Genomic DNA, 288,358 nt, shown 5'->3' with positions numbered 1-288,358 from the left:
GAAACATCCCCCAGGCTGTGGCTAAGCCATGTCTCCACAGTATCCTTTCTTTCAGGAGTGCTAGTTCTGCATGTTTCGCAGAAGAGCTTCTGTAAAGTTTGGAAGGTAGGAGACGGATACTGGCAGAAGTGAAGCTGTGAGTACCGGTCGTGAGTCGTGCTTCGGTAGGTCAGTTGGTAGAGCACTTGCCCGCGGAAGGCAAAGGTCCCGAGTTCGAGTCTCGGTCGGGCACACAGTTTTAATCTGCCAGGAAGTTTCAACAGGGAGAAAGATGGATAGTGGGCCATGAATGCTGTGTCCAGTGACCTGGTTTTGAGAGTAATTCTGGGAAATAGCGTTCTGTACCTGCAGAGAAACTTCAATACGTGGCTCTCCCCTCTTCTTACTTGGGGTCAGAGCAGGAGGGCGCCAGTTTGCTAAACATTTTACCTGGATTGGGCAACAAATCATCGCGAAGGCGCCAGTTGGTGGAAAGTGGATGGAGGAGGCTATTTAAGAGAGACTGCTGTAATCTGAGCCTTTTTGCAAATTGTGGGATGGTCATATAACTCCAAGCATTCTCATCTTAAAAGTTGGGTCGTTACGGACGCAGCAGCTGGTCCACGTGTTTAGTGGTGGCAAGACAGTAACTTGCCAGGGGCCAGCCAGTCACCAGGTTCTTTTACCGAGCAGCGGAAACATTTATTTCTTGGGCACGATTGTCTGGGAAGCTTAACAGTCTTCTTTCAGGAGCTGGAAATGGTCAGCCTGGAAAGATTAGATCGTTCCATAAATCAGGGGCTGTGGTCCCGTCTAAGTGGAATGAGAACTTGTCATTATTTTTGTAAATTTAAATACGCCACCGTCCTCAATCATTCTCCCTCAAGTATTCACCGTTTTTATATTTTTGTAGTAATACAATGGTATACCAAAAATCCAAGTTCAGTCCTATTAAATTAGTTAATTTGATTATTAATTTGAATTCTGAAAGTGACCACAGATATATGCAACAAAATCGCCATGGGTAAATATACTAATTTCATAAATAAATAAATTAAGGATGTAAATCACGATTTGAAGGTTACTGATGAAGATATGTAAAGACAATAATATTTAGCATAACTCGGATATATATTTATGATTAAAGCAGGTGAAAGCTTAGCATAACTCAGATATATATTTATCATTAAAGCAGGTGAAAGCTTGCAGTATATCTATAAGTTTCTACAATATCTAACTTTTTGCCTGTGTGGGAATTATGCAACACTTTAAAGCTATGATTAATATTGGTAGTGTTATGCAATGACTCCATCAAATGATCTTGAAACATAGTCTTGTTGTTCTTGTTGGTATGTTCTCTGTATCGAACACAGAACGGTCGGCTGGTATGCGTTATGGAACCCCCTTTACATTGATCACATTACAGTTTGGACATGCAAATATTTTTTTTATATTTATCGTTATTATCTCCGAATCTGTGTCATAATTTACATCTTAAACATATATTGCTGTGGAAAGCTATTGAAATATTTGATTTGCGAAACTGTCTTTCGATGTTATCAGGGAATTTTCCTTTGTACACAATGGTCAAGAATTTGGCTTTGGGTTTGTGAGCTTTACTACTGATGTCGGCACCCAATTTCATTTTCATTTTATAATATAGGGTCTCAACTAAATGCTTGCTGTACCCTTTTTATGGCAGTTTGTTCAACCTCTGTGAGACAGTGACTGCACCATTTGTTTCTAGATATAATTTCTTGAATAGTAGAATTGAAAAATGCATTTTTGTAGTGTGGATGGTGACATGAATCTGCTCTAATAATCGAATCTGTGTATGTTGGTTTCCGAAAGATGCTAAATTTACATCTTCCGTTTACTTTAGTAGCGATAAGGGGCAAGTAATTAAGATTTTATCTTTTTCCATCTCAATCGCGTCCCTCTATGAGCTGTTCAGTGCTGTTTGATAATCTAACACACCCAACCCGTCATCTCTGATGAGCGTGGTCACATCGTCAATGTACCTTCAGTAATAGTTTTATCACCATAGTTTTTACTGATATTGGAGATCTTATTTTCCAGACTGTTGACAAAGATCTCAGCCATAGTACCAGCTAGCCACTTACCCATAGTCAGCTCTCAATGGCAGTAAATTTTATTGTGACGAATAATAATAGCCCTATAGTGAAAATACTTAAAGTTCAGTGAATTCTACCACATCTGCCTTACTCAGTTTCTGATATTCTAGTAAATTTTCTTTACTATTTCTATGTATTCTTTCACCGGTATATTAGCGAACAAATCTTTTATGTCAAGATTACTACGTTCGAACCATTGGGGTTGTCAGTGTTTTGTGAAAGTAATGCCAGTTCTAAGTTATATTTTATGTTGTGCGAATTTTCAGAAACGTATCATGCTTTTAATTTTTGTTTAGTAACTTGTTTAGTTTGTAATTAGGTGCAAACCTTCCGTCAACTACAGGCCTAATACTTTCAACTTCTTCTTGGTGCATCTTCACCTCAAAATGTAAGCTTGGAACAGGAAAATTCGTTATTTTTAGATTACGCTTTTCACTATAGTCCAGAACGAAGTTGCAGTCTTTAATATTGTTACAGAGAGTTGACTGGAACTTGTCCGTTGGGTCTTCAGTAACGTTAATAGTATTACTTTCAGAAACAAATTTTCAATTTTTGAGATGTAATCTCAATCATCCAAAAGAAGTACTGTATTGCTTTTGTAAGGTTTCTTTGTATTTTTTTAGTCACTTGGTGCTCCTAATTTTTTCTTAATAGAGGACAAAATTTTTATTTCATTATTTCCTTCAGTCGGTCTAGTTAGTTAATTACTGATAAGGTTAGCTGCTTTTACTGCCATTGCTATAACCATACTTTACTTAATATCGGAAGGGTAGCGCTATTTCAGTCCCAGCTATAACTTCTTTGACATGGTGTTTTCTGCATCTACTTGGCATATTGTAGTGCAAGCCCTTTGCTGGTAGTTTAACTTCTGCCTCACTGAAAAAAATGTTAGTGAGACTCTCTAGCGTGTTTCACCGTTAACGCGCTAGTCCTATAGGCCCCGTCCGTGAACACTTTCAACTTAATACTGTGCCTGTCATAAACGAGTTGCAGCAGCTTTTGTAATTTACCTTTAAAGAAAGTCTCTATGTCATTAAATTGAACCTTAATTTACTTAATTTTAAAAACCTCTTCTACCATGTCTAAGTTGACCTGCAATATGTGAACAGATTTGTTAAAATTCTCATATCTGCATTTTGCTCCACGTAAATTGAGACTTGGCATCTGTCGATCCAATCCTCAATTCCGATGCTTTACTAGTAACAACTGCCAGTATAGTGGCGCCTGGCTGCAATGAATTTATAAAAAATAGGGCATTGACTGCTATTTGGAGACACATGCAATACCCTATATGTCGAGGTATGTTGTTTTTCTATTTTTTTTCAGTTATATTGTGCCTGACACGGAATGTTACAGCTGTTTTGGATATAGTGACACTGTATAAATGCTTTCCATATCGGTAGATGATAACTTTAATTAGTGAAATCGTTTATCAAGAATAAATATTACTATGAGCGATATTAGCAAAGAAGTTTATCTTCTCTAATGTATTATCACAGATCGCCCCTTGCTTCTAAAAATGAGTAAACCTTATCAGTGATTTCATGAGTGTTACGTGGCAAGCCACACTCTTTCCACCATCCCCCATCCCTCTCTCATCGGCCTCAGCCTCGGATTTTATCTGGCAGTGCAACGAGACTGCCAGTCATAGCATTGTGTTTTTGTGGGCATTAAAACCATGCCCTCAATCAGCATGGGACTGTGAAATCTGTGATCTGATGATATGAGGTAGTTCACAAAAAATTACTTAAACATCTCTTGAATTGGCGTCATGTTCAACGAAATTTGTTTAAAATGGCGTTATCTTCAAAGGTATTTGCATAAAACAAACACTGAACTGTTTCCAAATCAGTGAAAAGCACTTTCTGTTGACATTATTCACCTGATGAAATGTCCTCATCTGCTGCTTCCGATTTTGCAGATAAGTCATTGACTTTATTATTTACGACAGCCATCGTAAACTCCAAGCAATAACTAATGTTTCTTTCAGCTCTGCTTCTATAGATATTATTTTATAAACATATGGATTATTACAAGACTAGTAATCGTTTAGCCGTTCTCTTGTATTATTATGGTGGCGAAATTATTATTTACTGCCGATCTGGGGGTGTCTGTCTTCCAATCATGAATAGCACGTGCGTTCTGATTCTCTCCCAGACCAATATAGACATCATTATCACTCAATATTCATTCACTGCCACTTTCATCGAATGCACGATTAACGAAATGTGATTATATATAGCCCTTGTTGGAATTTTACGCGGTTTAATTTTAAACAATAGATTATATACTTCTCTAATTTCCAGGACCCCCACATTGTGATTTATTGAATCATCTCCATCGATCGTTACCTGTTAATCACCAGTCGTCCACACTTTTGTTACTAGGTCAAATACCACGCTGTATACATTATCATACATTTGCCTAATGGTTTACCAAAAATTATACTCCCAGTTTACGTCCTGCCTCTGCCATAGTTTTCTGTCGTGACTCTTACTCATCATTAACGTTACCCTCTTCCTCATTGTATTCTTCTACTTCTCCTTCTTTAATGTTGACTGAACTTTCTGTTTTCATAAACACAGTTGCTTCCTTGTGTTCACCTTCTTAGTTTTGCTTACTCTTCTTGCAAAATACCTGCCCAATGTCTCCAGCTTCTGCTTTCGTAAGTAAACGTTTTCTTTACATTCATTCTTGATCTGTTTTCTTTCGGAATGGCTGTCTCAATCTCGACAGAGGTCGAGAAACATGAGAAAATGGCCTTTTCTGTGCTGATCTGACTCCTGCTTGCCTTTTTTGCAGCGGACGGCAGTTTCCTGTGGAAATTTTCATCAAGATCCCAACACATGACTTTTAAGACTAATCTTCCGTACTACTGTCCAACTGAATTGTGAAGCATGTTTACAACTGCAGGGCTTAGTCACCATGTAAACCGATTATAGCAAACTCACCGCTCACGTGTGGCGGATGATGTCAAATGCTATTATAGTTAGCGAAATCAAATAGTGGCGTTCACACACACCATTCAGAAACCGGGACAGGTTGCAATTTCATTCACACAAACCTTTTAAGAAATGTAACCGGTTGATATTTCATTTACACCGTTTAGAAAAAGGAACGGGTCGGTATTTAATTGCCCAGAATTTAATATGTGAAATCTCTACTGAACAGGTTTCCACCAGATTCCAGAGCTGGGAAACTGTATTGAGGTCGCCAACGCATTTTTTCTGTCATTGTTGTCGTCATTTTTCGCGTCTACATTTCAAGGAACAGGAAATGGATAAGTGGTTTCAAGGAATTCAAAACATAGAGGTCACTTCCTCAACTCTGTGCTGCATCTATTACATTGGATGACAATATAATTGCGCAGTTCCATTAACTCGGCTTGGCAAATACAGTCCAGCTTGTGAACATATCTCCAATAAGAGCTCTCAGCTAGCAGTGATGGGAAATGCCAGCCATGATGTTCAGTCACTGAGTAAGGAGGAGGAAGAAGAGGCATGCAGGATTACATTTTATGTTACAGCAAACTAAAGCAGAGGAAGCCTTGACGAACAGGATTAAACCGCTTTCAAGACTTCGAAATTTGTTTGCTGGAGACAATGTATTACATACGAGGGCTAATCGAAAACCATAGTGAAAACCAGATGATCTCTACAGATGTATTGGACAGTGCCTCTAGTATGCCCGTCGTTCGCGTGAGGTTTTTCTTTCCAGTTGAGGACGCATAGTAGGCACGTGGGGATGTCTAGAAAATAATGTCCCCGTCAAGTATGATTGCTTGTGAGAGATTTCGCCTGATTTCATACAGCACGCACAACGTACATGTCATGCATTTCTTTCTTCATGACAGTTCCCGGCCGCAAACTTCAGGGACAATGAGGGCGCAGATAGAATAAAGCTAACAATGTCAACACAACTTAAAAAGCTGTTTACGGCAATTTATTTGGGCCCCGCTCAATTGTACAGCCCAGGGAATACACTGATACCTCTGGTGCGAAGAGCAGGTTGCCACCACTTAGTCCATTGTTACTGTAACATAGGTTAGGAATACGACCAGCATGACTTTGTAGCTTGTGAATGCATTAAATTAAAGAAAAACGGCACTCCTCAATCATGGCAAGAGGACCATCCAATGCAGACCATCCACAGTGCCCTCCTCCGTCAACAGGGGCCATTTCTGACATTTGAGTGGCTATTTCTCGTTTCATAACTCCTCCGTTGACTTCACGAGTCTGAGTACACTCGATTCAAATACTACTACCTAGTAAAATTTTCCGCCAGTAACAACAAATTGAACAGGTATTCTTCACATGCGAATGGCAGTCAGACACAGTTATGTGGGTAGACTGGTCACATCATATGGGGGATGTCGAACGTTTCGCTACTCTGCAACTTCTTTACCTCAGTGAGAGGCGATCCAGTGGGAAGAGTCCAGACTCGAATTCAGGAGGATGGTGATTCTAAACTTGGTAACGCATTAAGGTTTTTGGTGTCTTAACTGAACCGCTTAAGCGATTTCAGCCCCCAATCATCCCTAATCCAAGCATTTGCTCTGCCTATAATCACCCTGCTAATGACAAAATTTTAACCCCTAATCTTCCTTTTTTCCTTTTACTTGTTTTAAAAGCAAGGGATTTATTTTGAAAGTACTATTTGGAATTGCGTTTCCTTTTACTTGCGTACCGTCTTCAAACCAGCAAATTCCCGTTGGCAGGTAGGGTGACTGGCGTTTTCAGAACTTCCCAGACATTGTTACGTTAATCCTCCATAAGAACGATTCCACTTCCATATTTTATTGACAATAAATGTATTTAACGGAGCTACCATTAATTTTTAATCACAATAAATAAATAACATTTAGAACTACTTCCTTAATGGTTTATTACTCAAAGTGAATTGGTGCCGCCGAAGGAGTTTAGTTCAAGGTCAACTGAGATAGAGATCGTTTCTTGCCGACAGCAAAAACTTTATTGTACATTCGAAGCACTAGTCTCTGCTGGACGAGAAACAATACTGTCATAGCAATAAATACATTACATTAACGAAACAGGCCCTTGTCACCAACATGAAAAATATGTTGTTGCGGAGCTAAGAAGGCTACAGCACGTTAAATTAAATCAGTCACATACTGAGTGACGCTACGGCAGTAATAAAATACCAGTACTTCAAACAACCAAATTTCATTTCTCTAGTGCCACTGGGGTGGCATCAGAGTGAGCGCCTTCATTGCCATCTTGCGAGCAGGTGGAATATACTGCTGCGGCTGCTGCCAGAATCCAACAAGTGATACGGAGCAGGTGGCAGCGGGGGGGCCAACTTAAATCCCTGCACGCGATGGGATATTGATGCGGTGCTGGCGGGGCTTGTTTTTCCCCATCACATCGGCGATACGGGATGCCAGCCTGCTGACACGCCATCCATCACGGCCGCCCTATAACTAGGTTCGCGTCATTGCTGCAGAATACTGATGCGGTTATAACCCCACGAGAGTCAACCAATCCTCTAAATCGTTCTACTCCTCTAATTACTCCTTGTAAATTACTGACGGTAGCTAGAAAATTTACGGCTGTAGGACTAAGTATTACTGTAACGAAATTATAGGCAGCGCCTACATTAGTCGATCACATATACACATGTAAACCACATATTCGGACAACAATATTAATCTGAAACCAGAACGGATTAATTTCACTGTCAATATATGAAAATACGCTTGATCGCATTGACGGTGACAAAATATAATTATAATTATTGATCGGAGGGGACAGCACAACTCTTCTTAAATAATTGTAAATTGCAGACTCAGGTAAGGAGATATATTCTTTCACAGAGACCTATAGATACATTTGTAAGAAAGCTCGCACTTTTAATATATTAGGAAGGATTGCTATAAGTGGAAAAAGTGCTCTTGTTGTAGATAATTATTATTTTAAGGACAGAATGATAGTGCTAGCTCAATAAGGAAAACCAACAAATTATGGAACGTTTATTACTGTAGAAATAAACATGAAAAACTGAGGGTGAGAGACAAAGATTCTGTCAAGTGACGGCACACAGCATTTTAAACGTTTTGGATACGCTCGTAGTTCGAGCCACAACAGTAATTCTCTTATATCAGTTGTTGTGACTAGTGAACAAGAAGATCTTAAACTTTTTTCGACAAACCTGGCAGCATCTCTTCAACCTCTGAGGCTTTAAATATTGAGGGAAACTGTTTCAACATGGTCCTACGCTAAACGTCCTTACGGGATGGAAGCCAATTGTTCTAACCGTATAGGTTAGATCAGCAATCTGAGAGTTACCACTAGATTTTGGTGCTTTTGGAACTCCACCACTCAAAAAATCCAGTCAACTACCCAGATAACTGATACGTATTACAACCGACCCCACTAACTTTTCAGTATAACAGCTTTTTGAAGGCTGATCAGAGCCTTTAGGTTACCAGACACTGAAGTCTCATAAAGGATGAAACTGTCTTTCCAATGTATCCAGGTCTTAAGCGTTGTTATAGGTTCCACAATGCTTTTCGTTTAACGGTAAATGCTGCTATGGTGGAAAGCACTAACTTCTTAATAAAAAGGTAAACAATTCGCAAAAACTATGACAAATATATTTTGAAACTCGTCTACCCTCGCATAACACATACAATTAATAAGTACGCCAGCACTCATTAATAAAACAAATTTTTTGGCCTGAAAGAATTCCTATGCTTAATCGTCGTCATCTTTATTCACGAAAGGAGTAAAGGATTGGCATTGCAACAGTGTGACACTGATGAATGTTGTTCGTGTGATGCATGTTCATGTAGTATGTGAACATAAACACAAGGTCATATAATGGAGGACCTTCGACAGCTTTCTTAGGTATTGTTGGTTGTGTTTATGTGAGTGGAAAATAATATTCTTGGAGAACCCTGTTCGGAACAGTTATCCATTTTATTCATCTTTCAGATTGTAAAACACAACTCTGCTTGGTGAAGAGTGCACAACGAATTACACGCTTTCTGACAAAAAGAGTGATTAGTAACTGCAGGATGGAGGAGACTTATCAATATAATGGTGAACCACCTCTGGCCTGGATGCATGTACTGATTCGGTCGTGAACTGATTCATGAAGTCGTTGAATCGCCTCCTGAGCCCAACTGGCTCACAACTGTTGTAGTCTGTCCTTTGCAACCCGGATGCTGCTGCTGGGGTAGAGTTGAAGTCTGAGCTATCCCCACGCATGTTCCATAGGGGACACGTGTTTCAGGCCAGTGGGGTAGATCCGCATCAAGGAGACTGTTCATAGACGCATTTGCCAAGTGTCGAAGCAATGGTGCAGGATGACACAGAATGGTGTCGAACTGCAGGCGCAAATGTGAAGGATTACGATATGCTTGGTGCACAATATGACGATCCTCCATTGGGTGGTCATGCATGGTCGATAGACACCTTGGCGACGAGTTTGTTGACCGTCATTTTCTCATGCAATCCAGCATAAAATCTTTGTCAAATCTGAAACTCCCACAAATCTGGATATAGCACTTTCGACCAACTGACTAAAAGGAGATCGACAATAAGATCCCTTTCAAACTATATCAGGTACAGATAATGCTGTCTCATGGGAGTGTGCAGCATCTCCCTCTTACAACGACCATTCATAATTTGTTGCTGTTCATCCCCCTTACATATCAGGCCTCAAAACAACACGCTAAACAAGAACAGTAATAAACTATGATGACCATACTACCCATCATAAGGAATTTACATACCCACTGATAGTGTGTACATTTAGAGAGTTACATTGACAACAGCCCATCTCTTCTGAGTGCTCGATTTTTATTGTTATGTAGTGTAAAATATAAGTATATTAAGTATTGTAATGTCTCGTGTTACTTGGTTACTTGTCCTCCTCCATAACTGAGAAGTCAACACAACAGACTCTCACGAAAGGGGGAGGGGGGGGGGGGGGAGGGCACTGGGTTCAATATCAGGTACTGCTGGGAATTTCTGCCTGATGCGAGGACAGGACTGCGGTTCAGTTTTCGTATTCAAGGCTACACTTTAATATTGATTTTACACCCAAGACATCTTTTTTGTGCGACGACATGAAGCTAACAACATCAACAGGCATTGACGGCAGCATGTAAATTGTTATTGCATGCCGTATCTTTATGGTGGCCTCCTTTGAATAGTATTTTCTGGAGTTTGAGAACAAGCAAGCCATTTGGTCATTTAACAGTAAATCTTGCAGTGGACGTCTGTAACTTGGAAGGCACATGCAGCTATTAGGGAAAGTAACATCCCAAAGCACTTACCAGTGACAGAACGCTGGTTTCAGGAATTTCACGTACTGGTGTGCAGACAATACTTTCGGCTGAAGAGACGAAAAAAGCTGCCTACCTGGATCTAACTGTTAGCTGACTCTAGCCACAGCAGGGGCAGAGACGTAAGAGAAATGTAGGCCAGCTGGCTAAGACGTTTCTACAGTGTCGCAAACGCACTTTGTGAAAAGGGCGGCGGTGATAAAGATTCGCTGTCGAGGGAGCCATCAGCTTGCGTTCTCCCTTCACCAGCCACATTTTTTTTCGGAAGCCTCTGGCCTTCAAGAGAATATTTGAATGGAAGGCAACATTAATGGTCAATTTGAAATGGTCTACACTCGGACACAGAAGCACTGCTCGTAGCTTAGCCGCGGCCCCTGGTTGAACGTGCTACAACGTTTGGCATATTCAGATAATGATCTTTGTGATAAATGTGTTATTCACTTTACGACCACACAGAAACTGAAAAAATACTGCTTCTACATCTACATCTACATCTACATCCGTACTCCGCAAGCCACCCGACGGTGTGTGGCGGAGGGTACCCTGAGTACCTCTATCGGTTCTCCCTTCTATTCCAGTCTCGTATTGTACGTGGAAAGAAGGATTGTCGGTATGCTTCTGTGTGGGCTCTAATCTCTCTGATTTTATCCTCATGGTCTCTTCGCGAGATATACGTAGGAGGGAGCAATATACTTCTTGACTCTTCGGTGAAGGTATGTTCTCGAAACTTCAACAAAAGCCCGTACCGAGCTACTGAGCGTCTCTCCTGCAGAGTCTTCCACTGGAGTTTATCTATCATCTCCGTAACGCTTTCGCAATTACTAAATGATCCTGTAACGAAGCGCGCTGCTCTCCGTTGGATCTTCTCTATCTCTTCTATCAACCCTACCTGGTGCGGATCCCACACTGCTGAGCAGTATTCAAGCATTGGGCGAACAAGCGTACTGTAACCTACTTCCTTTGTTGTCGGATTGCATTTCCTTAGGATTCTTCCAATGAATCTCAGTCTGGCATCTGCTTTACCGACGATCAACTTTATATGATCATTCCATTTTAAATCACTCCTAATGCGTACTCCCAGATAATTTATGGAATTAACTGCTTCCAGTTGCTGACCTGCTATTTTGTAGCTAAATGATAAGGGACCTATCTTTCTATGTATTCGCATCACATTACACTTCGCTACATTGAGATTCAATTGCCATTCCGTGCACCATGCGTCAATTCGCTGCAGATCCTCCTGCATTTCAGTACAATTTTCCATTGTTGCAACCTCTCGATACACCACAGCATCATCCGCAAAAGTGGCCATCGGGGAAAATACAAGTGAAACGTGCAATTTCTTCTCCTGTCATGTAGGAATTTATGAGTCAAAGATTGGCTGGTTCTCAGAGAATAGTTTTATTAACTTTGGTTAGGGGATGGGCCGATGGATAGAGTAGATGAGTTGGGTGGGGGATGTGGAGCTCGTGAGGTCTTCTGATTGGTATGAAACCATTGCGGGGATGGTTGCATGGATGCTTTTGTGGAGTTTGCTGAGGTCTGATGGAGAGGGAGGAGTGGAGATATGTGGTCTGATTTAGACTGGTATTGGTCTTGACTGGGGAGTCTGTGGTGAGGACTTAGCTGTACTTACAATTTAGACCTCAGTCATTTCGGTCAACTCACTGTTCTGAGGGCAATCTTATTCATGTCAGGTCTTCTGAATTCACGTTTGATATCCTTGTGCATATTGCTCTATAAGTAAATCAAATTAGTCCTTGGTATGAGCGGCTAACGAGATTGTCACATGCTGGAAACTGTCGAGATTCCAGGGCTCCGTTAGAATGTAGCTGCGATCCGTCTAACAGCTTGTCAGCCAACGACTTTGTATACTTTGTTGCCACGTTAACGAATTACAGGAGTGACACGTCACTACTTTGCAGACGGTTGCACCGCGACCGTCACCCCAGACAGCACTATACATAGAGAAAGGGATACAGTATTGCTGCTCCAGCTTCTTAAGACAAACAGAAACACAGTCTCGCGACTTGTTCTCAGCTGCACCAACATAGTGTAACTCGTGTGTACGATAAATCTATCAGTCTATTCACCATTGCCGGCTGGAGTGGCCGATCGGTTTTAGGCGCTACAGTCTGGGACCTCGCGTCCGCTACAGTCACAGGTTCGAATCTTGCTTCGGTCATATATGTGTGTGATGTCCTTAGGTTAGTTAGGTTTAAGTAGCTCTAAGTTCTAGGGGACTTATGACCACATCAGTTAAGTCCCATAGTGCTCAGAGCCATTTGAACCAATCTATTCAGCATTAGGTAATTTCAGAGTGTGTTATCCACGTTTTCAGCCAGAGTAAATAGATAAAACAGTCTTTGCCAACCAGTAGCCACCCGATTGAGCGTTAACTACTTATACCGCTTATTTGTGTCGCCAACATTTCAAAATTCATTTGTCGTCGTATTTTATGATCAATGAACTTTTTGCCATTATTTTTCTAAAAGGTCAGTCTAATATTGATATATTAATTTCCTATCAATAATTGATTACAATCATGACAGGGATACCATTTTGTTAAATTATTTGAGCCATTAATTTATTTAGTTTGTGATAAAAGGCAACAACAACCACTGTTAAAGGGCCAAATCAATTTAGCAGACACACAGGCCAGACAGACAAGAGAACGACTTACCAGTTAAAGTTACTGCTGTCTGGGCGTAATCTCATGGTTGCCTGTAGAGTTTTAGATGATACTTCAAGACCAGTGTAGTTTTCCACTATTAAATACAGAAATGAGAGGACACTCCTATCCATTATTTCGCTTCTTGAATGTGTTTCACCTTCAAAAAGTTACCGGGTTCTCTTCCATGGGTATCACATACTTTTGTAAGGTTGTATTGCAGTATAAATGACAAACTTATAACGTGTGACTTATGAGTTATAGTAAAAAATATGTAGAAGAGTATAATTTCTCAGTGGTGTTGCTGTAACTTTCTCTCAAATTGAGAAAATCCTGTTGGCATCTGCCCTCAGAGATATGGGCTTCCAGAAACTGATTGTGGTTGTTATCAGATTACCTGATGAAATGTCTGATACAATGTAATCTTCGTAGACCATCAGGGAATATTGTCACTAGTATTAGTCTGAAGCTATTTGGCAATGTGTGCTTTGTGGCGGTTTGTCAACGTAGTGGGTCAGAACCTAATGGGTTCAAAAATGGTTCCAATGACTCTGAGCACTATGGGACTTAACTTCTAAGGTTATCAGTCCCCTAGAACTTAGAACTGCTTAAACCTAACTAACCTAAGGACATCACACACATCCATGACCGAGGCAGAATTCGAACATGCAGGCGTAGCGGTCGCGCAGTTCCAGACTGTAGCGCCTAGAACCGCTCGGCCACCCGGCCGGCTCCTAATGGGGCGCCGGGGCTTTTGTCAACCAAACTGCAGTAAAAAGAAATTTACTAATCCTTGTCAAGTGTATGTAATTTAAAAAATTCCTTAATTCCTGTTTAATGTTTAAAAGAAAATTTTTGCCTTTTACACTAAGTTGTGTAAATAATGATTTAGGTTTTAAGGTTTTTCTGCTCAAGCAGTTTCAAATAAACTTTAATTGTTAAATGGTCATTAAGCTTCTATAGCTATTTGGATAAGTAATTTCAGTTCTATTTAATTAGCAGTTTCCATGAATTAATTAACTGAAATTTATTTGCTTAAGATCTACTGGGACGTAAAATCCGCAGAAGACGTACTCAGACGCGTCAGTCCGCTTTATGTCCTTCAACTTTCACTATATTATTATTAGTATTATTATTATTATTACTATTATTACTAGAGCTAGGAAAACAGGGTAACTGAATTTGTATGCCTCTCACGAGTAGCAACGTTGTGTTGAACAATGAATAACAAAAATTTTACCCATCTCATCTTGAGCATTCTTCTGAACATTGCGATTCAAAAGCTTCTATTCTCTTCCAGTCTGAACAGTTTATCGTCCACGTCCCCTCCCGTGTAAGGTTATACTAGAGACAAGTATTTTTGAAGACTTTCTGACATTTAAATCTGTTTTCGATGTTAACAAATTTCTCTTTTTCAGAAAAGATTTTCTTGCCATTGGCAATCTACATTTTATATCCTCTCTAAATCAGCCATCGTTAGTTATTTTACTGCACAGATAGCAAAACTCGTCTGCTACTTAAGTATCTCGTTCCCTAATCTAATTCTCCCAGCACCTGCTGAACTATTTCTTCTCCTCCATTGCCTTCCTTTCACGCCTCTGGACTACATATGTTTTGTGAAAGGCATGCTGACACATTTTTAGCGTATTTAAAATATTAAAGCCGGCCCCTGTTACAGAATGCAGTACGTTTAATGTCTCCAGACTGATAAGGTTTGTAGTTATTTCTATTCTGTGAGAAGGAATCTATTTTTAATTGGTAACTGACCAGAACTCAAACCTTGATGCTACACTTCTCTAAAGCGATTGCCTCAACCGCCTACTCCATCCGGACACGCTTCCCATCCTAAACAAATTCTCAACCTGTCACGAGCAGGTAGCTCCCCCATTCATTGGTCCCACTACTCGTAGCATTTGTAAGTCCAGCACGAGTTCGGTGGATATGGTCATCTGGACAAAAAGAGCCTATAGCCATCTTATATATATATATATATATATATATATATATATATATATATATATATATATATATATGTGTGTGTGTGTGTGTGTGTGTGTGTGTGTGTATGTTGGGACATTGATTCTGTCGCCATTGATGTAATTCGATACCTTAGGCAGCTGAAGTACTTACTTCTGTTAATAATGTGTGCCATATGGCCCCTGTTAAGCCAATGGTGTCCATTCTATCGGACATCTCCAGTCCTGTGCGAATCGATTGCTTTTGTAAAATATTTCAATTGGGCTAAAATTCATACTCAGCTACTGTCATCATTTGTAAGAACACCGTTTGGATTTTACGTCCAACAACAGTCACCCTGCTGCGGATTTTCCATGCAAAAATTGTCATCCTTAAATAACTCTGGTGTGATAGTTCAAATCTCTCCAGCAGCTGTATCGGGGGTTGGTCAAAGATGAGTTTTAAACGTTTGAAAAAAATTTTCTTCGTTAGGATTTTAAGTGCAAAATAATACGTTTTTCTGGAAGGTTCTGAATTGGATACTTCAGTCAGTATTTTAAACATGTACCAGTCACTTAAAATTTATCATGATGGCTGGTAAATGAAGTCAAAACGATTTTTTTATCCAATAATCTTTATCTGATCTCGAGATACGACGGTCTAACATTGAGCTCTTTTAGGTCCATCCAATGTTACATGTATGGTGAGGGGTGTAAGATCAAATAGACACAAACTTATGTACTTCTAGAGAGTGGGACGAACCTACAATAGGAACTACCCGAGAGTGGGGATACATCTATAATATGAAGTATTCCATACTGCAGACCACTACAAATGCCATTTTCGATGAGATGATGACACGTGTCATGTGACAAGACATGTCATCACGTACAGTGTTGCTTCACGTAACACGATTCTTTGTGTTACATGACGCGGGTACTAACACTGACAAGTAAAAAAACCGCGAATATGTCACAATGTTTTGATCTAAATGTCTGTGAAGCTGCCAGACAAGTCAAAAGCTGGTCCCCAACTTTTACATCCCTAAATTTGCTGAGGACATATTAGCCTTTTTTTGTGCTACATTCGGAGCATTTTTCACTCTCGGTTAATAGTCTGACAGAATTCTGTTTTTGACGAGATGTAAGAACGAAGATGGGAGCTTATGATACTTGCAAGAATGGCTCGCCTGAAGATGTACAGCAGATAACTAACCTCGTTACTGCTCTTTCAGTGCTGCTGCCTCTACGTGGAAACTACAGCAAAATTTGCGGTGGTTAGCTGATGGATTAATAACTAAAATTGAAGTAATAAATTCCGCGGTTGTTGTGGCATATAATCTGTAATCGATTGCATAATGTAAACTCTTTCAGATCTTTCCAAACAGGAAGTGGTCAGGCTTGTAAATTTTGCAGATACCGATTTAAGTATAACAGTGGAAGACTACACAATAGTGCATAGCCTCAGCCCTCACACTGTTTAATCTAATCTTTTAAGATAATTCACAGTTCTGTGTACAGGACAACACTAGTCGGTCTTCACACGTAACCAGTTAATAGAACAGTAAAGTTCGCAGTCTCTTTTCAATTTTTCGTAACACAGTAAACAGCTTGGTTTGTTAATCAAATAAATCAAAGTGCAAATGCGTTTTCGTAATGTGACAGCTTCTGGTTCTAGGTCGTTCTATGTGTTTTCGGTTACCTCTTCTCTTGGATATAAATTTTCTTGGTTCTAATTCTTCTGTTCTCTTTTGGTCTATCCCACTTGTGCTTTGCTCTTCGTATCGATCTTGAGAATCAAATCTTTCTCTCTATATGTTTGTTAATTATTGTAACAACATTGAAGCAATCGTGTTGCTTAGGTTCTGAGTTCCATTCGTCTCTCCTTTTAATTACACCGGTCTCTATCTCAAATACACGGCTGCCTAAAATTAAAGCAACAAACAGCTATTTCCTCGTCCTGTGCCCAAGTCGCGATATAATCATGTGACTGTCAAGAGATGTCAATTCGATCGTGTTCTGCACGCAAGATGGCATTCCGGTCAATGTCCAGCCATGCCAACGATGACGTCAGGGCACCTACCAAAGAGGGTAGTGTTTTCCGGGTCGTCCCACATCGGCAGTCACTGTGTACACAGTCAAAGACTGTGCAGTATGGAGCAGAGAAGACGTTTACCAGACTTTCTGCAGTGAGAGGCCACAGGAAAAATGGAAACAGGACAGTCGCAAATCAGTGGCTTAATGTGAATCATTCTGTTGCTTCTCGGATGTGGTGACATTGTATGGAGACCGACTTGCAAGCAGTTCCGCAGGATGAATGGGCGTTATTGCCTCAACGTGAGATTGACATCTTTCACCGACTGCCCCGTCGTTGTCAAACCTGTATTGCTGCCAGAGGTGGTCACAATGCATACTGAGGACGTTAACCAGTTGTGTGCGAATTAGTATATTTATTTGCATAAACATTTTTCCTTGTTAACTTATTATAAGGAACTAGGCAAAATTGATTTCCTCCTGTTTATCAAAAACATGTTCTCTTGAAAATATTTTGATATCTAGACTGCTCACTGAGAGGATTTTTAAAGAGCAGCGGTATTTTGACTTCAAGAAAAACGAAGAAAGTTTTTGTCTACCGGTATTCATGTTGCAGTTGCTTATATTCTGTATGCTTAATATGGTTCTATTTTACTATCACCTATTTGTACTGTTTTGTGGAAAAGTAAGCGCAACCTTGCAAAAATTTGCGATTGTTGCTTTAATTTTGCACACAAGTGTACTGTCCCTGAGCTCTTCCAACTTTCTCCACCTTGTCAGGATCCCTGGCCCAACAATAGAAGTATTTTCACTGCAAGCTAGTCGATCATAGGGAAAATCGATTGTGAAGCGCCGCTAGCACTACGTGAGTGACGTGTCAAGAGTTCGATTTCAGAGCCCGTCGAGTTGTGTGGGAGCCGTGAGCTACACGTCGTGTCGTGCCGGCTGAGTGAGTCCCCATTGCCGTGGACTGACCCTCTGCAAAACGTTACCGATTCGTGGGACGTTCGGCATCATTAAAAATCATTCATTTAATTCTGTACAGGAACTGGCAAGTGTTCCAACTCTTTAACGTGGAAACGAATCCACTACTGGTTCCCCTACAAGTGAATGTCGGATGTCCAAGTATGTATGCTTATGTATAAGACAACCAGAACATTCGCGACTACATAATAAATTTCCAGATGTAGAGGAAAGCTTATAGTTCATTTTGTTTTGTTTATTTAATTAGAGAGTTTGGTGCTACTTAATTTGATGACGTCTTTGAGCCTAGAGAAGTGGTTGGTGCTTGCTAGATTTTCTCGCGAGCCGCGCCCTAGAAGTGAGTTCTCATTGGTCGTAAGTACTGACAGCCAATGAGAAGCGAGACGGTTGGCCGCCTAACGAGGAGATATAGTTTTGAGTAGTGGGAGAGGGAGAAAGGAGTCGTGAGCTAGCTTTGATTGGAGGCAGGTATGCTGGATGTGACTTTTCCCATTATGGGTAAGATGAAGTCTTGGGATGACTTCCGCGTAATAGTCCAGTGTTAATGGTATCTGGTAGTGACCAGAAACTGTTTATGAAAACTTTAAGAGTGTTGTGATAATTCGTTCCGACGAAAACCGCGAGTGATCTTTGAATTATATAGCTTGGCGGTACAGAGTATATTGTTACTGAGTACTTTATGGCGAACATAAACTTTTACTAAAGTCAACCACTGAATATCGTGTGCAGAAGTCATTGGCCGATCATTGACTGTGTTACAAGTAATTGGTTTCGGAATTGGGGAACATAAAAGTTCTGGCTGTTTTAAATGGTTCAAATGGCTGTGGGCAGTATGGGACTTAACATCTATGGTCATCAGTCCCCTAGAACTTAGTACTACTTAAACCTAACTAACCTAAGGACATCACACAACACCCAGTCATCACGAGGCAGAGAAAATCCATGACCCCGCCGGGAATCGAACCCGGGAACCCGGGCGTGGGAAGCGAGAACGCTACCGCACGACCACGAGCTGCGAACGGCTGTTTTAGGTATGATGATAACTGTGAGCAGAAACTTTAGTAATTTTCGTAAATATGGGCTGATGATCTTGCTTAACGGTAATAAAGATCTATTGAAGGTTTAGATTTGAACTTCATGTTTAAAGTACGAGTGACATCACCTTTCTGAATTATTTCTTTAATGTACATAGAAAATTTTCAGCAAATTTTACTTATAGCGGCCTCCGGCGAGTAGCTATGAGGTTACAGTTTCCTCAACATTGCTTTTCTGTGATCTCGTAAGTAGCTGCAGCCAGGAGTTTGCGTGCGAAGATCTACCGCTCCAAAGAGGTAGGTGAACAAAAATTACAAAAGAAATTGCATTGCAGCAGCAACGTACAATCCGTCGCAATTGGTGCATCGCACGCACTTAACAAAAATTCCGTCGCAATTGGCTTAAGCAGGTAGCGAATAGCAAATTTTTCCTTACAGGAACTGTAGAAAGTATCTTCAGCCCTCGGTAAGCTACTCGTACTGAAGACAAGCCTCTTTTTGTCAAATAAATTTGATGATAAAAATAATTTTCAATATTGTCATCTTGGGTTGTCGGGTGTTCTGCCGGGTATCAGTGTCTTACTTGCACGGTAATTCGGTAAAGTAGCTCTCTCAGCTGTCCGCACCCGCTCGCTGCGATATTTGGGAACATTGCCATTACCTTTTCCGTCCGCTGTGGTCCTGAAGGGGGAAGGCCACGGGCATAAATACTGGACCAGGTCCACTCGAGGAGTAGTCTCAGGTCGCACCTGATGAAGGTAACGAGCTACGTAACCGAAATATCGTGCAAGTACGACGCTGATATCCGGCAGAACACCTGACAACAAAAGATGTCATTAGATATCCGTGAAAGCCTGAAGAACTACAATTTTCAGTATTGGTGAACAAAACCTGGGCTATACAACTGCGGGATATTTCATGAAGATACACTCTTGGAAATGGAAAAAAGAACACATTGACACCGGTGTGTCAGACCCACCATACTTACTCCGGACACTGCGAGAGGGCTGTACAAGCAATGATCACACGCACGGCACAGCGGACACACCAGGAACCGCGGTGTTGGCCGTCGAATGGCGCAGCATATGTGCACCGCCGCCGTCAGTGTCAGCCAGTTTGCCGTGGCATACGGAGCTCCATCGCAGTCTTTAACACTGGTAGCATGCCGCGACAGCGTGGACGTGAACCGTATGTGCAGTTGACGGACTTTGAGCGAGGGCGTTTAGTGGGCATGCGAGAGGCCGGGTGGACGTACCGCCGAATTGCTCAACACGTGGGGCGTGAGGTCTCCACAGTACATCGATGTTGTCGCCAGTGGTCGGCGGAAGGTGCACGTGTCCGTCGACCTGGGACCGGATCGCAACGACGCACGGATGCACGCCAACCCCATAGGATCGTACGCAGTGCCGTAGGGGACCGCACCGGCACTTCCCAGCAAATTAGGGACACTGTTGCTCCTGGGGTATCGGCGAGGACCATTCGCAACCGTCTCCATGAAGCTGGACTACGGTCCCGCACACCGTTAGACCGTCTTCCGCCCACGCTCCAACATCGTGCTGCCCGCCTCCAGTGGTGTCGCGACAGGCGTGAATGGAGGGACGAATGGAAACGTGTCGTCTTCAGCGATGAGAGTCGCTTCTGCCTTGGTGCCAATGATGGTCGTATGCGTGTTTGGCGCCGTGCATGTGAGCGCCACAATCAGGACTCCATACAACCGAGGCACACAGGGCCAACACCCGGCATCATGGTGTGGGGAGCGATCTCCTACACTGGCCGTACACCTCTGGTGATCGTCGAGGGGACACTGAATAGTGCACGGTACATCCAAACCGTCATCGAACCCATCGTTGTACCATTCCTAGACCGGCAAGGGAACTTGCTGTTCCAACAGGACAATGCACGTCCGCATGTATCCCGTGCTACCCAACGTGCTCTAGATGGTGTAAGTCAACTACCCTGGCCAGCAAGATCTCCGGATGTGTCCCCCATTGAGCATGTTTGGGACTGGATGAAGCGTCGTCTCACGCGGTCTGCACGTCCAGCACGAACGCTGGTCCAACTGAGGCGCCAGGTGGAAATGGCATGGCAAGCCGTTCCACAGGACTACATCCAGTATCTCTACGATCGTCTCCATGGGAGAATAGCAGCCTGCATTGCTGCGAAAGGTGGATATACACTGTACTAGGGCCGACATTGTGCATGCTCTGTTGCCTGTGTCTATGTGCCTGTGGTTCTGTCAGTGTGACCATGTGATGTATCTGACCCCAGGAATGTGTCAATAAAGTTTCCCCTTCCTGGGACAATGAATTCACGGTGTTCTTATTTCAATTTCCAGGTGTGTATTTCTCGTAAACGTGATTACAGTGTCGCCAAATTGCCTTTCTCTGTCATCAATTATCTGCTGAAAATGCGATGCTTTAGGCGAAATTTTGTAAGACACATTTTTGTACCGATGGTATTCTACATCTACATAAAACCACCGTATGGTGCGTGGCAGATGCGACCTTGTACAACCACCAGTCATTTCATTTCCTGTCCCACTCACAAACAGATGGAACCAAAAACGATTATCTATAAGCCTCTGGACAAGCCTTAATCTCTCTGATGTTATGTTCGTGGTCCTTATGAAAATGTAGCCGCAGCAGAATCTTGTGCAGTCAACTTCTAGTCCAGGTGCTATAAATTTCTCATCAGTGTTCCTCGGAAAAAATAGTCCCCTTCTCCCCAGGGAATTCCGAAAGCAACCGCCGTAATAGTTGCTTAATTATTGAACCTACCGGTAATAAATGTAGTAACTCGCCTCCGAATTTAACTACACAGATAGTAACTGGCACAAAAAAGTCCAGTGTTCTAGCTTATTCCAGCTATCCGCCCTGGGCCGCATTCCACCAGCTAACCTAAGTAGTAAGAATAATCTTCACAGGGAATATAAGAACTTATGCACAAACCCACCATCTGCCAATTCATGAGGGAATACCTGCTACAGAAATGAACAGACTCCAAACTATCGACTCAGAACAGTTATGAGTCTACCACGAAACTTGGAGGCAAGAGTGGAGTAATAAAAGTCCACCAGTGCTCCAGAGCAATCTCCATGCTAACAAAATACCATGGGAGCCTGATAACCCAGGCGAACATGGAGTACACTAACAAGATCCGGACCAACTATGGGAGATTTGGTGACCTACTATACAGCTGGAGAAAGACTACCAGAGCAGAGTGTATCTGTGGCTTTCCAAGACAGACTCTCAGGCACATTGTGGAAATGTGTTTTCAAAATTTGTTAAGCCCCTTGGGCACTACAGCAGGTATGAACAATTATATAAATAGTATGCCTGTAATTTTCAAATTATGTACGTGAATAAAATCCTCAAGGGGTTCAAGCCGCGTCGATTCGAATAAGAATTTCGAGCTTTCGATGGCTATCTCCATCATCATCGTCAGTTGTGACTCCAATGACTGCCGGTTCTGGCACGGTTTCCCAAGTGCATAGGTACGACTGCAGCATTTACCACCAATAAAAAGAGCCGAAACGACACCACTATGCAGCAGTAGAATGAACATCCATGATACCGCGAAGACAATGATAGTATCTGTATCGTCAAGTTGCGCGCAGAGGGCTTGGGAAGTTGTTCGACGTGAGCACCGAACTCAAACTGATGTGGTGAGGAGATGAAATCTGTTCCAGTTAGCTAGTTGAGGACTTAATGCCGCAAAAGGTCGACCACGTTCGGGACGAAAACAGGATGATCGATATCTACGACTTTCGAATCTGAGTGGCTGTGGACTGAGCGCTCCAGAGTTAAATTATTGCATCTAAGAGGATACAGGACATAGTATATCGGATCAAACAGACGAGGAGACGACAGCGGATCTCCATTACCCACGACTATGGCGAGAACCATTACCTATGCCACATCATGGCTCCGTTGCAGACGGGCAAGAAATTATGCAGAGTAGACGCCTCACGATTGGCGTCAGGTGTTGTCCAAAAGCGGGTAACGCGTCTCGAGGTCACCTCCATCACTGTGCCGCATGTGAAAATAAGATGGTGGTGGAGTGATGCTCTGGGATATAATTACATGGGACCACTGTACACCGCTTGTGGTTGTTGAGGGCAGTCTAACTGCTCTATAGTAGAGAGATGAGATTCTGCAACCAATAATGGGACCATATCGCCATTTCGTACTGATGTATGATAACTCACTTGCTCATCATGCAGTTCCTAGGAGTGGTCTGCCTGTTTCCTAAACATGTGTAGGATCGTTTGAAATTAATTGTCTCTGGACGTTGAGAACGACGACGTACTCTGCGTGACTTACGTCATTCAACAGTGGGACAATATGGGCCAGGACTGGGATGATGATCTCATCGATGGTACGCCAAGACGCATCCAAACCTCCAACCGACCAAGGGGACGTTCCATCGGGTATTGATGTTGCTTTTTCCACATGGTTTCACTATGCAGTACGCCAGTTCAGCGGCTTTCTCCTGTAGATAAGCATCCCTGACGTAAATTGACAAGACGCATACGCTCGAAACTCGAAATTAACCTTCGAGACATTTCGACTGAACAGAGTATTCAAACTACATTGACCCATTTGTGTCTGGAGACACCGCATGTTCCATTGAACGTTGCTGAGAGCGTAGTTTACTTTTAGCTCCACGGAAGTGCTGGCAGCACGTAGTGAATTCTTGTGATCAAAACAGAACCGAGAAAGAAGTTCTCAATCAATATAGCAGGAACTAAGCAAGCAATTCAGATAGGTGCAAACTTCCCTTCTTACCACATTAATCTGTATTCACTTTGATGAAAACTTTAGAAATCATTTAATTACGACGATTTTCATTTATCCACTGAAGAGAACAATAATGAACATCATCATTTCCTCTTCATGAGGCACGGGCCTATTATACACATAGCACTAACATGACAATGGAAAATTAATATCACGGCATTCGTAAGTTAACGTACCATTAAACTGTCTACGTGAAAATTTTAGACAGGAAAACAACTCCCATACAGACGCCTTTTCGTAATTGTAGTAAATACATAAGCCCAGGATTCCATCTGCCCAACGCGGAACATTTACTGAATGTGTTTAAATGCGCCGACTTGAAATAAAAACAGAACCAGTTTACTTTCATAATTAACACGCATGGTTTCAACAATAAAGCACACTTTGCGCCACAGCGGCTTTGTGCAGCTTAAACGCATTTGCCTGGAAATAATTAACGGAATGCGACTGCTCTTTTTCTCACTCTGAGATACAATTAAAGGCGTGTTAATATCGCCTTGTGGAAGTGCCCATGCACTTTTTTATCGCTGATGACCTGGGTAATTAAATGCAAAATAATTTGCCGTATTGCCAATTTTTTGTCAGTCTTCTATTATAACTCAGTAGGCTATTATGTAAAGTAAAACTGACTTTTTGAAAACCTTTGCTGTATTTAATCTAGACTTTCACCTTTCATTCCGTTGTTACTAACATCCACCCATGAAATATACTCTCATCATAAGATATATATAACTCAACGAACATCCACCCATGAAATATACTCTCATCATATGATATTTATAACTCACAGAATATGCTACGTGATGTGCGCAAGCGAAGTTCATACTTGAGATTGCCTGTAAGCATTATACTGACTGCTATCGTGGACAAAGATGATGAACTGCCTAAATTTCTTTAAGGCGACATGACGTTGGGACTGAGTTTTTCTTTTTGTGTTTATTTACTGATGTGTTTCCTCAAATTCATTCTTTTGCATTACCTGAAATATGTAAATTTAATGTGTGTAGAAGTATTGTACATGTATAGGTTTCGTAATTGTACTAAGCCCAGAGAAATTAATATCAGTCAATGGTCAGAGGAAGGCAGAGTCAGTGCTATGAATGAAGGGTTGCATTAGAGAGGAGTACTGACGTTTCCCTCAATGGATGCTGACGTGTTGAACACGAGATACTTAGAGTTATAACAGAAGAAACTTAAAATTAATCATATGTGTGGAAGGAGGTTAAAGAACGCCTAGACCGTTCGAGTTCGCAGAGCAACATTTGAAAGGACATGCTAACGAGCGTGTGTAGCCGACGTGCTACTCTTAAGCAAGAAAGAACGTTGTGGGAAGAACATAGGCAAGTGATTAGAGCCTGAGAACATAAAAAGTTAAATTTGTGTGGTCCATAATCTATAAACGACTGAAATTTTTATTCCAACATAAACTGAATGTGTAATCTTCACTAATGAAACCAATGTTTCTGTGAATTTACAAGTAAAATCCAGACCGACGGATTATCGTACCATTGAACTGCTCTACACGAAATTGATTTTGATAAACTGATAAATGCGACGGCCCCTGTGACCGAGCGGCTCTAGGCGCTTCAGTCCGGAACCGAGCTGCTGCTACTGACGCAGGTTCGAGTCCTGCCTCGGGCATGGATGTGTTTGATGTGCTTAGGTTTCTTAGGTTTAAGCAGTTCTAAGTGTAGGGGACTGATGACCTCAGATGTTAGGTCCGATAGTGTTTAGAGCTATTTGAACCATTTAAAACTGATAAACTACAACTATTTTTCAGACTTTCGTCAAACATCTATAATATTAATGGCGAAATTCAAGAAGGGGGATTTGCCATATTGCATACAGCAGAAACCGCGAGACCAGAGACAACGCATCATAGATTAAGAGGGTCTGTAAGCTACCTGCCAGCATCATGAAGCGTATACCACGAGTACACAGAACAACAGAAAACGATTAGTGTCGTGTATCATTGGGATGAGTTGGGGAATACGTGAGTATTGATCAGTGTGACGTTTTTAGAATGTTTTTAATGGTTTTCATGTGATGCGCAGTTCAAATTTGTGTCAGTAACAGACAAAATGCGGTACAGTTGTTGTATGACAGCGTGTAACGGAAATTATCCAACCGGCGCGAAAACGCTAACTATTTTTTTTTTTTCATTTCCGAAGGAAGCATAGTTATTAGATAATTGGAAACTAGTGTTTCAGTTGAAAGTTCAATAACTATCAAAACAACAAAGTTAAGTCATTTAAGTTCTTTTCTTATTATTTTGCAGTAAGAAGTTTATAAAGAGAAGCACAACACTAAATTTACTGATAGCGCAGCATTTATTGTGTTACTGTTTTGGAAATACTGTATTATTGTAATTATTATTGAGGTGTCATCGCAAGGCACCACACTTGCTAGGTTGTAGGCTCCAAATCGGCCGCAGTCCTTCAGTACACATAAGACCCTCGAGTCGCCACTGTCGACGCTAGCAGACCGAGCACCGCTACTCGGCTGGTCTTGCGAGACAAGCTAGCGCGCTGGCCAGTTCCACAGCCGACTGTAATAGCAATGGTTCACCTATTATAGCTTAAAAGAGCTCATCTGAAGATACGTTAGTAAGCATAGCCTTATGGTAAATCAGTAGCTACTACCTAGCAAGGCGCCACATACAGTTTAGCCGGCCGCGGTGGTCTCGCGGTTCTAGGCGCGCAATCCGGAACCGTGCGACTGCTACGGTCGCAGGTTCGAATCCTGCCTCGGGCATGGATGTGTGTGATGTCCTTAGGTTAGTTAGGTTTAAGTAGTTCTAAGTTCTAGGGGACTGATAACCACAGCAGTTGAGTCCCATAGTTCTCAGAGCCATACAGTTTATGCATTGACAATTGATCTATATGTGTGAAGCAATCAGAATTGTAAAGAAGTATTCGCAGTTCATTCTATAACTGCACTTGTAAATATTATTGTAAAAAGTCGAGATAGACGATCACCCCTGATGCTGAATTAAAGCTAAGTACTTAATAGTATTCCTGTGTAGTAACTTTCTAATCACCTAAGATGTTCCAGATACATCCCGTCAAGTATAGTTCATTGATCCTCGCGTCAGCCTACGTGACCAACGCGTGCAATTAATGGCCACAACTCGTGATCAGACTAAGAGTCAAATTGCGTGACTCAGCCGGGTCACCCTTTTTCCATAAGGCCCATAGTTCCGTCTCATACACAACAATTATTATTATTATTATTATTATTATTATTATTATTATTATTATTATTATTATCGTCATTTATATATTTCAAATTTTGTAAGGGGGAAGTGAATCTGAAAACCGTGTGTGAAGTGTGTCCACTGCTCTAAATAAAGTTTATATAAGAATTTAGTGTCTACGTATTCGCAATTCTGATTTTTAGGAAACTTTTAATACGTTGTGGTTGAATTCACAGAACGTACAGGACAATAAACGTGAATTTCTTTTTGGTTTTTCATGCAACACGTGTTATCATTTCGTACTCTATTTTAGTTCTTTTCTTTCCCGTGAAAATGAGACCTGATACGGAACAAGAGCTTAGTACCGTGTGCTTTGGCTTGCTCCACGTAACGTGTGTGGAGAGGTTGAATTGTTATTGATTTAGCCGGCCCCTTTGGCCGAGCGGTTCTAGGCGCGTAAGTCTGGAACCTCGCGACCGCTACGGTAGCAGGTTCGAATCCTGCCTCGGGCACGGATATGTGTGATGTCCTTGGGTTAGTTAGGTTTAAGTAGTTCTAAGTTCTGGGGGACTGATGACCACAGCTGTTAAGTCCCATAGTGCTCAGAGCCATTTGAACCATTTTTTGTTATTGATTTGGACAGTCAGATTGGTATCCCACTGCTATCCGTGCCATAACCAGACACGTCTTCGACCTGGAATCCCATCGGAGTAGAAATGTCTTCGAACTGAGTCCCCAAGACCAGCGAAGAGGCGACTGGGGACACGCCGTACTGTGGTGACACACTAACCTGACTGTCGCCCACCATACGGCTCAACGACAGGCGTGATGGTCTTGGATGCCACTTCTTTTCATAGCGGGACGACCCCTTTGTCATCCGCGGCACCCTTGCAGCCCAGCGGTACGCCGAAGGTAATCTGCTCCCCATTTTGTTGCCCTTCATGCCAAACCATCCTGTGCTTAGAGCTCAACAAGATATTTCCTTCCCGTGCTCGTTGAGAGTTTTTATTGCTCGTCTCGTGCTTGCCAGGGACTTGGCCAGGAAAGTCGTCAGACCTCTTCCCAACTGAGAACCTTTTGTTGATCAAGAGCAGGGCTCTCCAACCACTCAGGATTTGACGATCTAAAGCTCCGATTGGACAGAATTTGTCACGATATCCTCCACGAGGACACCCAACGCTCTACCAGTCAACGCCTAGCCAAATGAGCGTTTGCATACTAGCCAAAGGTGGATCAAATCGGCATAGACTTCCTCAATTTGTGAATCTCTTTTTCTTGAATAAAACATTCAATATTTCTGCAACTGTAATCATTTCTTTATCTGTACATGTATATCGCTCTTACTGATTTCAGACTCAGTCAGATAATTGATGCGTCGTTTTCTTTTATTTTTTATTTTTATTTATTCATTTATTTATTTATTTTGTATCTTAGAGTGTACTTCGAACCAAAAGACAGTTCAAGACTTTCTTCTTTTAGTTAATGAAAAGATCCATTTATTTATAAACACTCTTACAGCGAAATTACACATTTGAAATATTTGATATTTTGCTTTGTTTCGTTTTTGGAAAATCAGACGTGCATTGACGCATATTTTTTTGTTTTTGAATGCGTGTTGTGAATGCAGAGGTGGAAGTCAAGACTAGCACCGTGAGGATAACTTTATCAACAGAAGGAAGAAAAGTAAAGTTATAAACTTCAAAAGAAGGTTGAAGGGAGCAAGAATGATTCTGAAACGACGAATTATCCAAATAATTCATTTGTCTCTGTAAGTGGACGTGTATCAGAGTCGAGTAATTCCATCGAGCGTTCTTTATAAACGTCGTTCTGGTGTGACTCTGTTGTTCTATATCACAGTAGTTCACAGAAGTCCACCACCTGTATCGCTGCAAATCAAGTGGGCAGTTGAGGTGGACATGCACGTACTAACGATGACGATTAAATTTCATGGAGAGAATGGGAACGTGAATATAATTAAGCCTGCCAAACGGTTTCGAAGAACTCTTCTGTCCCTCAAATTTTCTGATCAGGGTGTAGCAAGTAACAGAAATTACGCCGGCAGCCATTCAAAATTCAAAAGCCTGAAGGCGGCATGCAACAAGTGTCAAGTGATGATGAACTATACTACATCGCTTGTCAATGAATAGTATATCAACGCAACTGCGCAATTTAGGCTGGGTAACAAGTTGTATGTATTGTACGATGATATTCAAAGAGTAATGTCACACTTTTTTTGTCGAGTTTAGGGCGAAAAAATCAGGGGTTAGCGGAGCGACATCGTGAAATATTCTCGTTTCAGCTCCTGTAGTTCCGATAAGTTGCATGCTATAAGTATCTTGCAAAATGCCCTCCCTAATGGAGGTGCGTTCCAGGCAAAGAGTTGTCATTGAGTTCCTTTTGGTGGAAAACTAGAGCATCTCAGATATTCACAGGCGCTTATAGAATGACTACAGAGGCATAGCAGTGAACAAAAGCACGATAAGTCACTAGGCGAGGCTTCTCTCATAAACGCAACAAGGTCACGCAAATCTATCTGATCTCCCGCGTGTCGGCCAGCCACACATAGCTTGACTCCTGCAATGCTGTAACATGCAGACACTCTTATTCGAGGTGACGGACGGACCGCAATCAAACACCTCGCTGCAGAACTGGACGTCTCCGTTAGTAGTACTGACACACTCATCCACCCGTTTCAGTACTCAAACGTGTGAGCCCGGTGGATTTCTCGCCGCCTAAGAGAAGACCGTAAAGAACAACGAAGCACGTTCTTCGCGGAAATGATTGCGTATTACGAGGCTGATAGAGACAATATTTTGTCGAACATCGTCACATGGAATTATATGATATCTAAGACTGCCTTGCCTCCTCCAGTTTTTTTTTTTTAAGTAAACAGAGCATTGCAATTCTTCTAATTCATTGCTACAGCATTCTGAAAAACACTTTCATACTAGAGATGGCACCATTTTGCAATATAACCCTTGTCATAGGGCGGCAGCGAGAAACTAACGTACGCACCAGGCTGACAAGAAGTTTTGCAGACTGCACATACACACAAAGCATCTAACAAGTCACGCCAGAACGAAATAGATTCTGCAATTCTTTTGTAAATATAAACCTCCGTTAAACAGCATATTACTGTATTTATTTTCTGTACTACGTAGTTTTCCCCTTTTATGCCGATATCGAGAGCAATGTTAAATGTTCTAAGACTATTAACACGTTATAGAATACCTGTTGAGGCAGTCCAAACCAGTTTATTATTTCAAAAAAAATATTGCATGACTATAATGAGAATGGTAGAGCACTTGCCCGCGAAAGGCAAAGGTCCCGAGTTCGAGTGTAGGTCCGGCACACAGTTTTAATCTACAAGGAAGTTTCATTGCGTGACTGTGGCTGAACACCATCGAAGAAAGTTTCTTAAACGCTGTACCGATTTTTATGTCATGCATATGTTGCCAGTGTCTCACTACAGACGTTGGCATTAAAATACTGCCGCTGCCTTTTCCTACATCCTAGAAAAACCCAATGTTTCAAAGCAATAGAGATCTTATGAGTAAACAGCTCTCGTTTCTAAAAATTTCACTTAAAAACAATAAATCAAGCACTGCTGCTCTGACAAATTGACATGCCGGTTTTTTACCTGGCTGTGAGGACAAAATGAAAAAAAAAAGAGCTGTTACAGCCAAGACCAAACAAATCCTGTAAAATACGGGTAAATGAAAGCTAGAATATACACTAGTGATCAAATGTACCCGGACAACCCCAAAAACGTACGTTTTTCATACTAGACGCATTGTGCTGCCACCTACTGCCAGGTACTCACTCCATATCAGCGACCTGAGTAGGCATTAGACATCGTGAGAGAGCAGAATGGGGCGCTCCGCAAAACTCATGGACTTGGAACGTGGTCAGGTGATTGGGTGTCACTTGTGTCATACGTCTGTACGCGAGATTTCCACTCGCCTAAACACCCCTACGTCTACTGTTTACGATGTGATAGTGAAATGGAAACGTGAAGGGACACGTACAGCACACAAGCGTACAGGCCGACCTCGTCTGTTGAATGACAGAGACCACCGACAGTTGAAGACTGTCGTAATGTGTAATAGGCACACATATATCCAGACCATCAAACAGGAATTCTAAACTGCATCAGGATCCACTGCAAGTACTATGACAGTTAGGCGGGAGGTGAGAAAACTTGGGTTTCATGGTCGACCGGCTGCTCGCTTGGTGTAAGGAGTGTTCAAATGGGTCAAATGGCTCTGAGCACTATGGGACTCAACTGCTGTGGTCATTAGTCCCCTAGAACTTAGAACTACTTAAACCTAACTAACCTAAGGACATCACGCACATCCATGCCCGTGGCAGGATTCGAACGTGCGACCGCAGCATTCGCACGGTTCCGGACTGCGCGCCTAGAACCGCGAGACCACCGCGGCCGGCCAGCGAGTGTAAACATTGGACGATTGAACAATGGAAAAACGTTGTGTGGGGAGACGAATCACGATATACAATGTGGCGATCCGATGGCAGGGTGTGAGCATGGGGAATGCCCGGTGAACGTCATCTGTCAGCGTGTGTAGTGGCAACAGTTAAATTCGGAGGATGTGGTGTTATGGTGTGGTCGTGTTTTTCTTGGAGGTCGCTTGCGCCCCATGTTATTTTGCGTGGCACTATCACGGCACAGGCCTACATTGATGTTTTAAGGATCTTTTTGCTTCCCACTGCTGAAGACCAATGCGCAGACGGCGATTGCATTTTTCAGCAGGATCGTGCTGCTGTTCATAATGCAAGGGCTGTGGCGGAGTCGTTCCACAACAATAACATCTCTGTAATGGACTGGCCTGCTCAGAGTCCTGACCTGAATCCTATAGAACACCTTTGGGATGTTTTGGTACGCCGACATGGTGTCAGGCCTCACCGACCGACATCGATACCTCTCCTCAGTTCAGCACTCCGTGAAGTATAGGCTGGTATTATCCAAGAAACCTTCCAGCACCTGTCTGAAAGTATGTCTGCGATAGTGGAAGCTGTCATCGAGGCCAAAGGTGGGCCAACACCTTACTGAATTAGAGCATTACCAATGGAGGGCGCCACGAACGTGTAAGCTATTTTCAGCCAGGTGTCCTGATACTTTTAATCACATAGTGTTGTTATCGATTCTAACTGTTTTCCCAACCCTACCCTTCATACGAGCTCCATCAATTTCCTCACGTCTGATTAGCTCTAACATATCGCACTAACCATTATTCGGAACACTTTTATGCCCAGGGCTGGCACTTGGAACGTATTGAGGACATTGGAAAGGTGCCGTTTGTCGTCAAATAGAACAGCACAACGTGCGGGGTTCGCTAGCATCTGCATATGTTCTAGAATCCATTTCTCGCGGAGTTTCCAAATTTTTGTCCAACCATTTACGTGGTATCATGACGTCATGAATACCCTTTGCCGACTGAACAAGAAACTGGTGAACGTTACGAGAGCTTAACGTCTCTTGCGGCGCGGCGGGTAAGTGCAGAGGGCAGCGGTCTGAAAGGCACGCGGCTGCGGCCGTATTGATCGGCGCGCGGCCGCGGGTGCTTTCACGGCTCGTGCGGAACGCGGGCCTTGCTTCCGGCCACTCGCGTGCGCGCCTACTTGTTGCATGCGGCCAGGGTCGGCTATTACACGCCGCCTAGCCCTTATCGGGCGCTCGAAAGGCGTTATTATTTCTGAACCTGGTTAACGTACCCGCTAAAGCCCTGGTATTAACACGTGATACGTAATTCTATTTAGGAGATTAATACTAGAGGCAGGCAAAACGGAGCAGTTCCACGCCATCAACGTAAGTGCCTCTCACACCAGTCTTCCGTCGTTATCAAAGGCCACAACACCAAAGAAACGTTCAAGAGTAGCTCTATGAAAATAAACTGCTGGTACTACCATGCTTATTACCAAGAAACTGATCACCATGTGACTGGACTGTTCATTCCGTTCAACAGGTCCTGTAGCTGTTCTACACTGTCACTGAGGATAGCAAAACTGTTAGCGGATCTTATCATTCACATCATTTAACCCTGAATGTTAAGACCACTTCTCAAGCCTACATTTACGTCATTTCTTCTTCGAAATAGAGGCAAAAATCTGTAACTTTGTTTCGTATACTCCCTAAGCCGAGCACATCTTTCTTAGTATTTCCTTGTTAATATTCCCTTTTGGTTTTCGTACACATTGGAAATTATCCGCCTTTCCGTGAAGCTTACATGTATTTTTCTGAAAATCTTGAACTTAAGTCATATCTCAGGTGCCTCTACCTTTCGTAGATGCAAACTGACCGTCATCTACCATGTCCTCAATTGTCTTTCCCATTCGTCTGTTTCCTATTCCTGCTATTCCTGATAGAAACTTAGAACCATCACTTGTTAAGGTGATTGTGCGATAGTTCTCGCTCTTATCTGCCCTCACTGGCTTCGGGATTGGGTGATTTATGTTTTTCCGAGAGTCTGAAAGCGAGTCTCCAGTGTCACAGTCTCTACACACCAATTTGAATAGTCGTTTGGCTGCCACTTCCCGGAACTTTAGAAATTCCAAAGGAATGGTGTCTATTCTGTCTGCTTAATTTACTCATAAATCTTCTAAGTCATCACTTAACTCTGACACTACTACCGGGTCACCCATGTCTAAATAATTACTTCCATTTCTTCTTCTATTACATCATGATTCAGTCCCTCCCCACTGTAGAGGTCTTCAGGGCGCTCTTTTCACCTGTGACTGGTGTTAACTGTGAGTTCGTTTTGGACTCGTGATGTTGATGCCATTGCACTAAAGGTTTTTGTGGCTTTTGGGATTTCCTAACATTTATCGTTTCACCTTCCCCGCAATTCCTGCTTATTTTATTACCAAATGACATCTGCATGGCATTCCAATAGTTTCATGAGCTTTTCTGTAGATCCTTTTTTCTTCGATTAAAATACTTCTCCTGTTACCTAAACTTTCTTCGCTGTTACATTCCATGTACCTATATTTGTTTATCCAATCACTGTGATTGCCCCTTTTAGAATTGTCCATTCATCTTCAACTGAATTACCCACTGTGGTATGCATTATGACAGTCTCTATAGTCTGAGAGAACTTCAAATGCACATCATTATTCCTCTTTAGTTCAGCGTCCCACTTCTTTTCACGTAGATTCTACCTGGCGTTTTCTCTTGAAGTGCAGTTTGCTCTTCACTAGTCCTAGATTGTGATATGATTCTATGTGCTGCTGGGTACGTCCTTATACATTATTTCAGACTCTCTGTCTGGCCATGATGTGACCCGTCTCGCATCTTCCATCACACAGTACCTAGAGGCTGCTTCCATGTATACCTCCTCCATTTGTGATTTTTGAACAGTGTATGCGCTATTACTAGCTGCAATTAATTGCGGAATTCGGTTTGCCTTTCTCCTCTGTGATTCTTACTACCGAATACATATCCTACCTTAACTCTGTCTTCTATTCCTTCCCGTGCGACAGTGTTCCAGTTATCCATGATTATTACGTTTTGCTTTCCATTTACAGAATGAGTTATCCATTTCATGTCTCCATATGCTTTCTCTATATCTTCAGCTGCCTTATACTTGTAACGTTGGAATGTACACTCAGACTACTGCTGCTGGCGATGCTTTGCTGTCACTGCTGACGGTAGTCTTACGCGAACAGTTCACAGCATCTCAATCAGTGCACTACCTTCCTAATCATGACGAATCGTATCCCTTATCTACTTTCCCCTTCACTTCACTGACCTCAAATTTAGAACGAGCTTTGGCATTTCCCTTTTCCAATTTTCTAGCTACCTTGTCAAATTCAGTCTTCTTCCTTTCCACGTCATCAGTCCTTTCTAATTACAGACCAAATGTCATGTGGACACATAGTATGTGTCTTTAATGAAGTGCTTTTCATTGCCGTCGGCATCTTCATGATGTTCATCATTGCCTTTTAGGCCTTTTATGGGCTGAATACCGTCCAAGAGCATGAGGCTGAGACGAAGTTCTGTTTTCACCCTCGCCGTCTTAGCCATTAGTCACTATTACATCAGATTAAAAATTTCTGTTGGGTAACAGACGTGTCACTACATGTTAATTGGAAGTCCACCACAGTTGGTAATCCATCCATCCTTTTGTTAAATCAAAATCAACACTTCTGCTGCGACAAACATTAACCGGTTTCCAAATGTTAATAAGATGCAAAGAGAAATATTTAATTCGTGAATGTTGGTATCTTATGTATAGATACGGGAATGTAATGAATGTAATTGAACCGTGCTTACCGTGATCAGAGATGTACACGCACTGTTCCCGTACACTGCGAGGCTAATGTTTCTCGTGCTCTCGTTGGTGCAGCTATTACCATAACACGCTCTTGTTTGCATTTTCATGAATACGTGTTTCCATATTGATAACTATTCGGGCTCATGACTTATGTTTTGCGCTCTTAGAATTCAGTGGCCGTTATGGGGTCGAGAAATCCGGCCTCACCAACGAAGTCCCTGGTGAACTTTATATACCTCTACGTGTACCATTCATAACTCTGCATAATCGATACAACACATCATACGTGCTTGATTTTATAACATCCCTATTCTTTTATTCGATTCAAGAAACGTATACGAATTGTAAATTACAAACAGTCCAGTACACTGGTGTGCGTTTAATATTGAGTCTAAAAAGTCAAACAAAGCACGGCACTTACAAGTTTAAAAAGTCATGTCCGTCGACACATGATTCACATTTTGTGTCCTTCATTTCCCCAAGGCTTCCTGAACACATCATGGCAACCTTTCTCCAGCTTAGAGTAGATCTTACATGCCTATTGCATGTGTTATGTATGCATGTATTTATTGTATGTATACATGAGGTATTACATATGCCAGCGATTTGGCGACACAACCTTAAGTTACGGAAAGAAGCGACTTACATGACATGTGGCACCGCATGAATCTGATACTGACTGCCTATCTCCCACAGTGTGCATCAACTATTAAGACTGCCACCCAGTCTCGAGCAGAGAAGGACCGGCATTGGCTTAAGAACTAAAAATTCAAACAATAAAACTTACAAAGCGAATTTCTTATGCAGAAGCCTAAAAAAAGGGTATAGGTCACCGGAAGTCCCAGTCTCGGTCACCTCCGTTGCTTTCTTACTGAAGAAACCTGTCTCTGGGCTGGACGTTTCAACACAAAGAATCTCCAAAGCAACATAACCCAGACCTAGGCCAGCACTCGTACCTGAAAAGGCAATGAGAGTAAAGGTACACCGATCCAGAGAGCCATGTCACAGAGAGAAGCATATCTAACACTGAGTGCCTCTCAACTTCCTTTCCCCAACAACCTCGAACAGAGAAGGAGCACGACGTTTGGGTCAAAAGCAGTTCCAGGCTCAATCAGATGTCGCGCTAGTACGCCTGAATGACGATGACGATACTGTGGAATTGGATGCCTCGTCATTATAGCCAGTCAGCCCCTCCACTCTCCCACGCTCTTCCAGTATCTCACTGTCCTAGCACAAAGATAGAGGGATAAAATGAAACTGTGACTGGGGACGGCTTCCATACTTCAGTGGGATATGAATTGGTAAAGAACCCATTTGGAGCAGTTGACACTCCTCGTAAAGAACAGACATTTCCATCTCTATTTCCAATAGTTTCATTTTAAACATCGTAATTCACTTACAGTTATATGCTACAACCTTCACATTTAAGATGGTGACAGGACGAAATGTAGGGTACTGGTGTTTGTCAACGACTTATGCCATTCCTCGTCTGTGAAGTCAACCTCAACACTTCAAGCAGTGGTACTTATGATAAAAGCCTATATTTCTGTTCCTTTCTATTCTTAGGTGGTTTTAATTCACATAAAACACTATGGGGGTTCAATACCACTTGCCTTAGGGGTCGAGTGATTGAGGATCTCACGAAAACTGAAAGGAATTATACTGCTGAACATTATACTGATGAACGTGGGTCAAGTTACTCATGTCAGCTGTGTTACAGGTTCGTCTATGTCCTCTACCTCTGGTTACCTGCCCTTACACATGACGCTCACTCACTGGGAGGTGACGACCTTCATGAAATGGTAATCTATCCCGTCTAAATACATTTACCACATGGAGCAGAACTAGAGAAAAATCCGCCGAAATGGCTGTTCAGAAATGCTGATTGGAAGCCTTACAGCCAATTAGCTGTTTTCGGGAATTGTGAATTGGTCCATGACTGGGTGGATCACATTACAGCCGTGATTCAACAAGTTGAGATGCATCCCTTGCCATGTTATAAGGAGCACTTATAATCCTTATATAATCCTTCCTCTCAGGAAGATATTTTATACTGAAGCAAGAGGACGACACCCTTCAAAGGAGTGCATTAAATGTAACGGCATTCCCCATCCTGATAATCATCCTTACGTCCAAGGTGGGGAGTCCTGTACAGTATTCTTTGTTCGTGGACGACCTCTCCATCTTCTGTGAAAACCTCCAACATTACAACCGCTACTTGGCAGTTTCATTTCACGATCAGGAGGCTGTAGGAAACACTAAAGGCGTCAGATTCTCTCCGGAGAAAACCATGTGCCTTTATTTTAATCTCTTTGCCCGGTTTTTAATTGACGTTTTAAAACGGAGGCTTAGCGTTGTCAATTTTATGGAAAAGGTGATGTTCTAGGCCTTACTTACGATGAGAGGCTAACATGGTTGACACGCATTACGGAATTGAAATTCAGAACCCTCAAGACTTTAAATATTCTAACTGTGTCAGCCAGCGATCTCAGGGAGCAGAGGGGCATGTCTTTACAAATTTTATAATGCCTATTGTGGACTGCACCTTGAATGCAGATGTCAAAATTGAGGACCATCAAGGATTTCATAACTCAAAATGCGGGACGCAGTGCACCAGGAGGGTATTAGGCTGGCAACAGGGGCTTAGCGAACGTTTCCAGTTTCTAGCTTCGGGTAGTGACTGATGAAGATCCACAAGGCCCATCTATTCGAAGTCTCCTCCTCATGGTACACCAACAGTACAGGGCTACTTTACAAAATTGGCACCTCCTACATCTCAGTTGCCCTGCCACCACTGGAATGTGTGTTTTGTATCCGTCCGTGGGCAAAGAGTTCTTTTGGACTCCGTGCGAGGGGGAGCTTTCAGTTATTGCAGGTGGTAGTGACCAAGGTTCAAATCCAAGGGTGAGTACAGAATCCATCTGGCTGCTAAAGAGGCCCAAGTTATTTCTGGATTTGACTGTGTACAGCAAGCACTGACCCTAAATTATATGTTTATAACTAAATTTTACGAAATTTCAAACCTCTACCCTGATATTATTACTGTTTGCACGCTTGGGTATAAGCGTTATTCCTAACATAAGTTTTCGAGAGCTATTTTCATTTTATTACAGGGAAGTGTTCGCTATCCTTAGCATACTAGAGAAGATGAGGCGGAGTCGTGGCTTGAAATTCTTCATCTGCTCTGATTCCCAAATTACACAGCGGATAGGTGGTGCATGAACGCCAAGGATGCCCCCATTCTCTACAAAGGCAGGAAAGGGAAGTAATTTTCAGCTGGGATTTTAAGATACGGGGAAATGAAATCACTGTTGTAGCTACCAAGGAGACGTCTCCTATCAACCTCCCGCTCTCTTCGGTCCCCCTACAGGCTATTACCACATATATGGACCCAGAAGACGATGTGCTGGCAGGAGGCTCAGTGGCTGGAAGTAAGGAGCTAGACGTTGCTGTTATTGGAACCTTCAGTGCGAGCGAATAGTTACCTCCTTCTGACCACGACAGGCTGATGAGAAGGACATTCCCCACTGGCACAAGGTTCTCTTTTAGGTCGCGAGGAGCCACCAGTTTGTTCCAGATGTGGAAGAGGGGAGTCAGTACAGCGTATTTTAAAAGGGTTTCATATGACGACACGAGGCCTGGACAGATTCTTGCACGGGGCATGCCCTCTCCAGACATCAAAAAGGCTTTGCATCACCTCAGTTCCAAGAGATCCGGAACCTGTACAGAAAATTGGAATAGAGATCAATATAAACATCATCTCCGCCCTTGTTATTGCTCATGAAAACCACACAATGCATGTTCTATCACCATACAACAAGAATTTCAGAGGTGGTGGTCCCACTTGCTGCACACACCGGTACCTCTAATGCCCAGTAGCAAGTCCCGTTGCATTGATGCATGCTTGTATTGGTCGTGGCTAAGTATCCACAAGTACATCAATGGACTGCTGATCCAGGTTGTCCCATTTCTCAACGGCGATTCGGCGTAGATCCCTCACAGTGGTTGGTGTGTCACGTCGTCCATAAGCAGCCCTTTCCAATCTATCCCAGGCACTTTCGATAGGGTTCATATCTGGAGAATATGCTGGCCGTTCTAGTCGAGCGATGTTGTTATGCTGAAGGAAGTAACTCACAAGATGTGCACGATCGAGTGCGAATTGTCATCCATGAAGACGAATGCCTCGACAATATGAAGCTGATATGGTTGCACTATCCGTCGGAGGATGGCATTCACATATCGCACAGCATTACGGCACCTTCCATGACCACCAACGGCGTATGCCGGCCCCACATAATGCAGCCCTAAAACAGGAGTGAGTCTTCACATTGCTGCACTCGGTGAACAGAGTGTATAAGGCGTTCAGCCTGACTGGGTTGCCTCCAAAGACGTCTACGACGATTGTCTGGTTGAAGGCGTATGCGACACTCATCAGTCAAGAGAAAGTGATGCCAATCCTGCGGTCCATTCGGCATGTTGGTGGGCCCATCTGTAGCGCCCTGCATGGTGTCGTGCTTGCAAAGATGACTGGTTGCAAAGATGACCTCACCATGCACATCGGGAGCGAAATTGCTCATCGTGCAGCCTATTGCGCACCGTCTGTGGCTGCACGAAAAGCAATATTCAGCATGGTGACGTTGTTGCCAAGCTTCCTCCGAGCCATAATCCGTAGGTAGTGGTTATCCAGTGCAGTAGTAGCCCTTGAGCTGCGTGAGCGTGGCATGTCATCGACAATTCCTGTCTCTCTTTATCTTCTCCATGTCCGAAGAATATCACTTTGGTTCACTCCGAGACGCCTGTACACTTCCTTGTCGAGAGCCCTTCCTGGCACTAAGTAACAATGCGGACGCGATCGAACCACAGTATTGACCGTCTAGACATGGTTGAACTACACATAACACGAGCCGTATACCTTCTTCCTGGTGAAATTACTGGAACTGATAGGCTGTCGGACCCCCTCCGTCTAATAAGCGCTGCTCAAGCATGGGTGTTTACATCTTATTGACATCTCTGAAAAGTCAAAGGCACTGTGTCTGTGATATAATATCCACAGTCAGTCTATCTTCTGGAGTTATGGGAAACGGGATACATGGTGCAAAACATTTTTTTTCATGAATGTTCTTTAACTGATAATGAGGCAATTGTGGTCGGTGTTTTGTGTGAAGTCACGACCACTTCGGAAAATAATTTGTTTGGCTTTGTCACCCGTTTTCTACCTGAATACACCTTATTATCCTATTTCGTTTTATCTGGTTTTACGGATCGTCTTATATGAATCGCCTGATGCCGAGGTTGTGATTTTAAAATTATTGTTATTTTTAATACATTTTGCCACGCAGAGTAGACGCATGGTCTATGGCGCCTCGTCACGGTCCGAACAGGTCCTCCGTCTGAAGTTCGAGTACTCCCTCGGGCATGGTTGTGTGTGTTGTCCTTACAGTAAGTTAGTTCCAGTTGGATTAAGTCGTGCTTAAGCTTAGGGACCAATGACCTCACCAGTTTGTTGCACTTTGTTGGTAACATTGCTCTCTACACAGGACTGGAGTATGTAATGATTATTAAATTCATGACATTGCTCTCGACATAGGACTGGGGTTTGTAATGACCACTAAATCCATGACATCCAGTTTATAGATCATTTATTGTCCAGACCCCAGAATTTTTACAAACTTAATATGACATATGTTATCTATATTCCCAAAAACTTTACAAATTTAATAATTGCAGGAAACAAAGTCAAGTCAATTATCTTCTAGTTTTGTCTCGCACTAAAGGTTCAAAATGGTTCAAATGGCTCTGAGCACTATGGGACTTAACTTCTGAGGTCATCAGTCCCCTAGAACGTAGAACTACTTAAACCTAACTAACCTAACGACATCTCACACATCCATGCCCGAGGGAGGATTCGAACCTGCGACCGTAGCGGTCGCGCGGGGCCAGGCTGTAGCTCTTAGAACCGCGTGGCCACCCCGGCCGGCAAACTAACAGGCATCTCGTTTCCACTTAAGCACTGGGAAAGAGGATAGGACTACGTTGCTGCCCTTGTGGTCCGTCTGCTGGGACAGTAATCCCAATTAGCAGCCAAGATTACTACTAGGACCGAATAACAAAAATTATCTTTGACGGGGAACAAAGCAGACACAAACATCTCCCATATTCACAAAAGAAAGCAAATTCTTAAAACACTGAAACATTCTGTGAAATACGGCACACACAAATAATCAATTAACAACACACGTAAGCATCCTCGCTTTAACTAATTTCCAAGAACGAACTGGTAGCTCGCTGGTAGTGCAATTCGGCACCATGTGGGTGACCGATACCAACAGCTAATTTCTTTGTACTCACCCCTCTGTTCGTTCTTGCTTTCCATACTATAACATCATTCACACACTCAACCTATTCTTCAACAACGTAGTTAGGACGTGCTGCTTGCAAATGGGTGTTAAAAAGGAACCTTGAACAAAATTTATTAGATGGCCTAGAAAAATTTTCCCCCCCATGAACCATGGACCTTGCCGTTGGTGGGGAGGCTTGCGTGCCTCAGCGATACAGATGGCCGTACCGTAGGTGCAACCACAACGGAGGGGTATCTGTTGAGAGGCCAGACAAACATGTGGTTCCTGAAGAGGGGCAGCAGCCTTTTCAGTAGTTGCAGGGGCAACAGTCTGGATGATTGACTGATCTGGCCTTGCAACATTAACCAAAACGGCCTAGCTGTGCTGGTACTGCGAACGGCTGAAAGCAAGGGGAAACTACAGCCGTAATTTATCCCGAGGACATGCAGCTTTACTGTATGATTAAATGATGATGACGTCCTCTTGGGTAAAATATTCCGGAGGTAAAATAGTCCCCCATTCGGATCTCCGGGCGGGGACTACTCAGGAGGACGTCGTTATCAGGAGAAAGAAAACTGGCATTCTACGGATCGGAGCGTGGAATGTCAGATCCCTTAATCGGGCAGGTAGGTTAGAAAATTTAAAAAGGGAAATGGATAGGTTAAAGTTAGATATAGTGGGAATTAGTGAAGTTCGGTGGCAGGAGGAACAAGACTTTTGGTCGGGTGAATACAGGGTTATAAATACAAAATCAAATAGGGGTAATGCAGGAGTAGGTTTAATAATGAATAGGAAAATAGGAATGCGGGTAAGCTACTACAAACAGCATAGTGAACGCATTATTGTGGCCAAGATAGACACAAAGCCCATGCCTACGACAGTAGTACAAGTTTATATGCCAACTAGCTCTGAAGATGATGTAGAAATTGATGAAATGTATGATGAGATAAGAGAAATTATTCAGGTAGTGAAGGGAGACGAAAATTTAATAGTCATGGGTGACTGGAATTCGTCAGTAGGACAAGGGAGAGAAGGAAACATAGTAGGTGATTATGGATTGGGGCTAAGAAATGAAAGAGGAAGCCGTCTGGTAGAATTTTGCACAGAGCATAACTTAATCATAGCTAACACTTGGTTCAAGAATCATAAAAGAAGGTTGTATACATGGAAGAATCCTGGAGTTACTAAAAGGTATCAGATAGATTATATAATGGTAAGACAGAGATTTAGGAATCAGGTTTTAAATTGTAGGACATTTCCAGGGGCAGATGTGGACTCTGACCACAATCTATTGGTTATGACCTGTAGGTTAAAACTGAAGAAACTGCAAAAAGGTGGGAATTTAAGGACATGGGATCTGGATAAGCTGAAAGAACCAGAGTTTGTACAGAGTTTCAAGGAGAGCATAAGGGAACAATTGGCAGCAATGGGGGAAAGAAACACAGTTGAAGAAGAGTGGGTAGCTCTGAGGGATGAAGTAGTGAAGGCAGCAGAGGATAAAGTAGGTAAAAAGACGAGGGTTGCTAGAAATCCTTGGGTAACAGAAGAAATATTGAATTTAATTGATGAAAGGATAAAATATAAAAATGCAGTAAATGAAGCAGGCAAAAAGGAATACAAACATCTCAAAAATGAGATCGACAGGAAGTGCAAAATGGCTAAGATGGGATGGCTAGAGGACAAATGTAAGGATGTAGATGCTTATCTCACTAGGGGTAAGATAGATACTGCCTACAGGAAAATTAAAGAGACCTTTGGAGAGAAGAGAACCACGTGTATGAATATCAAGAGCTCAGATGGCAATCCAGTTCTAAGCAAAGAAGGGAAGGCAGAAAGGTGGAAGGAGTATATAGAAGGTTTATACAAGGGCGATGTACTTGAGGACAATATTATGGAAATGGAAGAGGATGTAGATGAAGACGAAATGGGAGGTAAGATACTGCGTGAAGAGTTTGACAGAGCACTGAAAGACCTGAGTCGAAACAAGGCCCCCGGAGTAGACAACATTCCATTAGAACTACTGACAGCCTTGGGAGAGCCAGTCCTGACAAAACTCTACCAGCTGGTGAGCAAGATGTATGAGACAGGCGAAATACCCTCAGACTTCAAGAAGAATATAATAATTCCATCCCAAAGAAAGTAGGTGCTGACAGATGTGAAAATTACCGAACTATCAGTTTAATAAGTCACAGCTGCAAAATACTAACGCGAACTCTTTACAGACGAATGGAAAAACTGGTAGATGCTGACCTCGGGGAGGATCAGTTTGGATTCCGTGGAAATGTTGGAACACGAGAGGCAATACTGACCTTACGACTTATCTTAGAAGAAAGATTAAGAAAAGGCAAACCTACGTTTCTAGCATTTGTAGACTTAGAGAAAGCTTTTGACAAAATTTCAAATTCTGAAGGTGGCAGGGGTAAAATACAGGGAGCGAAAGGCTATTTACAATTTGTACAGAAACCAGATGGCAGTCATAAGAGTCGAGGGGCATGAAAGGGAAGCAGTGGTTGGGAAAGGAGTGAGACAGGGTTGTAGCCTCTCCCCGATGTTGTTCAATCTGTATATTGAGCAAGCAGTAAAGGAAACAAAAGAAAAATTTGGAGTAGGTATTAAAATTCATGGAGAAGAAATAAAAACTTTGAGGTTCACCGATGACATTGTAATTCTGTCAGAGACGGCAAAGGACTTGGAAGAGCAGTTGAACGGAATGGACAGTGTCTTGAAAGGAGGATATAAGATGAACATCAACAAAAGCAAAACGAGGATAATGGAATGTAGTCAAATTAAATCGGGTGATGCTGAGGGAATTAGATTAGGAAATGAGACACTTAAAGTAGTAAAGGAGTTTTGCTATTTAGGAAGTAAAATAACTGATGATGGTCGAAGTAGAGAGGATATAAAATGTAGACTGGCAATGGCAAGGAAAGCGTTTCTCAAGAAGAGAAATTTGTTAACATCGAATATAGATTTATGTATCAGGAAGTCGTTTATGAAAGTATTTGTTTGGAGTGTAGCCATGTATGGAAGTGAAATATGGACGATAACTAGTTTGGACAAGAAGAGAATAGAAGCTTTCGAAATGTGGTGCTACAGAAGAATGCTGAAGATTAGATGGGTAGATCACGTAACTAATGAGGAGGTATTGAATAGGATTGGGGAGAAGAGAAGTTTGTGGCACAACTTGACTAGAAGAAGGGATCGGTTGGTAGGACATGTTTTGAGGCATCAAGGGATCACAAATTTAGCATTGGAGGGCAGCGTAGAGGGTAAAAATCGTAGAGGGAGACCAAGAGATGAATACACTAAGCAGATTCAGAAGGATGTAGGTTGCAGTAGGTTGCAGTAGGTACTGGGAGATGAAGCAGATTGCACAGGATAGAGTAGCATTGAGAGCTGCATCAAACCAGTCTCAGGACTGAAGACAACAACAACAACAACAACAAAAACAGAAAAATTTTACGTCACACGCTTAGAACCTTAAGTATGTCACTCACGCATCTCCTACCAGCTTCCACACGGAATCGACATCTAAATTACTCATCAGGCGTTACGACCACGTGTTCACTAGGAACTAGGCGGAGTAAGGTCCAATGTTACGTTAAGATAGCAAAAAAAAAAAAAGAACTTTTTTAGAACTATTGCTCCTGTCGTGTGCTGAAGGCACCAAGTGATTGCAGCACTACAAATGAATAACGCAAGCCCCAATGCTCGCCTCTGAAAAGGAATCCCTAACTGAAAACTTTATTGTAAGGGCACGGCACGCTATTTCAATCCTGAAAAAAGAGCGGATTACCTCATCCCACTGTGAAGTTGACGGCAAAGGCGGAGATCGCCTTCGATTTCGTCCGCTCAGTTCAGCCGCTACCCCAAGAGTGACCATCATGGCGGCCTTCAGCGGCCGTTCCCTTACATGGAGAAGAGGGGGACCTGTTATTAACACCGGACTAACCCCTAGCATCATCTCTGTGTTTACTCCAGGCTTAGGTTGGCACTAACCGACCTACAGGGTGATCACATCTCTGCCTTGACAGTACCAGCAGACGAACCCTTAATAAAAACCCCAAGCTTAATCAACCGAAGGCAACGTAGTGGGATTAGGGAAAGGAAGTGCTTTTATGTAATTATGAATTGAATTAAATAAACAGGTAGTCCACTTCTTCACTCGAGGTATCACACTATTTAAATTTAAAAAAATGTTGAAAGTATATTCAATATAATGCACCAAAAAATTAAATGTAATAAGATGGAACAAACTGTTCCCTCTCAATATGAAACTTTTATCTCAACCGGAATTTTAAAACGTACCACATGTTTGTGTGTGAAAGAAATACGCTCGTAAAATCGGATGTATTTTGTGAAAACAGAAACATTGCAGTTATATGCGTAAGTTAAAATCCGTTCCAAGTTTCGATTTCCTTTCACGTCAACGACGATGGCTACTGAAACCTGATCAGTCTTTTGAAACACCCAATATTACGTTAGCAGCAGTAATACTGCCTGCGTTATGCACGATGGAAAAGAAAATAAACAGTCTGATGTTGCCTAAATTCGTCCTGGATACAGAGAATACCGGAACGGTAGAGAGAACAGTACGCGAAATGACGTGTTCTTGCCGTGAGCTGCTGCTGTGAGAGGACGACACTGCTGTGCAGAGTGAAACTAATATATCTGTTGAACATCTGTATCATGACGACCATACTGCAAGATCAAGCTATGTATTGTGAAAAATGCTCAGTGCTTTTAAACAAGAATTTTTCAAACTCATTGTCACCGGCAACCACTGTTGGGACAATACACTACTGGCCATTAAAATTGCTACACCAAGAAGAAATGCAAATGATAAACGGGTATTCATTGGACAAATATAGTATACTAGAACTCATATGTGATTAAATTTTTACGGAATTTGGGTGCGTAGATCCTGAGAAATCCATACCCAGAACAACCATCTCTGGCCGAAATAACGGCCTTGATACTGCTGGGCATTGAGTCAAACAGACCTTAGATGGCGTGTAAAGGTACAACGGTTCATGCAGCTTCAACACGATGCCACAGTTCATCAAGAGTAGTGACTGGCATATTGTGACGAGCAAGTTGCTCGGCCACCATTGACCAGACGTTTTCAGTTAGTGAGAGATCTGGGGAATCTGCAGGCCAGGGCAGCAGTCGAAAATTTTCTGTATCCAGAAAGGCCCGTACAGGACCTGCAACATGCGGTCGTCCATTATCCTGCTGTAATGTAGGGTTTCTCGGGGATCGAATGAAGGGTAGAGCCACGGGTCGTAACACATCTGAAATGTAACGTCCACTGTTCAGAGAGCCGTCAATGCGAACAAGAGGTGACCGAGACGTGTAACCATTGGCACCCCATACCATCACGCCAGGTGATAGGCCAGTATGGCGATGACGAATACACCCTTCCAATGTGCGTTCACCGCGATATCGCCAAACACGGATAAGACCAGCATGATGCTGTAAACAGAACCTGGATTCATCCGAAAAACGGACGTTTTACCATTCGTGCACCCACGTTCGTCGTTGAGTACACCATCGCAGGCAGCGATGCAACGTCAAGGGTAACCGCAGCCATCGTCTCCGAGCTGATAGGCCATACTGCTGCAAGCGTCGTCGAACTGTTCGTGCAAATGGTTGTTGCCTTTGCAAACGTCCCCATCTGTTGACTCAGGGATCGAGACGTGGCTGTACGATCCGTTACAGCCATGCGGATAAGATGCCTGTCATCTCGACTGCTACTGATACGAGGCCGTTGGGATCCAGCATGGCGTTCCGTATTACCTTCCTGAACCCACCGACTCCATATTCTGCTAACAGTCATTGGATCTCGACCAACGCGAGGAGCAATGTCGGGTTACGATAAACCGCAATCGCGATAGGCTACAATCCGACCTTTATCAAAGTCGGAAACGTGATGGTACGCATTTTTCCTCCTTACACGAGGCATCACAACAACTTTTCACCAGGAAAGCCTGTTTGTGTTTGAGAAATCGGTTGGAAACTTTCCTCGTGTCAGCAGGTTGTAGGTGTCGCCACCGGCGCCAACCTTGTGTCAATGCTCTGAAAAGCTAATCATTTGCATATCACAGAATCTTCTTCCTGTCGGTTAAATTTCGCGTCTGTAGCACGTTATCTTTGTGGTGTAGCAAATTTAATGGCGAGTAGTGTATGTAACAGACCAAACAGCTTCGAAACGACTCTCTTTCTCGAAAGCTGAACGGCAGTGGTGAAGTAAGCAATATCCTATCCCAAGAGGAGCATTCATACGCTTTCAGTGTCAAAGGGCCACGAGTGTATTTATCGTATTCGTACTTGCCCGTAGCATCACCATAACAATAGCCTGTAGAATGAAAGATAAAGATTCCGTGCGAAAGAGAGGAGCATTTGTAAGCAATTACCGTCAATGTGGGATCAGTACGAGAGACGACAGATTTAAGAAATAGAGAAGATAACAGAAAGCGCAGCAGGTTTCGACACAGAATCGTTAAGTAAGCGATAAATGATCACGGAAATGCTTATTTAACTTCTGTGGCAGGCGCTACATGAGAGGTGTTGTGCAGCACAATGGAGTTTTCTGCTGAAATTCGATGAGCGTAAACTGTTAGCTATCACCCACGTACGTCTCACGAAGAGACCATGTAGTCAACATTAAAGACGTTCGAACTTACACGGAGACTAGCAGATAATACTTTTTCCCGCCAGTGGAACAGGACATGTGGGAATGGATAGTGACACTAGAACAAAAAGTACCGTCCTGCACATACCATCAGGCGTCTGATTGAGATGTAGACGTAATGAAAATGAAGTAGAGGTGGATAGTCGAACTGACACAATATGAACCAAGAAAGTTATCTGTTGGAACCAAAAGAGAGATCGAAACGACGGTCCCTTAGAAGTCGTATATAGATGACGTAAGAAAACAACCGAGTGCAACATGGATGCTTCCAAAACCATAGAGCGTGGAGATGTCTCGCAAAGAACTCTATCCAGCTCCGTGTGACAAATCGCTAAAGATGATGGTCACTTTGATTATGACCGACTCTGCGAGCAAAGTACACCCATAAATGTAATTCTACTGAAAAGTACTAGGACATCCTTAGATAGCAATAGAAACTTTATGAATGAATCAATGGAGTTACTTTGGAATTGTCTCTTTGTGCTATCACCTTTCACTTTAATATTTGAAGCGGTGCCGCAATTCCTATGTAAATACTGATTATAGCCTACAGCTGGCATCGTGATACAGAGTAGTAACTGTTGTAATTATTATTGTCAATATAATGTATAATGAAGGCTGCAGGATCTTTACAAATGGCGTTAGGTAATGACTTCAAATTGAAACTGCTTTACAAGCAACTTTAGAGTATTTGTATGGTATCTGTTGCAGGGCACCCTTGTTGTTTGTGATGATGTTAAAACATCACTGACATCTAATGCTCATCAAATCAACCTTGTTACTCTGGTTCCGACTAATGATTACTGCTGACTTCATGCATTCCAGATTCTTTTAATTATTGTAAACGCAAGCCAGAAACACTAACTGCATACTTTGACCAAGTGTTACACATAAAAATTTGTTAGCATTTAACAGCCTTAAAACCTCTTTTTACGTAAACGATCTTATGAATTTATGGTATTCACAGAGAATTAAGGCTCTTAAAATCAGTTTAGCTGTTTTGTAGTCATTCACTGGACATTCACACCGTCACAGGTGCACCCTCAGATGATGGAATGATTAGCCCTCAAACACTCAGGAAGCTATAATAAGGCCATAAAGCATAAGTGAAAGCGGTGCCTGATTCTTCTTATGCCAATGCTGTAGACTGGTAATTCATGACGTTTTGGTTACCAGTACCTGTAGCACTGGGATAACAAACAGTCACCATTTACATATCTGCTTAATGGCCTTATCACTCCATGTGCCCAATTCGACATTCACCTGCTGAGGCTTTTGCCAATATTACTATTGAAAACAGGCAATAATTGATCAGTTATCGGTTTGTGAGTGAACTATTGGACATTGTCGCTCCCAAGTCTTTGACAGCTAATCATTTCATCACCTGAGGGTGCACCTGTGACGGTGCAAAACCGGTAGTGTTCCTTTTAAAGGACTACAAAACAGCTATAGTGGCTTGAAGAGTCTTCATCCATTGTAGATCTCATCAATTCATAAGACCTTTTTTAGTAAAAGATGGTCTAAATATTCCTAAATGTCAACAACGTAAATTTTAGCTGTGACTGCCCTATGTACAAAGTAGCGCATATGAATTTACTTGTTTCCTCCTTAATTTTTAAGTGAACACAAGTGTAGCGCTTTCCGGTCTGCAATAACTCAACTTTAAGAATTTCACTCATGTATGTTTCTTTTACAGTAGATTTGAAATCCAGCTGTTTTAAGTGCGCACCAGAATCATTGAGGAAGATACATGAATAACGAAATTGTACGGCTTGCATTTATGAGACTTAGCGCTATGGCGATGAGATATTAATTTGATTAGTTTAGATAAAGGAACACTGAAGCCAAAAATTTAATAAGATCCAGAATTCAATTTACACAGTTCTTTGCCATTTGGAAAAAATGTATCAAGTCAAGACACGGTAGTTAAATTTTATAAGGTAATACAGTCCTTGCACTACACTGCTGAAGTGACAAAATATCAATCAAGGAACCAGTTATCCCGAGAAATCTTCCACTAACGTTTACATTAATTCACGCCATTAACGAATACATTTTACATGTACTAAAAATCTTTTTCCAGAAATAGAAGATCTCATATTACAGAAGGTTCTGGAAGTTTCACAATCATTCGCTGTATGCGCACTCCTGTCCGAAGTAATGTGTTTATGTAGGCTAACCACATTATACTTTTACTGTACGTTATTTGCATGCTGTGTCCTGTTGATGCGGATTAGTGTGGCATTAGAAAAAGTTTAAAGTCGTGTGTAGAATACTTATGAGCCATAACCAGAAACGAAATGCCAAAATATGAAACTGCTACCTACATTCTGTAGCTGGCTGATGAGTTTAGTGGAATTAATTGACCTTATGGCCACGTAGATTCCGGAATATGGTATAAGTTACGAAGCAGACCCGTCTATACGAAACAAAATTTCATACTTGGAGTGCATTTATTGAGAACACACAAAAGTACAAAAGCAGCTGAATTGCCCAACACAGCAGATTACTCCTATTTATATACTCACTGAATGATTTAGGAAATTATAATCTCCATAAGTAATTCGTAAAGGCTTACAACAGTTAGTACTGCGGAATTATAAAAAAACTGCAGCGGTGGTAATCGAACCAGTGTCTCGCCTGTCTGCAGCCAGTGCCTTCATCCGCTACACACGAAGGACGGCCCACTGCACATGGCACTAGTACCGCATACAATAAAAATACAGTACAATGTGGTTTCAAATAGGTGTAGTGAACCAATCAATTCTGACATGTGTATCTACTTTATATCTAAACTTCAATCTAGAATCCAAATTGCTCTTTTAACAATAGATGACATGGACCGAAAACTGATGATAAAAGTTTAGAAGTATGAATTCAGTAGCAGATACAGGAGTTGTTCATACTAATATACTTACCCTGAGAAATAGTGTCTGTTTACATAAGTAATACCTGAAATGGTTATCACGAGAGAACTGCTTCAGAGTGTTGTTAAATGGACGAGACCTTTATAGGAATTGGAAATGTATAGTAGATTGGACAAGGGCAGACAGAAAGATATAGTCAGTATATTAAATGAAAGATACCGGACAAAGTGGATGAAAAGCCTGTTCAGGGACCTTAGAGTTCCTACACATATGTGCTACTACAAGAAGATGTGCTATTTGTAGTAAAACTATTGTCACATAGACTTTACACACTCATCTAAAATTTCGAAAAAATTACCACAAAAGTTATTGAAAAGGCAGCTAAACAAATATTTAAAAAGTCGACACATAGTTGAAGGTAAGTGGATTATCTTTACATTTTAAAAATAGTCAGTAGTAGAGATCTGTAATTCTCATACAACTCCATGAGCCTTAGCTGTTCAGTTTAAAGAACAGAAGACGTAGAAATGCAAGATTTTTGAGACTACATGTAGATTGCTTTTGTAAATGGAAAACTCACAACCTAGGAATGGTGCAGAACAGTGGTTTAGGTATATTTTCAGTTAGCATTGTGACTGCTAAGGTAGCTCAAAATAAACTGGATGCTTTTTCCACCTTATTCCATGGCTGGTACAGAAATAAGTATATATGATTGAAGAAACAAACATTGCGCCTCCGGCATGTTATTGATGTAAAGATGTTGGCCTGATCCAGTTTGGTTTGCATTGGATTGCGCCACATTCCATAATGACACACCGTGGGGAGTTTCTAATGCTCCGACAATGGACAGTTAGCTGCTGGGATATTCTTATGTGTGGTATCTCATATACACAATGATACCAAATATCAGCCAATCCGAAGATGCCTAATTAAAGGTAAAACACGTCACTGGGAAGAAATAAAAAAGATAACACTTCAACCCAGATTGCTTGTTTCTTCATAAAGTAAACGTGTTTCTTTCAGCATATTCCCTTTCACTAACAAGTTAAAGATTAATTTTTTAGGAATACTCGACGTATAGGATTTGAACTATCAAAGTACTGAAACATATCATAACGTTTGTATTTGGTATTTGTTAATCAACATTTTTTTAGAAACCCCTTAAAAAATTACATTACTCTGACGATGATACCTGATTGTTCATCAGTATGTTTAAAAAAGTCTGTGCGTGCTGCCAAAGTTTCGCAAGCGAGCTTCCGTGCCACATGGGGGGCATATGGCGTGGTAACCATCACTCCGCATCCGTGGAGCAGTTTCGATTTGGAACTGTATCGGATCGTTATGAAAATGTGGCTGTCTAAAGATGGAATTTTTCCCTGATGCCCTGATCACATGATACATGTATGTGTTGTTCGTCCGTACTTACCGCCAGATACTCCCGCATTGCCATGGATGTTATATGGTACGGTAGTCATCCATCCCTATCCATAGAGAAGGTTTTATTTGGAACTGCAGGGGTCCTTTTGAAAGCTATGGCAGTCAAACGAGGGCAACGCAACAATGGACTTCTTGCGGGAAGACGGTGAAGCTGCTTGGAATCAAGTGCAGAACTGACCGAGATTGGTCTGAATGTCGAAGCTATGGTTGACAAACGAGAGCCTCCCGCACCAATGGACTTCTTGTGGGAAGACGGTGATGCTGTTTGGAATCGAGTGCAGAACTGACCGAGACTGGTCTGAATGGGAGTTATGGAATCTAAGAGAATGTTGGAGAATGTTCCGTAATGTTACACAATCTTCCAGAAAATTCGAGAATGTTCTAGATGTTCAATGTAATCCGGAATTAATGAGAAGTAAAATACTTACAAACTCTGGACATTTTTTTTCAAACGCTTCCGTTATTCCAAAATCCATCCAAGCAGATGAAATCAATGCAGTCTGAATAAATTTGTTCTCCTAGGATGATGAAGGTAAAATTAAGAACAAATTTCAGAATCAGCTTTCCAATGATGAAGAAGTGAAACATTTTTTTCTAAAAACTCTTACAAATTACCGAAGATACTCATCCAACTGATTGTGTCACTAAACAAATTGAACTTACAAATGATTTCTGTAACATTACCATCAGCCCAAATGAATGAATCCATGAAGTTTTCCCGGATATTGTTTCTAATTACCTAAGATGTTTATTTGAAAGAGTCATTTTAGCATTAAGAAATGAAGTACTTGGCGATATTGATGTAAGAATTCGAAACAAGAAGTAGTTGTGAACAGTAATCAAACAAAAAAAATGAATCAAAAATAATGTCGTGAAAAGAAAGAAAAAAACAACATTTATTCCGAGTATTCTGCTCATATCTACGGAACTGCCGTTTCAGTTCAAATGACTACTATTTCCAGTATGATTAGTATTTCATATCAACTGCTATTTCCAGTAAGATTGATATTTAAAGGGACTTGAAAGAAACATGCTTTTCTGACGGTTAGTTATATGGAACTTGTTCTAAGGGTAAGAAACCCAAGGAACAAATTTACGTACTCAGAGAAAAGAAGATGAGAAATGTAGTTCAAAAGCAAGTATTCTGATACAATAAGTTAATGAAGTATGAAATACAATGCAACACAGTTTCCTTGCACTAAAGTAAGTACAGTTGTATTGAGTATGATGATTTAGTATATCTTCTGTATTTAAAGGTTGGTTCTTTTAAGATCCCTCCCGTCAATAACTGGTTTTTGTGTAAGGTGCTACCCTTACTTCATTCCACAGCAGTTAAAGCTCCACAGTAGTTGTAGAGTAGCTGTCGTGTTTCGGTGATCTGGAGTGTTCCAAGTGGTCGCTGTCACCCTGTGGTGGTCTGTTTCGCGTGAGTGAGTTTTTTAAGACAAAAAATTTTAGGTTTATCTATGTTGTCGATATTTTATGAATAATTTAGAATGTTAACGAGTATTTTCGACTGTTCTAAAATGTTCTCCAATGTTTTACATTTTGAAACGTTCTAGAAAGGTCCTCATTTTACTTAAGTTATTTAATTATTTGAATACGTAAATGGATGTAAGAGTGCTGGGAGCATTATTGAGCAGTCTAGAGTACTTTTTAGCATGACATACTAACATTTTTACGATTTTTTAAAGTTCATTTTTACTATGTTCTCGGGTGATCTAGAGTGTTCGCAGAAAACAAATTAAAATAAAAAACATTGCGAATCGGGTTATTTCAGCATTTTATAATACGTTCTATGAGAAATTGGAGGATAAACATTTGTCAGCCAGAATCTTAACATCGTTCACGGTGATTGTTAGATTCTTCCCTTTCCATAAACATACATTCTTCCTGGTCGAAGTGTAAAGAGACCACTATACTAAGTTCTCTGTGCAGTCACATCATCTGCAGGAAAAGTGGAACCATCTGGAGAGTAATTTCAACAGAAGTTTTATTTTCCCTCTTCACACTTCGCCGCATCTGGCCTCAGCGCAGCGTTTTTTAAACTCTTATTTCGACAATATCTTTGGCACACATTATATCTTGTGTACCTTACGCAGTCCCGCGTACAGCGCAACAGCGCTACCAACCGTGAAACAGTAAAGTTAGGGAGGCCTTTACTGTACATGTACAAACTTCACTTTCCGTTCGGGTCCGGTATTTGCTCTTGAAAATCAACAGAAACGTGATAACAAAATGCCTGAAGCATAAGGAAGACCATCTGCAAACTCACCACGTCTACATCATACACAGATACAGTGTTTAATAATACACCCCCATTGTTCTGAACCCATCAAGAAGCAGATAATTCCTCTCGTTGTTTTTCAGCTATTTGGTTGTCTATTTGAACGTCTGATAATATTCGGCTCCTTCAATAATTACGAAATCAGGTATTTATTTTCGAACGACAATATTACAGTGATAGAAGTGAGCTATCCTGGACGTGACATCTTCGCAAGGAACCAGCCACACTCATGCACCAGTAATATATTGATTTTCCCGAAGTACAGATACAGCTTTGCTATGGTAAATCGGAAATATTTTCCCATAGTGCGGGCGTCATTCAGTAAATAACGTACCCACATTTCTTTCGGAAAATATCTATTCTTAAGAGTAAGAATTTGGTGAAGTATCAATAATCTCTTTCATATACTCTCCGTCAGTATTTGGTGACAGTATCAATTATTGCTTTCATTTACTCTCCGTCACGTTCTATCCCATTTCGCCAGCGCTGTGTAAGAGCATGTATTCTCTCAGTGTAAGACCTCTAGTGTCCACTGCAAGACTTAATGGTCATCTTGAAAGTGGAAAATTCCCAAGTGCCAAGAGAGATGGAAATCGAGTTATGACGCACCGGATGTCTGTGACAAGACGTCCTGGGCAAGGCCGATCATGTAGCTCACTTCCTGCGCTGCCTGACGTTTTAATTCTCCTTACCAATCATCCAACAATACTGCTATTAACTGCACCGTTACCATGCACTGTACAACGACAACCTAACATGTCCGTTTTAATAAAGCATTAATCTTTTCATACTCAGTTTAAACGTAATTTAACCAGTGGGTTTGTTTTTAGTGCAGGGTTGAATAATATGCAGCTTTTGAGTTTCACCATCTGTTCTGTTACACGTCTTAGCCAACCAGATCTTCCCCTACGTAAACAGGTTCTTCTAGGTCAAGACTATTTTTTATATTCAGTGGTACCTGCTATTACTATATCTTAAGAGTCCGCAGCAGGGCAATTAACTAGGCAACAGGCTGATAGCTGTGGGGCCTTTGTTCTTAAACAGTGAAGGACTGAATGACATTCTGTCTCACTCAACTTCAGAGATCGAATCTTTGTGCTGCCTCGGCCCTAGTGTTTTCCAAAATATTTGCTTCTTTCAGAGAATTAAGAATCCCTATATTGCCTACTGATGGCATTGTCCTTGCGCGCCAGCAGCCTTCCCACATTAAAAATGCCGATACATTGACTGTCCATCGTTTAGGACACCACTTTGGCGACGTTTAGCCTACACTGATTCTAAATTTCTACCAGTACTCTCATCCACCGGTCGTAATCGTCACAAAAATTCAATTAAATACTTGGGGATTACAATTACAAAAACCTAAATGGGAACGATCACATAGATAATATTGTGGGTAGAGAAAACCAAAGACTAAGATTCATTGGCAGAACACTTAGAAGGTGCAACAGGTCTACTAAAGAGACTGCTTCACCACGCTTGCCCGCCCTATTCTGGAGTATTGCTGTGCGGTGTGGGATCCGCATCAGGTGGCACTGACGGATGACATTGAAAAGGTAAATAGCAGAGCAGCTCGTTTCGTAGTATCGCGAAATAGGGGAGATAGTGTCACAGACATGATACGTGGATTGGAGTGGCAATCATTAAAACAAAGGCGTTTTTCGTTGCGACGGGATCTTCTTATGAAATTTCAATCACCAGTTTTCTCCTCCGATTTCGAAAACATTCTGTTGGCAGCCACCTACATAGGGAGAAATGATCTTCACGATAAAGTAAGAGAAATCAGGGCTGGCACAGAAAAATTTAAGTGCTAGTTTTTCCCGCGTGTCTCTCAAGAGTGGAACGGTAGAGAGACAGCTTGAAGGTGGTTCATTGAACCCTCTGCCAGGCACTTTATTGTGAATAGCAGAGTAATCACGTAGATGTAGATGTAGACGAATAGCGGTGTTTGTTCTTAGAAAAGGCCTGTGTCCCCCCTTAACGGCCCCAAGCTGGCTGCTTGCCCTGGTTGGATGGCCTCTGCTCAACTTGCACACAGTTGTCTACATTTAAACTGACGTGCAGAATAAGATATCAGTATGGAAACGTAGTAATTAGCTATGACAATTACGGAAATTAATTTTGATCACACAGGGACCCTCATTTTTTCTTGGGGTTAATTTAAATTTAGACGGATTTATTAATTTATTGAGGCTTGATTATGGTACGAGACAGTTTTGACAAAAAAAGTCTCATAATACTGTCAGAAGCAACCACATAGCGCATCGCGCACTCCACCAGGCAGCGTCCTGCTACTCAGCTATGGGCCTCAAGATTTCAGTCTCACGCTTCTGCGGAGACCACTTGACCACTAGAATAACTGGCTCTCATCAAATATTCCGCCCAATCCGTTTTTTTAACCAACAGGTAGCCCAAGAGAAATTTCTCCGTACCAAATGGTGACCAGTAGTTCAAATCCTATAACTCTAATGCATTTCATGTAGAAAGTACAATATAAATGCGTTCATTTGTTTTCCAGAAGAGCAGTCTTCATAGAACACCAAACACAATTTATTTATTCTTAATCTTTTCTTCGACATTAATCTCGTATAGCAGCTGTTGTTTCTGTCACCGGACATAAATTTGAATAGACATGCTCCTCCATTCTTACGATTTGCCATTCGTCTCCTTCCGTTCAATGTAACTTCTGCACCCTACATCACCAACCTTCCTTCCTTATAATTCTTTCCTTCCACATCCCTCCAACTACAGCTTTAGCTCGTCACATTGACTTGAACGATGAGTTAAGTCATGAAGGCGTTGATCTGTCGCGAAAATTTCTGCATTTTCTCCTATTGCGCTAGGTTACACTCATAGTATCAAGTCTTGCACTCTTGACAATTTTGTTGCACAAAAGAGGTGTCCGCATTTTGCTTTTGAATCAAGCCGCAGCAGGTGTCCAAGCGTCGTTGTTTTTGTGCAGGAGTAAATGTTTGCAGAACAAACTTCTCACACATTTTTCTCTTCTTCAAAGAATGCCCTGGACGCTTGATTTGCAGGTGTTCCTCCATTGCAGTTGGAAACACAACAATATCGACACACTACTGCCACACGTTCACTCCATACCTCTGCCCCCACAACTTACTGGTCGAATGCACATCTGCTGTTTACCGGTTGTTACTTCGATCTGCCAACCTAGATACTACACGGACATCGCATGTACGCCAGGAATAAAATCAGCCTCTGAGCTTTCTGGACCGACTGTGTGTTTTCAGTTTTCCGTGTCGTGTTATCTCTGCTCCCAAAACTGACGAAAATTTGCGAGACGGCGTCTTTATTTTCCAGTTCTGCTTTGTGTCTCACTGTATTGGTGGTCCAACTGTTTCCTATAGAAAAGGTTCGGTAATTAAATTTAGTTAGAACTGCTTCTCAGTTCTGTTCCTGCCCATCCTGATAAACAGTCTACTACATATCCTGCTTTTATGTTCTTTGAAAAGTACGCGTCCCCCCAGTTGACTTTGTTTTCTGGTCTTTATGAGCTTTTAGGACAACGGCCATTCTCTTGCCATCCGTCTTTTTACCGGAAATTGCTCAGAGGCTAAGTGTTTCATACGTAGTTTGTGGATATCCGGTGGCACACAAACGCAGTTGGCTAACAAGTTTGTTTTTGTGGCCCTCATGCGCAGAAAGCACAAAAATATCCTTTTTGTTAATAGAAATCGCCTTCTCTTACTCCAATGTTGTCTATTTCTTCCAGACACCTTTCGCCCTTTACTTTAAGGGGCCGTCAGTGGAAGTTCTTCGCGGTTTTGGTTGACATCTCCCATGTGGTATTTGATCTCGCATTGTAAGTTCACTAAATAAATACACTGAAGCGCCAACCCGGTGTAGGCATGCGTATTCAAATACACAGATATACAGCGCTGCGGTCATCAACGACTATAAGACGACAAGTGCCTGGCGCAGTTGTTAGATCGGTTACTGCTGTTACAATGCCAAGTCATCAAGATTTAAGAGAGTTTGAACGTGGCGTTCCGTCGGCTCACGAGCAATGGCACACAGCGTCTCCAATGCAGCATTGAAGTGGGGATTTTCCCTTTACGACCATTTCACGATGCACCGTGAACTTCAGGAATGCGGTAAAACATCAAATCCCCGACATTGCTGCGGCCGGAAAAGGATCTCGCAATAACGGCACCAACGACGACTGAAGAGAATCGTTCAACGTGATGATGATGTCTGGTTTCTGGGGCGCTCAACTGCGCAGTCATTAGCGCCCTACAAAGTCCCGATTTTTACAAAGTACAATGTTTAACTCAGTCCGATCTAGCAACAGTCACGAATGATGATGGTGATGATGAAATGATGAGAACGACACAAACACCCAGTCCCCGGGCAGGGAAAATCCCCAACCCGGCCGGGAATCAAAGCCGAAACTCCGTGATGCAGAGGCAGCAACATTAGCCACTAGACCACGAGCTGTGGACAAAATCGTTCAACGTGACAGCAGTGCGACCCATCCAAAAATTGCCCCAGATTTCAGTGCTGGGCCATTAACAAGTGTCAGCGTGAGAACCATTCAACGGAACATCAACGATATGGGCTTTCGGAGTCGGAGGCCCATTCATGTACTCTTGATGACTGCACGACACGAAGCTTTACACCTCGCCTGGGCCCGTCAACACCGACATTGGACTGTAGATGACTGGAAATATGTGGCCTGGTCGGACGAGTCTCGTTTCAAATTGTATCGAGCAGATAGTCGTGTGCAGGTATGGAGACAACCTCATGTATCTGTTGATCATGCATGTCAGCATGGGACTTTTCAAGCTGGTGGGGGCTCAGTAATGGTGTGCGGTGTGCGCTGTTGGAGTGATATGACACCCCTGATACGTATAGATCGCCTTCGGGCTGAGGATGACACGGCAGGCAGTCATTACCGGTGCGCCTTCATGGCCTGTTCTGGCGGAGTTGAGTTTTAAATACGTCTAGATACGACTCTGACAGGTGACACGTAAGTAAGCATCCTGTCTGATCATCTGATTCCATTCATGTCCATTGTGCATTCCGACGGACTTCGGCGTTCCAGCAGTATAGTGCGATAACCCATATGTCCAGAATTGCTACATAGTGGAATTCCTCTGAATTTAAACACTTCCGCTGGCCAAGAAACTTGGCAGACATGAACATTGTTGATAATATCTGGGTAGCCATGCAACGTGCTGTTCAGAAGAGATCTCCACCCCCTCGTTCTCTTACGGATTTGTGGATAGCTCTGCAGGATTCATAGTGTCAGTTCCCTCCAGAACTACTCCAGACGTTAGTCGAGTCCATGCCACGTCGTGTTGCGGCACTTCTGCGTGCTCGCGGGGGCCCTACACGATATTAGGCAGGTGTACCAGTTTCGTTGGCTCTTCAGTGTATAAGCACGTTTTTCTTCTCAATGTTAAAATTTTTTCTGCTAATTGCTATGGAGCATTATTAGTCTAGTTGTAGATATTTTACCGAAAACGACATTAAAGCACAGTCTTCGGTAAAATATCTACAACAAGGCAGAATTTAATGTCCACATCCGACGAGCTAAAAAGTAAAATACTCATTCTCACGACCCTAGTAGATAGTAAATTACATTCCGTTTGCGGGTTCGGGTGATCCGCTGTTGCACTTAACACTGCACTATACTGTCTACAACGACACAAGATAATGCTTCAGAAAAAAATTACCTTTTTTTTATAGCTTCTTGCCTCGCACTCTTCTGTCCATTTCCCTTCTGTTTCAGACTGACTGCGCTAGCCACGCATTAACGGATTAGCGGAAAGAGCTACCCTTTCTACAGTAGCCGCCGGCGCAGGTGCCACGTGTACTACACACGGCCGTACTTAACTAGCAGCGCCATTACGCTGCAGTACTGTTCGCTCCCCTTTGGAGAGGAAAATGGACCCTAACGCACGTCGCACGTGCGAGCCGGCGGCGAAACGCGCGCTGTTTGTTCCAGCATCCGCGCTACCCACTCGAGCGTAGCGCGCAAATGCGAGTTAACCTTGCGTTACTGTAGACAGGGGTCTTAATTAACTCGTGCACCGCAGTTTACGGCGTCATAAGAGGTGCCGCCAGTAACGTGCCACCGTATACCCGAGTTTACAAGATGAGAACAGACGCTGCCAGCAGTCCACACAAACCAACCTGGAGCACGCTCTTACGCGCCTGATTCCTTCGTCGTACAGCTGCCGAAAGCTCTTTCTCGTCGTTAGAAATAGCTTAGAGACGGTAATGAAATCCTAACAACCATTTAAAATGACAGTCAATAAAGTGACAAAGGAGGCTCATCATGGATTGGGCCACGTACAGGGTGTTACAAAAAGGTACGGCCAAACTTTCAGGAGACATTCCTCACACACAAATAAAGAAAAGATGTTATGTGGACATGTGTCCGGAAACGCTTAATTGCCATGTTAGAGCTCATTTTAGTTTCGTCAGTAAGTACTGTACTTTCTCGATACACCGCCAGTTTGCCCAATTGAAGGAAGGTCATGTTGACTTCGGTGCTTGTGTTGACATGCGACTCATTGCTCTACAGTACTAGAATCAAGCACGTAAGTACGTAGCATCAACAGGTTAGTGTTCGTCACGAAAGTGGTTTTGCAGTCAGTGCAATGTTTACAAATGCGGAGTTGGCAGATGCCCATTTGATGTATAGATTAGCACGGGGCAATAGCCGTGGCGCGGTACGTTTGTATCGAGACAGATTTCCAGAACGAAGGTGTCCCGACAGGAAGACGTTCGAAGCAATTGATCGGCGTCTTAGGGAGCACGGAACATTGCAGCCTATGACTCGCGACTGGGGAAGACCTAGAACGACGAGGACACCTGCAATGGACGAGGCAATTCTTCGTGCAGTTGACAATAACCCTAATGTTAGCGTCACAGAAGTTGCTGCTGTACAAGGTAACGTTGACCACTTCACTGTATGGAGAGTGCTACGGGAGAACCAGTGGTTTCCGTACCATGTACAGCGTGTGCAGGCACTATCATCAGCTGGTTGGCCTCCACAGGTACGCTTCTGCGAAAGGTTCATCCAACAATGTGTAAATCCTCATTTCAGAGCAAATGTTCTCTTTACGGATGATGCTTGATTCCAACGTGATCAAATTGTAAATTTTCACAGTCAACATGTGTGGACTGACGAGAATCCACACGCAATTGTGCAATCGCGTCATCAACACAGATTTTCTATGAACGTTGGGCAGGCATTGTTGGTGATGTCTTGATTGGGCCCCATGTCTTCCAACTACGCTCAATGGAGCACGTTATCATGATTTCATACGTGATACTCTATCTGTGCTGTTAGAATATGTGCCTTTACAAGTACGACACAACATGTGGTTCATGCACGATGGAGCTCCTGTAAATTTCAGTCGAAGTGTTCGTACGCTTCTCAACAACAGATTCGGTGACCGATGGATTGGTAGAGGCGGACCAATTTCATGGCCTCCACGCTCTCCTGACCTCAACCCTCTTGACTTTCATTCATGGGGGCATTTGAACGCTCTTGTCTACGCAACCTTGGTACCAAATGTAGAGACTCTTCGTGCTCGTATTGTGGACGGCTGTGATACAATACGCCATTCTCCAGGGTTGCATCAGCGCATCAGGGATTCCATGCGACGGAGGGTGTATGCATGTATCCTCGCTAACGGAGGACATTTTGAACATTTCATGTAACAAAGTGTTTGAAGTCACGATGGTACGTTGCTGTGTGTTACCATTCCATGATTAATGTGATTTGAAGAGAAATAATAAAATGAGCTCTAACATAGAAAGTAAGTGTTTCCGGACACATGTTCACATAAAATATTTTCTTTCTTTGTGTGTGAGGAATGTTTCCTGAAAGTTTGGCCATACCTTCGTGTAACAGCCTGTTTATTTTAAAAAGTCCAAAATCAGCGCGCAAAAGTAATTCTCAGGAATGAATCTTCATAGGTGTAGTAAGATATTTGTTTTGTAATCTCTGGCCTCTGCTAACTTTTCTTTGTGAAGAAAGAGGGACAGGGGTAGATAAGTGTTTAACGTCCCATGGTCAACGAGGTAATTGTGGGTGAACACAGGTTCGGATTAGGAAAGGATGGGGAAGGAAATCGCCCATGCCCTTTCAAAGGAACCATTTCAGCATTTACCTGAAGCGATTTAAATAAATCACAGAAAACCTAAATCAGGATTGACGGACGCGGGTTTAAACCGTCGTCCTCCCGAATGCGAGTCCAGTGCGCTAACTGCTCGGTTTTGTTGAAAGGGCAGGTGGGGGTGGAGGGAGAAGGGGAGGGTGAAACTGCATTTCCACTGACTGAATTTCTACGACATTTCGGATAAACGTGTGGTATAAAGCTCATATGTCAATGAATGATTACAAATCAATATATATGATTCGGTTATTTTTAAAAAGGTCATTCTTTTTGAAAAATCCGTTTTATATGACAAAATGAAAGGTGAAGGGCACATACATCATTAAGTGTAGAAATGGCGGAAGTGTGCTGTATAAAATAGCCATGAGAGCATCGCAAGTATTTGCTTTGGTTTTGAAACTCCATAAGTCACAGACTTGCGGGGTTTCTCAACGTAAAAGTCTTTTACCGCTTTAGTGTGATGTCGGTATCAGCTGCTGGTAACAGAAGCTCACTAATAGCCTAAGGACCTGATGAGGCACTTTACTTTTTGAATGTCCATACCAAATAAATTCCTAAAAATGTAAAACATTTGCACATATTAGCAAATGGGTTTTCTTCCTAAAACGGAATTACGGAATTAATAGTGTAGTGAGAATGCTCCTTGCGCTCTACAAAGATAAATTTCATTCTATAAATGAGTAAGTCGGAATGAATGGTCATTTCTTCCTTCATTGTGACACAGAATTTTCTGTCATCAAGAGAAATATGATACGGTATACACAGTGATGGAGTGTATGCCGATTATTACTAATGCATCGTGGAACAATAAATTTCCAGTCAACGTTTTACAAAAATGGTTCAAAAACCTGCGACAGTATCGGTCGCGCGGTTCCAGACTGTAGCGCCTAGAACCGCTCGGCCATCCCGGCCGGCAACGTTTTACACCTTAATGATATTGCTGCTTATAAAACCTGGCGGCCTCCCTTACTCAATAAAAATGCCGTATCTGTTGAATTCCAAGGTAGAGCCCCCATGTGAGAAAGGATTATTTCAAGTACCACAATGTGCAATTTCGCTTCCCCGAGAGATCATTATAATGTAGCCAAGGCTAGGCAATGGATGAATGGTCTTTCGGGTAACTTCTAAACTGTGATTCGGCACCGATTGATTTGTGAACAAAATTAAGCGTACTGCAATGGAATAAATGGATCGACAGGGATATTGTCAGTGATGATGCTATGACATGACGCGAAATGATATCAGCTCAAACTGTTCAAGTAAGCGGAAGTTACGATATACTTAATATGTAACAACAACTCGAAACTCTATTTTGAACTGTCACTACAGGTTCATCATATTGGAGATTCAATATATCTGCTGAACAGTTTCCTCTGCTATAATTTCATGCCACAGCATTTTCATTTATTTGAAATATGCTATCTGACAAAGAAAGTAAAGCACCCAGAATAGGACTTAACGGATGAGCAGGTAAGTGATAGCGCTTCGAGTGCAAAATTGAAAAGACTTTACAAAGACCTTAGAAGTATGAGGAGATGCACGCACCAGTTCAGTTGGAAGGGATGTCATATTGCTGTAGTACACGTATATTCTCCAGTGTCAAACTGGCCCACGTATGTTGTAAATTGTCCTTGATTTGTAGCTTTACAAGCGGTGTGTGCAGAGTTCCTGCAGCAGGCCGTGAGAGTAGGTGGCGACTGGTGCCCGACAGGTCACCGTGCGATCTCAGCTTTGATTTCCCGCAACCGTTAGTAAAGTGTAACCCTGTATGCCCTTGAGCAATACGGTCAGGGGCTGAGTGTACTGAAGCTAAAAGCTTTAAATATTCATTAAAAACACAAAAACCGCTAGCAGACGGGCTACAGAAAATCTAATGACAGCGGAGAAATCGCAATAATGATACTAATTCACTAAAATGGTTACCATACTTGTAAAGTAAACATTAATAAAGTTATCAACATTTATATGAAAATTGTTTATAAAAATAATAATAATAGCTACAGACACGCTGCATATTGTATGTGTACGACATACAGTTAGACAAGCCTTCATGACTGCTAAAAATGATAATATTTGGCTTATGATTCAGAATGTAGTATTAAAACAAGGAGCTCTCCTCAGTTACACTATAAATTTGCATCAGTATGAATGATTTGTCCTGTTGTTCGTATCTATTTTTTTAAATGAATATTCGGTGAGTTAATGTTTGGAAGATGACTAGTCGAGTAGCATAGTACAGTAGCAGCAAGCTGAATAAATACTTCACTTCGACTATATTTTTCGTCTCGTTCACGATGAACAACGTATAAATAAGACTTGATTACTCTTCAAGGTTTAGTGTGCAATAATGTAATAAGTTTCATTAACTTAGAATGTATCTACGAAATATGTAAAAACTGCAAAAATATGTAATCGTTAGAATGGCGGTCCAGTTCTAAAGCAATCACTTGCCTGTAATCATTAGCCACGTGACAGAAGTTTTAAATAGGCGATAAGAGCATGTGTCGTTTTCTTTTGATGTTCACGTCTTGTAGGATAAGGTTGTTTTGTAGGGTGCTTCCGTTAAATGTTGTTTCGGACATAAAGTTATTCTGATGTCCAGCTATTCGAGGTTAAGAATATATTTGAACTTTGAGTGCTAGTATAATTATAAGTGACTGGTCTTTTGCCTTGGTGGATTGGTTGTTGTGTATAGTCTTAAATAAACTTAGCAAAATATAGACATTTCATTGAGTTTTAGTAGTTTGGGTACATTGCACAATGATTTTGGCTTACATTCTTTATTACGTGTGAACGCCCTGATTGCTCTACTAAGTCAACCAGGTGACCCCTTACTCCTAAATTGTGCTTAAATCTCAGCGAGTGTATCCTCATCATTCGAAGTAACATTGTAGTTCATGTGAATAAATTGATAGTGACCTTTAATCCTGTTGTTAGGCTGCATCATTGTTCTGAGGGATCAGTCCTTTATTGTCTCTATTATTTATTTATCTATTCTTTTACTTGCGTTGTTTTATAAAAATGTCACTGATTGTTTGCTGAGTGTGACTTATAAATAATCCATGCTTCTAGAAAGACATAAAAAACAGTGCATGACCGAACCTCTAATCTGCAGATGAGCTAATTATATTTTAAAGCTATATACCCACCATTTGTTGGCGAGGTAGCAGAAGATTGATCCACCTGGCAGTTAATTTCACTTCATTTTATCAGTTGCCAGATCATGATGTCCGATTGGCAAGTCTATCTAAAACAGTGTTACCTCATTCAGTTTACCAATAGTGCACAACAATAGTTCTTAAATACAGTTATAATATGAAAGTGGCACATTGTTCAATCATGCTCGCTCCCAGTCACTGCACACAGTTCTCACATTATACACATGTTATTTCATAACACACACACTTTAAAGTTACATAAGGACTGTCGTAACTATGTCTGGTTTTCGTTTCGTGTACCGCGATTTCCCATTTGCTATCCTAAAAACTGAGACAACCTACGTCCATAGTGAGCGAGATGGTCAGCGTAGAGAGAGTATGAGGTGTTAGTATTATGCAATGCATAGTTTCACGTGTGAGATTATGCAGAAAATAAAAGAAGGAAACAACATATACTGAATGTGTTAAGCAAAATGATAGACGTTTTATGATCGTTATTATTATTCATATATATAAGATTCTTTTACCAAACACCTATTCTGGGTTAAGTAAATATTACTTCATTGTACAGAATGTATTGCTTAACAGGAACTTTTGAGAAGCCTTTTTAAATACACTCCTGGAAATTGAAATAAGAACACCGTGAATTCATTGTCCCAGGAAGGGGAAACTTTATTGACACATTCCTGCGGTCAGATACATCACATGATCACACTGACAGAACCACAGGCACATAGACACAGGCACAGAACATGCACAATGTCGGCACTAGTACAGTGTATATCCACCTTTCGTAGCAATGCAGGCTGCTATTCTCCCATGGAGACGATCGTAGAGATGCTGGATGTAGTCCTGTGGAACGGCTTGCCATGCCATTTCCACCTGACGCCTCAGTTGGACCAGCGTTCGTGCTGGACGTGCAGACCGCGTGAGACGACGCTTCATCCAGTCCCAGACATGCTCAATGGGGGACAGATCCGGATATCTTTCTGGCCAGGGTAGTTGACTTACACCTTGTAGAGCACGTTGGGTGGCACGGGACACATGCGGACGTGCATTGTCCTGTTGGAACAGCAAGTTCCCTTGCCGGTCTAGGAATGGTAGAGCGATAGGTTCGATGACGGTTTGGATGTACCCTGCACTATTCAGTGTCCCCTCGCCGATCACCAGAGGTGTACGGCCAGTGTAGGAGATCGCTCCCCACACCATGATGCCGGGTGTTGGCCCTGTGTGCCTCGGTCGTATGCAGTCCTGATTGTGGCGCTCACCTGCACGGCGCCAAACACGCATACGACCATCATTGGCACCAAGGCAAAAGCGACTCTCATCGCTGAAGACGACACGTCTCCATTCGCCCCTTCATTCACGCCTGTCGCGACACCACTGGAGGCCGGCTGCACGATGTTGGGGCGTGAGCGGAAGACGGCCTAACGGTGTGCGGGACCGTAGCCCAGCTTCATGGAGACGGTTGCGAATGGTCCTCGCCGATACCCCAGGAGCAACAGTGTCCCTAATTTGCTGGGAAGTGGCGGTGCGGTCCCCTACGGCACTGCGTAGGATCCTATGGGGTTGGCGTGCATCCGTGCGTCGCTGCGATCCGGTCCCAGGTCGACGGACACGTGCACCTTCCGCCGACTACTGGCGACAACATCGATGCACTGTGGAGACCTCACGCCCCACGTGTTGAGCAATTCGGTGGTACGTCCACCCGGCCTCCCGCATGCCCACTATACGCCCTCGCTCAAAGTCCGTCAACTGCACATACGGTTCACGTCCACGCTGTCGCGGCATGCTACCAGTGTTAAAGACTGCGATGGAGCTCCGTATGCCACGTCAAACTGGCTGACACTGACGGCGGCGGTGCTTATATGCTGCGCCATTCGACGGCCAACACCGCGGTTCCTGGTGTGTCCGCTGTGCCGTGCGTGTGATCATTCCTTGTACAGCCCTCTCGCAGTGTCCGGAGCAAGTATGGTGGGTCTGACACACCGGTGTCAATGTGTTCTTTTTTCCATTTCCTGGAGTGTAAGTTCGTTTTAGTGATCTATTTAATCTCCATGCACAATTTATTCTACAATTTTATTCCTTGATGCCTTTCTCAGCAATGTAACTTCAGTGTAGATGTTCTTTCATGGTAATGGAATTAAGGTGTTTCTGCGGTAATTATCAGTGCTATTTTTGATGTAATCGACTGACTGGTAAATGAACTTGAAAACGGTGATGACCTGTGCCCTTCGCTCTTCTAGAGACCTACGGTACACCGCTGCGTACTCTGTGTAAAATTGAACTGGTATCCCATCAGGCCTTTCCTCTTTTGAGCGGTTTTAATTGTTTCTTTATCCCTCTGTCGTCTATTTCGATATCTACCATTTTGTCATCTGTGCGACAATCTAGAGAACGATGCACAATGCAGTCTTCCTCTGTGAAACAGCATTGGAAGAAGACATTTAGTATTTCGACCTTTAGTCTGTCATCCTCTGTTTCAGTACCATTTTGGTCACAGAGCGTCTGGACATTTTGTTTTGATCTACCTACCGCTTTGACAGAAGGCCAAAATTTCTTAGGATTTTCTGCCAAGTCAGTACATAGAACTTTACCTTCGAATCCATTGAACGTCTCTCGCATAGCCCTCCTCACACTACATTTCTCTTCGCGTAATTTTTGTTTGTCTGCAAGGTTTTGGCTATGTTTATGTTTGCTGTGAAGTTCCCTTTGCTTCCGCAGCAGTTTTCTAACTCGGTTGTTGCACCACGGTGGCTCTTTTCCATCTCTTACGATCTTGCTTGGCACATACTCATCTAACGCATATTGTACGATGGTTTTGAACTTTGTCCATTGATCCTCAACACTCTCTGTACTTGAGACAAAACTATTGTGTTGAGCCATCAAGTACTCTGAAATCTACTTTTTGTCACATTTGCCAAACAGAAAAATCTTCCTACCTTGTTTAGTATTTGTATTGAAGGCTGAAATCATCGATGCAGTAACCGCTTTATGATCGCTGATTCCCTGTTCTGCATTAACTGATTCAAATAGTTCGGGTCTGTTTGTCACCAGAAGGTCTAATATGTTATCACCACGAGTCGGTTCTCTGTTTAACTGCTCAAGGTAGTTTTCCGATAAAGCACTTTTAAAAAATTCACTGGATTCTTTTTTCCTGCCGCCCGTTATGAACGTTTGAGTCTCCCAGTCTATATCTGGCAAATTAAAATCTCCACCCAGAACTATAACATGGTGGGGAAATCTACTCGAAATATTTTGCAAATTATCCTTCAGGTGTTCAGCCACAACAGCTGCTGAGCCCGGGGGCCTATAAGAGACATCCAATTACCATGTCTGAGCCTGCTTTAACCGTGAGCTTCACCCAAATCATTTCACAATTCGGATCTCCGTGAATTTCCTTCGATACTATTGCACTTCTTATCGCTATAAACACGCCACTCCTTTCACTGTCCAGCCTGTCTCTGCGGTATACATTCGAATCTGAGTTTAGGATTTCATTACTGTTTACGTCTGGTTTCAGCCAACTTCTGTCCCTAGGACTATATGGGCGTTGTGACCGTTTATTAATGAGAGCAGTACTGGAACCTTTCTATAGACGCTCCTGAAGTTTACTATTAGCACATTAATATTGTTATTCCCTGTTGCATTTTGCCTACTCCTACCTTGCCGCGTCTCAGGAGGCGTCTTGTCGGGCCTAGGGAAGGAATTCTCTAACCTAAAAAACCCCCATGTGCACTCATCGGGAAGGGGGGGCGGGATGGGTTCGTTTCCCCGCCAGCTCGGAGATTTTATCGGCGCAGTGCTTGGGTGTTTGTTCATCATTTCATCATCATCGACATGCAAGTCATCGAAGTGCCGTCAAGGTGGCCGAACAACCGCAGATAGGTTTCTCAGCCAGTAACGACGGCGGTCATGTCATTTCACTGCCATGATTTACGTCAGCGGCGGACGGTCGCATTACCACGTGGTACCAGCTATAAAGCGTTCCAAAGTGGGTAGTGTGGTCTTTGTAAAAGGATGATTGGTACACAGTACAGTCACATTAATGTGACCACCGCCAATGTTCCAATAACCGTTCACAGACGGAGGTGGCAGCACTAGCAGGGGGGGGGGGGGGTATGTAAAGCGTCGGGAGTACACGGTAAACAGTGCAGTCGTTACCGTAATTCGGAAACGGAGCAATGTATCTTGACGTGCAATAGGGTGTAATCGCTGGCTTTCGGAGCAGGGTGGAAGCACTTCGGAAGGGGATAAGTTTTCAAACGGCTTGCGTGCCATTGTGATCAAAATATACCTATCGTGCATAGCAAAATGGTATTCTCCAAAACTACCAGCGCAGAGACAACTGTGGTGCAACATTGGCCACAGATGGCAGTGGTGATGACGGCTACGAAGATGTGTACGAGGTAACAGACGTGCAGCTGTTGAGTAACTGACTGCCCAGATGTACCAAGGGAATACCAGCAGTGTCTCCTAAACGACGGTTCAGGAAACGTTGCTGCCTTCTGCACTCAGCAGAGGTTGCTTTCATCATGCAGCCATGCTAGCTGCAGTTCATCGGTGACTAAGGCTGAAATTTGCACGCCAATACCGCAACTGGGCGTCCAATCAGAGGCGACATCTGTTTTTTTTTTTTTTAAGATTAATCGCGTTTTGTGCCCCATTGGACAAATGACCATTGGGGTGTACGGCGACAAACGTCTGAAACGAGACACCTTGCAATCACTAGCGGGCGTGATGGCCTGTGGAATATTTTCGTGGCATCCCCTGGAAGATCTCCTCATTCTGGAAGGCGCAGTGGATCAATACAAGTATGCATCTACACTTATGGACCACGTCTGCCATTACATGCATTTTTTTCACCACCATTACATCTACAAGCATAACAATGAAACGTGCAAACACAGCTCGCAGTATACGCGCGTGATTCGAAGAGCGCAGGGATCAATTTACCGTACACCCCTGGCCACCAAACTCACGGAATTTCAACCAAATCTAGAAACTGCGGCATCTCGTAGAACGGACTGTTCGCATCATGGATCCTGAAACGAGAAACGTAGCAAGACTGGCCGCAGCAGTGGAGGCATCATGGCCCAGACCTCTGCCGGTATCTTTCAGAACCTCACTGACTCTCCTCCTGTATGTCTAGCACTGTAAATTACATTAATGTGACTTGGCAGTTAATTTCGTCCTCTCACATTATGGACAATTGGAGGAAAAGAGCATGATCATCTAAAATACTAGCAAAATGTGTTAATTTTGTTGGTGAACAGAAATGGAAATCTAGACGCTTCAAAGAAACTTTCGCAGTAGCTCGATTCCGGGAGTTCCGGAACTCGTTCAGATAATTGGAATAGAGATAAACATAAACATCATCTGCGCATTTGTTATTGCTCATGAAAACTACACATTCCATGTTGTATCACCATACAGTGAGACCTTGAGAGGTGGTGGTCCAGATTGCTGTACACACCGGTTACTTCTAATACCCGGTAGCATTCCCTCTTGAATTCATGCATGCTTGTATTCGTCGTGACATGGTATCCACTAGTTCATCAAGGCACCGATGGTCCAGATTGTCCCGTTCGTCAACGGCGATTCGGCGTAGATTACTCAGAGTGGTTGGTGGGTCACGTCGTCCATAAGCAGCCCTTTTCAATCTATCCCAGGCATGTTCGATAGGGTTATTTCTGGAGAACATGCTCTAGTCGAGCCTTGTCGTTATCCTGAAGGAAGTCATTCACAAAATGTGCACGATGGGGGTGCGAATTGTCGTCCATGAAGACGAATGCCTCGCCAGTGTGCTACCGATATGGTTGAACTATCGGTCGGAGGATGGCATTCACGTATCGTACAGCCGCTACGACGCCTTCCATGACCACCAGCGGCGTACTTCAGCACCACGTAATACCACCCCAAAACAGCAGGGAACCTCCACCTTGCTGGACCCGTTGGACAGTGTCTAAGGCGTTCAGCCAGACTGAGTTGCCTCCAAAGACGTCTCCGATGATTGCCTGGTTGAAGGCATATGCGGCATTCATCGATAAAGAGAACGTGATGCCAATTCTGAGCGGTCCATTTAGCATGTTGTCGGGCCCATGTGTACTGCGCAGCCTGGTGTCGTGGTTGTAAAAGTGGACCCCGCCATGGACGTCGGGAGTGAACTTGCGCACCATGCAGCCTATTGCGCAGAGTTTGAGTCGTAAGACGACGTCCTGTGGCTGAACGAGAAGCACTGTTCAACATGTTGGAGTTGGTGTCAGGGTTTTTCCGAGATATAATCCGTAGGTAGCGGATATCCACTGCAGTAGTAGCTCTCGGGCGGCCTGAGCGAGGCATGTCATCGACAATTCTTGTCTCTCTGTATCTCCTCCAGCCTGGCACAAAGTAACAACGTGGACGTGATCGAACTGTGGTATTGACCGTCTAGGCATGGCTGAACTACAGACAAAACGAGCCGTGTACCTCCTTTCTGGTGGAATGACTGGAACTGATCGGATATCGGATCCCCTCCGTCTCATAGGCGCTGCTCATGCGTGGTTGTTTACATCTTTGTGCACGTTCAGTGACATCTCCAAACACACAGAGGATCTATGTCTCTGATACAATATCCACAGACAAAGTCTATCGTCAGGAGTTCTGGAAACCGAGGTGATAGGAAACTCTTTTAGATGTGTGTATGATGGAGAATAGGAGCTACCACCAGACTGTAGAATGAAGGCTTTCACGACCGGGTGACATGGCTGTTGACATACTTTTCGGGATGAGACTCAGCGGAGCAGCTCCTCTGAGGAAGTCCAGCGCAGTCCTGGACGAAACGTAAGGAGCAGAAAAGTTCTTGGACCACGACCTCACATCCCGAAAGTATATCAACAGCCTACCACCAGACGTTATGATCAAGTTATTGACTTTAGTATTGGATTCGACTCTGACGTAACAGGGATATTGACACTTGCTGCTGCAGCCCAAGGCAACTAATTACCATTCGCCCCGCCTCGCGTAGAGGGCCCACGTTTTAGGGCGTCCTGTCACGGATTGCGCGGCCTCTCCTGCCAGAGTTTTGAGTCCTTCCTCGGGCGTGTGTGTGTATGTTGTTCTTAGCATAAGTTAGTTTAAGTAGTGTGTCAGTCTAGGGACCGATGACCACAGCAGTTTGGTCCTTTAGGAATTCACACACTTTTCAACATTCGTTGGCCCTATCTACTTGCAGCAAAACATCGCATTTCGGAAACTACGGAAAATTAATACCTTTTTCTCCGACCAAATCATTATCGTGATTACGTCTGTTAAGCAGCAATTTAAAAGGTGCTCCGTCGTCTGCAGCTCAGGGAGATTAAGATAGGTCCTTTAAAAGCTCACATTTTTAAAAATTTAATTTCATTTACTTTTCCAGTACTAAAAGCGTTTACAGATGACAGATCGCCTCAGGTGCCCATACACAAATGTTAGTTTTTCTTAAGTTTGACTGTATCGTACTGTAGAAAAGTACTGCTGCCACTAGTACTGTTATAGCTGCGAGAAGACATTTGCACACAAAAGTAGTTCATTCCAATCTTTATAGAAAGAGACCGAGCAGTAGTTTCTAACGAACGATATCTTCAAAGTGTAGTCTGTTTAAAGTTATCATAAATAAGGATAGTCATATCAGGAAAAAAGAGTGTTTACGAGAAATAACTTAGCATTTCCAACAGAAAATTGTTCCCTGTGTTAGTCTGCTTCCTCCGCCAGACATTTTAAGAGATATGGTGTATTGACGTATCGTATAAACACTTCTTAAATAATGTACAAGCTACAAATTGAGTGGATATCACCACAAATATAACTACGAATACTATGATTATCTCTTGTTCGATACACCTCAGTTTTTTCTGATGTCATGAAGTTGTCGAAAATTTGTAGAATTATGTTTTAACTGTCGTTACGAATCCACAGAGGAATGATACGAGTATTGCGCTATCAGTAAGACACTGGTCATTAATGACGACTTTCCAAGCCAAAGGGGATCAATAAATCAGTTCCATTTAACTAAGTTATCTCGAGGAGGGAAGATTTCGGGACAGTTCCGAAGTACACTAACAAAAAACGTGAAGCGTCGAGACGGATAGGACGGAACGAAATGAAATTAAAAGGTCTGATGTTATTTTGGTGATCACAAACTTCCGGTCAAATTTTCAAAGAACTTGGCAGTATGAGGTCACTTATCTGTATGAAATATGTACCTCTATATACACAGATCACCGATCAACAACAGATAAAAACAAAACATGAAGGACAGGACAAATCATTCAGCTTTTGCCGAACATTTATGCCAACACCAGTATGAAAGTATCATCGCCGGCCGGTGTGGCCGTGCGGTTCTAGGCGCTTCAGTCTGGAGCGGCGTGACCGCTACGGTCGCAGGTTCGAATCCTGCCGCGGGCATGGATGTGTGTGATGTCCTTAGTTTAGTTAGGTTTAAGTAGTTCTAAGTTCTAGGGGACTTATGACCACAGATGTTAAGTCCCACAGTGCTCAGAGCCATTTGAACCATTTGAAACTATCATCAAAGAGACAGGCGCGGAAATCACAAGCAACAAGAAAAAGCTTCTCATCCAACAAGAAACCTACCCCATTTAGGAAAACATAACGTATATACGACCAACTGGGGAAACCACACACTTTTTGATTAATAGCCAGTGTATATATGACCACACTTCTAGATACGTCACCCACGCACTGCAACCCCATCCCACGCTGACTCCAGTAACCCCCTATAATCACTGGTCCTTCCCCCTGCCCCGAAACACAAACCACTACTCCCGTCCCCGACACCATCCCCCCTCCTTGACCCAAACTCCACTTTCCACTTGCATCTCGGCTCAACGTCTAAGACACATATCTGCTGAACAATTGAGACATCTTCACTAATTCACACACACACACACACACACACACACACACACACAACATTTTCACTAAGTTACACTCACACACGCTTACTCATATACACCTACGAGCGCACTCGAGTAAGTAGATTCTCTCATCCACCCACCCACGCACACTTTTCACCCGTCCATTCACTTCAGTGTAACATCACTCCCTCTCTCACTCTCCGTCCCTCTCTACCTGCCCCCCACCCTCTCTCTCTCTCTCTCTCTCTCTCTCTCTCTCTATCCTCCTTCCCAGTAGACAAAACACACACACACACACACACACACACACACACACACACACAAGCGCACGCACACACACAACAACGATAGAAAATGCACTTACAGGTTAGCAATATTCACTAACTACACAGAACACAAATGACTGAACATATACACTGTGCTGAGTGCGGGACGCGAGAAGCTGTACTTCCTTCTCTGTTGGGAAGTCGTAAAAAGTGAGGTCAAATGAAAATAACGCTCATTCAACGCAAGAAAAAGTTGTTTCAAAAAAAGACGAAAAATTGTCAAGAGTTGGTGTGGAACCAAGTTTCTTTCAACCTTAACCTCCACTAACAATGAAGGAAAAATCAGCGTTTTGCAGAATATTACAAGGGGCAGAAACACTGTAAGCAAACTGTATGACGCCGTTATAACGAAATTCTGTTTTTAATCTACAAAAACCGAAATGTACACGCACATTGTGTAACCATATTGTCAGGATGACTTCAGAAGGTGCTCTGTAAATAAAAGGGGAACGCGTCTGGTGTGAAATACTCTTTAATTATAGTAATCTTAGGACGGAAAAACAAATAATAACTGAGTTGACCGCTAATGTACTCTGCTGGCCGTTCTAGCTGTCACAGAGAATTGCAGCTCAAGACATCTACATATTCACCGTCGGTGTGTAAGTGTACGAAGTTATATTATTATCCGACCAAGTCTTCCGTGTCCTTCACATGTTTTGTTAAGCAGTGTACATACGAGTAGAGTACTAATCCTGCAAAAGGCAATTATGTTTCATAATGAAAGTCGGCGTAAGGACTTCGTTAAAATATTTGCCAAAGAACGTAATAACAAAGCAGTATAGATATCTGTAGGTGAATATACGGAGCGAGGTGGCGCAATCGTTAGCACACTGGATTCGCATTAGGGAGGACGACGGTTGAAATCAGCGTCTGGCCACCCAGATCTAGGTTTGTCAGATTTCCGTAAATCGCTCCAGGTAAAACTCCGAGACGTTTCCTTTGAAAGGGCACGCTGGTTTCCTTCTCCATCCATCAAACATTCCGAGTTTGTGCTCCGTCTCTGATGACCTCGATGTTGATTGTATGTTAAATCCTAATCTCTTTTCGATCCATTGTGTGTGAATTTACATAATTAAGATTAAGGTCTACAGAAGAATATGTATTACAAAATAATTTTGGTGGCCACAATTGTAACAGATTGTAGAGCTGTAAAGTTAGTGTGTGTATGGGGGTGTTGATCTGTGTAACAAGAACTGAACAGCGAAATTGATGTTAGAGGATGTTTTATGTCACTACAGCTTTAACGTACAGCTTTCTTTAAGATGGAAGAACTCGGTCTTGGGACGTTGAACATACAAGTTATTAATAGTCGTAAAAGGAGGAAGAAAGTAAAATTATGGTTTAATGTCCCTTCGACGAGGACCCTGGACATGGAGCAAAAACTAGGTTTGGGGTAGGATGTGGAAGGATATCAGTGTTATGCTTTCTAAGTGGATTAGCCCATTGTTTGATTTTAAGCCATTTCAATTCTTTTTTCCTATATTTCAGACATTCTTTATCTAACTGCTTCGATATATCACTTCACGCCACGGATTCCTCCCTTGTAACTATGTCTTCGCCTCAGGGTAGCGCTTGGACCTTACGTCCTCAATTATTTCTTGGATGTATCCCAATCTCTGACTTCACCTACACATTTATTCCTCTAGTCACCTCCGGTCCCAAGGAAGTTGTCTTAACAATGTCCTGTCGTTCTGTCCTTCTTATCACTGTTTCCCTTATGTTCCTTTTTTCGCCGATTCTGCGTTGAACCTCTTCATCACTTATCGTATTTGTTCACCTTATTTTCAGCATCCTTCAAAACACTTTTATTCTCTTCCATTCTGTATGCATGATTCTCTGCCATAGAGCACTGTGTTCTAAACGCACGTTCTCATAAATTTCTTCCTCGGATTAAGGCCGACGTTTGATACTAGCAGACTTCCCTTGGTCAGGAATGCTCTCTTTACGTGTGCTAATCTACTTTTTATGTCCTCCTTGCATCGTCCATCATGTGATTTTTTCCTTCCAAATTAGCGCAACTTCTTAACTTCATCTGATCATCTATTTTGATATTGTGTTTCTCGCTATTCTTACTTTTACTACTCTTCATTACTTTCGTCTTTCCTCAGTTTACTCTCAACTGATATTCTATTCTGATTAGATTGTTCATTCCATTCAACAGGTTACACAATTATTCCTTTTCACTGAGGATAGCAATGTGTCATCAGCGAACCTTTCACTGATATCTTAAAGCGTTCTTTTATTTCCGTTATTGATTCTTCAGCACACAGACCGAAAGACAATGGCGAAAGCTTGTACGTTTGCTTTACATGCTTTTTAATCTGAGCACTTAGTTAATGGTCCTATATACATATTATTCCATTTTCGATCATGTATAAACTGTACGAGTATAAAATCTGTTTTTCCCCATATCTTACACATATTTCTCTCATAATTTCGAACTTTCTGCACCATTTTAGACCGTCGAATGCTTTTTCTAAGACCAGAAATCCTACGAACATGTCAGTATTTTTGTTAAGTCTCCCCATCATTAATCGCTATGTGAGAACTGCGTGCCTTCGCCTAGATTCTAGTTTACCAGCTTTTGAGACCTCACTGAGTCGTTTCAGGGCTGAACACAAGTGTTATTAACATACGTCCATTAGAGTTGCATGACTTAGTCGGTAAAAACGGAACGCTTATAGGACCATTTTGTTGTGCATCTGTCTGTCTATCCATCTGTATGTATGTCTGCCTATCCGACTGTTAAGACTCGTCTTTCTCAGAAAAGAAAGTTGAATTTATGTCACATAAGGTCTACTGTCAATGGAGGATGTGAAATATTAAACCTTCTACGTCAATGAAGTTAAAGGGTACAGCCGCTTATGTCACATATTTCATACTCGCAAATTCCCTGATGCAATGCAGAATCGTGCAGTAATATGATCACTGGTGGACCAACACTTCAGTTAATTATTGCTGTCAATGGCATTTACGCTCGCTGGAGTAAGGGTTGCAGCGGAAGGTAGGGGGGGCTGGAGAAAAAGAAGCCGATGAACGTATCAAAGCGGTCGGGTGGAGGGGTAGCCTAAGGGAAGGACAAAACGATAAGAATGGTCAGTAGAGAGGTTGGCCAGAGCGCCAGGCAGGCCATAAACGAGTACAAGGCTTCCGGCGCCCCTCAGTAGTGAGGGGGGGGAGGGGCGACAGCCACCGCTATCGGCCTAACGGGGTATTAGGCGGACAAGACAGGGGGCTGCTGGCTAAGCCCTACTGATTCACGCCGCGCCGCCACCGGCGCCGCCCCCGCCAACACCCTCCCACCCCACTCCACCGCCTCTCTTCATCCCCTCTTAAGCCGGCTAGCCGTCAGAACTCGGACATCAAAAGGGATATGAGCTTTTCAGACGCCAGACAAATAGGTCGCTTTTTTTATCGCAGCTGCTGGTTCCGCCCACTGCCCCGTCTCCTCATCCGTCGGCTTACTTCCTTTCCCCCGACTCGTCACGGTCTCATTCTTTCGTGTCTGCTGCGCTCTACCTTTCGCCTACGACGATATAGCATAACACATTCAAAAAGTCTTAAACTTTGGTGCTGTAAAGTACAGCCCTCGAAATCTTCGGCCTATCCTGCATTCTAAGTGAAAGCTTCTTTTTGTATAAAGTACATCTAACTAGCAGGCTATTTAAAGACAGCACTGCTGCTCGAAGCCTGGGCATTAACAAACATATTGTCTCGAAAAACATGAGGTAGATAAAGTAACATATCATATTAACACCTCTTAGAAAATAAGTTGAAGTGTGGGAGCACGCATCCAAAGGTCTCCCAATCATGCACGAAAAGCTGGATTTCTTCGTCGTACTTTTGTACGTCCATCCTTTGAGCAGGAGGTCTCTGGGACGACGGCCGTTTACAATCGTGACAAATAAAAACACTTACAGCCCTCCTTATGATTTTATTTTATTTTGTCGCTGCCAGTTTCAACGCATCAGTGCGTCACCTTGAGGCTGTTTTTGATGGGGTACATGTTGAAATGATCCCCCTGCATAACACATCAGCTGCCAGCATCACTGGATACGCAGATAATGTGTCAGCAATCCAACCATCAAGTGCCAACTTGTGGCGTGAGTTCATCGTTGCTGTAATGCCAAATGGGTCTAGCCCCTAAACACGAGGCAGTTGAAAAAACTGAAAGAGACAGCGTGTGTCAATCAGTGAGCAGACACGGTGCGCCCTGGCGGTGTCCTTCATTACAACATGGCCCAGAGACGACATTTGTATGACTTCACAAGGGAAAGAATCATTGGGTAACTGTAAGAAGGACGCGAAATGACCAGCCTAGCCGAGAGGTTTGGTACTGTTCACAGCACTGATTCTAGTGCGTGGGGAGTATTCCGAACCGCATGCACTGCTGCCCAAATTTAGTGGTTGATCGAACTCGGGCAAGTATAGCGTGACCGCTATACTGTGCAGCAGGCAAGGTTGGTCCCACGTCATACATAGAAAGGTTCACGTTCCACAGTGGAAAGCATGGGGAGACTCTCCTTGACCAACGACCAGTACGTTGTGTTCCGTTGATACTCGCTAACCGGCAGCACTGTCTGCGATTGTGTCAAGACCTTAGGGGCTGAACCTACGGAGAGTGGGGCCCCGTATTCAACTCGGATTGCAGTATTTTGAGTCTCAGTATTGACTCTGAACACACCCTCATATTGCGAGAGGTTGGAAAACGTAACGAAGCTAGGAAAATTGTCGAACATAATCTTTTTGAAGGTCCAAGCATTACAGTGTGCGTGGCATTATTTTGCAAAAGCGTTCTGACCTCTAAATCGTTGAACACGATGTAGTCACTTATCAACGCTATTGTGACAATGCACTCCTTTCTTGTTGTGGCTGTGCCCTCCTGTAATGTTTTGTGGTTCCTGGCTGCATGAGGAGAGGGTGGTATGATAGATGAGTGGCCGGTTTCCTCTCACTACAACACAGAATGTAGACGTGGTTGAATTGCATTTTATTACAGCAACCACTAGAGTATGTAACTTCAGTGATGCTCTATTTGAAGTTCTGTGGTTAACAGCAATCAAATAACATGTAATAAATGGCTCTAAGCACTATGGGACTTAACATCTGAGCTCATCAGTCGCGTAGACACAGAAATACGTAGACCTAACTAAGGTCATCCCACACATCCATGTCCGAGGCAAAATTCGAACCTGCGGCCGTAGCATGAAGAACCTAGAACCACTCGGCCACCGCGGCTGGATATAACATGTAATAATTCTTGAATTTTGTCCGTGCTCATATCACAACTATGTACAATGACTAACGTTCCGTCACAGCTAGCTAAGGTGCGAGTTGATGACCATCATTGTGAAAGACTAGAGGAATGCGAACTGAGTCCCGCTGCGGAGTACTGAGGTACTGATTCAGAGACTGAGGTAGCTCGGTCGGCGGCGGCCTGATGCACGCTGTCCAGGGAACTCGTAGCCTGGGGGCGTCTTTTGGTCTTGTCTTGTCATAGGCGCACCTAGTTCAGTGCAGTTCCCTAGTGCCGACCGGTGTGCTGGCATAGAGGTACGCTAGCAAATTTCCATAGGCGCATTCAGCCCGAACTTTGTTTTTAAGGTTCCGTGCTTCAGTCGGTAAAAACAGAACCCTTATAATTTCGCTTTGTTGTCCGCGTGTATGTCCGAATTTTAAAAACCCTTCTTCTCAAGTGAAGTCTATGGAGAGGTTAAAAATTGAAGTTTCTAAGTCAATGCCATGCAATCTTCTTTTCCTTTATATTTCCTTAATTATGCTTCATCATGTCTCTATTTTTCTCCTCCCTTCACCATCAGCATCTCTCATACTCCATGCTGCTAGCACTCCTATCTAAAACTCTTTCATAATCTCTAATTATAACAGTACTTATCATCTACGAATATAAACTCTATATGTATGTGATTTTCCAAGTATGCCTTTGTAATTGTTCACTTTTTGCACTAGATGTAGTTTAACATGCCTACTAAAACATATGAATGTAAAATAAGTAGAATGCCTGGTTAGATGTAAGAGAGGGCCTGATGGCCCTAATCTTGCCAGGTTAAATAAATCAGTAAATAAATAAAAATAAAAGGTACCGCCATTTGTCACGTATTTTAATACTCTCAAACCCACTCATCAAAAACTGTAGGTTAGTTACCGTTGGCCTAGAAGCATGAAACTGGTCAAAAAAGAAGATTTAACACTACAGTCAAAAAAATATTCGAAAACTGTAAATTATTAATTACATGACATCAAAAAGTATATCTTTTTTCAGTTGTTATCCGCCGTTAAATATGAAATTTTAATAAATCAGTAGTTCTGCATTCAGACTTACTGGGTCGCGTGGGGGAGGTCAAACGTCAGGCAAAAATAAATAAATAAATTAAATAAAAAATAAAATAGAAATTTGTGGTAAGTTCCTATGAGAACAAGCTTCTGAGGTAATCGGTCCCTGCCGGCCGGAGTGGCCGAGCGGTTCTAGGCGCTTCAGTCTGGAACCGCGCGACCGCTACGGTCGCAGGTTGGAATCCTGCCTCGGGCATAGGTTTGTATGATAGGTTAGTTAGGTTTAAGTACTTCTAAGCTCTAGGCGACTGATGACCTCAGAAGTTAAGTCGCATAGTGCTCAGAGCCATTTGAACCATTTTTTTTTTTTAACCTTTGAGTCCCTTGGACTGATGTCTGTCCAGTATCAATGTCGATAACAGGCAAAAATTGTCGAGATTCTCGATTCCTAATACGGAAGAATTATCTACGTACATAATTAAGTTTTTAAGCAACCCTTAGATGGACTGGCCTGCATGTTCTCCTGATTTAATCCCATCGAGCACGTGGGGGATACGTTGAGAACATGTACTGAAACACGTCCACGTGCACCATCGATTTTCAAGCAGTTATCAACCGCGCCGGTGGAGGCATGGTACGCAATAGCATAAGAGCTCCTTGCCAACATTGTGGCCTGCATGGGAACACGTTGCGGTCCGTGGTGATCACATAATCCATGAAGAACCACGTCCCGCTTTTTTTATGTCCGAACGACCAACCTGAATAGCATTATTATCAGTGTAATTATTTTCTTTGAATAAAAGTGCCATTTCTTTTCGTCTTGTTGCGTATTTCTTTCAGTACTATACTATAGCAGTTCCTTCTACGTAATACAAATATTTCTTTGAGCTATGTTGCTTGACAGAGACATATCATGAGAAGGTTATTTTGATCCGTTAAGTTTTACGAACCAGTGCAGTTGCAAGAAGGTTCAAATGATTCAGATGGCTCTGAGCACTATGGGACTTAACATATGAGGTCACCAGTCCCATAGACCTTAGAACTACTTACAGCTAACTAACCTAAGGACATCACACACATCCATGCCCGAGGCAGGATTCGAACCTGCTATCGTAGCTGTTGCGCGGTCCCGGCGTGAAGCGCCTAGAACCGCTCGACCACAATGGCCAGCACAAGAAGGAAAAGGAGCGATTTTGCAAGGATCGAAATCGCGACATTTGGATCAGTTAGCCATTTACCGATGTAGCGTACCTTTTCTATAAATACTTTAAAACTAAATGGTCGTTATTATTATGAAGGACAAGTAATTGAATTTGAACGAATAAAACGCACTGGTTTTGTTTGTAGTTCAATGACATTTTCTGATACCAGTCAAGGTTTCTCTTTATCTATTTTCCGCACGTCAGCTTTCCCGAAATAATACCTGTTATCAAGTGCGTTTCTCGTGTACTACTGGATTTTTATGTGTAAATAATTGATATATTATTTTGGTGGCTTTAGGCTACTGTGAAGCAAACAAGCCTTTTTTTTTTTAAATTCGTGTTGTATCAATCCCTTAATAATGGAAAAACAGGTAATAACTTTTGCTTATGATTGTCGTATAGTCCTTTTATTGTCATGCTTCTCCTTCTTCTTCTTGGTTGGCTCTACAGTCCTTGAAGAACCTTCGCCTCCTATATCACCTGCTTCCATTCTTCTCTGTACGTCTCATTCCTTATCCAATTTCTTATTCCCATCGCCTTTAGATCTTCTTCCATATCGTCCCGTCACATTTCCCTTGGTCTACCTCTTCTCCTTCTCCCGCCAGGATTTCCCATGAAAACTTTCTTGACACTCCGAGTTTCTGGCATTCTCTGTACATGTCCTGCCCATCTTATTCTTCTCTGCTTAATTTTACCAACTATATCCATCTGTACATAACGTGTTTGTAGTTGTACATTTGTCCTTATTGTCCAGCCATCTTTCTCTTTCACTGCTCCAAAAAACCTTCTCAGTACCTTTCTTTCCCATCTTGATAACCACTTCTCCTCCTTTAATGTCAATACCGAGGCTTCTGATCAATATATTACTAAGGTCTTAATATGGTCGTTTATATCTTGATTTCTGTATTCCTATTAACATTCCTGGAATAAAATACATTCTGCAAGGCAAAATAGCAACGATTTCCACTCGCTATCCTTTTTTTGAATTTCTACTGCTACCTTGTTGTCATGCGCGCTTCATAAACTTTCAGCAAAACGATACCAAGAGTAACAATAGCTATGAAAGAAACATTCAGTGAATTCTGCCCAGAAATTTATCTAAAAGTTTCTGAATTTACGTGCAATCAGACTGTGGAGCAAACTCGTCTGTCCTTTTGTTATGTTGATAATGACGTCACATAAACGAATGTTCGCAGAATGATGAATTGTAAAGTATGTTATATCGCCTTTCGAAATTATTTCAATGAAAAATGTTACTATTGAATAAAACTTCTGGGCTGTCGTGTCGAGCGAAAGGAATTGGTAATACCTAATGATGGAAGTGAAAAGCAGTTTAAACCAGTTGATACGGAAATCGTTCAGGACCTGATAAAGCAGTCGCTAAATTCTGTACTGAACACAAGCTGTGAGATGTCTTCCAGTAAATTTGTTCGTAAGTTAGTAGAACAATGGTGCGTCCCACATAGTACAGAAATTGAGGTCATCTTATTCTATTAGAGGAGTCGCAGGACATATACTTCACACTACAGCTACATTTCGTTAATGTCAGTTTGTTGTATAATTAAGTTATCATGGGTAATAAAGATTTTTCTGTTTGTGCAGGAGATGGCATTTTATGTCGGATCTCATGCCGATCCTGTGTATAAAAGTCCATGCTTCCGAACAGGTACAATACTGAATCCCGTACAAAGAAAAAAACTACGAAGTTGTTGAAGGAGGAAGCATCGTATGAAACGAGAGTCGTGTTCCGCAGACCACAGCGTACTGTATCATTACCTACTCTCTGACCAAACTAATCAATACCCACTTGTATCTGGAGCGTAAAGAGATTCCTCATTCAAGAATATCGATACTTACTCTGTATTCTTGCTTCAGCAAGTACTTCTACTGAATTCTACAAAGTTACAGAACAATAATGGAATTTTAATGTTTGTTGTTGTACATAAAGCCAATACAGCCAATATTCAAAATGAATAACATTTTGCTCCAGTATAGTAAGAACACAAAAATGTCAAAATATCAGGATTATAATAAATGCTTCTGTAAATTATAATTTAAGGGTTCCCTGCAAGCTCAGACTGTATTTACTTGTGAGCCCTTTAATGTTACTGATGCTAGCAGATTAATAGAATGTGCTACACAGAATTGCCACTTATGGTAAGCCCAGTGTACTGCTTGAGACGTGTAAGGCGCTACAGTGACTTTGCTGTGGCGAAAACAGTGCGAAGGAGTAAGGCAAAAAACGCCCTGCTTGTAGCTGAGACTCCTTTAGTACACTTTGGTTCAGTCTAAAATTAATATTTTAAAGCGACCCAGAGCTTGCTGTCTCGGAAACAACAATTAATGTTTAATTTCAAAGCGTAAGCTCCCAGCAGGAAGCTTAATTAATCCTTTGTTTTCCACCGCTTCGTGTTTCGGTGGAAAGAAGAACGCTGCGCTATAAACTTGTACGCTGTATAGCATTTTCTTTAATATGTTTTCCTCGTAACGCCAACAGTAAGTGAAGTAAACCTGCAGTGTAATATACAAACGCTTCGTAGCTCATGTGATAGAGACTTACCGGCTTGTGTCTCTATAAACTTAGAAAAATTTCTTCACATTGAGTAGGCAAAATTGGGGTGTTGAAAATGTTTTAGGTCTCCAAGATTTTTCACATTTTAAATATTCTTAAATATACAAGAAAATTAAAATTTTCAATATTTACTAATGAGAAGATGTTTGTGGAAATATTAATAGCACTTTACTGATTTTATAGGGGAATAGAAGCATTTTTCATCTAGAAATTTACAGTCTAATTCTTTTCTAATCCCTCTCATTTACCACGTGAAAATGACGTATGTTCGAGAACAAGCGATTTTTAACATTCTCGTGCTTGTTCCCAGGTTAATGAGCAAATCAGAATGAAATCAAAATTACTTTTTAGGGCAGAAAAACGAAAAGTATGCGTGTTTTACTGTAGATATCGCACTTATCCACAGTTCATTTCGTCTGTCATTTCTTGCCTAAAGCACAACACGAATATGTCAGTGCATATAACTGACGAAACCCATTCACACACACAAGGATTCCGGAAATAAATTATACGAATAGCAATAATAACTGTGCGATACTAGGAGAGAGTGTTGCAGCTTGGAACACTGCAGACATTCGTCCCTAGCCAGCAGTGTAATAAAAGATTGATATATTTTCGTTGTCCGTTATGTAGTAATAGCATTCGCTCCAGCCTTTTTTGAATTTACAATAATTACTTATTAACTTAAATGTGAAAAACCTGCTCCAGGGTACAATGTGGTCATGTACCTAAGAGCGAATATTCTTATCAAATTAAAAAGTGTTGCAATCGTGAAAATCTTGTCAGTATTGTATTTAACAGTCTATGTGTTACATTGTGAATTTACTATTCTTAAAAAGGCAATAAGTTCAATCAAATTATGGAGAAGTATTATCAACAACCAGTTTCAGGTAAGAAACATTCTGAAATAGAGAGTATTCGCTAATAACATAGATGTTTATTTTCGAGAAAGGGAAACCTCTTAACACATTAACGAAATTTAGTTTATTTATTTCAAAATATCACGTGTTCAGTGATAGAAGACCTTCTTCCGTTTCAAGGTACAAGATGATGCAGGACCTAGAGAGTATTACTTAAACACCCTTATGTTGCGTAACTATTTAAAAAAATAGGAACATACTGAATTTTGCCGCCTGGAGTAGCCGTGCGGTTCTAGGTGCTACCGTCGGGAACCGCGCAACTGCTGCGGTCGCAGGTTCGAATCCTGCCTCGTGCATGGATGTGTGTGATGTCCTTAGGTTAGTTTGGTTTAAGTAGTTCTAAGTTCTAGGGGACTGATGACATCAGAAGTTAAGTCCTATAGTGCTCAGAGCCATTTTTGAACTGAATTTTATTCACCATAAAGCTCTGTAACTGAAGTATTAACAGTGTCCTCCAAATAACTTTAATATATTACACAGCACTTCAATATGTATGACCATTAATATTTACAAACACTGCAAAAAACTCAGCTTCGTGTCTAACAACAATAAAAAACATTGGAAAGTACCGAAAACAGTTAATGGCGAGTGCTATTGGACATTCCTTTATGTGATACTAAAAGCAGTCAGTAGATCGAGACACTGATCAGGAGACATCGTGTGTTGGGAGGTACGCCATCCTGCAGGTCAACACCCTGCCTACCTGTTTGAGAAATCAGCTGATTTTTAACGGTATGCAACCGCACAACCGTATTATGTCTATGTTCCACATTAAAGATTACCATTGGTGAATGTACTGAGACCGAAAAAGAACAACATACCATACACCAGTAAACCACCTTGACGTAATGTCCCTAGGTACATTTAGTCACAGTGCAATTCTTTCAAACAATAAATTACCTCTAACGCGCATCGAGAAATTAAGTTGGTGGAGCATTTGAGAGCCCATCGATTACTGTACGTGTTCGTACAGTACCCATCACCAATTGAAGGAGAGGTTTCAACATACCATTTACACTGCACATACGTCCATGTGTACTATGTGCACCCAGTATCACGCAATAATTGTGGTGACATGGAACCAGTGACCGTTCCACATAGAAGTCTCAGCGACTGTACATCGCTATGAGACTGATACTATAGTGCAAGCCGGAAGGACACGTAGATGCATCTTATACCCACGTTTTGGACTTTGAGAAAGGTTGTCTCATTGGAACAAGGGCCGCACAGACAGATCATATGGACTGTTTTTGTAATTCAATGAGCCGTAGAGTGAATGGTGACAAGGTGGACTCAGAATAACAGTGTGGCACGAATAGTGGGCGTAGGTCCCCCCAGAAGGCTTGCACTAACAAGGGGAGGCCGCCAATTGTGAAATTCAGATTCGATTCATACTGCGCATAATAAAAGCTCGTGGCCAGAGGTGTAACGTGGCAAAGCACTAAGATGCACTTCTCAGCCGTTGTCGAGAAAATCGACAGTTAAAACAAACCGTTGCGGTGAAATACTCTCTACGGTTAATAAATTTGTATAGCGTCGTGGCGCAGCGGTAAGCACTGGCGTTCGTAATCCGAAGGTCGCCGGATCGAATCTCCCGCCATGAAACCTTTTTTTCTTAGTATTTGTTTTTTGTAATTAAAATATATAATACATGCATAATTGTTGCAACTGATTGCCGGGAATTTTATATATATATATCCCGGCAATCAGTTGCAACAATTATGCAAATAATAAGTTGTTGAAAGTCGTTTGTCGTGGAAAAACTGGCGACTTCCAACATCATTATGTTTTGCGCAAACAAAGTTGTATTTCACAAATGTTACTAATTGTCTTCATAATGTTAACCACGTATAGGTAACGGAAGACGTAGAAACGATCTTTCGAAACGAATACGTACAGCGTAAGTCAAACGTTCGAATTAGAATAGAGACCCCACGAATACAAATTTGCTGTGGCAGGTATGAAATATAAACTCCGTTACTCGCTCGTTACACTTGAAGGACAGATGTTGAATGGGCCGAAACGAGCCGCCGCATAACAACGTAGTTGCCTGCTAACTTCGGAAGAAGGTACATGCGGTCCCTAGCGCAACTTATAACATCGTCGAAAATCGGTGCGGACGGGAGAGCTGTGGTACACCCTGTTAAAAAAAATAACGGAAAAATGGAGGCGGTACAGTTGGGGAGCGATCCGTCTTCACCAACATGGATAAGCAATTCATTAATTTTTGAATTAAAAAAACTAATAATAAAAAAAGTTCCATAGCGCGAGATTCCATCCGGTGACCTTTGCATTACGAACCCAAGCGCTTACCGCTGCACCACGAGGCTGTAGAAAGTTACGTATAGCGTAAGTCAAATGTTCGAATTAGAAGACAGATCCCACGAACACAATTTTACTGTAGAAAGTATTTCACCGCAACCGTTTGTTTTAACTGTCGATTTTCTCGAGAACGGCTGAGAAGTGCATCTTGGTGATTTGCCACATTACACCTCTGTCCATGAGCTTTTATTATGCACAGTATGAATCGAATCTGAATTTCACAATTGGCGGCCTCCCCTTGTAACAGAAGATCGTACAAATGTTCTACTGGCTTTTACGAACAACAGCTGAAATCCTGGAATGCTGTCACCTCTAGCATTCAGGGTGAGATTTGTGAAAAATATTTAAATCTCGAGTTTCCATGTGTCGTTTAACGCTGAGTTGTATGTTTGTCCTGCCAGTACTCATAGAGAAACTTGACAATGATATATGTGTATCTACAATTTTAACATGGTTTGTATCCTACTACTGAATGTGCTTGATAGATGATAGCAGGGCACAGGTCTGTTGGAGTGGAATGTACGACGCATGCCTTGCCGCAGTGGTAACCCCGGTTCCGCTAATTCACCGAAGTTAAGCGCTGTCGGGCATGGCCGGCACTTGCGTGGGTGACCGTCCAGGCCACCATGTGCTTTTGCCTTTTTTTTCGAGCTGCATTCAGCCTCGTGATGCCAATTGAGGAGCTACTCTACCGAATAGTTGCGGCTCCGGTCAAAGAAAACAATCGTAAAGACTGGGAGAGCGGTGTGCTGACCACACGCCCCTCCTATCCGCATTCCCACACTTAGAAGATGCAACAAGTTCACTAAAGAGACAGCTTACACTACACTCGTTCGTCCTCTGTTAGAATATTGCTGCGCGGTGTGGGATCCTTACCAGGTGGGATTGACGGAGGACATCGAAAGGGTGCAAAAAAGGGCAGCTCGTTTTGTATTATCACGTTATAGGGGAGAGAGTGTGGCAGATATGATACACGAGTTGGGATGGAAGTCATTACAGCATAGACGTTTTTCGTCGCGGCGAGACCTTTTTACGAAATTTCAGTCACCAACTTTCTCTTCCGAATGCGAAAATATTTTGTTGAGCCCAACCTACATAGGTAGGAATGATCATCAAAATAAAATAAGAGAAATCAGAGCTCGAACAGAAAGGTTTAGGTGTTCGTTTTTCCCGCTCGCTGTTCGGGAGTGGAATAGTAGAGAGATAGTATGATTGTGGTTCGATGAACCCTCTGCCAAGCAGTTAAATGTGAATTGCAGAGTAGTCATGTAGATGTAGATGTAGATGAGGATGACAAGGCGGTCGGATGGTCCCGGTGGGCCACTTGTGGCCTGAAGACGGAGTTTATTTATTTGCCAAAAATAACAGCACTACACATTGGTAAAAGTATCGACATCCAGGTTACAAAAATCTATATAATGCCAACTGGGAGTTGTCGCAACTAGAATGGTATTACAAAACTAAATTTAAAATAATTTAAACCAGTAGTAATAATTGCATTATTATAAGCAGAAAAGCTTGAAAGATTCGGCCAACCCCTCCGAAAAGAGAAACTTTAAGCAAGACACAATTTAAATATTTATTCAATAGAAATCACTGAGGAGAAAATCTTTTACCAACATGTAAATTTATCAAACTTCTAACCAGATGGGTTCAGTAGAATCAGAACCCTTTATTTTAAAGAGAAAACACTTTCTTAACAACGTACATATACTTCAATTGTGTTGCCATTCCGCTGTGGCACACTTCACAGGGCATATGGCCCCCTAACTGCAGTGGACAGTGACATTGCCTGAGGCAGCGTCTGACACTATACAAACAAATTAAGTCGCACCCTACAACATATAAAAAACGCAATAAATTCACAAACGAGTTATACGGTATTTGTCGAGCCATCAACCTTTATGAACCGTCAGCATAAGCCAAGAAGCACACAAACTGAGCAACCATTGAAAGCAAGAATTTTTTTAATAAATTTCAACACTGGCAGTTGTTGCGTTTCATATCGCCGACATAATTCTGTCTTTAAATCCCTACACAGGAGAGTGAAAATTGATGAAACTACAATTCTGCCTTTCTTACGTAACCACAGCCAAAGCAGGCAGTGGATCAGTACGTAATCACAAAAGACAATTCACTGATATGTAAATTGAAGGGGTATTACTGCTATCAAGTCCAGTGAGATATTAAGCGGAATCAGCAGCGACGAGCGAAAATGTGACTGGACCGGTGAGCGAGCCAGCGATGTCCTGCTTACAAGGCTGGCGCGGTAACTCAGCGCCATCCGGGGCACAGCAACTGCACGGACTAGGTTTAAAGCGCTAACCAGTCAGAAGGTTGATGATGAAAAAAAAAGCCTCTACTAAGAATTACATCACATTAAGGAATGGGATAAAAAACACGTTCTTTTTTTTAATCTCTTATTTTCAAAGCAGCACTTCCAGACTACGTCCTCAACTATTTGCAGGATGTAATCCAACCTCTGTCTTCCTCTACAGTTTATTCCCTCTACAGCTCGCCTTAGTAATATGAAAGTCATTCCCTCATGTACGAGTATTAAATACATGTCCTATCATCCTGCCACTTCTCCTTGCCAGTGTTTTCCCCTTCTGCGCAGAACCTCCTCATTCCTTACCTTATCAGTCCATCTATTTCTCAACATTCTTCCGTAGCACCATATCTCAAATGCCTCGATTATCTTCTCTTCCGGTTTTCCCACAGTCCATGTTTCACTGCCATATAATGCTGTACTCCAGACGTACATCCTCAGAAATTTCTTCTTCAAAATAAGGCCGATATTTGACATTAGTAGAATGCCTTCTTCTCCTTTGCTAGTCTGCTTTCGATGTCCTCCATGCTCTGTCCATCATTGGATATTTTACTGCCTAGGTAGCAGAATTCCGTAACTTTATCTATTTCGTGACTATCAATCCTGTTCCCATTTGTACTACATCTCATTACCTTCGTCCTTCTTCGGTTTACTCTCAGTCCATACTGTGTAGTCATTAGACTGTTCATTCCGTTCAGCAGATCATGTAATTCTACTTCACTTTCACTCAGGATAGCAATGTCATCAGCGAATCATATCACTGATGTCCTTTCGCCTTGAATTTTAATTCCACTCCTGAACATTTCTTTTATTTCGATCATTGCTTCCTCGATGTACAGATTAAACACTATTGGCGAAAGGCTACATCCTCGTGGTTCAAATGGCTCTGAGCACTATGGGATTTAACATCTGTGGTCATCAATCCCCTAGTACTTAGAACTAATTAAACCTAACTAACCTAAGGACATCACACACATGCATGCCCGAGGCAGGATTCGAACCTGCGACCGTAGCAGTCCCGCGGTGCTACATCCTCGTCTTACACACTTTTTAATACTTGCACTTTGTTCTCGGTCCTCTTATTATTTCCTCTTGCCATTGTACAAATTGTATATGACCCGACTCTCCCTATAGCTTTCACCTACTTTTCTCAGAATTTCGAACATCTTCCCACATTTTACATTGTCGAATGCTTTTTCCAGATCGACAAACCCAATGAACGGGTCTTCATTTTTCTTTAGTCTTGCTTCCATAATGAACCGCAACGTCAGAATTGCCTCTCTCGTGCTTTTACCTTTCCTAAATCCAAACTGACCGTCAGATAGCGATTCCTCAATTTTCTTTCCCGTTCTTTTGTATATTATTCTAGTCAGCAACTTGGATGCATGAGCTGTCAAGCTGATTGTGAGATAATTCTCGCACTCGTCAGCTCTTACTGTCTTTCCAAAATTGTGTGGATGACATCTTTCCGAAAGTGAGATGGTATGTCGCCAGACTCATATATTCTACCCACCACAGTGAAATACCGGCCGGAGTGGGCGAGCGCTTCTAGGCACTTCAGTCCGGAACCGCGCTGCTGCTACGGTCGCAGGTTGGAATCCTGCCTCAGGCTTGGACGTGTGTGATGTCCTTAGGTAAATTAGATATAAGTAGTTCTAAGTCTAGGGGACTGATGACCTCAGATGTTAAGTCCAACAGTGTTTAGAGCCATTTGAACCAGTTTTTTGGACCAAAATGAATAATCGTTTTGTTGCCACTTCCCCTAACGACTTTAGAAAATCCGATGAAATGTTATCCATCCCTTCTGCCTTACGTGTTCTCAAGTCTCACGAAGCTCTTTTAAATTCTGATTCTAATACCGGGTCCCCTATCTCTTCTAAACCAGCACCTGTTTCTTCTTCTACCACATGAGACAAATCTTCGAAGTATTCTTTCCACCTATCCGCTCTCTCCTCTGCATTTAACAGTGGAATTCCCGTTGCACTATTAATGCTGCCACCCTTGCTTTTAATGTCACCGAAGGCCAGTTTGACACTCCTTATCATGAGTCAGTCCTACCGACAGTCATTTCTCTTTCCATTTCTTCACATTTTTCCATCAGGCATTTCGTTTTAGCTTCCCTGAACATCCTATTTATTTCATTCCTCAGTGACTTGTATTTCTATATTCCTGAGTTTCCCGGAACTTTTTTGTACTTCCTCCGTTCATCGATCAATTGAAGTATTTCTTATGTTACACACGGTTTCTTGTCAGTTACCATCCTTGTACCCATGATCGGCCAACCGTCATCCCAACCGTTCGTCTCGGAGCACCAGCTTCCTTCCAGCGTTGTCTAAACGTGACTCGCAAGCCGCGAAAAATTTGCCGTACCGGCAGCGGCGTGGCAGCGCTGCCAGCGGACAACCAGAGAAGAGACGAAATAGAGGAAGTCGCCCAGAAGAGAAATCGCTACGAGCCGACATTAACCAAATGTATGTCTATTTGTATGAGTTTCAGACCACTAATTCCCTAAAAAACCGATGCGGAATGTGTAGGCAAAAAAAAGATATTGCATTCATTTGGTTCGAAACAGCAAGTCTCTACCTAAAAATGAGCAATATTATACGAGATAATATATGACTAATATAATATATTTCAAATCCTTGGAAAAAGACACGAGCTGTAAGGAAATGTGGATAATACATAGTACTTACAAGGAGCAAGAGAGAGCAATAAGACTGTCAGACCAAGAGTGAAGTGCTCGAATTGAAAAGGACTTAGAAGGTGCTGTTATTCTCCTCTATTGTTTACTCCTAACATCAGAGATGTAACGAAGGAAATAAAAGAAAAGTTTAGAAGTGGGATAAAAATGCGGGATTTAGGGATAACAGTGATAATATTCGCAGATGGTAATTCTGTCATCTGTAGACCTGGGGAAGAATTTGAGCACGTGGGTGAATGAAGTGCACAGTCTATTGAGCACATACTATGAAAGTATTGAGAAGTAGTAGAATTACACATGAAAATTAGGGATCTCTTGTTAGACGAAGTGCAAAAAATGGCTCTGAGCACTACTTAAACCTAACTAACCTAAGGACATCACACACATCCATGCCCGAGACAGGATTCGAACCTGCGACCGTAGCAGTCGCACGGTTCCGGACTGCGCGCCTAGAACCGCGAGAACACCGCGGCCGGCAGACGAAGTGCAGAAAGTCTTCTGCCCTGGATGCCAAATGACGCATGATGGGAGAACTAACGACATGAAAAGCAGACTTGAACGGAAAATCGTACTCTGGATCCCAGATCACACCGATTACATAGAGTGTTTGAAGATGAGGCGGAAGAAAGTCTAAATCGAAATCATGTATTGAAGCGTCAGTGTAACTGATACAGCCATGTGTATTCAAATACAGAGATGAGTAACAGGCAGAATATGGCGCAACACCTACATGAGACAACAACTGTCTGACACAGTTGTTAGATCGGTTATTGCTGCTACAATGGAAGGTTACCCAGATATCAGTCTGAATGTGGTGCTATAGTCTGCGTACGAGCGATGGGACACCGCATCTCCGAGGTACCGACGGAGTGGGGATTGTCCGTACGACCATTTCGTGAGTATACCGTGAATATCAGGAGTCCGGTAAAACATCAAATCTCCGACATCGCTGCGGCCGGAAAAAGATCCTGAAAGAATGGGACTAACGATGACTGAAGGCAACCATTCAACGGGGCAGAAGTGCAACCCTTCCTCAAATTGCTGCAGATTTCTGCGCTGGTCCACCAACAAGTGTCAGCGTGACAACCATTCAAGGAAACATCATCGATGTGTACTCTCGGATCCGAAGGCCCACTCGCGTACCCTTGGTGACTGCACGACACGAAGAATTACACATCAGCCGGGCCTGTCAACACCGTCATTGGATTGTTTGTTATTGACTGGAAACATGTTGCCAGATCGGAGGTGTCTCGTTTCAAGTCGTATCGAGCGGAAGTAACCAAAGGCTTGGTTCCGCGAGAAGTTTATGGCTGTTGGTTTTCCTTCGAAACACTGTTGCTGCCGCAGCCCATTGTGTTGCCGTCAGTTGAAGTGGCCTCCTCATAGAAAACTGTCATTTGGAGACTCACTTGCAGCCTTTATCCTTCCTTGACTGTGGTTTCATCGGGAACGATCATTGGCTGGCGTCGGTCATCACAGCGGACGACGTGTATTGGGTCTTTAGACCACTTCTGGGCGCCGGCCGCGGTGGTCTCGCGGTTCTAGGCGCGCAGTCCGGAACCGTGCAACTGCTACGGTCGCAGGTTCGAATCCTGCCTCGGGCATGGATGTGTGTGATGTCCTTAGGTTAGTTAGGTTTAAGTATTTCTAAGTTCTAGGGGACTGATGACCACAGCAGTTGAGTCCCATAGTGCTCAGAGCCACTTCTGGGTTCTCTGTTCCCATGATTACTGCAATTCGTCCCTGTGGCTGCACCGTGACTGGTTTTAGTATTGTTTGAATTGCTTGTGGTGCAACTAATAGGAGCTATACTGGGATGGACCGGACAGTTATTGCAGTGAGTTGTTAAATTCTTTTTTTAAAATTGTTTTTTAGAATTACATTAACCGTCCAATGGGTTGAACAGTCAATCTTAACGCTGTACTGGACCTGTGGAGGCAACTTGTAATTACCGTGAATTAACCTTCTAATTAAATATTACCCTGTTGTTTAAATGTTTTCTAGGGAAAAATAATAGTGTTTTTGCAGCTTTCTTTGATTATTTCTTGGGCGGAGTGTTATAATCTTATTTACGTGTTCGTCATTTTTTTAAAAAGAAAGGGGGAACAAATGTGCAGGAGGTTCAAATGGTGACTTATTCTTGTGATTTACGTGGTTACTGTCTAAGTTGATCTGACGCTAATATAAGGTTGTCAGTTTTGCAAGCTGGGCTCATTGGCCATATAGTACGCTGACCAAGCTCCTGGTTGTCCGACCGGTCAACGAATTCTTCCGGTGTGTCCCATCAGTCGGCCGACTTCACGACGGGAGAGGAAGCTAGCTCAGTTCCGTGTGGAGACCGGTATGAGGACCTCATTGGGACCTCTGTTCTGTGCCGAGCTGCGGTTACAGATCGGCGTTCATTTAACTTCTTGTACTTACTGCGACGCTCTGTCCCAGCGATCTTCTTTATTTTCCGTTCCTTGTTAAATTTGCTCCTGCCTGCCTTGCTGTCCCGGAATCAAGCCTAAGGATTGTGTAGGTGGGAATGTTTCAATACATCAGACAGTTACTAAATTTCACCAACTTCACCTGTGTTGCAGGTTTAGTTCACTCCCTCCCCGCCACACACACACACACACACACACACACACACACACACACACACACATACACACACACGCATGCACGCCCGCGCCTCTCCATGCGTGTCACACATACATAGGCAGTGCAAATTACATTTCACAGCGTGCAACATTTCATATCATAAATAAGTAAACATGTGGCTGAAAATGATGTTTAGTGATACAGGCAGAACATCAGCTTCATCAGCAGTTCAGCAAAAACACATGTGGAACAATAACATACTCAGTATTTAATTAAAAGTATATACTGAACCAGTGGTGCCTAGATCAGAATTTTTGTATTTTAGTAGTAGACGTACAGGCAACACTTTCAACTTAAATATTTTACTACTGTACATGTAATAAACAAATATTTCTGACCTAGGCACCTGTTGTTTAATACTGTTTTAGTTACTGTGTATTTCGATTTTGTTTTTCATGTGTTCTTGCTGAACAACTGCATCACGAACATGTAAATTGAATGTACTACATACAAATGAAAATGTATTGGTATTTCAAGCCATTTATGATACCATATAAAACTGAGGTGAAACACTTCTGCATGTAAAAATACTGTCTTAACTCAACTGCAGCTAAAGATCATTATTAGAATATTAACAGCATCTGGGTATTGACACATCAACATAACCAAAGATCTTACAATACTTTGCATTGTTAAACACTTCCACGGGTCGCCGAATCCAATGACAACTTTTTGATTTTTCTTAAGCCACGTAACTGAATTTATGGCGACTTTATCTATGCTTTAGTCGAACTGATGGTTCAAATGGCTCTGAGCACTATGGGACTTAACGTCTGGGGTCATCAGTCCACTACAACTTAGAACTATTGAAACTTAACTAACTTAAGGACATCACACTCATCCATGCATGAGGCAGGATTCGAACCTGCCACCGTAGCGGTCGGGCGGTTCTAGACTGAAGCGCCTAGAACCGTTCGGCCACACCGGCCGGCAGCCGAACCTACATCCGGTAACATGGTCTCATTTATATTTTCCATTCTTACCTAAACTGTTCTGGGTAACAATTACCGCGAGCTATTAGGCAGATTGTGCGGCATTTGTAGTACTTCTGATAATGTTTATCATGAAAGCAATCTGTAGAACAAGTAACTAACAAGACTACAAATCTTATATCGTATTTTAAAAGTGGATTATTTGGAACGTTGTGGAATATTTCGTTGTGAAGATGATTACTTCTAAATGAAAGTTATTTGAAACTGCAATACAAAGACTGTAGAATTCGTGAGGTAATAATAAACTACTTCCGTCCATACGGTAGCCACTGCGCGACCGAGAGCACTGCGAAAAAGAAATTGTGGTATTTTATAATGCAGTTATCGTGTCCTTTGTCATCTGATGATTAAATCATTCGAATATGGACGCAAAATCAGTTCCGTTGCTGTTCTGATTTCGTCTAGATAGTATGACTGGAATTTGTTCTACATGCCCCTAAAACATATTCTGTAGTTTGGAGGTGGATTCAAATTTTGTCATTAACCACAAATCCAAACAAAAAAGTCCTGAGACGTGTACCTAAGCATTGCGAGATAAATTGCTGAAAATTTATTTTGCGTATGTTTTCGTCGAAAAGCTGCAATCGTGGTTCCCAGTAAGAAGAAGACTTTTTCATTTCCAGGTGTACATGCTGGATGTTATGAAATTATGAAAGTCTTTATCAGTCCCGTGCATTTGTATTCTTATAATATTAGTCGCCACATCATGGACCTTTTCAATGAGTTCATGTACACTGATCTCAGTTTGTCAGAGAGAACTCTCTAGGGTTTCTACTAATCCTTTGCTGCACGATATAAACTCTTTTACTAATAGAGTCTTCTGAACAGCTATCGAATTCAGTTTTAATCTGTGTGGAACACTTCAAAGAAAACTTTTAATAATACCATGAAGTTCTTTGCGATGCTACCAACCACTAATTGCTAACTACATAGGTTGGGAACTACTACGAAAATCTTACAGGTATTGTACTTATACACAGTCTGATTCATCTGCCCCTACCAATAGGTTTTACGCAAGCTGCAACACCTTCAGAAACCACATGCGAAATTTTCATTTTCTCTCACTCCCTTTGTCCAAATTATTAGTCTTATAGAAAAAAATGAACGGAATTTTTCGTAGAAAATTTAATGCAATTAGAGTTTTTTTGTAAAATAAAAAAGCCACACAAGTGTTGCTTAATACACAGTTTTTATAGTGCTCATCAGCAGTTTCAGAGCACATAAATTTTCATCGTCTGGTGTAAAAATAAAATCACTGAACCATCTGAGGTCATACTTAGTTCAATGTTGACATAGTACCAAAGGTTCTATTTCAACACGATAAAAGGAATATAAATTTATGTTCGTGTTCCCAGTCATGCAGCATGGGGGAATGGTTTTTACGGAATATAAGCAGGAATTGCTTTTATCCTTCTGACACGGAACCTTCGATTCAGTGACAGCATCGGTGTGAGGATGACCTAAAATGTTTAAGTGATTTCATTTTTTCATCAGTTGATGGAATTTTTAATGTCCCGAAACTAGCGGTGTGGACAATAAAAGAATGTGGATTAAGCAGCTGTTTTGTGGTTTCTTCATTATACAAAGTGGACTTATATAGCTGTGACTGCCCCATAGGAACTCATTGTTAAATTTCTTGATGAAAATAACCGTTCAGTATTTCACTTAAAACAAGTTCTCCTATGAGTGGGTACAGAATGTCACTGCATTATCGTTGTGCGTTTATTGTTTCGTTGAAAAATATGGGACCCATAATCCGACGTTTAGAAATTACAATCCAAACTCCTATTTCACTGAATGAAGTGGTTCCTCATGAATACACAATGGATTTGCAGTACTCCACATACGAGAATTTTGCGAGTCCATGTACCCGGATAAAGGAAACCACGTCTCATCAGTGAAAAACGTCGTTTCATTAAGAATATCCCTTCCATTTAGTAGAACGAAATTTTTGAACCATTGGCAATAATGCTGTCTCTAGCCATGATCAGTACTTTTCAGTTCTTACACGACTGTCACTTTGTATGGGGAAATTTCTAATTTTTTCTTACAGCTGTGTGGGCCGTTCCGGCTAACATCGATTTCCTGGGCGAGTTTTTTACTGACGTGTTCGGAGTCAGGGACATTTTATCAGAAATATCGCGTATTTTATCCTCAGACAAAACGCTAGACGACCACTACTCGGTCTATCTGTCACTGAACCCTTGATCCGAAATTTTTTAGTCAAATCTCGCATAGCATCGCGATGTGGGAGTGTTGTCTCCGGAAAACTGAATTAAATGTCTGACGAACTGAAACTGTGTATTTACCGCCAGCTTTAAACACTTGTTCTACTCAATATACATGTTATTCAATGGATAGCATTTTAGAGGTGACAAAAATGAAACAAACAAACAAAGGAACTAAACTTATACGTTCACGTCATCACGTAACGACACGCACCAACGATCCTACTGACGCTTGCTGAGATAAACGAAACAATGGAATGTTGGGAGAGCCCACTTGAAGAGAAGTCACCCAGGCAGGCTAAGAATCATACGGCACCCGCGGCTGACAGTCGTACTGCACTGCGGACAGACTTTTCCCTATAATAGCTAAATCGATGATACGAGCCTTCGTCGCCGAAGAACAGCAGTCAGCCCATACGCAGCCAATTCGAAGAACGGTCGTTAAGGAGACACTGTCGGTAGCCTCTTGGTTCATCTGGGCACTCAGCTGATCAATAGAACTACGCTGCTGTTGCGGTCGCCGGTTCGAATCCTGCCTAGGGCATGGATGTGTGTGATGTCCTTAGGTTAGTTAGGTTTAAGTAGATCTACGTCTAGGGGACTGATGACCCCAGACGTTAAGTCTCATATAGTGCCTAGAGCCATTTCAACCATTTGTACACATCTCCGCAGCCGTCTTTCACCGCTGTCATCTCTGGGCCATGGTTTTCCACTGTCGCATCGGCCCCGGTTCTGGATAGCGCAGTTTCGACATGCACGACACGGCGGCACGTGAACAGTTTACAAACGTTGTCGTTTCCTGAATATTACCATCCTCAGTCTCAAAGCCAATAATGATGCCATCTTGGACGTCAGATAAATCGCTCCGTTTCCGCATTACGACAACGAGTGCTCTGTTTTCCATGCCCCCACAACACGTTTCATATACTGTCCACTACAAGTGCTAACACCCACCATCTCTGAGCGACTGTTGCGGTTATTACCTGAGTATTATATCCATAAGGGACATTTCATATTTCTGCTTTTCTAAAGATGCCCAAGTCGAATTGCGGTTATATGATTGTGAAGTGGAAACGCAAAGGGGGAACCACAACCGACCCAGGATCTGGCAGCGCTCATGTAGTCATGGACAGTGAGCATCGAGCATTGCACAGGGCGGCTGTAAAAAATCGGATCAGATCAACTTAAGCAATCATTCGTGAGAGCCGACGTCCTTCCAGCACTGCAGATCGTGCAGTGATTGTGAAGTGGTCGAGCAGCTCCTCGCAAGTCACAAATTTCTGGAGTCAGTGCTAAGCGATGCCTGATATGACATACAGGTCTACGCTACTGGAATGTGGATGAATGGAAACGAGTGATTAGAGGTCGAGGTGCTGCATCACGATACTCCCTGTGGCAGTCAGACGGAAAGGTCTGGGCCGGCCGTAGTGACCGAGCGATTCTAGGCGCTACAGTCTGGAGTTGCGCGTACGCTACGGTCGCAGGTTCGACTCCTGCCTCGGGCATGGATGTGTGTGATGTCCTTAGGTTAGTTAGTTTTAAGTAGTTCTAAGTTCTAGGGACTGATGACCTCAGAAATTGTCCCATAGTGGTCAGAGGCATTTGAACCATTTGGAAAGGTCTGGTGAATTTCTGGAAAATATCACAAGCCGTCATGTGCACTACGGACTGTAACACACTAGCTGGAGTGGTGGTAGAGGGGTGTTCCTCGTGGTCGCGTTGTGGCCCTCTTATTGCGCTTATGTTAACGGTAAATGCTGAAGAAACTGAAGACAAAAATGGTTCAAATGGTTCAGAGCACTATGGGACTTAACATCTCAGCTCATCAGTCCCCCTAGACTTAGAACTACTTAAACCTAACTAACCAAATGACATCACACACTCTTATGCCCGAGGCAGGATTCGAACCTGCCACCGTAGCAGCAGCACGGTTCCGGACTGATGCTCCTAGAACCGCTCGGCCACAGCGGCCGGCAAACTGAACACATCTCACAGCATTGTTTATTGCGTACAGTAGTGGTGCTGTCCGGACACTGTGACTCTATCACCATTACCATGCGCCTTATCATAATGCGGCATCTGTGAGGCAATTGTTTATGGAAAATAACATTTCTGAAATGAACAGTTCTGTCCACAGACGCGACCTGATCCGAATGAAAAGCCTCTCCTAATGAGTTAGAACGTCGACTTCGCTTCAGACACCAGTATCCTACATCACTATCATATCTGGTTTTCGCTCTTGAGGAACACACCACATTGAAAGCGCCGCTCACGGAGGAGGTTCGAGGCCTCCCTCGTGCATGTGTGTGTGTGTGTGTGTGTTTGTCCTTAGGATAATTTAGGTTAAGTAGTGTGTAAGCTTAGGGACTGATGACCTTAGTAGTTAAGTCCCATAAGATTTCACACACATTTCAACATTGAAAGCGCGTCCAGCAGTTGAAGCCTTCATAACAGCCGAGGTCGGACACTCCACATGCGACGGTTGGAACTTTAATAATGGAAACTATTTATTCACAGCCGATACAAAAGAGTTACAAGTTTGCACCTGCTACTGTCGTTCAGAGTAGTCACCAGCGTTGTGTAGAACCCGTTGCCTGCGATGTGGAAGGCGTAGTGTACCGTTAGCAGAGAGTGATCTGTTGATGAAGCGAATGGAGCGGCCTACTGCCTGTCGAATCTTCGGAACAGTTCTGAAGCGAATGATACGAAGCCAAAATTGAAACGCCAATCCAACGAATGCCGTCATTATGGGTCGCCGCGAAATTCAATGTGCGTCAGAGCCGCAGTAAGGTGGAAGTTATGGTGATTCTCGTGTACGACTGCGATGGCGTTATCCTAACGCTATTACGGTGCTCCACGGAAGACCGTAAACGCACAGTATTACTGTTCGTTTTTGGAGCATCACCTGCGACCAGCTTTGCGAAAGAAGCGGCGACACTTCGTGCCCAACGCACCCGTCATTTTGCACGACAATGCGCGGGCGCATACAGCGCAAGCTGTGGCTGCTCTGTTCTGTCGATGGGACTGGGAAATACTGTACCATCCACCATACTCATCGGACTTAGGTCCTTGTGACTTTGTTTTGATTCCGAACTGTTCCCGAGATTCGACAGGCAGTAGACAGCTCCATACGCGCCATCAACAGAACACGCTCTGCTAACGGTATATTCCGCTTTCCACATCGCTGGAAACGAGTTCTACACAACGCTGGTGACTTCTTTGAAGGTCGGTAACATGTGCAAACATGTAACTCTTTTGTAATGGTTGTGAATAACTAGTTCAGACTATTTAAGTTCCAACCCCCTGTATTAATGCCCATTAATAGCGTCCGGATGCATTTGATCACGTAGAGGGAGAGAGGGAGGGAGAGTGAGAGAGAGAGAGAGAGAGAGAGAGAGAGAGAGACTATGTGTGTGTGTATCTGTCTGCCTGTGAGCGTGGGCTAGAGTTGTCGTGCGGTTCTAGGCGCTTCAGTCTGGAACCGCGCGACCGCTACGGTCGCAGGTTCGAATCCTGCCTCGGGCATGGATGTATGTGATATCCTTAGGTTAGTTAGGTCTAAGTATTTCTAAGTTCTAAGGGACTGATGACCTAAGATGTTAAGCCCATAGTGCTCAGAGCCATTTGAACCATTTTGTGGGCATGTTTGTTGTACCTGACGAGCTGCAACTAGGCTGCTACCAGGAAATCTCCTGTATGAAGCATGAGAATAATTATTAAATAATAAAATAGATAAAATGAAGGATATGATAAATGACCATTAGTTTCGCTTTAGGAAAGGAAGAGCCACGAGGGAGGCAGTGCTGTAGTAATGCAGTTGAGCTGAATAAAGGAAGCAAGAAATAGAAAAATAGCATCTGACACTACCATTTGGAGGCCTATAAAAAACTTTTCAAATTTGTGAAAAGTTGAATGATGTTCAAAATCCTCAGAAAAGTGGAAGCCGGCTATAGGGATAGAAGGGTAATATACAATGTGAACAGAAAGTAAGAGGAAATAATAAGAAGACCAATTACTAAGTGATCTGATGAATATGGAGTAAGACTGGTGTGTATTCTCTCACCGTACTGCTCAATGTATGCACCAAAGAAGCTATTACAGAAATAGAGGAACGGTTGAAGAGTGGAATTAAAATTCAAGGTGAAAGGATATCAATTACTGGATTCGCTGATGACATTGTTATATATAGTGAAAGAAAAGGAGATGAGTGACAGAACTTGCTGGATGCAATGAACTTCCTAATGAGAACGGAATGTGGACTCATGATAAACCCAAGAAATACGAAAGTAAGGGGAAGCTGAAGAAACGAGATTATCGATAAAATTATTATCGAATATGGTGATCGCAAGATGGATTAATTACAAGAATTCTCATACCGTGGGAGAGAAATAACACATGACATATTACGCAGCGTTAGCGTAAAAAGGAGACTAGCAGAGGGGAAAAGCATATCCTGGTCAAAAGAAGTACTAGTATCAGACATTGGCCTGAGACTGGGGAGAAATTTTTGAGAATATACGTTTCGGACGTAATACAAAATGAAAGTCACTATGGACTGTGGATAAACCCAAAAAGATGAGAGTCGTAGCTTTTCAGATGTGGTGCTACAGAAGAATGTTGACAATCTGTTAGACTGACAAGACCTGAGGAAGTTCAGGGAGGTGAGGGGTATTTGGAAACTATTTAGAAGAAGAAGAAGAAGAAGGTGGACAACTGGACATCTGGGAATAACTTCTGTTGTACTAGAAGGACTTGTAGATGCTAAAAATTATACGCGTAGCCAGAAATGAGAAAAGATACAATAAATAATCAAGGGCGTTAGGTGAAAGAGCTAGTCTGAGACCAAGCGGCTGGTGTAGGAGGTGGGCTTCATCAAACCAGTCACAAGAGTGATGAGTCAAAATAAGTGTGTAAGAAAGTGACATCGTTCGTGCTCTTCAACTTCTCCCGCCGCCGACAGGTCGCTTGTATAGCAGCACTTAATCAGTTACGCGTGTCTTATCTGTCCCTTTCTTCGGTGCAGCACATCTGAAGCGGCGGAATCAGAGGAGCGACTGTCAGTAATCCGCGCAGCTGGGAGCGTCCGCTACGCGATAAGGACGCGGCCGTCGGTCCGTGGCACTCGCCGCTAATTTATCACCGCGACGCAGCGCAGCGACACTTTGCGGGCCAAGAGTACCCCTTCCCCTCCTCCCTCTCTCATCCGTGACCCCATCCCCCCCCCCCCCCCCCCCCCCCGACTTCCAAGCAACTTTAACTCGGTGCGGCGCTCCCGCAGCACTTGACACAGCGCTTGCTGCACCGTCCCCCTCTCCTGCCAATGCCACCCCTTCGCCTTGCTGCCTCCCCGCCGAAGGCGCAGGAACAGGCAGATGACCTTTAATGAAATAATCGGATTCCCGCTGACGTGTCACTTTATCTTCATTTAGCCCCCGCAGCCGCGCCTGCTGAACCTCCGCCCAACCCCTTTTCACAGCAGACGACGCCGCCGTCTCCCGGTCTGTGGCCCCTCCTTGATCCTGGCGCCTATTTTAATGACACAATTAAAAAGAATATTTATGACCGTCCTATAAATTCCGTATAATAACGCCTCAGTAGTTCTGAATAGGAATAAATAATCTCACTTCTTTAGCCTGGTACTCGTCTGCCAACCCCACACTTCCTCTTTCCTTTCCAGTTTCTCTTTCATTCTTGGTTTGCTTTCGGCTCCTTCTCACTTACTCTATATCTTCTTGTCCCATCCCGCGTATCACTCTAGCACCAAATCGTATACGAAAGTAAATAATTGCACTACTGTACACAATTTCGAAGAATCTATGCATTTAGTACTTAATCAAACGCATGGACCAAAAAATAAACGTGGCTGAACATAACACTCTAGCTTATTATATTTCTGAGAGCGTAAACGCGGCATAAGCGGAACTCTTCCCATCGTTCTCAATGACTGGCCGCCTTCAGACGTCACGCAACTGGAAATTAGTTGTAAAATGTAGGAATGTCTGCAGAGGATAGTCTCTTAGTGTAATTACTGGCAGTAACCCGCAACGTACCCAGATATAACATAACGTGTACCAATAGAAGAATACATTCCGCCTTTTTGACCGATGGAAAATCGATCAGTGAGGCATTTTCTCAAAGTACGAGTAACGGACGATGAAAAATAATTTCAGATAATATTTATGCGATTAATCAAAGACTTGTCAGTCATGGAGAGACGGTGTCGGTAATTTTCAAAAATGTCCAATGGCAGACGCTACATATAAAACATAGTGGACTAGTCCTTTACTCTGCAAGTGATAAGGATCGATACAAGAAAAATCACAACAAATTATTTCCTCCTACAGAAAACTTTGAGATATTTTAGCCTCCTTATGAAGTGTGCTCATTGTAATATTTCTGGCTTATTCAGCAATCATATTAGGCTCCAGGAAGCTATTCCCAGGGCAGTGGAGATGCAAGAAGCATAGAGATGACGTAATGTGGGATGAGGTACCGGTGGCCGGAGTGGCCGTGCGGTTCTAGGAGCTGGAGTCTGGAACCGGGCTACCGCTACGGTCGCAGGTTCGAATCCTGCCTCGGGCATGGATGTGTGTGATGTCCTTAGGTTAGTTAGGTTTAATTAGTTCTATGTTCTAGGTGACTGATGATCTCAGAAGTTAAGTCGCAGAGCCATTTGAGCCATTTGATAAGGTACCGGTGACAGATGTTAGATTCGGTACCATTCCCGCGAGAAAGACCGCCTGCATGATGCTGCTGCTCTTTGATTGGCTTCTGTGTTCAGCGGTATGGCGCCAAAACGTTAAACTTTAGTTGCTATTATTAATTAAACCTGTCATCGAAATTACTTTATTTTTTTAAATAAACATGTTTCAACAGCCAGCTACCAGTCAGTCATTTCAAAATTTTTAAAATCAGGGTATTACTAAAACAAAAGACTAACGATATTACTGCCGATGCACTTCGGTGGCGTTCGGGTCACGCCTTGCTGGCTTGGCGCGCGAAGTGTCTCGGGCAGTCCGGCTCTCCAGTTCTGACCGTTCCAGTAGACAGACATGTTGTCTGTGGCAGGATGTATTTCAAGTTATTTTAGCCAGATGTAATGACTGTGGAAAGATATGTTCAATACGTTGTCATCAAGAATAGTTTCCCGTGTCTATATCAATAAAAACGCGAGTGGCATCCCAAATGAGTTATAGTTTATTCGTAGCAGCAGATCCTTGCGAAGTTAATTTCAGCCTCAAGAAAAAGAATCCCCGACCTGCGTACTGTTTTCTGCGCTGGGGACATCATCATCTCGAAGACAGCAGGTTAGTGAAGTGTACAAGAAATTATGTATTCCACACAGGGCAGTGGAAACAGCTAGGCACCTCACGTGTACTGCATGCACAGTACAAATATGCTCAGTGACACGTCATCTGCAGTAATGCAGAGGAGGTAAAGAAGGATGAAAGTATTAACTCTATCTCACTTTTACTCTTTTTTCTTGCCGTATCATCCACCGTTGCTCAACCACCATCCAAGAATGGAAGAGAGTGGTGAAACTGACATGTTTATGCGATGAACTCTTCTGCAGGCACCATCTCATACCTGGTGGGTTGCAGACACGGATGTAGGACAAGCTCGGTCTGATTACGACTAACTCGAACGGAATAACAGTACGTTAGTTTCTGTGTTGACGAAATACGTGTCTGTCCCCAGCTGCAGGCGTACAGGGTTACCAAAAATGTCTACCGCTACTTGACATGCAATTGTTAACAATGGGGAGTGAAAGGCTGCGTTCTACTGCGACCAACTGCATTTGCTGAAACAATAGACAGCTTTGTTTACAAGACAAATCTCGCAAGTAGAACTTCAACAATTTAGAAACGCAAACAATTTAAAACTGACTCAATAAAATTGATGAATCGAAGTTGTATTGCCTTTTGGAATAGGCAAAAATGTCCGACAAATTCTGGGATTTCTAACACTTTGGGAGGCGGTTAAATTAATTGACGCCAGAAAGGTAAACCACAAACAAAGAAATAAAAAATATGGTCGAAATCAATAAACAGCAGCAACTTTTTTAACCACAATAGGAGTTCATAAACAACGAGGCTAACACAATGACCGGGCCAGGAACGTCTCGCACCAATTGCGAACTCCCATACACAGTGCGCCACAACTTGTCCGCTGCGTTGTTGACGCTCACTCGTCCCAGATCAAAAGAGATACACACTTCCGTGTTAATGTTGCTCAGGCTATAAACAGTATGCGATCGTTACACGCACGGCTTACTCGGAAGTCTTCAGTAAGCTGAGCTTGTAGTCGACAGCTCTGGAGACGCCATATCGACCTCGCCGTATTTTGTTGACTTTGTGTTATAACTAGCGTGTTGTGGCAATATTGTCGTGTCTCAAGAGAGAGATAGAAGGACACCTTACTGTTGAAAGAGGGTCTTACCCCAGGCTACTCAATCGACGAGCGAAATTGGCGTGGGCTGTTTAGATACTCCCAATAGTGGCTGCATTCAGACTACGGAACTCGGTGTAGATCTCAAGGAAGCAGAACAAGTATTTAAGTCAGAATGAAGTCATGATAATGGAACTGCGTGACGATGTAAGTCGGCTAACTATTCCTCCGAACCTATCTCATTAGCATTGGCGGCACGCCGGTGTTAGTAGCTGTTCTGAGACCGGGCGTTGAGTGGCACAGTCTTAATGTCTCCTTCCTGCTGAAGACTTGTTCTTTCTGGGTAGCTTTCTTGGACCATACGATGTAAGGAGTTATTCTAGAACACTGTCATTGACGTGTATTTGGTTCCGGAGTGGCTGGGATCAAGCGCAGAATACCAGCAGCTTTCCATTTGTGTGTAAGAGCCCCGTTTGTTGCGCGCTGTCGGGAGTCTGGATGATTGTTCCTGCTTGTTCAAGCTGTTTCGCAACGCTCTGGCAGCGTCTGACCGACAGCCTCTCATTGGACTTCGGAATATTTTGAGAATTTTATACATCCATCAAGATGGGGGTTTGCGACGGTATTCTATTTAAAAGCAACGACATTTTGAATATTTTTCAGAAAAGCGTCGCGTTTGATACGGTTTTTTAAAATATTAGATAATTACACATCAACTGTAAAAGCCTCCAGTAGACGTTAACGATAAATGATGATATTGTTAATAGTTTAATGTATTCACCATAGCTTTTGAGTATCTGCGTGATATTAGAGAGTGTCAGGAAGCATGTTCCCTGTGTTGTATATGCTTTTTTTTTCATCTTAACATCTGACGTCATCCGTCCCCTACAACTTAGAACTACTTAAACCTAACTAACTTAAGGACATTACGCACATCGATGCCCGAGGCAGGATTTGAACCTGCGACCGTAGCGGTCTCGCGGTTCCAGACTGCAATATTCAGTGTCACATATAAGAACACTCTCTCTCAAGAATGAGTTTCTATCTGTTTATGAAATGAACTTCCTTTTTACAAATATTAGGCTGATTATTTTCGAATATGTTGCGTATTCCGAGGGCTCACTGACACACGGAATACGTTGTGTCACGTTCGGAATACTCGAAATATGCTGCTGAAGACTAGCACGTCACTTTGACGTAACTTCCGAGTAGCCGTGCGGTATTAGCCGAGCGGTCTAGGGCGCTGCAAACATGGACTGTGCGGCTGGTCCCGGCAGAGGTTCGAGCCCTCCCTCGGGCATGGGTGTGTTTGTTTGTCCTTAGAATAACTTAGGTTAAGTAGTGTGTAAGGTTAGGGACTGTTGACCTTAGCAGTTAAGTCCCATAAGATTTCACACACAATTGAACATTTTGAACTTCCGAGTAAACCATAGAGACGACCTGGCCGGAAACACATTTCTTCTCCCGCCAGCGCGTTGAAGTCCGCATATGCTGGTATGTGGTAACCATCTCTTACGTCCACTGGAGAAGCTTTTTCTTCGAGGGATATGATATTCAGCTAATCCTCCTACAAAGGATTTAGGTTTGACGCATATAACTTCTACGCAGAAATATGTACCCTATTGTACTGAAGCAATGACTGTTGTTTACAGTGTTTTTTTCCGGTTTCGTCTAAGCTTCTCCGAATACAGTGCTAAAGTATGGCTTAATAGTTCACATGTCAGAAAAATGGATGTTCAGTCAAATGCGGCATTGAGAACGCTATCGGAATACATCAGGTAAACTGCTCTTCACTGACTATCATCTCTAAGCAGCATTGGACCACCAGATCCGCGAAGACTGAATTCCCTTCTCAAAGAATAATGTACGTAAGTCCATCCAAAGGCTCTGGTGGGTCCCCTCTGCACCGAGCATACGCCGTGTCAACCTTCGTCAAATGGTTCAAATGGTTCTGAGCCCTATGCGACTTAACTTCTGAGGTCATCAGTGGCCTAGAACTTAGAACTAATTAAACCTAACTAACCTTAAGACATCACACACATCCATGCCCGAGGCAGGATTCCAACATGCGACCGTAGCGGTCGCTCGCTTCCAGACTGTAGCGCGTAGATCCGCACGGCCACTCTGGCCGGCCACCCTTCGTTCCTGACGTCATTGGATGCGATGCGAGAGCCCACGATAAAAACAGACCTTGGAACGTACGTCACAGCACATGACACTGTAAGAATTGCGAATGCCCCAGCCATCTGCGGTAGGGAGCGGGTAACTATTCCAGACGATTTTAGTGACACTTGACTGCACAATTTAATGCGTGAAAGCTCTCGATAGCACACGATAACGTTAAGATGTTTAGTGAGTGCCTTCTCAATTACATAATGAGTTCCTGTGGGCCCTGCACGGAGCCGAACTTTCGCAAAGCCGACTACAGTGATGCCACAGTTTCGTTGCGGGGATTGAGATCTTGTAGACACCGAAGTGATACGGAGGGGCTTGGAGTCAGCACACCCCTCTCCCAGACGTTGTCAGCTTTTGTGACCTGGAGCCGCTGCTGCTAGGTCAGATAGTTCCTCAACAGTCATCACGAGGCTGCGTACACCCTATAGCGGCCCTCCCACCGAAGCAGACTTCCTGGCATTACCGAGAATCGAAGTCGGACCTCCGCGAGGCAGTCAGTCGCACAGCCTGCTCAGCTACGAGGCGGACCCAAAGAATCTGAAAAGTTAATTAAGATTCCACAATTCTCAAACCACTCTGGAATGTCTGCATTTAGACTATTAAATTCCAGGCCATCACCCATCACGCTGCCAGTATCGCTGCAAGCAGTGGACCCCAGCATGTAGAGGGAGTGGTAACGAGCATTCAATAGCATTGGGGACGGCGGATATTTGTGTCTCACAACACCGGGAAACAGGAACAGTCTGCTTCGAATTACCGTGACGTACTTGGAAAACAAGTGACATGGCCAGTCAAAATTTGATAACAGTTTTACAGTCAAGGGCAAGAAAACGTACAAAGGCTAGGCAAGGTTCAGGGAAAACATATTTCACACTTTAATTAAACAAGACCCAAAATTTTTCAGTAAGAAAACATTTCTTCTGTTTTAAGCAATATAATAACAAAATGTAAAGAGTTTAAATAAAGAAACATGTAGCGTAAACTACAAGCCTACTTAAGCGCTTGAGGAAGAAGTATCGACCACTTAAAAGGCAGAGAACAATTTAAGAGACTTTCCAAAAATGTGCTTGTAACTCAACTTAGCAAATATATACATTAAATTCTTTCATATATTTAAACTCCCAATGAGTCCAGAATTTTAGCAAATCTTGCCTTTTTCTCTCAGTTAAAGAAGCAACAGAATTTTTCAAAAAAATTAACCATTGAAGAAAAACAACGGTTCATGAGATTTCCCCCCCCCCCCCCCCCAAATGTGCTTTCAACGCCAGCTTCTAATTATGTATAATTGATTTAAAATATGAAAGTCTCCGTGATTCCACCATACTTAATAAAAGCTTACAATTTCTTTCAGTTAAATGAAAGGAAAACTCTTAGAAATGTTAACCACAATGTCACAAAGTCATAAATTTCCTGCGAACCGGTTGCAAATAGAATTTAAAATTCTTTAAGTAGTTTTCAATGTCAACTAGGGGCGCCTTCTTCAGAAGAAACTGTTACCTTATCTAAGAGTTTCACAGGAAAGTACATTAATAGCAGGTAGGCATTAGAACAAACACTTCATTTTTACAAATTCAATTTAATAAAAATATTCACATGTGGTTAAAAAGAAATTTGAGCGACATCGCTCTAGCCAAAACATTAAAACCACAATAAAAATATTTTCCAGCTGAATACATAACAGGTATAGTCAAAATTTTTAAACAACGTATAAATATGCCGCTAAGGGCACTACAGCAGTATAGAACACGAGTGAGTAACAGCGACTGCGCCAGTGGGCCGTAGCAAATGACGACATGAACATGATACAGCTCGCGCCATCGAGTAGCAGAATTTACAAAGGTTTAACAACATCTATACGAAATTAATATAACACTGAGTATCAAATTAACAGGATATAAATCATAAAAGCAAGGGGGAGTCAAACAGTATTTAAGAGGCATAACGGGAAAGCGCATAACCAACATTAGATTGCAGACATGTTTAAGTAACAGCTTTAAGCCACTGAAAAAAATTTAATTACGTAACTGCAGTTGTTCATTTCATAAGAGGCCATCATTCAGAGAAAGACGTTTGAAGATACGGGAGGAGAATATAATTCCGTCTGGTTCGAAATTACATACTACCTTCGTGAAATCATAGTCAATATGGACGTACCGAGCCACCAGCGGCTCAAAAGTCAATGCGCTGAAACCAAGGCCCGCAACCCACACGTGGGCGTATCGAACGTAAACACAAGAGAATAACTAAAGAGGTGAAGACAGGTGCAAAGGTTAAACCAAACTGCCGCCCAACTTAGGTCAACTCCAGAGAAGTCAGCAACCTGCACAGATCAAGGGCGAGGTTTAAGGATACGCGCCCATTATCTCGAAGATGTCAGGAAATAACTAGAATAGAACACCGGGTGGGGCTTCATATTAACTGAATAGGTATGAAACAATTGCCACCAACGCAATACAATACGGGCTGATTCTTTCTTGAATTAACATAAGCAAACAACTAAAGTAACAGTCAGAGTTTTACAACTAGGATCAAATTCGTGTCTGGCAGCACAGAACTACAGCCACTCCACCAAATAACAGAAGTTACAGAAGGCCACTAAGTAGTGGAAACACGACCAAGGCAGTCTATGATCCCCCTCAACCGAACGAAAACGCCTGTGGGCATCTCGTTCTGAAAACCGATGGGGCCCCCTCCTGTCCGCTCTGGCAGTCGCCTCCAATCTCACGCTGCTGCTTCCGTCCAGCCAGAGCCCCTCAGCAACACTGCCCTGTATCGATCACTCTTTCCGCCGTACTGCCGATCGCGCCCTCCTTCTGCCATTGCCGCTGAAATCGAACTGCCGCCGCGAGACCAGTGCATGCACCAGAAAAGAATATCGGAGAAGCGAACAAAGGAAGGGCAGACAATTAATAGTATTCGTACAGGCCATAACATCTGTGTAGAGGCTTCATGTTCCGAATGTGACTGTGGCACTCATCAGGCCATCAAACACATCTTAATAAGCTGTAGCAGGCGAAAATACCCTGGCAATCTGAGAGATTACTTTGCAGTGCAAGGGGCAGCCCTTGAATAATTTAAAATTTATAATAATTAGTAATTATAGAGTTTTAAATCTATTTATTTCGCAAAATTAAGCAATTGATGGATGTTAATTGAGCTACCTTTACGTTAAATAAATGTATGATTCTGGCTTCTTGTATAGACAATGATATCATTATTGCACACCATGATTTACCTAATTATTTTCTTCAGATGCTGACAGTGATTGTGTTTCATAAAGTTGCTCTCCGGTTGCAATTAGAATATGAGATACTGTTAGTGACACATTACTACACACAGACAATCTTCAGAGGACCTTCAGGCAGCGTACACATACAAGACCACTGCTCGAAGCATCTGTAGAAGATGACGTCAGTTCCGAATATTGAACACAACAAAGCAGTCGTTAGATGGTCTAGAAACCCAAGAACACGTTATTGCATTTGATGTTTGTATTAAAAAGTAGTTATTAACAATGAGATTCCATTATTTATCATCACAACATTGTAAACTTGCTCCGTTCGGCCTCATGCCATGTAACTTTTTGAATCTTATTCGTACAACGACAAAGCTATCATACTGTCCATTGATGATAACCTTGTGATTTGTTACGCCATGGCACCCAGTGGTAATTTACTAATGTGCTATAGACACTGTGATTATTGTAATAAAGTTGTACCATTTCTCTTTGAATGCAAACCGGAAATTGCACTAAAATTGGGCAGTTTCTCCTCGAGTGCGTGCTGATATGCAAATAAAACAAACGGAAATATAATTTGTAGCTAATTTGTAGTGTTTTCTCCGTGATAACTAGAAGCCAGTGTCGAGTGCTGAAATGATGGTCATTCGTGCTACAGTCAACTCAAGAAAGAACACAGCTGTCTATTTTCGACTGTAGATGCTCTGATGTGATGTCATCCCAGCTGGTACTGCACGTGTTTCATTGCTCACAGCACTAGGTCAGTATTCTTCTTTTAAAGTGCGTCTAAATATTGTGCAAGCAACCAAGTAACACCGTGAATTCAGTAGATGATCTGCTAAAGATGTCCTTTTGTAGTACATCTCCAGAAGAGAAAGTGACAATTTAAGACTTAGGTAGACAAACTCAAAATTAATTTTAACCAATGTAATAGAAGCGGGTAGAAGGCCATTTCAAGAATAGAATATTTCCCATGAGTGGGCATGCGAAAAGGTGAAAATATTCTCTAAAGACTTACCAGTACAGTGTGTGGAATTTTTGAGCAATACATGACGTATTAGCGCCGTGGTGCAATGGTCAAATGCACCGACTGTCAGCTGGTTGACTCAGGTTCCATTCTTGCCGCAACCCGCTTTTCCGCCTCTCAGTATTGAACTATTAACTACAAAATTTAAATATATTTAAGCAGCTCATTTTATGCATGCAAAATTAATGTATTCAGTTTAGTTATGATTACTACTCTTGTAAGTCAAAAGTCTGTAGATGGTGATGTAAAGAGAGAGTGAGAGGAAATTTCGGTATGAAAGAGTTTGAAAAAAGATGGGTCTCAGGGTGTGACGTTTCCAGTGCCTTTTTTTGCTTGCCATATTTTTTTTCGGTTAAAGTGATGGGTAGGGTATAGGAGCAGTGAGAGACTTTGGACATCTTTCCCCGTTAATTGAAACAAAAAAACATGCCGAAAATCGTGAACATATAATAAACGCTATTGATTTTACTGCAATAGTTAAAGTTAATATCGCAACAATATTAAATAGCGCCTATCATGACGACTCAGTCAGATACAAATTTATTTTTGTAACACAGTAGCACGTTGGTAGAATTTTGTATGAGCCCTACTGTGCCTTTCAATGAAACGTACTCTCATCTTCCTGTTTTATTATATGGTTGTGGACGTCCACAGCCCGAGGCTGCCTAAAACACTACAACTAAAAACGCTTAAGGGCATTCATTATGTCTCATGGCAAGTGGTTCTACCATGATCGCGAGCAGTGGACAGTTGAGTCAATTGAAAACTACACCCTCACCCGACACTCCCGATTTACAAGCGAAACATGAGTTTCACTACATGTCTGTCATGTAGTAACACAGACAGAGATCTCCGTTCAACTAAACTAATCCATACTTTTACTCAATGCTACATTCTTTTTACTCGAGGACACTACGTCAAAATATGACGGTGATTACCAGTGACTACGACCGTAACATAGTAATCGATGATCTTGGGCCCAAACGACGGACAAAAATTTAATTGCCGCTAACAGTCTGTGTATCCACTTCCAACGAGTTCACACTATGCAGATGGTCTAAACAATAAATGTCTTTCTAGTGTAGAGGGCACTACCTTCAAGGGCTATATTATGTTACACAGGTTAACTATCGTTTTGTAACATCAACCAAAATGCCATTGTTAAAGAAGTCGTAGAACAGCATCGTTTATTTCATTCTATAGTGCAGACTGATAACTTTTAAGAAGATCAGTTGGAAACACTCACGAGTCGTTGGTCTTGGAAGAAAGAGTCACGTTGTGAGATTGTCAGCTCGGCACACAATGTGTACACAAACTGAAGGTAGATTAAAGTTGCGCTTATTTTCAACAGCAGTTCACACAGAGGCAACAGAAGTCATGGAATGCAGATACACAGACGGCGATAGTATCAAGTACACAAGGTATTGACAGAGATGTCATTTGTATTCAGGTGATTCATATGAAAATGTCTCCAACGTGGTTTTGGCCGCACGAAAGGCATTAACAGACTTTGAAAGTGGAATGGAAGTTGGAGCTCGACGCATGGGACATTTTATTTAGAAAATCGTTAGAGAATTCAATGTCCCGAGTTCCATCGTGTCAAGAGTGTGAACACATAATTTCTGCCATTACCTCTCACCGCGGACAACGCAGTGGCTGGCGGCAGTCACTCGACGAAAGAGATCAGCGGTGTTTGCTTGGAGTTAAAACTGCAAAAACCTTGGTCGGATTAGCCCCGACTTCAGCTGTCGAGAGCTAATGGTGAGTTCGAGTGTGGCGCAGACCCTACGAATCCTAGGACCCAATTTCTTAACAATGGACTGTGCAAGGTGGGTAGCGGCTCCAAAATTATGTGGGCTGTGTTTACATGGAATGGACAGAGTCGTCTGGTCCAAGTGAAGTACTTATCAACAGGAAATGGCTATGTTCGGCTATGTGGAGATCATTTGCTGCCATTTATGGACTTAATGCTTCCCAACAACGATGGAATTTTTATGGACAACTATGCGCAACGCCAACGGGTCACAACTTGAAGAACATTCTCGACAGTTCGAGCGAGATATCTCGACATGAATCCTATCTAACATTTATGGGACAATCGAGAGGTCTGTTCGCACACAAAATCCTGCACCGCCAACACATTCGCAATAATGGTTGGCTATTGTGGCAGCACGGGTCAGTATTGTTGCAGGGGAATTCCAACGACTTGTTGAGTCCATGCCACATCGAGGTACTGGACTACGCCGGGAACAAGGATGTCCGACACGCGGCGGACAGTGAATTATATTAAAAAAACATTTATATCCTAAGACTCCATCAGAAGTTAGACCAGTTTCACAAGGAGAAGGTTTAACAACATCATTATCATGGAAAGATATTTATATCTCAGTGATGGCAATGATTCAGTTGAGGATTTTCCTTATAGCAAATTTGATCTCACTTATGAACCGGGTAACTCTAAGGAATCACATTCTATCCAGCAACATGAAGTTAATGATATAATTTTTGACTTAAGCCTCTCTAAGCAGCAAGTTAAATTTCACGTATCATGATTACAAGAATGCAACCTGTCATATGCAGATATTACAATAACTTCCTTCAGGAAGAGAAATGTTGCCGTTCCAGCGTTCTATATATAAGAAATCTATCTCTGTGTCTGTTTTGACATTAACGGGTTAACGAACGAATGTGGAAGATATCATAGCCCTACAGAATGGCACCTTTTCATTGATTCATATAAACAGTTTTGCTTCACAATGAATGCCGAAACCACTGAGCTGCTCACTCAGTTTTAATGAAAGAGACATGTGATAAAATGGTAACAGTATTAAGTGGAATAAGGTGTGATGAATTTAAGTCGCAAATGTCAAGGTTTCTAGCTACATTAATTTTACTGCAAAGTATTCAGAGAGGAAAATTGGTTTTATATGTGTATGGGACAACTGTCTTACGCGCCCTTACTTAATCCCAAGAAGGACTTCTTCCTCTGCCTCATAAAAAAAAAATGGCTTGACGAAGGGCTTAGTCAAATGTAAGGGTACGGAAGCCGTAGGTTGTAAGTATTTGACATAAAATTTTCCTTAATCTAAATCGGAAAGATTAATTTTCACTAGAATTTACATCAGAAAAATGATAAGTGACTCGAAAGTTTACAATAAGTTAAATAAAATTAATCAGACTGCATGGAAGGCATTTATGAATGTAATGGAATGCTTTCCTGGTAAAACCGAGGAGAAAAAGTGGCAATGTCTTCCTAAAACCTTGTTGGTGCATATAACGCGATGAGATGTCGAATGTATCTGCAACTATATTTCGCCATTCAGATGTGTACTATTTCCCGGAAAATTTAGGACCTGTTGGTGACGAACCAGGTGAAAGGTTTCGTTGAAACATTGGAACAATGCAATGGCGTAGACAATTTTTTTCTTCTGGGAGTGGGTGGCTCAATTCTGCTCAAGCTCAAGATGGTCATTCAGATCAGTATCCCAAAATATTTGCAGCTAAACCGTCAAACTGTTTCACCGTTTGGAACAGGAACGCAAGTTACATCTATTGAACATTTTGATAAAAGTGAATCGAATGAAAGCACTGTAGAAGAAAAACTACGATGGTTAGTAGAGATGGTTCATTTACGAATTAACAGGTCCAAAGGCACGGTTCACTAAAATGAATCGAAGGATCGAAGAACGACTTCTAAGGAATGGTTGTTCAGCGTTCACTTCTGTTGGGAACGCTCTTGTTCCCTGTATGATCGATCCATGTTCCAGGAATGGTCGACCCTCGTTCCAGGAACGATCGTGGCCACTCTGGTTGCCGCCTCCGTCTCGTTCTTTTTCAGGTAGTCAGTCCTTCCACTTTCCTATTCATCTTTTTTATAGTTATAAAAAATAAAGTTGCGTCTAATATATATGATTTTTCAGGCAACAAACAAGAAACCTACTTCTTTCTTCTTCATAACATCAACTTTAGAACACACAATATCATCACGCAAGTTTTGTTTCTTATTCGTAGATTTTTCTAGTTTTATTAGCTTGATTTGATGCCTAGTTTGTTAGATAGCTTTTAATAATTTTTTGTTGTAGTGTAAGAAAGCTAACATAAAACATAACATGTAGGGAGTCTCTTATTTTTCACATTTGGTTGTTTCCTTGTGCTACCCTCTAGTTTGGTATGTGTGCACAAAAAGTAAGTTTGCTGATGATTTCGGCTCATTACAAAAAGCAGAAGCTATGCCTCTCCATTTGAAAACTTGTAGGATGACAAAAAACATGTATTTTTTATCTTAAAAAATGTTGTTCACAAGTACATTCCAAGTGAAAAACTTTATTTCTTTCAACTCATTTATTAATACTGCATTGCCGTAATAACATTAATAACATATCCTGTAAACCTATTATTTACTAAGCTTGTGAGACAAATACGCCGAGAAGATCACATTTTCTTTTAAAAATACACCTCCATATTCTTCGATGAAGACTTGTTTTTTGCTTTTTCCCTGGGAAATTTATCGGGATACCCGGGCATAATTTGAAATATATACAAATCTATTATTGGTATTATTCTTTTTAAATTATTTATTGCAATGCCACATGAACTTGACACCTGCCTCAAACGGGTAGTTTACAACGTTTGGTTCAGCCACTAGGTGCAGAGCGATGACATGTTAATTTGACCTACTGAATGCCACTGTGAAGAATCTGTCTTAAGAAACTTGTCTCTCACAGTAAGTTGTTTGAACGTACTCTTATTCTATTGAAAACGGGCGATTCAATTCCATTAGTCATACTTTTGGGATTTGATCGACTACTACTTGAATTCCTGCGTATCTCTTTGAATCCCTATGTATCTTCGTCTCTTGGTTTTGCTTCGTGATTCAGTACAGTGACACTTTATATTTTTATTCAGAAGATTAAGACGACATAACACTGGACACGAGTCGTAAATGGTATTTCGCTTTTTGTTAAACCACAGGCAGCATATCACTATCGGCAAGGTGATATGAAGTTTTGAAATAATTCTGAAATACAGTTACGAAGCTGTGCTTCTGAAGCAGCACCGGGCCATCCTTGAACATACAAAGCAGTAGGGAGAATACAATCAGAACAAACTGCAATTTGTTCTTGTGGCCGCATTTCAACTTCGTGAATGATAAACTTTTCAAAACATCAGTGGTTTTCGTCATCCAACTTGCATTATGGATCCCCTTGGAACACGGGAAGGTACTCCATGAGAGTGTCCTCCAAGAAGAGAATTCACAGTTAATTAAAAAACCATTAACCAATGAGATATTTGTCTTAAATCCGTACGGCACACACTTAGATAAAGGGAACAATGCTTTCATTCAAAACACACACATGTCTAGAAGGGGTCGTATTTTATTCCGTTGTGACAGAAACTAATGACTTAACGGAGAAGCCATTCAGTGCGAGTTTCATGGACAACTTTTTCCTACTCTTTTCCATAGCAAGTTATAAGACCGAAACTTGCACTAAGTTATCAGCATTGAACTAGCAGTTGATTTTTCTGTTATTCTATTTTCAAATACATTTGCGTGTAAATTTCACCTTTCACGTACAGCAATACATAATAACCGATTTTTTCACTTTCATATTCGTTTCATTCTCGTCTTCCAATATTTGTCTGTGCTGGTTGAGTTCTCTTTCTCAAGGGAAGTGATGATTGCTTCCATGCATGTAGGCCTAACTTGGGGAGCTTTTCAACATATTGACTCATCAAAAACTGGTTACCTTTCTCGATCGTACAGATCTTTAAAGGAAAGGCGTGTGGTGTATCCTCGAAACTATGAAAAAAAGGCCTTGTTTCTTGTCACTTGTAAAGGTTTGACGTTCTCCCAGGGTATCTACGCAGTTGCCGCCGTTACTAATACAACCCATTTAATTTTAGCATGCAATTTCTCAGTTCCTGCGTAGGGAGTCCTTAATTTTACAAACAAATGTTCATTTCTCACATAGTATGACACTTTGACTGAAGAATGTGACTGCGGTGTGGTGAGTTGTGTTTCTAGACATACACTTCCAATAAGAAATTTTTTGAATTTGAATGAAAGTGTGTGATTGCCGTATCACCATTAATACGTAACTCGCTGTTTGCTTACTTAAAACCAAAAAGCTTCACAACTGAGATGAAAGTAGTCTACATGTAACATATCATTCTTTTTTCTTTCACGCTCAAGTAGCGGCGATCCAGACAATTGACTCGCATCATACGCAAATCACTTCTTCTTAACCTTGCCGTTTCTTACTAAATACGCTAAGGATCACTGCATTCACATGTTACTATGCTGCATAACTTGTCATACTGTTTCCGAGACTATGTCCCCTATAATGGCACAGAATTCTTCGCTTGAATTCGTAAGTTTTCGTGACGCTGCCATCGTGCATGCCAATCTACAAGAGCTGACAGTCAATGGCCCGGCACTAGCCTTTGCACTGTGAACTGCTTGAACTTGAGCTGTGGCATTAATTTCATTTCATTTCATATTCTTACTTACAAATGAGCACCAGATGTGAACATGAACATAGCCGTAACCCGCTTTGACGAAATCTTTTTACTCTCTTCCGTCATTTTCATTGTAGCAAGTGGTCAGATCGTAGCGTGAGGTATGAATGTTGTCAGAACTGCGGGAGAACTCCCCCCATTCAACTCCAATAGACAGCCGGAGTGGCTGAGCGGTTCTAGGCGCTGCAATCTGGAACCGCGAGACCGCTACGGTCGCAGGTTCGAATCCTGCTTCGGGCATGGATGTGTGTGATGTCCTTAGGTTAGTTAGGTTTAAGTAGTTCTAAGCTCTAGGGGACTGATGACCTCAGATGATAAGACCCATAGTGCTCAGAGCCATTTGAACCATTTTAACCAACTCCTACTGCTACTGACTCGTGGCACATAAACAGGCCCGCCATAAGGGATTTGTGTGTTTTCTGCGTACTCCACAGTTCTGCATTTCCTTCTCCATGTTAGTAATTGTTGGTGTTTTCCCGATAAGCGTAATGTGATAATACTGTCAAAACAGCATGTTTCGAGATAGAAGGAAAGGAAAGGATTGGCAGCCCTTTGGAAACAATTATTGAACGTTATCGGCTACCGAATGTTTTCGTGGCATTCCATGAGTGATCTCATTATTCTGGAGGGCACACTGGATCATCGTAGTATGCATTAGTCCTCGGGGGTCACGTCCATCTCTATATGCAGTTCGTTTTTTTCTCGGCACTATGGCTTAAACCAGCAGGAAAATGCAACGTGTCACACAGCTCGCAGTGTATGTGTGTGGCTCGAAGAGCACAAGAATCAATTTACCGTTTTACCCTACACATGAAACTTCCCGGATTTCCATCCAGTCGAGATTCTGTAGGAGGCTTGCATCATGTATCCTCGGCCGAGAAACCTAGCACAGTCTGGAACGACACTGGATTCAGCATGACTTCACATCCCTGACGGTACATCCGCGATCCGTCCGTGGCAATAGGTGGTTATTCAGGCTTTTGACAGGTGGTCAGGTGGTCACCTTAATGTAATTTGACCGTGTAATTGGATGATGATGATGATGATGTTTGGTTTGTGGGGCACTCAACTATGCGGTTATCTGCGCCCATACAAATTGGGCTTTGCTCAGCCCAATCTCATCACTTTCATGAATGGTGATGTAAGATGAGGACAACACAAACACCCAGTGATCTCGAGGCAGGTGAAAATCCCTGACCCGGCCGGGAATCGAACCCGGGGCACCGTGCTCTGGAAGCGAGAACGCGACCGCGAGACCACGAGTTGCGGACATGTAACAGGAGTGGAAAGTATTGCGTATATGGTTTCAGATACAGAAGCTGTTATCATCCACGTCTCTTTCATCTGCAGACATTCCTTTGCGTGTAGGCCGCGTTGTGAAATAACGTGTTGTCGTAAGGTGATAAAAGTTTCAGAAAGTCTCCGTTTCCTTATGTGATATTTGCGCATTGTCCAAATTTAACATTTATCTCCCTTGGCTAAAAAGCATCTTTTAAATATGTCATTATGACGGTCGGATCATGTCATAAGATGAATGCTATGAGCCGGTCGTTGTGGCCGAGCGGTTCTAGGTGCTTCAGTCCGGAACCGAGCGGCTGCTATGGTCGGAGGTTCGAATCCTGCCTCGGTCGTGGATGTGTGTGATGTCGTTAGGCTAGTCAGGTTTCGTACTTCTAAGTCTAGGTGACTGTTGACCTCACATGTTAAGTCCCATAGTGCTTAGAGCCATTTGAACCATTTTTGAAGACTATGCCCGAGCCAGTTCAAGACTGGGAGCCGTAGGTTTCTTGCTGAATACAGCAACTTAAAGAAATTTCTGCACTCCTGTATGCTGGACTTCCATCTGCACAGTCTGTGATGGGTTTATGCTATCGAGGTACTGACTGTACTGAGTAACAATATTTAAGACTGGAATGACAGTCTTAGAGACAATCGCTAGAACGACTGAAGCCGAGCTTATAGTAGAGGAACTTACATCTTACGGCTTTCCGATATTTCACTGAATGTTCCAAGAGCTTCTGAACATATTCCTAGTTTATATGTCTGTTTCAAAATTAGCTACTTGAAGCAGGGTAAAATAAATATATCATAATTTGTTGTTGTGAAGTTGTAAGAGCTGTCACATTGCTCAACGCAGTGTTAGGGAGAAGCAAAATGTTCTGCAGCTCTGGGCGAGGAGGAACACCCACGATTATTTTAGCCTTTTTTGAAGCCAGAGTTATTCAATAAATCCCCATGCACGAGCATTACCATCGAAACCGGACTCGAGCACCGTAATTACTTTACGGTCAGTGTACAAACACTGTTAAACAGTTACAGTTTGTTAGGCGCTCTACAGCACCGTAGTCCACAGGCGTTGGAATTTCCTCCTGGGCCAATAGAGGGGGCGAGCGAGAGAGAGGCAGCACGGGAGGAATATACCGAACTCGGTTGGATGGTAAAGATTTGCATATTTTAGCGCTGATGCAATTATCTGCACCCGCGCGCTCGCGGAGCGTCGCATTAATAGCGACCCCGCGGAAACTCGATTCCGGCCAAAACACGAGCGCGGGCGCCCTTTGTGACACTTGGGCCCCCTGCATTAAGGGACGGCGCGCGCGGAATGGCGGAAGCGCAGCGGCCAGAGGCGGCCGACACGCCGTCGCCAGCGCTACCTGTTGTTACCGGACACCGCGGCACTTGCGCGGTGACGTCACCGCTCCTACGCAGTTCCGGTGCCCGGTGTTGTCTTCGCCTTGGTCTGCGGCCGCGGTCAGGCGAGCGATTGTAGAGTGCTGCGCCGGGGGAGGAATAATGGATACTGCAACGCTGTAACCTGCCAGGGCCCGGGGGCCGGCTGACCGTCGCCTAAGTGGACGAGCGCTGCAGACGGCGTTGAGAAGCGGTGGTGCTTGAGTTTCAGTAATGAGGACGGTGGGATGGGAGGACAGCAGTGCACTCAAATGCGATACCTTTACCACAACGATTGGGGAATGGATTTTATACACTACTGGCCATTAAAATTGCTACACCAATAAGAAATGCAGATGATAAGCGGGTATTCATTGGACAAATATATTATACTAGAACTGACATGTGATTACATTTTCACCCAATTTGGGTGTATAGATCCTGAGAAATCAGTACCCATAACAACCACCTCTAGCCGTAATACAGCCGGCCGTTCTGACCGAGCGGTTCTAAGCGCTTCAGTCTGGAACCGCGTGACCGCTACGGTCGCAGGTTCGAATCCTGCCTCGGGCATTGATGTGTGTGCTGTCCTTAGATTAGTTAGTTTTAAGTAGTTCTAAGTTCTAGGGGACTGATGACCTCAGATGTTAAGTCCCATAGTGCTCAGAGCCATTTGAACCTTTTTTTTTTTAACTAGCCGTAATAACGGCCTTGATACGCCTGGGCATTGAGTCAAACAGAGCTTGGATGGCGTTTACAGGTTCAGCTAGCTGCCCTTGTAGCTTCAACACGATACCACAGTTCATCAAGAGTAGTGACTGGCGGATTGTGATGAGCCAGTTGCTCGGCCATCATTGACCAGACGTTTTCAATTGGTCAGAGATCTGGAGAATGCGCTGGCCAGGGCACCAGTCGAACATCTTCTCTATCCAGAGAGTCCCGTATAGGACATGCAACATGCGGTCGTGCATTATCCTGCTGAAATGAAGGGTTTCGCCGGGATCGAATGAAGGGTAGAGCCACGGGTCGGATCACATCTGAAATGTAACGTTCACTGTTCGAAGTGCCGTCAGTGCGAACAAGAGGTGACCGAGCCATGTATGGCACCACATACCATGATGCCAGGTGATACGCCAGTATGGCGATGACGAATACACCCTTCCAATGTGCGTTCACCGCGATGTCGCCACACGCGGATACTACCATCATGAAGCTGTAAACAGGACCTGGATTCGTCCGAAAAAAATGACGTTTTGCCATTCGTGCTCCCATGTCGCAGGCGCTCCTGTCTGTGATGCAGTGTCAAGGGTAATCACCGCCATGGTCTCCGAGTTGAGAGTCCGTGCTGCTGCAAACGTCGTCGAACTGTTCGTGCAGATGGTTGTTGTCTTGCAGACGTCCCCATCTGTTGGCTCAGGGATCGAGACGTGGCTGCACAATCCGTTACAGCCATGTGGGTAAGATGCCTGTCATCTTGACTCCTAGTGATACGAGGCCGTTGGGATCCAGCACGGCGTTCCGTATTACCCTCCTGAACCCACCTATTCCATATTCTGCTAAGAGTCATTGGATCTCGACCAACGCGAGTAGCAATGTCGCGATACGATAAACCGCAATCGCGATGGACTACAATCCGACCTTTATCAAAGTCGGAAACGTGATGGTTCACATTTCTCATCCTTACACGTGGCATCACAACAACGTTTCACCAAGCAAAGCCAGTCAACTGCTGTTTGTGTATTACAAATCTATTGGAAACTTCACGTTGTCGCCTTCGGCGCCAAAGTTTTGTGAATGCTCTGAAAAGCTAATCATTTGCATATCACAGCATCTTCTTCCTGTCGTTTAAATTTCGCATCTGTAGCATGTCATATTCATGGTGTAGCAGTTTTAATAGCCAGTGGCGTATTATTCAAGGGATGCCACAAACGAAGACATTAATGCACAATTCCAGCTTTTGGCGCCATATATCTTATTAGCATCAGTGTATGCCTCCCACTCTAGTCAAATCATTGACCTATATAAACTGAATGGGGAGGGGCGAGAAGGGAAAGGAAAGGAAGGATCTTATGATATGAGCTGGATCGGGACTTAGTGGGGAATGTGGCGAAGAGTGAAAATGTGTGCTGGACCGGGACTCGAACCCGGCACCTCTTCCTTACCAGACTTGCGTTAACCACTGTGGAATGTGTGGTCTTATAGAATAACTATCCCAGGATGTCCACCCAATAATATCCTAACAGCAGACTGTGTACACAGTTTATTAAATTGCCAATACTAAACTCTTTCAACAAACAACAAATTCATTTATTTACAGAACTTAATAAATGGTTAAATGAATGAGCTTGAAAAACCATAGCGGCGGCTTGCCACCATAAATTCAAAGAACCTTTTTACAATAGTGCTTTTAGAGTTTACTCAAGAGACAAAACCCAATAATAAGATAACTTTGCAATACAACTTAAGATCATTTACCAAAACCTTTAACAGTCATAATGACACTTGGCCCCATAAAACCGGAGAACATTAAGAGCAGTAATAAACTAAAAAAGTAATAATAATAGCGACTTGGCACCATGAAGTAAGATAAATTTCTTTTGCAAGAACAAATTACAATGGTGCTTTAAAAGATTTTACTCCACAAACCAAGATACAATAATAAGTTAACTTGGCATTAAAATTTAAAATAATTTTATAAAAAAACTTTGAGAAAGATAATGGCACTTGGCACCATAAAATCAAAGACGCGCAACACACAACCAACAAATATATAACAAAATAGTAATTCGATACAACCAAAGGGCAAGGGCAACTCCCAACTCGATCACAAACGAGCGAGCTCTCAACACTTCGGAGCCGCCGGGCGCGGTGGTCATGCGGTTCTGGCGTTGCAGTCCGGAACCGCGGGACTGCTACGGTCGCAGGTTCGAATCCTGCCTCGGGCATGGATGCGTGTGATGTCCTTAGGTTAGTTAGGTTTAAGTAGTTCTAAGTTCTAGGGGACTGATAACCTAAGATGTTGAGTCCCAAAGTGCTCAGCGCCATTTGAACCATTTTTTGAACTTCGGAGCCTTCCCACTAGAAACGGTCCCCGAAATAAACTGCTGAGAGCCCCCCGACAGGCCTCCCACAACTGCCCATCACTTACGCGCCTTGGTTATGTTCTGTAACACACGACAGATAATATCAACACAAGATAAAATTCAAAAATCAAATAACAATATAACACGCCGTCAGCACATGATAACCACAGCGCCGTTAACTCGGGCGCTCTTAACAAGTGCCGGAAGCCAACACACACAAATCTTAATAAATAATTACCGCTTCTTAAAACAAAACAATAAAATCCAAACACACATGAATAGTCAAACCACAGTCTTAGAAGTGCCTTAACGACACCAAACCCGACTACTTCACCAAGTTACAAAATACAGAACATATCACTAAATGCTGTTAGACAAACCAAATTGGCGAGATCGTGTTTTTCAGGTCCCTGAAGACCACTTATACCAAGCAGCAGTAATTCACTATGCATACACTGTCCAAAACCGCATTTCTTAGGCAGACTTTACCTAACACATCAAATGCCAAATATACCATACATGAACGCAACTCTGGGCAGGTAACAGGAACCACCTACGTGAATTCCTTCAAAAAGGAACAAACAGGCACCACCAAAGGTAACGCTGAGTAGACAGGGTGGGCAACGACCCAGTCAGCGGGATAACCAAAAGATACTCCAGTTGAGCAAATAAATTAGTAACGTGCCAAACAGGCACAGCAAAAACTTCCAACAACGCCGTCCCACATCAGAATGAAGTTCAGAAACCGCTGCTGGAGCTTCCAGCGGAAAATCAGACGAGCCAACCGAGCCCACACCCTAACCTGGCAGACGACTCTAAAATTCAGCAACTAGTTGTCTCCGGGCCAGAGTATCACAGGACCCCACCGGACCTCCACATCAGACAGGCAGGCAGAACAAGTACGCCGACTCCAGTTAATCACCACCGTACGGCCAGCACAGCGGCGAGTCGCCTCTGCCCCAGACCACTCTGCTAATATCGCGAGGCACAACAACCTTAGCGCAAGTCACCGGCAGGTCAGGCAGAGCGTACTTCACGTTCCGACCACCCTCTCGCTTTCCGCCGGCCACAGAAAACACACGCCAGCAACGTAATAGCAAATCACCACTGGAGCGCCACCCGCACCAGAACAGCGAACTATAATCGATTATAGCGCTCGCTCTATACAAGATCACAGGATAGCAGCGCGCGGCGCATCACACTGCACCATCCAGATACAGTGTTCATCCCAAATGTGTGAACTGTCTCAGGACACTCCCAAGCCGGTGTGAGATTCCAAAAAGCGCCACTTATCTGCAGTCCCTATCCATGTCATCCGTGCTTGCTAATTTTAGATTCCTGCTGGAGGTCGAACATAAATTGTATCCGCATTGAAGGTTGTTAATTCATTCCCATCATTGCGAGTGGATCACATGAATGCTTGGACATGTCTGAAAGAACAGACAACACGCTTTTATATCGTAGATGTGTCTCGATTGGCTATGATCACAGAACTGTCAGTACAGATGCATATTTACGCTCAACCATAAGTGGGAATCTAAAATTAGCGAGCACAGAGGACATGGATTGTGTCTGTTGAAGGCTGGCGCTATCTGGGAATGTACATCGGCTGAGACGATATAGTCAACACAGTTGCAATAAAGATTGTGTCCAAGGGGTACAGTGGTTAATTCAACTGCCCTGTGAGCAGGAAATCCCAGGTTTGATTCTTTCTCTGGCACAAATTTTCATTCATCGCAACTGATTCCACACAGAGTCCTGATTCATTTCATTTCATTAGTTCTTTCCCTTTTCTTTCCTTCGGCGTAATATTTATAACAACGGTGGTTCCACTATGGTATACACGGGGGTCCATTGATAGTGACCGGGCCAAATATCTCAAGAAATAAGCACCAACGAAAAAACTACAAACAACGAAACTCGTCTAGCTTGAAGGGGAAACCAGATGGAGCTATGGTTGGCCTGCTAGATGGCGCTGCCATAGGTCAAACGGACATCAACTGCGTTTTTTAAATAGGAACCCCTATTTTTTATTACATATTCGTGTAGTACGTAAAAAAATACGAATGTTTTAGTTGGACCACTTTTTCCGGATTGTGATAAATGGCGCTGTAATGGTCACAAACGTATAAGTACTTGGAATCACTTAACATTCCGCCAGTGCGGACGCTATTTGCTTGGAGATACATTACCCGTGTTAAAATGGACCGTTTACCAATTGCGGAAAAGGTCGATATCGTGATCAAAATGCCCTACGGGCGCGTGCTATGTATGCTGCTCGGTATCCTGGACGACATCATCTAAGTGTCCGGACCGTTCGCCGGATAGTTACGTTATTTAAGGAAACAGGAAGTGTTCAGCCACATGTGAAACGTCAACCACGACCTGCAACAAATGATGATGCCCAAGTAGGTGTTTTAGCTGCTGTCGTGGCTAATCCGCACATCAGTAGCACACAAATTGCGCGAGAATCGGGAATCTCAAAAACCTCGGTGTTGAGAATGCTACATCAACATCGATTGCACCCGTACCATATTTGTATGCGCCAGGAATTGCATGGTGACGACTTTGAACGTCGTGTACAGTTCTGCCACTGGGCACAAGAGAAATTACGGGATGATGACAGATTTTTTTCACGCGTTCTGTTTAGCGACGAAGCGTCATTCACAAACAGCGGTAACGTAAACGTGCATGATATGCAGTATTAGCCAACGGAAAATCCATGACGGCTGCGACAAGTGGAACATCAGCCACCTTGTAGGGTTAATGTATGGTGCGGCATTATGGGAGAAATGGGCCCCCACTTTATCGATGTCAGTCTGAATTGATCAATGTATGCGGATTTCCTACGTAATTTTCTACCGATGTTACTACAAGATGTGTCACTGCATGACAGAAAGGCGATGCACTTCCAACATGATAGAAGTCCGGCACATAGCTCGCGTGCGGTTGAAGTGGTACGGAATAGCATATTTCATGACAGGTAGATTGGTCGTCGAAGCACCATACCATGGCCCGCACGTTAACCGGATCTGACGTCCCCGGATTTCTTTCTGTGGGGAAAGTTGAAGGATATTTGCTATTGTGATCTACCGACAACACCTGACATCATGCGTCAGCGCATTGTCAATGCATGTGCGAATATTACGGAAGGCGAACTACTCGCTGTTGAGAGGAATGTCGTTACACGTGTTGCCAAATGCATTGAGGTTGACAGATATCATTTTGAGCAATTATTGCTTTAATGTGGTATTTACAGGTAATCACGCTCTAACAGCATGCGTTCTCAGAAATGATAAGTTCACAAAGGTACATGTATCACATTGGAGCAACCGAAATAAAATGTTCAAAGGTACCAACGTTCTGTATTTTAATTTAAAAACCCTAACTGTTACCAACTGTTCGCCTAAAATTGTGCGCTATATGTTTGTGACAGTTACAGAGCTGTCTACCACAAAGCGAAAAAAGTGGTCCAACCAAAACATTTATATTTCTTTACGTAGTACACTAATATGTAATAAAAATGAGGGTTCCTATTTTAAAAAATGCAGTTGATATCTGTTTTAGCCATGGCAGCGCCATCTAGCGGCCATCCGTAGCGCCATCTGGTTTGCCCCTTCAAGCTAGACACGTTTAGTTCTTTGTAGTTTTATCGTTTGATGCTTATTTCGTGAGATATTTGGCCCGGTCACGATCAATGGACCACCCTGTATATCGAATGAGAAACTGACAAGGTGAGTTATGCACGAGCGGTGCTTTCTGATAACGTGTTGTTTCGTGGTTAGAAGCTTTTCCGTCTCAAAGAAATTTGTAGTGTTCGAATTAAGAATATGTTCAAGATTTACACACGTAACCGATGCCGAGGGTATTCTATAATTCTGCGGGTCAGGTCTTTTGCCCTCCATATATACAGGAGTCATCTGCGGTTTCCACTAGTCACTTGGATCTATCCTCTGGTGTGAGATACGCGATAAATGCAAGTTAAGTTATGGACCTGGCGACTCATTTCGTTTCAAGTCTTGTAACTGTTTCTCTACGTCAGGGATGAGTGTTACTATGGCGTCCATAGAGGATTCAAACGATTGTGTGTTTGTACGATTCTTCTGGATGAACCGTTTCTTAAACAGGAATTTTAAAAATTCAGCTTTCCAGGAATGAAATTGCAGTGAAGTACATTCAACAGTAGGCACTTCCTTTTTACGTTCATACTGATATGGTGCACATATTACTTAAACTGTTCTATCTGGGCCCTCAGAAACGAAAGCCAGTCCACCAGTCGTGTCATATCAACCATCATCGTAGTCCTCCTTAACAACCCCCTTACCCCTCGATGTTTCAGTTTTTTTGTCTAAACAGGCTCTCCTAGAGCAGAGATACACGAAGATACAATGAAACTAAATGTTCCAATATATGTGATAGTAATATTTTAATATAACGACATTTATTATTAAATATAACGAATAAAACAAAATTTTAAAAGGAGAGCCAAAATATACAGGCTTCTTGGAGCTATACCTTTAGAATTCGTAGATATTTATAATTACGTTGGGCTTTTGACGGATTTACAGTTTCATGTACAGGGTGCAACATAAAATATAGGAAATACTGAGGAGGGGAAAATATGCGATAACAAAAGTAAATAGGTGCTCGAGCTATTGAGTTCAGAGTGAAGTATTACGCTAATTATTTCGAATGCATTTGAAACGCCAACTCGGTCAAGTTGCCACGTAATATGGCTCAGATTTCGGCCTGGCCTACCTTAACGTGAATTACAATATACACTCCTGGAAATGGAAAAAAGAACACATTGACACCGGTGTGTCAGACACACCATACTTGCTCCGGACACTGCGAGAGGGCTGTACAAGCAATGATCACACGCACGGCACAGCGGACACACCAGGAACCGCGGTGTTGGCCGTCGAATGGCGCTAGCTGCGCAGCATTTGTGCGCCGCCGCCGTCAGTGTCAGCCAGTTTGCCGTGGCATATGGAGCTCCATCGCAGTCTTTAACACTGGTAGCATGCCGCGACAGCGTGGACGTGAACCGTATGTGCAGTTGACGGACTTTGAGCGAGGGCGTATAGTGGGCATGCGGGAGGCCGGGTGGACGTACCGCCGAATTGCTCAACACGTGGGGCGTGAGGTCTCCACAGTACATCGATGTTGTCGCCAGTGGTCGGCGGAAGGTGCACGTGCCCGTCGACCTGGGACCGGACCGCAGCGACGCACTGATGCACGCCAAGACCGTAGGATCCTACGCTGTGCCGTAGGGGACCGCATCGCCACTTCCCAGCAAATTAGGGACACTGTTGCTCCTGGGGTATCGGCGAGGACCATTCGCAACCGTCTCCATGAAGCTGGGCTACGGTCCCGCACACCGTTAGGCCGTCTTCCGCTCACGCCCCAATATCGTGCAGCCCTCCTCCAGTGGTGTCGCGACAGGCGTGAATGGAGGGACGAATGGAGACGTCTCGTCTTCAGCGATGCGAGTCGCTTCTGCCTTGGTGCCAATGATGGTCGTATACGTGTTTGGCGCAGTGCAGGTGAGCGCCATAATCAGGGCTGCATACGACCGAGGCACACAGGGCCAACACCCGGCATCATGGTGTGGGGAGCGATCTCCTACACTGGCCGTACACCTCTGGTGATCGTCGAGGGGACACTGAATAGTGCACGGTACATCCAAACCGTCATCGAACCCATCGTTCTACCATTCCTAGACCGGCAAGGGAACTTGCTGTTCCAACAAGACAATGCACGTCCGCATGTATCCCGTGCCACCCAACGTGCTCTAGAAGGTGTAAGTCAACTACCCTGGCCAGCAAGATCTCCGGATCTGTCCCCCATTGAGCATGTTTGGGACTGGATGAAGCGTCGTCTCACGCGGTCTGCACGTCCAGCAAGAATGCTGGTCCAACTGAGGCGCCAGGTGGAAATGGCATGGCAAGCTGTTCCACAGGACTACATCCAGCATCTCTACGATCGTCTCCATGGGAGAATAGCAGCCTGCATTTCTGCGAAAGGTGGATATACACTGTACTAGTCCCGACATTGTGCATGCTCTGTTGCCTGTGTCTATGTGCCTGTGGTTCTGTCAGTGTGATCATGTGATGTATCTGACCCCAGGAATGTGTCAATAAAGTTTCCCCTTCCTGGGACAATGAATTCACGGTGTTCTTATTTCAATTTCCAGGAGTGTATTTCAGCACGTTATATGTTAAAACGTGCCGTATACTATTGAATGTTAAAGGTTCCACATGCCACCCTTGCATGGGGGTGCCGTACTACACTCGCCTCTGTGTTACAAAGGAGGACACTTTCAGGCGGTGTGACGTGTAGAAACGAAGTGCAAGCCTGTCACTTGGTGTGACGTCACACGAGAGCTGTGTACTGCAATGTTGCTTAACGGCGCTGTGAAGAAGGAACTAGAGGGTTCAGTCAGCTTCAGTGCTCTCCATGATTATAACATGGCGAGCAGAAAGCAGAAGTAAAACGGAGTAGCCAGTTTTTCTGTCTATATGTGAAAATATTTTTCTGTTTGTGTGATGTTATGTTTTGCCGGCGAGTCGACTGTTTGCTCAGATTCTTCGTAACATGATATTTCGACAGCGTACCTTGCATTCAATTTCAGTGTCACCTGTAGAATTAGCTTCTTCGTAACATTCTGTACTTCGATCTCTTTCCATCGCTTCCTCCACTACCCGGTCGCACGAGGCGAGGGTGGGTCTCGTGGAGAAGGGGTGAGGCCTTGGGAGATTGGGGGGGGGGGGGGGCGGTGTACGCAGAAGGCATCGCCGATTGCTGCAAACGAACCCCGGTCTTTCAGTACTTCTGTAGCCCCGTTACTTGGATGAGTATTAGGTCAAGCTTTGCTTAGCGTGTAGCTACTGTCTCTGTTGATCAGTCCGTCTGCCATTCGAATTTCAAGAGCATGACGAGGTGTATCTTAATATTTCCATTTCTTCATACTTTAAAATTACGCGAAGCGAAATGTAGTGTGAGGAGGGCTATGCGAGAGGCTTTCAATGAATTCGAAAGTAACGTTCTATGTACTGACTTGGCAGAAAATCCTAAGAAATTTTGGTCCTATGTCAAAGCGGTAGGTGGATCAAAACAAAATGTCCAGACACTCTGTGACCAAAATGGTACTGAAACAGAGGATGACAGACTAAAGGCCGAATTACTAAATGTCTTCTTCCAAAGCTGTTTCACAGAGGAAGACTGCACTGTGCTTCCTTCTCTAGATTGTCGCACAGTTGACAAAATGGTAGATATCGAAGTAGACGACAGAGGGATAGAGAAACAATTAAAATCGCTCAAAAGAGGAAAGGCCGCTGGTCCTGATGGGATACCAGTTCGATTTTACACAGAGTACGCGAAGGAACTTGCCCCCCTTCTTGCAGCGGTGTACCGTAGGTCTCTAGAAGAGCGAAGCGTTCCAAAGGATTGGAAAAGGGCACAGGTCATCCCCGTTCTCAAGAAGGGACGTCGAACAGATGTGCAGAACTATAGACCTATATCTCTAACGTCGATCAGTGGTAGAATTTTGGAACACGTATTATGTTCGAGTATAATGTCTTTTCTGGAGACTAGAAATCTACTCTGTAGGAATCAGCATGGGTTTCGAAAAAGACGATCGTGTGAAACCCAGCTCGCGCTATTCGTCCACGAGACTCAGAGGGCCTTAGACACGGGTTCACAGGTAGATGCCGTGTTTCTTGACTTCCGCAAGGCGTTTGACACAGTTCCCCATAGTCGTTTAATGAACAAAGTAAGAGCATACGGACTATCAGATCAATTGCGTGATTGGATTGAGGAGTTCCTAGATAACAGAACGCAGCACGTCATTCTCAATGGAGAGAAGTCTTCCGAAGTAAGAGTGATTTCAGGTGTGCCGCAGGGGAGTGTCATAGGACCGTTGCTATTCACAGTATACATAAATGACCTGGTGGATGACATCGGAAGTTCACTGAGGCTTTTTGCAGATGATGCTGTGGTGTATCGAGAGGTTGCAACAATGGAAAATTGTACTGAAATGCAGGAGGATCTGCAGCGAATTGACGCATGGTGCACGGAATGGCAATTGAATCTCAATGTAGCGAAGTGTAATGTGATGCGAATACATAGAAAGATAGGTCCCTTATCATTTAGCTACAAAATAGCAGGTCAGCAACTGGAAGCAGTTAATTCCATAAATTATCTGGGAGTACGCATTAGGAGTGATTTAAAATGGAATGATCATATAAAGTTGATCGTCGGTAAAGCAGATGCCAGACTGAGATTCATTGGAAGAATCCTAAGGAAATGCAATCCGACAACAAAGGAAGTAGGTTACAGTACGCTTGTTCGCCCAATGCTTGAATACTGCTCAGCAGTGTGGGATCCGCACCAGGTAGGGTTGATAGAAGAGATAGAGAAGATCCAACGGAGAGCAGCGCGCTTCGTTACAGGATCATTCAGTAATTGCGAAAGCGTTACGGAGATGATAGATAAACTCCAGTGGAAGACTCTGCAGGAGAGACGCTCAGTAGCTCGGTACGGGCTTTTGTTGAAGTTTCGAGAACATACCTTCACCGAAGAGTCAAGCAGTATATTGCTCCCTCCTACGTATATCTCGCGAAGAGACCATGAGGATAAAATCAGAGAGATTAGAGCCCACACAGAAGCATACCGACAATCCTTCTTTCCACGTACAATACGAGACTGGAATAGAAGGGAGAACCGATAGAGGTACTCAGGGTACCCTCCGCCACACACCGTCAGGTGGCTTGCGGAGTACGGATGTAGATGTAGATGTAGATGTACTTTATTGTTCCCCCGTAGCCGTGCAATGTTCTGCAACCGCAGATTGTGTTGGTCGCTTAAAACTCACTGTGTCTTCTGTATTCCTTGTATATTTCTTCTATCGTCATCCTGATATACGCCTTACCGAATTTGCATGGAATTCGGTAAACACGCGGTCATCTTTCACCGTACCTAACAGTGCACGCGTTTTCGGAAGTGGACGGAAAACGCACTTAATGTTACGTTGAGCCAGGATTCTGCCGATATTATTCGACACGTTGTCGGCGTACAGCAGACACGGCATCATCATATCCTCCTCGTCGTTTCCTGTGTGCTCGGCCTGTACGTTCCGCTTGAAGGAACGTCGGATATGTCTCTCGCCGAGTTCATTCTTCTTGAATACGTCTCCAAGTCTGTAGAGCTACCTTGGTAGGCATTCTTCGTCCGATGTTGCTCTGGTCCTGTATACCAGTGTACGTATCACACTCACACTGTGAGGGATAACGGCAGCTGGCAGAGTGGGGATACAAATCAGTGTAGGTGACCTTCCTGTACACGATGCGTCCCATAGTGCCGTGTTTTGCACTTTACTAAGACGTCCAAAAACTTGTTTTTCTATTTTTGCAATGGGGTGAAGTTGCAAAGTGGGATGACTCTGAGCACTACGGGACATCTTCTGAGGTCATCAGCCCCATTGAACTTAAACAACTTAAACCTAACTAACCTAAGGACATCACACACATCCATGCCCAAGGCAGGATTCGAACCTGCGACCGCACCAGCAGCGTGGTTCCAGACTGTAGCGCCTAGAACCGCTCAGCCACCCCGGCCGGCGAAGTTTCAAAGTGTTGTACTCGTATTTAACAAATAAGTACGGAGTATTAAGATTTGTAGTTTTAAACGTCCTGTGCGCATCGCAAATGAATGTGAGAAATATCAAGGAGAGGAACGTGACACAGTAATATCAGAATTAAAGGAACATGCAGATCTGGAGGACCTACAGAATAAATCTTCATATAGCCTAGAAAGTGAGCTCGTTTACTGAAAGAGTCTTTGCGTCAGAAGTGTGAAGTGCGTTCAATAAGTAATGCAGCAGTCTTAATTTTTACCAGTTTTGGTTAGAAAATATCATAGCGTCGAGGAATATCCCCACTTCTGCCCCTGTAGTCTTATGAAACTTCCATTGTTGTTGTTGTGGTCTTCAGTCCTGAGACTGGTTTGATGCAGCTCCGCATGCTACTCTATCCTGTGAAAGTTTCTTCATCTCCCAGTACCTACTGCAACCTACATCCTTCTGAATCTGCTTGGTGTATTCATCTCTTGGTCTCCCTCTACGATTTTTACCCTCCACGCTGCCCTCCAATTCTAAATTGGTGATCCCTTGATAACTCAAAACATGTCCTACCAACCGATCCCTTCTTCTAGTCAAGTTGTGCCACAAACGACTCTTCTCCCCAATCGTATTCAACACCTCCTCATTAGTTATGTGATCTACCCATCTAATCTTCAGCATTCTTCTGTAGCACCACATTTCTAAAGCTTCTATTCTCTTCTTGTCTAAACTATTTATCACCCATGTTTCACTTCCATACATTGCTACACTCCATACACGTACTTTCAGAAACGACTTCCTAACACTTAAATCAATACTCGATGATATTCATACAAGTGGTTCTGTTTTCACCAAAGGTTTCTTTAATTTTCCTGTAGGCAGATTCTGTCTTACCCCTAATGTGATAAACCTCTACATCCTTTATCCTGTAGCCATCCCCGCTTAGCCATTTTGCTCTTCCTGTCGATCTCATTTTTGAGACGTTTGTATTCTTTTTTGCCTGCTTCATTTACTGCATTTTTATATTTTCTCCTTTCGTCAATTAAATTCAGTATTTCGTCTGTTACCCAAGGATTTCTACTAGCCCTCGTCTTTTTACCTACTTGATCTTCTGCTGCCTTCACTACTTCATCTCTTAAAGCTACCCATTCTTCTTCTACTGTACTTATTTCCCCCATTTTTGCCATTTGTTCCCTTACGCTCTCCCTGAAACTCTGTAAAACCTCTGGTTTAGTCAGTTTATCCAGGTTCCATCTCCTAAAATTCCCACCTTTTTGCTGTTTCTTCAGTTTCAATCTACAGTTCATAACCAATAGATTGTGATCAGAGTCCACACCTGCCCCTGGAAATGTCTTACAATTGAAAACCTGGTTCCTAAATCTCTGTCTTACCATTATATAATCTATCTGATACCTTTTAGTATCTCCAGGGTTCTTCCATGTATACAAACTTGTTTTACGATTCTTGAACCAAGTGTTAGCTATGATTAAGTTATGCTTTGTGCAAAATTATACGAGGCGGCTTTCTCTTTCATTTCTTATCCCCAATAAATATTCACCTCCTACGTTTCCTTCTCTCCCTTTTCCTACTACCGAATTCCAGTCACCCATGACTATTAAATTTTCGTCTACCTTCACTACCTGAATAATTTCTTTTATTTCATCATACATTTCTTCAATTTCTTCGTCATCTGCTGAGCTAGTAAGCATATAAACTTGTACTACTGTAGTAGGCGTGGGCTTCGTGTCTATCTTGGCCACAATAATGCGTTCACTCTGCTGTTTGTAGTAGCTTACTCGCATTCCTATTTTTTTTATTAGTTATTAAACCTATTCCTGCATTACCCCTATTTGACTTTGTATTTATAACCCTGTATTCGCCTGACCAAAAGTCTTGTTCCTCCTGCCACCGAACTTCACTAATTCTCACTATATCTAACTTTAACCTATCTATTTCCCTTTTTAAATTTTCTAACCTACCTGCCCGATTAAGAGATCTGACATTTCATGCTCCGATCCATAGAACGCCAGTTTTCTTTCTCCTGATAACGACGTCCTCTTGAGTGGACCCCGCCCGGAGATCTCAATAGGGGACTGTTTTACCTCCGGAATATTTTACCCAAGAGGACGCCATCATCATTAACCATACAATAAAGCTGCATGCCCTCGGGAAAAATTACGGCTGTAGTTTCCCCTTGCTTTCAACCGTTTGCAGTACCAGCACAGCAAGGCCGGTTTGGTTAGTGTCACAAGGCCAGATCAGTCAATCATACAGACTGTTGCCCCAGCAACTACTGAAAAGGCTGCTGCCCCTCTTCAGGAGCCACACGTTTGTCTGGCCTCTCAACAGATACCCCTCCGTTGTGGTTGCACCTACGGTACGGCTAACTGTATCACTGAGGCACGCCAGCCTCCCCACCAACGGCAAGGTCCATGGTTCATTGGGGGGAGGGAAGCTTCCATAGGTGGTGAAAATATACATAGCCTTTAAATTAGCCTCTGTAACACGGGCCATTCCAAGCAGAGCGCTGTCACTGAATTTCTTTTGCCAGAAAACCAGAGAGTCTCAGATACTCATAGGCATTGTAGAGTGTCTGCAGATACCTGGTAGTGAATACAAGTACAATGGGAGAGTCGATGGGAGGGGCGTCTGTCATTATCGCAACAAAGCCGCGCAAACCTGTCTGATCTCCCGCATGCTGTTTGGCCGCACGCAACACTGGCTCCTGCAGTGTTGAACGCTCAGACACTCTCATTCGAGGTGATCGACGGATCACAATTAAACACCTCCTTCTCCATGGCAATATAATGCGTCACACAAGTTTTCACACCTGTGAGGAGCTGACAAAACTTCATCGGACTGTTCTTCTTCGTCCATCCTACAATCTGGATCTCGCACCTTCCGACTCCATCTGTTTGGTCTAATGAAGGAGGCACACTGCAGGAAGCAGTACGTGGATAGTTGGGAGGCTCTGATGTCAACCAGTAGGGTGGTACCAAGCAGTTGTACAAATCCTCCCAGTAAAGTGGCGCAAGACTGTCTCTCTGAACGGCGGTAATGTTGGGAAACAGGGATTTATATCTGAAAGAATGGGCAGTAACGTTGTGTATTGTAGCATTACTTACAGAACGCCCCTCGTAGCTGTGGTGGCCATTGAATGAATGTGTCCACATCTTGCACAAGTCTTTGATAGAGTAAGATTGTCTCCCAAGATTATTATGCCACGTAGTCAGAAAATGGATGCAGATGTCCAACATGGACTAGGTTTTATGCCACTTAACTTTTCCTCTGTTCCTTAGCTGTTGATGAGAATGGTGACATATCAGATATTGCGCAATTAGCTTTCTTCATTAGCGGCGTCAATGACAAGTAAGCTTTACAGAGATATTGCTGGTTCTAATTAACATATACACCTGTGCAGAAACTCCACAAGCTCTGTCGCGTGCGTGGCGACGAGCACAGTCTACCGCTACTACTCCTTTTCTTCCTGTTCCACTCGCAAATAGAGCGTGGGAAAAAAGATTGTGTACATGCCTCCATAAGACTCCTAATTTCTCCTACATTATCTTCTTAGTTCTTCCGCGCAATGTGTGTTGGGGGCAGTAGAACCATTCGGCTGCCAGCTTCAAATGCCGTTTTCTAAATTATCTCGATAGCTTTCCTCGAAAATAGCGTTGCCTTGCGTCCACGGATTCCCATGTAAAGCATCTGCATAACACTTCCGTGTTATTCGAACCAACCCGTAACAAATCTCGCAGCCCGCCTCTGAATTTCTTCGGTGTCCTCCTTCAATCCACCTTGACGCGTATACTAAACACTCCAGCAGTATTCAAGAGCCGGCGGGTGTGGCCGTGCAGTTCTTGGCGCTACAGTCTGGAACCACATGACCTCTACGGTCGCAGGTTCGAATCCTGCCTCGGGCATGGATATGTGTGCTGTCCTTAGGTTAGGTAGGTTTAAGTAGTTCTAAGTTATAGGGGACTGATGACCACAGATATTAAGTCCCATAGTGCTCAGAGCCATTTGAACCATTTTGAGTATTCAAGAGTAGGTCTCACCAGCGTCCTATATGCGATTTCCTTTACGGATGAACCACACTTTCCTAAGATTCTCCCGATAGACCATTCGCCTTCCCTACTATAGTCCGCACGTGCTCGTTCCACTTTATATCGTTTTGAAACGTTACTTCCAGATGTTTAACATACGTAACTGTGTCAAGCAGTACCCTACAATTGCTATATCGGCACACTTCAGATTTGCTTTTCCTACTCATCCGCGTTTACTTCCCCTTCCCCTTAAAGGCTCCACTACGATGTTGGACATTTACAGGAGTGTTGAAAGAGGTGTTGAAAATGCTGGCCTGAGTTGGAATAAGGTTGTTTCTTTTGTAATAGATGGGTCTTCATGTATGGTAGGAGTCAACGGTCAGGATGTATACGACCCGGGACAACCGGAAGATCCGGGAAAGAGCAGGGAATTTTTTAGAATTCGTTGTTTTAGCTTTCAGTTAATTTTTTTTTTTTAATTTTGACTGGTAAGAACTGATACTCTAAAAAACAAAAGATATTACTATATCCCGCTACTGCAGAATAATACTGCACCAATAAAACATGAATGAGAGGAAAAACAAAAGTAAAACTTAAGTTGCAAAGTAAATGCGGGTATAGAAGAAAACACAGGACTCATACAAGCGTCTGACAACAGCAAAATGTGTCGAAGGCGTTTGCAACAACAAACTGCCTCTGATGAGCGTGATGTCACAACTGTTCACCTTATAGATTCGTTTGAGCAGTTGCGAACGCGCTCTTGCGCACGCGCTATTGAGTGGCGTATGAGTAGTACCTTCTCCCGCTTCTGGATAAAAAAAGTGTGGCTATCAGCTGTGCAAGCAGTAACAGCAAAAAGCCAGATGCTACCCGGAAAAATTTTACTAGTGCTCCCAAGCTGCCAGATGCACCCATGCACAGCAGGCCTGGATCTAGGGGGCGGGCATTTCGTATTGGTACTACCTGAATTATATTCTGTCGTGCTATAAAAATAACCATTTGTGCCAAAACAGTCTCGTTAATTAGATGTATGTTACAATGGTTGCAATAATAGAAAGTCCTATTTCGTTTTATCAAAGCAGACAGTGACAAAATAGACGCAATCAGATCGAAAAACCTAAACAGTCTTGGGTACTGTTTGTATTAACAGCTTTTTCAGTATTAGTTAACGACATTTCGATTTTTCTTGTAGCAAAACATTTGACGAACGTTGATGAGGTAATAGATTCTTTCGCAGGAAGGAAAGCACACCATGTAAAGTGCAAGATAGAGAGAAAAAATAGCTAGGACCTAAGTATTAAAGAAATGTATACTGTCTTGGGTGTTTCTTGCCTTTACTGGTTTTCTGTATCCTATATTTAATTTTATGTCACACAAAACAGCAAGTTATTAGCTAATAGGCAATAAAGAGTGCAAATTTTCTGAATATTTATTGTTCTCCCCGTTACAAATCACCCTATCCAGTATTAATTGCTGGGTTTTCTTTTTAAGAGGGGTAGGATGTCAAACCTGCCCTGAATATAGTTTGATGGCATCCATTACAAAATATACACGTTTGAATTCCACAGAACGAAATTCAGGGACGTGCAATATAAGGGGCATGGCGCTGCACTTTGGCACACCTGAGACAAAATAACATGTTTTACATGTCCTGGAACAGATATTTTGTATGTATCTGACTCTTCAGAAAAACGTAAGCTACAAAATGAACATATTTTCGAAAAGTCTTATCTCAAAAGCACTCGGGAGGGGTGGTGGCACTATAAAGTATTGCCCCGGTGCGGAAATATCGTAAATCCGGGGCTGATGCGCAGAGCAATCTGAGTTGTAGTGGGGAAGTCGGTAGTCTCCACATGACCCGTGTTTACGTTTAGTAGTTTCGCGGTTTCCTCTTCGTTTACTGCCCTCACGTCAAATAAAAACAGAACGGATTTCTGTGGCCGGTAGCTATCAAGTGAATTAAAATACGTTCACATAATTGCGGAAGGCTAAAATGTGTTATTAGCATTAATCACCTTGCAGGTCAGTGAAGTTTTTTTGTCGGTTTGCTACAGAAATTTTGCTTTTATTTATCGTTTCCGCTGAGGCAGTCAATTTATTTGAAACGAAGTGTTTAATTAGACACTATTGGCTAGTTTCAACTGTTCGCAGCATTTCAAGTGCACGTTTTTAAATTCTAGTACGTATGGTGTCATGCCATAATAAAGAACCAAACATGAGATAATACAATACCGGTACTCAAGAAAATTTACGTCCCGAAAAGCACACTGAAAAGCCTACTTAATTGTCGAGGCCTAATTCATTGGGAATCTCGGCATACAAATGTACACTTTAAACCGGATCATGCATTTTAGTTTGGTTCACAAATATCCTATGCTTTTGGCGTAGCTTCTGATGTCTTATTTCTTTTATGAGATAAAATAAGATCTTTTAATGTTTTACACGTAATAACATACAGGCTTCGTACGTCATTGTAGCTGCGCAAGCCCAGTAACGCCTATCTGGCGCTCTGACAACTGCTGGAACAAACCTGTTTTAAGAGATAGCGGGAAAATATTACGAATGGTGGTTTTAAAACGTTACTTTCAAAGTAAATTTCCTTTTACGCAAGATGAACTATCTGCGAGAATGTACGATGAATTTCTTAAATCACAGAGCGTTTGACTCTCATTTAAAAATCAACTCTTTGATGACGAGCCAGTTAGAAAAATTTCGAGCCCAGAAGATCAGACATTTATGTCGTTATTAAAAGCTTTACCGGCATATCTTAAAGTTTAACACGCGCAAAGAAGATCAACATTATATGTGAAAGCTTAGCTTCTCTTGCAGCTTGTTAATCTTCGAGACCAATATTATATGTGAAAGCTTTGCTGTCCTTGTAGCAACACTACGTATATTAATTTAAACCGTAACTTTTCCTATTTATGTGTTCGCGCTGCTTGACAGTGAGGTTGCTATTGGCTGGTCGCATCACGTGTCCTATACTCTGAATATCCGGCTGTTATCGGCTGGTGAGATCACGTGAGATGAGCTATGACTGGCTTACAAAGGCGCATCGCAGTCAGGATTTCGATGCTGTGTTTAGTGGAATTCGAATTTAAATAATACGAAAATATCGAGCGTACATATTACTGTACATTAAAGACCTTTCCAAAACGTATTTTTTCCCGTGAGTTCCGTTTTCCAAAGTGCTGCGCCATTCTACACCTCTGTATAAAACCATAACTATTCAAAGGATTGATAGGTTTTACAGTTGTGACAGAAAGTAAACTGCCACATAACACAGAAAAAGAGTATTTTTAACCGGGAGAATGTGTATCTTTAACTGGGAAAAATCAGGGATTATTTTTTCCTTGTCCGCGAATACACCCTGATGGTGGATTAATCACACGCATGAAAGAACATATGAAATCTGTTCCTGGTGCAACACATGATATTACTGCAGCCCACTGCCTTATTCAACAAGAAAATCTCTGAGCCAAGTGCATTAAAGTTAAAAATTTTACCAATACCATGACACAAGTTTCAGATTCCATGCTTTCAAGACGCCTCAAAAACAGTTTAAAACATTTCTAGAAGAATATGGCAGTCAGTATGTTGGTCTCCATTATCATTTTAATATGCGTGGGTTGCGCAGGACTAAGCTGTTAGACCGATTCTTTGAACTAACCAGAATCATTATTCCTCAGTTGCAAGAAGAAACCTGAATCTGTGTCTTACAGGTCGCAAGTTCACTCTTTAGTAAGGCTCATTCGGAAGTTTTGTGTTAACAAAGATGACAGGAAAAAATATTATTTGCTAATGACCCACCACGCACATCAGAAGGGTGACAGAAAATGAGTACACAGGAAGTGCAGAGATCATGGAATGCATATATTACACTTCACAAAATTGACATCGTCGACATTCAAGAAGTGTTCAAAACAAGCCATTAGCTTACATCATGAATACTGAGTGAAAAATGTCGCGTCACAGTGATCACAATAGTTCGCACCATTGAGATCGAAGGCAAACTCCTTGGGAGTTACAGAACGTGTAGGTATCCACTTTCAAAGAAAGCATATAGTATCATATTGGTGTAACGGTGTGCTGAGAACTGATAGAATGTGATGGCATGCAACATACTTAGAAACAGTCTGTCGTGGAGGTTCTGATGAAATCGGCTATCCTTTACGGTGGTGCTGCAGATTATGTGATACCACGTATTTTTGGTGCGGGAAAACATCAACAGGCTGAATTTGTCCAGTGATTTCAGGTGGTGTGAATTGCAACGTCACACACTTTTCAGGAGGAGTATTTTGCTCTATGAGTTTTATGCGCACACCAGGATTAAAACAAAAGCAAGTTATACATACTAGCTATTGGACAAAAGCAGTGCTAATACCTTAGTTGCAGTTCTCTTACATCCATTTTTCCAGCCATGCTTACTGTGAAGTGAATATTCCCTACTGCCCTCGCAGGATAAGTCACACGGGAAAGAGTAGTAGGGGGCAAAGCACCTCCTGCTTCTCGCAGCGCAATAAATAACTTTTTAGCCAATTTAACACACAGATTAACAATAAATATAATTGCATACGAGTGTGTTAAGGCTTGATGGTAGCTGATCTTGACACATGTCTCTGTACCTCTAATTTCCAGGGTCACTTTCACATGCAGTTCCTCTTCGAATGCCGACTGGTCTGTGTTCAAAAGCAACTCCTTACTTAACGGTGGTATTTGTTTATCTCAACTACAAATTTTTAGCCGATTCTGCAGTAAAATAAGAATCGTCAAGTTGATGCTTTGTTTGAAATTTCGTTGTCTGTAGTACTGTGAAGTTACACAGCCATGCACTTCTTCCTTTGAAATCACTGTAATCAACACTCATGCTCATAAATTAAGGATAATTGCAGAATGTGGTGCCGCACAACGTTGAGAAAACCGTCCCGAAACACATGTGCTACAAAACTCCACTGTTTCCTGCGCATGTACCCCGACATCAATATGGGACGCACACGTACACAGGCCGCGCCACGGATTGGCCTACTCTCGATCAGGTGGTCGAGCAGCTGCTGGGGTATAGCCTCCCATTCTTGCACCAGTGCCTGTCGGAACTCCTGACGTGTCCTAGGGGTTTGAAGACGTGCAGTGATACGTCAACCGAGAGCATCCCAGACGTGCTTGATGGGTTTTAGGTCTTGAGAACGGGCAGGCCACTCCGATCGCCTGATATCGTCTGTTTCAAGGTACTCCTCTACGATTACAGCTCGGTGGGGCCGTGCGTTATCATCCATCATGGGGAAGGTGGGACCCACTGCACCCCTGAAATGGTGGACATACTGGGGAAAATTGACGTCCCTACACACCTGACCTGTTACATTTCCTCTGTCAAAGACATGCAGGGGTGTACGTGCATCAATTATAATCCCGCCCCACACCATGAAACCGCGACCTTCATACAGGTCAATTACAAATGACATCTGGTTCCTGGTTCGCACCAGATGAAAACCCGGCGAGAATCACTGTTCAGACTATATCTGGACTCGTCCCTGAACATAACCTTGGTCCACTGTTCCAATGAGCATGTACTGTGTTCTTGACACGAGGCTTTACGGGCTCTCCTGAGATCAGGGGCCATATCTGGTCAGTCGTCTGGAGACTCTGTGTCTGGAGACAACTGTTCCAGTGGCTGCTATAAGGTCCCGAGCAAGGCCACCTGCAGTACTCCGTGGCCGTCTGCGGACACTGATGGTGAGATATTTGTCTTGTTGTGGTTTTGTATTTTGTAGACTTGCTGTACTGTAGCGCCTGCACAAGTTTCCTGTCTACTGGAATCATTGCCATAATCTTGCGGTCACACTTTGTGGCACACGGAGGGCCAGTGGTACGATCTGCTGTGTTTGACCACTCTCCAGTAGCCCTAGTATTCTATCCCTCATAACGTCATCAGTATGTGTTCTTTGAGCCATTTTCAACACAGAGTCACTATTAGCACATCCCACAACGTCTACACACTTACTCTCTGCACCGCACTCTGACATGCACCAACACACCTCTGCGTATGTGGACTGCTCCCAGAGCCACCGTGTGACGAACGCAGGTCAAATGCACCTCATGATCATACCCCGAGGTGATTTAAACTGGCGAACTGCTCACCAGAGCGTTATTTCACTATGTGTCAGCATTATCCTTAATTTGTGAGCATGAGTGTATGTCACAATCAGTTTGATGTGCATAACAAAGTAAGTCACCATCAAGCACACTTTGCAAATTGTATCGAGCATCCTTGAAACGTGCGAACACTAGATTTTATAACTAGGGAGCCTTGTTCCACCGTGAATATCCATGTTTTTTTTTCCTTATTCACTACTCGGTCATACTGCTGCGGACATTTTAGAAATTGTTCATAACTGTTTTCTTACTATGCTGCAGACGATCTCCCACGTACGTATTTATGTGTAGTATCCTTTCCTTGGACAGCGGTTGTTCTTCACTATGTTTCACTGGAAACGGGATTTGCGGCTCTCTGTCCGACAAGGACGATGAACTACATGGTTCGACACTTGTTTCAACATGATTTTCACTTGTTAAGCAGGTATCGTGATCGTTGTACTCCACAAGTACATTGTCCGTACAGTCGAGCATATCCGACGCCCCACATTCCACTCTCTCCTCTTGTAGACACCCTAACACTGCATCTGCCACATCTTTCTCAGTCTGCTAAATCCCTAGGATTACCTTCTGTCGAAGTGTCAACTTCGGAATTTGTTGTTGTAGATACAACGCAATGTTTGTTTTGTTTATCATTGCCACTGCCCTTCTCGCGGTTCTAGGTGCGCAGTCCGGAACCGTGCGACTGCTACGGTCGCAGGTTCGAATCCTGCCTCGGTCATGGATGTGTGGGATGTTCTTAGGTTAGTTAGCTTTAAGTAGTTCTAAGTTCTAGGGGACTAATGACCACAGCAGTTGAGTCCCATAGTGCTCAGAGCCGTTTGAACCATTTTTGAGCCACTGCCCTTACCACTAGCACTGTTGTACTTGTGTGAATTACTAGTCCATTAGCTGTTCTATTATCGACCCCTGTTGCCATTAACAGCCAGTATTGTAGAGCCCAACATCAATGACCTTTCGCGACCTCACACTTAGGAGGTCCTTATCAGTTGTCCTTGTTGATTTAACAGGTAACTTGAAAATTTTAAATACCTCACTCCAAGGCAATGGCCTCATAGTAAGATATGCACTATGGAATAAAAGTCTTCACCACGACATTAGATCTGTGGGGGAATCCTAGCTTGGCATATGTTCCTCTCCTTAGATGAATCTGTCACTGCACCTTTTTATCCGAACTAGATAGGCTGATTAAAGGATCTTCAGGATTTGGAGAATGTGATCAGGAATACAAAAAATGGCTCGAATGTGAGGTTTGCTGATTCTGGATATCAAATGTTGACGGATGACAGGTCATTGAAGACCCAAGACACATGTGACCACGAGGAAGTGCTTAGGGACAATGGTCGTGCTGAAAAATTACAACCTGGAGATGAAGTTATTCACTGTCTTGAGACGGACGTAAAATGATTTGAGCAAGAAGAAGGACTTGTTTCTGTACAATTACTATCTTTAAATTGTTTGGGAGATTTAGTGAAAAACAGAAGTAACTCAAGTCTGAAGCAAAAACAAACTGTCGATTATTTTGTCAAACAGTAGCCCTAATTTATTTATTTATTTACTTGTGCGTTTATGTCAACTGGCAAGACCACAGTCTTCAAGCCCTTTCTTAAATCTAACCAGACATGCTTCGCTAGTCAGCGTTATAATTTCTTTGGTACATGAACAATATGTTATCTGATTTTCAAACAGCTGAGCAAAACTGAACGTATTCAGATATTTCTCTGTTTATATATTCTGATCATCACTAAACTGACACACAATATTTTTAGCGCAACGCAATCTGACTTTAAATAATCCCTACAAAAGAATGGCCGAGACTAACAATAACCAATACCTTTCATGAATCACTTACCTCGCAAAAATCTTCGTTACTCGAACTACTCCAATACAGCGAGGGCCAATACTGTGCCAGCTAAATAAAAGATTCTAACTACTGAAGGCACTAACTACTGATAGGCATAGTTAGCAAATGAAAGATTTTGATAGAGAACAAACAATGTATTTTCCTTAACAGTGTTCAACAGTCATAATATATGACATCCAGTCTTACAAATTACCTTTTTCTGACGGACACACGTCCAGATAGTCCGCTCATATTAATATCTCAAAACTCTGGCATCTCTCTCCCGGCATCCACTAATGGTGGTGAATCACCGCCAACTGCGCAACGCTACGCGCTGTTCACATCCTATTGCCCAACACTACAATAGAGAATATTCCAACAATGCCAACGAGCCACAGACTGCACACAGCACAGCCAGTGATTTTCATACAGAGCGCTACGTGACGTTACCAACATAAAAACCTAAACAGCCTACTTACAGTAATAACGATGTAGAAGGTGTCGCAGTTTCAAAATGCTGTAGGCAGACAACTACTGATCAGAATGACGTCAAATTAACAGAAAAGCCACGAAATAATATATTTGAAAGTTTCAATTATAAATGGCAATTTAAGTTTAAAAATATAAACAGCAAAAAGGGAGTCGGGCACAGCTGTTCCTCAGTTTGCATCCAAGACGCCCGACATCAGTGTCTCCATGAGGGATCACTCGTTTCAGATAGAGCTCTTTTACAAAACGCTGATTATGTGGCAGTTATGGGTATGAAAGAAGGGGTTGGTCTTTTGATGGTCTGGAGCAAAGTGATACAAGACTGGGGAGAACAGGTCGTCTTGAAGTGCAGTGTGGCAGAGATAGGGAAGCAGTTGATCCGACGTCTTTCGAAGATGTGGCAACAGTATCTCCATGAGGGATCACTCGTTTCAGATAGAGCTCTTTTACAAAACGCTGATTATGTGGCAGTTATGGGTATGAAAGAAGGGGTTGGTCTGTTGATGGTCTGGAGCAAAGTAATACAAAACTGGGGAGAACAGGTCCTTTTGAAGTGCAGTGTGGCAGAGATAGGAAAGCAGTTGATCCGACGTCTTTCGAAGATGCGGCAACAGTGCTGCAGAGTGGTCGAGCAGTGGTGTGTAAACAAGCAGCGCATACCGAACGTTGAACATGCCTTCGAGCAACATAGCTATCCATACAAAATCACCCAAGTTTAGGAGATACCTCCTGCTGAGTTGCCAGAACGTTCACTCTGGAATTTCCTGCTCATATGGAAGTCGAAAATGAATGGGCTTAAGACATTCTGTGGACAGACAAAGCCCATTTTCATCTCCAAGCAGGTGTCAAGAGGCAGAACTGCAGATTATGGGCAATGGAAAATCTCTGTGCGTATCAACCGGTACCACTCCATTCTGGAAAGGTGACTGTGTGGTGCTGGTTGACGGCATCGTTTATCGAGGGCCGTATTTTTTTCTAGATGAGTCCTGTAGATCCTGCTACATGTACCGTCACTGCTAAACGCAATGAGAGTTCCTTATGCATCAACGTCATTCCAACCCTTCCACAACGTGATGTGTGGATAGAATCTTTTGTATGCAAGATGGCGTTCCAGCGCGTACTGCACAGTCAGGGCGCGGCTCCTGATGAGGCATTTCGCTAGTGCTATAATTAGCAGAGGTCATTTTCGTACAACTTGGACGTCCAGATAACCTGATCTTAAGCCGTGTAACTTCTGTGTGGTTGTCTCAAAGATGTTGAGTTCAGTGAACCAATCACGAACGTAGCTGACCACCGAGACACTGTGATCTGTTGTGGAACATGGTGTTTCTCGAATTCAGTTTGTGGCAGGAAACAGTGGTCAGGAAATTGAACATGCCTTGCACTAGCCTCACGACAGGAACCGATGTCATTTGGCTTTTTATGCGGTTTTTGGCCCCTGGACGACAAAACCGACGTCATTCTGCTTTTTTGCAATTTTTGGCCCCAGGACAATTAAAAACCGATTTTTGCCATACGTTATGGTACGACCATGCCGTGGTGATTGGGCATGCCTAACCAACACTGTACCAACTGCTGACTGCCGAACTTGTGTAGTCAAGCATATGGAACAGCACGGATGGTGTTATGTATAACTCAGACCATGATTCGTCTGTCATTTGTAACAGCTTGCACTGTACGTGCCTGAGCATTGTCCTGCAAAATGATGGTCAGGTTGAAGCATACCCTTAGAAATTTATAAAATGACAGTGCTCGTAAATATCTTACGTTATTTGCTTTTCAAACAGCTGAGCAAAACTGAACGCACCCAGACATTTCTCTCTTTACTTATTCTGATCAACACAAAACTGACACACAATTATTAACATTATTTTTTTAGCGCTACGCAATCTGACTTTCAATAATCCCTACAAAAGAAGGGCCCTTACTAACAATAACCTATACCTTTCATGAATCACTTACCTCACAAAAATCTTCGTTACTCGAACTACTGCAATACAGCGTGTGCCAATACTGCCAACTAAATAGAAGATTCTAACAACTGAAGGCACTAACTACTGATATGCATAGTTAGCAAATGAAAGATTTTGATGGAGAGCGAACAATGTATTTACCTTAATAATGTTCAAAAGTCATATATCAATTCGTGACATCCATCTTTACAAGTTTCCTTTTTCTGGCGGACACACGTCCAGATCGTCCGCTGTCAAAATTCTGCCATCTCTCTCCCCACATCCATCAATGCTGGCGGTCCACCTCCAACTGCTCAACGTTATGCGCTGTTCTCATCCAACTGCCCAACACTACAATAGCAAATATGCCAACAATGCAAATCAGCCACAGACTTCACAGAGCACAGTCAGTGATTTTCATACAGACATGGCGTCACCAACATAAAAACCTAAACAGCCTGCTTACAAGGTACTGCAGAAAGTTTCATTTCTGGAACACAACCTACGACCAGCTTAGTGACAGAAGTGATGACACTCTCTGCAGGACCTGTCCATCATTTTGCAGGACAATGCTCAAGCACGTACAGTGCAAGCTGTTACTGATTTGTTTGACTATTGGGGCTGCTAAGTGCTATACCACCTACTGCTCTCCCCTCACATAAGCCCTCGTAAGTTGAATTCCATTTCTAAACTGAAGACAACACTTCACGGCATTCGCTTCAGAGCTTCTACAAATTCGTAGGGCAAAAGGCCGAGCCGCTCCAACTGTCAACACAACTGGCAATACAAAATTGTTAAGGCTTTCGTGGCCACTTGTGGACAAACTGCCTATTGGCTACTGTCTAGGGTTCTTCGGTCGATGTTCATCAGAAGGACCCGAGGCAGAAGCCAATAGGCAATTTGACAACTAGCACTGCTAAGGGTATCCTACGACTTCCACATCGCTGGCAACGGGCTGTACAAAATGCTCGTGACTACTTTGAAGGTCAGTAAAACTTTGACACACGTATCTATTTTGTACGAGCTGTAAATAAATAGTTGCCACTAAAAGCCCCAAACCTCGTACAATAATAAAGGACCAAATTCTGCTGAAGTGGTTATTAATTCCCAATATTCGAAACTGTGGTTGCCCACCTACAAGGTTAAACATGAATCTTTACAAATAAAAGCTGCAAAGTAGCCCGAGCCAGATGTGGGCGAGCAGCCGCTTCACACACCTCCGAGGCTGGTTGCCTCTGTGTAGAGAGAGCACAAGCTCGTATTAGGGAAGGATGGGGATCGAAGTCCGTCGTGCCATTTCAATAGAGCCATCACGACATTTGCCTGAAGCAGTTTAGGGAAATCACGAAAAACCTCCCATTCGCGAGTCCATTGTGTTAACCACTGCGCCTCCTCGCTCGGTACCTAGGACTAGGTTACTACTGCATTGCATTAGATTAAGATTAAACACTGCCATTGCAGGTTCATTCCAATGATGTGTAATCTTGTTAAGTGGGGATACAGCAGCACAGTGTCCGTGAAGAAAGACGAAAACGTCCGAGGGTGCCAGCAGCGTCAAAAATTGTCAGGAAAAACTTCCCGCCGGATGAAGTGGCAGAGCGGTTCTAGGCGCTTCAGTCTGGAACCGCGCGATCGCTACGGTCGCAGGTTCGAATCCTGCCTCGGGCATGGATGTGTGTGATGTCCTTAAGTTAGTTAGGTTTAGGGGACTGATGACCTCATATGTTAAGTCCCATAGTGCTCAGAGCCATTTGAACCATTTGAACCAAAATATTCCCGTTACTCCTCGCAATGCGAACTGTTGTTTTCGTCTGAGAAATGTGTAAGAATCAACGTCAAAAGGATAGGGGCCGTTTCACTGACGCCCTTTATGCCACCCCCTGAGGACTTTTCGTTTAGATTGCGACCGATGATGTGTCTCAACAGCTTTCCTCGTTCACCCCTAAGAAAAATCGCTTGATCCCAAGGCTGCGGGTCTACGTTCTGACCGACTTTGCATTGGCGTCAAAAGAAGGGGTGGAATTTGGATAAGATAGTCTGTAACGACCTTTCAACCGTGTGACATGTCCTCAATGGCATTGCGCAGAATTGTGGTGAAATTTGGTGGTGTTGTACATCATTATCCCATGAACTTCCAAACCTTGCCCTTTTTCTCGCATGTGTCAACACCTTGCTGTTTGAAGTGTCGTGGTCCCCGAGAGCGACGTCGCACGGCACCTTGCTATCGCGCTATTCTAGGCACATTTGAGCCCAATTTCCAACTTATGCGTTGGAATGGAGGATAATCACGGCGTTTCGAAAAAGTGATAATTTAATTCAACTCTGTAGTGTGTCTACGTAATTAAGTTTGCTCGTGATGCCTATTTTCTTTTCCTATCTTATACCAGTGCCAATGGGGTGTATACAGGGTGTTACAAAAAAGTACGGCCAAACTTTAAGGAAACATTTCTCACACACAAATAAAAAAAAGATGTTATGTGTACATGTGTCCGGAAAGGCTTAATTTCCATGTTAGAACTCATTTTAATTTCGTGAGTATGCTGTACTTCCTTGATTCACCGTCAGTTGGCCCAATTGAAGGAAGGTACTGTTGACTTCGGTGCTTGTGTTGAAATGCGACTCATTGCTCTACAGTACTAGCATCAATCACATCGGTACGTAGCATCAACAGGTTAGTGTTAATCACGAACGTGGTTTTGCAGTCAGTGCAATGTTTACAAACGCGGAGTTGGCAGATGCCCATTTGATGTATGGGTTAGCACGGGGAAATAGCCGTGACGCGGTACGTTTGTATCGAGACAGATTTCCAGAACGAAGGTGTCGCGACTGGAAGGCGTTTGAAGCAATTGATCGGCGTCTTAGGGAGCACGGAACACTCCAGTCTATGACTCGCGACCGGGTGAAGACCTAGAACGACGAGGACACCTGCAATGGACGAGGCAGTTCTTCGTGCAGTTGACGATAACCCTAATGTCAGCGTCAGAGAAGTTGCTGCTGCAAAAGGTAACGTTGACCACATCACTGTATGCAGAGTGCTACGGGAGAACCAGTTGTTTCCGTACCCTGTACAGCGTGTGCTGGCACTATCAGCAGCTGATTGGCCTCCACGGGTACACTTTTGCGAATGGTTCATCCAACAATGTGTCAATCCTCATTTCAGTGCAAATGTTCTCTTTACGGATCAGGCTTCATTCCAACGTGATGAAATTGTAAGTTTTCACAATCAACATGTGTGGGCTAACGAGAATCCGCACGCAATTGTGCAATCACATCATCAACACAGATTTTCTGTGATTGTTTGGGCAGGCATTGTTGGTGATGTCTTGATTGGGCCCCATGTTCTTCCACCAAAGCTCAATGGAGCACGTTATCATGATTTCATACGGGATACTCTATCTGTGCTGCTAGAACACGTGCCTTTACAAGTACGACACAACATGTGGTTCACGCACGATGGACCTCCTGCACATTTCAGTCGAAGTGTTCGTACGCTTCCCAACAACAAATTCGGTGACCGATGGATTGGTAGAGGCGGACCAATTCCATAGCTCTGCTGACCTCAACCCTCTTGACTTTCATTTATGGGGGCATTTGAAAGCTCTTGTCTACGCAACCCCGGTACCAAATGTAGAGACTCTTCGCGCTCGTATTGTGGATGGCTGTGATACAATACGCCATTCTCCAGGGCTGCATCAGCACATCAAAGATTCCATGCGACGGAGGGTGGATGCATGTATCCTCGCTAACGGAGGACATTTTGAACATTTCCTGTAACAAAGTGCTTGAAGTCACGCTGGTGTTTCCATTCCATGATTAATGTGATTTAAAGAGAAGCAATAAAATGAACTCTGACATGCAAAGTAAGCGTTTTTGGACACATGTCCACATAACATATTTTCTTTCTTTGTGTAGAGGAACGTTTCCTGAAAGTTTGCTCGTACCTTTTTGTAACACCCTGTATAGCCCATCGTCACAGGTAGGCTGTATTGCACGCTGTCGTTAATGATCTCGGTTACTCGAAAATCAGAAATCTATACACACCCATTCCCAAATGTTTCGAATAATTGATGTTCTGCTGTAGATTCGGAAGTTGTGTTCACCGAAGTTTTGAAGTTTTCCCTTATTTATAGCGTCTCTGACTCAAAACGTGTTCCCTTCTCTGTGTAACGAGCGCTGTCGTCCGCTCTGGAGAGGACAGAAAGGCACAGTGCAGCGAAGTGGTTGGAATCACGCAACGGGGGGGGGGGGGGGGGGGGGGCCTGTGTGCTCGACACAGTGCAGCACGGCAGCTACCGCCGCTATCTGGTTACGCGCCCTCAGTTTGTCTGAAGAAAGCAAATTGCCGCAGGACGGCGAAGCTGACAGCGGGGCAAACAGGTCGCAGGTGCAGCGGCGTAATTGGCTGGGAGGGGGCAGGCTTCCTCTGTGGGAGGGGCCATCCCAGCCCCCGCCCTTGCACGGTTTGCAGGGATGAAGGGCCGTCTGTCTGGCAGGCCAAGGCTTGGGCGTGGCGACCAGTGGCGGGCACGTGCGCAAGAAACGGCCGGGCCGACACTTCTGTGGAAGCGCACGTCTTGTACTCGCAGCAAATACGTTGCCAAAGTTTCTTGGATCGTCAAAGCGAACAATGTTGCTTAGTGGCAAGACACAGGATTAGTAAGAGAGGCGATGGTGGTTGAAACCCACTACATGCCTCTGTACTACATGCAGAAGATCTACATAACATGCACCTTTAACTATCCCCAAAAATCGCTTCGTGAATGCTATTATTCAGTGGGAGAGATAGTACACTTGAAAGCAAAAAAAGTGTGTCATTGCTGAATATAAACAACATAACATAGTTGTATTGCAGGTCCTCTAAACAACAAAACCCCTTGGGGGACAGTCGTTTGACTAAACACAATGAGTACCACAAGAGACTACTAGAGACAAAAGGTATTTATGGCAGTCAGTCTAACCGTCAACTAATATCGTCATACAAAACATATTACAAAACACGTTCTTAGCGATGAGACACCCCGTAACACTCATAAACTAACCTTAATTACAACAAGTGACATTCCAAAAGCTCTGAGAAAACTGATTATTTTACATATATAGTACAGTAATCCTTAATCAAAGTCAAATACTTGATACAATATATAGAGTCAACAAAGCTGTACGGCAATCGGAAAAAAGTTTTCCTCTTTCGAAAACGTTTTCCATCCAAATGCTGAACATCGCTCAACGGCGAGTGGCTCTGAAAACTGGACATTGGGCGCACCAGTAAAAAAACGCGATTAACGGCAACAAGCACTCTACGGCAATCTCAACATTAACAGCGAATCACCAGTAATATCATTGTTCTCGTAACACATCAACAGCTACGTGTACACAAATCTCAACTTTAAATGACATGACCAACGTCGTCGTTCTGGACCTGGATTACAACCCAGCACGTATAGCCATTGCTAACCAAGCTAAGCTTTCTTTGTGCCTTATTGAGGCCCGATCACTAGGCATAAAGAGACGTGAAGTATAGACGTTTGCACCAGTATCAGTTATCAGTTCAGATCCTGAAAATAAATGACGAAAATGTTTGTACTGTAGTGGGAATCCTGTCATAACGGTTACCTTCCTGGGAGCTACCCCCAACATCGACATCTACATCTACACCCATACTCCGCAACCTTCCTGACGGTGTGTGGCGGAGGGTACCTTGAATACCTCTATCGGTTCTCCCTTCTATTCCAGTCTCGTATTGTTCGTGGAAAGAAGGATTGTCGGTATGCCTCTGTGTGGGCTCTAATCTCTCTGATTTTATCCGCATGGTCTCTTCGCGAGATTTACGTAGGAGGGAGCAATATACTGCTTGAAGGAATGTTCTCGAAGCTTCAACAAAATCCTGTACCGAGCTATTGAGCGTCTCTCCTGCAGAGTCTTCCACTGGGGTTTATCGTCTCCGTAACGCTTTCATGATTACTAAATGATCCTGTAACGAAGCGCGCTGCTCTCCGTTGGATCTTCTCTGTCTCATCTATCAACCCTATCAGGTACGGATCCCAACTTCTGAGCAGTATTCAAGCAGTGGGCTAACAAGCGTACTGTAACCTAATTCCTTTGTTTTCGGATTGCATTTCCTTAGGATTCTTTCAATGACTCTGAGTCTGGCATCTGCTTTAGCGACGATCAATTTTATATGATCATTACATTTTAAATCACTCCTAATGCGTACTCCCCGATAATTTATGGAATTAACTGCTTTCAGTTGCTGACCTACTATACTGTAGTTAAATGACAAGGGAATTTACTTTCTTTGTATTTACAGCTCATTACACTTGTCTACATTGAGATTCAATTTCCATTCCCTGCACCATGCGTCAATTCGCTGCAGATCTTCATTACAATTTTCCATTGTTACAACCTCTCTACACACCACAGCATCATCCGCAAAAAGCCTCAGTGAACTTCCGATGTCATCCACAAGGTCGTTTATGTATACTGTGAATAGAAACGGTCCTACGACACTCCACTGCGGCACACCTGAAATCACTCTTACTTCGGAAGACTTCTCTCCATTGAGAATGACAGGCTGCTTTCTGTTATCTAGGAACTCTTCAATCAAATCACACAATTGGTCTGATAGTCCATATACGACGTTTAATATGGTGTCATTCACAAGGAACAAGGTATGCTCATGTTTAAAATTGAAATACCATCATGTAGAGCTTTTGACAGGTATGCGAACCCAGCACCTAATCGGATTGTTGACGAAGTACGTAAAATCAGAAGTTAAATATCAAATGTTTGCACCAATAGCACGATGTTGGAATCTTAAATGACGATAAAATTGTTTTTGCCTGACTGGGATTTGAACTCAGCATCTAGCGCCGTCGTTTTCTAGCCAGGAACAGACGATAAATAGCTATTGTTGGTTCATCAGTAGCGAGATGTGCTCATGTTTACAACTAAAAGGAAAACTAACCCATATTGTATCTTTTCTGTTGCCACGCGATTTTCCACTAGCTCCCAATGAGGAAAAATGACGAAAAGGAAGGCATTTTAAGGACTCTAATGAAGAAGCTTGCACAGGATAGAGTAGCATGGAGAGCTGCATCAAACCAGTCTCAGGACTGAAGACCACAACAACAACAACAATATTTTATCCAGAATCCTTCATTATTTTTTACTTCATTCATGCGTCTTGGCATAGGATGTATAAGCCAACGCACTTAAGCAACTTCCTCCCAGGCTTCCAGGACGCAGTCCCAAAGAGCGTCCGCAGTAGTTCGTTGGGGTTGGTTCCTGAGCCACGAGCCCTGTTGGTGGTGTCTCTTTCAAGGCAGATCCTCCACCATCTCGTCGCAGTGGTATGTGGTACGCCATACCATCTGCCAGCTTCTCTGATGGAACAGCCTCCTTCTTTAATGAGCGCGACGACTCTGTCTCGAATAGACCTCTCCCAGTGAGCCATTACGGCAGACAGCCTGATGTGTATTTCTGCTTGCCGCTCTTATACTGATGCCAGGAGAGGAGGTAAACATAACATACCTACATCAAACGGAGCGGCAGAAGAAGAGGCATGTGGAGCAGCCGTGCTGGCTCGACTCGGGCTCTTGGCCCACCAACGCCACCGCCAGCTCGCTCACTTGCGTCTCTCCTCGCCCAGCCTGGCTGGCCCGTATCTCGCGAGCCGCGGCTAGTACAGACCCGGGCCGCAAGGCCACGATCACCCCTTGAAAGATCAAAAGTTACACCTAACCTACCCACGTCTGTAGCATAAACTAACGCAGCTACAGCTATTATGCTATAGCATGTGCAGGCCCACCTAGAGTTGACGATTCATTCAAATATTTTACGAACAATACGTTCAAAAATACATTCATTTTAAACATAGATTCCACAAAATATTTCACCTAGGTAGCAATAGCATGACGCAGGAAACTATTCTTTCTTGTAAGCGCTCTGCATTAGATGTAGCCTTAAGAAAACCTGTATTCAACCACGACAACTAAGTGGAATGTAAAAGTAAACAGGTTTGGCGACAGCTTCTCCAAATAATTGCATATACGTAGTATATAATACACGTTTGATGCACTTATAACATGTACTCAGTGTCTCTGAAACAATACGTGCTGCACGACGGAAATTACTTCCTGCTGAGGCACTTCATTTACATCTCAATGATACACGACTACTAGAGAGCGTTTCTCTTTATGACAGTCAATCTCTTGTAAATTAACACCACGATATCGTAGATATTAGGAACACTTTACTAGGGATGAGAAAGGCCTTAAAGTTTGCAACTAAACATGCTACTCGTAGCTACTACTGAACAAGAACGTGATTATTAATGTGTCTTCATAACCATGTGGTGGCGTTCGACTCTCAGTCAGTATAGACGTTTTCGTCGACTTATATATAGTTAAACGTGCGCATATATCGCTAATGGTGGACCAACATTGGACATTTCTTGTCTGTTCCTGGTTAGATAACGACGGCGGTAGACGCCGTGTTCGAATCCCGGTCAGGCAATACAACTTCAGTCGTCATTTAAGGTTCCATCCTCACTACTGGTGACAAACTGTGATATCTACATTCTGATTTTACGTACTTATTCAACAATCCGGTTAGGTGCTGGGTTCGCATCCTTGTCACCAGCATTACATGATAACATTTCAATTTTAGACATGTGCATCCTTTGTTCCTTGACAATGCAACAATATACGTTTTTCGAGGTTAATTACCAAGAAGGTAATTGTCATGTTAGAGTTCCTGGTTTCGTACAAACATTATCGTCTTTTACGTTCAAGTTGAGAATTGATAACTGATACTGGTGCAAACGTCAATATTTGACGTCTCTTTCTGCCTAGTAATCGAGTCTAGATAAGGCACCAAAGTTTGCTTGGTTAACAATGGCTTTATGTTCTGGGTTTGCAACCGGATCCAGAACGAAGACGTTGGTCATGCCATTTAAAGTAAAACTTTGTGTACAAGTAACTGTTTATGAGTAATGTGAACAATGATATTACTTGTGATTCGCTGTTAATGTTGGGATTTCCGTAGAGTGCTTGCCGCCATTAGTCACGGTTTCTTTTTAACTGCTTAGTATTACACAAAGTTGATGCGAAACCACTCCCTGTTGAACGTTGAACGACGTTCAGCATGTGTTGGGTAAAACTTTTAGACAGCAAAGAACTTGTTTCCCATTGCCATACAAGTTTTTAAATCCATATACTGTCTCAAATATTTAACTGTGCCTTAGGATTACTGAACGATTTATGTGACAAAATTAGTTGTCCCATAACGTTTGAAATGTCACTTATTGTAATTAAATTAGTTTACAAACGTTAAGGACTGTCTGATCTCTTCTGTACTATCGTGGTACTTTACATCTGGACTGACTGTCACAAAGACCGGTGTTCTCTAGCAGCCTCTAGCGGTACCCATTGTGTATCTTACAATGACTGTACTGTGGAGGCTTGGGACGATGTGTAACACAGATACGCTATGTTGGTTGCATACATTCAGGGGCAGCCTACACGTTGGAATACAGGCGTGACCCAATTTTTTTGCTGTCGAGTGTATATACATTTCGCAGTCTGAATAACATTATAAAAACCAGATCCTACACACGGCCAAAAAAAAAAAATAGTAAACCTGGATAATCCGATGGCGGCATATGCAGCCTGTGGGATAGTAAGTGTACTAGCAATGATTTCAACGTTGTCCCCTAACAGATACTGTAGTGGCATAGCTACCAGAACACCACCTACGTCTACCCTTTAACAGGGAATGCTCACAACCGGAAGGTTCAGCGTAATGCAGACATGTGAAGCAAGCAGGCAGCTATGCCACAGAGATGCGATTTTGCTTCTTAAAGCCAACTGAATGGGTTTGAAAAGAATGAAATTCTGGCCTTGCGATTGACGGCATGGTCCATTCGGAATTGCCACACAAATTGGACGTGCTGCGTCAGTTGTGCAATGATTTTTGTATCAATGGTCACGTGAACATTCTCACATCCATAGATGAGGTTCTGGGCGTCAATGCAGCACGGAAGCCCACCAGTATCTTTGTACTGTAAGGGTAGCAGTGATAGATAGTACAGCTGCCACACCACAGGTAAGAGGGCTTGACAGCACAGTCGTGTCAGCACGAACTGTTGCGAACCAGCTATTGCCATTGTGACTACAGTTACGCACAACTCTAGCCCCTCTTGCACTCACGCCACAGCATCGACGCCCACGGTTCGACTGATGGTTCGACTGACGATGACTTGGAAGATGGAATGGAGCGCCGTGGTCTTCAGTGATGAAAGCAGATTCTCCTGCACACTGACCTCCGTTTGTGGGTACGACGTAGACCTGGTCAGCGCTGTCTCATAGAATGCATTTGTCCAACACACACTCGCCCCAGCCCAGGCCTTATGGTCATGGGTGCAATAGCCTACAACTCTCGATTGACTTCAGTGTTTCTGGAGGCGATGCTAAGGAGCGCTCGAAAAGTGCGGAATGCTGGTAGCCGTTTCTTTTGCCGTTCTTGCAGTAGGAAGGTGATGTCTTGATCCAACAGGATAACGATAGCCCACGCACCGCCTGTGATACTCAACGTGCTTATCAACGCGCACAGCAACTTCCTTGGCCAACAAAATCTCTAGAGTTGTCGCCAGTCGATATGATGGGATGAGAAGTGTCTCGTCCGACTTGTCAAACAACAACGCTTACAGAACAACGTGAATAGGTCAGTCATACGTAGCATGAAGTATCCCAGATCAGTATTCGCAATTGTACGATCGACTGGATTCCAGAGTCAGTTCCTACATTGCCGTCCGTACTAATATGGGTGCTTCAGCCTAAATCGATGCCTGGTATCCCAGAACCGTTTGTGCTGTCGACCTGTAAATGTACTAATTTCGTGTACTCCATATGCACTGCTGGAAGATTAAATCTGTAGTAAGCTGCAAACCTCTAAAAAGGTGTGCTAATTTTTTTCTTGCAGTTTACTTACCTAGTGTACAATAGCAACATCACGACTTTTATAAACGAAAGGCTGGTAGTTTATCATTCGTAAGCTGAAAACTCTTAAATCTTTCAATAAAATACTGAGCAATGATTATAGCCCAAACACTAGATTTTACATTCGCAGTTGGCTTCAGATGACATCACTGTCAAACGGTTTAATTAGGAAATGACAGGTGGGAATTTTCCAACCAACTGAAATCCTAAGAATACAGCGAAGACCCTTGAACACTATCTGGTCAAAACTACGTGGACACATGTTAGCGGACTTTAATCTGGGATTTTTATAACCTTCTCATTTCTGATGGCCCGAAACTTGCCAGGGACACTTGAATGAGCAGTCTGGATGCCTGTGGAGGAATGACAATCCCTTCTTCCTCAGGTGCCGAAACCAGAGAAAGTATTTATATTGCATGCCGGGTTCCAGAGAAAAGTTAAAACTGTAACTTACATCAGACGGGTAGACCTGGGTTCAGGTTCGAGGCACTAGATAGGGAGATCCATTTTAGGAATGCTGTTGTCCACATACCATTATTTCAAAGATGCTGTTGAACAACCTCACCTATATGTTTAGTAATTAGCTATTGAATTAAAAATTTCGATCAAATTTGAGCCCAGGCTATTACAGTTGTACCTTGAGACCACAAATATAAACAAGACAGCAATAATTACACATAACGTCATTAATAAAATGCAAAGTGAGAGGAACCGTCATTATAAACATTGAAGCAAATTTAAACCAGTGCTGGATGATTTGGCAAAGCCTGAAAGGAACAAGTAATGGAATGTGACCGTTATCTCGACAGGTCATCATCGAAAAAGTGTAACTGTGTATGTGTGCCCCGATCGTACTAGGAAGACTTACGACATCCACATACGAATGACAAAGCCCACTCGGTAGTGGATGAGCCCTTAAATACCTGATCCAGTGCTACTCCATGGGACCCAATTAAGTTTAAAAGCTTTGCCCTGAGAACATGCCCTCCTTCCCGGATAGTTGTGCTGCCAGATATAATCACCGAACGACTATTTCAAAATGCAAGTCTGCCTTCTGCCGCATCTCCGAAGTCACGGTGTCTCCAGGCTGGTCGAGAGTGTTCATTAGTCCATGTCTCCTCGTCCTTGTCTCTACCCAATGTGTCAAAAAAAATCTCTTTGTCCTCTCTCCTCTGCACTAAACTGTGCAAAAGATACGTCACGAATGAGAAGGTCACCAAGCACTGGTCACCGATATTTTTTAAAAGATCAGTCCAACGCTCCACCTGGAAACTACTTTTTAAAATTTGTGCTATCCATAGATAATAACCTCCACTTCTCTTTCCTCTGAACTTTCTTGTGAACTACTCGATACTTCAGGAAAGCAAATCGTCTATTGAATTACTCACGAGTAATAGCAATTCTCTTTTTCTCCAATGAAGATCTCCATAAATCACAGCAACACCACCCATCCTTTTCCGTAATCTGATCTGTGTACTCCTCTCGTGCCTTCTTTCTACAGGAATGTTCTCCTACGCTCATTTCAGTGCTGCGTATATCATAATCTCCTGCTTTATCTCTGGCTATGGAAAATAATTTTATTCAGTATTTCCTTAGTCATTATGTGATTGTAAGGCTATAAACGTAGGTTATTGCTGTTGTATTTTTCGTGCTACGAATTCTATTTTGACTGCGCTTATGCATGTGCATGTTCATGGGTTGCCCTCTATTGGCGGTTTATGTGACTTTAGATTTTGTAAGTTATCATAGTCACCTTTTGTTCGGTAAATGTACATTTGCAAGCAGCTTTCGCGAAATTATAGTAAGCCACCAAAACTCTTATCCTGGCAAATCTTTTCGAACAATACTTATTTTAGCGAGTGGCTAATAGAGCCTTGTAACATTTATGAACTAACTGTTTGTTGTGAGTCAAGCTTGCTTCACTAGGGGGGCAGCTATGAGTATGAATGATTGTATGATGGAGTGCTGAGCATATCTAATGGCCTTTTAACAAATTTACGATTGTGGTTCTGCATGTGAGAAAATGGTCATGTGTAAATGAGCAATATATCAACAGTACTGAGTGTGGAAGATGCCCAACTATTTCTCCAAGAGATTGAGTGCGATTAAAGAAACTTGTATTTATTCTTCTACAAAGCTGTGTACATTGGCAACATCTTTTTACGTATCAGCAGCTACAATAATTTTCATATATTTTGAATGAGTGACTCAACGCCTACAAAATATATCTGCGGACTCCCACATTATTTCTAACTCATGTAATCAAAATTATATAAAAAATTATCTAAAGTTTCAAATTTTTTGTTTTATCGTTTCTTATGTTCTATTTTCATTAAAAATCACTTTTAGAAAATAAGGTGAAATAATTCTTTTATTATAAAATTGTTTGTATTTAAATTTTTAACATTTTATTTGAAAATTAAGTTTAGGTATGAACAGACATTTTATAAGAATCTACTAAGAGCGGACTTATTTGTGAAAAAGTATCTGCAGCAGTGCATTGGCAAGTTGGAGTAATAACATTAATTAAACTACAAATTCCAAGTCATATACTTCTTAATACACTCCTGGAAATGGAAAAAAGAACGCATTGACACCGGTGTGTCAGACCCACCATACTTGCTCCAGACACTGCGAGAGGGCTGTACAAGCAATGATCACACGCACGGCACAGCGGACACACCAGGAACTGCGGTGTTGGCCGTCGAATGGCGCTAGCTGCGCAGCATTTGTGCACCGCCGCCGTCAGTGTCAGCCAGTTTGCCGTGGCATACGGAGCTCCATCGCACTCTTTAACACTGGTAGCATGCCGCGACAGCGTGGACGTGAACATTATGTGCAGTTGACGGACTTTGAGCGAGGGCGTATAGTGGGCATGCGGGAGGCCGGGTGGACCGGACGTACCGCCGAATTGCTCGACACGTGGGGCGTGAGGTCTCCACAGTACATCGACGTTGTCGCCAGTGGTCGGCGGAAGGTGCACGTGCCCGTCGACCTGGAACGGGACCGCAGCGACGCACGGATGCACGCCAAGACCGTAGGATCCTACGCAGTGTCGTAGGGGACCTCACCGCCACTTCCCAGCAAATTAGGAACACTGTTGCTCCTGGGGTATCGGCGAGGAACATTCGCAACCGTCTCCATGAAGCTGGGCTACGGTCCCGCACACCGTTAGGCCGTTTTCCGCTCACGTCCCAACATCGTGCAGCCCGCCTCCAGTGGTGTAGCGACAGGCGTGAATGGAGGGACGAATGGAGACGTGTCGTCTTCAGCGATGAGAGTCGCTTCTGCCTTGGTGCCAATGATGGTCGTATGCGTGTTTGGCGCCGTGCAGGTGAGCGCCACAATCAGAACTGCATACGACCGAGACACACACGGCCAACACCCGGCATCATGGTATGGGTAGCGATCTCCTACACTGGCCGTACACCTCTGGTGATCGTCGAGGGGACACTGAATAGTGCACGGTACATCCAAACCGTCATCGAACCCATCGTTCTACCATTCCTATACCGGCAAGGGAACTTGCTGTTCCAACAGGAGAATGCACGTCCGCATGTATCCCGTGCCACCCAACGTGCTCTAGAAGGTGTAAGTCAACTACCCTGGCCAGCAAGACCTCCGGATCTGTCCCCCATTGAGCATGTTTGGGACTGGATGAAGCGTCGTCTCACGCGGTCTGCACGTCCAGCACGAACTCTGGTCCAACTGAGGCACCAGGTGGAAATGGCATGGCAAGCCGTTCCACAGGACTACATCCAGCATCTCTACGATCGTCTCCAAGAGAGAATAGCAGCCTGCATTGCTGCGAAAGGCGGATATACACTGTACTAGTGCCGACGTTGTGCATGCTCTGTTGCCTGTGTCTATGTGCCTGTGGTTCTGTCAGTGTGATCATGTGATGTATCTGACCCCAGGAATGTGTCAATAAAGTTTCCCCTTCCTGGGACAATGAATTTACGGTGTTCTTATTTCAATTTCCAGGAGTGTATTTTTTCATGTTCATTAATCCATTGTATCTCAATTTAATCTGTACTTCGCCAAAAAATATAAAATTTCAATTACTCATTAATTTAAGACATCGATCTGGGAAATAGTCTTAAACATTTTATTAAGCTCCGTAGAACTTTATGCAGTACCAAGATGAATCCAAATCATTAGATGTTTTATAAAAGTTTTTCTGAAATTGTCAAACATTTCAGCTTACAACAAAACAGCAGTTTTAAAAGGCATAGCTGCTAGAAATTATGTAAAGAAACTGTTACAAAATTAGAATTTTTCAGTTGTAAATTACATCTGGGTTTATTAATTTTCCTGCTTAATGATAGTGTGGAAAACTTTTTTATTATATTTTGTATAACAACGACTGTATAATGAGTGTACACTAAATCTCGTATACATTGATTGTCCTTCAGACATTAACGGTTTTTTCTCAGCAGTTTCAGAATGACTGATTCCAATACCATCATCCTCTTCTTTTATATTTTCAGTGAATTTGTTACGACAATTTGGAACTTAATATGTGACGAGATCCTTGTAGCATCAACTGACGTATTTGATATCTTAAGAAAAACCACCTGGTTCATAGAATGAGATTTTCACTCTGAAGCCGGCCGTGGTGGTCTCGCGGTTCTAGGCGCGCAGTCCGGAACCGTGCGACTGCTGCGGTCGCAGGTTCGAATCCTGCCTCGGGCATGGATGTGTGTGATGTCCTTAGGTTAGTTAGGTTTAAGTAGTTCTAAGTTCTAGGGGACTAATGACCACAGCAGTTGAGTCCCATAGTGCTCAGAGCCATTTGAACCATTCACTCTGAAGCGGAGTGTGCGCTGATAAGAAAGTCCCTGACAGATTAAAATTGTGTGCCGGACCGAAACTCGAACACGGGAGCTTTGCGTTTCGCGGGCGAGTGCTCTACCACCTGAACCACCCAAGCACGACTCACGACCCATCTTCACAGCTTCAATTCTGCCAGTACCTCGTCTCCTACCTTCCAAACTTCACAGAAGCTGTTCTGCGAACTATCGTAGAAGATCTTAAGAGTGTAGACCAGATGTAGCTTAAATTCAAAGAAATAGTATCAGCAGCAATTGAGAGATTTATACCAAATAAATTAACAAACGACGGAGCTGATCCTGATACTGTTGCAGAAACAACGAAACAAACATGCCAAATTTAAACATACGCAAAATCTCCAAGATTCGCAATCCTTTAAAGAAGCTCAAAATTTAGCACGGACTTCAATGCGAGATGCCTATAACAGTTTACACAACGAAACTTTGTCTCTAAACCTGGCAGAAAATCGAAAGAGATTCTGGTCGTATGTGAAGTATGTTAGCGGCTTGAAACAATCAGTGCCTTCTCTGCGCGATAGCAATGGACATAGTATCGAAGACAGTGCTGCCAAAGCCGAGTTACTAAACACAGCCTTCCTAAATTCCTTCACAAAAGAAGACGAAGTAAATTCTCCAGAACTCGAATCGAGAACAGCTGCCAACACGGGTAATGTAGAAGTAAATATCCTCGGAGTAGTGAAGCAACTTAAATCAGTTAATAAAAGCAAGTCTTCTGGTCCAGACTCTATACCAGTTAGGTTCCTTTCGGAGTAAGCTGATACATTAGATCCATACTTAACAATCATATGCAACCGTTCGCCAGACGAAAGATCCGTACCCAAAGACTGGAAAGTTGTACAGGTCACACCAATATTCAAGAAAGGTAGTACGAATAATCCATTAGATTACAGGCCCATATCGTTAACGTCAATATGCAAAAGGATTTTGGAACATATATTGTGTTCGAACATTATGAATTACCTCGAAGAAAACGGTCTATTGACACACAGTCAACATGGGTTTAGAAAACATAGTTCCTGTGAAACACAACTAGCTCTTTATTCACATGAAGTGTTGAGTGCTATTGACAAGTGATTTCACATAGGTTCCGTATTTCTGGATTTCTGGAAGCCTTTTGACATTGTACCACACAAGCGGCTCGTAGTGAAATTACGTGCTAATGGAATATCTGTCTCAGTTATGTGACTAGATTTGTGATTTCCTGTCAGACAGGTCATAGTTCGTAGGAACTGAAAGTTATCGACTAAAACAGCAGTGATTTCTGGCGTCCGCCAAGGTAGTGTTATAGGCCCTTTGCTGTTCCTTATCTATACAGCCGATTTGGGAGACAATCTGAGCAGCTGTCTTCGGTTGTTTGCAGATGAAGCTGTCGTTTATCGACTAATAAAGTCATCAGAAGATCAAAACAAACTGCAAAACTATTTAGAAAAGGTATCTGAAAGGTGCGAAAATTGGCAGTTGACCATAAATAATAAAAAGTGTGAGGTCATCCACATGAGTGCTAAAAGGAACTCGTTAAACTTCGGTTACACGATAAATCACTCTAATCTAAAAGCTGTAAATTCAACTAATTACCTCGGTATTACATTTGCGAACAACTTAAATTGGAAGGAACACACAGAAAATGTTGTGGGGAATGCCAACCAAAGACTGAGTTTTATTGGCGCGACACTTAGAAAACGTAACAGACCTACTAAGGAGACTTCATACACTACGCTTGTCCGTCCCCTTTTAGAATACTGCTGCGCGGTGTGGGATTCTTACCAGATAGCACTGAGGGAGTACATCGAAATAGTTCGAAGAAAGGCAGCACGTTTTGTATTATCGTGAAATGTAGGAGAGATTGTTACGGAAATGATCCAGGATTTGGGCTGGAAATCATTAAAAGAAAGTCGTTTTTCGCTGCGACGGAATCTTCTCACAAAACTCCAATCACCAACTTTCTCCTCTGAATGCGAAAATATTTTGATGACACCGACCTACACAGGGAGGAACGATCACCACGATAAAATAAGAGAAATCAAAGCTCATATGGAAAGATATAGGTGTTCATTCTCTCCACGCGCTATACGAGACTGGAATAATAGAAAATTGTGAAGGTGATTCGATGAACCCTCTGCCAGGCACGTGAATGTGATTTGCAGTGTATCCATGTGTGCTCCCTCCCGCCGTTGGATAAGCAGCTGCTGCAGCAAGTCGTATACTCTTAGCTCACTTATTTGTTACAAAGTTTAATTCTTAATTTCTTTGCGTGTTTTTGGGTACTTGCATTGTTTAATTCATAAATTTAGGGCGTATTATAGTATTTGAGAGTTGTATCATAGCGCTTTAGTACCTGAATAGTGTAAAATCTCGTAGTCTCCTTCTGTCGCTGAGCAGTGTGTCAGCAGTGCGCAAGTAGCAGCATTACTGCATTTACTAGGCAGCCTTGTATTTCAATAACCGTCTAAATTTTGTGTCGAATTGTTTGTGCTCTCTGTAGATTAGTTCAGACATTCTTTGCACAACAGTTTTTGGCATGGGTAGGGACTACGACTGCTGTTTTCCGATGCGGGCTGTGTTGGCATCCCTACACTTCCAGCTTCAGGCAGTGTTGGCTTCGGGCAAACAGCTTGAGGCTGTTGCCAATCTGCATCACTATTGGGGTCCGGATAGGGGTTTGTCGGGGACGACCAGCTCGTCCCACGCATCCCCCGATCGGACTACAGTTGTGGCTGCCCGGGATACTGCCCACATTGAGGCTGCCCCTCACCCGTGGTAGAGTGGTGGTAGAGGTGTGGCAGGGGGTGACAGACATTCCGGAGGGCTGAGCGGAAGGCCTCTAGAGTTTGCCTGACAAACCAGTTTCAGGCTCTGTCTCCAGCTGATACTGATCTTCGGCCAGACATGGCTGCTTGTCCTGTTTCAGAGGTTGCTCCTCAGTCTGCAAGATGCGGCCAGTTGCAAAGGGTGGGCTTATGGTAGTTGGGAGCTCCAACGTCAGGCGCGTAATGGGGCCCCTTAGGGATTTTTCAGCAAGAGAGGGGAAGAAAATCAGTGTGCACTCCGAGTGTATACCTGGGGGAGTCATTCCGGATGTGGAAAGGGTCCTTCCAGATGCCATGTAGGGTACAGGGTGCACCCATCTACAGGTGGTCGATCATTTCGGCACCAATGATGTGTGTCGCTATGGATTGGAGGAAATCCTCTCTGGCTTCCGGCGGCTATCTGATTTGGTGAAGACTGCCAGTCTCGCTAGAGGGATGAAAGCAGAGTTCACCATCTGCAGCATCGTCGACAGGACTGACTGCAGACCTGTGGTACAGAGCCGAGTGGAGGGTCTGAATCAGAGACTGAGACGGTTCTGCGACCGTGTGGGCTGAAGATTCCTGGACATGCGTGGTAGGGTGGTGGGGTTTCGGGTTCCACTGGATAGGTCAGAAGACCACTACACACAGCAGGAGGCCACATGGGTACCAGAGGTTATGTGGTGTGGAATGGGCGCTCTTTTAGGTTAGATGCCTCGGGAAAGTACAGAAAGAGCCACAGCCTCAATGGGTGTGGGCCAAAGTCAGGACATGCGGGGACCAAGCAGCAATCGGTATTGTAATTTTAAATTGTCGAAGCTGCATTGGTAAAGTACTGGAACTTCAAGTGCTGATAGGAAGCACTGAAGCTGAAATCGTTATAGGTACGGAAAGCTGGCTGAAGCCAGAGATAAATTCTGCCGAAATTTTTACAGAGGCACAGACGGTGTTCAGAAATGGTAGATTGCATGCAACCGGTGGAGGCGTGTTTGTCGCTGTTAGTAGTAGTACATCCTGTAGTGAAGCAGAAGTGGATAGTTCCTGTGAATTATTATGGGTGGAGGTTACACTCAACAACGGAGCTAGGTTAATAATTGGCTCCTTTTACCGACCTCCTGACTCAGCAGCATTAGTGGCAGAACAACTGAGAGAAAATCTGGAATATATTTCACATAAATTTCCTCAGCATGTTATAGTCTCGTGGAGATTTCAATTTACCAGGTATAGACTGGGACACTCAGACGTTTAGAATGGGTGGTAGGGACAGAGCATCGAGTGACATTATAGTGAGTGCACTATCCGAAAATTACCTCGAGCAATTAAACAGGGAACCGACTTGTGGAGATAATATCTTGGACCTACTGATAACAAACAGACCCGAACTCTTAGACTCTGTAACCGCAGAACAAGGAATCAATGATCATAAGGCCGTTGCAGCATCGCTGAATATGGAAGTAAATAGGAATACCAAATAAAGCGAGGAAAGTTTATCTGTTTAGCAAGAGTAATAGAAGGCAGATTTGAGACTACCTAACAGATCAAAACGAAAATTACTGTTCCGACACAGACAACGTGGAGCGTTTATGGAAAAAGTTAAAGGCAATCGTAAAATGCGTTTACGTGCCGAGTAAAACAGTGAGGGACGGGAAAAACCCACCGTGGTTCCACAACAAAGTTAGGAAACTACTGCGAAAGCAAAGAGAGCTTCACTGCAAGTTTAAACGCAGCCAAAACCTCTCAGACCAACAGAAGCTAAACAATGTCAAAGTTGGCGTAAGGAGGGCTATGCGTGAAGTGTTCAGTGAATTCGAAAGTAAAAGTCTATGTACCGACTTGGCAGAAAATCCTAGGAAGTTATGCTCTTACCATCAGTAAGTGGCACGAAACAGCATATCCAGACACTCCGGGATGATGATGGCATTGAAACAGAGGATGACACGCGTAAGGCTGAAATACTAAACACGTTTTTCCAAAGCTGTTTCACAGAGGAAGACCGCACTGCAGTTCCTTCTGTAAATCCTTGCACAAACGAAAAAAATGGCTGACATCGAAATTAGTGTCCAAGGAATAGAAAAGCAACTGGAATCACTCAACAGAGGAAAGTCCACTGGACGTAACGGAATACCAGTTCGATTGTACACAGAGTACACGCAAGAACTTGTTCCCTTTCTAACAGCCGTGTACAAAAAGTCTCTAGAGGAACGGAAGGTTCCAAATGATTGGAAAAGAGCACATGCGCAAACTATAGACGTATATGTCTGTCGTCGATCTGTTGTAGAATTTTAGAACATGTTTTTTTCTCACGTATCATGTCGTTTCTGGAAACCTAGAATCTACTCTGTAGGGATCAACATGGATTCCGGAAACAGCGATTGAGTGAGACCCAACTCGCTTTATTTGTTCATGAGACCCTGAAAATATTAGATGCCATTTTCCTTTACTTCCGGAAGGCGTTCGATACAGTTCCGCACTGTCGCTTGATAAACAACTAAGAGCCTACGGAATATCAAACCAGCTGTGTGGCTGGAATGAAGAGTTTTTAGCAAACAGAACACAGCACGTTGTTCTCAATGGAGAGACGTCTACAAACGTTAAAGGAACCTCTGTCGTGCCATATGTGAGTGTTATGGGACCATTGCTTTTCACAATATATATAAATGACCTAGTAGATAGTGTCGGAAGTTCCATGCGGCTTTTCGCGGATGATGCTGTAGTATACAGAGAAGATACAGCATTAGAAAATTGCAGCGAAATGCAGCGGATAGGCACTTGGTGCAGGGAGTGGCAACTGAACCTTAACATAGACAAATGTAATGCATTGCGAATACATAGAAAGAAGGATCCTTTATTGTACGATTATACGATAGTGGAACAAACACTGTTAGCAGTTACTTCTGTAAAATATTTGGGGTATCCGTGCTGAACGATTTGAAGTGGAATGATCATATAAAATTAATTGTTTTTAAGGCGGGTACCAGGTTGAGCTTCATTGGGAGAGTCCTTAGAAAATGTAGTCCATCATCAAAGGAGGTGGCTTACAAAACACTCGCTCGACCTATACTTGAGTATTTCTCATCAGTGTGGGATCTGTGCCTGATCGGGTTGTCAGAGGAGACAGAGAAGATCCAAAGAAGAGCGGCGCGTTTCGTCACAGGGTTATTTGGTAAGCGTGATAGCGTTACGGAGATGTTTAGCAAACTCAAATGAACCAATTCTGCCTAAAAGTACTAGTAAAATTCGAGGAAGTCCACCATAAGTTTTGTTAGTAATGATATTTCTTAGTTTTTTTTTATCAAATGTTCAATACCCTTTTTCACAAAAAGTGTGCTGTGTCTTATGAGCAAACTCCCACCAATTTATTATCTCTCTTTCTTGCTTGTGCCTCAGCTAAAAAATTAAAAATACTACATAACTGTTGTTTATTGAGTTTAGTTTTAAGTACTTTAACTTTAGTCTTGCAATTAAGTAGCAATTCGTAATCGATCATCAATTTATTCATATATAGAGATAAAAATTTAAATAATACTGTACCATTTTCGTCATTCATTCACATTCCTAATTCTGTTCCTCCTTTTTTTTTATTTGATAACTTTTTTCACAACAAGTAAATTTAATGGTATAAGCAAATTTCCACTTGTCTTCTTGTGTCTTTTCTTTTTTGTGCCTCAGTTAAATAATTATCAATACTACATAACTCTTCTTCAGTGATAATAATGTTAATTATTTAGGTTTAGTTTCGCTTCTAAGTAGCAACAAGTAATCAGCAAAAATAATTCATTTACGTAAGTAAAAAAATTATGAGCCACACCCATTTTCATCAAGAACAGTGCCATTGCTCATACCTAAATTTCGTTTTCCATACATTAGTCCTCTAACTGCCGTTGCAGCTAATTTTTCACCAAGAGATGGATCTGAAGTTTTTTGTCTCCATCAAATCCTTTTTCTAAATCCTTATTGTCTCTATAGGCAATGTTTCGTTGTTTACTTCAGCTAGTGGATTAATTCCTTGATCTCCTCTAGCTAATACCTGATACAGTTTAATCCCTGGGCCACAAAATCTATAGCCTGGTAGATGCATGTAATTTATTTGATCGTTTCTTAAATAAACTGTTTCCATATTTTTCGTTTTTCTAAATGTCTGTGTTGTGTTATTAACAATTCTGATGAGATATAGTATTGCTTTCAGATTACTGATAAAGATAGTAGTAAATTTATATTCTAAGATTTATGTCAGTCCTACTTTCTGTTACAATATTTTTTTCCAGCTACTTTTAATCTGTTGATTAATTCATGCACATCGTTCATCCAAACATGGTTCAATTGGTTTTTATGCATATTTCCTTATCAAACCTTCATCTAAACTAGATTCTAAATTAAATTTTAATGTTGGGAAATGGGCATCAACAAGTTCTTTTATCAAATTTCTATGTTTTTCACCTTCATTTATTTTATTTCGATTATTATCATCATATAATGCTACTAAATGTTACGATTTATCCACACAATTCGATAAATCAACTTCATCAACCTTTGTATTTAGATCATGTATAGTAACATGCTTTGTAATTAAAAGATTTATCAGTCAATGTGTACCTTCATATTCTTTTCAACAACTTTTAATTTGTCTCCATCGACTTGAGTTGGGAAACAGTCAACAAATAATGTACAAAAAACTTTTAATCCTAAAACTTTCTCTGCTATTGTTAATAGACTTTTTATATTCTTTCACTTATATTTATTTTTTGATATCACTCTCTTCTCTGTTTAATTTATTTGCTCTTCTTCATAATTAATAATTGCTGCCTGTATTTCTGATCCACTTAATGTGTGCTCAAACTGTGGACATTCATATTCGTTTAATTTTTCATATTTATCCAGTGCAGCCTGTATTTTTGATTCACTTAATCTATAATCCTACATACCAGATTTATCATCAGACCATTTCAAATGGCAACTTAACTATCATTTAATATATTATGGAACCATTTGTTCTTCAGCTTCTCTGTTTTCTTCAATAGCTTCCAGAACATTATCACCTAATTCTCCAATTCCTTGGTTTTCCATATACACTTTGCCCTATTACTGCACATTGAACAGAATTTGGCAAGAGTGTAGCATCCTTATTTGATTTCTTCTATGTATTTCTGATCTTGGTTTCCCAATCAGATTTTCTTTCATTAATAGCCTTTTTCTAGCAGAAATCAGTTGGCTATTTCAAGTGAGTGGTACATTATCCATTCTCAGATATTGAGTGTACCTACACAACAGAAATATAGCAATGATGCACTCGTGGGTTTCCATGCTACATTTCAACTCCAAATATTATGTTAGAACTAATAAATTTTATTGTGGTAATTATTTTAAGGCTTGCAGTTCTTTTCTGGATTTTAAATGAGTTATAAAATTTAAAGGTGATGATGATATAATAACATCAAATTTCATAGCGAATCATCCAACTTATATCACAAATATGTTTCATAAAATCATTGTAGTGGCCACTAAAAAGCAAAGATGAAACTTTGTGCAACTTTTAATGATAAAATTCCTGCTGATATCCTTGTTTATGTAATTATTTACAGTAAAAAGATTTCCACATATAGTGCCCTTCATATGATATTAACCAAAAGTAGTTAGCAAGATAGTGTGTACATTATACCACATTTTTAAATTTTTAAATTTGCTTAAAGCTTAGCTGAGGAGTAAACAAAACTTTGTTTGGATGCTGACAGGTGGCCGCTGCAGTATATAGATCCCTCTTACACTAGAACTGACTCAACTAATTGTTTCAGCAAGTGGGCACAGGTGATACAGCATTCAAATCATGTCTTCCACTTTGCTACACCTACTCATCTCTGTCTCACCTACCCAGCATGTCAGCACTGTTAGCACACCAGTTGATAACTCTGTTCATAGATGATGCTGACGCAATCTCCAATATATACATTATGGGAATGTACATCGTTTTTCAAGTAAAATATCTTTAATCTTAATTTGAGTGTTCACATTCATATTTGAATTTTGTTACTATTTGTACCTTCCAAAAACATATAACAATGCAAAGGAAGTAATGTATTTGCATCAGAAATAAATCTATCTATGAAGTTGATGACTCAAATACTAAGTCCATATGGGCAAAGCTAATGCTTTAACTAATGATTGAGCCAGCAATTACTGAAACATTTGCTGTCCTGCATTCTTTGAGAACATTTGGCAGCTAATCTGTCAACAGCCCAACATTCCACAAGCGGAAGAAAATAGGACAGCAGTAGGGAGAAAATAGTAAGCAAGAAAAAACATCAAGGAAAAAACCATCCATGTTTCTCCAATATGGCCTGAATTTTAATAAATTTTGTTAGTAAACTTTTTTCCTACATAAATAGAGTCCCTACTCCAGAAACTCAATAATGTAAGCAATTTAAATTTGTTTATAAAAAGTGTATGTTACAAGTAAATATTTTGTATGGTATTACTGGATGCAAATATTTTAATACTAAATATGGAGGAAAAATTTTTATGGAGCTGGATAATAAGTTTAATATTATATTGCCAGGTAGGTACTAGAAATTAATAAGTAGATCGGCGTTTATATTTTTTGAAGAAGTACAGATGGAACTGAGATACAGTGGACTAAAGAAAATGAAAAATAGTGATAGTGAATATCATATTTGTAATTATTTGTTTAGTTAATATTATTCTCATTTGGCGTTGTACTGGTGCATATATTTTTTCTCAAATAAGTCGCATCTTAGTAGTTTCTTAAGAAAATTTTGATATATGTCCAATTTACTGTTTAATAAAAATATTACAATTTGTATACAACAACTGTTTTTATAATAAAAGAATCTGTTCCCCTTGAACTGATTTTCTGTTTTATTTTTTCTATATACTGAAAAAATTTGGTATTGTTATATACAATTTTCATAAACTTTCAATGGGTAAGTCAGAACCTACAAATTACATTTACTTTAATGTGATCACCCTTTTGATATGTGGAAAAAATTCTTTATGTTTCTCTGTACCATTGACTTTCCAGCATGTGCTTGTACAAGTATCTACATCTACACAACTACCTCCTATGAAGGTGGGTACAAACAAAAATGTTCTTATTCTTAGGAGAAAATTGGTGATTGAAGTTTCATGAGGAGATCCTGCCATAACGAGAAACCACTTGATTGTCCTATAGGATGCCTAGTGAGATCGCCGGCCAGAGTGACCATACGGTTCTAGGCGCTACAGTCTGGAACCGAGCAGGTTCGAATCCTGCCTCGGGCATGGATGTGTGTGATGTCCTTAGGTTAGTTAGGTTTAATTAGTTCTAACTTCTAGGCGACTGGTGACCTCAGAATTTAAGTCGCATAGTGTTCAGAGCCGTTTGAACCTAGTGAGATCGGATGATCGCGGTAGACTTGCACCCTCAGGTAACCCGACAAGCATTAATCACACATATTGATATCTTGGGACCTTGGCGCCAAGCATGCCGAAAGTGGTGGCCCAGCACGCGATCCTCACCAGACTAGATGTGCAATAGATTTATCACTCGTGTGGCTGTACAGGGGGGAGCGCCATCCTGCATAAAAGTCGCACCTTTCAGCACGTGTTTATCAGTTGGGCTATGGATGATGCTATTCTGTAACATATCGGCGTACATCGCTCCAGTCACGCTGACGCTTTGAAATGCAGCCCCCGTGTTTTTACGAAGAAAAAGCATCCGATCACGAATAATGTGGTAAATGCACACCAGATCGGACTTTCTTGTCGTGACATGGGCTTTCCAAGAGTCCTTTTATTTTTGATAGCGCAAATTCTTCAGTCGTGGGTGTTGACAGGTTCTCGGAGTGAGGAATGGGCATTGTCGGTCTACAGCACGTTAGAGAACCAATCGTCAGCTTTCTCTATTTTTTGAAGTGCTCACCCTACATATACTCCCCAGGTAACAAAATCGGTGGCTACCAGTTCATAATGTTGCTCCATTTTGAACGAGTAGCTCGGACGATACGCCTAAATCAACTAGGGACGCTAAATCCCCCAATGGCCTCGTCTGTCACAGCTGTGTTCAGGAATAGTCGCATGGTTGATAAAGGTAAGTACATTTCGGTTGTATCGCTGTCATGGTGCAGGACAGTTGAACATCACTATCTATAGAAGTCGTGCTTCACAACTAAGTCAGCTGTCAGTACATTACATGTGATTATTTCATTGCTAATCACACCTCCTGATGTTTTATTAAAAAGGCACAAAAATATTCCAATATGTCGACTGAAGCGAAAAAACCAACCAAGAATCGAGCTTGGACCAGTGATCCGACAATCTGTAACACCAATATGGGTTGTAAGTAGTTTATACAATGTAATTATGTGTATGTAACTATGAAGTATTTGTTCTTTACTGATTAAGGTCATTGAGTTGTGAAAGGAAAGTTGATATGTGTTGTGTACATAGTTCCGCGTAATCAGCGTGCACACAACTTTCGCACTAGAGCGTGCCCCGACTAAGCACAACAGCGCAGGCGCAGCGCTCGTCCGTCTCCGCACTACGAGATGTTGCTGCCTTACAGACAGACCAAATTCTGCTTCCGCCAATCCGCGTATTAATATGTAACGCAACCAATTACATTGCTGCTAACATAGAACCTTTTCTCCTTGCGGATCACACTCGCGCAATGATACCTGAACGCGCGAGGCATTATAATGAGTGTACAGACCTCCGATTAGTCAGTCTGCATTTGTCTGCATCAATATGTACCATCTTCATTAGTCTGTACCACTCTATAGTCAAGTTTCAGTATGTGCCTAATAAGATTATCATATTCCTGTACATATCCATGAAGATAAATGTATAGACACTTTGTCAAGTATCAGAGATATGTGAGATTAACGCACCAAGATCAAAGGAACTTCAGATTGTCAATTGTAAATAGCACCCAGAATCAAGTTACGTAATATTTATGCTTCTTATTATTTTAATAAATGTGTGTGAAAATTAATCAAGTTCTGTTTAAAGTGGGTCACCATCAATCTGCTACTCTAAGCATGCAAGTGGAATTTCTATCCTCTGACCTAACGGCTGAAGATAAACACGCCACAATAAGACCGCGAGACATAATGCTGACGCTCGCCTACTTCGTTAGAGCGACAAGTCAAATAATCTGTTGGTGTGTGTACCGTAGGTCTTACAGTACATACACCACAATATGTGTAAAATATGTAATATAAAAACTTAAAAGATATTTAAAAATTATGAAATTTTGTAAATTATATCTGTTTGTAAACGAGAGTTTGTAATTTGAGTACTGGTTCATTCTTAGGGAAAACTTAAAAGGTGTAGGGAACCCCTCCGCTACAGAAGGGGCTTGACGCCTGGGAAAAGCTGGATCTGGCGGTCAGTCTGGGCGGCAAGAGAGAGAGAGCACATTATACAGACAATGGCTAGACGTTGTACTATAACAAGGTAGGTGCCAAGTGAGGCGTTTGAAAGCCAATTTATGTTGAAATTTGCCTCCGATGTGGTTTTGACTGTCGTATGGTGCTCTTATTATCATGGAATGGCTCTGGAAGAAAGGAAATACATCGCCAAGAAGAATTTATAAAGAGCATTCAATTCCAGGATCATGGGACCACTTAGCCACCACGTGCTTGACACCACTCTTGCGCCACTGCTCCACCAACTGCAGGAATTCAGATGTGTATCACAGTATGGACCAGTATGCTTATCTGTGAGTGATTTTCAACAATAATCTCAATGATAAAAATTCGTGTTTTAACTTTGAAACTGCCCTTTTCATGAAACCAAGCAGAGTACTATCCCAAAAGTGCTAAAGACCGAGTATCCTGTTTATGAAGAACCACAAACTTGTTTCTATTTGAATGTGTCTAGGTTACAGTGTTAAAGCATATAAATGTTTCTAGTTAAAGAGAGAGGCACATAATTTGGAACTTATGAAAAACTTTATTTAGCTTTGCATTGTTTCTACTTTGAATGTGCTAAAGGGCATAAATGTTGTTAGTTCAAAATCACTTGCTTCACAAGTAATGAAAGAGCCACACGATTTTGAACCTGCTTGTAACTTAACTTTACCTTGAACTTATTTCTAAAGTTAATTAAGAATATTGTAAGTGTAAAATGTGATAAAGCATTGAAAGAAATAATCTCAAGTGGTGTTGGAAATCAGTATTAGTGTGATGGAAATTGTTTATGAAATGTGTGCATAATTTGCTTATAAAGGAGTGTCCCCACTCTAATCTATTCTAATATGAGAAAGTTAACCTAAATAGTAGTTTTGCCAATGAAATATGAAGAATTCCCACAGTAGAGTGTATGTACAGTGTCATTTAATTTCATTTTTAATGTTTGGTTGTTACTTAAATCAAGAATCTGTTGATGCTCAATGTTGGTCTTGTGATTCCTTTGGTAACATTTGGTATTGCATCGGTTTATTGGTTGAGATAATAATAATTATTAATAGATGTATAGGGCCATTTGTCTTTCTGTGATTGCTGTTTGGACGAATGATAACTCCTAGCTACTCTTCGGTTCGTCTGGTAGTTGTGTGTTTACAAAGAAAGAAGTATCGAATGTTTCCTTTCGTAAAACTACAGTAAAATTCTTTGAATTTACTATTCTAAATTATTATGTCTAATTAGGCTTGCGACCGTATATTCATTCTTTTACGTGAATTTAATTACTTTCTTAACTTCCAAAAATATAGTCTTTCAGTTTTTCTACTAACTGAATTTGTACGAAATCATATGTTCGATACCCTCTGTCCATTAGGTCAACACGGTCAAACTATGCAAAATTCCTCACAGAGGGTAACGCTAGTTCCAATTAAGTGTTACACTGAACGCAGAATGGTAGCGCATGGGTTGTACTTGGTTTCTCCGTGACAGGACTAGAAGTTCGGTTAACAGGGAGCTTAAAGGTTATATACGACTTGCATTTGCGTTATAAGTCTAACGCTTCGAACCCTCGACTGCCGTCCTCAGTCTGCTAGGCGTGTAGAGTGACAGGTACCCAAGATACAGCATGGAAAAACAAACGCGTTCATAACTCAAACTTATTAACTAGGACCCCAAATCATATTCATCAATACCCGAGCGGTTCTAGGCGCTGAGGTCTGGAATCTCGCGATCGCTACGCTCGCAGGTTCGAATCCTGCCTCGGGCATGGATGTGTGTGATGTCCTTAGGTTAGTTAGGTTTAAGTAGTTCTAAGTTCTGGGGGACTGGTGACTTCAGATGTTAAGCCCCATAGCGCTCAGAGCCATTTGAACCATAGTCATAAAAATGTTTGTTTTAAGACGATCCTCGGATGTAAAGGTTTGGAAATACTTTTTCCGTCATCAACTTTGACCTCATATTCGTTTCCAAAAACCAGGGAGTGCCTAGCAAAAAGATGGAACACGGGCCTCTTTATTTTCAGTATAGAACGTCACCGCAAAACTTGATGAAAATCGGTGACCCACATGACAGACCCTCACCTTCTCAGTTGTATTCACTACAAGTTAGCTCGGGGCACAGCCAATACAGCCTCCTCTACATGTACTAACTAAAAATACACCACAGCAACTCTTCTATTCCGGCAGCACTGAGATCCATTCATCCACGAAGCTCTGCACTGTCTACTGGTCCATCTGTAATGACTACTCGTGTTGACAGACAGCCTTCACCAGCCATGGTCATCCGTCCACCACGCTGCCTCACTGCTCTGTCCCACGCTTCCGGCTTCACCTCTTCAAGAATCTGGTCTCGTGATCCAAGTCACTAGTAGTGTTCTCCTTCGCTGGCTGTTACAAACATCTCCATTCCTCCAAGGCTGTAGCCGATGGCGACAGCAGTTACCCTCAACTCTGATTCCCTGTCAATGGAAACTGCCTGCACCAGCCACAGCGTTAACACAAACAAGCACTGCCGGCACATCATCTTTGGCCCCAGCAAAACACCGTCAGCTTGTCAGCCACTGCCCCCCCCCCCCCCCTCTACGGCTGGGTCCAAAATCTTGTTGCCTCCAACATCAGCGTGGTGCTGAGCCCACAAAATTAGTCAATATACATGAACTTCAGCGTTGGCGGGGACGCCAGAGTTGTGCTCATGTCACTGTGGTGACTAGCTAATACATGATGCACATGCAAAGGTACAGTGCCATTATCTTAAATAATGTATCACTTTCCTCAATTTATAACGAAACGTTTCAGACAGTACAGTACATTATTTTTGTTCTGGGACTGCATCTGAGACATTCTGAATAAAAATTTTCCTGGTCTGTAGAATCGCATGATTGTGTACAAAGTACCAACTGGCTGTGCAGTATTGCAAGTGGTATTCGTCAGTGTGTGTGATGCAACTACATAAGCATAAACGTTAGTTCTCGCAGGACCATCTGTACTGACCAACCGCCTTTTCATCCTCTGCTACTGGCATCATTAGACGTTGAATGGAGGGGCCTGTCAGCGTACTGCTCTCCTTGCTGTTGTCAGTTTTCGTGACCTGGAGCCTTAAGAAGCCCCTCAATTGACATCACGAGACTGAGTGCACCTTTTCCAATCCTTAGTACAAGGAAAAATTGCTGACAGTACTAGTAATCAAACACAGGTCCTCGCATGGCAAGCAGCTGCACTGACCACTCAGCTGTGGAGACGAAGTGTGTGTGACATACTGCCTCATCAAAAAATTATGGCAGCCAGAAGGCCAGAAGGAGAAGAGGAAAAGGACTGGAACACAACATGGGTTGGGAGCGTATGTTATGTTGTTTCAGTGATTACGTTTAGCGTAAAATGTACAAAGAAGTTAACACCATGAACCCACTTATCAGTAGGACTTGTCACTCCAGTCTTCAAGCATGCACTGATTCAGCTGGTAGAGGTACAATAAACCTGTTCTTCCTTCTCCTCAAGCACGTTGGCCAACAACTGTTGTAAACAGTCCTTGATATCCTGGGTACTGGCAGTGATACGGAGTTGCCGATGGAGCTGATCTCACACGTTTGGGGACAAATCAGGAGATCTTGCTGGGCACAGGAGCAGCTCAACATCGCATAGGCAATTTACAGAAACACGTAACATGTGTGGACCAGCATTTTTCTGTTCAGAACTAACACCACAGTACTGTCGCGTGAGAGGTAACACATGAGGACGATGGATGTCCATTATGTCCTGGTTTGCCGTAGTCGCTACCAGCGCAAACTGAAAAGTGGTTCAAATGGCACTATGGGACTTAACATCTGAGGTCATCAGCTCCTAGACTTAGAACCACTTAAAACTAACTAACCTAAGAAAACCATACACATCCATGAACGAGGCAGGATTCTAACCTGCGACGTGAGCAGCAGCGCGATTCCGGACTAAAGCGCCTAGAACCGCTCGGCCACAACGGCCGGCCCGCAAACTAATTTCGTACCCCATGGCTCCCCATACCATGAAGCCAGAAGTAACACCAATGTGTCTCAAAAACATTGGAAGAATGTACTTTTCCCCAAGTCATCGTCATACTCATCAACAATGCTCATCCAGGCTTGTGGCTACGGTCGCAGTTTCGAATCCTGCCTCGGGGATGTGCAGTGGAACGCGAAATTGAAGCGTCACCCATCCACCAGTTTCAGCCCAATTTGCAGGTGAATATAAGTTTAATGTAGTGTTTTGTTTATGTAATTTGTAATATTTGTAATGTTTGTGAATTATCTAAAGTTTTGTATTTATTTTTATGTTTCATGTACGGAGAGGGCGGCGCAACGAACGGAGACAGCATCTTCACTGCCGGGACCAGAGAGAAAATTGCTGGCCGCTATACGTTGCGGGTCGACAGCCAAAGAGCAACAGAAGATCCTGAAACCGAGTTGTTGCGTCGTGCTTCCAAAAACTGAAAAAATAAGAATTTGTAATGTTTCTACAACAATGAAATCATACAAAGTTTAATCATGTTGCAAATGTTCAGTCCTATCTTGTCAAGGCTCATGTTCACGTCTACATGTAGTATATATGAAGATAATGAACTAGTGTATACTACAAAAGTTTAAATACGTGTTTCGAAAATTTATTTATGAAGAATTATATTAAGGAAGAAGTGTTATTGATTTATTTGACAGGATTATTAATTTTTAACTACGTTCATCGCGAGTTTGAGTCTTAAAGGTTTATTCAATGTGGTATTAATATTTATTAAACCAGATAACTTGCATTAAAGTAATTTCTGAGAAGAAACAAACGAAATCTAATTTGGAAAAAATTTGCGCAAACCAATTGGACTGAGTGACGTAATTCTGCGCATTCGACTCAATTGATGATGTTTTAATTACATTGTCGTTCAAGAGCCATTCAGAGATAACTTTAAAAAGAATTTAAATAATTTTGAAGTGTTTTGTAACTGATGTAGGTGACGAAGTCAGCACATGGTCAACTGTCAAAAGAAAATCATTTACACAAAATTTACGTCGTTACACTACACACGGATGTGTGTGATGTCCTTAGGTTAGTTAGGTTTAAGTAGTTCTAAGTTGTAGGTGAGTGATGACCTCAGACGTTAAGTCGCCTAGTGCTCAGAGCCATTTGAACAATTTTTGAACCAGGCTAGTGCAGAACAGTGGTTCATTCCTTGATACAACACGGCCTACACATGGGACGGTAATTCCCTAGTTCGGCTGCTCCTAGTCTCCGAGAAATGGCGAGAGATGACACAGAACGTTGGAGAGTGCCCATTACTTGTTCCCGTATAGCAGATGCGGACATGAACGATTAACAATGTTCTCGGTGCACAATACAGTGTACTTCCCTTGTTGTAAACGGGAACGTTGACAACAAATATGACTGTGTGGTGTGCGTGCTGTAAGACCTTCAGTACACACACCATCAGATTATTTGACTTGTCGCTCTAACGAAGTAGGCTAGTGACAGCAATATTTCTGGTGGTCTTATCGTGTTTATATTCTGCCGTTAGGTCAGACGATAAAAATGCCACTTGCATGCTTAGAGTAGCAGATTGACAGTGACCAACTTTAAACAGAACTTGATTAATTTTCACACACATTTATTAAAATAATAACAAGCATAAGAATTACTTAACTTGGTTCTGGATGCTATTTACAATTGACAATCTGAAATTCCTTTGGTATTGGTACGTCAATCTTATTCTCACATATATCTCTGATAATTGACAAAAGTGTCTATACATTTACCTTCATGGCTATGTACAGGAATATGGTAATCGTATTAGGCGCAGACTGAAACTTGACTATAGACTGCTACAGACAAATGTAGAACTCGTACAGACTTGTACAGACTAATGGAGACTGGTCCAGACTGGTGCAGACAAATGCAGACTCACTAATCGTAGGTCTGTACACTCGTTATAATACCTCGCCTGTTTATGTATCACTGCATGAGTGTGATCCGTGAAGAGAAGAGGTTCTATGTTAGCAGCAATCTCATTGGCTGCATTACATATTAATACGCGGATCAGCGGAAGCAGAATTTAGTCCGTCTCTATGGCAGCGTTATCTCGTAGTGCAGAGACAGACGATCGCTGCGCCTGCGCTGTTGTGCTTGGCGGGGAGCACTCTAGTGGGAAAGTTGTGTATGCGCTGACTACGCGGAACTATGTACACAACAGTTTGACATCATGTTCCCATTCAGTCCAACATCGGACCACAGTCGTCCAAAACCAGATGCCTCAAAAATCTAAATTTTGCACAATTCCATCAGCTGGCCAAATGGATACTGACAACGAGGCTACTGTAAAAGCCTGTCAGGTACTGATAATGTTGTCTCACACAATAGTGGTCTCTGACTTAGTCGTTCACAGTGATCACTCAACGTCTAACACTGTTCACACCTTTTATTTTCTCTACAAGGCCCACTAACAACAGCAAATTTGAACCACACTAATACACCCTGGTGCCTGTTTTAACCATCACGATCTCAACAACTCCTATCATTTCAGTAATTACTGATGCTATGTATTTGTATGAAGTTCTGTTGACCACCCTTCTTGATGTCTCCCTGGTCGAATCGTACAAAATTCCTTCCGCATTGTACGTAAGTTATTGAAGAGCTAACTACTAGTCCATGGAGGAAATACTAAACAGATAGTAAATTAGGATTCTCTAGCATTACTTCAGTGAGCTAGATAAATACACTACTGGCCATTAAAATAGCAGCACCGCGAAGATGACGTGCTACAGACGCGAAACGTAACCGACAGGAGGCACATGCTGTGATATGCAAATGAATAGCTTTTCAGAGCATTCACACAAGGTTAGCGCCGGTGGCGACACCTACAACGTGCTGACATGAGGAAAGTTTCCAACAGATTTCTCATACACCAACAGCAGGAGAAATGCGTACCATCACGTTTCCGACTTTGATAAAGGACAGATTGTAGTCTATTGCGATTGCGGTTTATCGTATCGCGACACTGCTGCTCGCCTGGGTCAAGATACAATGACTGTTAGCATAATATGGAATCGGTGGTTCAGGAGGCTAATACTGAACGCCGTCCTGGATCCCAACGGCCTCGTATCACTAGCAGTCGAGATGGAAGTCATCTTATCCGCATGGCTGTAACGGATCGTGCAGCCACGTCTCGATCACTGAGTCAACAGATGGGGACGTTTGCTAGACAACAACCATCTGCACGAACAGTTCGACGACGTTTGCAGCAGCATGGAGTATCAGCTCTGTTACCCTTGACACTGCATCACAGACAGGAGCGCCTGCGATGGTGTACTGAACGACGAACATGGGTGCACGGATGACAAATCCTCATTTTTTTGGATGAATCCGGAATCTGTTTACAGCATCATGATGGTCGCATGCGTGTTTGGCAACATCGCGATGAAGGGAAATTGGAAGCGTGTATTTGTCATCGCGATACTGGCGTATCACCCGGAGTGATGGTATGGGGCGCCATTGGTTACACGTCTGGGTCACCGCTTGTTCACACTGACGGCACGTTGAACAGTGGACGTTACATTTCAGAAGTGTTACGACCCGTGGCTGTACTCTTCAATCGATCCCTGCGAAACCCTACATTTCAGAAGGATAATGCACGACCGCATCTTGCAGGTCCTGTACGGGCCTTTCTGGATACAGAAAATATTCGACTGTTGCCCTGGCCAGCACATTCTCCAGATCTCTCACCAATTGGAAACGTATGCTGGATGGTGGCCGAGCAACTTGCTCGTCACAATACGCCAGTCACTACTCTTGATGAACTGTGGTATCGTGTTGAAGCTGCATGGGCAGATGGAACTGTACACGCCATCCAAGTTCTGTTTGACACAATGCCCAGGCGCATCAAGGCCGTTATTACGGCCATAGATGGTTGTTCTAGGTCCTGATTTCTCAGGATCTATTCACCCCATTTGCGTGAAAATGTAATCACATGTCAGTTCTAGTATAATATATTAGTCCAATGAACAACTGTTTATCATCTGCGTTTCATCTTGGTGCAGCGATTTTAATGGCCAGTAGTGTAATGAATGGTGGTAACCCTGTTTACAAGATTTGCTGAACGTCAGAAGAAAGACAATAATATTTTCTTCTCAACGTCTGTCTTTGAGTAAATGCCGGCCGCGGTTGTCTAGCGGTTCTAGGCGCGCAGTCCGGAACCGCGCGACTACTACGGTCGCAGGTTGGAATCCTGCCTCGGGCATGGCTGTGTGTGATGTCCTTTGGTTAGTTAGGCTTAAGTAGTTCTAAGTTCTAGGGGACTGATGACCACAGCAGTAGAGTTCCATAGTGCTCAGAGCCATTTGAACCTTTTTTTTTTTTTGGTAAATGTAAGTTTAGGGCTGAGGATGAGCCGTTGTCTATGGGCACTGCCGGCAGTCACCTGTTCCGGCTTGAGAAGGCACAAGCGCCTCGGGGAGAGCGGTGGACTACTTAGCGCAGAGTGCTGCGGCATTAGCACAGTGGCAGCGCCACGAGCGCGTGGCGCCCGGGCTTCAGTCAGCTGTGAAACTGTTCCTCTGCCCCCACCAAGTTAATTCGCTCGACGCGCAAAAGAAAGAAAAGAGCCGCGACAACTCCATTACGGAGAGCTCGTTAAAACTCTTAAGAAGTAGATACCGAGCTCGTCTAGGAGTGGGCCTGTATAAACGCGGGCAGCATGCGTAAAACGGTAAAGAGAGAGAGAAATAAAAGCCCAGCGGCTGCTTTTAGGAAAAGCGGGAAATATTCAGGAACTGTAGCCTGGCATCTCTTGCATTATTTACAGTCTTACAAAATTAATGTTGCCGCTATCTTGCCAAAGCAGGCCGGAGCTCCTGACTCGAGACAAAAGAAAGTGAACGTTAGTACCGTCAACAGGGGCCGCTTATCTCTGCCGCCACTCACGGACGGATCTCGGGAGGGTGCTCCATTTCACTAATTACCTGCAGCCACTTAGCCACTTGCTTCGGCGCAAATGAAGTAGGGTAACGAGCCAACGATTTTGCTTTCACAATGACCAGTTGCATTACAAATTATCAAAAGTTCCGAGGTAACTGTTGATGGACCTTTGACTACGTCTTCTGCTGCGGTGGACGTCATCCGCCCCTATAGATGTCATTGTAAATTCTCTGACATTGAATGCTAAAGACGTTTTATGATCACTCTGAGCTCGCGAAATCTGCTGTGAGCGGGTCATGGATATTGACGACTTATCGATCTGTCTTACTTAGTTTCTGAGTCTCCTTCGAAATATTACAGCTATTCGCGTTGTTCTTCAGCATGTCTTATATTTTGGCACATTAAAACTGTGTGCCGGACCGAGACTTGAACTCGGGACCAGAGAACTAAAGCTGTGAGGACAGGCCATGAGTCGTGCTTGGGTAGCTAAGTTGCTAGAGAGCTTGCCCACGAAAGGCAAAGGTCCCGAGTTCGAATCTCGGTCCGGCACACAGTTTTAATCTACCAGGAAGTTTCATATCACCGCACACTCCGCTGTAGAGTGAAAATTTCATTCTAGATCACTTATATTATTTGTGTAATATTCCGTCGGTTCTTGGAGGAACACAGATACATTAAAAACCTTAAATGCACAGTATTAATGTTCCACAACAACATTTATTTAATCGTTATGAACCGGCTTTCGGCTTCTTCGCCCACGATGAGATATCTTAATACGAAATACATAGTCAAAATGTTCAAATGTGTGTGAGATGTTATGGGACTTAACTGCTAAGGTCATCAGTCCCTAAGCTTACACACTACTTAAACTAAATTATCCTAAGGACAAAGACACACACCCATGACAGAGGGAGGACTCGAACCTCCGGCGGAACCAGCCGCACAGTCCATGACTGCGGCGCCTGTGACCGCATGGCTAAACCCCCGCGGCAATAAATAGTCCAAACGGCTTCAGAGAGAGTTCTTGGCTGTACAAAAATTGTTGTACAAAGATACGATGTGATATCTTGTGACTGTACAGATACAAAACACAAACATAACGTAACACCCAAAGCGAAAATGGACAAATAACTCTTAAATTACAGTATTTTCAAATACTGGCCTATACATTCATATGGTTTCAATATTTAATTGTACTGTAATTTAAGACTTATTTTTTCATTGTCTCTTTGGGTGTTCGTTATGCTTGTGTTTTGTATCAATATAGTCACAAAATGTCCCATATCTTTGTACAGAAATCTTTGTAGAGTTAAAAGCTCTCACTGAAGTTATGTTGACTAACTGTTTAGTGTTAAGTTATCTGACAACGGGCTAAGAAGCCGAAAGCCGGTTCACAAAGAATTATGGAATAAATTTTATCGTGGGACATTAATACTGTGCATTTAGAGTTTTCAACGTGCCGTATTTTTATTTCGGTTCACAGGGTTCGTCAAATAAATTCTCGTAAAATAAGTTTCCGATTATTAGGGTGCGTTTGTCCATCTATTGTTAGTGATCTTTTAAAAAAGGGAAACAAAGCCAACTATATTCTGTTATTAGCAGGACAAATGTGTTTACCGATAAAATGTTATATACTGTCCTTGGTGCAGGCGACTATGGTTAAAAAGACGAGTCAGTTAAAGTGTTGAAACGTAATTCCATGTACATAGGTCTAGGGGTAGCGTCTTTGATTCATAATCAAAAACGTCTTCGGTCCCAGGTTCGATCCCCGCCACTGCCTAAATTTTGATAAATAATCAGCATTGTCGGCCGAAGACTTCCGTCATAAGAAGTCGGCCTCATTCAGCCACCGGCCGGAGGAGCGGATAGAGGTTCAGGGCACTCTCTTGTCCTAGGGGTGGAAAATTGCCCCTAAAGGCGGAAGAATCAGCAATGATCAACGACATGAGGATGCAGAAGGCAATGGAAACCACTGCATTAAAGACACGTAACGTGTATCCACAGGACATGTGGTCTGTAGTTGAAGAAGTGTCATGATGATCTCTCCATTGGCAAAAGATTCCGGATTAGTCACCCATTCGGATCTCTGGGAGGGGACTGCCAAGGGGGAGGTTACCATGAGAAAAAGATTGAATAATCAACGAAAGGATAACGTTCTATGAGTCGGGACGTGGAATGTCCGAAGCTTGAACTTGGTAGGGAAACTAGAAATTCTGAAAAGGGAAATGCAAAGGCTCAATCTAGATATAGTAGGGGTCAGTGAAGTGAAGTGGAAGGAAGACAAGGATTTTCTGGTCAGATGAGTATCGGGTAATATTAACAGCAGCAGAAAATGGTATAACAGGTGTAGGATTCGTTATGAGTAGGACAGAGATTCCGAAATCAGATATTGGATTATAAGGCGTACCCAGTAGCAGATATAGACACAGATCACAATATAGTACTGATGAAGAGTAGGCTCAAGTTCAAGACATTAGTCAGGAAGAATCAATACGCAAAGAAGTGGGATACGGAAGTTCTAAGGAATGACGAGATACGTTTGAAGTTCTCTAACTCTATAGATACAGCAATAAGAAATAGCGCAGTAGGCAGTACAGTTGAAGAGGAATGGACATCTCTAAAAAGGGCCATCACTGAAGTTCGGAAGGAAAATATAGATACAAAGAAGGTAGCCGCGAAGAAACCATCGGTAACAGAAGAAATACTTCAGTTGATTGATGAAAGGAGGAAGTACAAACATGTTCCGGGAAAATCAGGAATACAGAAATACAAGTCGCTGAGGAATGAAATAAATAGGAAGTGCAGGGAAGCTAAGACGAAATGGCTGCAGGAAAAATGTGAAGACATCGAAAAAGATATGATTGTCGGAAGGACAGACTCAGCATACAGGAAAGTCAAGGCAACCTTTGGTGGCATTAAAAGCAACGGTTGTAACATTAAGAGTGCAACGGGGATTCCACTGTTAAATGCAGAGGAGAGAGCAGAGAGGTGAAAAGAGTACATTGAAAGCCTCTATGAGGGTGAAGATTTGTCTGATGTGATAGAAGAAGAAACAGGAGTCGATTTGGAAGAGATATGGGATCCAGTATTAGAATCGGAATTTAAAAGAGCTTTGGAGGACTTCTGGTCATATAAGGCAGAAGGGATAGATAACATTCCATCAGAATTTCTAAAATCATTAGGGGAAGTGGCAACAATACGACTTTTCACGTTGGTGTGTAGAATATATGAGTCTGGCGACATACCATCTGTCTTTCGGAAAAGCATCATTCACACAATTCCTAAGACGGCAAGAGCTGACAAGTGCGAGAAATATCGCACAATCAGCTTAACAGCTCATGCATCGAAGCTTTTTACAAGAATAATATACAGAAGAATGGAAAAGAAAATTGAGAATACGCTAGGTGACGATCAGTTTGGCTTTAGGAAAAGTAAAGGCACGAGAGAGGCAATTCTGACGTTACGGCTAATAATGGAAGCAAGGCTAAATAATAATCAAGACACGTTCACAGGATTTGTCGACCTGGAAAAATCGTTCGACAATATAAAATGGTGCAAGCTGTTCAAGATACTGAAAAAAGTATGGGTAAGCTATAGGGAGAGACGGGTCATATAGAATACGTACAACAACCAAGAGGGAATAAGAAGAGTGGACGATCAAGAACGAAGTGCTCGTATTTAGAAGGGTGTAAGACAACGCTGTGCCCTTTCGCCCCTACTCTTCAATCTGTACATCGAGGAAGCAATGATTGAAATAAAAGAAAGGTTCAGGAGTGGAATTAAAATACAAGGTGAAAGGATATCAATAATACGATTCGCTGATGACATTGGTATCCTGAGTGAAAGTGAAGAAGTATTAAATGATCTGCTGAACGGAATGAACAGTCTAATGAGTACACAGTATGGTTTGAGAGTAAATCGGAGAAAGACGAAGGTAATGAGTAGTAGTAGAAATGAGAACAGCGAGAAACTTAAAATCAGGATTGATGGTCACGAAGTCAATGAAGTTAAGGAATTCTGCTACCTAGGCAGTAAAATAACCAATTACTGACGGAGCAAGGAAGACATCAAAAGCAGACTCGCTATGGCCAAAATGGCATTTCTGGCCAAGAGAAGTGTACTAATATCAAATACCGGCCTTAATTTGAGGAAGAAATTTCTGAGGATGTACGTCTGGAGTACAGCATTGTATGGTAGTGAAACATGGACTGTGGGAATACCGGAACAGAAGAGCATCGAAGCATTTGAGATGTGGTGCTATAGACGAATGTTGAAAATTAGGTGGACTGGTAAGGTAAGGAATGAGGAGGTTCTACGCAGAATCGGAGAGGAAAGGAATATGTGGAAAACACTGATAAGGAGAAGGGACAGGATGATAGAACATCTGCTAAGACATGAGGGAATGACTTCCATGGTACTAGAGGGAGGTGTAGAGGGCAAAAACTGTAGAGGAAGACAGAGATTGGAATACGTCAAGCAAATAATTGAGGACGTAAGTTTCAAGTGGTACTCTGAGATGAAGAGGTTGGACTCGTGGCGGGCCGCATCAAACAAGTCAATAGACTGATGACCAAAAAGGAGCGTCATTGTTAAAACTCATTGTCAAAATGTACCTTCTCCCACGCTTCAGTGTAACAGCACTAGCACTGACGTGTTTGGATGGAGCAATCCTTTTTTATCAGTTGCAAAAACTCACAGGAATGAATCCGAGTGTAGTATTCACCAACTGCCTATATTTCGACAGATGCACCCCGCTTAACTTCCAAGTCACAAATGCAGCAAGAAAGTGTCGTGTAAGGAAATTTAAAACAACGGTAGACAGAGCATTTCCCGGTAGGTAAGACACATATAACATAAACACTAGCGCCAATACAACCAAAGATGACCGATATCAGAATTTATCGAAATAGTAAGAATTAATAAGTAAAGGATGACGTAGCTTTAAGGCTGTCATTCCGTTGTTTGACAAGGGACAGAGTAAGAATCCAAGCAAAATTTCACCAGAAACCTCCATCTCTATTTATAAGGTCACTTGCTAATTCAATTTTAACTCCTTGCGTAATAAATCAGTTTTAACTGGTTCCTTAATATCACCATCCCCTTAACTGGAAGTGCGTGTCACCAACCCCGTATTATTATATTCCATAGTATTACCTGTGCTGAGGCAATGTTCTGCAATGGCGGATTTTTAGTAGTCGACTTTTGGAGTCGGAGAAAACGAAGTACCCCTTCAACTTGAGCCAGATAGCGACAAGTATTAGCCTGTAGATACAAGTGAGCGAGGGCTGGCTTCGTTTAAATGGCGTGTCCCAACGTTATCATCAACCTTCCTCCTGGCCAACATATCAAGAAACGGAAGGCAGCCATCCTTCTACATCAGCAACGTGAAATCAGTATTCGATTTCATTGTATTCAGATGTTCCAAGAAGCCATTTAAATGCGCCATATCACGAGGCCAAACAATGGAACTATCGTTCAGACATCTGAAAACACTCACCAGTTTCAATGCCGCCCTGTGTGTTCCATACACGAATTCGCAGTAATAGGTGACAACGGGCATCCCATCGCAGCTACATCTGTCTGTTCATAATGCTGCTCATTGAATGAAATGTAAGCGGAATTCAACAAACGTCGAACTGGATTAGTTAATTTAACACGAAAACCAACCTTGGTCATCCGTGCCGAATCACACAGAAGACGGTGTGCATTCTTTTTAAGTGTTCTAGTTTTGTCTTTAGCTATCTTGTGTTGCGGATGGGAAGACATTGTTATTACTTTTAAAGTCATGGCCGACCGGGGTGGCCGAGCGGTTCTAGGCGCTTGAGTCTGGAACCACGTAACCGCTGCGGTCGCAGGTTCAAATTCTGCCTCGGACAAGGATGTGTGTGATGTCCTTAGGTTAGTTAGGTTTAAGTAGTTTTAAGTTCTAGGGGACTGATGACCTCAAATGTTCATAGTCCTCAGAACCATTTGAACCATTTAAAGTCATGGCGAAGTTTCCGGGATACAAATGTTATTCTGAACTAATGCAAGTCATTATTTAATAATCGTGTACCAAGATCATCTAACTAACGTTAAAGATCTAGTTATGGATCAGAATTTATTACAAAAGGACAGATAAATAAAGAGCATAATAAACAAGTTGATTTCTGCTCTCTTCTCTCGGAGATTATATGCCCTACACATAAGAAAAATTACATTATGTCAGCAGTTACGAGATCAATCAAATAAACATCTCTGGTACTGGGAAAAGAGTGTGGACTAATGACCACTACACGAGAAACATAAAACCACCCACACTGAGTCCGTGAACCGTTAATAAGACTGGTGGTTGCCCCGAATGAATGAAACAAGCACTCCGAGAGTAGGGGTCGGAACCATTCAGAAACGAAGTTCACAAGACAGACATCGAAGGCAGGAAGCGAAAGGCTCGCATCCTTATCCTCGTCCAGGAATACTACTCGACAGACCCAGAATCCGGCCCAGAAACCGAGTCCGTGTCAGGAAATCCCAGAATGCCGACTCCCTACTGTCCAGCTCACATGGAAGGCTCTACCATATCCCTAACTAAAAGTTATGTTGCTCTTCCGCGAATCAGGGGATTTGTTCGTGTCAAACAAAATGAACAAATTCTGGTTAAAATCGCTCTCCTCTCTTAACACTCTAAGGCCACCCATCAAATGGAGAACCGCTGCAATGGCCTCCGGGCCGACAGCATTTTACACAGGCGACCAACCGCTACTGAGTTCTCGGTTTCCCACTGCCTGAAGTAAACTTTCCACTTTTTACTACACCCAGGTGCGTCGTAAAACTTCAAACACCTAACTGGCATCTGCATAATACATTCCCACAGGTTGAATAATTTTTTTACCAGCAGTTCTTGCATCTTGATTGTGTCTTACATGTGCTACGTCTTGTTGCTCTCCACACTGCGCCCTAGGTGTTCGGAGAAAGTTCATACTGCGATATTTACTAGTGTTCTCAAGGAGCATGAAAAAAGTGAAATAGGAAGACCGAGTAAGGAATGAGAAAGTATTAAGAAGAGTTGGAGAAGAAACAACATGCTGAAAGTCATCGGAAAGAGAAAACGGAACTGGATTGGACATTGTTTGAGGAGGCAGTGTTTATTGAAGGAAGGAATAGACGCAATGGTGGAGAGAAAAAAGGGAAGAGGAAAAAGAAGATATGAAATGCTGGACAATATCAAAGGAAGCAAATATTAAGAAATGAAAAGACTGGCTATGAACAGACAAAAGTGGAAGAGGCTTAACACATGACAAGACCTGCCGTAAGGCGGAATACATCAAGGAGCAAGCATAGTATATCATGCTGCCGGCTCTGTTATCCCACCCCACGTTCTAAGAGTCGGACACCGTGAACAGACAGCCCTGCGCTACTTAAACAAAGACGACCAAGTTTGTCAGACAATCCAGCATTGTCCACTGGTGAGCTAAGCCTGTGCCCATGATGCCTTTGGCCGCGCCCACGGAAGGGGCCACAGTCTCACTCGCACTGTGGCAATTCCAGTGGGTTTAATTATTTATTTACTGCTAATATAACTGGACCTAGCTATTGTCTTATTTTACGTAGCAGTAACAATAATAATAATTAGCTACATCAATAAAACAGTAATTAGCTGTAATAATGATTTAATAACAGTAACACAAACAATGATGATAAAATAATGGAAGCATTAAGAATAACATTGATAAGTTATTAAATAACAGACAATAATGATAATTTGCATTACTAACAAAAAGTAACAAATGGCAAGAGTAATAATTATAAGTTACACCAATAACAACAATAAAATATTGAGGGCATTAAGAATGTTATTTAATAGTTTAGAACTTTTCTAAACATTCGTGGTGGTGTCTTTTTGTTCTATATCGTGTCTCCCTACCACTTTCGCGCAACGACTCTCTGAGCGTGTTTTTAGTTTGAATCTGGGACCTGTTGCTGGTAAGGAGACGCCAGACCACACATGACATGTAGAATTCAGAAGAGTTCAGTGAGACTAGCGATGATATAACCAAATACTAAATGATCTCAGCGTCAGCTCCACTGCACTCCCTGTAAAAGAATCTTAATACTAACTAAATTTAGTGGAAGGGGGTTCAAGGCTTTCCTATTTTTAGTTAGCAGGTAAAATGACGTCGAAAAAGCAGTTAAGTTTACCATTGGAAATTTTATTCTACTCACGAAACATTGTTTATAAAATGCACTATTGATATAAGTAAATGTTTCAATACAGGAAGGTAAAAACCAGCTGCGTTCAACAAAAATGTGAACAAATATTCCCTGAGTGGGTTTCCAAGTTCTACAGTGGATCGAAGGATGACCTATGCCATATCACATCTATAATCTAGGTTTAAATTAAGTTTCACAAAAGAGAAAACTATCAAAATGGTCTACAGTGACCCTCATTTATCTTTAATTACTTATTTAACTTGTCGTAAATTACAGTGGTTGATGTGGCTTCTCAATAACTATATAACAGAAAAATCATCGCGTTTCAGATCTTTACTTCAAGTGGCAAATGTGAACACCATGAGTTTTAATTAACCATCGACAATAGTATTACGCAAAAAAGGGGGTGTAACAGATGAGACTTCTGCAGTTCTGAGTGAAGCCTTATGCGCTCAAAAATGCGGCATCGCGTGCGTTCATTACCTTGTCGTTGGGTAGGCAGCTTCAGGGCGGCGGGCAGCACAGCTCCGCTCACGTCGCCATCTCGGAACTAACTCTCTTCTAACTTCTCCTTACTACAATTTACCGAAGTTGGTTTCAAAAAAACTATCTGGCTGTATTTTCATCTGACCAATCAGGGTCTCGATGTTAACCTTAAGCTCTGCCTACAAAAATTCTGTCTATCCAATGAGAAACGTTATACTTTTCGTGGTGGGGCAATGTTTTTAAAGTTTGCAACGTAACACAGACACGAAAAAGTATCACGCGAAGACCTGCAGCTGATGTGGTCCTTTTAGCGTTATCGTAAGATCTATGCTGTTCTTGTGGAGGGCTCTATCTTTTAACATGGGCTGAGGGGTGGTCCTAATGTAAGAGAGACGCAAAAAAGTCTCACGCTAAAACTTGCGAGTGGTCGTGACCCTTTTTGTGTTATCGTAAGATCTATACTGTTTTTCTGGAGGGCTCTAGCTTTTAACATGGGCTGGGGGGAGGTTCTTGACGTACCTGAGACGCGAAAAAGTCTCACGCTAAAACTTGCGGGTTGTGTGGCCCTAGTGGTTAGCTGGCGACGTGGGTGTCTAGTCTGTCCCTTATCGTAGGACCTTCTAGCTTAACACGGTTCTGCTCTCGGCTTCTGTTCTCGTTTCTCCCCTCGGAACTGCGTCGGTGTCACGGTGGGAAGGTACGACATGCATTTAGGCATTCTTGTGTTAGTCTGTGGTATTCCATTTGATCACTCGTTATTCGTATTATTTTGGTTAATTTAATGTCACGATTTATTCGGAGCTATGTGACACACTACTGGATTTGATTATCATGTCAGGGTTTTCATGGAAGGTGTTGGATTTGCCTGACACCATACACTTTCCAAACTTTCTTTGGTATTAAAAGAAGTGAAAAGGATAATGAGAGAGGGTAGGATCGAAATGAACGTTACAATGGCTGCTAGGAAAGAAAAGACTATCAGTAGAGACCTCTGCAGACAAGAATAGGGAAAAGTGGTGAGGGAAGCAGGGTTGATGATAGCAAACTTCAAGAGGAGGTAGATATTGTGGTAGGAAGTGCACCGTTAGCTCTCTTTCCAAATATAGCCCGATCGAGACCAGTATGTCAGGATAAAATGTTCACTAACAATAAAATAGTAATTGAAAATTAATCGTATGCCAATCGATATGGAGGTAGTCCCATTTGTACTAATAAAATTTAACATATAAAATATAACGAACATTGCTCATGGAGGAGTTGATTACTTCCCGAATTAAGTCTCGTCATTCGATAACAGATGAAACGACGGTCAGCTACTATACTGCCGCGTTTTACGAGGCTTTCGTGCGATCACTGCTGATTTACGGATGCGTTATGTATGGAACTGCACAATGCAGGAAATGCGCCATGAAAGACTTCGACTTGGTCCCTGGCACATTTTCATCCAGTCCCATAAAGCACCTTTCTGCTAAGGCTAGTGAGGTGCCGATTCACATCAAGCGATGGCTCCTAATGTGCTGATAGGCCCTTAAAGCACTCACCACGCAATACACAGATTAGAATAATATAGTGGTTCTCCACGACCGATGGAAAGGCGCTGTCATAATTGACACTGAGCGATGAAACCCTATAATATTGGCCAGAAAGAGTGTGGGTTTGGTTGATGTTAACGTTTTAGTCCAACATTGGACGACGGTTTCTACAGTGGATCAGGATTGTTTTAGACTTGACGAATTTCAAGAAGGACAGCACCCCAAATTTTATATTTCAGTCTCTGTTATTTAATATTTTGTATACACACTTATGTCTTAATGTTATCTAAACTGATAGCTCCAAACAAAATATTCCCTTGACTGGTCAACAGTGAAATGAAATGATCGTGTGCTATTGATGGCCAGGACACTCCATTGGAGTAAGTTCGGCCGCCTGATGCCAGTCTTAGGAAAATTGGAAATTTGTGGTAAGGTCTTATGGAACCAAACTGCTGAGGTTATCGGTCCCTAAGCGTACGCACTATTTAATCTAATTTAACTCATGACCGGGGGAGGACTCGAACCACCGACGGGGGCAACCGCCCGGACCGTTACAAGACGCCCCAGGCCGCGCGGCTACCCCTCGCGGCTACAAGTCTTATTTCAGGTGACGCCACATTCGGCAGCCTGCGCGGGGTGATGACGAAATGATAATGAGGACAGTACAATATCCAGTCCACGAAAGGATAAAGTCTCCAACCCGGCCGGGGATCGAAACGAGGCCTGTTGCACGGCAGGCTAATACGTTACCACTCAGCTAAGCACGCGGACTTTGCCAACAATATTCTCAGCTTTTACTTCAGGGTTTGCCCTCCTTGCGAACAGGGTGTAACTAATTCCCATTACAGACGTTGAGGACTTATAGTGGGGACCAAGACGGCTAAGTTTAGCTCAAGAACACATGTCCGGAAACGTACAGTTTTTATACTAGACGCAAAATGCCACAACACAAGTTGCTCTTGTGGTCTGGAACCAATTACAAATAATGACCACCAACGTCAACACAAACATGTTATCTCTGTATCATGTTTCGGAACACATGATGACCAACCCCTGGTTCTCCAGCAGCCGTTGCAATCACGTACCACTCCCACTAAGTCTTTCTCGGATGCCACAGAAGTCTCGTAAAGTAAGGATTTCATGTACCCCACAGGTAATAGTCTAGTGGGTTCAAGTTTTGAGTACATTCACCCAAGCAGTCGCCACCGCGACTGATTCACAGTTGCCCAAATCGTTGGTCCAGGTGATCTCAGATCACAGGTGAAAAATGAGGCGCTACGCCATCGTGCAGATCACCTGTAGTGGGCATTGGACATCGAGTGGCCGGTCAATGTGGTACGTAATATCCAAGTCAGTAGCGTCGAAAACTTATGTTGTCTTTTGCGTGTAGCTGGACTTAACCATCTTGATCCACAAGTCCTCAACTTCTGTTAAACAAATTTAGTTACACCCAGTATACTGTTTTCACTAAACAGCTTCATGCGGTTCTGAAAGCGGGAGGCATGAAAGGGAAGCAGTAGTTGGGAAGGGAGCGAGACGGGGTTGTAGCCCTTCCCCGATGTTATTCAATCTCTATATTGAGCAAGCAGTGAAGGAAACAAAAGAAAAATTCGGAGTAGGTATTAAAATCCACGGAGAAGAAATGAAAACTTTGAGGTTCGCCGATGACATCGTAATTCTGTCAGAGACAGCAAAGGACTTGGAAGAGCCGTTGAACGGAATGGATAGTGTCTTGAAAGGAGCATATAAGATGAACATCAACAAAAGCAAACCGAGGATAATGGAATGTAGTCGAATTAAGTCGGGTGATGTTGAGGGAATTACATTAGGAAATGAGACACTTAAAGTAGTAAATGAGTTTTGCTATTTGGGGAGCAAAATAACTAATGATGGTTGAAGTAGAGTGGATATAAAACGTAGACTGGCCATGGCAAGGAAAGCGTTTCTGAAGAAGAGAAATTTGCTAACATCGAGTACAGATTTAAATGTCAGGAAGTACTTTCTGAAAGTATTTCTATGGAGTGTAGCCATGTATGGGAGTGAAACATGGACGATAAATAGTTTGGACAAGAAGAGAATAGAAGCTTTCGAAATGTGGTGCTACAGAAGAATGGTGAAGATTAGACGGGTAGATCACATAACTAATGAGGAGGTATTGAATAGGATTGGGGAGAAGAGAAGTTTGTGGCACAACTTGATTAGAAGAAGGGATCGGTTGGTAGGACATGTTCTGAGGCATCAAGGGATCACCAATTTAGTACTGAAGGACAGCGTGGAGGGTAAAAATGGTAAAGGGAGACCAAGAGATGAATACACTAAGCGGATTGAAAAGGATGTAGGCTGCAGTAGGTACTGGGAGATGAAGAAGCTTGCACAGGATAGAGTAGCAGGGAGAGCTGCATCAAACCAGTCTCAGGACTGAAGACCACAACAACAACAACAATATATTAGCAACTTCCCCTAAACAGCAGAGGAAGCTGGTATCATTGTGTAGGATAGCAGGTCATGTGGAAACTTGGAGAAGTGAACGAAGAGACCAGGCCGCCAAGGACACCTGCCGGCAACAAAACAAGACACTTCGTGCTATAACCGTACAAACTGTCGTATCACTACAGAGTCAAACCAAGAAATTGTGGAAGTAGGAGCGGCTAGCAGTGGTGGACAGTAAGCTATGGTTGATATAGCCAGCTATCCGGCTGTGAGGAGCTTCATCCTGCTCACTCCGTTGGGATCAAGCGGCCCTGGCATGCTTCCGAATTGGGCAGACTCATCTCGCGTGGCTTTTTACTCCGGCGAGAGGATCACCCACGACCTGTAATGCCTGTGGCGTACAAATCCCTGTACGCTATATTTTAACGGAGTGAATTTTGTATTGTTTTAACTGGGCAGATAGCAGTTTAAGTCGGGATCTGCCGGCTGTTTTAGCTGACGACGAGACGAGTGTAGCGAAGGTCTTAGTGTTTTGTGAAGCGACTGGATTCTGCCCCAGGTTGTTATTAGGCAGGAGATTTTAGTGCGTCGCAGAGTGGGTGGATCATCCCTTTTTTCCAGCCATAAACGAGCTGTAGCTGTATGCTGTATTATTTTAATTCTTTGCACTTATTTTAATTCTTTGCACTGGCTTCTCGCTTTTTCATACCGTTTAGATGTGACATCGTGATTTTCGTTGGGTTGTGCTTGTGTGTGTGCTTATGTTTTTGAGACACTCTTTAAGGTTTTATTTTCAGGTCATATTTTAATAATTTTTGCGACCGTCATCCTTACTTGCATCATTAAATTTTAACAGGACCACTGAAGAGCTTGCAGTCGTGTGCTCACGCCGCCATATCAGCATTATCATTATGAACTGAAGCACACGAGCACGTTTGCCAACAGGAAAGTTTCTTATTGCCAGAGATAATACTGGAATGAGAAGTTTATTATGGGCCTCGAAATCTTAAGTTTTTATAAAAGACCATTATTTGAAAAGTTGGTATTTGTATCGTTAAAACAATGACACACCATAAATCTGACAGATAGTGTGTCTACAGTTAGCATTTAAAGAAATAAGTGTTGAGGAAAATGGAAATTTCACTTGGTGGTTTTCGTTGTATAATTTTTTTTACGAGTTTCGTAATAGAATCATTCAGCAAACTACTTCTAAATTAATTGTTCAAGTTTTGGTAATTAATCTGACTTAGAAGGGACTTCTTAATTGTGTCTGCAGAATTTCGTTGAGGTCAGGTAGACCAAATAGGTTGTTCTCCACAAAACGTTTATGCTGTACGCTGAACGATTAAAGAGCATCGCCTTGTGAATTAACGTGAGATAAAGACACCCTTAAAGGTATTGCACCACATTCGATTTTGCACGAGCATTTAGTTGAGATTAACATCTCTCTGAAATGGATTATATACGATTTGATCAAAGCTCAAAAATAAGCTCGTGTCAATAGGTTAAAGAAATACTCCTAAAAATCTAGAAATAAAATTCTAAAATCGTATACAAACAGGAATAGAAGACGACAATGGGTATAATCGTACAAACCTGAACCTACGCAATAGTCAACTTCTGGCCACATCTCTGCCTACATTACATTATATTTTGTTATTACGCTTTAACCTACAGTATATCATGATTCACATCTCTGCATGCTAGCAAGACCAAATGATAGGTCGACTCAGAGCTTCAGAGCAATGTGGTGTGCAGAATTCATCCGATCCTGGAACTTGTAGAGACAGTGGTGATTCACCTAACATCTCAATAGCTTCTACTCTCTTCCGCTCCGGTTTTTACTACCATACAATGCTGTGCATCAAACGCACATTCTCATAAATTTATTCCTCACATTAAGGCCTATGTTTAATACTGGTAAACATCTCTTTTCCAGAGAAGTCCTATTTGCCTGTGCTAGCCTGCTTTTTATATCCTACTTGCTCCGTCCACCTTGAGTTATTTTGCTGCCTAGTCAGCAGAATTCCTTGACGACGTTACATTTCTCGCTGTCCTCATTTCTGTTACTTCTAATTACCGCCGGCCGCGGTGGTCTCGCGGTTCTAGGCGCGCAGTCCGAAACCGTGCGACTGCTACGGTCGCAGGTTCGAATCCTGCCTCGGGCATGGATGTTGTGATGTCCTTAGGTTAGTTAGATTTAAACAGTTCTAAGTTCTAGGGGACTGATGACCACAGATGTCAAGTCCCATAGTGCTCGAAGCCATTTGAGCCATTTTTTTCTAATTACCTTCAACTTTCTTCGATTCACTCTCAATCCATATTCTGTGTTCATTACACTATCCATTCCGAACAACAGACCCTGTAATTCTTCTTCACATTCTCTGAGGCTAGCAATGTCATCAGCGAATCTTATCACTGATATCCTCTCACCTTGAATTTTAATCCCACTCTTGAAACTTTGTCATTGCTTCTTCGACGTACGGATTGAACAGCGGGGCCGAAGGGCTACATCCCTGTCTGATGCCCTTTTCGAGCCATGCACTTCGTTCTTGGTCCTCCACTCTTATTGTTCGCTCTTGGAATTTGTACGTGATATATATCACCCTTCTTTCCCTATATCTTATCTATTTTTCTCAAAACTTCTAACCCCTTGCTCCGTTATACGTTGTCGAAATATTTTTCAAGTTCGGTAAGTCCTATGAATGTGTCTTCATTTTTCTTCAGTCTTGCTTCCATTATTAAACGCGTCAGATCAGCCTCTCTGGTGCCTTTACCTTTCCTACAGTCAAACTGATCGTTATCTAACAGTTCCTTAATTTTCTTTTCCATTCTGCTGTACATTATTTTTGTCAGTAAATTGGATGCATGAACTGTTAAGGTGACTGTGATATAATTTTCCCACTAATCGGCCGTTGCAATCTTCAGAACTGTTGAAACGCCCCCTTAGAAAAATTGTACAAGACTGTGCTTAAACTGACACACAATATTGTTTCAGTGTAACGCAATCTGACTTTCAGTAATCCCTACAAGAGAATGGCCCTGACTAAATTAACCTATACGTTTCACAAATCACTTAGCTCACAAAAATCTTCGTTACTCGAACTACTGCAATACAGCGAGCGCCACTACTGCCAGCTAAATAAAAGATTCAAACTATGGAAGGCACTAACTACTGATGGGCATAGTTAGCAAATGAAAGATTTTAATAGAGAACAAACAATGTATTTACCTTAATAGTCATAATATATATAACAGTTCATGACATCCATTCTTACAAATGTACTGTTTCTGATGGACAACCCTCCAGATTATCCATTCTCAAAAATCCGCAATGTCACTTCCCCACATCCACCACTGCTGGCGGCTCACCTCCAACTGGGCAACGCTACGAGTTGTTAACATCCAGCTGCCCAACTCTACAATGGCAGACAACAATGAAAACTAGCCACAGACTGCACACAGCAGAGCCAGTGATTTTCATACAGAGCGCTACGTGGCGTTACCAATAAGAAAACAGAAACAGCCTACTTACACAGTGTGGAACATGATTTATCGAATGTCTGATGCTATATACATTCTGAGCACCAGCATGAATAGTCGTTTTGTTGCCACTTCTCCCAGGAATTTTGGAAATTCCGATGTAATGTTATGTATACCTTCTGCATTATTTGGTCTTAGGTCTTCCAAAGTCCTTTTAAATTCTAATACTCGGTCTCCTACCTCTTCGCTGTCGACTCCTGTTTCTTCTTTTATCATATCATCAGACAAGTACTCCCATCATAGAGACCTCCTTACACATATTAGCACTCTCCTTTGCATCCAGCAGTGGAATACCCACTGCAGTCTTAATGTACATTCCGTTATTTAGACTTTCAGTTTAAACTTTGATATACATCTCCAGCAGTGCTGCTGACAATATCTGCTGTGACAATCTTTCAAAAATAATTTCAGTAACTCTAAATTCGTACTCAGAAAATAACTGCAGGCTTTAGATAATGGTGATGACTGTTTTTGGGCAGAATCAACCTAGTAAAAGCTTGCCCTGAGTGTGCAGGCGTCAAACAGTTGAGACAGCTCACGGGGAGTCTGCGACCAGTTTCCGAAGAAACAACACGTGAGTCCCTGAGTGAAGTGTGATGTCATGCAGAAAGCGAACACTTTATTAAAAGTTGCCTCGGAAAACCTATTTGTGCCATCTGGTGTTAATCTTAAGATCGTGTGAAATACTGCCTGTAGCTTTCTGTCGTGCTCGACAAATGATGATTAGTATCCACGAATGATGTTGCAAGTACTAATGTTACACTGGCTGTCGAAATTGCTTCATGTTTTTTTCGTTATTTGAATCGAATAAAATCAGATGGCCACCTATCATTTTAAAATTCTCATTTCAGTAACTTCTATAAAATATTTTAGCATGTTATCGCTAATATTAGAAACAGAGGCAACAGCAACAAGTTTCTGGAGTCAAGCTCTCATCACCCGGTTGTCTAAATTAATCCTATACAAAGTGTTCTTCAAATGCACTCCAAAAATAAAAACAAAAAAAATGATTCAGATACGAAGTCCTCATCTTACTTTAAAAACGGCGACACCAAATTCCTGTTCGGCTTGTCCATATTACCGTCCATGTACCAAATCGTTCCTTCCATAAAGCAGTAAACATCGGACACATCAGTTACCTCTCCGTGCACTGTTGGTTCGTAAAACTGTGTATCACTCTGAGAATCGTCACTGAGCCATCAGTCATTCCGTAATATTCCAAATATGTAACAAAGGACATTAAGAGTCACCATACCAAGGTTATCTGTTCAAAATCATACACATTTATCATACTAAGGTTAGCCCTAAAACTTCTTTTCTATACCCTGCAGCAGTGACTAGTCTCATACATTTATCTGGCACCTACCGATCTGCTGTAGCTGCTCAATCTAAAAGCATCTCCATGCTCCCTGTATCTCGTCGAAAATTTTATCGTAACTGCTACAGAACTGCAGACTTTACATTCTTCAGGTAGGGACGAACTTTACTTTAAGGTAGTCAAATACAGAAAATTTTAATCAGGACCATCATTTTAATTAAACATTACGCATTCGCTAAGGATTTATTTTAGAGCCATATTGAGGGTTATTCCACCTGATCCGGAATTTCATATTCTTTCAGCGTCTGCGGCCAAGAGTATGAAAGTAGACAGAGAGTGTAACAACATTCAGTACAAGATACAATATTCGCAACCAGAAAACAATCCTCACAGACTCACAGGGAAATGATAGCTTGCACTAAGGTGACAAGAGTCTTCTTTTGCCTGCCTTACTGCAGTCCTTCCATGTGGCAGTGACTTAATAAATTGTTGGAAGTCGCCGGCAGAAATGTTGAGCCGTGCTGCCTCTATAGCTGTTCGCAATTGCGGAAATGTGGATGATAAAGTATTTTCTGCACGAACTGACCTCTCGATTATTTCCCATAAATGTTTGATGTGATTCATGTTGGGCTATTTGGGAGATCACATTTTTCGCTCCAACTGTCCAGAATTTTCCTCAAATCAGTCGGAACAACTGTGGCATTTTGGCATGACGCATTGTCATTTACAAAAATTCCTTCGCTAAATGGCAGCAAATGGTCTTCAAGCAGCCAAACATAACCATTTCCCGGCAAGGATCAGATCAGTTGGACCAGAGGATCATGTCCATTCCATGCAGACGCAGTCCACACCGACATCGAGTCGCCACCGGCTTGCCAAGTGCCTTGTTGACAACATGAGTTCATTGCTTCATGAGTTCTGCGCCACAGTCGACTCTTATAAGCTCTTTTTTTTCCTTTTTGCGTCATCACTCTTCTGACTGGTTTGACGCGGCCCGCCATTAATTCCTCTCCCTTGTTAACCGCTTCATCTCAGAGTAGCACTTCCATAATACGTCCTCAATTATTTACTGCATGTATTCCAATCCCTCTTGCCCTACAGTTTTTGCCATCTACAGCTCCCTCTAGTAACATGGAAGTCATTCTCTGATTTTTAAGGGACGTCCTGTCATTCTGCCCCTTCTTCTTGCCAGTGTTTCCCCCATATTCCTTTCCTCTCCAATTCTATGCGGAACCTCCTAATTCCTTAGCTTATCAGTCCCCATCTCAAATGCTTCGATTCTCTTCTGTTCCCGTTTTCCCACAGTCCATGTTTCACTCCCACACAATGCTATATTCCAGATGTACATTCTCAGAAACTTATTCCTCAAATTAAGGCCTATGTTTGACACTAGTAGACTTCTCTTGGGCAGGAAGGGCCTTTTGCCATTGCCAGTGATACATTTGCTTCGTCCGTCACTGGTTATTTTGTTGTCTGGGTAGAAGAATTCCTTAATTTCATCAACTTCGTGACCATCAAGCCTGATATGTTTCTCACTGTTTTCATTTCTGCAACTTTTCATTACTTTAGCCCAGTCCATATTCTGTTCTCATTTGACCATTTCATTCAGCAGATCATGTAATTCTTCTTCACTTTCACTCAGGATAGCAATGCAATCAGCGAATCGAATGATTGATATCATTTCACTTTGAAATTTAATTCCACTCCTGAATCTTTATTTTATCTCATAGTTCCTTCAATGTACAGTTTGAACAGTAGGGGCGAAAGAATACACACCCCCTTTTTATTCCTACCACTTCATCCTTGGTCGTCCACTCTTGCATATTACCCGTCTCTCCCTACAGCTTACCCGCATTTTTCTCAGAATTTCCAACATCTTGCACCATTTTACATTTTCGAATACTTTTTTCTAGGTCGACATATCCTGTGAACGTGTGTTGATTTTTCTTTAGTATTGCTTCCATTATCTATCGCAACGTCAGAATTGACTATATGGTTCATTTACCTTTTCTGAAGCTCAACATATTGTCATCTGCTACATCCTCAATTTTCTTTTCCGTTCTTCTGCATATTAATCTTGTCAGCAACGTGGATGCGTGAGTCGTTAAACTGATTGTGCGATAGTTATCGCACTTGTCATCTCTTTCAGTCTTCGGAATTGTGTATAATGTTTTTCACTAAGTCTGGTATCTCCCCAGATTCATACATTCTACACACCAACATAAATAGTCGTTTTAGAAATTCTGATGGAACGTTATCTATCCCTTCTGTCTTATTTGATCTTAAGTCTTCCAAAGTTCTTTAATTCTGCTCGCAATGTTGGATCCCCTACCTCTTCTAAATCGACTCCTGTTTCTTCTTTTATCGCAGCAGAAATAACTTCCCCTTCACGGAGACTTTCAAGGTATTCTTTCCATCTATCCGCTTTCTGCTCTGCATTTAACAGTCGAATTCCCGTTGTAGTCTTAATATTACCACCCTTGCTTTTAATGTCACCGAAGGTTGTTTTGACTTCCCTGAATGCTCAGACTGTCCTTCCGACAATTATTTCTTTTCCGATTCCCTTACGTTTTTTATGCAGCCATTTTATTTTAGCTTCCACGCACTTCCTATTCATTTCTCTCTTCAGCGACTTGTAATTCCTTTTCCTAAGTTTCCCGGAACATTTTTGCAGTTCCTCCTTTCATCGATCAACTGAATTATTTCTTCTGTTGCTCTTGGTTTCTTCGCAGATACCTTCTTGGCACCTATTATTTACTTTCCCACTTTCGTGATTCCTCTTTTTAGAGATGTCCATTCCTCTTGCACCGTACTGTCGAGCTATTCCTTATTGCTGTATCTATAGCCTTAGAGAACTTCAGCCGTATCTCGTCGTTCCGTATCCCACTTCTTTGTATATGATTCTTCCTGAATAATGTCTTTGACTTCAGCCTTCTCTGCATCACTACCACATAGTGATCTGAGTCTGTATCTGCTTCTGGGTACACCCTTCAATCCAGCATCTGATTTCGGAATCTGTCTGACCATGATGCAATATAACTGAAATCTTCCCGAACCACCCAGCCTTTCCCAAGTATACCTCCTCCTCTTGTGATTATTGAACAGAGTATTCGCTATTGATAGCGAAAACTTATTACAGAAGTCAACTAGTCTTTCCCCTCTTTCATTCCTTGTCCCCATCCCATATTCTCCTGTAACCTTTTCTTCTACTCCTTCCCCTACAATTCTATTCCTATTAATAACGAATCCTACTCCTGTTATACCATTTTCTGCTTATGTTGATATTACCCTTACTCATCTGACCAGAGATCCCTGTCTTCTCTTCTTTCCATTTCACTTCACTGACCCCCACTATATCAACATTGAACTCTTGCATTTCCCTTTTCCGATGTTTTACTTTTCCTAACACGTTCAAGCTTCTAATATTCCACGCCCCGAGTCATAGAACGTTATCCTTTCGTTGATTGCTCAGTACTTTTGTCATGGTCACCTCCCTCTTGGCACTCCTTTCCCGGCATTCCGGATGGTGGACTATTCCGGAATATTTTGGCAATGGACAGACCATCATGACACTTTAGTTTCTCAATTACAGGCCACTTGTGTTATGGATACATGTGTCTTTAATGCAGTGGTTTCCATTGCATTGTATATCCTCGTGCCGTTGATCATTGCTGATTCTTCCGCCTTTAGGGGCAATTTCCCATTCTGTCCGCTCCTTCGTCCTCTTTTGCAGCGCCGTTGGGAGATTGAGGGTGACTTCTTATGCCTGAAGGCTTCGGCCACCAATGCTGATTATTAACCAAAATGTAAGCAATGGCGGGATTGGAACCCGGTACCGTGGACGTTTTGATCGTTAATCAAAGACGCTACCCCTAAACCTCGTGCGCAGGTCTTGCCAGCTTTTATCGGGATTCATCTGTCCAGGTCACAGTTTTTCAGGTGCCTAGGACCCAACCAATGTGGTCACGAGCCCAAGAGAGGCGCTGCAGGCGATGTAGTGCAGTTAGTAAAGGAACTAACGTCGATGGTCTGCTACCATAGTTCACTGACGCCAAATTTCGACACACTCTCCTAACAGATACGTTCGTAGTACGTCCCAAATTAATTTCAACTGTTATTTCAAGCAGTGTTCCTTGTTTCTTAGCAGTGACAGCTCTACTTGAACTCCGCTGCTTTCGGTCGTTAAGTGAAGCCCGTCGGCCACTGCGTTGCCCAAGTTGAGAGGTAATCCCTGACATTTTGTTTTCTTTCTCGGCACACTCTTGACACTTTGTATCTCTGATAACAGAATTTCTTTACGATTTACGAAATGTAATGTCCCACACGTCTGGCTACAACTACCATGCCGCTTTCAAAATCTATTAATTCCCGTCGTGCAGCCATAATCAGTTTGAAAAATTTTCACATGTATCATGTGCTGAGTAGAAAAGACAGCTCCGCCAATGCGTTTCCCTTTTATACCTTGCGCTCGCTATACTGCCACGGACTGTAGCTGTGCATATCGTTATCCCATTACTTTTGTTACCACAGTGTGTTTCGTTGGTTACGCTGAAGATACCTCAAGCATTGCTTCAGGCATAGAACGGTTGATGCTGAATTGTGTGTAACAATTGTTTGCCGCAACTCATCGGTCAAATAGAAACAGTGAATCCTGTCACTCAATGGCTTGTGAAAAAATTGATGATTTGATTGCCGAAAAACGTCGAATTAATGGCTTATTACCTGCATTTATCTGATTTATACGACTCCACACTCTCCAAACTACTATTGCCACATTAAAAGTAGCGTCATTAGAGGTATACAGGTCTTTAAGGATAGCTGAATTTTCCTATATGAATTAATTTGGATTATAATTTTACTACTCTTGATTATAATCGGATTATGATACAAAATAGAAGTATGCCCCAGATATTGTCCATGGTATTAGCTCGTCATCATTGAATTAATTCAGAAGTTAGGAATTTTTGATGTGATGGCGTTTCCGTTTTGTAAGGTAGCCCAGTGTCTGTCAACCTAACGTAACACAGGAGTCTGCACACTACTGTGCAAATGATAACAGTTTTGATGACTATGAAAAGTATAGTGCTTTAGGCAGTCGCTGCCTCATCAGGACCCGACCGCTGCTGCCGTCGAGACGCCTGCGTGGTGCGTATAATGATCCTGCCGTTTGGATACGATGATGAAACAGTATGAGCATAAGAACACGCAGATTCTGGAATGCACCTCCAACTTGTTGGATACCGTTACTAAGAAATCAGCTGAGATTATATAGCAAGTGGCATTATAAATAGAGACTGTTCTTTTTACGTAGAGTCTTCTCTCTTTGTAGTCACACAACAGAGGTAGAGGTTCAGTGGCGCCTGCTCATCCGTTGATAATTAATATTCACTCCGATTACCATCGAGTGGTTGGCCATCTTTGTATATGTGGTGTCGCAAGTATTTATGGAATGCGCCGACTTTCTGCATATGCTCTGCATACCAGTGTTTTAAATGTTCTTGCACAGAGCAATTTCTTTGCGATTATGCCTTGAAAACGGGTTGTACACCTGTTGAACGTCAGTGGTTGTTGAAAACGGCACGTAACTGCAATCCGGTAATTGTAAAATGAAAATTTTCAGGTCCTTACTTGTCTCAGTTAGCAAAATATTCCGGGCTACTATGCTGTGGTCGAATGGATTTCAAATTAAAACCAAACGTTTTGTCCCCGTCTGTGGCGGACATTTTCAAGGGGCTGTCGTAGCTTCTTTGAGCGTCCGATTCACGCCCTTGATTTCTACAAACTGCAGCAAACGTTGTTTAAGCGTGCTCAGGTGCATAACGTGACGTCACTTGCTTTGAGTACGCGAGTGAACTTGGCCGTTGAATATTGCCGTCGTCTGCTGTTTTTTCACCTCATGGTAGGAGACAAGTACACAAATTATTCATCACAGGGATCCAGATGCCATTCAGTTTCATGCCCTCCTCCTTCCTATCGAAATTCCTGGACTTTTTAACAATGTGTACTGCCGTTGTGTATAGCCTTTCATGGTATCTGCTTGTGGCTGCCAATACTTTAGTCCTATTAAGATGAGTACGGTGTTCTCCTGGTTACACAGCACTTTCACAACAGCTGATATATCAGTCTCTCTCCGTCTAGATTTGCCTTTGTGGTCCTCCAGAGGCTGCTCTAGGTGTCTTTTCGTGTTCTTCTGTATAAGGATACTACAAAAACATGCTCAAGAAACGAGTAGAAGACAAGGGAAATTGCAGAAGGAGAGAGACTGCCATACCAGTTGCTGTGGAACCAGCTTTGCAACGAGGAGACTACCGGATTCATTTTGATAGGACTCAAGTACTGGCAGTCACGGTGGATAACATGAGAGAATCCATAGACATTGTTTAACACCCCAGGAATCTGAACAAAAAGGAGGAAGGAGCGAAACTGAATGACATCTGGATCCCAATGCTGAAGAAAATGTTAGCTAGTCTCCCACGGTGGGGTAACAGCGACAGCGGACGACAGCAACCGACAACGACTACTTTTTCTCGGCTATTCAAAGCCTGTGACGTGACGCCCCTCTAGTTAGCACGCAGAAACAGAATTTTTCTGGAGTCAGGAACCAGCAAAGGCGTAAATCGAACGCTCAAAGAAGCTACGATCACCAATGAACACGATCCCCATTTAAAACGTTCTCCGCAAATGGGGAAGGAACGTTGATTTCCAATGCAATATCCATTGACCACGGCCTAATAGCCCGGAATATTTTATTAATTATGCAGTCCGGAAAGTTATTCGCACGTTATATCCGCCTATAGAAATTCAAACTTCACAGATGTGAAATTATCTTCAAGTGTCGGGAAGCAATATGGAATATGCTCTCAAAGGATTTGCATCGAGAGGGCCCCTAAGGTGGAATGACTTTGTGCAACTGATTATGAGAATTACTATAAAGCTCGTACCTGGATTCTTCACTTATTTTTATTCCTAGGATCACTTCTGAATCCTCTAGTGGGAATTATAAGAAAGTTATTACATTGGCTTGTGTTGAGAAGCGAACATTGAAGCCTTAATGAAATGCACTGCGGACGGAGAAAGGGAAAAAGACTCCAATATGATCTTCATATGGCTCAGAACCAAAAGAAAGCATGGGAGCTAACTATCAATTAAAGCAACTATGCCAAGGACCGCTCTGTGGCGAGCACTCATTTAATTTCGAAGCAGAAAGCCCATCGACTGACGCTTAAAGTGAAAATTCCGGAACCTTCTCAAAACTTCAACAGCTGATCAAGTTAACTGTTGAATCGTGCCTCGTCGTCAACTATGGGGAGTCTAGTAAACCTGATTTTTCAGATCGATAGACAGACAATTCAAGCTAATCCTGTTAATGAGTTGTATTGCGACATGTAAATGGCAGTACTCAACTTTGAGAATTACATGGATGTGTCGCAAGTAAAGGGCGACAGATAGGACAAGAAATCTCTTCAGTATATAGAATTCGTAATACATGTGAAGTAATACATTTGACGCTTCTATTCAGGTCGCTAGTTTTGTATCTTTTATTGAACTGGGCCGCGGCCAGTCGGGCTCGGCGCTTATGTTCTCTTCGCATAGAGGCCGTTGTTGGCGCGTTGTCTTCCTGGAAAGGAGTCGGTCAGCGTGCAATTGGCTGACGCCTTCTTCACAGCCCTCTCTGCTCTCTCGTTCCCGACTGGCGTGCCGGCGCTTGACTTTACGCCGTAACATTCACAGTGAACAGAAAAGCTTCAGGTCCACGTGACAGCAGAAATAAGTGACACATTTCGGAACAAAGACTTCGATGCTTCTAGAGAACTAAAGAGAAGGCGATGACGCTGCTTAAACTTGGAAAAGAAATAAAGAACTTTCTGCCAGTTCCTTAACTGTGCCACCTGAATGAAGTTATTGACAAGATGATTTCTGAAATTGAAGTAAAACTGATTCCAGCGCAATCTGGATAAAGGACAGGGAAATCCTACTGCAGTCAATTATTGAATCTCACAATAAAGTGAATATACCTACCAAAAAGGAAAAGAAAACTGATAGGTGGTGCAGTGACTGGAATATCTGATACTCCGATACACTTACAAGAAGGCTATAGCCACGATTTGTAATATCTCTAAGGATACACTAATGATAAACGATACTAAGGGAGTGTCAAATAACAGGGCATTTCTGACACTACAAGTAGAAAGGAATCGATGAAAGGGCCAGAAAAAATAATTGCTTCACGGTAATGGCCATTCTCTGCTGCTGTATAATATTTATGCAAATGACCAAGTTGATGCTAAGACAATAAGCACCTTTAGCCTAACCAAGAAAAGACGAGAGTTCCAGCGCCTTACCTTCGCAATAAAGAGGTGAGAAGGCAATTGACTGTCAAGTGGAAAGCAGTGAAACCAGATCAGTGTGACAGTCTAAAGAACTTAAGCACTAGCGTCAATCGCTCCCTTTCATGTAAGCAACTCTGTGAAAAAAAAAGGGAAAGAGAGCTTCAGGATTAACATGACCAACACAAGCAGCAAACTGTCACCAGGACCAGTCGAAGGCTTTGGAGTTATTTCTTCTTTAGCGGGAGAGTCCAGAACACCGATTTTTGATTATCAGCCTGCAACCTACTCCTCACTTATCGACCTTAATGACAGTGAAAATTAAACCGCGTGCACCTAATGGAAATTTGGGAAAAGCAATCGTCCCCGAAGTTAATCTGTCGGTAAAGAGGGAGGAAAGGGTTACATGTAAATGAAAGGAAAAATGCAAATGAAATTGGTGGAAATTAATTTTGAGAAAAGGGTAAAATTAATAAAGAAAGTAAATGCGCGGTCGTTAGGTTAACAATTATTTGGCGTTAATTAGATATTTGAGATTTGGGGAAAATTACGGTCGCCATTCCTATGGGCAACTACTACAATAACTGAAAATTAGCACTAAAAGCGTGGCGACTGAAGGTTGACACGTGTTGTGTGAAAACTGAATGTTTGTCAGGAGTAATAAATTTCGCTACACTCCGACTTAATTTAGCAAAAGAATTAATAAAACCGGAAAACTGAAAGTTAATTTAGTGACTGAAATTAATAGGGAACTTTGTTTCCGAAGCACTACGAAATTCAATAAAATAAGGTTATTCTTGGGCTACCTCAACAATCATTTCAAAAGCTACTTAAATCTACACAATTTATAAATAAGTGATTTAAATTTGAACTTGAATTAAACGATTCTGAACAATTAACAATAGTAAACTTTAGTACGTACCAAGGTGAGCTGCAGTCACAGGTAATCTAAAATATGGTAACAAAACTCGCACTCTTAATTTCTGCTTGTGTAATATAAATATTGTAGCCAGCTATGAATACTTCAACTGAACTTTGAAATTAAAGCAGTGAAATGGAATGATGTTACTTTAATGGTGGCGTATGAATTTCAACGACACTCGGGTTCATTCCAGAAAAGGAAGGGACCCTGCTTGGTAATGCAATTAGGACAATGGGCAACAAAGGTTCATGCTAAGTTGCTGTATTTTTGTGATGCAACAGTCCTCGTTGATTGATTGAAGGTTAAGAGTCGTCGATCGGGGAGGTGGCGACAGTAACTCATTGTCGGCCGTCGCTGTTGCAGAAGCTGGATGTTGGCGCGCCTTCTCCTCGACACAGTCACCAGGCGAAACGAGCTCTTGATGTGCGCCAGACAACGCTTCTCGTCCGCGACACCGTATCAGAAACTATCATAGCAAGTCGAGCTCAATTACATGCTGCCAAACCCCGAAAGCGCGACAACTTGCGGGAGCGTAACACAACACACCTGCTCCACCGCCCTACCCCAGCCAGACCCCTTTGCCCGCGCTCCATGCGGCAGAATTAACACTACCAAAGATCCTAAACACTTTGGTTATCCACACGACCTATCGATGTAATAGTTCGATAGCATAGTTTTTCCTATGCCAGACTAAGCGTAAAAATAGAAATAATATTTACAAAACAAATCAATTATACATCGATATATATATATATATATATATATATATATATATATATAGTAGAACAATTACAATATATAAAGACACAGAAATGTCATATCTTCAGGTAACAAAATAAGGAAAAATATTTATGGTACAATAGATGGAAATAGGAGGATATGCATTTCCGGCGTTACAAGCACCTTCTAAAGAAGATTGATTCGGCTCCGAACAAGTTAATCAACATTCTCATTGGCTGTGTGAAAGAGACACCAGTGCTGTAAATCTGTCCATTAGTAGTGGCGCTGTGGATACAAGAGTGCGGCTTTGGATCAGTCAGTGTGAATGTCATGAGGATCGATGATCCTCTCCATGCCCCACACCCGACATATCTGTGCTGCCCCTTACAGAACAGCACAAAAATAGGCTATTTGCTCCATCGTTCTGTCGTATCGCATAGTCACATGATGTTTTGTAACTGTTCCGTTAAGACTGGTCCGGTCAAAGCGTGCCAAACTTCACGTGGGCCGAGCGTGCGGACCATGGACGGACGAAGGATCCGCCTGTATCGTCTTTGCTCGTTCCTTCTCGTAAGTAGTCGGTAAGCGCGACATTTCATGTAGTAATGCGGGGCGGCATTATTTGATCGGCACAACTCTTCATTTCGGCAGAACCGTGGTGTCAGCGCTGAATACCCTGGTTTTTACATGGAATGAAGGACATTCACAGATCCAGTGGTAGTTTGCACAAAACCGGGAAATCTATGGATGTATCGTCACTGAAACCTGGTAGTCAAGGCAAGCAGGAGTCGCTTACGATTGTGCACGGGGCCGTAATCAGTTATTGTTGGTTGCCTTTTACAGGTAGACACAGGTTATTTTAAACCAGTAATTACAGACTCAACAATAAATAATCTTATTAATGAAGGAATAAACAAATGTGTAAACGATAGTGTTTCATATATATGGCTCTGAGGACTATGGGACTTATCATCTGAGGTCATCAGTCCCCAAGAACTTAGAACTACTTAAACCTAACCAACCGACGAACGTTACACACATCCACGCCCGTGGCAGGATTCGAACTTGCGACGGTAACAGGCTCGCGGTTCCGGACTGAAACGCCTCGAACCGCTCGGCCACAGCGGCCTGTACCAGTACGTACGTTCTTTAAAGGGTGCTGAGGCAATCTATACCCGCAGAAGACGTGGGCTGAAGGAGCGTTACACTGAACTACTGGCCATCAGACCTCCTTTTAGAACACACATGTCTTACAAGAACCAAGGGGCCACAACGGTGCTTCAGGAATCGACCTCTGAGGAGGTCCGGCAACAAATACTTTCGTGAGCGATGAGATAGGCAGCCAAGATTGGCATTCACTCCACAGGGTGGTAACTCACATTAGTGGCAGTCTAACGAATGACTAATGATAATATTGCTGGAGCTATCTGACATCCGATCAACCAAATGCAACGATGGAACAATACGCCAAAGCCGGAACCGGCGATCTGCACTACGTCCCCAGAATATTGTGTTTAGAGCGCCCGGAACGAGAAAGGAATAAGTACCACCAGAGCGGAAGAATCACCAACCGGCCTACAATCAAGAAAACTGTCAAAATTACACGACTTACCGCACAGCAGCGCCAAAGCGAGGAAACGTACACTGCCGTTGCATACACTAACCCCCAGGGCAGGTATCTGGGGAGTTAGCTGCCACCAGGCTAGAAGAACTACCACTGGTTGAACTTAACAAATTGTAACAACTTGAACGCAGTAAATAGTAATAAGCTGTAGAGGAAAGCTAAACAGATCCCCCTTCCTCACGCACTCCACTTGGTGCTCTTCGCCTCGGCAACATTACGAGCAGCAACGCGAACCTAAGTCACTGGAGAGTCGCGAGATATCACAGTGGTGGAAGTTTCTCTACTTCGATTGAAATGCACTCCTCTTAAAGCTTGCTGGATGCGGTTTACGACGAAGTCGTGCATCCTCATGACCACAGCCGGCAGTCGAAGCGTGCTGCCAGTGGTCCCGGCGTGTTCTGGCACTGTGCGGACCTGGCTCCTCCTGAATCTTCAACCGAACTGGCCCACTCACACTATCCGGAAAAACGACGATGTCGCCCCAAAGATAGGGCAACATTTACGACATATCGATAATCGCCGCTGCTCCCTCTAGCGGACAAGCAACGCTTGGGGCCAGTCAAAACACTAGAAGAAGGCAAACAACCGCAACCGTGCCAACTAAACGATACCGTCTGGCCTCCAACAGAGGACGGAAACCTACAAACAGCACCATTGAGAGCCGCAGCACCACTCAGTCATGGGAATGAGAATGACAGAAGAGAGGGATGAGAACTTTCAGCATGTGCTGTGCAGTCGCATAGGCGAAGGGTGCTGGTCATTTATTCGATGTTACATTACTGTGCAGAAAGAATTTAAAGGCCCTGTTGGCAACGAAAGAGCGAAGAATTACACAGGTAGACAGATGAGGTTTATTCTTCTGAACACCAAGGAGCACTTTGTGGTAACTTTGTAGGCATCTTATGCGTGACAAGATTGGTGATACGAATAGGAACATTTTTGGTGTCGCACGGATTGTTCCACTGTCAGTTGCAAATGTTTCCGATTAAACTTAACAAATAGTATGAAGATCTTATATATTATTGCAGAGTACGTTGCTTAATTCAAGGGGCAAGCCTGGAGCGAACTTTTGGTTTAAAACAGGCTATTGTTGAATTTATGAGGAGAATGTAGTGCAGTAAAGAAAACAACAACATCCGAAATGGATTGCAGACCCCGCATTTTAAGTGGACTCGACAGCACACTGTCCACAGTAAGACACAGCAAGGTAAAGAACAACTTCTTTCTGATTTGTCGGGGACGCATTACAAAATACAAAAGAAAATAAAGTTATAGAAGGGACACATTTAGATCAAGACATTCCAGTTCCCTAAACTCACAGCCGTTAATGAAAACGTAAGATCTGAAGAATTCACTGTGGCCTTGAATGAATTTCGAAGATAGATTCCTACAGTTTGAGGACATCTGTTTTTAGCTGTTTTCGTGACGGTTTGCCGTTCCAGTTGAAAGTACCCGTGTGAACGTGCAGGTGTAACTGACTGATCTGCAAGGTAATCCCCATTTTATAACAAATCCTTTTTACGTTTAAACTGTCTAGAATGTTTACATTGGTGCCCTCAGTTAGAGTTTCCACGTCTCCATAACAAGATTGCAAAAGATCTACAATATTTCGAACGACATATTTAGGTGAAACACCTTTTTTTCGGTTTTGAAACTAAGTAAGTTACTATTACGAGACGACCAGAGTGCAACTGACTACGTCTGTCCATATACCGACAACTTGTACCAGAGCAAAATTCTGTCTTCAGCACGCCAAAAAGTCTACATCTACATCTACATTTATACTCCGCAAGCTACCCAACGGTGTGTGGCCCAGGGCACTTTACGTGCTACTCTCATTACCTCCCTTTTCTATTCCAGTCGCTTATGGTACGCGGGAAGAACGACTGTCTGAAAGCCTCCGTTCGCGCTAGAATCTCTCTAATTTTACATTCGTGATCTCCTCGGGAGTTATAAGTAGGGGGAAGCAATATATTCGATACCTCATCCAGAAACGCACCCTCTCGAAACCTGGACAGCAAGCTACAACGCGATGCAGAGCGCCTCTCTTGCAGAGTCTGCCACTTGAGTTTGCTAAACATCTCCGTAACGCTATCACGGTTACTAAATAACCCTGTGACTAAAAGCGCCACTGTTCTTTGGATCTTCTCTATCTTCTCTGTCAACCCGATCTGGTACGGATCCCAAACTGACGAGCAATACTGAAGTATAGGTCGAACGAGTGTTTTGTAAGCCACCTTCTCTGTTGATGGGCTACATTTTCTAAGGACTCTCCCAATGAATCTCAATCTGGTACCCGCCTTACCAACAATTAATATTATGATCATTCCACTTCCAATCGTTCCGCACGCATACTTCCAGACATTTTACAGAAGTAACTGCTACCAGTGTTGGTTCCGCTATCATATAATAATACAATAAAGGATCCTTCTTTCTATGTATTCGCAATACATTAAATTTGTCTATGTTAAGGGTCAGTTGCCACTCCCTGCACCAAGTGCGTATCCGCTGCAGAGCTTCCTGCATTTCGCTACAATTTCCTAATGCTGCAACTTCTCTGTATACTACAGCATCATCCGCGAAAAGACGCATGGAACTTCCGACACTATCTACTAGGTCATTTATATATATTGTGAAAAGCCACGGTCCCATAACACTCCCCTGTGGCACGCCAGAGGTTACTTTAACGTCTGAAGACGTCTCTCCATTTATAACAACATGCTGTGTTCTGTTTGCTAAAAACTCTTCAATCCAGACACACAGCTGGTCTGATATTCCGTAGGCTCTTACTTTGTTTATCAGGCGACAGTGCGGATCTGTATCGAGCGCCTTCCGGAAGTAAAGGAAAATGGCATCTACCTGGGAGCCTGTATCTAATATTTTCTGGGTCTCATGAACAAAGAAAGCGAGTTGGGTCTCACTCAATCGCTGTTTCCGGAATCCATGTTGATCCCTACAGAGTAGATTCTGGATTTCCAGAAACGACATGATACGTGAGTAAAAAACATGTTCTAAAATTCTACAACAGATCGATGTCAGACTTATACGTCTATAGTTTTGCGCATCTGCTCGACGACCCTTCTTGAAGACTGGGACTACCTGTGCTTTTTTCCAATCATTTGGAACCTTCCGTTCCTCTAGAGACTTGCGGTACACGGCTGTTAGAAGGGGGGCAAGTTCTTGCGTGTACTCTGTGTAGAATCGAATTGGTATCCCGTAAGGTCCAGTGGACTTTCCTCTATTGAGTGATTCCAGTTGGTTTTCTATTCCTTGGACACTTATTTCGATGTCAGCCCTTTTTTTCGTTTGTGCGAGGATTTAGAGAAGGAACTGCAGTGCGGTCTTCGTCTGTGAAACAGCTTTGGAAAAAGATGTTTAGTTTATCAGCTTTACGCGTGTCATCCTCTGTTTCAATCCCATCATTATCCCGGAGTGTCTGGATTTGCTATTTCGAGCCACATACTGATTTAACGTAAGACCAGAACTTCCTAGGATTTTCTGTCAAGTCGGTACACAGACTTTTACTTTCGAATTCACTGAACGCTTCACGCATTGCCCTCCGTACGCGCAACTTTGACATAGTTTAGGTTCTGTTTGTCTGAGAGGTTTTGGCTGCGTTTAAACTTGGAGTGAAGCTCTCTTTGCTTTCGCAGTAGTTTCCTAACTTTGTTGTTGAACCACGGTGGGTTTCTCCCAACCCTCACAATTTTACTCGGCACTTACCTGTCTAAAACGCATTTTACAATTGCCTTAAACTTTTTCCATAAACACTCAACATTGTCAGTGTCAATTATGTAACACTGAAAATTTGTTTTGATTGTGATCTGTGTTGATGTGGTGCGTTCGCAGTTCCAACCTCTCTCCCTTTCACCCTCTCCGCCCACTCGCAAGCGGGGCGTATCAGTGAGGGAAAATGTGCAGCGAAACTGACTACTGTGACACTCGTTCCAGGTCACAACCCACGACCCTATATTTTGACTGCCCCTCGATTAAGACGATGATCAAGAGTTCGACGCTAGTATGTTAGGTAATGGCATCATTTACGTACTTACACTACTGGCCATTAAAATTGCTACACTAAGAAGAAATGCAGCGATAAACGGGTATTCAATGGACAACTACATTATACTACAACTGACATGTGATTACATTTTCACACAATTTGGGTGCATAGATCTTGAGAAATTAGTACCCAGAACAACCACCTCTGGCCATAATAACGGCCATGATACGCCTGGGAATTGTGTCAAACAGAGTTTGGATGGCGTATGCATGTACAGCTGCCCATGCAACTTCAACACGATACCACAGTTCATCAAGAGTAGTGACTAGCGTATTGTGAGGAGCCAGTTGCTCGGTCACCATTGACCAGACGTTTTCAGTTGGTGAGAGATATGGAGAATGTGCTGGACAGATTAACGCTCGAACATTTTCTGTATCTAGAAAGGCCCGTACAGGACCTGCAACATGCGGTCTTGCATTATCCTGCTGAAATGTAGGGTTTCCCAGGGATCGAATGAAGGGTGGAGTCACGGGTCGTAACACATCTGAAATGTAACGTCCACTGTTCAAAGTGCCGTCAATGCGAACAAGAGGTGACCGAGTCGTGTAACCAATGGCACCCCATGCCATCACGCCGGATGATACGCCAGTATGGTGATATCGAATACACGCTTCCAACGCGCGTACACCGCGATGTCGCCAAACACGGATGCCACCATCATGATACAGTAAACAGAACATGGATATATCCGAAATATGACATTTTACATTCGTGAACCAAGGTTCGTCGTTGAGTAAACCATCGCAGGCGCTCTTGTCTGTGATGCAGCGTCAAGAGTAACCGCAGCCATGGTCTCCGAGCTGATAGTCCATGCTGCTGTAAACGTCGTCGAACTGTTCGTGCAGATGGTTGTTGCCTTGTAAACATCCCCATCTGTTGACTCAGGGATCTAGACGTGGCTGCACGATCCGTTACAGCCATGCGGATAAGATGCCTGTCACCTCGACTGTTACAGATACGAGGCCGTTGGGATCCAGCACGGCTTTCCGTATTACCCTCCTGAACCCACCGATTCCATATTCTGCTAACAGTCATTGGATCTCGAACAACGCGAGCAGCAATGTCGCGATACGATAAACCGCAATAGCGATAGGCTACAATCCGGTCTTTATCAAAGTCGTAAACGTGATGGCTCGCATTTCTCCTCCTTACACGAGGCATCACAACAACGTTTCACCAGGCAACGCCGGTCAGCAGCTGTTTGTGTATGAGAAATTGGTTGGAAACTTTCCTCACGTCTGCACGTTGTAGGTGTCACCACCAGCGCCAACCTTGTGTGAATGCTCTAAAATGTTAATCATTTGCATATCACAGCATCTTCTTCCTGTAGGTTTAATTTCACGTCTGTAGCACGTCATCTTCGTGGTGTAGCAATTTTAATGGTCAGTACTGTATTTCTTCATATATTACTGAAACAATATATTTTAATTACGTGTAACGCAGTGGCCTAGGGCGCTGCAGTCATGGACTGTGCGGCTGGTCCCAGCGGAGGTTAGAGTCCTCCCTCGGGCATGGGTGTGTGTGTTTGTCCATAGGATAATTTAGGTTAAGTAGTGTGTAAGCTTAGGGACTGACGACCTTACCAGTTAAGTCCCATAAGATTTCACACACATTGGAACATTCAATGGCCTGGTGCAAGTCTTTCAATTGGATTCCCCTTCAACGACCTTAATTTCCTTAACCTAATGCATTAATACTACTGAGACGTGCTGCGGCTTGAGTTGTTGCGGTCTGTAGGTTTCCACTCTCTATTGGAGACCAGATGGTAACGTTTAGTTGGCATGGTTGTGGTTGTTTGTCTTCTTCTAGTGTTGACTGGCGCCACTTGGTTTCGCAAGAGTTGCCTGTCCGTTAGTAGCAGCAGCGGCGGTTATGTTTGGGGCGACATCGTCGTTTTTCCGGATCATGTGAGTGGGCCAGTTCGGTTAGGGATTCGGGAGGAGCAAGGTCCGCACAGTGCCAGAACACACCGCGATCGCTGGCGGCACGCATGGACTGCCGGATGGAAGGGCTGTGGTCATGAGAGTGCACGACCTCGTCGTAAGTTTGATACAGTATGCTTTAAGTTGAGTGCATTTTAATCCAAGTAGAGAAACCTCCACCACTGAGATATCTCGCGATTCTCCAGTGATTTGGGTTCGCGTTGCTGCTCGTAGTGTCGCCGAGGCGAAGATCAGCGAGTGGAGTGCTTGGGGAAGGCGGATCTTATTAGCTTTCCTCGACTTCTTATTACTATTTACTGCGTTCAAGTTGTTACAATTTGTTAAGTTCAACCAGCGGTAATTTTTCCTACATAGAGGCCGCTAACGCCCCAGTTACCTGCTCTGGGGCTAGTGTATGTAACGGTAGTGTATATTTCCTCGCCTTGACGCTGCTGTCCGGTAAGGCGTGTAGTTTTGACAGCTTTCTTGATAGTAGGACAGTTCGTGATTCTGCTACACTGGTGGTAATGATTCCTTTCTCGTTCTGGTCACTCTAAAAACAGAATTCTGGACGTAGTAAAGACCGCCGGTTCCGGCTTTGGCATATTGTCCCATCGTTACATTTAGTTTATCGGACGTCAAGTAACGTCAGCATGATTATCATTAGTCATTCGTTAGACTGCCACTAGTCTGAGTTACTATCTTGTGAAGTGAATGAAACTCTTGGCTGCCTATCTCATCGATCGCGAAAGTGTTTGTGGCCGGACGTTCTCAGAGGTCGATTCCTGGAGCACCGTCTGGATCAGTTGCTTATTTTTTTAATTAACTTTTGCAATTACATTTGCTGTAATGCAGGCGGTTTCAAATTTCTTTATATTATTGCCATTCCTGTTGAGTAAAGCCTTCAGCCGCGATTGTGGTCATTTGCTTTAAAATTCTAATTTTGTATTTGCATTTACGCAGTAAGCCTTTCAAACCTTATTCTAAAAATTCATGGTGGTGCCTGTTTGTACTATATCGTGTCTCCCTACCTCTTTCGCGCAACTACGCTCTGAGCGTGTTTTTTAGGGAATTAACTAGTTTGAACCTGGGACCTGCTGCTGGTAAGGAGACGCCAGACCACACATGACATGTAGAATTCAGAAGAGTTCAGTGGGACTAGCGATGATATAACCAAACACTAAATGATCTCAGCGTCAGCTCCACTGCACTCCCTGTAAAAGATTCTTAATACTAACTAAATTTAGTGGAAAGGGTTCAAGGCTTTCCTATTTTTAGTTAGCTGGTAAAATAACGTCGAAAAAGCAGTTAAGTTTACCATTGGAAAGTTTATTCTACTCACAAAATATCGTTTATAAATTACACTATTGATAAAAGGAAATGTTTTAATACAGGATGGTAAAAACCAACTGCGTTCAACAAAAATGTGAACGAATATTCCCTGGGTGGTTTTCCAAGTTCTACAATCGATCGTAGGATGACCTATGCCATATCACATCTATAATATCGGTTTAATTTATGTTTCAAAAAAGAGAAAACTATCAAAATGGTGAACAACTATCAAAATGGTCTACAGCGACCCTTAATTATCTTTAATTACTTATTTAACTTGTCGTAAATTACAGTGGCTGATGTGGCTTCTCAATAACTATATAAAAGAAAAATCCTCGCGTTTCAGATCTGTTCTTCAAGTGGCAAATGTGAACACCATGAGTTTTAATTAACGATCGACACTAGTATTATGCAAAAAAGGGGTGTAACAGATGAGACTTCTGCAGTTCTGAGTGAAGCCTTATGCGCTCAAAAATGCGGCATCGCGTGCGTTCATTACCTTGTCGGTGTTTAAGCAGCGTCAGGGTGGCAGCGGCCGGCGCAGCAGCCATCCAGCCCGCCGTCTCGGAACTAACTCCTTTCTAACTTCTCCTTACTACCATTTACCGAAGTTAGTTTAAAAAAAATATCTGGCTATGTTTTCATCTGACCAATCAGGGTCTCAATGTTAACCTTAAGCTCCGCCTACAAAAATTCTGTCTATCCAATGAGAAACGTTATACTTTTCGTGGTGGGGCAATGTTTTTAAAGTTTGCAACGTAACAGAGACGCTAAAAAGTCTCACGCTAAAACCTGCAGCTAGTGTGGTCCTTTTAGCGGTATCGTAAGATCTGTACTGCTCTTCTGGAGGGCTCTATCTTTTAACATGGGCTGGGGAGTGATCCTAATGTAACAGACACGCGAAAACGCTCACGCTAAAACTTGCAAGTGGTACTGGCCCTTTTTGTGCTATCGTAAGATCTATACTGCTTTTCTGGAGGGCTCTAGCTTTTAACATGGGCTGGGGGTGATCCTTGACGTACCTGAGACGCGAAAAAGCCTCACGCTAAAACGTGCGGGTTGTATAGTCGTACAGGTAGGCTCGCGGCGTGGGTGCCCAGCCCCTCCCTTATCTAGCTTAACACGGTTCTGCTCTCGGCTTCTGTCCTCGTTTCTCCTCTCGGAACTGTGTCTACCTCACGGTGGGAAGGTACGACATGCATTTAGGCATTCTTGTGTTAGTCTGTGGTATTCCATTTGCTCACTCGTTACTCGTATTACTTTGGTTAATTTAATGTCACGATTTATTCCGAGCTATGTGACATACTACTGGATTTGCTTATCACGTCAGGGTTTTCATCTAAGGTGTTGGATTTGCCTGACACCCTACATTAATTTTGTATTTGCATTTACGCAGTAAGCCTTTCAAACCTTATTTACTGCCATTCCTGGCGTCTGATGCCATCTGCTGTGTTTGTGGCGACTTCTCTTTAATATTTAAATACATGTAATTTGTAAGTTGCAGCGAGTTTTAAACAATTCTTAATTTTTTCCTATTCCTCTCGTGTAAAGCCTTCTGCCCAGATCACAATGGCTTGCTTTTAAAACATTACCTATTGTTTTGAAACGTCCCCTTAGAAAACTTAATGAATTACTGTGCTGATAAACCTCTTACATTATTTGATTTTCAAACAGCTGAGCAGAACTGAACGTACTCAGACATTTTCGCTCTTTACCTATTCCGATCAACACTAAGCTGACACACGATATTTTTAGCGCAACGCAACCTGACTTTCAATAATCCCTACAAAAGAATGGCCCTGACTAACATTAACTTATACCTTTCACAAATCACTTACCTCACAAAAATCTTCGTTACTCGAACTACTGCAATACAGCGAGCGCCTCTACTGCCAGCTAACTAAAAGATTCAAATTTCTGAAGACACTAACTACTGATAGGCATAGTTAGCAAATGAAAGATTTTGATAGAGAACAAACAATGTATTTACCTTAATAGTGTTCAAAAGTTATATATATATATATATATATATATATATATATATATATAGCAGTTCATGACATTCAGTCTTACAAATTTACTGTCTCTGATGGACACACCTCCAGATCGTCCGCTCTCAAATTTCTGCCATCTCTCCACACGTCCACCACTGCTGGCGGCTCATCTCCAACTGCACAACGCTACGCGCTGTTAACAGCCAACTGCCCAACACTACAATGGCGAATATTACTCAAACAATGCAAGCCAACCACAGCCTTCACACAGCACAGTCAGTGATTTTCACATAGAGCGCTACACGGCGTTACCAACATATAAACCTAAAAAGCCTGCTTACAGTATCTGTATTTGATGGTGATTTGCTAAATTGGAACTCGCTGAAAACACTATTTTTCACACCGTATTTTATACCTTCATTAATAACGTGTGGTATTTTTTATTTATGGTTGAGTCTGGAATTACTGGTTTAAAATAAATTGTGTGTAACTGTAAAAGGCAACCGGTAGTAACTGAGTACGGCCCCACCCGCACTCGTAACCGAATCCTGCCTTCCCTTGACTAATAGGTTTCAACTACTGGGAAAAGCGGACGTACAGTTCATCGTGGGATCTAAACATTGTGTCATTCCTGGTTAGCGAAGGAAGAGTATAGTTTCACTTACCGTCGACAAGACGATCATGAGATGCGGAGCACAAGCTGAGATTACGAAAGTATGGTGAAGAAAATCGGCCGTGCTGTTACTAAGACACCATACTTGTATTTGTCCGGAGTGATTTTCGGAAATCACGGAAAACCTGAGCGGTTCTAGGCGCTACAGTTTGGATCTGCGTGACCTCTGCGGTCGCAGGTTCGAATCCTCCCTCGGGCATGGATGTGTGTGATGTCCTTAGGTTAGTTAGGTTTAAGTAGTTCTAAGCTCAAGGGGACTGACGACCTCAGAAATTAAGTCCCATAGTGCTCAGAGTCAATTTTTTAATTTGCTCTTTGACTTTTGAACTTAATCATATTTGTGAAAATGCCTTTATTGGTTGACGTTAACTACGTAATAGGAGCCAACGTAATGAATACAATGCTCATGCAATCCACACTAGTGTTATTAAATGTGAAAGTAGCTCTGTTTGTTACGTTTTGATGACTAAACCGGTGAATCGATTTCGATGAAATTGGGTATGGAGAGATGTTGAACGCTGAGTGAGAAAGTTGGATATTTTTTCTTCTACCATCACGCTCCAGGCCGTGGGCCTGTTCCTTCTTGTAAGTATCCAGCCATATTTTTCTTGGTCTTCCTACGGATATTCTACGTAAAGGTCTGAAACTGAAGGCATGTTATGGTTCAAATGGCTCTGAGCACTATGGGACTTAACTTCTGAGGTCATACGTCCCCTAGAACTTAGAACTACTTAAACCTAACTAACCTAAGAACATCACACAGATGCATGCCCGAGGCAGGATTCGAACCTGCGACCGTAGCGGTCGCGCGGTTGCAGACTGTATCGCCTAGAACCGCTCGGCCCATGTTTTGGTCGTCTAGAATCTGTCACTTTTTTTATAGATGCTCCAGCTAGCTTTGTCGGTTGGACTTGATCTTCTTATTTACATCACGTATCCCAAGTTCGTATGTCTTCGTAGCTTGGTGTGTTTAATCCCGTGCAGCCCTTGACTCGTTTCAGAAATTTTATTTCTGCTGGTTGGATACTACATTGTTGTTTTTTAGTAGTTGTCCAAGTTTCATTTCCAAGTAGCGATATGGGGACGGCCATTACGTCACAAAACTTTATTTTTGTGTCTTTTGTCACTTCATTTCTCATCGTTCTGTTGATTGTTCAGCATATCCCTGGGTATTACTCCAGTTTGTTGGCAGTGATAACTTAAGATATTTCCCTGGTACCTGAAATGACTTGTTATGTGGTTTTGTTTCCTATTATGAATTTGATCCTCATCGATTTTGCAATTTGAAAGACATCACTTTTGTTTTGGGAATAGATTTTTTCATGTTATATTCTTTAGAAATTTGGTTAAATTTTTAGATGTAGTTTTATAAAATAGAAATGAAACTGAAATAAAATGAAATGAAATCCGACCCCTTTCACGATGAAGTAATGAGTGGAACATCTATCTTTCGTTACACCATTGAGCACAATACAAGTGGAAAATTATAAATTTGTTGCGCAATTTACACGATGCATCATGCGTACTGCCTCATAGCACGATGCTAGAACAGGTTCCGGCCCACGTAGTCCTGTACGGATCGCCCCGCAACAACGATGTGATTGCCAAGATGACGTGCGTTGGGCAGTTGGGGAGGGGTTGGAGGATATACCATCGCTTCTTGAAAAAAGGAATATAAAATGTAATAATCTATATTAAACGAAAATGAAAGTGATATATACGCTCTGAGAATTGTAATAAGTGTGATCTTTGTCTCGTAGTAAATAGAAAAGAAATTTTGTTTCTTTGTACAGCTACTGTTCTTTCATCTTCTTTGTTCTGACGTCCTAGCTAAAGGTTGCACGTAGATCACGGTCTGTAATTAATTAATGTACTCATATGAAGTGTATAATTTCTGCTATATTTATATGTCAGTATCTAATGCAGTATGTGTTTTCTTTAGTAGCAAGAAAGTATTTTCACTGTCCCCTTTATTTAATTATTTAGGTAACAATTAAATGTTGCCCTGGCCATTTGTAATTGTATTGTTGAAGCGACGCCATTTCTGTTAAAATTGACAAAAACTTCTTAGTTGTCGTTTAATTGTGCAATTATTGAAAGGATTTAATCTTAATAAATGTAAAACGGCGTCTCACAATAATTTATATTTCGTTTTACGCCAGATGTAGAGTTTCATTTGAAAAGAATTATTTTAATTTTGTACGCTGCCATTGCTCGTAGGCAGCTCTACAGGAACATCAAGCACCACAGAGAAAAATAATTATTTGAGTATTATATTTACATTGCTTATTGAATAACACTTAAGAAAGATTTTTTTTATCCATCGCGAGTAAAATGTGTTTACGTTGGAATACGTATGATGTTTCTGGCGATAGCGCCCTGAGAAATTAAATTTAGCCGTGGGTTTAATGATCGTAAAAGAGATTTTCTTTAACAAAACATTTTCATTCCAAATTAACGGAACATTTCTCTCTTTTCAAAAGGAACGTCTATCTTTCTTTATACCATTGAGCAGAATACAAGTTAAAAAATTATAAATTTGTTGCGCAATTTACAAGATGTATCATGTATACTGCCTCATAGCACGATGCATAGAACACGTTCGTGCCCACGTCCTTCTGCATGGATCGCCTGGCAACAACGATGGGATTTCCAACATTACGTGCGTTGGGCAGTTAGGGAGGGGTTGAAGGGGGGTACGGGATACATCATGAGCTATACTTACCTAAACAGGCACACATGTGAGTGTAGCTTGCTTACGCTCTGACGATCATCGTATTAAAAAGTAATGTTACGCTAGCACTGTTGTGGCTGTCATAGTACTACTATACTGTTACAAACTTAGAGGCTAGAAAATGACGAATATTTTTTCTTTATTGTGGCTATAACTGTGAGAATGGCTTATTCAGCTGAAACTCGTCATAAGAGTTAATAAATCGTGGCCTAAACTCATTTGATCTTATGAATAATGTGTGGCTGTTCATAAGGTATGGTCCTACAGCTCCATTCTTATCAGGACAAATTAACAAATAAGTAATTCGTAGTTTAATCACGTCCCCAGCTTGTGGTCTTGCGGTAGCGTTCTCGCTTCCCGTGCACGAGGTCCCGGGTTCTATTCCCGGCGGGTCACGGATTTTTTCCTGCCTCGTGATGACTGGGTGTTGTGTCAACTTCATCATCGTCATTATTCATCCCCATTACGGTCGGAGGAAGACAATGGCAAACCACCTCCACTAGGACCTTGCATAGTACAGCAATGCGGGTCTCCCGCATCGTCCCCTACTCTCCGCGGAGTATGGGACCTCATCATCAGTTTAATCACGTATGACTGAGTCACACACTCACACACACACACACACACACACTGAGAAACTTTTATGGAAATGAACTCTGACGAAGGAAGCCTATACTCTTATAAAAAAAATAAGTATTGAGAGGTTTGCTTTTACATATACAGCTGGTGGACAACAACATTAGCATATATTAGGACAGGGTACCACGAACACTGCAGTGCACATAAAATCCTGGGACACCGTTCTCAAGTTCTTCAGAGCAGCCCGATACGATCGGATAGGGAACACTTCGCAGAAGTCACCGGTCGCGCCCCGTAAAAGTCAAAAGCGAGAGAAAGCGGGAGAGCTCGTGGCACGGTGAGGTCGCAGCTTTATTTTGCGCTCGGCATTCGCGGGACGGTGTGATCGCCGCAGAGATTGCCGGCGCTCTTATCGCGCGGTTGCCGGCGGTCGTTCCGGCGTGTCTGAAACTTCAACGGCTCTCCGCTGCTCCACCTGACCCGAATGCGCCGCTCGAGAGAGAGGCTGCGTGCCAAACAATACGGTTTCCCGCGGCTGCGACACACCGCGGAGCTGCGGCTAAGAACACACGGGCGGCGTGCCACCTGCTAAGAAACAACTCCCACCTATTGTTGCAGGGCAGAGTGGACTGAGGAAGGCTGTTCTCCAACCTGTGCGGCGCGCTCTTCACCTGCCTGGGAAAAAAGGGTGCATGCAGGCGGCATTCTGCAAATTGGCCCTACCGAAGGTAGTACAATGGCTGCTTGTGGAAGGCAATACACGGGTCTCACATACCATAACGGGAGCTCACTGTCGAAAGAATCTTAGTGAAAAATAAGCGGAGAATTAGGGAATTTTCAGGGAGAGAGGATGGACCTATACATAACTATAATTACAGGCCTATGAGTGCTATCATGAAATTTATTACAGAATAAAATAAATTTACGTAATTAGGTTTTTTTAGGCACATGTCTCCAACCCCGGTAAAATTGAAATGCAAGCGCTAGAGTATCGTATTACGCTGTTAGGGCTCAGCTTATTTATAAAGTGGGTTATCGTGTGCTAAACTGCCTTTTTTTAGGTACGTGGGTAAGACGCATGACTGTAACAAGTAAGAATGACAATGAACTAAGTTTGTTTATTTACAACACTATACCCTGTTATCTCTACATCAAACAGATGTAGTATTCATTCATACACAAATTATTACCATCAGAACTAAATTACTATTTTTCCTATACATTGCTGGCTAATTTTACAATACACGTTATTTCATTCAATGTAGTACTATGAGAGACGCTCAGTAAATAACGCAACACATTTTTTTTTATTTCTGAAAGCGGATTGGGTTTGTTGGGGATTGTGATACACCATACTATTCCCCTCCCTTTTAGCTAGAAAACCCTATTCTTCAACAGTGTCTCCGTTCACTCCGTTCAATGCGACGGTTGAACACCACCTTACTGGAAGGTCCCGTTCAAAATCAAATGCCTCTGAGCACTATAGGACTTAACATCTGACGTCATCAGTCCCCTAGGCTTAGAATTACTTAAACCTAACTAACCTAAGGGCATCATACACATCCATGCCCGAGGCAGGATTCGAATCTGTGACAATAGCAGCAGGGGTATTGCGGACTGAAGCACCTAGAACCGCTCGGCCACAGCGGCCGGCCTGAGGGCCCGTATGTCCACATGGTACGACTCTACTGATCGACATCGGAGTCAACGCCTTGCTTCATCAGTGATCTACGTACTGCTTTCCGTGGAGTGCATCCTTCATCGGCCCGAAGATGCGAGATCGGGTTGCAAGGTGAATGGGAGGGAAGACTAGCCCAATGAAGTTTTGTGAGCTCCTCTCGGGTGCACAGGCTTGTACGAGACCTTGCTTTGCCATGGAGCCGGCCGGAATGGCCGTGCGGTTCTAGTCGCTACTGTCTGGAGCCGAGCGATCGCTCCGGTCGCTGGTTCGAATCCTGCCTCGGGCATCGATGTGTGTGATGGTCCTAGGTTAGTTAAGTTTAATTACTTCTAAGTTCTAAGCGACTGATGAACTCAGGAGTTAAGTCCCATAGTGCTAAGAAGCCATTTTTTTTGTTTTTTTGTTTTTGTCATGAAGCAGACGTTTGTCTGCATTTTTGTGGGGTCGAATAAGCGGAAGTTTTATCAGTTTCCTGAGAGAAGTACAGTTCACTTCAGAGTTTATACACTCCTGGAAACGGAAAAAAGAACACATTGACACCGGTGTGTCAGACCCACCATACTTGCTCCGGACACTGCGAGAGGGCTGTACAAGCAATGATCACACGCACGGCACAGCGGACACACCAGGAACCGCGGTGTTGGCCGTCGAATGGCGCGAGCTGCGCAGCATTTGTGCACCGCCGCCGTCAGTGTCAGCCAGTTTGCCGTGGCATACGGAGCTCCATCGCAGTCTTTAACACTGGTAGCATGCCGCGACAGCGTGGACGGGAACCGTATGTGCAGTTGACGGACTTTGAGCGAGGGCATATAGTGGGCATGCGGGAGGCCAGGTGGACGTACCGCCGAATTGCTCAACACGTGGGGCGTGAGGTCTCCACAGTACATCGATGTTGTCGCCAGTGGTCGGCGGAAGGTACACGTACCCGTCGACTTGGGACCGGACCGCAGCGACGCACGGATGCACGCCAAGACCGTAGGATCCTACGCAGTGCCGTAGGGGACCGCACCGCCACTTCCCAGCAAATTAGGGACACTGTTGCTCCTGGGGTATCGGCGAGGACCAGTCGCAACCGTCTCCATGAAGCTGGGCTACGGTCCCTCACACCGTTAGCCCGTCTTCCGCTCACGCCCCAACATCGTACAGCCCGCCTCCAGTGGTGTCGCGACAGGCGTGAATGGAAGGACGAATGGAGACGTGTCGTCTTCAGCGATGAGAGTCGCTTCTGCCTTGGTGCCAATGATGGTCGTATGCGTGTTTGGCGCCGTGCAGGTGAGCGCCACAATCAGGACTGCATACGACCGAGACACACAGGGCCAACACCCGGCATCATGGTGTGGGGTGCGATCTCCTACACTGGCCGTACACCTCTGGTGATCGTCGAGGGGACACTGTATAGTGCACAGTACATCCAAACCGTCATCGAACCCATCGTTCTACCATTCCTAGACCGGCAAGGGAACTTGCTGTTCCAACAGGACAATGCACGTCCGCATGTATCCCGTGCCACCCAACGTGCTCTAGAAGGTGTAAGTCAACTACCCTGGCCAGCAAGATCTCCGGATCTGTCCCCCATTGAGCATGTTTGGGACTGGATGAAGCGTCGTCTCACGCGGTCTGCACGTCCAGCACGAACGCTGGTCCAACTGAGGCGCCAGGTGGAAATGGCATGGCAAGCCGTTCCACAGGACTACATCCAGCATCTCTACGATCGTCTCCATGGGAGAATAGCAGCCTGCATTGCTGCGAAAGGTGGATATACACTGTACTAGTGTCGATATTGTGCATGCTCTGTTGCCTGTGTCTATGTGCCTGTGGTTCTGTCAGTGTGATCATGTGATGTATCTGACCCCAGGAATGTGTCAATAAAGTTTCCCCTTCCTGGGACAATGAATTCACGGTGTTCTTATTTCAATTTCCAGGAGTGTAGTTGCACCATAAAGGAGGACACAAGCAAACTAAGCCCTTCAGAGTCGCAGAAGACCGTAGCCATGATTTCACCGACTGACGGCACGGCTTTGAACTTTTTCTTCGAAGAAAAGTTGATGTGACGCCACTCTATGGATTGTCACATGGTTTCCGGTTCAGAGTGATGAACCCATGTTTCCTTGCCTTCAACGATATTTGACAAAAAACTGTCACGATCAGCCTCACAATACGTAAAAAATTCCGCACAGATGGTTTAAAGTAGCTCGTTACGGTCTTGTGTTACATGGCAAGAAACCTATGGGGTACACACGTTCGAGTACTCCAACGGTTGGACTAATGTGTCAGCACCACCAATGAGGACGTCCACTTGAGCAGCGAGTTGGCTGTTTGTCATCTGTCAATCACCTCGAATAAGAGTATCCGCACGTTCCAACACTGCAGGAGCCACAAATATGTACCGCCGCCCGGAACGCGGAAGACCAGACATGTTTACGCGACCCTGTTGCGATGACGACAGATGGCGCTTCCAACGACTCTTCATGCTTTTGTTCAGTTCCAGATCCCCGTACATGTTCTGCAAGCGCCTATGAATATTTACGACACTCTGGTTTTTCTCCAGAAGAAACTCAGTGACAGCTGTCTGCCTGGAACGTACCTCCATTGCAGAGACCATTTTGAAGGATAGATATTGCGCTGCCACCTGTCGTAACTGCGGGGAAGTGCAGAGGTTGATGCGGGAACATTCCCCAATATCGCGCAACAAGTTCATTTTGGCGTCCGATACTGTCCGACACATACAATGTGCTGCATTAGTTATTGAACGCCCTTCGCACTCCCCATTACCATAACCAGTTCTACCATTAATAAAACCTACCCTACTACAAAACGTATTAGTAACATTGGTACAGAGCGGAAATCTCCATACAGCACGTTTCGGCGCGTCTTTCTCAGAACAGGCACATTCAGGAGTTTGTCTTTGACCATTTTAATGCCAGTAGCTGGCGTAAGGGCCGTGATCTCTTGGCGGATTCAGGTGCCTTATTTCTCGCATATTTTGAAGAAAACGAATGGCTACGCCTCGTTGCTTCGCATCACCCATCATTTCTGTCACAGGTGGAGGATCTGGCAGTGAATTGGCTGTTTTCATGTGCCCTATGCTCCTTTTAAATTCTGGGCTTTATGATATTTTTTCATCAGTCAGTACATATCGACTTTTTTCTTGTCTGAAAATAGTGGACATATTCCAAGTATTACCTGCAATGCCTCAACTAACACAGTACCAAATGGTCCTGCCAATGGACTAGTATTTCGAGATGCACCCTGTCAGTTAACCGTACTCGTATTATTGGCAAAAGCCTATGGGCCCAACCACTCATACGGTATTCCATTATCGCAGACAGGTTGCGTAATGATACAAGAGTCAGATGTGAGCGTGATGAAGTTCGCCGCTCTTAGGGTTCCACGCCCGAGGCGGCACTGACTAGGACCAGCAGTCATCCTCCTTTAATCATCTTTGACTGAAGAATCTCCAACAACTTGATGTCATCTGGAAGGAAAATTTTGCGAATTTAAAAATTTAGTTCCTAGAACTCTAAAATATAAAACCATAAAAGAAACTAAAGTTAATCTTTGTCAAACAATGACTGTTCCGTTCGTATTATGTGGAAGTGAGACAAGGGTACTCTCAAAGAAAAACAGAACGAAAATTAGGTCAGCTGAGATGGTACTCTTCAGTGTATCAAAGGCAGTACACGGATGGACAACATAAGAATCACAGATATAAGACTAGAGCTCAAAATTTTCGATTTGAAATACAAAATTAAAAAAATAAAAAGCAAACTGGTGTAACCATTTAGAAAGTACTTAGCAAGATCGTTTGCCTAGAATCACTATGAAATACAAACCTATTGGACAGCGAATTGTCGGACGTCTGTAATAGTCTGTGAAGCCTCCTCCATGAAATGAAGGTGATGGTTACTAGGAATCAAGAAGAGCAGACTGATGTTCAAGACAATCCTCGGGAAAAATAAACGTGCAAAAAGCTGGGATACTGAAATACTGCGTTATGATAAGATTGTAAGGTGTCAGGCAAATCCAACGCCTTCCATGAAAACCCTGACATGATAAGCTAATCCAGTAGTATGTCACATAGCTCCGAATAAATCGTGACATTAAATTAACCAAAATAATACGAGTAACGAGTGAGCAAATGGAATACCACACAAGAATGCCTAAATGCATGTCGTACCTTCCCACCGTGAGGCAGACGCAGTTCCCAGGAGAAAAACGAGGACAGAAGCCGAGAGCAGAACCGTGTTAAGCTAGAAGGCCCCACGATAAGGGACGGACTGGACACCCACGTCGCCAGCCTTCCTCTAAGACTACCACCCGCAAGTTTTAGCATGAGGCTTTTTCACATCCCTGTTACGTCAAGGCCACCCCCCCGCCCATGTTAAAAGCCTAAAAGCTAGAGCCCTCCAGAAAAACAGTATAGAACTTACAATAACACAAAAAGGACCACTACCACCTGCAAGTTTTAGCGTGAGACTTTTTCGCGTCACAGGTACGTCAAGGACCACCCCCCAGCTCATGTTAAAAGATAGAGCCCTCCAGAAAAACAGTATAGATCTTACGATAACACTAAAAGGACCACACCAGCTGCAGGTCTTCGCGTGAGACTTTTTAGCGTCTCTGTTACGTTGCAAACTTTAAAAACATTGCCCCACCACGAAAAGTATAACGTTTCTCATTGGATAGATAGAATCTTTGTAGGCGGAGCTTAAGGTTAACATTGAGACCCTGACTGGTCAGATGAAAACACAGCCAGATAGTTTTTTTTTAAACCAACTTCGGTAAATTGTAGTAAGGAGAAGTTAGGAGAAGAGAGTTGCTTCCGAGATGGCGAGGTGAGCGGAGCTGTGCTGCCCGCCGCTGCCCTGACGCTGCCTAAACACCGACAAGGTAATGAACGCACGCGATGCCGCATTTTTGAGCGCATAAGGCTTCACTCAGAACTGCAGAAGTCTCATCTGTTACACCCCCTTTTTTGAGTAATACTAGTGTCGATCGTTAATGAAAACTCATGGTGTTCACATTTGCCACTTGAAGAACAGATCTGAAACGCGATGATTTTTCTTTTATATAGTTATTGAAAAGCCACACCAGCCACTGTAATTTACGACAAGCTAGATAAGTAATTAAAGATAATTGAGGGTCACTGTAGACCATTTTGATAGTTTTCTCTGTTGTGAAACTTAATTTAAACCTAGATTATAGATGTGATATAGCATAGGTCATCCTTCGATCCATTGTAGAACTTGTAAACCCATTCAGGGAATATTCGTTTACATTTTTGTTCAACGCAGTTGGTGTTTACCATCCTGTATTAAAACACAACCTTTTATCAATAGTGCAATTTATAAACAATGTTTTGTGAGTGGAATAAAATTTCCAATGGCAAACTTAACTGCTTTTTCGACGTTAATTTACCACCTAACTAAAACTAGGAAAGCCTTGAACCCCTTCCACTAAATTTAGTTAGTATTAAGATTCTTTTACAGGGAGTGCAGTGGAGCTGACGCTGAGATCATTTAGTATTTGATTATATCATCGCTAGTCTCACTGAACTCTTCTGAATTCTACATGTCATGTGTGGTCTGGCGTCTCCTTACCAGCAACAGGTCCCAGGTTCAAACTAGTCAATTCCCTAAAAAATACGCTCAGAGCGTCGTTGCGGGAAAGTGGTAGGGAGACACGATATAGAACAAACAGACACCACCATGAATGTTTAGAAGATGCTTTTGAATTCTAAGGCTGTAGATACTGTGGTGATGAATACCACAATAGACAGTTCAGCTGAAGAGGAAGGGACTTCCCTAAAACAGCAATTACAGAACTTGGACAGACAATCATAGGTCTAAGACAACCGTGAAACAACCATGACTACCAAAAGAAACAGAAGAAATGCTTCCACTGAGCGACGAAAGGAGGAAACACAAAAAATGTTCGGGTAAAGAAGTTAGTAAAGCAATATAATTGAATAAGAAATGAAATAAATAGTAAGTGTATGAAAGCCGAGGCTAAATGGCTTCAGGAACATTTTGCAAAGACATCGAAAAAGAAATGGTTGCCGGTAGGACTGATTCTGCATATTGGAAAGTCAAAGCACCCTTCGATGAAATTAAAATCAAGAGTGACTAACTAATTCCAAATTTAAGTGAATAAGTGAGACCAGAGAGGGGGAAAGAGTACACTGAACCTCTACCAGAACAGGACTCATCTGATGACGCGATAGAAGAAGAAATGGAAATCCATATGGAAAGTACAGGGGATTTTTTGGAGACTTGCGATCAAAAGCGGAAGGGACAAACGTCATTCCTCCGGAATTTCTAAAATTATTTGTGGAAGCGGCAACAGAACGACTATTCAAGTTGTTGTGTAGAATGATACCATCAGATTTAGGAAAAGTATTATCCACAGAGTAGCGATGACAGCAAGGGCAGAAAAGTGTGAGAAACATTGCGAACCCAGTTGAACATATTGTGCACCAAAGATATGTAAAGAAAATTGAGCACCTGTTGGATGACGTTTAGCTTATCTTCATTAAAAGTGTAAGTAGGCTGTTTAGGTTTTTTTATTGGTAACGCCGCCGCCACGTAGCGCTCTGTATGAAAATCATTGGCTGTACCGTGTGCAGTCTGTGGCTGGTTGGCATTGTTGTAATACTCGCCATTGTAGTGTTGGGCGGCTGGATGTTAACAGCGCGTAGCGTTGCGCAGTTGGAGGTGAGCCGCCAGCAGTGGTGGACGTGGGGAGAGAGATGGCTGAGTTTTGAAATTTGTAAGAATGGATGTCATGAACTGATATATATATATATATATATATATATATATATATATATATATATATATATATATATATATATATTATGACTATTAAGGTAAATACTTTGATTGTTCTCTATTAAAATCTTTCATTAGCTAACTATGCCAATCAGTAGTTAGTGCCTTCCGTAGTTTGAATCTTTTATTTAGCTGGCAGTAGTGGCGCTCGCTGTATTGCAGTAGTTTGAGCAACGAAGATTTTTTTGAGGTAAGTGATTTTTTAAACGTATAGGTTAATTTAGTCAGGGCCATTCTCTTGTAGGGATTATTGAAAGTCAGATTGCGTTGCGCCAAAATTATTGTGTGTCAGTTTAAGCAGAGTCATGTTCAATTTTTCAAAGGGGACGTTTCAAAAGTAGAGGTACTATAAAGGCAGCCGACGTTATGCTTGATAATGGAAACAAGACAAGGAAAGTCAAGGCACAGTTACAGGATCTGTAGACCTGGAAAAAGCATTCGACTTTGTATATTGCAGCAATATGTACAAAATATTGAGAACAATGGCAGTAAGCTATAAGGATACACAGGTACTAAACAATACGAACAAGGTCCGAGAAGACACTATAAGACTGGGAGACGAGGCGCTCGGAGTGGAAAGGGTATAAGACAAAGATGTAGTTTTTGCCCCTGATGTTCAATCTGTACATCAGAGAAGCACTGACGGAAATAAAAGGAAGGTTAGAGAGTAGGGTTAAAATTCAGGTTCTAAGGATACCAATGATAAATGCCATTGCTATTCTGAGTGAAAGGGTAGAAGAGTTACAGAAACTTTTTAATGGAATGAACAGCGTAATGAGAACGAAACATTGATTGAGAGTAAACAGAAGACAGGTGAAAGTAACAAGAAGACAAGAAGTAATATAAATTAGAACGGCAATAAATTTAACGTCAAAATTGGTGGCCAAAAGGTTGAAGAAGTTAACAATTTCTCCTACCTTCGAAGCAAAATTACATGTGACGGGTCAGGCAAAGAGGACACAAAAAGCAGACAGACATAGGCAAAGGCAGTATTTCTGGCTGTGACAAGTCTACTACTGTTAAACATAGGCCTCACTTTCAGAAAGAAATTTCTGAGGATGTATGTTTATAGCACAGCCTTGTGTGGTGGCAAAGCCTTGTAGAAAACGATGGGCTGTTGGAAAACTGCAAGGAAGAGAATCTTCCCGTTTGAGACCCGGTTCTGTAGAGGGACGATGAAAATTAGCTGGACTCATAAGAAATGAAAAGGTCCTCTGGAGGAATGGCGAAGAAAACAACGTATGGAATACATTGACAAGAAGAAGGGCAGGATGATACGACAGGTGTTAAAACACCAGGGAATCACTTCCATGGTGCTAGAATTAGCTCTAGGTGGTGACAATTATTAGGGATAACAGAGCTCGGATGCAAGCTCTAATCTGAGATGAAGAGGTTGGCGCCGCGCTGAGTGGCCGTGCGGTTTAGGGCGGCATGTCACGGACTGCGCGGTTCCTCCCTCGGGCATGGGTATGTGTATTGTTCTTAGCATAAGTTAGTTTAAGTTGTGTATAATACTAGCGAGCGAGGGCCTCAGGAGTTTGATCCCTTAGGAATTCACACACACATTTGAAGCGTTTGGCACAAGAGAGGAATGCGCGGCGGGCCACAACAAACTAATAAAAAGATTGTAGTAGCATTCCGTTCCAACTACCCAAAAGACATCGTTTATGTGAGACATTGTTCACATTTTATGACGTAGCAAAGTTTTCTTATCAATGACGTCATCACGTGACAAACCCTCAGCATTTACGCTCGCCTCCCACCACTCCCCACCATCTTCAATGTCCTCATTCCTGCCCTCCTCGCCAACACTCCGGCCAATCACAGCATACCCTTAAACTGATACAGCCAATCACAGTTTAGTATTTTGAGCCATTAAAATGAAAAAGCTAGTCACTATGCTTCAATCTTCATCGTATCTGAACGCTGTGGATTATTTGTGCCATATCGAAAAGTATTTATCCAAAACTTAGGTAAATGGTGTCAACTGCGATATCCAAGTTGCTTTACGAGATGCTCAACAGTACCCGAACACTGAATTTTTTTACGCCATTTTCTGAACCGTTTATTCAGAGAAATACAGAAAGCATGTAACTTGCAGTATTTCACAGTTCTTTACCGGATACCAGAAAATATCCCAACGCTATTTTTTTTTGGGGGGGGGGGGGTTACAAACAAAAATATTTACTTAAAATAACTTGCAGTATTTCACAGTTCTTTACCGGATACCAGAAAATATCCCAACGCTATTTTTTTTTTGGGGGGGGGGTTACAAACAAAAATATTTACTTAAAATATTATGTGAAGTAGCTCTTGCATAGGGGCAAATTCGAACGGAGCGTCAAATTAATTAATTTCCACAAATAAACTGTTCTATGATAAATGTCAAGTGTCACGATGTCGTGAGGCAGGAATTCGTAGAGTGAACTTGCTTACTGGGAGCTTTGCTTGTTCTTACAAGTCTTGTCTTGCTCACATCCAGTCAGCGCAGTACAACACGCATGTCATTCACTAATCATATATAGGCACCACTTCTCATCCAACCTGTAGCTAAAGGAACACTTGTTGATGAGAGATTCCAAAGTAAAAAAGTTATTCCCAAATACGAATTACACTCTAATATGACACTCAGTCAAACATTATAATGACCCCATACGGGGTATAAAGTTTTTCTTGCTGTACAAACCGTTTATCATCTTCTATTGTCACACAGTCGAAACTGCATATCACTTTGACGGAATACCGTACTGAATAGCAGTAATATGCACACCCTTGTATGCGTAAGAAACGAGGTTTGTTATGCTTTCAAAGTTAGCCAGACATTATAGGGAATCCATGTTACAGTATTAATTTTATCTTTTAGTACAATACGTTTTCCGTCTTCTGCTGATAATACCAAACATTGCGGTAAAACAGTAATACGCTTTCGTGTATATAAGGAGGAGAAGGATATTACTGTTTAACGACCCGTCGACAACGAGGTCATTAGAGACGGAGTACAAGTTCGTATTGGGGAAGGAAACTGGCGGCGCCCTTAGAAAGGAACCATCCCGGTATTCACGTGACGCGATTTAGCAAAAACACGGGAAACATAAATCAGGACGGCCGGACTCGTGTCTGAACCTTCGTCCTTCCGAATGCGGGCCTGCGTGGTAACCACAGCTCCATCTCACTCGCTGTATACACATATGTAAGAAACAAAAGATGCCATATTCATCATAACTGATGTGTAAAACGTGAATGACGACTTTCAAATTAAGCGCCGCATGCTATTCCTATGTCTATCTGCATTATTTTTATATAACTTTGGAAAAAACGTGTTTTATACTGAACAGAATGTTTAAGGTAGTACAAAGCGATGTATTATTTATCAAAACAACATAAGCAAACACAATGGTTATGTCAATGAGGTTGTTGCGTCTAAGATGTTAGAGGATGTGGTGGTCTGTTGGATTGCTGGTAGATTGATATACTACTAATATGTTCTATAAAACTTATTCTTAGTTAAAATATGTGTCGATCAGTGGAGAAAGTGAAATTAAAGTGCGGTGTCTAAAAACAGCACTGTAGAATCTCATATTTACTACAACAAAGATATTTCGATGTTTAAAGTTTGTTTTACAACAGTAGCTACAAAACTCACATAGCAGGCAATACAGTAATATTTAACGACTGTTATTGATTTGATGTATTACATTTGACCTCGGTAATACATGTGGTAGTAAGTTCATCCATCCATGTCACATTTCCAACATTTTAGCACAACGAACCGTACTAAACACGGTAAGACGAGTAACACGTTCCGCTACTTAAACCAGATACGTGTTTTCGTAATACGCAAATACACAGTGAAAAGCCATAGAAACTGGTACACGTGTCTAATATCGTGTAGGGCCCCCGCGAGCACGCAGAAGCGCCGCAACACGATATGGCATGGACTCGACTAGTAGCACTAGAGAGAACTAACACAATGAATCCTGCAGGGCTTACTTAAGGATCAGAGTGTAGAGAGTAAAAATTGGTTGTACGAGGCATACGGTAATTCCACAGGGCTGGTCCACTGTCACACTACTGTCCTTACTTTATGTTACATGATTTTATTTCACTCATGAGGCAGCATTAGTTGGCTACCGTTTGCAGTTGATACTAGCATTGTTGCCTAGCCTAGCACAGAAGCATCAAGTGAGAAACCAGTAAACTGTTCTTTCGAGACACTTACCCGTTGATTTTTTACTATATCCTAGCTCTAAACTTTAAGAAAGAACAGAGACAGAGAAACAATTAATCCAGATTGACACACGTTCAATCAATCTGTACACCGACTAGATATAATATACAGGTTTCTTAGGTGTGCATTTTGAGGAAATCTTTAACTGGTATAACAGTACAGTAGACACGCTAAAACTTTTATGTTGGGTCACTTTTCGTAAGAATCATTGGCAACTTCGTTGGTGTAGGAGTCAGTAATCTACCTTAAATGCCTATTTCCTTTCACTGATGTCTTACTGGCTTAAGGCGTAATATTCTGCGATAGCTCTTCGCTTAGGCAATATGCAATCATAGCAACAAAAAAAAAGTAATTATAATTATGTGTGGGGTTAACACATATACGGCTTGCAGGCATCTATTTAATTACAGGAGAACTTTAACTATCGCTCACAGCACATTAAGTTACTTACGAAACGTGTCATCAACAATCCATCTCCGTCTGAAAATAAAAGCATATAAGTGCGGCACTAAAAGAAAAAACTGTTCTTCATTACCCTTTAATAAATCTAACTTTGGCACATAAAAGAATAAAATATGCATTTATAAAATTTTTGAACGATCTACCCACAGAAATAAAATGCCTGGCAACAAAAGAGATTGTAGGTGTAGATTAAGGTCAATAAAATCTTCTAGAGCTACGATTCGATTAAGGTGATTAAAATTCCACGAGCTTTCAACTGAGCTCTCCTCAGCGATTGTCAAGTGGTAAAAGACTAGCGTGTGAAGTGGCCTCGCCGTTATACAGCCGCGCTGCTGGCTGTGACGCAACTGGTGCCCACTCCCTCCCAGAATATGGTAATGTTTTCATCCCGCGCCCGTCGCGCCCGCATCATGAAGGCCAGGTCCCAAGCTGTGCCGAGCTGCAAATCACCGTCCTTACTAATAATTTTTGCACACATTTTTATTTACATAATTCCTTTTACACTGAAGCGCCGAAGAAACTGGTATAGGTACGCTTATTTAAATAAAGGCAGAATGCGGCGCAGCGGTCGGCAACGCCTATATTTGACAACAAGTGTCTCGAGCATTTGTCAAATCGGCTGCTGCTGCTGCTACAATGGCAGGTTATGAAGATTTAAATGAATTTGAACGTGGTCTTATACTCGGCGCACGAGTGATGGGTGGCTGCATTTCCGAGGTAGAGATGAAATGGGAACTTTCCCGTACGACCATTTCACTAGTGTACCGTGGGTAGCGCGATTCGAGTAAAACATCAGAACTCTGTCAGCGCTGCGGCCGAAAAAAGATACTGCAAGATCGGGACCAAAGACGACTGAAAAGAATGCACTACACAAAGCTTTACGCGTCGCCTGGGCACAGCAACACCGAAGTTGGACTGTTGATGACTGGAAACACGTTGTCTGGTCAGAGAGTCTCGTTCCGAATTGTATCGAGAGAATGGACGTGTACGGGAGTGGAGACGACTTCATGAATCCATGGACCCTGCATGTCACCAGGGGACCGGTAGAGACTCTGTAATGGTGTGGGGTGTGTGCAGTTGGAGTGATGAGTAACCCCTGACGCGTCTAGGTACGACTCTGACAGGTGACACGGAAGTAGGCATCCTGTCTGATCATTGCATCCATTCACGTAGATTTTGCAGTCCGACGGAGTTGAACAATTCCAGCAGGACAATGCTACACCTCACACGTTCAGAATTGATACAGTCTAGATCCAGGAACACCGTTCTGAGTTGCAACACTTCCTCTGCCCACGTAACTCCCCAAACACGATATTTACTGAGGAAATCTCGTACGCCTTACAACGTGCTGTTAAGAATAGATCTCCACCCCCTCGTGCTATTATGGATTTATGGACAGCCCTGCAGGATTCATGGAGTCAATTCGCTCCAGCATTACTTCAGACATTAGTTGAGTCTATGCCACGTGTTGTTGGGCATTTCTGCGTTCCCGCGGGGGAGCTACACGATATCAGACAGACGTACTGGTTTATTTGGCTCTTCAGTGTATATTGCTGTCCCATAATACCTTCTTTCTCATAATGGAAGATGTTTCGTCGAACAGAACTCGTTGACGATTTTCTAAAGCGTGGTCTACCACTGCTGAATTTTCAGGATAGCGTAAGCGCGAGCACCTCTCTTTCCCCATGCAGTGTTGACCAACACCGCGTACTGTTTGGCCGACATATCAGCAGCTATATTGTCATGGTATCTTGTACACTCCAGGGGTCCTAGCCTCGAATCGTCATTCACAGGCCTATTGAGCTGTTGTATTTTGGGGAAATAGCGGTCAGTTTCACAACTGTACTGGTGTAGAACGCACAAGTCACATATGCTGGTGACCGGTTTCAGTCCAAAGGCGAACCAGATCGTAGTCCAAATTTCGTGTGCGGAGGCAGAGCCACGGAGCAGGAACTGCTAAACCCTCCAGATTCTGTCAACTACTGCTGTCGAATTTTTTCTGGGGACCTGAACACATGAGCTGTTGTCTCTCTTCAGGAGCCAGCTAATCCTTCCTGATACTGTGCCACAGAAAGGCTCTCTTCTTCGGTACGGTTTTTATAGTGCGTCTGACCAGAAATAGCTTGTGATGCCTGGTGGTGATTGTAGCGATTTTGCCGAGAGAATTTTCGGAGATCCCTTCTTATAGAGGCAGGTTTCAGCTTCGGAGATGACTGTAGCACAAGAGTATTCACAACACTATGTTTTGGTGTCAGATGGTGGTGACCGCGAGCTGACCGAGATCCGTGTGTACAAACAGTGGCTGAGGTGCCCATTGGATTTCCGGCCAATGAGAGCGTCGAGGAAGGGCAGCGCACTACCTATCTCCACTTCCATAGTAAACCTAATGTGGTCGTCAGTGCCGTTCAGTTGCTGTAAGAATTCTCCCAGTTAAATTAAAGATGTTAGTCCTCAACAACTTCTTTCTGTACCATAGAACAATTCTTGTCAATCGATACGAACCTAGGTGAATAAGTTAGAAGCCGTAAACCGGGCCGCATAGGACAATACGCTGACCCAGCATTTCACCGTAAGCAGAGACACTTTCGCACACGGTATTTCTGAACATCTGCTGCCTCTCCTGCTGTCACTCACAGCAAGTCGCTGGTCGACGCTTCGCTCCGTGGGCGTCTGTGTCTCTCGCTTACCACGGCTGGGTGGGACTCAGAGTCACACACTCAGCTGGCAGTGTCAGCGTGTTGCATAGCTCTGACGCTGGCCGAGATTGACTACAACGCAAGGACGTCCTATTGCTGGTTCGTGCTGAGGATATAAGCGGCCGGTGTCCTATTGCCACATTTCGCTGCCAAGGAGCCCGTGGTCGAGTGCCAGCTTCCAGCCGCCACCAGATGAGGACTTGATTTTGCAATAAATTAATAATACAGAGACAAAAAACTGTAAATCTTTTACCGCCTCCTCCAAATAAAATTGTATATCATTACATTAGGCCGTTTATACACTCCTCGAAATTGAAATAAGAACACCTTTAATTCATTGTCCCAGGAAGGGGAAACTTTATTCACACATTCCTGGGGTCAGATACATCACATGACCACATTGACAGAACCACAGGCACATAGACACAGGCAACACAGCATGCACAATGTCGGCACTAGTACAGTGTATATCCACCATTCGCAGCAATGCATGCTGCTATTCTCCCATAGAGACGATCGTAGAGATGCTGGATGTAGTCCTGTGGAACGGCTTGCCATGCCATTTCCACCTGGCGCCTCAGTTGGACCAGCGTTCGTGCTGGACGTGCAGACCGCGTGAGACGACGCTTCATCCAGTCCCAAACATGCTCAATGGGGGACAGATCCGGAGATCTTGCTGGCCAGGGTAGTTGACTTACACCTTCTAGAGCACGTTGGGTGGCACGGGATACATGCGGACGTGCATTGTCCTGTTGGAACAGCAAGTTCCCTTGCCGGTCTAGGAATGGTAGAACGATGGGTTCGATGACGGTTTGGATGTACTGTGCACTATACAGTGTCCCCTCGACGATCACCAGAGGTGTACGGCCAGTGTAGGAGATCGCACCCCACACCATGATGCCGGGTGTTGGCCCTGTGTGCCTGGGTCGTATGCAGTCCTGATTGTGGCGCTCATCTGCACGGCGCCAAACACGCATACGACCATCATTGGCACCAAGGCAGAAGCGACTCTCATCGCTGAAGACGACACGTCTCCATTCGTCCCTCCATTCACGCCTGTCGTGACACCACTGGAGGCGGGCTGCACGATGTTGGGGCGTGAGCGGAAGACGGCCTAACGGTGTGCGGGACCGTAGCCCAGCTTCATGGAGACGGTTGCGAATGGTCCTCGCCGATACCCCAGGAGCAACAGTGTCCCTAATTTGCTGGGAAGTGGCTGTGCAGTCCCCTACGGCACTGCGTAGGATCCTACGGTCTTGCCGTGCATCCGTGCGTCGCTGCGGTCCGGTCCCAGGTCGACGGGCACGTGCACCTTCCGCCGACCACTGGCGACAACATCGATGTACTGTGGAGACCTCACGCCCCACGGTTTGAGCAATTCGGCGGTACGTCCACCCGGCCTCCCGCATGCCCACTATTCGCCCTCGCTCAAAGTCCGTCAACTGCACATACGGTTCACGTCCACGCTGTCGCGGCATGCTACCAGTGTTAAAGACTGCGATGGAGCTCCGTATGCCACGGCAAACTGGCTGACACTGACGGCGGCGGTGCGCAAATGCTGCGCAGCTAGCGCCATTCGACGGCCAACACCGCGGTTCCTGGTGTGTCCGCTGTGCCGTGCGTGTGATCATTGCTTGTTCAGCCCTCTCGCAGTGTCCGGAGCAAGTATGGTGGGTCTGACACACCGGTGTCAATGTGTTCTTTTTTCCATTTCCAGGAGTGTATGTATACGTCGCGGTAAATTTCCAACCCCATCCCCGAGCAATTTGAGATCCATTCCTAATAACGTTATTACGGCTGGAAGCTTATATATAATTCCTTATTTCGAAAAAAATTTTCAGGATAATTGTCGACGGTCGCAGAACACAAAATAAGTCTTGAAGAAGGAATGAAAAATCTCGAAATCAGAAAGAGCAGAAAGTAAAATAAAATAAAAACATGTCACCATGTTTTTTCTTGATGTGACAGTAGAAGACTGTGAACGACCGTAGATAGAAGTGCGTTTATATTTGGCTGTACTTCCATTTAAATCAGTAGGCCCTAAACTTTGTCCAACATTTTTCCGATGTGTAGATTCCAGTTATGGAATGTGATTCTGGAAGGTCTCAAGGTAACTACAGCTGTCATAACACCACCATTGGTCTCACAACGATTTTCAGCCACAAGTATTTTTATGCGTGGCTGTGAAAGTCTGCCGGTAAAAACACGGTGTATTTGTAGGGAGAGTAAATTTTTTGCAATTGACACTTAAAATACCTGAATTTCTTCTCTAACCAAGCACCGTAGTTGCTTGTTGTAATATTTTGGCAAAGGATAGATTTTTTTGGGTATTCTGCGCTACATGGCTATACTAACGTACGGTATTTCTTCATGTAGTTAGTCCAAAAAACTTATGCAGTATCTGCAGATACTTAGTCTACTCTGCAGGAAGTAAACAAGAAGCATTGTCACTTATGCATGCCAGATTGTCTCTCTCTCTCTCTCTCTCTCTCTCTGTCTCTCTCTCTGTCTCTCTCTCTACCACACACCACACACACACACACACACACACACACACACACACACACACAGGGGGAGAGGGGGAGGGAGGGAGAGAGAGAGAGAGAGAGAGAGAGAGAGAGAGAGAGAAAGGGGGTGGTGGGGGTGCGAGTAGGGGGTGGGCAGCAGGCATGACCAATTATTGAATATTGACGTTATTGCCCAATTGTGTATGATAAGGCAAAGGTTGGATTTTAATTAATTTGTTGTACTCATCGTATGCAACCTGTCAGAAATATTTTGTTTTACTGCAAGTACGTTTTTATCCTGTCATCAGAAGTACTTTTATGTGAAATAAAAATTGTTAAATTGAGCGACTCGTTTGCTGAACCCGACTCTACCTAATTCCTACGCAACATCATCTGCAAGCAAACTGCGGTTAATTTGAATTCAAAAGCTGTTTCCATAACTGCTCAATAAAACTTCGAACATTAATTCACATTAGACGTTTTTTCATGGGTGAAAATGCTGTCCTAACTTATTTTTGTGGTAGCACAGTATTCCTTTTAAATCATATGCTCTACAAACAAACCTCAAAACTTGTTTTTATAATGTAAATAAATCTATTCCAGTGATAGAATTGACGGTTGACTAATGTGGCTGAACCACATACGCTACCGTAGCAACAAAATTATTTAACCATCTGTGCACTATGTCCTGAACTTTTCATCTAGCCCTGGTATAAAAATTATTTGAATTAATATACGAAATACAACACGCTGGTTAAACGCTGAACCGCTCAAGTTTTTAATATCGGCACGTTCATTGAAACTTCTACTCAAATTTATTACTTTTTGAAAGGACTGTGTACAATGCGGTGGCTTTCCGTACACAACAGTCCGTCAAACGCATGTACAGTACTTAAAACCAAATAAACATCATAGAAAAGTGATTCATCGCAGTGAAACAACTGAATATTGTAAACTATCTAGAAAATCGGGCATATCTCTTTCCAAGGAACCTAGATCTGGGTGGCTACAAAAGGATTTAAATCGACATCCGTCAGAATGCGAGTCTTGCGGGCAAAGAACTGCGTTACCTCTTTTGGTGACGGCTTCGACCTTCGTGTTTAATAGTGGAACGTGTTGTATGAATCTGCAAGCATTTTGGATGTACCTCACTTCATTGTATTATTACGTAATTACATAATAGTGCTGGGTGTAAATGACTCTGTTAGGAATGAAATGGTATAAGAACTAAATAAGATCCCATCTCCGAGCTGTATGAGACGTTGTATTGTCGTCTCGTAGAAAAATACTTGAGCCCGCACTGACTGACAACTTATACGACGGCATAACCTCAAATGTGGCAAACGTTTTTTGTGCCATAGTCGATACTCGAACTCGTCTCAACGCTCATGAGACACGAAAAAAAAAAAAAAAAAAAAAAAAACGATTGAAGCACCTACTCGCCTAGATCACTGGAATTAAAATCCTTTCTAATTAATTGATTTCAGGATAAGAGGACTGATTAGGACAGCGTTTCAGAAGGAATATCTTGAAAGCTATTACTGGCAGTTATCTCTACGCGCAACGTCCCTGCAACAGTGCCCTGTTAAGTTTGGCGCCGAAGTTTTCAGCACTGCAGTCACTGAACGTCACCCCATAAGATGATCGCTTCCCTGTTTTGAAAGATTTAGTGACTTAAATATACAAAACAGGTTTACTTAAAAAGAGGACGTAGCCAAAGCGTCCAGGCTTCCTCTATCACCTCAGTCAAACTGCACACGACGTACTTGCCACATAGTGAAGTTGAAAGGTATTTTGATTTTCAGTCGCTACGGAAATGGAACACTCACTCTCGAAAGTCAACGCCAACAATAGGCGTAAACTGTTAATATATCCACAGCGCTGTAGGCTATTGCCCATCCATAACTTTAGCCAAGACCTACTACTGTACACTTTTGGCCTTACTTCAGCACAGTTGTTTCTTTAACCAGTTCACTTCTTACTTCCAGTTAAACTTAATATAAGTGCTGCCGTTTACTGTTCTGTGCTATGTGCTGTTGTGGTAGGTTCTAACCATGGATTAGTTCGCAACAGGGGAAAAGAGGAAAACATATTCTTATTCGTCTGTTAGCGTTACGGGAAGTTTAAAATTTGTACGCATTACTATAGCAACCTAATTATCTGGCAGTAGCAAACTTAATGTTAACACTGGGGTCGTTATTTGGAGACAGAACTTCGGTGTTGCAGTGTTTCGCAGTTTCAAAAAGCAGCAGAGCGGTAAATATCATTACAAATAACGTTACATTAAAATTAGTGTATAAAAATTGTAAGCTTTCTATAAAACAAACGTCTGTAAGTGAGAATACTGCATATTTGGCTCTCCAGAACATTATCGGTTTTCCAAAACATCCTCCTCGTGTGACATATACTTTAGATATCGAGTTCAACTGCTGAGTAATATTGATTGTTGGTTGTCCCTTTGTTGTCCATGTGAACAGTGGCCTGAAACAAAATTTTAAATGATATAAAATGCAGAACTTTAAAAAATGAAAACGAATCCACTTAACTGCCAAAAGAAAGTAACTGTGTACCCAATGAAAACAATATAACTGAAACTCAATACCGAGGTATATTACGAAAGCTGCGTGATATGAAGTGCAATGTTTGACCTGGAATAACAACAAAAATAAATTACTGCTCTACTGAGAAAACTAACTGTATGAAGATATCAACAAGTTTTACCGAAAACTAATCTGCTTCATTAGCACAACACCTGATATTCTGACTATGTACTTTTTTCTCATAAGAATGTAAGGTGAGATTTGCCATGAAATATAATTGACTTAACTCTTTCTCAGCATGCTATTTTGTGTTTGATGCACTGACGTTCTCGAAAGTAAATACAAATCAGCAGATTCAGCAGCTAATGAAAAGTAATCTGTTCTGATATTTTTTAACGATGACACATTCTCTGTAATATTTTAGGAAGTTTGAATAAAAAACAAGGAGCGTAAGTTTATTTGCACAGAAATCAGACTGCATTTTTAATGATCGAAGGACATGAAAGGGAAGTATTAGTTGAGACAGGAATGAGTTTCAGTCGTAGACTCACCTCAGATGATGTTGCCCGCAGCTGGCAACAAAACGTCAGGGAGAAGTTCAAAGTGGTTCAAATGGCTCTGAGCACTATTGGACTCAACATCTTAGGTCATGAGTCCCCTAGAACTTAGAAGTACTTAAACCTAACTAACCTAAGGACATCACACACACCCATGCCCGAGGCAGGATTCGAACCTGCGACCGTAGCAGCCCCGCGGTTCCAGACTGCAGCGCCAGAACCGCACGGCCACCGCGGCCGTCCCCAGGGAGAAGTATTTCTGCTATTCGACCACGGCCTCTTAGCCCGGAAGTTTTAATTACTGAAGACGCCGGCCGTGAAAGCCTACACGCTATGATGAGTTTCAATATAGTTCATACATTGAACAAGTACTAAAGGAAGTCAAGGATAAATATTTCAGGAAAAAGAAGTAAAAATGTTAATGTTTACCAATGATAACGTAATACATAGATTTCAAGGGCCCCGTAAGACTTTTTGAATTGAATGGACAGCTCCTTTGAAACAGACTGTATTAGGAAGGTCAACTAAAATAAAACGAGGATAATGAAATGTAGTCTAATTAAATAAGACGATGCTGAAGAAATGGAACATTAAAAGTTCTCGATGAGTTTTGTTATTAGCAGAAAAGTAACTGACGTTGGTCAAGGCAGAGAGTATATAAAATGCCGACTGGCAATATCAAGAAATGCGTTTCTAAAAAAGAGAACTTTATGAACCTGAAACATAATTTTGAGACATACTTGAAGTATTTCTCAGGAGTGTAGCCAGGTACGGATGTGAAACGTGAACGATGAGCAGTTGGGATAAGAGGAAAATAGAAGTTTTTGAAATGTGATGCTCCAGGAGAATGTTGAAGATTGAAAGCGCTAGATCGTATAACTAATAAGGAGGTAGTTAATCGAAATGGAAATTAAGGATGGCATAATATGACTGAAAGGAAGTACCAGTTGATAGGATCGCCGTGGTACATCTATGAATTGATAATGGAGGGGAATATAGGAGGGGGCAGTTTGGAACAAGGATTGTGGCGGTGACCACATTAAGCAGGTCAAATATATGTAGGTAGCACTATCCATGTAGAGCCGAAGAAACTAGCTCAGTAAAGACGAGCGTGGAGAATTGCCTTAGACTTCTGACTGAAGACCACAGCAACAAAAACAATATTACACTATTTTAATATTTTGTAGAGTTTTGGTGCATATCTGTACCTGTGCCTTCAATATTTTTGCGGAAATTATTTTTTACGTGCTGGACAAGTATATTGGTCGTTTGTAGTGACTCGATTTAATTACGCTAGTTCCCAGGAATGACAACAGTTAATTACTCTATCGCATAACATTATCTGCCTGCGATGTATCACAACAGGTTTCTGAATCGTAAGACCATTTGGCACAGAGGCGGTATCGCCGCCTAATACACGTCCCTAGCCGCCCGGCGCGCTCCAAACTTTGTTAAGTGCTCTCCCGTCGCTATCCTCAGAGCTTCAATCCCTCGAGAGCGCTAATTAAAAGACTCAGTTATACCGTGAAATCCTCTTACAGATCATCAGGTCGCAGTTCCACAGCTAATTGTGGATTCAAACAAATCTTGAGAAACTCCTGCAGCAGGGCTCGGCGAAACGCGATTTCTCCTTCGGCCTAAATCAGCCTCCATGAAATATTTACTTAAGAAACGGGAAGCGTAGAACATCAGAGGAGAACTGAGCGCTGTGAGAATTTCATCTTCTCTGGAGCTATTAGTGACTCTTTGACTTTTTTTTCCAGAGCAATCTTACAACTTAATCAACGCTGAATGTATATGAGATATTTAAAGGACTATCTCAGGTGAGTCCCAGCGAGGGGAAGTTTAAGCGAATCAATAAAGGAGAAGGTAAGAAGGCGTATGGCTACGGTGCCTGACGTCACACTTAAAGAGGCTGTTGACAAGTAGGGAGTGTTTTGATTTCCACTGTACAGTTTGATGGCTTGTAATGGAGAACAAATAGCTATCGTTTGCAATAGAGAATAACGTCCGCGAAAGTATAGCAACAATCTTGAAGTGCCTTCTACTCGGTACCTGGTGGGAGGAAGAGCAATATTGATTTATTATGGCCCCCTTTAAAGTTCTATGTATCTGAACTAAGTTGAATGCACGACAGAAAGAGTGAAAGTTGGTCTCAAGTAAGGAAAAGAGCTTGGATTAATTCTGAAATAATAACATAGAGAGAACAACTAACTATATTTAACTTATCGATATATTTAGAACTCAAATCAAGAGAAAATGTGTAGCGTCTTCAACAAACCACTGCAAGTATTTTCTTGTACGTCTCGAGGGTTGCTCTGATCACAGAGAGCAATGTGCACTACCTGTTGATTCAGATCTTTATGAATATCACAAGCTTTCTTTTTCAGGAATTAAGGGAGAGGATGTTGTTATGCATGATCAGTACCTTCCTTCTACAACAAGAATGTACTCATGGATTTATATGGTTCTTTATTAACATTAACTGGAAGCTTTATTTAACTTGAATAGAGTCCCTGTTTTGTAGTACAGACTCATCAGCAATAGTTCTCTTGCAGACTGATGTAAAGTACTAGTTCCAATACAGTCTCAAATGCGGTGGCGATGTACTGTCGTAGCCCGTGATGCTGTCGAGACGGCATTGGCAGCATGTTGCTTGTCGGTGTGTCTCTGGCCTCTCTCGTTATAGGCGTGCTTCATCCAGCGCCTACCAATCGATTTTCGCCACGTCTTTGCCGATAGGTGTGCTTGGCAGGCTTACGCCATCTCACTTTTCATGAATTTCTTAACCATTTAAATATGCTTTTATACTCGTCAACTGTTTTCACGTGGACAAGGTGGTCTAGCGTCGGGTTCGATTCCAGATGTGGACAAAGACTTTTCTTCGTTCCTTTGCCTCCAGGACAGACCCAAACCCATATCGCCCCCCTCCTCCTAGTATAGCTATACTCTACAATTCGTCAGCCACAGACCTTACGAGACATTTACTGTTTTCATAACTAAGAATAAACAATAGTGACTGCGCTGAGCATTTATGGTTTCTATGATCACAGGCTTGGGCTTGAAACTTGTTACAAAACACTGACGGGTTCAACTGCCAAAAGTAATACTCCTATATAGTTAAGTTGATCACATGTGACGGTGAATACGATGAGGAAATTACAAGCAGTACTGTGTACATTTTGGAGAATGAAAACCAAATCTGAGTCGACATGGAATTTCGAACAGCGATCTTGTGATGCTTACCTCGCCGTGCAGGTCCATGACGTACATAGGACAGCATATGACAGCAGTGATGTTCACACCACGTTTCTTGTGTTGCAGGAAGTATCGCTACGCTCTGCATTACTGCCTAATGAAACGAAAATAAGCTTATGAAATTCGAAGCACCTTGTGATAGGATTGAGGGCTTCCTAGCAGATGGAGGTCGATACGAGATTTTATCGGGGCAAAATCGCCAAATTTAAAGCTAACTACAGGAGTACCCCACGTGAGTTTTATAGTGGCTTCAGTGATCACAATACACACATAAATAATGCGCCAGATATTGTCGAAGTTTCAATACACTGAGAGAGCTGTTATATAAAGGAATGTTGGAACGTCGTAAAACTGTTCAAAATGGTTCAAATGGCTCTGAGCACTATGGGACTTAAGAACTGAGGTCATCAGTCCCCTAGAACTTAGAACTAATTAAACCTAACTAACCTAAGGACATCACACACATCCATGCCCGATGCAGGATTCGAACCTGCGACCGTAGCGGTCGCGCGGTTCCAGACTGAAGCGCCTAGAACCGCATGGCCACTGCGGCCGGCCGGAAAACTGTAACGAAATCCAGGAAGACCGGCAGAGAAACCACGATTAGTAGAGGGACAGCCAATTAATCCTCAAAAAAAGTTTCGTATTGTGCACAAAAGCGCGGAATGATCCATTATTGTTGGACTTCGCTTTTTGCGATAAATAACTGGAAATAGTAAAAGATTGTAAAATATCGAAGAACACCACAACTGCAATTAAGACGTACTACTAGTTGTAGGAAATCCTTTGACAGAGTCCTAAGGTAGTGTAATAAATTCACGAAAATGTATTTTACACCATCCTTTGTCGACCTTTTCTTGAAAGGAACCCTTTGAGCGCGTGGTCGCAAAAGTTCAATGATGTTCACAGTATTCGATGCCCCATATATTGTCTACCAAGGAACCACAATATTGGCTGCTAATGCCAAAAGGGCATGGGACTCGAGTACATCATGAAGCTACGAGCGTAGGTGATCTGTTTAGTCGAGGATAACTCAAAACACTGCTACGGTGCTGATGGTATTGATACAAAGCGGGGCAATGGCAACGATAAACAAAGCAAACATTGCACTCTGTCTACAACAGTTGACGAAGTAGACATATCGTCGCAAAGGAACCCCAGGAATTTACTAGAGTGGGAAAGAATATGCAGAAGAAATATTAGAATTTCCGCTAGATGAGTCAGTGGAATGTGTTGTATACACTCAACTGTGCGCTCAATGCACGTGAGGATTACAATGATGATGCGACGAGCTTAATAAGTAAAAGTAATATCGAAACAGGTGAGAGCTATGTATTTCATCATCAATGTCGGTCAGGGAGCCACAAATCCCGTCTCCAGTGAAACGTAGTAAAGAACAATCGTTGTCCAAGAAGCGGTTACTAAACATAATTACGTGCAAGGGCGATTATCCGCAGCATAGTAAAGAAACAATTATGAAGATTTCGAATAAATCATCAGCAATATGATCGTATAGTGCATAAGAAAATCTACGTATATCAGAGATGGGAGAAGGAGAACCTGTTACGAACACTGGTGTTCGTGCGTTTCAATTATGCTCTATAAAATTTATATGATGTGCATAATAGTGACCTACAACGTTACGCATATCAAACTGCGCACGACATAAATGAGAGTGATTTGAAGGGAAGCAGTAGATTGTTGCAAAACTCCAAGCAGTGCTACAGATTCGGTCTATGTAAGGTAACGAACATTCAAACAAAGTGTCAACTTGAGGTAGGACGGCAAACTTATCCCATCGTTCATTAAGGAATTTGTTTTCAACTCGGACCAATCTTGATTTGAAGAGGAACTGCATATGAGAGGAACTGTGGAAATTGGAGATACCAAGACAATTGTACCACGATCAACTAATATCAATGCCTTAACGCATTCGTATATCGTTATACCAGCTTTCAATCTTGTAAATTAGATGGAAAGTTATGTATTGTGTTGCAAGAAGTAGGAGATGCTCTGTCCCTACGAATCTTGCTGGTGTGCGTGATCTTTAAAGGGCAGAAGGGTATATTTAATTCAAACCAAGCAAAAATGGGCGTAAGAAAATTAAAACTATAGCAAGAGCACTGCTTTTGGCAAACAGCTGGTCGAAATAAATATCTTTTGCTTGGTTCCTGGTCTGTGTATAAAAATCATACAGCTTCAGAGCAGACTATCCCTCCCGAGAAGTTTGTGACATTGCAGTTTTTACCACCTGGAACCAGTGGACAAATTCAGCCTCTTAATGTTTGTTTTTCCCGTGTGTATGTAACACATCATCGCACTGTCTTGATACTACACCTTAAAGGATACCCAGTTTCACGATGCAAGTTAATGATTTGTTCTAAACATTTCTAGAATGTCGACGATGTTCATTTCGTGAAGTGTGATACCTACATACTGTAGAAGGTTGCTTTCTGAAGCTCCCGGACACCAGCTTTCTGTCGCACTCCTGATGCACATGGTGAGTAGTCAGCAATTAATATTTTTGCTGTCATAATTGTTAACACAACGCTTACAAAAGAACCTTACTAAAGGCTGAACTTGCAGACTCGCACTCAAGGGGTTCCTTGTTAATTATTTCTCGTCAGTGTGGGTAGGTGGTTTGCCAGGTAAGATATGGAGAAGATACAAAGAAAACAATGTACCTCCTTATGAATTCGAATGGGAAGACAGAAAGCACCACGGCGATGACCATCAGTTTGCAGTGGCTGCAGCTACGACAGGTGCGTTTCCCCTCAGGAGGAGGTTTTTACTTACGTTGAATTAGTCGCATCCCATGGATCCCACGGAGAGTGCTCTGTTGGAAAAGATGATGAAGATGTACATTTAATTCAACGTAAGTACAACCCATTGAAACGAACTAACATCACGAAAGGCTATTGCATTACATTACTAATTGCAATTGTAGAAACACAAATTACTAAATATAGTAGTTTCTGTGAAAATACTCTTCAGTAGGGCAGAAGAAGGTTCCAAAGGTAATATGAAGTACAGAATGGTGCGAAAGGAACGAATGGGTTTCAAACTGCTATTATTAGATTTATTTGATCCAAATAAAATGTTTCTACTCCAACACATCCTGTAAATGGCCCGTTTTAATAATTGCTATTTTTTTTTATGGACGATATCGGAAAGAATGCGTCATTCTTTGTGCACAGACATTAAATGTTTGTCTTCCAAGTTCTGCATAACGTTTGTCAAAGAGTTGTGTGAAACAGCAGCGATTTCTTCACGTACTGCAATCTTCAGATCGTTGAGTTAAAGAGGTTTGCGGCAGTAAACTTTGCGTTTCAAATGGCCCATAAGAAGAAGTCGTTCTTTACATTAATTCATAATATTCGAATATGGTATATGTTTCGAAGTGATGCTGAAAATCGACGTGAGTGACGCGGGTCTGTAATTTAACCGATTACTTCTATCTCCTTTCTTGTGCACAGCTTTTTCCTGTGAAAGTTTCCAAACCTTAGGTAACAATTTCGTCAAGTGAGAGGTTGTATATGACCGCTATTTATGGAGCTATTACATCAGGATATTGTGAAAGAAATCTAAATGCACGCATTCTCGACCAGAAGACTTGACATTATTAAGTGATTTTAGTTGCTTTCTGCAACGAGAGTGAATTATGTGTTTCCACCTCTCGCCATATTAATGTCCAGCATTGTCGAACATGATTGTTTTGGTGGTTCAAGTGTCATGGTGTGGGGTGGCAAAATGTATTTCCGGGGTACATTCTGCCTCACTTCATTTTTATAAATGACATTCCATCTAACTGCGCAGGAGGGACTCTTGAAATTGGAGGATATTCCCCCAAAGTTAACCTCGTAGAGTGAGACGTGTTGCGGGGAGCTATTGCAGTACGTCCACATGGACCAGTTATTATCGGGCAGTTGTCAATCGCACTGTCACAGGAACAGAACGCCTTACCAGACAGCTCTTTACCAAACTTACGGCCAGTTTGGAAGTGTTGCAAACCACGCATCACCATCTGTGGTGACAACACACCATATTAATAACCGTGACCAGTGTTCTGTACTGTGCAGGGTACTACCATGAATTAGGATGACACTAGAGCTATTATTGTCGTTCAGTAAGTGTCAGTTCTTGACTTCTCATTGCGTATTTCTTTACCGTCTGTTCTATAGGTCCTACATAGAATTTCTTTCTATGTATGGTCCGTGTTCCAAGAAGTCATGTTATTTGGCAGTGACGTGAAAGTTGCTTTCGTCCATAAGTTTTGCACGCAAGTGTATTCAAAGCATCTCACGTTGAAGTTCGCGCTAAATTTTGATGTTCTGTAAGATCTGGCCAATTTTGGAGCTTCTGCATTCTATGAAATCCTGCTTGTCTTTGTCGTTGCTTCTACAGCAGTGTTCTGACCTGGTTGGTGTACCACAGTGGATCTGTTCCTTCTGTTATTACTTCATTTGGTACAAATTTCTCAACTGATGTCAGTACTATTTCTTTGAGTCCAAAACCATCTGGTCTTCTCGTATATGGTTAGTTTGGAAGGAATGGAGACTGTCTCCTAAAGGACGTGTCAAATGAATTTCTGTCTTCTGTTTTATACGCATACATTTTGCGTTTACTGTCGGCGGCTTAGGATCTTATGGGATACAGCCTCACTTGCCGTCTTTGATCACTGTTGACATCATGCTGCTCCCTATCCTATATGCTTAGGATTATTTATTTCTTAGAAGTCAAGTGTGTTACTGCAAACATTTACGCTTTAAGAGGCCTCCTGACGTAATTCCCAAAGTTATTTTTATTGAATGCATTTAGTACAATTTTGGGAGAGGTTTTACTTTTATAACCTTACTTAAACATGAATATTTGCCCAATATATCGACGGTAGGTTGTAGGCACCATCTACATCTGCATCTACGTCTACATGAGTACTCTGCTATTCACAATAAAGAGCCTGGCAGAGGGTTCAATGAACCACCTTCAAGCTGTCTCTCTACCGTTCTACTCTCTAACGGCGCGAGGGAAAAACGAGCAGTTAAGTTTTTCTGGGCGAGCCCTTGTTTCTCTTATTTTATCGTGATTATCATCTCTCCCTACACAGGTGGGTACCAACAGAATGTTTTCGCAATCGGAGAAAACTGGTGATTGAAATTATATGTCACAAAGAAAAACCGCTTTGTTTCGACGATTGCCACCCCAGTTCACGTATCACGTCTGTGGCACTATCTCCCCTATTTCGCTATAACACAAGACGAGCTGCCCTTCTTTGTAATTTTTCGATGTCATCCGTCAACCCCACCTGATGGGGATCCCACGCAGCATGGCAATACTCTACAATAGGGCGGACAAGCGTGGTGTAAGAAGTCTCTTTAGTAGACCTGTTTCAATTCGAATTGTCCTGCCAATAAATCGTCGTCTTTGGTTTGCTCTAGTCACAACATTATTTATGTGCTCGTTCCAGTTTAGGTTATTTCTAATCGTAATCCCTAAGTATTTAGTTGAATTTACAGCCTTCAGATTTGTGTGACTTATCGCGTAATCGAAATATAGCGGATTTGTTTTAGTACTCATGTGAGTAATTCCACACCATCAGGTATAAGTGAATTAATTGGGTAGCTATTCGAAATGACACTCAAAGTTTCCTTGGATCCTTCAGCATTCGAGTGGAATCGTCACAAAAACAAAGCAATTATTAATTTATTTTGGTGGTCGAGTGTAACTCCTACAAATACTAACTCGCAGCAACTATTTATTGCAATTCCATTTACAAAATAAATTACTTCTAATAGCAACGTACACGGCAGTACAAACGGTACTTAATCTAGCCTTCCTGAATACCATTAGGCCCTGGTAAAAACTTCGGCTGACCTTACCTCCGGTTTTAGGCAGCTTTCTGTGCCTAAAACGTTTCCTGTTTCAGTGCCTTCTATGAGCGCTTGGGGCTCTGGTTCTTTCCCAACATAGCGACGACAGTTTACAACTGAGATTCAATTATTTCCCAGTTCTACCCTCGTCCTCTGTTTTACCTGCACCCTTTGTTAATGATCCTCTGTTTTTAGAGCGAGCCTCTAACCTAAAAAAACCACCTTGTCCATTTCTCACCCGTGTAGACACGGTCGCTTATGGCCTCGACGTTAAGCGGCCTAACCCATGAATCATCAACACGTAGCCCTCTCCTACCTATAATCATCGTCTAATCTATTAACTGGAACTGAAACCGCACCACCCTATGACGCAAATCAAGGACTCTGCAGTCCACACGGTCGCATAATCGTCTGAGCCTATTAGACCCTTCACAAGGCTCTGTATCAAAGGTCTACAGTCGGTCCTGTTAACCCTGCTACAGGATATTAACTTCGTCTTGATAGTGAAAGCAGGACTGGGTGTGTTTACCAGTTCCGAGAGCCGCTGGAAACCTGCGAGAAACTCTTACGATTGGAAGCAACACACATCATTAGTATTGTCAAGGTTACCACGTGAACCATGTACACTTCATAGCATAGGAAGAATCCGTTTCACATCAGATGTTGTTCCACCCGGAACGCCCACAGAAAGTACGATGCACTTCTTCCTCTCCGTGGCAGCCATATTTGTAAGGGACTCCATCACGCATCCAGCATTTATAGTGATCCGTAGATCTTCATACGCCGAATTGGAATATGCTATCCTATCACTTATGAACTGTAACTGCTGCATGCTTAACTCGTAGCACAAGCACACTCAACTATAGACCTATAGTTCCAAAGATAAGGTTTTAATTTGATGGTCGATTAGCGGGGCTTAAATTTTTGATAATTAATAGTAGCTCTAATGTTCGATATGAACTCAACTAAGCCGCATAGACAGTTATAAAAAAAGTTTTTATCTCGAAGATATTATTTCATCATCGTTCTTTCCTAGATACGACGCCACTCTGCATTAATATTGCATCAGTCGTAATTAACAGCGTAGGCAATATTAGTGTTGTTGCTTCGTAAGGTTCGCTTTAATCGCACAGGTAATCTCTCCACTGTTACTTAAAAACTGTGACTTGAATGCTTTTTTCACTGTTTAATTCATATTCTTTCATTCTAGAATGGAAATAATGTCAATCTAACCTTGAAAAAAAAACACCTGGATAGCACTTACACTCAAATATTGAGGAATAATGTCCCCTCAAGCTCTGTAGCGTAATAAAAAATATCAGACGTGTAACTACTAGGTATTAGTTCCTGCAATACTTATATTAAATGACGCTTGGAAGAAACTTCAATCATTTTGAAAGAAATTTACCCTAGAGCCACAGTTCAAGATATTGTCGTTCAGGTGGACTTTCAAATCTTCAAAATACATTTGTTCACTTTTTGAATCTTTATTACGTTAAGTTCTATGCACAAAGAAAATGTAGCAACGTCGCAGACATTAACTAAATGCACACTACTGGCCATTGAAATTGCTAGACCACGAAGATGACATGCTAGGGACACGAAATTTAACCGACAGGAAGAAAATGCTGTGATATGCAAGTTATTAGCTTTTCAGAGCAGTCACACTGTAGTAACCACAACCAACTGTGGGAACGCCTTGGGCTGCGGATCGGAGCCGCCAGGCGGGGAAGCCGCCGGCGGTGGAGCACGCAGCACCGGGTAAACACAAGGACGAGTCGGACGACAGACCAACGACAACCGACAACGACCGACAACGACCGACTATGACCGACACAACAAGGAAGAGATAAACAACGGAGGTTTGTAGAAACCACAACACCAAACACCAACAGTAAATCCACTCGGAACCAGAGCCAGGCAAAAGTCAATAACGAGCAACGAGATAGAAACTCAATCCAGAGCGAGTACCAGACTGGCTGGACAAGGGTTTTTTTTATTTTTTTATTGTATTTCACTGCCCCATCGGGGCGGGCTGGCAGCAGCGTATGCGCTACTCTTCAGCCGAAAGACATAAAAAAAACAGTAGAAGACATTTAAAAATTACAAAGGAGAGAATATGGTGAACATAGATATAAAAAAGGGGGAACATCATGGAAGACAATAGACAAGAAACGGGGTGACTGTAAAAAGGAGATAACAAACTGGTTAGAAGTAGCACACACAAAAAGCCACACACTGCGACGATTAAAAGAATACAAGGCACAGTATGACTGGAGCATAAAAGTATCGACGGATGGCATAGCACATAATGTAACACTGACGGTGAATCTCAAGGAAGTACACAATTAAAATCACACCTCTTGACACACAGGAGAAACAGCACTACACACAACACTGATGATGATCAAAACGGAGGATCTGCCAGGCGCTAGGAGAAGAGGGAGACCTGAAGAAGGGAGGGAGGGGAAGAGATGGGGGAGATGAGCGGGGGGGGGGGGGCGCTGAAGAGGGCCAGGTAGGAAGGAATGTGGGAAGGAAAGAGGCAAGAATTGGGTGCAGGGTCTCAGGGGTAGGGGGGGGGGGGGGGGGGAAGGAGGGAAATCCGCTGTGGGAGAAGGAGGGAAGAGGAAAAAGGGGGCCCTGGGGAGGGGGGAGGGAACAAGGCCAGGTTACAGTTGGAAGGAAGGGTAGATGTCACGGCAAAGTTCGTCATCTGGGAGGGGGAGGTGTTGGAAATTGCCCTGATGGAGGAGATGGAGGGTATGGAGGTGGAGAGAGGGAAGGATACAGCGATAGAGGTGCGGCAATGGGCAGGGGGTGGACAGGAAGGAGGAAACCAGAGGGTGCAGGGGGGGCATCAAGCCTGCAGACAATGTAAAGGATGTGGAGATGTTGGAGGAACAGGAGGAGGTGGAGGAAGGGGATCAGTTCATACAGGAGCTGTGTGGGGGAATTGATTAGGTTTCTTTTCTTTAATGTGATTTCATTCCCCTGTCCCATATGGGCAGCGGAGGGCTGTCAGCGGTGCAATCCGCCGCTCTTCAGCCGAGTGACACTACAACTAAAACGAGAATAAAATGATACAAATGCATAAGGAGATAAAAAAGGGGAACATAAAACAGAGTAAGGAGAGAAAATGGAGGTAAAATATACACTGACATGGAGACGTTCATGGGGGACAGTTAAAAATGTCACCAGAAAGTTAAGAAACACAACTGGCGATACTTAAAACACAGAGAAGACACTGAATGCGCAGGCACAGTTTAAAAGTCGGCCACATTAGTAAAAACACTCCAGAACAACACACTTAAAACCCACTTGGAGCACACACTACGAACAATAAAACTGCCAGATGGGACCTGCCGAGGGAAAAGTTCAGAGAGTACGGAAAAGGAGGGGAGAGCATGGGGCTGCTGGGGAAGCGGCGGGATGAAGAGAGGAGGGTCATCAGTGGGTTCACGAAGAGGCAGGAGACACGTGGGGTGGGAGATGAAGAGGGAAGACAGGGCAGGAGGGAGCGCAGAGACACTGGAAGGTGGCACAAGAGATGGAAGGGGAGTAGGAGGGGGAAGCCGCTCAGGAGGGGGGAGAGGGAGGAAAGGGAGCCCAGAGGAGGAAGCAAGAAGGGGTTAGAGTTGGTAGGAGAGGTAGATGTCAGGGCGAAGCTCATCATCCGGGAGGGGTAGACAGTGGAAGTTGTTTTGGGAAAGGAGATGGAGGGTGTGGAGATGGAGAGAGGGTGGGACACAACGGTAAAGGCGCGGCAACTGGTTGGGGGTGGAGAAGATGGGAGAAACCAGGGGGTGAGGGGGAGCAAGGCGGCGGACAACATAGAGTGTGTGGATGTGTTCAAGGAATAGGAGAAGGTGGGAGAAGGGGATGAGGTCATAGAGGATGCAGGTGGGAGATGGAAGGCAGATGTGGAAGGCGAGGCGGAGCACATGACGTTCGAGGATTTGGAGGGCTTTCTAGAACTGGGGAGGGGTGGAAATCCAAGCAACACTGGCATAACAAAGGATGGGGCGGATCAAGGATTTGTAGTGTGAAGGATGGTGGAAGGATGCAGACCACACGTCCGGCCAGACAGGAATTTCAGGAGCCGGTGACGGTTGTGAGCTTTGTTTTGGATGGTAAGGAGATTGGGAATCCAGGTGAGGTGGCGGTCGAGAGTGAGGCCAAGGTATTAAGGTATTTGAGGGTAGGAGTGAGGTGGATAGGACAGCCATAAATGGTGAGTTAGAAATCATGGAGGCGGAAGGAGCGGGTGGTGCGGCCTATGATGATCGCCTGGGTCTTGGAGGGATTAACATGGAGGAACTACTGGTTGCACCAAGCAGTGAATTGGTCAGGGTAGGTTTGGAGGGTATGTTGGGACCGTTGAAGGGTAGGATAAAGGGCTAGGAAGGTGGTGTCATCAGCAAACTGGAGAAGATGAATTGGAGGGGGAGGTTTGGGCATGTCAGCAGTGTACAGGAGATAGAGGAGAGGGGAAAGGACAGAACCATGGGGCACGCTGGCAGAAGGGTAGAAAGTACGAGAGTTGGCATTGTGGATAGTCACTTAGGAGGGACGATGGGAGAGGAAGGAAGCAACGAGATGGACGAAGTTGATGGGGAGAGCATAGGTCCGAAGTTTGAAGTGGAGCCCGGGATGCCAGACACTGTCATAGGGATTCTGGAGATCAAGGGAGAGAATGCAGTTAAGTTGGAGGGCAAGAAAATTGGTAAGGTTAAGGTGCTGGTCATCGGCGGAGAAGGAAGGCCGGAAGCCACATTGCGTAAGAGGAAGGAGGCGGTGCTGGTTAAGGTGGCGGTGAATACGGTGAGAGAGGATGGCCTCGAAGACCTTACTCAACACGGAGGTGAGGCAGATTGAGCGATAGGAAGAGGTATCAGAGGGGGGTTTGTTAGGTTTAGGGAACAGCAGGACACGGGAAGTCTTCCACAGGTCAGGGTAAAATCCAGTGGAGAGGAGGACATTGTACAGTGTAACAAGGACAGACAGGAAGGATTGAGGGGATTCCTTCAGGTGATGGTAGGTGAGGCCATCATGACCAGGGGCGGCGTTGCATTTAGAGTGGAGGACAAGTGTGATGTCTTGTGCGGTGATGGGAGTGTTGATGTTTCAGGGGGGTAACTGATCCAAGTACTGGAAGCTAGGGGCGAGTGGTGGGACAGAGGTATCAGTGCGGTCAAGGATGGTGGGGAAGAGGGAGTAATGAAAATGGGGATCGTCAGGAATGGAGAAGACCTCGGATAGGTGGGAAGCAAAATGGTTAGCCTTACTGAGGTTGTCAGGAAAAGGTCTATCGTCATGGAGGATGGTGTAATGTGGGGTGGGATGGCTACCAGTAAGGCGGTGGAAGGCTGACCAGTACTTGGAGGAGTTGACACGGAGGGTGGAGTTGAGATGTGCGCATGTCTGGCGCCAGTCCCGGAGTTTCTTTGCTGTAATGAGGTTGCGGACATGTCGCTGTAATTGCCGGTGGCGGGTGAGAGTATCCCGGTCACGAGTGCGGAGGAACGAGCTGGTAGAACCTGCGGGTTTAACGCAGAAGAAGGACGGCCTGTGGAGGAAGCTTAGGGCGGTGAGGGTGGATGAGTTTGGGAGGGTCATGAGACTCCACAGTGTCAGTGATGGTCTTCTGAAGGAAGGAAGAGGCATGGGTGATGTCATCAGGGTGGTGAAAGGAGAGGGGGTGGCTTTCGACCTGTAAGGCAATGGATTCCCAGTAGGCATCCCAATTGGCACAGTTGTAGTCATGGACAGACTTTGGAGGGGCAGCTGGGCGGGTGGCTGCAGTGGCGGGATGGGTAGAGGAGATGGTGAGAAGGACAGGAAGATGGTCACTACCGACAGGATTGAGTACATCAACGGCGATGCGACCAAGGAGTTTGGGTGAAGCGAGGATAACAATCAGGGGGGTGGAGTTACTTTCAGGATGGGTGTGCTGTCGGAAAGGAACAAGGTCACCATGGAGGGTGGCGAGGAACTGATGCCACCACCGAAGGGTGGCAGGGTCACAGCTGTGGACGTTGAGGTCAGTGGTGATCACATAGGTGGAGAAGGTACGGTCAACATCGGAAATGAAGTCAAAGGGGAGAGGAGCTGTGGGGCGGATATAGATAGTGGCTCAGGTGACAGTGAGGGAGGGAAAAAATAGGCTGAGGAGAACGTGTTCGGTCGGGTCACTGAGGAGGGGTTGTGGCCAGACAGGGCGATGCTGGAGGTGGCCTATAGCGACCCCACCTCGGGCTAGGGGAAGGGGATTGTCAGTGCGGTGAAGGAGATAAGAGGAGGTGCAGACAACATGGTGCGGTTGGAGGAAGGTTTAATTAAGGATGAAGGAGTCAACCTGGTGCTGGGAGAGGGTATGCATGAAGAGGTATTTGTGTGCAGCGAGCAAGCGAATGTTGAGGTAGAGGGGATGATACTGTTGACGCACCAGGAGGTGGGAGGTGGGAAGGGTGCGGAATGGAGAGAGAGGGGCTTAAACGAGGGTGTCGAGGCGGGTGAAGTTAAAGTGGGCCTGGTTGTGGGAGTACGTGGTGTAGGTGTTTAAGTGGAAAACAGAGTGGGCAGCAAGTGAAATCTGCTAGAGGGTGTGGGGGCGCTGGAAGGGGTGGATGTTCTGCAGGACGATGGTGAGGAACTGGATGATGTCTTCTGCTGTAGGGAGCGGACGGAGGGAGTTGTTAGGGTGGATGGGTTGGTCAATGGGGCGAACAGGAACAGTGAGTCCAGGATTGGTAGGAGGGTGCGTGGCTTTGCATTTGGAGGAATAGGTGGGGTGAGGTTCATTGCAGGTGTTGCAGGATGGGTGGGGGAGGCGAGGTTGGGACACTGTTTAAGGAAGTGGGAGGCTTTACAACGGGGGCAGGTGGGTGGGTTCTTGCAGTTGTGGGTGAGGTGGTCGTTGTACAGAAGGCAGCACTGGCAGTGGTAGAATTGAGGAGGGGAACGGGACGGGTCGACAGGGTGGCGGCGGTTGAAAATCAGGGCTCCCTGCGTGAGGAGGTGGTCAATGGAGGAGGCAGACTCTGTAAAGATACGCATGAGGAAAGTAGGGCCAGCGGAGTTGTAAATATGGCGGGTGGAACGGACTTCCGGGGCGAGGTGGGCATTCAGTTCCGCCAACACCTCAGCCTCCGTGACCACAGGGCTGAGTTTTGTGATGACGGCTGTGAGGGTTGGCGGACGACGAGGCGGTTGTGGTTGATGAGGAGAGGAGGATATAAGGAAGGGGGTGAGGGATGTGTGGGGCCAAAAGGTGATGTGGGGAAGGCGCCGGAGGAGATCAGTATGGAAGGATGGGGAGGGAGGCTTGATGAGAACAGAATCTCTGCGAGAGATAAGTTGGGTGATGGGTGCACTGGGGATGAACTTCTGGATTTCAACGGTCAGGGTGTGGGCATCCAGGAATTTCGGATCGGGGTTGGCTAGGACAAAGGTATACAGGGAGAGGGCTGGAGAGGAGGGAGGTTGGGTGGTATCCACAGCGGTGTCAGTGACTTTTTGGATGAGGGGGTAGAGGAGAGGTCGCCACTGGGCCGTTTGGAAGATTTTTTGGCGGGTGTGGCCTGTGAGGAGGGATGAGGGACTGGATCGATGGGGAGGTGGTGGGAGGCAGGGCCCTCCTGTGAGGCAGTAGCACCGGAAGAGAGGATAGGACGCTCTGTGGCGGCGACTGTGGCGCGACGGGCGGTGACTCGGACAGGGGAAGCAGTGGTAGTTGTAGGGGGGAGAGGGGGAAAGTCGTCTCGGCGGATGACAGGAGCTGAAGGGGGGATGGGAGCAGGGACAGAGGCAGGAGCAGGAGCAGCAGCAGGTGCAGTAGCAGGGGTAGGAGCGGGAGTGACATACAGGTGGGGATACAGTGATGGAGATGAGTAGATGGGGAGGAGACGGTGAGTAGGGGAGGTGGATAAGACGGGTTAATCCCAGAGGAAGCGCTCCATGACATTACAGTGGGAGCAGGTGAAGGGGAGGTGTAGATGATTGTGGTAGTTGGAGCGTCCATGAATGCAGGCGACAGCGAACACCGAGTGAAGGCGGCAGCGGCGGCGGCAGGATCAGCGAGCACCGAGAGACGGCGACCAGGCGGCGGCGGCGGCGGCGGGCAGCAGTGACGGCGTGCAGACGGGCAACAACGCTACAGGCACGGTTGGGGCTCTTCCACGTCGAAGATACACCCTGAGAGTAGCCCAGGCAGTGCGAATCCTCAATGAGGAAGTGAGGGAATCCAACCCTCGAAATCGGAATGCACTAGGGCAGAGCGGGTCCCTATGTACGAAACCGGAAGGAGCGGCTATTGGCGGCCGTAGCGGCGGCGCCCTCGCTGCGCGAGAGCCACTGCGTGGAATAGCCGCCGCGGATTGGGAACCCTCTATGGGCTGGCCACGTCCATTTGTTCTGGCGCGTGTTCGACTTCCGCGGCGTGAGGTACTACACACACGAGGTGGGCGCCGGTGGCGACACATGTAACGTGCTGACATGAGGAAAGTTTCCAACCGATTTCTCATACACAAACAACAGTTAACCGGCGTTGCCTGTTGAAACGTTTTTGTGATGCCTCGTGTACGGAGGAGAAATACGTACCATCACGATTCCGACTTTGATAAAGGTCGGATTGTAGCCTATTGCAATTGCGGTTTATCGTATCGTGACGTTGCTGTTCGCGTTGGTCGAGATCCAATGAATGTTAGCAGAATACGGAATCGGTGGGTTCAGGAGGGTAATACGGAACGCCATGCTGGATCTCAACGGCCTCGTATCACTAGCAGTCGAGATGACACGCATCTTATCTGCATGGCTGTAACGGATCGTGCACCCACGTCTCGATCCTTGAGTCAACAGATGCAAACGTTTGCAAGACAACAACCATCTGCACGAACAGTGCGACGACGTTTGCAGCAGCATGGACTGTCAGCTCGTAGACCATTGCTGCGGTACTCTTGACGCTGCATCACAGACAGGAGCGCCTGCGATGGTGTACGCAACGATGAACCTGGGTGCACGAATGGCCAAACGTCATTGTTTCGGATGAATCCCGGTTCATTTACAGCATCGTGATGGTCGCCTTTCTGGATTCAGAAATGTTCGACTGCTGCCCTGGCCAGCACATTCTCCACATTTCTTACCAATTGAAAACGTCTGGTCAATGGTGGCCGAGCAACTGGCTCGTTACAATACGCCAGTCACTACTCTTGATTAAGTTAGGTATAGTGTTGAAGCTGCATGGGCCGCTGTCCCTGTACACGCCATCTAAGCTCTGTTTGACTCAATGCCCAGGCATATCAAGGCCGTTATTACGGCCAGAGGTAGTTGTCCTGGATACTGATTTCTCAGGATCTATGCGCCCAATTGCGCGAAAATGTAATCAGATGTCAGTTACAGAATAATATATTTGTCCAATGAATGCCCGTTTATCACCTGCATTTCTTGTTGGTGTAGCAATTTTAATGGCCAATAGTGTATTATAACTTCCAACTAATCGTAGCCAAAGCTGGATATGAACTGAATACTTCGTTTAATTTCTTACGATTCAAAGAACAGTTTTTCTTGTCATTACTAAGTCAGAGTCCTGAGAGTTGCTTTAGTATTTAATCTTTGGAAAACGGCAGTCGATTCGGCACAAATACAGCCCAACGACGATGGCCACGTCTTGACAGTTTCATATTGCTCACACCCACAGTCTCTTTCAAGACCAAAAGGAGCTAATTAAATTTTTAGGACTGTGCCTCAAAAGGGAAATTCGTGACTGATCCGGAATCTGGGTGTAATTGTACATGGCAATACCCTGCAGACAGATCCATACAGATAATGTAATGGATCTGTCTAATTTTACTAATACATAATTCTAAATATGTACGGGGCTACCTCGTTTAATTTCTGTAACCTGATTTAAGATGCATGCATAAATAACTATTTACACACTGTTTTCTATCAGCAAGCGGTTTCTCCCTTTTAGAACTGGTGCATGTCATTAAATTTTTACTATGACTTGTCCTCTGTTCTTTGATTCACAAATGTTATCCTGAGTATCACATCTGTTACCTTGAGTACTTAGGAACAAATTTTCATCTCCAAAATCTAATATGGTCTGGTGTGCATTTATCCAACCTAGACCTGAAAATTTTAAGCGTAGGCTTCCGCGGCCATTGTCACTGTCAGTAAAAAATTACTGTTTTTGTGACCGCATTGTCAATATGTAAAACTACTAGCGTTTCGGTCTCCGTTGAAAGTGACCCTGTTCAGGGTGGGTCCATCAGTACTTCCCAGTACTATTGGTTTTAAAATTCTTTTTTTTTTTTTTTTTAATGTGATCACCCTTTCTACTAGCAATTCTTACCACAGCACTTGTCCCTGGCAAACAGTCTGTAATCGTACCACGCTGGGCTTGTACTCATTCTTTATTGGTCTCCCAGGCTGGCCCCTCTGTTGTCGTTTCCCACATTTCTATGATTACGTTAGCTAACTGGAGATTCATTCTGGTTCTTATTTCCATTCTACTGAATGACTTTGGTATGAGTTCTGACTTCTATGCCCTTTTTCGGAACAGTACTTTTCTTTAAACAATTCGCAAGATATTTCACAGTCTGTAAATTCATTTGTATCAAATACACCCCACTCTATCGTCTTGGAACCTAAATCTCCTTTGGCAAGCTGAATTTTCTTGCAGTGCTTCCATGAACGTGGGAAAGCCCCTCAAAAGTACTCAATAAAAGTATCGTATGTAACAAGTTCCCTGGTTTAAATGCAGAGAATGCCACTTGTTTCCAAACGGTATTCTTCCAATCCACCTTTAACTGCCGGCCTCTGTGGCCGTGCGGTTCTAGGCGCTACAGTCTGGAGCCGAGCGACCGCTACGGTCGCAGGTTCGAATCCTCCCTCGAGCATGGCTGTGGGTGATGTCCTTAGGTTAGTTAGGTTTAATTAGTTCTAAGTTTTAGGCGACTGATGACCTCAGAAGCTAAGTCGCATAGTGCTCAGAGTCAGAGGCCACCCTTAACTGAACTCGGTTCCACCTACTGTTCCTTACTAATTTCCGTTGATTTCTTTAATCTAACCTGGTACAGTTATAGCTGGAAATTCGCCCAGACAATGTATCATATCCAATGAGAAGTTTTCTACCCCAATTTTTAGGTGATGTTGCCCATGCTTCACATTACCATTCTCTTTCTGAATGTTATGTGACAGACTTGTAAGTCTCCATTTTCTGACGTTTTCATGTCTAGATCCCTTTGTCCTCTTATTATCCCTAATTGATCCAGTAAACACTCTAATTCGTTTTTTAACACTCTGCCGGCCGGAGTAGCCGAGCCCTAATTTACATACCTCAGCGAATTACTTGTGAGTTGCTAGGGAAACGCAGACGATTTATGTCGTTAGTGAGTGGGATGTCTGGTGTTCTTGACGTTTCTTCGGCGGATTCTCCCACATGAAAGAACCTAATTCCATTTTTATCCAGCGAAGAAAATTGTTCGACTTTTCGTCGCAAATATGGAGTACAACCGACCGAGGAACGAAGGGAGTGTGTAGTCTGTGGGGGTGCGAGTGTGTAAAACTTCGTAAGAACAGTTTCGATGCTGAAATACCGTTACACTTTGACTGCGCACAGTGCGGAAAACGAAAGAGCGGTCCTAGGCGCTACAGTGTGGAACCGCGCGACCGTCACAGTCGAATCCTGCATCGGGCACGGATGTGTGTGATGTCCTTAGGTTAGTTAGGTTTAAGTAGTTCTAAGTTCTAGGGGACTGATGACCTTAGAAGTTAAGTCCCATAGTGCTCAGAGCCATTTGAACCTTTTTTTTTAAACATCCTAAACCCTCCTCCCGGCAATCTGGAGCCATTAGGTTTATTTCACTTTTTTTCAGTATATTAATTGCATTAGTTATTTGTTGATGCACTATCCCTACATTCTCTTTCTGTTATACTCCTGGTCTTCAGCTGCACTTCACAAAGTTAGTTGGTTAACGTCTGTATTTTTACTTGGTTCAAATGGCTCTGAGCACTATGGGACTTAACTTCTCAGGTCATCAGTCCCCTAGAACTTACAACTACTTAAACCTAACTAACCTAAGGACATCACACACATCCATGCCCGAGGCAGGATTCGAACCTGCGACCGTAGCAGTCGCGCGGTTCCGGACTGCGCGCCTAGAACCGCGAGACCACCGCGGCCAGCAGTTTTTACTTGAATTTGCCTGTTGTCCTTCTTCTATTCTTCATTATGGGCATTTACCTTTTGTTTATCGTTTCTGTCTTACTTCGTACTACTGCTATATTCTGTAGTAGTTCCTCGTAGATATCATCTCGCACTTGTTTTATTTCTGCCTCTATCTGTGCATTATTAGCCTGTATCTGCTTGGACAGTTCCGACCTGTTACTACCTATTTTCAGACAATTCGGTGTTGATAGTTTACATTAAATGTAAGAGTCCATCTAATTTATGATTTAAGTTTTTCAGTTTAATCTACAAGAATGACATTCTAGTTCCACAAGAACGTTATTATTGTAGGTTTACTGCTAACCTCTCTTCAGTACACAGACCTATTTACATTCAGTAATTACTAGATTTGTCTCAGGAGTTCTGTTACATCAACGATTAACAAGGGAACCTCCCCATCGAACCCCACTCAGATTTAGTTATAAGTTGGCACAGGCCTTGAAAAACTGAACACAGGTCAATCGAGAAAACAGGAAGAAGTTGTGTGGAACTATGAAAAAAAAATAAGGAAAATATACAAACAGAGTAGTCCATGCGCAAGACAGGCAACATCAAGTACAATATAAGCTCAGGAGCGCCGTGGTCCCGTGGTTAGCGTGAGCCGCTGCAAAAAGAGAGGTCCTTGGTTCAAGTCTTCCCTGGTATGAAAAGTTTACTTTCTTTCTTTTTTTCGAAAAGTTGTGATCTGTCCGTTCGTTCATTGACATCTCTGTTCACTGTAGTAAGTTTAGTGTATGTGTTTTGCGACAGCACAACAAAACCGTGCGATTGTTATTGAAGTCGCGAGCTATATTTGCTGGATTCATATTGCCCACGGAACACATCTCACATTTTTAATGCACTCTCGTCCAAAGTAGCGAACAGTCAACTGTCAGCCAGGGAGCCTCGTTAGCAGGAATACTCTCTCTTCCGTACGCTGTAGTCGACTGACGTCGTGTGATTCGATGTTTGTTTAGGTGTAGCGTCCCCATACTACAGTGCATTACCTCGCATCGGGACGGACGGACGGACAGATAATAACCGTCTGAAAATAAAAAGTTAAATTTTTCACTCGACGGAAGACTTGATGCAAGGACCTCTCATTCCGCAGCTGCTCACGCTGACCACGGGACCCCAGCACTCCTGAGCTCACGCTATTCTAGATGTTGCCTATCTTGGGCATGGACTACTCCGTTTGTATATTTTGCTTTTTTTTTCATAGTTCCACACAACTTCTTCCTGTTTTCTCGACTGATCTGTGTTCAGTTTTTCAAGGCCTATCCAGTGTGCAAACTTATAACTAAATCTGAGGGGGGTGCGATGGGGCGGTTCCCTTGTAAATAGCTGACAGCCAGTGCTGTGTTGTCTCTGCACTGCGCCGCCAGGACTGCGATGGTGTGCCACCTGGAATGCGAAGTCGTGGTACTGCAAGCGTCGAACGCGACCGAAACGTGAAGCCGGTGTACTGCAAGGCCGAATGCGACTGCGATGCGAAGCCGGTGTACTGCAGGCGCCGACTGTGTCTCCGACGGGAGTGGATTTGGACCAGGTTCTCCAGCGCATCGGCCAGCTCGTACTAGAGCACAATGTGGACGGTACAGGCCTACAACCCCATACCCCTGCCCCAAATGGCTTCCTCGTTTCTCATGCTCGTTGTACTGCTGCTGCTCCTGGATCTCGCACTGCACTTCTCTGCCGCTTACAGTGGCCCGTAGATCTTCATACACCATATCGAGACGTACTATCCTGTCGTTTTACTGCTGCAATGTTTGACTCGCACCACCGGCGTACGCCACAGTATAGTCCCGAAGATAAAATTAATTAGGTCGTAGGCTCAAATCTGATGATCGGTCGTCTGGTGCTTAAGCTTTTGACAATTAACAGTAGTTGTAATGTTCGAAATTTGAATGTTGCCTTACCACAGTCATCTTTTTTTTTCTTTTTTGGCTGATGCAACATCTCACAAATATTCACTTCGTGTGAAGTCGACGCAGTTTATTACCTCTGGTGCATCAGTTTTCAGTTATGAAATAGTCCTGAACTAACTCACGAAATATAAATCTAATTAAGCTCCATAACCCATTATAAGGAATATTTTTGGATCAAAGATGTTGTTTTAACAAGTTTTTTTTTTTCAAATACGACGACACTCGGCATTAATAATACATCTGTCGTAATTAATAGCCTCCTGCAATATTGTCATTGCTTGCTTCAGGTTCGCGCTAGTCGCAGAGATAATCTCTGTATTGTTATTTAAGATCTGGCACTTGAATACTTTTCTCACCGTTAAATTAATATTTCTGCGTTCTAGAATGAAAATAATGTCAATGTAGACCCGAAGAATTCTCGTGAAATAAAGTAACGTCAAACTGCTTAGCGTAATTTCAGTAACTCAGAGACGTTACTATTTCGTATCAGCTCTACGTGTGTTAAATGACACTTCAACTTACAAAAAACTTCATTCGATCTTAAGTAAGTTTTCTCTAGACCAATAATTAATTAATTTGTTCTTCGGGTAAAATTTAAAAAGTTCAATTTTCTTCTGTTCTGCAAAGACAGACATAATGTGTGAGAATCTTCATTACGTAAGTTTTACAAAACCCAAAATGGTTCAAATGGCTCTGAGCACTATGGGACTTAACATCTGTGGTCATCAGTTCCCTAGAACTTAGAACTACTTAAACCTAACTAACCTAAGGACATCACACACATCCATGCCCGAGGCAGGATTCGAACCTGCGACCGTAGCAGTCGCGCGGTTCCGGACTGAGCGCCTAGAACCGCTAGACCACCGCGGGCGGCGAAGTTTTACACACTCAAGTAAACAGACACTTCTCAAACATTAATAAAATGTCTTAATAACCTCCAACTAATCGTGGCCAAAGCTGAACGTGAACTTAATGATGTTTTCTTTTCAGTCAAAGCACAATTTTTCTTTTGTTACTATTATTAACGCATGGTCTTTGGAAAACAGCCAGTGTGATACAGCGATGATGTCTACGTCTTGCCAGAAAGACTGTTACTTTCATCACTGCCACGCCCCACCCTCGTAACATGAACGATAAGAAATTTCAAATATTTTTAAGGAATCTTTGCTTTTTGATTAACGCTACGAAACAAAACTATTTGCTGTCACTGTATTGCGTGGTGGAAAATTATCGATGGTACTGCTTATAAAACACTGTATTAATACATAATGGATCCCACAACTACCAATAGTCCTACCTTCTCCGAACGCTCTTGCCGTCTAAGCGATTGCAACTGGTCCAGGGTGTTTATTAGCCACAGATAGCGCCTGAAACATACTTGTCAAACAAACTGGGGAGGCTTCTAGCTCGGCCCTCTTAATGCTTTCGCCACATCCTGGAACGACTTCCCACTCGATCACTGTACTGCACCTATCGAGGGACACGTGAGATGCACTGGACGTGCCTTGCATCCCGATATCCGGAAATATGCACTCTACTTTCAAACTAAGGCTGTGATCTATCTGTAGTCCCAAAAACTTAACACTGTCTGATTCTTGTATTTGACTCTCTGAGAAAGCTCTTTGTGTAAAGGGAGCATTTCATTTTTATTCCTACGCATCTCCATAATAGATGAAATTTACGTCTGAAACTGCACACAGAAAGGGATTTATGTATATCAGAAACCACAGAGGACTAAAAACAAAACCTGATTACTTCAAACTATCAGTGCTAATCCCTATATGATTTACATGGAATGCATGCACTTTGGTTTCCGTCATTCAAACAATAAAAAAGCGACTGCTGTGTGTACTATTACATAATACTGAACTTCTGCAAGAGAATTGACATGTCTGTTAAATTAACGAGGGCTTTCGTAACTGTAAGAGCCAGGTACCCTTCTCCTCGTGAGATGATCGTGGTGGGCACGTCACGGATAAGTCAGAGAGACTGCCGCTCATACGTTAGTTTGCCTACAGTCGTTGGAATGTGAGAAGTGATAATGATATCGAAAGTACTTTCCAACACAGTACGTAATGTATCTCATATGGATTATCATAAAGATCGACGAATATATGCGTAGTATTTCATTCACGTCCGTATAATGGAGGATGGTTAAAAAATATTTATCTGATTTCAGTATATGTTCTACATGAATGAAAATAGACTCTGGGTAAATTCCAGCTTACGCATAGTATAAGCCGTCGATTTTAAATTTATTGGTGGCGGTGGTGGTGGTTTAAAAATGTGAATCTTTAAGTGTATATTCAAAAATGACAGTGTATATCTGACGTCATTAACTCGCTGACCCACCAAAACAATGATCAAGCAAGCCGTTATAGCAAGCCGTTATCTATGAAATTAAAGAAGGACTTTAATTAACTTACTCTATTACATGAAAAGGCGGAGTTAATGGCATAACAATTATTGACAGCAATAATCTAACGCCTTGACAAACCTGGACATAGAATCTGGGAAGTGGTTCAGATGAACGTGTATCTAAATAAAACGTTTACATTTGCGTACGTCGTACTGTGAATAGGGAAAGATAGTGCAAAGAGGCAGAAAATACTAGAGAAGCGAATGCATTTGCATCTATGGCCGAAGTTGAAAGCATGTTGAACCTCTAAATGCAAACAATACTTCAAAGTGAAGACGGAAATTACTGAAGATTGTTAAGGATGACTGAACTTTCTCTATAGTTTATCTTCCAGATGAGGCTGTGTCTCACCATACTCATAATCTGCAAGTGGTGGATGAAGTGGTTGCAGTATCAGCCAGTGGGTATGTACCAACAACTCGTGTCTAAATTCAACTCCACCAGGCGAGAGCCTCTCATTGCCGAAAGGAAGTCTACCTGAGGTGACGCCTGGCTGTAAAGTAACTTTGTGCAGTATGTTTCCAACAAGGAAGATTCGGTTCTCTACCTTTCTCTGGTGACACGTAATTTTTATTATATGAATGATAAATAATTCGAATCCCTACCAGTGAGAAATTGTCTTAAAACACGTTCATTTCTCTACCTTACTCTCTCTTTAAGTGGTTAGTCAGTCATAAAATTCATTACATTTGGGGCTACAAAACTGTTGAAACGGTACAGTAGTTGCTGTTCCATGAGCAGCAGGTTTCGTGCTCGCTCACACCGGGAATACAAACTGAGGCACCTCCGCCGCCAATTTATTGCACGACGCTGCCGGACGCGGGTGCAGCGTAATCCCATGTGGACGGATGGAGAGTGTGTTAGGTTTCATTATACATATTTATATATGTCGGCTATCATCTTTTAGTTGTACTTGAATGCAAATCATGCACGTGAACATTCCTTATCCTCGCTCCACCTTTCCATAAAGCGTGGCTAAATACTAGTTGGGAAACAGCAGAAGTAGTTCTGTAGTATAGCAGAGCCAACCTTACTCTTGGATTTGGGACCAGAAATACAGCACAGGCAGGTCGAGGTCAAAGACGTTCCATTATCATAAGATTTTGGGTGGACAGGTTGGTCACGGCAAAGTGGTTCTACCAGCCCCTCCACCAGGGCCCAGAAAGACCTCCGGGTGCCTGGCCATATTTTCGGAGTACTACAGAAGCTGGGTAAGTGAGCAGACGTGCCCTCAGTGCGTCTGTCTCGGTGTTAACAGGAAGATAGGTATTTGAATATTTGAACTAATTCAGTTCTATTTCCAGCTTCAGATTATGTAGGGAAATGACTACACGTAATGATTGCTTTCTCGTTTATTTCGGAAATTTTTTGTGGAAACTGAGTAGGCTCGCATCCTTTGTACAAAGCCACGTGGTATCGTAAGCTACAAAGTCTCATCAATAGTTCCAATGCATAAGTTCTATCGAGCAAATCGAGCACAAAGAAGTATGTTCAAACGCGAGTGATTTATTTTGGTCGAAAATGGAACTACAAAAATGTTTCTATGTGCGAAGGGGGTCTTAGAACAAGTGGTCCCCCCATGCTAGTACCAGTGGACGTGGTTGATCATTGGGTCACATGGTAATTCGCCGCCTCAAGGCATAGTTAAATTAATTGTCGTTTCCATTTCCTTTTTAGTTAGATGCACTGTAGTCCCACGTGGTCGATCGTTCTTTGCCGGTGGGCACGAGCTTCAAATAGCGACGAAACAGATATCATTCCGCTAAACTCCTTCGACCCTGGTGTCAATGTGCCTGGTCCCCAGTTTGTACGTTATTCCCGTTCCACATAGTGGATGTTCTATGTAAAGCAGTGGTAGAATTTGGTGGTACAAATCTGGACAAACAAAGTCCCGTCTTGCCCGTAAAACAATGATGTGCGACCAGATTAGCATACAAGATAGCCAAGCTACAAGTTGTAAAAAATGTAATTTCTGTAAAGTGGAGTAATTACTGTAATTGCTGTAAAGTCGAATGTTCCTGTTTAAAATAAATAGGTTATGAATGATCATCAGTCTTTAACAAACCCTGAAATCACAATGAAGTCAGTTTAAGATAATCCATTTACAGAAGGAAAAGAGTTAAAAGAACGAAAAGATATAGAACGCAAGGACCCGCACATCAGCGTGTGAGTCCTTCAGCCCCTAGCCTAGTAACGCAAAAATAGAACACGCTCTGTTCTCTAGGTAACGCGCTCATGTACCCCTCCCCCAATTATCCGTTGGCCATTTCCAATTAGGCCTAGTTGCAATGACTACCTCTTTTATTAATACCAATGTCAGGTGTCGGTTTCCGCCTGGTTGTGAACCAGTATAGAAACAAGAAAATCCACAAAAATCACGTTGGCTGCGTAAAGCATAAATACGAGCGTTTCCAGGGGTTTTTAAGAAAGCACAGGCAGAAGTATAGTTTTTTTTTATCCTCCCCAATAATTCTCACAAAGCAGACGGTAAAAATGGTTCAAATGGCTCTGAGCACTATGGGACTCAACTGCTGTGGTCATCAGTCCCCTAGAACTTAGAACTACTTAAACCTAACTAACCTAAGGACATCACACACATCCATGCCCGAGGCAGGATTCGAACCTGCGACCGTAGCAGTCGCACGGTTCCGTACTGCGCGCCTAGAACCGCGAGACCACCGCGGCCGGCAAAGCAGACGGTAATCTTTCATTGTGTCCTGCGTTTCCCCTCTCTTTGTCTATGTGAGTGTTCTGGCCAATAAGAGCAGAATTCCGTAAGCACTGTCGTGTTTCTTGCTCCACTCCTAACTTAACCTACCATAATCATTGGTAACTTTTTATATATTTCGTCAAAAATTCAGGCTTTTGTGGTAGCCTGAACGTAGTGCTCACAACTTCCAAAGGCACCCTAAGCTAACTTCTGTCCATTAAACTCTCTCAGATGTTGTCTTAAAGGAATGTGTATTCCGACAAATTCTGACACCCTGCAATTATGTCCACAAAAGAAATTCTTCCGGGACTGTGCCAAAATGGCACACATCCCAGGGTCACACACAGCTCTCTGAAAACGGTTGCTGTTGTCCCACACAGTCTACAGATACAATCTGTATTGTGACTTTCAGTAGCTCCCAGTAGATGTGGTCATGTGGGATATGCCCGCACATCCCTGAAATCTTACGAGCATGACAACAGCGTCGGCGTTGTCCTGGTCTCTTCTTGTCTGGCAGAAACCCTGCAAGGAAACACAATTTGCTTCGAACGACAATTTACTCAGCCGTAGCCACTCGCGACGTCACAGGTCATGTTACAGCATGCGTCAGTAACGCTCGGGATAATAGCGCTGATTGTCTTCCTTTTTTTTACATCTTTTCATTTTATTCAATATATTTTTTTGTTCGTGTATTTCATTCCCATGTCCGAGGGATATTGGCGGGTCGATGGGAAGTGTTTTCTCTATTGCGGCCTTAGATTAATATTTTTATTCGTTCACTTTTCCGGACAGCTTCTTTCTTCTAATACTTAAATTTAAGTTATGAAATTTCTTTGGACAAAGCGATCTGTGGTTATATCATTATTTGCGCTGTCGATTTGGTTAACTTCTATTATAGCGCGTATCTACATCTACATCTACATCTACATTTATACTCCGCAAGCCACCCAACGGCGTGTGGCGGAGGGCACTTTTCGTGCCACTGTCCTTACCTCCCTTTCCTGTTCCAGTCGCGTATGGTTCGCGGGAAGAACGACTACCGGAAAGCCTCCGTGCGTGGTTCTTTCAACTTATCCTGGTCCCTTCTTCATAATTTTTTCGATTTTAATCTATAGTTTATAACCCATAAATTATGGGCAGAGTGCACATCTGTCCATGGAAATGTTTTACAGTTCAGGATCTGATTTCCAAATATGTGTCTTACAATTATATCATCAATCTAAAATCTCCTAGTGTCCCTAGGTCTGTTCCACGTAAAAAAAAACGTTCTTTCGCGATTCTTAAACCAAGTGTTAGCAATGATTAAACTATGCTCCGTGCAGTCTTGGCTACGATCATGTATTCACTATGCTGTTCGTATTATACTTTCTTACGCCGTATCCAGCATTGAACCTATTTTTTGTGTTGGTAACCCTGTACTGACCTGACCAGAAGTCCTTTCCTTCCTGGTACCGCAATTTAATAATTCCCACTATATGTAACTTCAATTTGTCCATTTCCTTTTTTAAATCCACTGATCTACCCACCCGAATATTGGATATAATCTCCTTCGTTCCTACCAGTAGATTGACAGTTTTGCTTTTCTTGATAACGACACTCTCCTGAGTAGTTCCCTAGTGGAGGACTATTTTACCCCCGGAATATTTTACCGAAGAGGATTCCATCATCACTAACCCATACAGAAGAACTGCATGCCTTCAGAGAAAAAACGACTTTAGTTCTCCCATGCTTTCAGCCGTTCACTGTACCAGCAGCGGCCATGTCTGCTAATTTTACAAGGCTACATCAGACAGTCATGCAGACTGTTCCCCCTGCAACTACTACAAGGGCGGCTGTCTCTCTTGAGCTACCACAGGCTAGTGTGATCTCTAGATCGACATCCCTCCGTTGTGATTACAGCTGTAGTACGTCTATCTATATCGCTGGGGCATGCAAGCCACCCCACCTCGGCAAGGTACATGGTTCAAGGTGGAGGGGACAGGGGTGTGCCTGTGCCTTAGGTAATAAACGTCTGTCTCACTTGTCTGCTACTCTCTCCCATGCAGGTTGGGTGACATTCCAAAGAATTTCTTGAAGCACGGCCGGATCAGTTTTGTTATATAGTTCATGTATTAATACATGTCATGTATTAAGACATAAAGAAGTTCCTTTTCCTGTTTATATATATATATATATATATATATATATATATATATATATATATATATATATATATATAACCGTAAGGTAAACTTACGTACTGGGAGTTTTTTAGCATGAAGTATTTTCTTGAGTTAGAATAAAGAAAAGGGTAAATATATGTAATTATGAAATAATAATTACATACTGCCATTTTAAACATCCGCCCCACGGCACCATCCTGCTGGCGGCCTCTAGTCGGCCGTCTCAGGTGTGGACTTGGCGCGGTGGTGGGGACAGCGATCCACAGGAGCTCGATCTGATGCCCTCATCACACTACCGGCAGCGAATGACACAGGTCTCTGCCACCACGGTGACTACATAATTATACGTCTTCGTCGTATCCATGACAATGGCAGGTTTCGACCTAGACTGTTCCTTTGCTTTGGCAATACTTGAGACTGGATCATAGGCAAAGCTCAGTCGAAAAGCGCTGTCTTTATTTATTCGTTTATCGTGTAGTTGTATCTCTAAACCCGTTTTAAAATAGAGATGATTGTTGCACGAATCGGTGCCATCGTAATTTATGGCATTACCGAGGGAGTTGCACTGCTCCGCCACAGCGGTAATTGTCAACTGTTTGTTGTTAATGTGGCGCTTACGCTCCGTGCACATCTCCTGTACTGTCCGGATAGTCTGGGCTACATACATTTTCTACAATGGTAGGAAATGCTGTAGATTCCCGGTGTCCAGAGCCCTGTGTCATCCTTGACTGATTTCAAGAAAGATTTCGTCTTGGCTGGAGGGCGGAACATGCATTTAAGTTACGTTTTTGTTTCCCGACTTTTGCCGAAATGTCCTGGACGTATGGGATAATCGTCGTCGCAACACGTTTCTTCTCATCCTCAGCAAGCCTTGGGAATGGCATCCCCGGTCTTATGGCATGTTGCAGTTGGCAGTTGTTGTAACCGTTTGTACATAAAACAACATGTAACTGCTGCAATTCGACAGTCTTGGGACTTTTCGTGCTTTGTGCGCTAATGTGATTTGGACACCTTCCTAACGTGAAGAGGCATAGCAGCTGGAGTCGTGCAAACGCACACCTGCATGCATTAGTTGTACTAGGAAAGCGGCTGAATTTAGCACCGACAGACACAGGCTGGTCTTTCATTTCCACAGGAAACACGACGTGAAGCATTCAGCGTGTATTCCAGTTAACATTGCCAGAAGCTTCCTCTAATCTGAAAATGTCGTGAACGTATGCTAGCCACTCCGTAACTTATCTTAAGTCGCAAGGTACGTATTGCTGCGTGTCCCTATATTTCACTGAAACCAAAGTTAGTCTTCTCCGAGGTCAGCTTTTAGAAGTTCTTCCTACTTAAGGATTATTTTTCATTTCGCAAATGTGAAGCGATAGGCAAAATCTGGTTGCACCTCCTCACTGAGAATCCCAAAATTAGGTACAATCACCTATTGTATTCATTAATGTAATTAGGAAGTTAGTGTAATTAGAAAGTACTTTATAACCTAATCTCCTAAGTCATGAACTTGTACCCTACGAACGAAAAGTTTATATTGGTGGTCAGTGAATTGTTCTGAGGAAGATAAAATTAAAACGCTAAATTTTCAAAAATGGTGTCATTAACCAAAATTTTAGACCTGTCCTATGTGAATACGTTTTCTGCTAGAAAGTATCCGAAATTCGCCTTAGTTGCTGCCAACCAACCACGCATCTGTTCTCAGTGGGTTATTGTCAGCTCGACCCCTGCGTTCAGGATGATTTCCGTGGTGCCGACCTCCCGGTAACCATCCTGAGGATGCAGAAGATAACAACAGGCGTCGCTGCAGGCGTGCACCTGTTGTTGCATCCGCCGAAAATTCGATAGCCAATAGAAAAATTGTAACCTTCCGCCGCGTGATTATTTCTGTCGGCGAGGAGCCATCTAGAGCCATTTCCGTCTATGCCATTCAGCGACTGATGCACCATCACCGTTTCGACACCGCCTCGGATCGGTCGTCGTCTTCGCCAACCGAATGGCTGCCCGCCCCCGAGATGTGCTAAGAGCCTTGGTGTTCTGAGCCGTGACAAAGTTGTGCTGCTCGTGAGATACGACTTCGAAAGTGTACTTCGTTTTGAAAACTGGCTTTTTATAGGTCATGAGAAGGTAATCTACGCTTTCAAGAGTCTGCATTTCGTTTCACTGAAGAACAAATGTTTGCGGAGAAATTTTTCCTCACATTACTAATAAGAATTTCCGAACAACTTTTATTTTGTTGTTCTTCTTCTTGTTGTTGTAGTGCATCGGAAACATCAGACTGTGTCAAAAATTTGCTTTTTTTTCAAATAAACAAAGTATAATTACGTCTAATTGTGATCTTGTGGAAGTATTTCGAGTGAGGAATACCGGAAATAAGTGTGATACTCAGTATTAAACATCAGAAAATAATGAAAACAATTCCACTGGTGTATGAAAATATATGTCATCGCTGAACGTAGAACTTGTGTTGAGTAGAGTGGAATATTATTCCGAGAGGAAGTAAACAATCACTTATTTATCAAACTAGCTTTTTTGCCCATGGCTTCCCCAGTGTACACAAATTCCACACGTATTACACGCATCTCCACCTCTCGCTGCCACTCTTTGTCCACTTCCTTCTCCTCCCTCTCCTTCTTTCAATCTCCACCTCCTCCCTCCTCCTTCTCCTATTCTCCACCTCCGTCCATCTCATCCTCCACCTCTGTGTCCTTCTCCTCCTACGTCACCATGGTTTCATCCTCCCTCTTTACCCCAACCCAATGGTTCCTATCCCCGCAGACATTCCTTTCAAACAGTAAGTGCTAACCCGAAACTAGTCAACAATCAATTTAAAAAAAAAAAAACTTGAAACGTTGGCTGCTTTTGTGTCGAAATATGTGGACACTATCTGTGAAATATATGGGGAATTGTGTGTGAATCACTAAATTAAAATATCATGCATGACACGTCAGTTTTACAAGCATCTCATTGAAACTTCCTGGCAGATTAAAGCTGTGTGCCCGACCGAGACTCGAACTCGGGACCTTTGCCTTTCGCGGGCAAGTGCTCTACAAACTGAGCTACCGAAGCACGACTCAGGCCCGGTACTCACAGCTTTACTTCTGCCAGTACCTCGTCTCCTACGTTCCAAACTTTACAGAAGCTCTCCTGCGAACCTTGCAGAACTAGCACTCCTGAAAGAAAGGATATTGCGGAGACATGGCTTAGCCACAGCCTTAGCAGCAGCCATGTCTCCACAATATCCTTTCTTTCAGGAGTGCTAGTTCTACAAGGTTTACAGGAGAGCTTCTGTAAAGTTTGGAAGGTAGGAGACGAGGTACTGCCAGAAGTAAAGCTGTGAGTACCGGGCGTGAGTCGTGCTTCGGTACCTCAGTTGGTTGAGCACTTGCCCGCGAAAGGCAAAGGTCCCGAGTTCGAGTCTCGGTCGGGCACACAGTTTTAATCTGCCAGGAAGTTTCATATCAGCGCACACTCCGCTGCAGAGTGAAAATCTCATTCTGGAAGTATCTCATTGTTTATGACATCACATCTCCTCAACAAAGCCTCATAGAATAATAGAATTCAGTGGTGTTTTGCAAAATGTGTTGCGAGTAGGGCTAGTGGTAAAGAAAGAAGAGTTTTGCTACATGAACACCGAAAATGTAAAAAGAGACATTTTTCCACTTTCCTCATTTTATTGGTGGTGACAGCGTCAAAACATTCACAAATGTTTGAAATGATGTGGAAAATTTGATGCAAGTTAGTAAGTGCAGTCATTCCCAATTTTTGCGTGAATAATGTTTGTGCACAGTGTGTCTAGCCACGTTTCACCACTCTGAGGTTTGGATGATTCTCACCATCGCAGAGCATATTACTAAATAGCAAATGATATATCTAAGGGGAAGGTGAACACGAGAGTCAATAACTGACGAAAGGATAACGTTCTACGAGTAAGGCATGGAATTTTAGAAGCGTAAATGTGGCAGGGAGACAATAAAGTCTAAAAAGGGAAATGCAAAGGCTCAATATAGATATAGGAGATGTCAGTGAAGTGAATTGGAAATAAGGTGTTCTGGTCAGATGAGTATACTATAATATCAACAGCAGCAGAAAATGGTATAACGGGAGTAGGATTCGTTGTAAATGGAAAGCTAGAGCAAAGAGTGTGTTACAATGAACAGTTCAGTGATAAGATTGTTCTTGTCAGAATCGACAGATCAGGTATACAAGTCAACGTAGCAAGTAGAACACGAAGAGATAAAGAAAATGAGGATATTGAAGGGCCAATACAGTAAATAAAGGAAGGTGAAAATCTAATAGTTACGGGGGAATGGAATGCGGTTGTAGGGGAAGAAGTAGAAGAAAAGGTCACAGGAGAATATCTGCTTGGGACAAGTAATGAGCCAGGAGAAAGACTAACTGAGTTGTGTATCAAATTGCAAATAGTAATAGCGAATACTCTGTTTAAGAATCACTAGAGAAAGAGGTATACTTGGAAAACGACGGATGATACGGTAATATTTCAGTTAGATTGCATTATGGTCAGACAGAGATTCCGAAATCAGATACTGAATAGAAAGGATTACCAAGGAGCAGATATAGTCTCGGATCCCAGTGCAGTAGTGATGAAGAGTAGGCTGAAGTTCCCGAGATTAGTCGGGAAGAATCAATACCCAAAGAAGTGGGATACAGACGTACTAAGGGGTTGACGAAACACACTTGAAGTTATCTAAGCCTATAGATATAGTAATAAGGGTTATCTCCGTAGTCAGTACACTGCAAGAGGAATGGACGTCTCTAATAAGCGCAGTCGCAGAAGTCGGAAAGAGAAACGTAGGTACAAAGAAGGTAACTGCGAAGAAACCATGGGCAACACAAGAAATACTTCAGTAGATCGATGAAAGAAAGACATAGAGAAATGCTCAGTGAAATTCACTAATACATAATACAAGTCTCTTAGGATTGAAATAAATAAGAAGTGTAGGCAAGCTAAGATGAAATGGTTGCATGACAAATTTAAGGGAATCAAAAAATAAACGGCTGTCAGAAGAACTGACTCAGCGAACAGGAAAGTCAAAACAACCTGCGGTGACATTAACAGCAAGGATGTTAAAGTTAAGAGTGCAACGGGAATCCCACTCTTTAATGCGGAGGAGTGAACGGATAGGTGGAAATACATTAAAGTCCTATTTAAGGAGAAATATTTGTATGATGTGATAGAAGAAGAAAAAGGAGGCAATTTAGAAGAAATAGGGAATCCAGTACTAGAATCGGAATTTAAGAGAGCTTTGGAGGACATTAGATCAAATAAGTCAAAAGGGATAGATAGCATTCCAACAGAATTTCTAAAATCATTGGGTGGAGTGGCAACAAAGCGTTTATTGAAGTTTGTGTGTAGAATGTATGAGTCCAGAGACGTACCAGCCGACTCTCGGAAAAATATCATCCACACAATTCCGAAGACTGCGGGAGCTGACAAGTGGGAGAAATATCGCACAGATAGCTATGATCCAATGCATCGTCGTTGCTCAGAATTATTGTATACAGAATAATGAAAATAAAGTGGAGGTTGTGCTACATGACGATCACTTTGACTTTAGATAAGGTAAAAGCATCAGAGAGGCAATTCTAACGTTATTATTTACAATGGAACAAGACAAAAAAATTTGTCGACCTGGAAAATGCGTTCGACAATGTAAAATGCTGCAAGATATTCGAAATTCTTAGAAAAATAGTGATAAGCTATAGGGAGAGGCAGTTAATATGCAATATGTATAAGAGCCAAGAGGGAATAATAAGAGGGTAGGACCAATAATGATGCGCTCGGATTAAAAGGGTTGTAACACAGGGACGTAGCCTTTCACCCCTACAGTTCAATCTATAGATAGAAGAAGCAATGATGGAAATAAAAGGAAGGTTCAGGAGTGGAATTTAAATTCAAGGTGAAAGAATGTCAGTTATACGATTCGCTGATGACAATGCTATCTTGTGTGAAAGTGAAGAAGAAATACATGGTCTGCTCCTGGACGAGTACAGA

Source organism: Schistocerca gregaria, chromosome 5 (genome assembly GCF_023897955.1).
Source record: "Schistocerca gregaria isolate iqSchGreg1 chromosome 5, iqSchGreg1.2, whole genome shotgun sequence".
Taxonomy (NCBI): Eukaryota; Metazoa; Arthropoda; class Insecta; order Orthoptera; family Acrididae; genus Schistocerca; species Schistocerca gregaria.
The sequence above is the reverse complement of the archived record's forward strand: the minus strand, read 5'-3'. Positions refer to the sequence as shown.